The following is a 251,955-nucleotide window of genomic DNA, read 5'->3' on the forward strand; positions in this document are numbered from 1 at the left end:
AAGGAAGTGATTTTCTTAACAAAAAAAAACCGCTGTGTCCTCTGTATCTGCCCAGAGATGCACTCCCACTTAAGACGATTAAGTATTTTGTACTGTGGCTTAAAGATATTTTTCCCCCTTGTAAATAGCCATACAAGATAGAATATCATCTGTGTGGTAAATTGTTTCCTTGGCATCGCTGATGACATGATGCTTATTCTGTGCGCTGAGTTATACTTTTTAAGAAGCCGCCTTTGCCTGTAATTATTGAAACTGAAAACTGGAGAAAAACAGCTTGAAGGCCAGTGAACACATTGGATGGACTGTGGCAGCTGAGGTTGGGGTCTGACTGCACTCAGCTGTCACTACTGTGTGCAGGAAAGTGAGAACCTATTTTTTAAGGCAGCTGGTGTCTCCTTTACGCTGATGTTATTCACATTTCAAACTTTCTCTCAATGTAAGAGAAGTAACCAATTCAAAAAAAGGATTTGGTTTGACGAACAACTTTTGGCACACGTCTGGTGGGGTTTGGTGGAAGAAAAAGCAGGGTGAAATCATAATATAAAGCTCTGGTTGGAGGCCAAGACCTTTCACAACAAAACAGCTTATTTGTCGTGAAATATGATAACCTTGATGGATTCCTTAAGATCTTTATTTGTCCGTCACCTCATTTGACTTTAAAAGACTCCTCGCTCTGTAAAGCCACCTATATATCTAAAGCTAACGTAAAACAGATGGCCAGGCTTTTGGCTTGGTGTCTTGCAGAAAGCCAAAGCATCACCACCTCAACAGCTGTCTTGCATTTTAACTAGAAAACCTCCATCGCCAAAAAAATAAAAATGTATTTACAGAAGAGAAAGCTGAAGATAAGTTTACTTTTAAAACGTCAATAAAGGCGCCAGGTCCTATCATATCCCATCATATTATATCAGTGTGTGGCGTGTGTGTGTGTGTGTGTGTAAGCAGCAGTGTCCTCGCTGTCTGCAGGTGGTTATTCGCTTGTTGGAGAGTGTCATGCTCTTTAACCCCAACTGATGTGGCACAGAGACAGAGAAGGCCACCCAGTCAGCGGGGGTGAATGGCCTGCTGCTTCACTGCTGGATTTCAGAAGAAGAAGATGTATTATATAATCATAGAATGTGGCTTTGATAGAAGTGGTTGGATCAGACTCTTTAAAAAAACTCTATCATCAGTGGACTGGGTGGATAATGGCTGAGCTTTTGCTGCATCAACTTATCTCTTTTCAGCACACAAGTGGTCATTACATAGACAAAACTGCATGTGCCCAATGTGACACTTTCACTTGGTTGATTCCTTTATATTTTTATTGGAACGCATAAGCAACATATACAGTTACAGAGACAGCCACTAAGTTCACTTAAAATGTATAAATTCCAGCTCCCAAAAGAAGAAATCCACTACCCAATTGAGCTCCGTCACCCTGTGATTCATGGAGCTTGTTCCTCTTCAGCGGGGCCATGTTTGGCCCTGCTGTCATGTGTGCAGCCGTGTGTCACACTCTCACAAGTCGTCTCCTCATCGCTCACTGATCTGACCGGAGCATGTAGTGAAGTGCCACCTCTGTGAACGTAACAGGTGACTCACAGTCAGGGGCTGCTGTCAACATCGCTTGCTGCCGTGATTCTTGAGAGCTAAAAGTGCATCTCTGTACTGGTCAGTGAAGCTGCATATAATTAACCCTGTATTGAGCAGAACCAACCGGCTGCTCCTAACAAGGGTGGAAAAGAGATCAAACATTTGCAACAAAAACTATTTCTTCATGGTATATCCATGGCAACATGAGTGCCCCTGTGTGTGTGTGCATGTGTGTCTGTGTGTGTGTGTGCCTGTGTGCAGCATGCGTGCAGCATGCGTGTTTGTGTATGTGAGTTTCTTTGGAGTTTGGTCAGCACTGAATCGTCTGTTTGTTTACTGCATCTCCAGGGATGTCTCTGGGTGTAACCAGGGCTGCTTTTACCTGCCACTAGGCCCTGGGGCTGAGAGGTTTTGTAGGCCCCCCCGGGCGGCGGTCTTACAATACAGATGCGTTAAAGCCATGTTTGTCTACACCACAATATCTCTATTGATGAATTACAAAATCACTTAAGTACTTAAACCCCCTCCTGGTCTAGTGACTTTTAATAACCAAACACACATGGTTGGTTACTGTGTTTTTCCAAGTTATTGAAGAGACAGCGGTGGGGACCCAAGACTTTCTGGGGGGGTCCGGGGGCATGCCCCCCCGGAAGAAAAATTTGAACCTTTTAAAGTAAAATGCATCAATCTGGTGCACTTTGAGAAGAAAACTAAGGCTAAATCAGCTGTGTCCTATGTGAGCTATTTTCTGAAATCATTTGGAGACACAGAAATACCAAAAAGCAGAAACAAAAATATACAGGTTTAAAAAATCCAGTTAGTCAGCATTCCAATTTTTTTTTTATAATCCCTTATCCCAAAGCTACTTCTGTCTTTGAATTCTTCATTTTGTTTTTAATGGCTCATCTCAATATAGGCCCTTGATCTGCGTTGCCCCGAACAATGTTATTTAAACAAAAATAACAAAAATGTACTGGTGAATGATAGGCCCCTTCGTAGGCCAAAAATAATGTGATTTCTTTTCCTTTTTCTTTACTGGTTCATGATGGGCCCCTGATCTCTCTACGCCCCCCTAAGATCAGGGGCCTATCATGAGCCAGTCAATAATTTATTTAAATGACAATGTGCGGGGCCTTCTTAGATCAGGGGCCTATATTGAGACAGTAAAAAAAAAAAAAAAAAAAAAAAAAAAAATATTATTATTTTTTTTTTTAGAGGCCCCTGAACCTTGTAGGCCCTGGGGCTTCAGCCCAGGTAAGCCCGTGCATTAAGGCGGCCCTGGGTGTAACATGTGTTGATTTGATCATCCGTGTGTTTTCTGGGCAAGGTTGGTGATTTTGTTAACACCTCCAAAAGCCCTGAAAGCCTTTCAGTACATACAGCTCAAGATAGATCATTTGAGTGATGTTCATTGGATTTTTTTGTGGGTTAGAATAGAATAGAATATCCCTTATTGTCATGGTACAATGCCATTCACTGTGCAACTTCTCTTCATCAATAGTAGTACAAACAAACATAAGGTAAATAACAATGATTAAAAAGGCACTTAAGACAGTGATAGCAATATTAAACAGACAAATATATACATGTTCATGTAGTGCAAATGATTCTCATTGCAATTGTATTGGCTCAGGTCGAGCAATAGATATGTAGTGCAAGTTAGTTCCTTAGTCTGGAGGTGCATGCATTAAAAGGCTCTGTAGCGTATGCCAGAAGGGAGGAGGAGGAAACAGGCCGTGGCAGGGGTGTGTGAGGGTTAAGTTGTTTGACTGATCAAATTTGATGAAAGATTACACACAAGTGCAGGATTACAGATTTTACAGTGCACAGGTTACCTTAGGTTAAAAGATCATTTATATCGCTTTTATTTCAGCAATGGGCTGCCAACCTGTTGTTATACACAGTCTTGATCTTGATATGTAAGTCTTGACCCACTGTACTCATATCTACCAAATATTTACAAAAAACTGTTTCCACTTTTCCAAAGATACCATATCTGCTAAACTATAACATTTGGTAGGGCTATTTGAGTATATTTTTAAGTGAACTAGCTAGATTAGATAAGTGAATATATAAAAAGACGTGACATATCCCCGGTTTCTGCAATGGAAAAACGCCGGCTGTGTGTGGTGAAGTGGAAAGCGCTCCCCATGGAAACCTGAATATGTGCCATTCAGCTGGATTAGTGTACCACAGGGTCAGACCTTATCACGCAAACCATTAGCATGCAGACTGTTTGATAAGGCCTCAATCAATCAAGAATGCTGTGTTTGCTGAAAGATACTTTTTATTTTTAAACAATACATTAAGGTTCAACTGCTGGAAGTTAATTCATCACTGTTTATTTGTTTTTTTTCTCGAGTTTTTGAGGCCAGGCGGATTTGGAAAATAAATATTACGACGTTCACTTTTCATGTCCACACATTCTGCACCAGAGAGAAATCCCTCAGTGAACACATTTCTCCGTAATGTCAACCATCTCGTCAACATTTAGCAGTGACCCTTTCAGTGGTAAATTGAAACTTGTACTTTTATTCAGCTACATTCATCTGACAGCTATGGATACTTTGCAGATATGTTCTTCAACAACCAATTTTTTTTATTCTTTAACAATATTTTGTTGATAACACTTCTGCAACTGTTAATGGCGTACCTGTACAGAGTTGTATTGTTACATGCAAACAACCTGAATGCATCTTCTACCATGGCTGTAGATGTTATGTCAGTGAATGGCTCTCTACTGTATAGGCAGCTGTACATTGTTAGAATGCGGTTATGTACAGATGGTTATCCAACCATCATTGAGAGCCACTGAACTTCATGCACTTTGGCAATACATTGAGCGGAGGAAAAAATGTGGAGCAAGGTAATGGGCAGATAGATAGTGGATGCTGAGTCACTAAAGAGGCATGACCAGACATATTCCCAGCATGTTTGACTTACAGCATAGGCCATAGTATATATTACTAGGAAAAGACACTCTCTATACCTCTTATCAAGTTTACCTAACTTAAAGGGAAGTTATGTGAAGGGGAGAAAGGTAGCCAAGATGTGCAGAAAGAGGGTTCTATAGTAAAACACAGACCACAAGCGTTTTAATTGTACAGCAAAATGCATGGATCTGAGAACAATGTGAAGGGGTATGTTAGGCCTCAGTCTGTTACTCGGAGCAGCTTCTAGCCATGTGTGCAACATGCCTGTCTTTCTGTCTGCTCTCACTTACGCACCTACATAAATCTCACAAGACCTGCCCACAACTCACTAATCGTATTTGTATTAATCCAATAAGTGTGCTTTCTTTGTTCTTTTGATATCACAGAGGGTTTCTAAGCTTTCGGAACATCCAGCTGGCTCTCTCGGACCCCTGGCATGATAGGATGCACTTTTGACCGATCTCGTAATCCTTCCACAAGGACGATTTAAGAAGGCTGGATGAGGATCTGAGAAACGTGCCGCTAACATATTTTTATGAGTGAATCCTCTGGACTGAGGTTTCAGCCCCTTCTGAGAGGCTGGATGAAACTGTCTCTTGGTTTTTCAGACGTCGAGCAGTATCAGTTACATGATCGTGGGTAAGATCATGGCCTTCTCAGATCTTGTCTCTGAGTGCTTGAGCCCAGTGTTTTCTGGCTAACTGACACAAATGCTCTTCAACTTGTTGCTCTTCAATCGCCCCTCAGGGTCCTCAGAGTTTTTTCTCCTCGGCTACTGGTTGGGGGAGAGGAGCAGAATTTTTCTGGGAATGAAATCAGAGCTCGCTGCTAAATAGGGGTTCCCCTCAACTCTTGTTAACGCTCTTGAGAGCAGAAAGAGACAGTTTTTCTCCTCTGGTTGGGTACTAAATGTCCACACCAGGGACACGTGAAGTCAAATTTACATAAGCATGTTTATTTTATAGGATTCTAGGGTTGGATTAAGTGGCATCTGCACTATGTAGGCATCTGCTGACCTGTAATTTAACTTGATTGTATTTGGTGGAGTGAGGACCATTCATCTATCAGGTTTATCTTTCGAAGCGATTGGCAGCAGAGACCCTAAATGTCCTACTGCAATGGGTGTGGTTTTGTTACATGATTTAAACTCCGGTTAAGTAATCTATCCCAGTTAGGACGTACAGAGGGAGGAGACGGTGTTTTATTACCGCGGCGATACATTCCTCTTTTCATGGGCTCCTCTGAGCAGGTATAAGTTAGCTAGGAGGAAGAGAAAGAAAAAATCATGAGAGATACAATAGGAACTCCTTCAGTTTTCAGTTCTATATCACATAACATGGGAAATGCCTGTGAAAATGCAGATTTAATCGCACCCTCAAAGTGGATTTCTTATCTTTCCTTGTTGCATACCTTTGTATGGGTCTATTTTTCGAAACACACTACTATTTGATTTACACTTGTTCTCTTTCCACAATGTATTTAACCTGAAAAACAACTTCAGCATGTTCAGTTTTCTGTTTTTCTCTTTGCACCAGTGCAAATTGAGCTGAGCCTTACGTAACACACAGCCTAACAATATATCTGACCGCTCCAAAAGCACTTCAACATATGCGACAACCTTTCTTATCCGAAGATACTGCCGCCAACAGTGTGTCATAACCACGGAGACCCTGTAGAAAGCAATGCCACGGCTCTCAGAGTTTTGTAGAATCGATAAAAAGACGAGCAAAAAATAACTCGTCTCATATCATAAAACCATTTTTGTAATGATTGATGGGATCAAGTTTATTACAAGCCAGGTTTGTGACCTCTTAGAAATACTGTATGATGGCTAATTACTCACCTGGAATCAGGTTTGGGCAACAACAAGTCATGATTGGATTTTAGTCTAACAATAGTAACAAGGCTTACAACAGATCAATATTAAATAGTGTGTGCTTGCTTTTTAACAGTACTATTGGTTCTCATTTGTGGACAGAGCCAGGAGAGCTGGCGTACCTACAATGCCACTTGAATCTTTAGTGTGTTTTGGTGTGTTTTTTCTGCTCTGCCCAGCACTACTGTAATCAATCAGGCAGGCCAAGGAGGCAGCCTGACGTCAGAGGATCGGCTGCTTGCGTAACCACCTGTTCCACCATCCCATAGAAATGTCATCTGGAGCAATCTGGAAAAGTAAATATACCTCTCTTATCGTGCATTCTCTCTATCTCAGGTAGACTCCCGGTGTCTAGTAAGTCACTTCAACCTGGTTGAATAGACCGTTGTCTGCTGACCCAACACACTGAGCCCCAAACTCAATATTTCCCAGAGTAGAATTTCAAAATTAAACTTGCAGTGTAACAGGCACAGCTGCTTCACTGTTATAGCAAGGGCAATGTACTGTCCACACAGCTACATGTGACACACACACTAATAATAGAAAACACTTGCTCCTCTACTATAACGTGAGTTATAGTAGAGTGCTACTGTAATGTGCTGGGCGACAGATCAGAGAAGTCTTCTGGGGGAAATACACCTTGCTCAGATTGTAGGAGCCCTGACACACTTAGAGAAAGAGCTTCACAACTCATCCTGCGTGACGGACGGGGTGCTCTTATCTGATTTTGGACAATTGATCACAGTGACACTTTACTGCTTGTTGTTGGACAAGATTGATTCTCAGCCACACTTTTTACAACATGCTTTGACGTCCAATCCTGTCCCTGGCCCTGATAGAAGGCCCACGTTGTTCCTCTTCTTTGCTGCCCATGAAGCAAAGACAGATAGAGATAGTTTACGTCGGCAAAAAAAGAAAGAAAAAAGTCTAGGGTCTTCATCTGACTGTCTTAAGACTACCAGACAGTTTAATAATGTTGGACCAGCGTGAGGGCTGAACCACACGCTTGTTCAAATGCTTCATTTGTTAAAGGTGTGTTTAAATACTGGCTTTCTCACCGCACCTACTAGACTCACAGACTTAGTTGTTATGGCTCCAGCAGGATGTCAACTCATGGATAAACAGAGGATCCAGTGCTGATGAATTAACAAAAGGTTAAAAGGAGTTATACACAAAGCAGTGAACACAGCTCAAAGAGTTTTATTATTATTTTTGCTAAATTGGGATAATTGTTTTGTTCCACTGCACAAATGTATTGAATTCTCATGTGACTGATTCCCTCTGACGCGGGGCGATGAGGGTACCTGAGAATGTCACCTGGCTTGACATTTACCCGCCGTCATTGTTCCCTCTCCCCCCTGAACGGTTTCACATTCAGGTAAAGGCTGGCCGTGCTCCCAGGATGCACAGCTGCCACACGGCGGGTTATTTATAGTGGAATGACGCAGATGTCTCACATTCGGCACCTTGCAGGACCCTTGGCTTGAGACGCCTCCTGTCCAGCTGCCCGACAACGGTGGATGCTGTTACCAGGGAAACAGGGTTAAGTTGACATCATGGGATGTGAAGTGATATTCCATAGAGAGAGAAAAAAACACAGAACTCCCACAACACAATCTCTTGGGGGCTGGTGAGACCATGTCACCTTACTGCCGTGTGTCGTGGACAACAGTGGAGAAGTGTGAACTGTGAACACATGCATCTGTTTGGGGAAGACATGATGTGCGTGACTTAGTGCGTAAGAGTGCACTTTTTCTGCCTGCGATTTATTGCAGTGTCACTAAAAAAACAACACAGGTCAATCACAAAATGAACTTTACTCTCTTGTAAACATTTTACTGGTACACTGTAACATGCTGTTTTGGTGGTTAGGGACTTTATACATGATGACATACTTGAGTCATTATAAAGGAGGAAATTACAGACGCTTTCCACCTGCATTGTTCACTGGGAAATGACATGGTAGAATCTTTAGGCTTTCACACCAGTGTAAGAGTCATGTCTGCTATTGTGTGAGGGATATCCTAGTACATTTAAACACATGATAGACTTCATGCAAGACAGGATGAGATACAAAGACAGTGACCATGTGATCACAGAAGACTGACAGACATAGGATATTCAGAGGGGTCAAATAATCTGGAGCTCAGTGTTTGCATTTGAAAAAAAAACATTTTTTTTAGATCAGGGGAATGTCTAGTAAAGAAAAACACACTGCAATGCAGATAAGGAGGCAGACTGGAAAGATCTGGAAGCCTACTGTATACTGAATGAAAACCTAAATGGAAAGCTGAAAGGGCATCGCGGGTTATGAAAGCCTTTTCATAAGGCAACCAGTGCACAATCATGAGCAAATTCAATGAATGATTGTTTGGTGATTGTTGCCTTTAACTTTCCATTTGCTGAATGAATACAAAACACACATTTAATAGCCTGCTATCATGGTACAAATACTAAGTGGCAAGTGACAAGGAGTTTGTGGATTTCAGCAAAAATCATGTGCATTTGTATAATTATGTATAGGCCTGTTTTACATTTATTTTCTTGTGCAATTGAGCTATTTGTCAATACACGAGTTATCACCTTACAGGCTTTATTGAGGAATCCATTGTATAGATTCATCGGCCGCTTGAATGACTCAAAGAATGTCATTATAATGCTGCTGTCGAACCCAGGTTATAGCGCAGGACGCTACCAGTCATGCCTTTGGAGACATTGGTATATAAGGGCCTTTTATAAGTGGTGGAAATGTTTTGATTCTAATCTATGTGTGTTTTTTCTATTGTTTGTATTGTCTTTTAAATTGACCTTGAGTCTAAAAATAAAGTTGATGATGATAATAATGATATATGTAGATAGGCATAGGTGTCATAAGAAAAATAAATGGATGTAAAATGTTGAGTGTGCAAAAACTATTAAAAATGGACAAAAACCAAACTGCAGTGAGTTCACTCGAAACATCTCGAACATCTAGCTATTGAGTGTTTTATAACAAATGAATATGGCACTTGCTAAATCCAATCTCAATGGAGAGGAAAAGTTAGATAAACTGGCTAGTAATCTAACTTTATAATAAAGAATAGTTTGTGTGTGTGTGTGTGTGTTACTTTGTGGTAACATAGGGATGACCCCCATGTGGGTAACTAAAACCTCAAAAAACCAGATTTCATTCGGTTAAACTGCCTTCAAATCCTGTATTCAAATGAATTTGACAATAGATTAATTCTTTGAAGTAGCTCATTAGTTCAAATGGAAAAGTGGGCTGAAGAAGAAACAAATTTTTTGTTTTGTTTTTTAGACATCTTTAGATGCTTAGCATCTCTGCGCCTTTTTGTGTGAAGTCTGTGAAAGTGATTAAAAATCAGCTCAAAAGAAAAATTATGTTTACACTAAATAAGTCTATATGTTTAAACAAACTTGAAACTTTTCTTCAACTTCACTGTTCCACTGTTCCTGCAGTGCTCCCTGTCTTTGTAAGGCTGTATAGACAGGCACTACCATGCATTTAAATCTGATGTTTATGATGGTGTGGGCTATTTGTATGAAGGGGGTAAATAAATTAAAAGAATGAAAGTAAGTTGCTGCAATAAGAAAAGCAAACAAAACAAAAAAGAACAATTACCACACAACTGGTATAGACGTTGGCAAGACCAACCTGAGGCATGAGCGAACTAAGCGGTTGCTTTGGGCCCCCCGACCGCCAGGGCCCCCTCCTTTTTTTGAGTTTGTGATATTAACATCATATTATGCAAATATAAGTTATCAAACAAAAAAGGAATACAATGTTTTGGTCTAGATAGTTAATAAGCCTAATAATTGAATCAGTTCATCGGGGAGGTAATCAGAGGTTAACTGATCACGTCACGTTCACGTCCATGCACAGTGTGTATTGGGTTTATTTAAAAACATTTGGAAATGGGGCTGCCCTCAGTTGCCCATGCACTGTGTATAGTCTATATCAGGGGTGTCCAAACTTTTTTCACTGAGGGCCACATACAGAAAAATCTACAAAGGGCCGGGCCACTTTGCAAAAATAACACATTTATCAGGACATGTAGCGCTCTGATGTTTAGTTTAATATTGTCTTTGTAAATTGTAATCCTTCTTCACAGCAACACTTTCCTTGCATACTTGCATATTAAACAGACACATTTCCCCTCTTGTTAAATGCCATTGATACACCCAGTGTTTTCTGCTTTTGCGTCCAATGTCCAGCTGGGTGAAAATAGTAGCCAGCTGAGATCCCGCCCCTCCAAGGGGGGTCCGGGGGTATGCCCCCCCCGGGAGATTTTTTTAAGTTTTTAAAGTGAAATGCATGAATCTGGTGCACTTTGAGAGAACCTTTTTTTTTTTCTTTTTTTAAGGGCCATATTACATTATATTTTTAAAATCGGCCTCGGGCCAATAAAAAGCGGGCCCATCCCAGAGGACCCTGCATAATATTTTATTTTAAATTAATATTTTTATGGAAAATCCATGTGTCTTTCTTCAATAGCTTCTAATTCATCCAACGCAGTGTCTTCGATGTATTTGTTCACACAAAATTCCTCAGATTTAGCCTCTTAATTATTTCTCTCAAAGTGCACCAGATTCATAGCCTGGCATTCCCAGACCTGCCACTAGACGCTGGCAAATTAAATTTGCTGCGCGTGTTGGTCTGGACACGCTCCGTTGAAGCTTTATCAAGAAGACCAGAAATCTGGCTATGGTTTCAATTGGTTCTATCTAATATGGGCGCGCCAGAGCCCTTTATATGGTACTCTGGGGAGGACGTAACCGGATGACGACAGTGACGTGCATGCGACGTCGAAGCCGTGATAGTAAACATCAAAGATGGCTGCGGATATGTTGTGTGAGTTTGAGACTGCTTTGGCCTCGACCCTTAACGATTTGGAAGACGGCACTCAAATCTTTCATTAGCAAGTAAGTGGAATGTTCTGTTTTGCCGACCGACAACGGCAAACGTTTAATTTAACAGTTTAACAGCTGTTCGCTAAACGAAAGGGGCTTACGTCACCTTGTGCATCGCTCTGATTGGTTGTAGTGCTATCCAACTGCGTGCAGTGGCATTTGAAATGCGTAGGAGCCGCACCTTGAGTTGGAAATTACTATTGATCGTGGCCAGACCCTCTATCGTTCAAGATATCAGGGTCTGGATTTCCAGGCTACCAGATTCATGCATTTCACTTTTAAAAGGTAAAAAAAAAAGGAGAGGGGCCCCCTAACCAAATTCTGCTTACGGCCCCAAGGGGTTACAAGCCAAGGAAACGCTGGCCTAGGGTTCAATGCACTGGGCTTGTAACTGGAAAAGTTACCAGGTTGACTATAGTGGATAATTTGGTTGGAAAAAGTAACTTGTAGCTGCCTGCTACTGAGGTGCCATTCAATCCAGCTAGGAATTTAACTTTCATTTCTCTTACTGTGGAGTGCACATGGCCTTCTCTAGGTTTCTATCTGTGTCATCGCGAAGTGTAGCTATAAGGTCAACTATAGGGCGTTGCTGGAGATAACATCCTGACTGCTCGTCAGACATTTCCTGGACTAATAAAGAAACATATCAAACAACTGTAAAGTAGACGATGTTGTGTGTGTGCAGCTGTAAACAGATCTCTGCAATCATTTAAATATCCAGGCGCTATCTGTTTTCACTGCGACACAAATGAGCAAATATTTGATTAATAATTGGTTCCTAATTTTGCAGTTCAGCATGTCACGATAAGGCCTGCTGTGTGAGGGAAAACCCTTTCAGCATGCAGGCAGAAAGAGAGACGGGAGGGGGGGGGGGGTGTCAGGCTGTCAAATACGTCACACTGAAGGGTGCAGACAGGGCGTCCATAATCAAACACAGCAGCCAATCACAGTCCGCATGCTAATGAGCAGGCTTTAAACGCTCTGATGAATCGCTTCAGAACAGACCTTTCAGGATTTTAGCGGTGCACACCGGAGGAAACGGCTGATTCCACACTCACCTCCGCTCATTTGACTCTGACTAAACTTTCTCCAGACTGCCGCAGTACGCTAGTTGTCATTGCAAACCGGACCCGCTCAAAGAAGCACTGATTAATTTCTTATTTTTCCTCTCTCTCGCGGAAAGTTAGCATCGCCATGTCTTGCGGTGATGCGTCGGATCAGAGTCGGCGGTTCTGTGTGTTGTCTTGGGATCAGGTGCAGCGCTTGGACTCGATCCTCGGGGAGGCTGTGCCCATCCACGGCCGAGGAAACTTCCCAACTCTGTCCGTTCAACCCCGCCAGATCGTCCAGGTATAGCCTACTTACCCAAACACCTTAACTTACTCACTTTATTTTACGAGTTGATAATTATAGCCCATGTGGCCTATTTATAAGTATGAAACTGAATATTACAGCTGAGCAAACTGCTGATGCCTGAGGTGGGGAATACAGTTAGAGCTGTCTGTGGATCAAATCACTGTAACTGTGGTAACACCTGGGGAATTAAACATTCAAATGAATGGGTCTGGATCTCGCTTTTGAAAGCTCATCTGAAAGCAAACAACAAACCCAGGATGTAACCTATAGGTTCCTTTGATCCTTCCTTGTTTAATTTTATGTCGGTAAAATATTGTCACCATAATTGTAAATGCCATGGTAAGCTTCCCTCTTTTTTCACTAATGTTTTCTTCATGGGAAGAAAGTATTCCTTCAAAAAGAGTCAGAGCTTTCCTGGATATATCTCTTCTGCATATTTCTTCTTGGTGACACTCAATAAATATATTTATGGATTTTATTACAGCATAATGTTTAATCGAAGTTAAAGAAGGTTGTCTTCATTCTGATTTGTCTAGGTGGCCATCACTTGTCACATTCAAACCACAGACTGAGGGGAAAATAATGCTTTTACTTCTCCTCTGGTTTGACTTGAACAGACACGTGCCACATTTCCAGTCTTTTATACATTGTGGCTGGATCATGTTGCACTTCTCCTGTGGCGTGTCTGGATAGTTAATGCCATGATAGAGTTTTCAAATGTTCCCCCATCTGTTTCATTTACACATTGACACATTCAAGATGATCTCAACTTGCATGTAAAGCCCAGAGCTTCAGGCTTGTGGTCGCGGAAAGACGAATGCTCCATTGAGCATGCAGGAGGCTTAAATGCAGGTTTGAGTCCCCAAGTTTTGGGGGCTCCTTTTTTCCCCTCCCCTGTACTTGTCGAAACCTTGAATAATGACATTTTTGCTAGACTGTGACATTTACCTTGTATATTTGCTGAACGTTGGTCAGCAGTCAAAATCCTGTCCTAACAGCCACTCTTAATCCTTAAATATATTGAATTGGTTTCGATGATCTTGCGTTATGCAGCATGACAGGCAGCATGACTGAGAGTGTGAACCTTTAACCTGCTGCATCATGACGCTCGTGAGTCCAAGGAGTAGCAGAGCTGTCTCTGCAGATCAGAGATCAGCAACCACTGTTCTGAACTGCTACACAGCGCAGACCTGTGACTCACAGCTCATATATGCTTCACAACTTCTTTCACTTTTTTTCTAGCTTACCTCATGATTAACTGTGCGTCCAGGGGGCTTATCCACTCACCTGTTTTCAAGTGTGTGTGTGTATGACCACCTGCAGTCAGTGGGCATAGGGAGAAGTGTTGAGTGTGGGGTCTGACTGCGCTGAGTACAGAAGCATCCACAAAAAATGCAATATTATTGCTTTTGATTGGAATTTGAACCCAATTGGGGCCCCTTTACAGATGAACGGCTACAAAGTCATAGTTATACTATTATGATTTTGTCCCTTCACCAACCCTGTGTGAAAGGTTGACTTGCCTTCAAATGTGTGTTTGCCTGTAGCCTGACCCAGTGGGTATAAATAGAGCCAGCTCGTTATCTGATCACCATAGGAGAGAGAGTTAACGGACACTAATCTGAGAGGTCAGCGCCAGCCGGGAGGTTTCGGCCTGTGTGTAGCAACTCATTTGTGCCCCAGGTTTTGCTGTGTGAATCCTACACAAATACTGTTTGCTCAGTGGAAGGGAGTTTCGATTGTAGCTTATGTGTGAAGTCTATCAGACATTCATTTGTTGTTAAGTCTGCTGCAGGTGTCTGCTGTATAGCATCAAGCCGGCGTGCCGTGTATACACTGAATTAACATGACACACTTCTCAAATGGCTTGCCAGATACAACAATGAAGCTGCAGTTGCTGCTTTTGTCGTTTTCCGCTCCGTTACTTTGATCACTTTCAAGATATTTTGAGAACAGTTGGTTTTTATGTTAAAAAGGGAATTTCCCTTCAGGCGAACAAGATGAATCTGGGATTTTTTTTTAAAGAACTCGGACATGTTTCCGTCTTTGTTCTGTGATTGCTGGCACACCCCGTCCAGCTGTAGAATATCTCATTCCAAAGTCAGTGGCAGCTCTGAGGCAAGACCCCTTTGTTTAAACATCTCACAGGTCACTGGGACAGAGGAAGGGGAATGCTGCTGACCCTTGTTGGCCCTTAACGGTTGTGACGTTAGGCAATGGGTTTTGCACACTAGAGTTCACTCTCTCTCTGCAGGATTCAGGATTATAAAATGTTCTCAATGCGTCTGTGATAAGACAATGTGACCCAGGTGGAGATGGACCTGTGGCTGAGTGTGACCAGCTCTGATCTGCTCTGTGTTTGGGCTCTTTAGGTTTCAATCAGACTGAGGTCTGATGGTGATGAAATGGACTTTAGTGAGCAGCGGTACAAACTATTGATTTCCACTAGGTCCATGTGGAGCTTAGCTGACATATTTCGAGTGTGCGTGCGTGTGTGTGTGTGTGTGTGTGTGTGGCAACTTTTTCTATTTTGGTCTCTTCATAATAAAAAATAAAACCGGTATACGATTAACAACATGCTCTGTTTCATCCCTGTCCAGGTGGTGCGGGCGAGGCTGGAGGAGAGGGGTGTATGTGTGAGGGACGTTAGGTTGAACGGTTCCGCCGCCAGCCACGTGCTCTATCAGGACACTGGACTGGGCTACAAGGACCTGGACCTGATCTTCGGCGTGTCCCTGAAGGACGACCAGGCCTTCCGTCTGGTGAAGGATGTGGTGCTGGACTGCCTGTATGACTTCTTGCCAGCCGGGGTCTCTAAGGAGCGCATCTCGGCACTGACCCTCAAGGAGGCCTACGTACAGAAACTGGTGAAGGTGTGTAACAATGACACAGACCGCTGGAGCCTCATCTCGCTGTCCAACAACACGGGCAAGAATGTGGAGCTAAAATTTGTGGACTCTTTGCGGCGGCAGTTCGAATTCAGCGTGGACTCCTTCCAGATTTGCCTGGACTCTCTGCTCCTGTTCGACCGCTGCTCCGAGACGCCCATGTCCGAGAGCTTTCACCCCACCGTGGTCGGGGAGAGCGTGTACGGGGACTTCAACGAGGCCATGGACCACCTGTGTCAGAGGACCATAGCCACACGCAACCCGGAGGAGATCAGAGGGGGCGGCTTGTTGAAGTACTGCCACCTGCTAGTGCGGGGGTTCAGGCCCATTTCAGAGTTGGACATGAAGCACATGCAGCGCTACATGTGCTCGCGCTTCTTCATTGACTTCTCGGACATAGGCGAACAGCAGAGGAAGCTGGAGGCCTACCTGCAGAACCACTTTGCCGGGATGGAGCACAAACGCTACGAGTGCCTGCTGACTCTGCACCAGGTGGTGAACGAGAGCACAGTGTGTCTGATGGGCCACGAGCGCCGCCAGACGCTCAGCCTCATCTCCATGCTGGCACTGAGGGTGCTGGCTGAGCAGAACGCCATCCCCACGGTAACAAATGTCACGTGTTACTACCAGCCGGCGCCGTACGTGCAGGACATCAACTTCAGTAATTACTATATTGCACATGTGCAGCCGCCACAGCTTTCACCGTGCAGTAACTCGTATCAGACGTGGCTGCCCTGTAACTGAACTGGCAGGAAGAAGGGCACAGGTAGACTCGTCTCCGTTGTTCTTCATATGTCAAAGGAAGTGGACTGAACACCTTCCACCCCAAAAAAATTAAAATAAAATAAAACTCATGTTTGCCAAATGTGACTTAAACAATCCTGTACTGCTGTACATCTGATTGAGCCGACAAATTGTTATATATTTTTTTCTCACTTTGTTTTGTCTTGCAAAACATCTGTAAGATTGCTGGTCATTTCTGAGATGTAGCGATTAAAATCTTGTTTAAGTATTAAGAAAAAAAGTCTCTCATGAAGCTTTGTATATGTCAGAAATACATTTTTTTTGAGGAAACAAATTTTGAAGCTGGTGTTATTTTCGTACTCTGGCATTTGTATTTTTTTAAATGACATACCGGACCAAAGATGTATTTGTTTTTCAGAAAGGGAATGTTGTTATGATTCCAAGTGCCTAAAATGAACTGTGACATGTTCAAAAGAAACATCTGTCAATGCTGTGTTTTCAGTGTTTTCTAGATTACATCATCTCTCTTTACAGAAACATTAAGAATTCATTTTTGTGAGATTAAAAAAAGGATAAACTAAAGTGTTTTTTGTATGATGTCTTTATTCTATTTAGCGTTGACATTTTAATCTGTTAAGGACTGGAGGTAGTTTACAGTGGACGACTGCTTCCCCTGACACAGTTTGGGTTGTATATTCTCTCACATGGCCATAAAAAAAAACAGATGGATTTTATCGAAACTCTCAAACTTGCTGGATATGTATTGGTTGAGGGGGGAGGGGTGTGGTCTGTCCTATACTCAAAGAGCTGATGACAACAAGGCGGTTCATTTCCAGTAACTGGGCTCATTGAAATGCATATACTGTCGTCTTGAGTGAGTTGCATTCGTTTAAACTAGGGGCCGAGGATCCATTACAATCTGAGGACATGAACCATAAGGAGGCTTTTCTAAAGCACAATGGCTTCTCTCTCCTCAGTGATACTAAAGCTGTTTAACAAAGGCTGGCCTGTTCTCCCACCCCTGTTACCAATGGAAATCCATCCATGTTTACTTGACTGACACCATATCCATGACATTTTGTCTGAGTCAAAATCAAAAATCTTCATAGTGTGACAGTTGTTGGAAGTGACACAGACAGCTCATATAAATTATTAGCAGCCCTTCGATATGCACAAGCCCTCCTAGTTCCGTTTGGGCCAATGTTTACATCCACTGTCCGAACTGAGAACAAAAAAGAAGTTTATTTTTCTCTCTGTGCGTCACACACACATTCATTCCTAATCCACATTGAACTCTAAACACACCTTTTTTGAGTCAGGCGTCGAAAGACAGCTTTAGAAATGTGGTATTATTGGCGACTACATAAACCCCACTTTATCTTTGAATGAATCTGTTAAATACAGGGTTATAGGTGGTCACAGTGTCAGTTTCCTGGAGCCAATATAAAGTCATTTTGGGCTATTAATGTTTCTAATACGAAATTCTTATATGAAATTCTTTCACTTGAACTGTATTCTGTTGCACGTGTGGCCCAGGACGAAGACATGTTGTACCAAGACTGACTCCACGTCCAATGCTTTATTTGTAATGTATGTGAATGTACCATGGGTCGCCTCCAAGTTACTAAGTCCAGTGCAGCCAATACTCCTTTGCTGGGATAATACTTATTTTGTGTAAGTTTGTCGTAACACACATTTATTGGGAATATGCACAATTTGCTGTATTGATAAGCTCAACATAAATAACATTTTGTCATAGGGACCTTCTACGAGACAGGGGTATAACATGAGCTAATAACGCAGGACCTTTCTTTGTTCATGTTGTGCTTTATTGGTGCAAATCTTTGATACATTTTCTATGACATATACAGTATATTTCCTTGTGGGCTTTTCCTACTTACTCTCCTCCACTGAGACATATAGTTTATTGAAACTTTCCTTAATTATTATCTTTAACATGTTATACTTTGTCTTCTCAGGAAGTTATCCATGAAAGTGATAGTCCTCTTTTCCACTCTATACAATAACAGCACGTTGTTTCACCAAAGGATAAACATGTTTGGAGAACTGATGAGTTTTTAGCCGTAACTCAATCTAGCCGTAAACATACTGGAAAGGGCTTTCGCTAATTTGCTGCCTCCTCCAACAGAGGAGTTTTGGATCTAACATCCTGGTAATCTTTCACAGTCACTGGCTCTGCTTGTTTTGGCACCATGTTCAAGTGTCGGTAAGTTGTTCCATTTGTGCTGCGTGTTCTTTTCAAAGCAGCCATGAACAGTTTAGAAGAAGATAAAGAAACCACGCCAGGATGTGTTCTCACGGCTGCCTTAGAATGTTTGCACAAAAGCTGAAACGTAATATATTTGTTGTCATCAAGTCAATATTACACCTGGTGCATGTAAGATGTGTAAGTTGGCTTCACTGTCACTGGCTGTCCAGCTGCAGCCCTGACCTACTTATCATGTTTAAGAATAAAGATATGTAACATTGCTGATCGTTCGAACAGAAAAACCATCCACCCATGGGAGCGATTATAAATGTCCCCCTTACCCATTACCCTAGTGCAGTTTCTCTCTTCTCTTTCCTGCATCTGGTCAGAGCCCACTTCCTCTCAGTGTTGTCTCCCACTTGATGCAAGACAAAAACTTTAAGACTTAATCCAGAAACCACTGTCATGAGTGAGGGAAATGGAGATGTTTTAAATTAAGCTGTACTTTAGGAGCAAACGACTCTGTGGATGTGACATCATCACACTGAGGGTGCAAAGGAGAAACACATGTTGTAGCTGAACTGCATGATGGGAGCAAGCTGACAGCGCAGTCAGCCTCAGCTGGAGGAGATGTGTGGGACGCTGTCTGTGTGTTGCACTGAGAAGGGTTCACAAGTTCATCACAAGTTCTTCGTGGGGGGATAGGCTCCAAACAATTGTTGCACAGCTGTCTCCTAAGAGAAAAGGAGAAAAAAAAACATTTTACAATAGGCCACAAAGCCTGCCGTTAAAAAAATAATGGTACTATGAGTCATAAGCTGTCGTTTGCCGGGTGAAAAACTTGCATTCCCAAAATGTAAACCTTCTTGCATTTTTGACATCATTCAAAGGAATTTGAAAGTGTAATGATGAGCATTAGCGGTTGACAATTCAACATTTCACAGAAATGCTTGTCATTCTATCAAATCATTTCAAAATATGGAACATGACCACTTGTGTGAAAACATTATAACTTGGAGATACAGGGTTTTCCTTGGTTAGTTATGAAAACATGAAGATCTGGACTACAGCAAAGTGATAAATATTTGATGGCCTGGATCTGTCAAAGTTTTCTTCCATTGAGTAACAGATCTTACTGTAAGACCTTATGTAAATTAAATCAATCAATGGCGCAACGTTATAAACATTTACTCAAGTACTGTACTTAAGTGCAATTTTGAAATACTTGTTATTTTACAGCTAAGGTTCCTACAATTGTTACTTTGCATTGAAATGCTTCGCACATCTACAAAGTGCTTTTAGACTTGTTTTCAGGTGTAAGTTGGGTGGAGCTTTGCTGGGTGTTACAAGAGGTCACCAAACTCTTAGTCTCGCAAAGCCAGACCAAACTACAGCAAGTAGTAGGGTCTGGAAGCACTCTGTTTAGAGCCGTCTATTCGGGTGGGGAAACCGGGGGAAACTGGGCTAGCCTGTTTGTATTTGTTTAAACCAATCACAATCATCTAGGGCGGGGCTAACCCCGGGAAGCAGCAGCGGTGTTCTGCAAAATAGTGCCGGGGGGAGACTTATTTTGATGGAACGTCTTCACGTCCAGAGACTGTCAGAGAAATGGCTAAACCCGCAAACGCCACACAAAAACTATTAAAGACAAAAGGAATATACATAGTGTGTTGCTTTCTAACCAGCATGACAAGACACCATACACTTTAGCCCCCGAGGAGCTCACGGGATAACTTAACCGGAGTTAACTAGCCACCCACGTAGTGTTATCTCTGGTAACATTATCATCGGCGGTTGAGAGGACGGCTACGGCGGTCGAGTAGAATTTTTAGCATTCGAGAACTTATGTCACCACCTCCTATCGCTGTAGTCAGAGCCGTAGTCCGTCTGTTTACAGGCAGAACGAGTAGGGTCCAGCTGCAGCCCCGGAGACAATTACCCTGGCGTGACAACAACACCCAGGCGTGACGGAAGTAACTGTGGTGTGACGGACGTGATATTTGACTATTTAGCTTCCATGACATGTCTGCTATGTCACTCATTTGCCCTAAGCCTAACCACCCAGCTATGATGCCTGAACCTAATCCTCAAAACAATATAGGCCTAAATAACCGAAATTTTGTAGCCTATCGGTCTGCGGTCTTTTTTATTGTTTGACGTGACGTACTCAAGATGGCCGTCGCCGTATTCCGTCAATGTTCTATCTATATTCTAACCTCTCCCTGTCCCCTTGCCCTAACCCTAACCACCCAACTGTGATGCCTGAACCTAATCGCCAAAACAATATAAATAACACAAACTTAGTATCGGTCTGCTGTCTTGTTATTGTTTGACGTTGTTTACAACTTAGAAGCAGGTAACGTCCGTCACACCACAGTTACTTCCGTCACGCCTGGGTGCTTGTCTCCGGGGCTGCAGCTGGATACTATTGGGCAGAACAGGGTTTTGACGTTGTGAGCGCTACACCAACTGCAGCAAGTAGCCGTAGTTGCTAGGTGATAGTGGAAGCCGTTGGAATCTTTCCCCGTCGCTAAAACACCGCTGCATAGTCCCTAATTCACCAAAGAAAGGGAACGGCGGATCTTAATCTAGCCGGTTATAAGGTCCGGTGCTCAATTCAAACCCCCACGCTTCATTTTCCAGAGTTTATGAGGGTATTTCTGCCCGGGGGTAGTTGTACAATGAAGTTGGACAGCTAGGCTAGGCTAAGCTAGGATGCATCCCGGACCGCCGCCGCCAATATTATTATCCCGAAGTATCGCCACACTTTATTTCTGTCTACAGTAATGTGACTTCTCACACCCTGTGTGTGTGTGTGTGTGTGTGTGTGTGTGAGAGAGAGAGAGCGCTGCTCATAAGCACACGGGTTGACTGTGAGTGAATTGTTTCCGAATTTGAGGGGGATCGCAATAGGGGAAAGCCAGCAACCGGAAAAGGAGGGGGCTGCGTCAGGGCTGCGTAGCTTTTCGACGCAGGCGAATAGACGCTGGCGGAAGTGGTCATGCCAGACTACCAAACTCTATATGCTTTTGAGTTTGCAGGGTTCTCAACCCTCACGCAATGAGAGTGAGACACACGCATTTCAGGCAATTCACACGCTCCACGCCACACCTTGCATTTCTCACGCAAATTATAACTCTGCCAAACAAATTTTTTTATATAGCCTATAGCTTCGATAAATCCTGGCCTTCACCACCATCACCTAGTGTTGCCATCTTATTTATAGCCTACTATCTATGGTTGCCACCCGTCCCGTTTTTCCCGAAATTGTTCTCTTTTTTCACCAGCTGTCCCGAGGAAAGAAAAATCTCTCCCGGGACACAATTTGTCCCGTTTTTTGGGGAAAAACTCATTCGTTTTTTGGGGGAAAAACTAATTTGATTTCCTTCGTTCAGTAGTTAAGGCCGTTTCACCCGGGCCGTGGCGTTTGTTGCGCCCACTAATGCATTCTGCGAGAGCCGAGCGGGCAGAGAGAAGGCGCGGCGTTTCGTCAGGCTACACGACAAGCGTGCAGGGGCGGTCCTAACGATCTCGGGGCCCGTTTCAAGACCCTGTGTGGGGCCCCCCACATTTATTTTTTTCTATGAATAATGCTTGTGCATGCTCCCCGCAAAAATAAAAAAGATTGTGGAAACTAGTTGGTTCATAGACGGATTATGAGATAATAGGCCCAGACTCTTAAAGCCCCCCCGCCCCCCTCCCTATCCAGTCAGTTAGGGCCCACTCACACTAGTGCCACGGCCCCGTGCCAAAGCTCATTAGCATACTAAAGTCTAGAACGTTTGGCTAGTGTGACCACGCCAACTGTATTCCAGCACGGAACAGCCCCTTGGCCACGGCACACCTGGGAGAGGTGTGCCGTGGCCAAAGTACAGATGCTAATGAGATGACACGCGCACAAGCAAGCGCACAGGCGGCGTTCCTGACGTGAATTTATTAAGGATGCATTGTCCGTTAACGTCCGCTGCCTTACTAGTCGGCACCAGAATTGCCCACCACTTGGACTTGTAGCTATAATGTGTGAGAATTAACGTGTGTGTAGGCCTAGGTGTGGGCTAATAAAAGAGGGAGAGAGCTAATTAGGTCGGCTCAGAAAGCAAAGCAAAAATGTTTTCGTGTTTACTCACGTTCGTCAGATGATTTTTTTTCTTTTTCCTCCCGTCAGCTGTCATAACTGCATTTACGCATGGCGGTGGAGACGCACCCAAAACAACACACCGCGGCCCGGTGATAAGGAAACAGTAGCCTACGCTAAGGTTTAACAAGAAACTTTATAAAGACACTTAAAAAAACGATCTCTGCCCATACAAAAAGTTCTGACTTGGATTTGATGGAGCGATCGATGTGTACAAAACCATCCGGATACATAGCCTATGGTCTGATGACGGGCCGTTATATTAATAATAAACAGCGTGCTGCACAAATATGAGACTGTCCACCGCGACCTATTACGTCAAGGCTACATTAAAAAAAACAATAGCGTAAGGATTCTCGTTGCTCTAATGTGGAAGTGGAATATTTGATGCAAATTTGGCCGGATGAAAATATTCACAAACAGTCGTATAGCCTACAAGTAGACTACGCTCCAAATCCTAAACGCGCACGGTGCAAGTATGCCCAGGCCATGAGCAGTGTGAGCACGGGCCTGCGGGGGGAGTGGGGAGGGGGGGGAATCGTGCTGAATCGTGCTGAGCACGGAACAGGCAAACGGCACTAGTGTGAGTGCGCCCTTACATTGACTTTTCCGCAAAGATACATACGTTTACTGGCATAAACATATTAAGGGAGTCAGTGTTTCCCACAGGATTTTGGGATACTGTGGGAGATATCCTGTACCTTGTTGGGGGGTCCGGGGGCATGCCCCCCTGGAAGAAAATTGGTACAGTTTTAAAGTAAAATGCATCAATCTGAAAAATCAATCTGGAAAATTTAGATTTAAATCAAATCTTGAGCTGCAGAAGGAACATTATTTTTCTTAAACAGGCAGCACTCTTTACTCTGCAACTGTAAAAACATTTCAGAAGATTGGTCTGCAGACCCATGTTATATGATGGAGGGGCCCATTGCAACAGATACAGGGTGGAAAGCTACTTTTTATGAACAGTATATAATTTACATGTATAAAGTTTATTCCTGTATGTGTGTGGGGGCCTTAGAGGCCCCTCATGAAGCCCATAAGACATAGCTAATAATGCTTTTGTTTTGCACTTGCTTTTCGATTTTTCACCTGCTAGTTGAGGGGCTAAGTTGGTTTTAGTGCTCCCACATTCAAATGCGGATGCCAAAAGAGTCTTCTCCATGGTTGGTCTTCACCAGCACCAGAAACAGACTAGCCCTAGAAGGAACATTGTCCTCCATTATGATGGTCTAAATGGCTGGTGTGGAGCCACAGTGCTTCAAGTGGGAGCCAGAAAACCCCTATCCTGAAGGCCTCAAAATCTGCCACTCGAAGCTACAACAGCGAGCATCAGTAATATCCAGTATCCATATTTGCTGAACTGAACTAAGAGTTTTACTGAAATAACTACCCCGAAGAACTACCCTAGGCCTACACCCATCTCACTAGTCTGGCATTTGGTATTAATCCAGTTATACTTTCATCATAAAATTACTACAATAGGCTATATTTTAACTAAAACAAAGAAATTATATTGAACTGAACTTGTGTTAAAAACCATTATTATGCTTTAAATTAATAAATAAACACACAATAAAATGTCGCTCGCGCGCTTCGCGCGCTCGCATGGGAAATCCGCTTCTGTCTCACTCTAAACAATTTCCAAAAGTTGAGAACCCTGAGTTTGCAAGGAGGTGAGTTCTTCTGCCCTCACAGATACAACAACCGTGCAGAAGAGTTAGGGAAAAGTTAGTCAAGCACAATTGTGCTGTTGGCTTTAGGATATTACATGCAACATGTGTGATAGGGATAGGGTTAGGGTTAGGGTTAGTGTGTGTGTGTGTGTGTGTGTGTGTGTGTGTGTGTGTGTGTGTGTGTGTGTGTGTGTAATACGCTAAGCTAAGCTAAGATAAAATAAGCGATGACAATTAACTACTGGCTCTCGCTTCATATTAAGATCTGAGGCAAATGACCCCTCACAAATGGTATCAATGTTTTCATTTAACACTTGAAAAAACATGAAAAGCACATTTTCCAAAATGTTGAACTGTTTTTCTACATTTGTATTCAACTGGCAATCCACATTGCTTTCTTTTTTCCTCTTCTAAGAGCAGATGAGACATGCTGCTAAGATGCAGCTGGACACTTGTTTGACTTTAGCTGTGAATCACCAGACCAATGTGTTAGTGTTCATGTATATGCTCATTTAGAAAGTGATGTCATGATGGCCGGACGGAATGCTGGAAAGTGCATAGCAGAGACAGGACAGTCTGCTGGGGCAGAGGGTGGTCTCTCTCTCTCTCGCTCTCCCTCCCCCTCTGTCCGGGTACCAAAATAGCTTGCAGGAGAGAAATAGAATTTGTTATTTCACTTTAGAGTTCAGGGAGCATGGGGGTGTTCCCGCCGATCCGAACTGCTCGAAGAGGCAAAATAAAGTGTGACACACACACACACACACACACACACACACACACACACACACACACACACACACACACACACACACACACACACACACACACACACACACACACACACACACACACACACACACACACAGAGGGAGCAAACACTGAGCATTCCAGGCATTACAGCCCGCTGACAAACAATCCTAACTTTATCCAGTGAGACGGGCCAACTGAATGGCAGCAGTGTGCAGAGTTTACCCAGTGCTCAGCCCCATCCTCCACTCTGTCCCCATCCAAACACTGATGTCGGAGGTGGATCTGTCAAAACCCATTTCCTACATCTTGTAATCCTTAGTTTTTGTAGGTAAACTACTAATTCTGTTTGATTTGTTTTAATTTTTATTCGATTGTTTTATAGCGGTACCAGATGTTCTCTTTTTTACTTGAGGATGTATGCACCAAAACGTAGTCATTCATTCTGCCTGATACATGAGCACACAAGTCTGCTTCCATAAATGAAAAAAAGTTCAGTTAGCTAACAATGAAAGAGATTTTATAGGAACTCAACGGCTCAACACCCTTCACTCTGTGAAAACTGTCAAGATATTGCCTGTATTTTAGCACCACACACCCACACACAGACACACGTTTACAACTCCACACTAGAACCCTGCCACATAATGCATTTTGTTGTGTCATGTCAGGACACATTGAATAAGGTGGAGTGTAAAAGCACATTTTTGACTGAAGAGCTGGCAAAACCAATCACACCACAAACTCGGTCAGAAGTTGTTCCAGAGCTGACAATCCTCGGGCAAATTCTGCTTTGTGATATTGGGCTATAACAAAATAAAATGCACTTGACTTTTCTTGAATTGACACATGTTGAGCTCCAGAACATCCACTTGATGAAGCTTTCAGTGACATGTCATGAGCAACATAGTATTTACTATAAGGATATATAGTTGCAAGTTGGGTTGCCATGTGAAGTCCTCCTTTGGATCATTTCTCCCCACAGGTTGGGCATCATGTGGAGCCCATCACCAAGGCCCCTTTCACTGATGTCCCCCTTCCTGCATTCCTGGAGAAAGACAGGAAGTGTGATGTTGAGAGAAGGGCTTGCTTGTGCTCTTCATCAACACTGCTGTAGAACGGATGGTTGGTGATCTTCATGTGGGGTTTTGTTTTTAAGAGAAGAGTGATGGAGTGGTGAGTCATGCTCGAGGACTAGGGGCCAAGCTGATGTGTGTTTGTTTACTTAGGGCCCAGTAAAAATCATTGTTCCACATTTTGAGTTTTCCCACATGTCCATGTCCCAGAGCTGTTCCCGCCCCCCCCCCCCCCCTTATGCTGCACACTCCACCATCGACCTGCTTCTCAACCCCTCCCCCTCCCCTCCCACCCCTCTCCCCCCCGCAATTGGCTACCAGCTCACTGCACACACCATCTCAATCTGGTTATAATAACTCCATGGCTTTATGTTGATAGGAATCTGAGCCAAATAATGAAACGCTCCATATTCTGATGTTGCCCCAAGGTCATTGGAGAACTTTTGCGGATTGCCATTTCCCTATACTCAAGACCAACATTTCTGGCAAATTTCATTTCTTCTCTGTCTGCAACTGAGATCAGATGGAAAATTTAGCCTCATCAAAACACATAAATCATTCATTTGTTTTGGAAGTCTACATTTCACTTCTACATATGCTTTTTTGCTCCAAATCGTGTGCAATATATGTCAACATCATTTGTCGGGGCACTGTCAGAAAGATCACGGCAGCCTCAACACAGCTCTTCAAGTTTCTAAACTGTAAACAAAATGCCAAAGCGCTTTGATATCATTCAAAGTTACATGGCTTTCAGTGCTAACAGATTTAAAAGCTATCAGTCTTTTGTTGTGCGAAGCTAGCAGCATATTTGTTTTATTGAAATATATGAATGCAATTGGTTGGGACCTTTCAGAGAAAAATGTATTCCACATGCATTTAAAAACTCAAAGACTTTCATCCAATTTAGAAACAAATAAGAAGATGATTGATCCCAACCAAACTCTTTAATGTTAGGTTAGGCATCCAACAATCATTTCCAAGATAAAAAACCTCTCTTTTGCATAGCATACACACAGTGGAGGTTCCAATTAATAACTCAAGTGCATTTCCAAGCATTAAACAAAGCTTGTTAAACAGTCAGAGGAAGGGAATTATGAGTGTGAAATTATCAAGGTGTGTTCCAGCTGTTTTGTTGATAATTTCAATGTTGATAATAACAGTTATTTTTAGTGAGATAAAAAATGAAGCAGTTCCTTTTCTCATGAAACCATTTTGTCTGTCTTCCAAAAGGTTTAAAGTTTATTTTTTAAAGACGTAACGCAGACAGGACGATCCCCAGGAATAGTAATAAAATAAGCTATTTTCCTGTATGTGATAGGCCCCAGTAACTTATCATTAACTGTTATTACAAATACCCAGCTGAGACAGCCTTTCTTATTAATAAAACAATCATATATTTCCCTTCCTCAGAATAGTTGTGTTGACTTTGGTCAGTCTGTCGTATGCTTTGGCCGCTATAATTTCCAGTCCCTGGTTTTTATTCCTGATCGGTTGGAAGTGTAGCACCAGATTGTGCGGATTTGGAACAACCCGCTCAAATCACTTGTGTCTCTACTTTTCCAGAGGATAAAATGATCAAATTTGGATGTCTTACAGTAAGCCCTCAATATGCTCCAGCCATGTCAGCCTGTTCATACTGAGCTCACTAGTTTTCGTCCTGCAAAACGTCCTCTAATAGCTGACTTGATTTTATGTGAAAAATAGTGGATTAGTGTGAAAATGGGGATTTTTGTCTACCTGTTGTAAAGAAAAATGGCCTATCTTACCTGATCCTGTCTCCTGTGGTGTCCCCCAAGGCTCCATATTAGACCCGGTTTTATTTGCATTATACATATTTTGCCTTCAACATTTCTTAACACAGCTGACAATACACAGCTACACTTGATCTCCAGTCTGTTTTATGTTGAAATGGTGTGGCAAATCGTTTAATGTTTTAAAATGTGCGATCACATGTCATTAACAGAAGTTTAAACCACATTAGTCCGAGAGTGAAAATAAAACCCTTTAATTCTTTTGGATATCTGGACACGGTTTTACCTGCTTTTGTTACTTGGGGTCTTGATTTCTGAAGCTGTCTTTGTGTTGGAGTCAGTCAGTCAAACCTGTCTCTTGCAGCTATTAGTTACAAAATGCAGTGGCTCAAAAACATATACCAGGAAGAAACCATATATCATCTATCCGGCGCTGGCATCCCTTCACTGGTCACAAAAAGCTAGGCACGAGTTGGCACCAGCTCTGATTTCCTTAGTCCACTATCTGCACCCAGACCCCCCAGATCTTCTAATCAGTTAAGCCACACCAATACCCATCCCCACTCCAAAATCTGTGTTTCTTTTCAATTCCTGTATTTCCACTTATTTTTTAGTTTTAAAACAACTGAAAATCTCTCTGTAAAAAACTTTGGTTTGTTTTTTAAAATGTGTGCTATAAATGAAACTGTAAGCCTTTAGCATTCACCCAAAGTGATGTAACACAATAACCTGATTCACACAGTTCTTTCATCTGATTGCAGATGCAACTTGTTTGGATAACATTGTTTTTTCCTCATTTTCATAAACTTTCTGCTTTCCTTCTGCTTGTCCAACTCCGACCTTTACCTTTCATACTCCAGGTTGAATATGCAACAAATTTGCAGTTTAGAAATATTGAAAAATACCTGAGATGATAGAACAACATTACTTTAGTGTTATAACAGCACAAATGGAGAATGTTAAACATACATTGTTTCACGTGATCTGCTCACAGGATGTCCGAGCAGATGAATGAAGGCATCCTGCCCTCAGCGGAGACACCGCCTCTGCTCCGAGGCGTTTTGACTTCCTGGACCCCTCATAGACAGAGTGGGTCTGTGTGCTGTCAGTGAACTGAAACACAAACAAAACACACACTTTATTCTTCTTTAAACTCTCCCAAGATACACAAAAAACACCCGCAGCATGCATTTACTCCCTCTAACACTCACTCACACACACACAGGCATTAGTGTATATCCTGACATCATCCCTTTAAAGACATCCTGGTCATGACATAACCCACGCATACACAAGGCTTCTCATCTTGACCTTGGAGTGACCTTTAAGGACATCAGGAGGGTTTTCATCACTGGAGCCATTGGACAGAATTCCTCGCTTCCTTTGGGCTGTTGCAGTCTCATGTGGTGGCAATAAATCCAGTACAAACTTGAAACAAACACCGGCGAGAGATGTTTGGATAGCTCCTCACGTTTTTTTTTCTCTCCCCGCAAGCAGATTTCTTTTCGTTCGGATGTTTGTTTATGTTTTCTGCCTGATTTTGCTGTTTTCAGTTCCTCCCACGTGAATCCAGTTGGGGGAAGAAATGTTCATTAAAGATTTACTGATCTATCTTTTGTTGTCCAAAACCCGGAGCTACAAAGGCAAAGACTCAAGCACAGCGATGTGTTCCCACTTTAAATAATTTTCAGTGTTGCAAAACAATAACATTATGTATATGTATATATCATATTATATTTCAAAATAATGTTGGTGACCAGACATACAGTAAAAGCCCAAGCTCAAGGAAGCCATGCATGAAGCGAGCGAACTAAGTGATCATCAGTGACATGTGACAGTAACTGGAACACAAGCCAATATGTCAGACAGACAAACCTCAAAGAGAGAAAAATATGTAATGCCCGGAGCTACATATACGCTGTCTAGTCTTCTGCAAATTGTACATATCACAGCTATTGCTCAGAGCTCCATCTGAGTCACAAAGCTTCCTATGAAGGATCCACCCGAGTGCATTTTTCTAAACTCTTGAAAATATTCTTAGATCGCAGCATGGTTTACTATGTTTGATCAGCTGAATACAATATATTGTATATGTGTGCTGCTTTCCTCTCAAAGATTGTGCAACAATACAGGAGTTTTAACCCTAACCCAGAGGCCAAGGAGATACAAAGAGTTTCACACCTGATCTCATAATTCCCATAATGCAATGTGGCTATTTGTCGAATACTATTTGCTAAGTAAAGGCTCATGTCTTTCATACTAGCTCTAGTTTATACTGCAGGCAGCTGTTTAAATGTGTATGGTGAGACAAACCCCATCTGCCATCACTAAAGCTACAGTATTTCTTCAGACTTGGCAAAGCTCCCCAGAGCAACAGAAGACATCATACAGCTGTTTTCACATGCTGAGTATTAGTTGTCATGATCGGTAAACAGATCTGAGCAAATACAAATGCTGAAGTTCCCTTCGAAAAAAGGCAGACATGTATTAATTGACAGACAGTTCTAAAGCCATATGGGTGGTAATACAATACACACATTTTTTTTTATAAAGCTGATGAACACAAGATGAGACCTCATGACGACCTCTCACAGGTCTGTCAGCTGACTCTCAGTCTAAAATGATAATTCAGAGAACATGGTATGTTGTGACAGCAGTGAAGTCAATCGGGTAACTGCCGAGGAGTCCTTCAGTAAAGCAGTATCCTTTCACAAGAACATAAGCAAACATGTTGCTTTAGGGATGTTCAAACCTGTGTGCCTCTGTGCATGGCAGAAAGAGGCACTCTAAATATGTTCAGTCTTGTTACTCTGCGGTCGGGGTTTCCATTTGGTTTTATGCTCTTTAGTTATTTGGATTGTGTCGTTGCCTTTACATAACAAGAACTCTATGGCATCCAGTGAAACACATTTCCAATGGAGCGAGGTGTTCATTTAAGCTAAAACTAAGATTACAAATGTGTGACGTGTGGATTTACAACTAACGGGATCATTCAGCATTGAGTCCAATTCCTGCTTCTCTTAAACCACTGCGGTCCCTGTGTATAAATATCCAACCTGTGCAGAATCCAAATCCGACAGAAAGCACTGCAAAAGCTGCTAACACATGGAGGAAAGGTTGATGTTGCAGGTTTTGAGCTATGGCGCTGTAATTGGATTAGTGAGCAGTCGAAATGCAATTGGAGTAAGAGGGGATTTGCACACTAACATATTTTGGCCTGTTAGTGTAGGAACTCTGCTTTGTCAATTAGCACAGCTTGATCTTGAAGGGTTGGGGCAAAGTAATGTTGGATCACATAGCAAATGAGTGCAATTATTGAATCCGATTTACGGCCTTTGACTGAGGAGATAAACACTGAGCAGTTGTCTGGCTCCATGGCATCAAAGCATGAAATTGCAGCATTCTTGCCGCTCTTCCTTTCACGACAGACTGATTTGGTTCTTTATTCTGACGGATTTATTTGCCCTTTTAGCCTCGAGCCAAAAGGGGTTATGCTCTTGTTTGTCAGCACAAAGCCCAAGCTCAAGCATATAAACGAAGAGAGCTCAGAGATCAAAATGGCAGCCTTGGGAAGAACCACAGGATCTTTTTGCAGACATGCTACACAAATGACTCAGTGTCTGTCCGGTTTGTGCCAGCGTGTAATTGACGGTTGTGGATAAGTTATAGTACATATTTCAAATATTCGGTTTCAGCTTCTTTGCTGCATTTCAGGGCATCTCAGGAGCTTTAAGGTGAATCATTTATTTGTCTCATTTCTTTCTCATCTGCAGTTTGGGTGACACGCAGTTCAAAAAAATTGTAGTCAGCAATGAGGTGAAACATCTTAGTGCATTATTCAGATTTAGTTTGGTTAGTCATTTAGTTATTTTGGTTGGAGTAACGGTGGCACCACCAGTTATTTTGGTCACAAGTAGCCTAAAAAAGTGGCACCACCCAAACTGTTTTGGATATGGGAGAATTGGTGTGTGTGTGTGTGGCAGCAAATAGTGACTTAAGAGACAACTGAAGATACAAGGATGATCTGATAGTCTTTGGGTGGTCCAACCCCTCGGGGAGATTCTTTTTTCGAGTGCCAACACCCAACAGTGGTCATCATTAGAAGACACCAACCCAACCAGGCTGGGATTACCCTTCAAGCCAACTGCAAATGTGGACGTCCAAACAATTCTACCACACTGTTTTGACATGATCTATTACAGGTTCTGCATCCCACACCAGATCCAGAAAAAAAATTGACAGCCAAATTAAATCATTCATTTTCTTGCCTGATGTCATCCAAAAATTACCATAATTACCCATGCCTGGCGTCTCTGGTCTGTTATGCAAGTTTTTGATCATACTTTGTGTGCTACCAAATTTATTTTTGTGCTACTGAATTTTTTTGCTTGCTAGCACCAGTGCTACCACCTAAAAAAATAAGCGTACAGCCCTGGTAAGGGGTACAGGACCACTTTTTCTTTTCGGAAAGCGAGCAAAGCCAAGATAGGACTGTTGACACATGGGACATTGTGGATCATTTAGCATTTAGCTAGGAATTCAGATATTCTCTCTTGGGAGTTGGTGGAGACCAAAATCAGAGATAAAAGAGTGAAACACTAGTCTTAAATGTATTAGTTGGACATAAACAAAACTCTGAATGAATGCTAATATTTGCTCCGTCTCTGATGGTTGAGTCAGAGAGAAACTTGCTTACTTTGTTCACAATAACAACACCATGTTGCTTAGTAATTGAACACATAACCTATGTGAATGATTTCAGAATTCATTCTTTCCCCCAGGTTGAAGTAAGTAGATATTAATATGATTAATACAGGTACAGGTAGCATGTTGCTGTTGTTCAGAGTGGTAGCCTAAATGTAATCGTTCTTGCTATGCTGTGCACTATAGCCTAATTTGAGGTTTGAGAATGATGCCGGTGGTCCAAGGCGTCAACATATAGTTTGTTTAGTCGAGCGTATGGAAAAGGAGATGGGGGTTTCAGAAGAGGGATCAAACTTTTCTTCTTCATCCTCTGCTTTTCCTTTCAACAGGCCCACGGTGTATTGCTCCTGAGTTAAAGGATGTTTCCGGTTGATCTTGATCACTGGGTTCTCCTATTGGCCTGCTTCTCTTCTTAGTTCACGGCGAGCTGCTGACCCATTTCTCCAGTTGGCCTGTGCTGTCTCTACCTGCCAGACACACTGCTGTCTTGAGGCGGAGGTAGGGACGGGTTACACACTCAGCCGGTTGTGTAAGAGCAGCGTAAAGAGATAATAGTCTTTGCTCAAGACAAGCAGACAAGCGTTCAGACTGTACTTTCACCTGCCGTCATTAACACAGTTATCTTTAATCCCTCCAGCACAAAAAAAGCGAGTCACCGGTTGCTCTAAGATTAACGGGACACTGTCATATTTTAGGATTTGGAATCTGAACCCACTGTTATATCAAATAAATCCACACACTCACACTTGAGGCTACTTCTAGGCTAGACATTGAAGATTTCTAGCCAATACTGTTGTGTAATGATATACAATTATGTAAGAGAGCATTGCTGTCGACATAAACGGTGTCCACATAAATTGTTTGGTATGAGTAAATTTCTAGACAGAAGAACCCAAACCAATTTCATCTTGCTTCAAAAACAAAGTGTTGCAACTTGTATGGCTCTTGTCCTCGCTTCCCAGGAACACCGAGACACTCAGCAGCAGGGACGTCTCACAGAGCTGAAAGCCGGGCCTCGCTTTCCATCTTTCCTTTGTGCGTTTCATTTCTGGGAGCGTGTCTCCCCTGGAAGAAATATTCTAAGAAAACAGTCTGTAAATTATTGCTTCCAAGAAATTGTGAGGGACCATAAACAAACACATTTTCTTTTTACAAGGATACCAAAGGGTGATGTAGAAGGCCCTCACTCAAGTGATTGCAATTGCAAGCAGTTTCTTCCCCTTTTGTTTGTTTAACTGACCCCAGCTTACTCACTGTATAAGACTCGGAGAAGGGACCATGAGTAGTACAGACGCATGCAATTACAGGCTGAAGTCATTTGAAAGAATATCACTCCAGTTCAATTTACAATAATTCAGTTTCAAACACTGGGTGTTTCCACATGTGTAAGAAAAACATCCCCTACAATCTAATTATTCACATAATTTATGAAGGCAAACCACAAAAATAAATCTTTATAAAATATCATTGTGAGCTCAAACAGCATAAACAAAATTAAAATAAAAATGTATCTTGAAATTTGCAAGACTAAATGGTTGAAAATGGAAGTGGTTGCTGCAAGATCCAGTGTTTACAGTGCTGTAAGGAAATGTATAGGGTGAATTCTCTTGAGAGGATCTGATTAGTGGGCAAACCTACATCACAGCACCCTCTGCTGGCAAACACTTACAAACAAATCCAGAGACAGATATTTATGTTGTGCCACAGTAAGCTCATTTTGCAAACGAAAGTGACAATATTCTCTGGTGTTCCCTCCATGTTTGTAAACCGTCCACACAAGCTAGAAACAGCGCCCTAGAAACTAGAATACTCGGCCTATAGGATTTAATACGGAAATGCTGATTGGCTACTTGAATTTTGCAAACGAGGAAGTATTTACACAGTTTGACACTTTGAAATAATTTTAAACGAATCATTTTTGAGAAGTACACATTTGTGCTTTCCAATGTTTCTTTTTCACGTCTATATTTAGTTGTTGTCATGTGTGGCGTTGGTCAGCTGTGGTCCTGCAGCAGGACACGCCTCTGGCTGAATGGAGAGCGCCGTGCGTAAAGTCCGAACTGCAACGGATCCAACTTGTTTTTGCTTTATTTCACGGTTTTCAACAAGTAGCCTAAACGAAACAACTTCATCGCTTCGTTCCAATTCGAGTAAATGCAGCAATGACGCGCGAGGAGGATCTCATCAGGATTGCGAAAAAACTGGACAAGATGGTGTCTAGAAATAACACGGTGAGGCCATGGGTGAGACCGTATTTTGACACCCACAGTTGGCGTGTTGTGCTGACACCTCGTGCTGCGCAGAAGGCCCGTGAATGTCTTACCAGAGCGAAATAAAATGGATTCCTCTGGTTTTTAGAATAAAGAAGAAGTTTAACTCCATCTGAGTAGATCGGTGTATTTGGAAAGTCTCCACATGTGTAAAGCGGACCTGACTGCGCTGTAACGAATGGTCAACAGGTGTTCATCGCGCTGCAGACTTTTCCCTCGCAGGACTTCTCGGTCCGTGCGTGTGCAGCGCTATATGGGTCAAGTTGTCGACAAGTTTTGAAAATCTTTTGCTGGTCTGCAATACCCTATATGAACATTAACTCGTGCAACAGAAAGTAAACAACGCGGCCTGTGGCCAAGGTCGTGTGTGTGTGTGTGTGTGTGTGTGTGTGTGTGTGTGTGTGTGTGTGTGTGTGTGTGTGTGTGTGTGTTTTGCGACCGTCTGCAAACAGGAGGTTGTTTTATGGCGCTCCTGCACAGTTGGAGTACTGCAAACGCTGTTGTGGTCAATCAAATCTGTCGATCTCTTGCTTGTGATAAATCGAACAGTCGCAGAAATGCTGATTGAACGCCTGTTGTGTTTATATTCTTTGAATTTTTGGAATCGGTATTTATCTTGCAAGGCTGATTAAAACTTGTAAATACATAAGTGAAATTGTAATGGCATTACTTTGTGGTCTCTTATTTTTGAAAAATGTTTATTTGCACGCTTTCATCTGTACATAGTCATTACACATTTCAACATAAAATGAAGTGGAGGTGGCTGTGACTGCTCTGTGTGTGCAGGAGGGCGCCATGGACCTGCTGATGGAACTGAAAAGTTTCAATATGACACTGAAACTTCTCCAGGTATGCTCCAGTAATATTATATCAGATGTATTTATAGCTTAGATTTATATTGGAGTACAGTAAATGGCTTCTTAAGTAGTTCACTGATTATTAAGGGTGCTAGAATAATTAAAATATCACTTGTATTAAAGCTAACAGTGTTCATGTACATGTGTATTTTGTTTTAGGAAACAAGGGTTGGCATGTCTGTGAACGCTCTCAGGAAGCATTGCACGAATGAGGAAGTCAATGCCTTGGCCAAAGTCCTCATTAAAGAATGGAAAAGACTTCTGGGTAATAACATTGTGAAATAAGTTACTCCGCAGTTAAATAGTATTTGTGCAATGAATACATCAATGAAGTGGATGATTTGCTGATATGAAACTTTTCCAAACTCACACACAGACTCTGGCCCCTCTGACAAACCATCTGAAATGAAGAACGGTGTGGTGGAATCCAGCAAAGCAGCAGATTCTCCAAACGGCTCACCCTCTGAGATGCAGAGCAGGTCAGTGCATTCAGCGATGGTAGAATTTTAGGCTACCTGATACATTGTCGAAGAGACATTATGAAATAGTTACCGGTCAATATGAGCACACTGACAATGGCTGCCTGATGTTCAGACCAAGAGTTGTGAGTGGGACCTAACTGATTCTTATAAGTCTAAAAATACAGTGAAACACTAAGAAGACCTATCTGTTCAGATAGATGTTTACGTATTATGGCGGTTTCCTCACTGATGTTTGTATACAAATACCTGCTTGGAATAATGTATAGCTCAACCCCACATGTAACAACAACTTCAATGTTAAAAAGCCTGCAAGAATGTTAAGAGATGAAAGAAAAGTGTCAGGAGCAACGACTGACAGAAGGCTGTCCAGAAGCAAGTTCAGGATTGTTCCTGGATGATGTAAAGTGATGTAAAGAAATGTGTTTTGTTTCTTTGCCATGACAGCCTTTAAATCACTCTATTTCCATTTCTCTTTGTTGTTTAAGTGAGCATTGCATCATACTTCTGAATGAGTGCAATTTTCTTCCCACTAAAAAGCTGTGAGCCTCATTCCTACATGCAGAATGGCTCTGCAAGGAGAAAATGTATCAGCCACTGGGAGTGAGCAGTGAATGTCAAGGGTAGTCTAATCTTTCCAGACAATATTGGGCTCCAAGGACAACCCTTTATGTTTGGAATCAAAATAACAACTGTAATAGAAGCATCAAATCAAAATCCTCTATTTCAGATGTATTCCTGTAGGGGAAGTGTGTTTGTGAATGCTGGGGATGGGGAGTTCATTTAAATGGAGTTTGCAGCACGATTTGCATTTAAAAAAAGGAACTCAGTTTTTACACGCAGTGTTAACTTCGACTGAATGAGAAATAGTAATATAAATCACTGGTTAACATCAGTGAACTCCTAAAATGTATGAAAAGGTAAAGATAAAAAGCTCATCATATGTGCTGTTGGCGTCAGGGGGTCCTTCAATTTGAATCCTGTTTGAATGAGGCCTAAGTCACATTACAACAAAAAACTTTGACAAAATGGAAACTGGTGAATGTTTGCAGCCCTGGGGACAGGGGTTAAAGTGATCCCTCCCTGTTGACTCCCTGTTGTTTCTATTGGTGACAGGAAACATGACTCAGATCTTGACAAAAAGCACTCAGATAAAAAACGAAATGGAAACCACACTGAGGAACACAAAAACAAAAAGAGTAAGACTGAAGAACCCGGCGATGGAAAGCATTGGGAGGAGCCACACAATGAGAAACACGAGAAACCTCCCCAAGAGATCAGAAGAGAGAAGCATTTAGAAGAATCCAGAAAACAAGCTGCGAGGCTGGTGGAGGAGGATCTCCACACGGAACGGGATGACAAGAGACCAGAGAAGCACAGGCCAGACCTGCAGAATGAGAAACACAAGCCAGGAGCCAGAAAGGAAAGGCACTTTGATGAAAAACCAACAAGGACGAGACACCTGGAAGAAGTCAAAAGGGACAGAGACGTGGATGAGTCGCGGAGGGACAGACACAGAGACAGCAGGCGCGAGAGGCCCATGAACGCATCGCCGCAGCGAGAGAGACAGTCAAGTGAGAAGCCGGCTGACGCTTACAGGTCAATATTTGAAAGGTGAGAGAGAAAGAGATGAGGGAGATGGCTAAAAAAAAGCTCAACATTACACATTTTTAAACACCCCGGCAGAGCTTCAGATTGATCTATGTTATTTCAGGAGGTCAGTGTTGGACAGCAACATTCTGTATCCCAGTCGGTTCCCCTCTCCTCCTCGACCTGCCCGCCCTCCTCGGCCTCCTCAGCCAATCAGACGCCCCTCTGTGGACCTGAAGAAACAGGACAGGTCAGGAGTCTTGTGTTGTGTGGCGCCTGAGCTGAACTGGAACAACAGACTGGAAGTGTTCCCGCCGACACTGCATGATATAACCCTTTTCTGAGACAGTCACTGACATTTGTCCTTGTATGAACTCACATAGCCTAACAGGATACATGTGGATCCATATGCATAATCTGCATGGTGCATGAGAGAGGTTTGTCTTTTTTTATTCAAAGGATTGTGTATTTAGCTCAAAACAGCATCGATTCTGATCTGTTCTGTTGTGACACTTGTTCAGGACGGACGTTAAAGATGCCTCCTCCCGTCATCCTCCCCGTCCTCATGCTCCAACACCCGTCTCTCCTCCACCAGTGAAGCGACTCTCATTGGATTGGAAGAAAGAGAGGTCAGACAGGCATGCTGTGGTGCATGTTTGTGGAATGATTTTTTTTTTAGTGCAGACAAGTAAACCAGTTTAAATAGGGGTGCTGGATACTCAAACGCATAATTTTTTCCACACATCAGGAAAGTCCCACCGGACCCAAACGCGCCATTTGCTCCTCTTCCTTTTCACCTTCATCCTCCTCCTCCACCACAAAGGTCAGGGTCTGCATCATGCCCACTGCACTGCACGGCCTCGCATTAACACTCACTGGCGTCTTGAAGCCAATCAGTGCCAGCTTAAAGTGCTTTTTATAATTTAGGAAAGAGCCACCAGACCCGGACGCTCCTCTCCCTCCTCTCCCCTTTCACCTCCACCCGCCGCCCCCTCCCAAGCGTCCCTCGCTGGATGGGAAAAAGGAAAAGGAAAGGTCTGGATCGGATAAGTTCTCCTAATGGGATGCATGCAGTTATTTTGGGAAAACAACAGCAACAACTTGTAATTTAATTTGGAGTGGTCATCTCACTGCATTGAATCCTTGTGTTGTTTGCCACAGCAGGAAGGAGTCGTCGGAGTGCAAACCTCCTTCACAGAAGAAGACGTCAGAACTCGTGAAGAAAGACAGGTCCGGAGTGTGGGAATAATTGTGTCCCGTATCTCATCCTTTTGAAAAGATTACTTTGCCGTTGTCTCTGGAGAAAATCAGTGACCTGTTTTCTTTTCACAGGAAAGACACGTCTGAGGGCAAAGTGTCTAAAAAAAAGTCAGATGAAGCCAAGAGAGAAAGGTTGGCGAGTCATGAGTGTGGAGATTCTTGCTAAGCTAAAGGGTGTGATACACTGTGGATGAGTGGTTCGATTTGAGGAGTGTTTCCTTTTTACACTTTTACTGAGCTGTGAGTGGAATGGTTTGAGAATCAAACACATGTTTCCTTTTGTCAGGAAAGATTCTACTGAACCTAAACCCCCACTTCCCAAAAAGCCCAGTCTGGATATCAAAAAAGAAAAAAACAGGTGTGCAGGAGCACGGAAAATAAATGCTATAAAGTGTGTACTTTCAACATGATGTCCGTATCATAGCTTTATTTCTCTTATTTACTGCAGGAAGGACTCCTGCGATTCCAAGCCTGTCCAACCTGTGAAACGTCATTCAACTGACTCCAAACCTGACAGGTACAGTAGGACTGACAATCACATGCACCACTTTAAATGCATACTCTGGAGTTGAGGTAATTCTGGAGAATGTTTATTGACTAATACCTTTTTTTTGTCAAAATCAGTGAATATCTCCTTAGAATCTGCTAACTGTCTGTACTTTGTGTGTGCTGAAAAAATAAATTTAGTGTTAATACAGAGCCTAGGCTCTGTAAACTGGTATGTAAACAAAGGGAATATAAACAAAGTGGGCCGGGCCCCTTTGTTTACATACCTGTTAACAGAGCCTAGACTGTGGATTTGCACATACTTTTTTTCAGTGCACACGCACAGTACGGACAGGTAGCAGATTCTAGATATTCACTGAGTTTGACAAAAAGTAATTTGGCAACAAACATTCTACAGAATTACCTAGTATGCCTTTAAAACTCATTCATACTTGACACACACACACACACACACACACACACACACAGACAGACAGACAGACAGACAGACAGACAGACAATGATCCTAAATTAGTTGACGCCAGGGCCGGCGGTAGCCAGGGGCCAGGGGGGGCCGTGCCCCCCCAGATGTGAGCTGTGCCCCCCCAACCAAAATTTGAGAATTTTTTTTTTTTATTTTTTTTTTTTTTTCCCGATAGTGGGTCTGGGTTTTTTCCCGACCCACTATCGGACGGAAAATTTCGTTCGCTGTCCAAGAAAATGTCAAATAAAATTAATTGGGTCCACACACACATATATATGATTGAAATAGCCTACTGTTAAATTAATATTGATCAGCTGGCTGCTGTTGAATGCTGTTAACTAAATCAAAAAACCCCCAAAAAATCTGTTCTGCATTTGTCCTGTTGGACACACAAACACACACATGATTTAAATTGCCTACTGTAAAATATAGATTAGCTGGCTACTGTTGGCTGCTGTTAACCAAGTGTATTTTTTTTTTAAAATCAGTTCTGCATTATCCTGTTGAGAACACATTCAGACACACAATGCATTGACTAATAGGAAGTAGGCCTATTTAATTCACCATTTGAGGCATCAAATAAAATTAGCCAATAAAACACTTACATCACAATCATTTATTTTATATATATACACATTATGTTGTATATAATGTATATTATATGTTATTCATAAACATTTTGGAGAAAAAAAACATGCAATAATCAAATTTCCCACACAGCAACACTCAACGTTTATTTGCATATTGTGTTCTACACAATTCACAGTAAATGTGCCAAAAAGCAGACGCAGAGATCTTACAAGGGCAAAAAATTTCGGCTCGCGCGCTATGCGCGCGCTCGCATCTTCGGTCTCCCTGCCCAGTGTGCCCCCCCAAAATTTCTACGGGCCCCCCCAAGTCTGACTTTCTAGAACCGGGCCTGGTTGACGCTGTTCTTACAGTAAGTGTTATTTCCCATAAGTGGCCCACTTGGGATGAACTTGATTTCCCAGGCGATTTACCAAAAAGTGTCCCAATTTTGCAGATATCAACCTATTTCTCTTTTGCTGCAGGAAGGAGTCCTGCGATTCCAAGCCTGTCCAACCTGTGAAACGTCATTCAACTGACTCCAAACCTGACAGGTACAGTAGGACTGACATGCACTACTTTAAAGGCATACTATGTAATTATAGAGAATGTTTTTTGACAAATCACTTTTTGTCAAAATCAGGGAATATCTCCTAACAATCTGCTTCCTGTCTGTACTGTGAGTGTGCTTAAACATAAAATAAATCTAGTGTTAATACAGAGCCTATACTCTGTAAACTGGTATGTAAACAAAGGGAATATAAACAAAGTGGGCCCGGCCCCTTTGTTTACATACCTGTTACAGAGCCTAGCCTGTGTATTTGCACATACTTTTTTTCAGTGCACATACACAGTACGGACAGGTAGCAGATTCAAAGGAGATATTAACTAAGTTTGACAAAAAGTAATTTGGCAACAAACATTCTCCAGAATTACCTAGTATGCCTTTAAAACTCATTCATACTTGACACACACACACACACACACACACACACAGACACAGACAGACAGACAGACAGACAGACAGACAGACAGACAGACAGACAGACAGACAGACAGACAGACAGACAGACAGACAATGATTCTAAATGAGTTGACGCTGTTCTTCATGAATACTTACAGTAAGTGTTATTTCCCATGAATTATCTTAATGTCATTTTGTGTCATGTGTTTTGACATTAAAGATATTAAGATCTTTTAATGACAAATTATTCAGATTTAATTTGCAGTTTAAGTGGCCCACTTGGGATGATCAGATGGCCCATTTTACCTGAACATGGCTCATCTAAAAAATATGTTACAGTTGATGTTTGTTTTTTAAAACAGTCCTTATTAATCATAGAAACACAATTCAATGTCATACATTGTTATATTCTAGTTTCCCAGGCAATTTACCAAAAAGTGTCCCAATTTTGCAGATATCAACCTATTTCTCTTTTGCTGCAGGAAGGAGTCCTGCGATTCCAAGCCTGTCCAACCTGTGAAACGTCATTCAACTGACTCCAAACCTGACAGGTACAGTAGGACTGACATGCACTACTTTAAAGGCATACTATGTAATTATAGAGAATGTTTTTTGACAAATCACTTTTTGTCAAAATCAGGGAATATCTCCTAACAATCTGCTTCCTGTCTGTACTGTGAGTGTGCTTAAACATAAAATAAATCTAGTGTTAATACAGAGCCTATACTCTGTAAACTGGTATGTAAACAAAGGGAATATAAACAAAGTGGGCCCGGCCCCTTTGTTTACATACCTGTTACAGAGCCTAGCCTGTGTATTTGCACATACTTTTTTTCAGTGCACATACACAGTACGGACAGGTAGCAGATTCAAAGGAGATATTAACTAAGTTTGACAAAAAGTAATTTGGCAACAAACATTCTCCAGAATTACCTAGTATGCCTTTAAAACTCATTCATACTTGACACACACACACACACACACACACACACAGACACAGACAGACAGACAGACAGACAGACAGACAGACAGACAGACAGACAGACAGACAGACAATGATTCTAAATGAGTTGACGCTGTTCTTCATGAATACTTACAGTAAGTGTTATTTCCCATGAATTATCTTAATGTCATTTTGTGTCATGTGTTTTGACATTAAAGATATTAAGATCTTTTAATGACAAATTATTCAGATTTAATTTGCAGTTTAAGTGGCCCACTTGGGATGATCAGATGGCCCATTTTACCTGAACATGGCTCATCTAAAAAATATGTTACAGTTGATGTTTGTTTTTTAAAACAGTCCTTATTAATCATAGAAACACAATTCAATGTCATACATTGTTATATTCTAGTTTCCCAGGCAATTTAACAAAAAGTGTTCCAATTTTGCAGATATCAACCTATTTCTCTTTTGCTGCAGGAAGGAGTCCTGCGATTCCAAGCCTGTCCAACCTGTGAAACGTCATTCAACTGACTCCAAACCTGACAGGTACAGTAGGACTGACATGCACTACTTTAAAGGCATACTATGTAATTATAGAGAATGTTTTTTGACAAATCACTTTTTGTCAAAATCAGGGAATATCTCCTAACAATCTGCTTCCTATCTGTACTGTGAGTGTGCTTAAAAGATCTAGTGCAGGGGTCCCCAAACTACGGCCCGCGGCCCGCTCTTTATTGGCCCGCGGCCGATTTTAAAAAGATAATGTAATATGGCCCTTTGAATTTTTTTTTTTTTTTTTTTTTTGCATTTCTTAGTTAACCCACTAGTGCAGGGGTGTCAAACACTGATTGATTGGCCCGTGGCACATTTTAAAAATATAATGTAATATGGCGCTTTTAATTTTTAAATAATTTAAATGCACTCATTATATTACAGAGAAATATGTCCCATAAAAGAAAATGAGCAACAAGCCCATCCCAGAGGACCCTGCGTAATATTTTATTTTAAATTAATATTATTATGGAAAATCCATGCGTCCTTCTCCAATAGCTTCTAATTCATCTGACACAGTGTCTCCATTTTTTTTCATACAAAATTCTTCAGATTTAGCCTCTTAATTTCCCTCTCAAAGTGCACCAGATTCATGCATTTCGCTTTAAAAACTTTAAAAAATCTTCCGGGGGGGCATACCCCCGGACCCCCCTAGGAGGGTCGGGACCTCGGCTGGATACTATTTTCACCCTGCTGGACATTGGACGCAAAGGCAGAAAACACTGGGTGTATCATTGCCATATAAACAAGAGGGGAAATGTGTCTGTTTAATGTGCAAGGAAAGTGTTGCCGTGAAGAAGGATTACAATTTACGAAGACACTATGAAACTAAACATCAGAGCGCTACATGTCCTGATAAATGTGTTATTTTTGCAAAGTGGCCCGGCCCTTCGTAGATTTTTCTGTATGTGGCCCTCAGTGAAAAAAGTTTGGGGACCCCTGATCTAGTGTTAATACAGAGCCTAGGCTCTGTAAACTGGTATGTAAACAAAGGGAATATAAACAAAGTGGGCCCGGTCCCTTTGTTTACATACCTGTTACAGAGCCTAGCCTGTGTATTTGCACATACTTTTTTTCAGTGCACACACACAGTACGGACAGGTAGCAGATTCAAAGGAGATATTAATTAAGTTTGACAAAAAGTAATTTGGCAACAAACATTCTCCAGAATTACCTAGTATGCCTTTAAATCTCATTCATACTTGACAGACACACACAGACACACACACACACACACAGACACACACACACACAGACACACACACACACACACACACACACACACACACACACACACACACACACACACACACACACACACAGACACAGACAGACACAGACAGACAGACAGACAGACAGACAGACAGACAATGATTCTAAATGAGTTGACGCTGTTCTTCATGAATACTTACAGTAAGTGTTATTTCCCATGAATTATCTTAATGTCATTTTGTGTCATGTGTTTTGACATTAAAGATATTAAGATCTTTTAATGACAAATTATTCAGATTTAATTTAATTTTTTTTATGTTTAAGTGGCCCACTTGGGATGATCAGATGGCCTATTTTACCTGAACATGGCTCATCTAAAAAATATGTTACAGTTGATGTTTGTTTTTTAAAACAGTCCTTATTAACCATAGAAACACAATTCAATGTCATACATTGTTATATTCTAATTTCCCAGGCGATTTAACAAAAAAAGTGTCCCAATTTAGCATATATCAACCTATTTCTCTTTTGCTGCAGGAAGGAGTCCTGCGATTCCAACCCTGTCCAACCTGTGAAACGTCATTCAACTGACTCCAAACCTGACAGGTACAGTAGGACTGACATGCACTACTTTAAAGGCATACTATGTAATTATAGAGAATGTTTATAGACGAATAACTTTTTTCTTTTTTTTTAAGATTTTTTTTTGCATTTTTATGCTTTATTGATAGTGTAGAGACAGAGTTGAAATGGGGCAAAGAGGGGAGTGACATGCAGAGAACGACCGCGGGCTGGAATCGAACCCGGGTCCGCTGGTGGCCGAGGCCCATGGGGGGACGCCCTACCAACTGAGCTAAGGGCACCCCGGACAAATAACTTTTTGTCAAAATCAGGGAATATCTCCTAACAGTCTGCTACCTGTCTGTACTGTGTGTGTGCTTTAAAAAAATAGTGTTATATATTATACTATACTATATTAACTAGTGTTAATACAGCGCCTATACTCTGTAAACTGGTATGTAAACAAAGTCGGCCCGTTCCCTTTGTTTACATAGCAGATAACAGAGCCTAGCCTGTGTATTTGCACATTATGTTTTTCAGTGCACACATACTGACAGGTAGCAGATTCTAAGGAGATAGTCACTGAGTTGAAATTAATTTTTGTCAACAAACATTCTCCAGAATCACCTAGTATGCCTTTAAATCTCATTCATAATCGTCACACACACACACACACACACACACACAGACAGACAGACAGACAGACAGACAGACAGACAGACAGACAGACAGACAGACAGACAGACAGACAGACAGACAGACAGACAGACAGACAGACAGACAGACAGACAATGATCCTAAATTAGTTGACGCTGTTCTTACAGTTATTTCCCATAAGTGGCCCACTTGGGATGAACTTTTGGTGCCAGGAAGAAAATTGTCCAAGCCGTTCTTTTATCTGTTATTGACTATGGTGATATTTTATATATGCATGCAAATTCGTCATCTCTGAAAATGCTAGATTCTGTGTACCATGCAGCATTACGATTTGTCTCAAACTCTGGCTTCCAAACGCACCATTGCAAGCTGTATGAGAAAGTTGGTCGGTCTTCCTTACACACCTGTAGAATGGAATACTGGTATATGTTTCTTCATAAGGCAATTTTGCACAATCTGCCTCCTTATTTGTGTTCTCTAATGGCTCTTAGAACATACAGTGCTCGTATTACTCGGTCTAGCAGTTTTATTATGTATAATGTTCCTCGGACTCGCACTGTGTTTGGTGAAAGTGCCTTTAAATCTTTTGCCCCCTCATCATGGTGTAAGCAACAGCAACACCTTAAACTGGAATGCCTAATTACCATGAACAATTACAAAAGCAGGTGTGGTGGAATAAGCTGATACTAGTCGATACGAGTGTGAACGGGGGTTGCTTTATTTTATCGTTGAACAAATACAATCATTACTCACTCAGTGCGTAGCAGATTATAGCATGCTGGGAATCAGACACGATTCTTCATTCAGTCAGACAGACAGGAGCAAGGGTGTGCAGGGAAAAGCCCTCTCTCCTGAGAGCCACACTTTAATATAGCTTTTTAATATCAACCCTTCTCACTTCCCCCCCCCCCCCCCACCCCCCCACCCCCCGTGCAGCTGTCCTTATCTCAAGGCTGTCAGGTCGTTGTGACCGAGTTTGGCTCCCGGCCCAGAACCCAAACATTCTTCCTGCTCTCACTTTCACATCTCAAAACTGGCTCTAAACTCCTACACAGGATTAAGGAATATTTAACCACAAATGCCCGATTACTGAACACTGACTTACTGCCAGTGAAATTCATGCTTTGTGACTTTTACATATTTTTTTGTGTTTGTGTCTTGTTTTGAGTGTGAAATTTAGTTTTTTAATGTGAAACTTTTATGTTTTTATGCTGCCTTCTTGGCCAGGACTCTCTTGAAAAAGAGATTTTGAATCTCAATGAGAATATTCCTGGTAAAATAAAGGATAAAAAATAATAAAAAATAAAATGAGTTGAAACTGTTGTTCATGAATACTTATCATCTTACCCAATTAGCTGATATCACCCTGTTTCTCTTTCACTGCAGGAAGGAGTCCTGCGATTCCAAGCCTGTCCAACCTGTGAAACGTCATTCAACTGACTCCAAACCTGACAGGTACAGTAGGAAACACTTTCATACTTGGAAAAGAAATAGATATAAACGTTGCCATTGTCATTACAAACTAAAATAATTTACTGAAAGTGTCTTATTACTTACTGAAGGCGGGAATCCACTGACTCAAAGACATGCAGCTCACCACCAGCAAAGAAGCTTACAGCTGAAAGGTAGGTGAACCAGAAATGAGTGGAGATCAAAAGGAATATACTTTTACTTCACAGGTTTGTTCCAATGGAAAGCCTGAAGATGATGTTTGACTTTGTGTTAAAGGAGAGAGTCTCACAGCTCCAAGTCCTCTCAGCCTGGACCTCCACTGAGGAAGCCCTCTACTGACAGCATTGAAAGGTATTTCAATATCATTTCTGCTGATGATCCTCTTGATTATTTTGTATTTTAAATTTAACGTAGCTCCTTTTACGTAAGGAAGGTGATTTTATTTTTCTGAAATATAAGATCGATGGTAATGAAGTAGAGAATCATCACGGCTCTAGGGAGCATTTTAGGAATCTTTCACTTCATTTGTTTTGTCTTTGTAACCCACGACTGTACGGCTTGGTTGAGTCTCACAGCTCTCATCACCGCGTTTGTAGTTCATGCAGAAAAAAAAAGTACATTAAATTAAAAAACACCAAACCCACAGTACTACATGTCCAACGGCAAATAACCAAAAAGGGTTGCTGCTATAGCTGTTAAACATAGTGGGGCATGTAGCCACTAACAAGTCAGATATTTCCCTCAGGAGTTGGTGTAGACCAAAAACGAGCTTTGATTGTTTTGATCTGTCCTTTTTTCTCCGCAGAAAGGGAAAACCCTTCTCCCCCAAATCTCCCGCCACCCCGACAAGCCCCATGTCACCAAGCTTCAGTTCTCCTGGGGGGCCTCTATCTCCACACTTTGCCACTGGAGACTCTGTGAGAGACAAGTGCATCGAGATGCTGGCTGCAGCCTTGCGCACAGATAGTGAGGCTAAAATTACCCTTTGTTATCACTGAGAGTCCATAGTGGACCTACACAAGGAACCCACATAAATATCACTGTAGTGTTCACATAAATACAAATATTTTTTTCTGTTCTTCTCAGATGACTTCAAAGATTTTGGGACTAACTGCGACAGCATGGCTGCAGAGCTTGAAGATCATATCCTTCAATTGAATAATAATTTTTTGTATTTTAATAATCTGTAGTTCATTCAGTGGTGTTCCCAATGGAAAACAGATCACATGTGACATTATATTGCTATGATCTTCCTTGATTGCACGGTCTCACATATCTACCAGGATATCAAGGCCACTGATATGAAGTATAAAAACCGGGTGCGCAGTCGCATCAGCAACTTGAAGGACCCAAAGAACCCCGGGCTTCGCAGAAACGTCCTCGCAGGCGGCATTGAATTAAACCGTTTTGCCACCATGTCTGCTGAGGTACAGAACGCCGAGGCTGCATACCGAACCATAGTGCTTTCACCAAGTCCCCGCTTACACTAAACCTGCTTGGACTTTTCACATCTTTGTTTTTATGTAGGAGATGGCCAGCGACGAGCTGAAGCAGCTGAGGAACGTTCTCACCCAGGACGCCATTAGGGAACACCAATTGGCCAAAACTAGTGGCACCACCACCGACCTGCTGCAGTGCAGCAAGTGCAGGAAGAAGAACTGCAGCTACAACCAGGTAAACAGACGCACATGAGGACGCTGCACATACACATACAGACACAAGTTTTACGTTGTTCCGTTTTGGACATTTTTGGTCATAAAGGAAGGTTTTAATTCATGCTTTAACATGGTAGATATTCTGTATACGTTTTTTTTGGAGGCCTCATATGTTGATTTATCCCTAGACAGAGTATGGAGAAGTGACTGCCCAGATTTGGACCCAGATTTTGATTGGAGAGAGGTGTGGTCAAACATAAAGGAGGCTTCTCGTAATCCCGACCATCAACAAATTCACTTTAATTATGCTCATAGAACATATTTAACACCACGCAAACTCTACTGTATGAAGGCCATAAGTGATCCCTGCTGCAGTTTATGTACTATGAAAACTCCTGGCACTTTCCTTCACATGATGTGGGATTGTCCACCAGTGTCACAATTTTGGGCTAAAGTGGCATCTATAATGTCTGACTTACTATCAATAACCAGTGACTGTGTCTGTCCTTTTGTTAAATGATTTTGCAAAGCTCAATATCACCAATCTTAAAATACGCATAGCACTGGTAGGCCTGACAGCTGCCAAAAAGATGGTTGCGGTGCAATGAAAGCCTCCCCACTCCCTTGTCGTCAGACACTGGGTCCTCACCTTTTTAGATGTGATTTATCTTGAACTTTCAACTGCTCGGATTAATAAAGCCACTGAGACCAATTTAAACAACTGGCACTCTGCCGCTAATTCTCTGAAATAATTTTTAAAGGGACCCCTTTCCTGTAATGTTGCTTAAGTAAACTCAAGAATCTCCCTGGTGTGTATGTGTGTCTGTCTGTGTGTGTGTGTGTGTGTGTGTGTGTGTGTGTGTGTGTGTGTGTGTGTGTGTGTGTGTGTGTGTGTGTGTGTGCATGTGCATATGTGTGTGTGTATGTGTTTAGGTTGGTGTCTCTTTGTTTTATTTTTTACACTGACTGGTGCTTGTAACCTTTGAGACATTTCCCTAGCTGTCTTTATTCAAATTTCTATTCTATTGTTTTTATCATTTATTTTCTTTTCTTTTTTATCCATGCACTTCTATGTATCTATTTGCAAGTATGGGTAATAGATAAAGTGTATTTTTCTGTATATTATTATTTTAAAATATGTCGTTTGTCTGTTAATCTGTATTTTTGAAATAAAAATGTTGATCACAAAAAAAACATGGTAGATATTCTGAGGGCTGCAAGGTTGGTATGTTTAAATGTGGTGCAATACAGGATTACTCCCTTACACACCATGTTACAGACCTGCAAAAGGAAAACAATAAATATACTGTTAAATTAAATCACCTTCAATGATACCATAGCTGTTATGATTTTGCATGTCCGGGCTGCACATCTTTCAAAACTAAACCTTGTCTGTGTGTGTTTGTGTTTCAGGTGCAGACACGCAGTGCTGATGAGCCGATGACCACATTTGTTCTGTGTAATGAGTGTGGGAACCGCTGGAAGGTGAGTCTGTCCCTGGCTTTTGTTTCAAAAACTCATATCGCAATATATCTGTACTTGTTGGATTAATTTAATTTTTGTTTTTGAATTTCAGTTCTGCTGATGCCTTCCAGGCGAAGCCACGTTATTGTTTTTTCTTTTCTGCGCATATTGTACTGCATATTTTCTATAATGGGAGGGAGTTTATAAATTATTGCAGCTAGTGATTCAAACAGATGACAGTGTTATTACAATTTTTACTTGACATTTTGAGATGTATAAGCATGTGCTAATTGTTTGCTTTATATGGAACTGAGCATGAATTTCAGTTTGATGATTGTTGAATCAATGAGTTACGATCATGGTGCTGTCATTGATGGAAGGAATATCCAGTTAATATGCTATGGCATATTACAGCTTTGTATATATCTGATTACAATAAAACGGCATACATCGTCAGTACAATGGCTTTTTGAACTCACGATTAATACATTTAAAAAAAAAAATCAGATGTACAGTCACTTCCCTACCATCATCATCATCATCATCATCATCATCATCATCATCATCATCATCATCATCATCATCATCATCATCATCATCATCATCATCATCATCATCATCATCATCATCATCATCATCATCATCAATGTTTATCACTATTGCATGGTTAAAATATGCATTTAAAAATATTATAAAGTTATATGAATATCTTCAATCAACACATGGGACGGAACTGAAGAAGGCAATAAAAACAGAGTATATCTACAATCTACTACTACACTTTAAACATTGAAATGTAAATAATTCAGAATAAACCATTAATTTATTTCACAGGTCATCCATTCAGAAAAGGGTTATATAAAAAAATGGTGTGATGGGAATTGGATCGTATGGAGCTGTTGTCTGTGTTGCACCACTGAAAACATACAGTAGATGGCAACAATTCCTTATAACTCAAGTGATGTTCTTCTCTCGAGGTCATGGAGCACAGATTAAACGCTTGCTTGTTATTGCCAGTCCAACAAGCCGCTAAAGCCAGAGGGAAATATTAAAGTTGTGCATCAAAACAAACCTTCATTCTGAACAAATAAGGAATTTGATATACTTAATGAGAAACATGTTTCCAAAGAAACTGTGCTGAATACTGAATAAAGTGCTGATAATATGAGACACATGGTCTGTTTTTTTAAAAGAATGATAGAGAGCAAAGGCTTGCCCTCTGGTTGAGTATCCACCATCTGGATGTTTTTTCTTCTGCATCATTTCCACCACCGCTCAAAGTCCTCTGATGATGTGCAGGCAGAGCTCAGACAGCATCAACAGTGGCTGTGTTATCAACACTGGTGAATCTGTATTTCAAACAACATCCCTCTTTCATCCTGAAAATCCAAAAGTATGCAGGAAAATTGTCAAGTCAAGCTCAACTTAAGCTTCAAAAGGAATATAGAAAAATAAAGGCCCAATGCAACTCCATTTACTGGCACTTTGGCCATGGAAATCCTCACACAAGTAAATCTGTATTTATTATTTGTTAATGGATTCTGCAACATAATTCGCCATATTTTCACTAAGTAGCAGCTGCTCTAGTCTGTGACCTCGGTCACTAGCAGTGGGTGAATGTGGAAAAAAAACTTAAAAAGCTGTTAAAACAGTAACACTCTCTGACTGCACTGTGTGCCCCAGATGAATCATGCAAATTTCAAAAGCTATCATTTGTCATTATTTTTAGAGCATGATTTCTTTATTAATAGCTTTTTTAGCCGCATATTTTTACAGCCTTCTATTGATTGATTTTTATTCACAGCTTATGTTCACAGTTCACAATTTATGGGGTCACTGCAATGACAATACTTTATTTAAAAGACCACAAGTGCTTAAACCTATAATGTACAGGCATTTACAGAAATACCGCATATATGTTAAACCTGCTTCAAAATGTACTTAAGATTGACAATGTATGTATGCATACGATCCGCAAACTTTGTTTCTAAAGAATGATTGTGCTCTCAACTTATTGCAAATAACTGTGAGATATCCCATTTAAAGTTTTTTTTCCATGCCCTGGGACATGGAGGTTTGGTTAAGTTTTTTTTCCAATGTCAACATGTCAACATAAATCAAAGTCAACACACGTTAATAGTATAAGCCTATATATTACAGCATCTCTCTGTGTCTTGGGAAAATGAGCACCAATCAGCAAGTCAGTAACATGGACTGTATTTAAAGGACTGCATATAAAAGGTCACTGACATCCACACAGGCATCGACCAATTGGGTAACTCCATCAGCTACAAAACAACCAGACTTCAGGAGATGAAGTGGCTGTTGGTCAGGATGAATTTATGTCACTACAGGGCAAACACTTAGGTGTTATAACTTCTCTGTCAGAGGAAAACTACACTGCTGTGGTGTGTTAATGGCAAGTTAAACGTATATCGTATAACGTATAACACAGCCTACTTTGTCTTTAACAGCTTCTAAACTGAACGAACACACACAAGAGATTGAATACTGTTTATTCATTCCTCTTGTGATCATGCGCCTTACACAGCTCATACTGCTGTTATTCCTGAAAGTTGTCTCGGACTTCCTGTGTCTGAAATATTCCTCTGCACTGTCGAAATGAGTCTGTAAACTCTCAGCCTCCTGTTGTTTCTGCATGTAGTCACTCAATAAATGCTGTGTCCCCATAACACAATCAGGTGATTCTTCATAGGAGTGTACAGTCATATAGCACTCAGCTCTGTGAGGCTGTGAGGACAGGTCATCCCTATGTTCCCACAGTCCAATGGTCCCACAGCCCGATATTCCTGATATTGGCGATTAGGTTCAGGCATCACAGCTGGGTGGTTAATGTTAGGTAAGGGGACAGGGAGAGGTTAGAACAGGGTTAGGGTTTGAGCATGTGAATCCAGACACACAGGAAAACAAAGCTATTTTTAGTGTCCTCAACGGTAGCTACTACATACCTACTACATAGATATGTGTTACCTACTACATAGGTTTTTTTTGTGTGCTACCTATGTGTTAGGTAGCACATAGGGTTTTTTTGTGCTACCTATGTGTTAGGTAGCACATAGGGTTTTTTTTTTTTGCGTTACCTACTACATAGGTTTTTTCTTTTTTGTGTTACCTACTACATAGGTTTTTTTTTTGTGCTACCTATGTGTTAGGTAGCACAAAAAAAAACCTATGTGTTAGGTAGCACAAAAAAAAACCTATGTGTTAGGTAGCACATAGGGTTTTTTTTATCGTGCTACCTACTACATAGGGTTTTTTTTTATGTTACCTACTACATAGGTTTTTTTTTGTGCTACCTATGTGTTAGGTAGCACAAAAAAACCCTATGTGCTACCTAACACATAGGTAGCACAAAAAAAAACCCTATGTGCTACCTAACACATAGGTAGCACAAAAAAAAAACCCTATGTGCTACCTAACACATAGGTAGCACAAAAAAAAACCCTATGTGCTACCTAACACATAGGTAGCACAAAAAAAAACCTATGTAGTAGGTAACACAATAAAAAAAAACCCTATGTGCTACCTAACACATAGGGTTTTTTTTTGTGCTACCTAACACATAGGTAGCACAAAAAAAAAACTATGTAGTAGGTAACACAAAAAAAACCCCTATGTGCTACCTAACACATAGGTAGCACAAAAAAAAAACCTATGTGCTACCTAACACATAGGTAGCACAAAAAAAACCCTATGTGCTACCTAACACATAGGTAGCACAAAAAAAAAACCTATGTAGTAGGTAACACATATCTATGTAGTAGGTATGTAGTAGCTACTACAATTTTGTGTACCTTATTGTAAAGTGTTACCTACTCAACAATTACAATAGCACAGGAAATGTAATTATTTGTTCTCAGGCTCTCATCAACGATGCAACCAGACACAAATAGTGCAAATTAGAATATTGGTATATTATATTTAAAATGGAATCAAATAAATAGAGTAGAAATATTAAATAAAATGGAATTCTATAGAATTGAAAGCATTACTATAGTAGACAAATGTGTGTGCAGGTACACAAAGGTAGTGTAGGCTACAGATTTATCCTAGAAAACAGGTGTAAACGGTTGGAAGTACAGTGTACCAGTGCAGTGTAGTAAAGTGATGGGGTTGAGCTTGAGAGCTTTTAAAGTTTAACAGCCTTATGGCCTGTGGGATGAAGCTGTCCTTGAGTCTACTGCTGTAGAACAGGGTGCTGTGGTACCATCTGCCGAACCCTCAACCTCCCAATGAAAGTCTAAAGCATACAATCTTCACCTATTATAATAGGGCCATCTAGCAACCTGATAGATTCTTCAACCTCTGGGAGTGTCTCTTCCTCTGAAAAGCTTTTAGAACACTTTCAGAAACTCATTTATCTTATATATTTTGCAGCATACAAAAATAAGTGTACAAAACAGAAACAAACTGAAATAGCTGATCAGATTCTGAACATAGACAGACAATGTGCTAATTCACCTTCACCTGAACTTTACAAAGAACGTTTAAAACTTCAGACAGAATTCAACCTTCTTTCCTCTCGTCAAGTTGCTGACCAGTTGCTTAGGAGCAGAAGTACTTTTTACGAGCATGGTGACAAGATTGGTAAACTCCTGGCCAATCAACTGCGCGGATTTAGAGCGAAGCAACTCATCCCTGGAATATGGACAGACAGTGGGTGTACAACATCAGATCAGAAATTGATAAACGAAAAGTTCAAAACATTCTATTCAAATTTGTATAGTTCTGATTGTACAGTAGACGTAACGGTGATGGAAACCTTTTTCAGTAACCTAAACATGCCTTCCCTCTCTCAAGACCGGAGACATAGCCTTGAGGCACCTATTACTCAGAAGGAAATTATTGCAGCAATAACATCTATGCAATCAGGCAAATCTCCTGGTCCAGACGGACTTCCATCTGACTTTTTTAAGAAATTTTCAGCCGAATTGTCGCCTTTTTTATGTTCAGTATTCTCAGACTCATTTGACTCAGGTAAACTCCCGCCTTCGTTCTATCAGGCCTGTATTTCCCTATTGTTAAAAAAGGATAAAGATCCTCTAGATTGTGCATCATACCGACCAATTTCACTATTAAATACGGATGTGAAGATACTTGCTAAAATTCTCGCCCACAGATTGGAGGATGCTCTCCCCTCTATCATATCCCCCGACCAAACTGGGTTTATAAAGGGACGCCAATCATTTTATAATATCCGCCGGCTAATGAACATTTTATATTCCCCCAGAAATATTGAATCAGAATGCCTCGCTTCTATGGATGCTGAAAAAGCATTTGATAGAGTAGAATGGAATTATTTGTTTTTCACCCTTGAAAAATTCGGTTTGGGTCCTGTTTTCACTTCTTGGGTTAAATTATTATATGCATGCCCTTCTGCCTCAGTATTAACAAACAGCCGTTACTCAAGTAGTTTTGATCTGCACCGTGGGACCCGGCAGGGTTGTCCTTTGAGCCCGCTCCTTTTTGCTATTGCAATCGAACCACTTGCGATTGCCATTCGCGGTAACAAACAGATTCAGGGGATATGGAGAGGAGGAAGTGAACATAAGGTATCATTATACGCCGATGACTTACTTTTGTTTGTCGCCAAGCCAGCCACCTCTTTACCGGAGGCACTTTCTGTGTTGGAGGTCTTTAGTCAGTTTTCTGGCTATAAACTTAACTTGAGTAAGAGCGAACTCTTTCCGATTAATAAAGAAGCTCTTAAACTTGATTATACAGCTCTCCCACTCAAAGTGGTGACAGATCATCTGAGTTACCTTGGGGTATGTTTTACCAGAAATTTTAAAAACCTATTTAAATCGAACTTCCTCAAATTATTGGATCAGGCGAAGCAAATATTATCGAAGTGGTCTCCTCTGGCCTTCTCTCTCATAGGTAGAATAAACTCAATTAAAATGACATTACTCCCAAAGTTCCTATATCTATTCCAATGTCTCCCCATCTTTCTCCCCAAATCCTTTTTTCAGGCCCTTGACTCTTTAATGATAAATTATATTTGGAATGGTAAACACCCTCGGTTACGGAAAGCTTTTCTTCAAAGACCCAAACAAACAGGTGGAATGGCCCTCCCTAATTTCCAATACTATTACTGGGCTGCTAATATCCGTTCTTTAGTGTACTGGGTGCATTTTCACCTTGACGACTCAGCCCCAGTCTGGGTAACAATGGAGTCGAGCGCTGTTAGCCCATTGTCTCTATCTGCCCTCTTAAGTGCCGCACTTCCACTCTCTTCGGCTATTCCCAACAGTAGTCCCGTGATTAAGCACTCCCTTCGAATCTGGACCCAATTTAGGAAGAATTTTGGAATGCAGAATTTTTCACTTTTCAGCCCAATTGCAGCTAATCACTTGTTTACTCCCTCGACGGTGGATGGTGCATTCAAGATCTGGCATAAAAAAGGCTTAAAATGCATCGGTGATTTATTTATTAATGATCTATTTGCTAGTTTTTCTCAATTGACAAAAAACTTTGGTATCGAAAAGACAAATTTTTTCCGATTTCTGCAAATCAGGCATTTTACGCAGAAGTTAATTCCCCAATTCCCTTATAAACCGCCAGCCAATCATGTCGATTTGTTTCTTTCTGTAAACCCCACATTAAAAGGCTCAATTTCTGTGTTTTTCAACCTTATTTCAAAGTTGCATAGCCCCTCATTAGCAGCTATAAGAACCCTGTGGGTGCAAGACCTAGGTTCTGCCTTCACAGATCACATGTGGGATTCAGTCCTGGATCGGATACACTCTACCTCCATGTGCGCCCGACATGCTCTTGTGCAATTTAAAGTAGTACATCGTATCCACATATCTAAAACTAAATTAGCCCGTATGTTCCCCGATGTAGACCCGACCTGTGATAGCTGTAAGAGCGCACCGGCATCACTCTTTCACATGTACTGGTTGTGTCCCACCTTGACTGAGTTCTGGACATCAGTTTTTCAAACAATTTCTGAAGTACTTCAGCATCAAATTAAGCCGAACCCTTTCACTGCAATTTTTGGCATTGCACCAAATCCGGGCTTACCTAAAGTGAAGCTGAGAGTACTGGCCTTCACCTCACTACTTGCTCGCAGGGCTATCCTACTCAAGTGGAAAGATCCTGCTCCTCCTTCCCACTCACATTGGATTCGAGACATTATGGCATGTATGAATTTAGAGAAAATACGTTACACTACCCAGGGATCCGAGAATAAATTTGACCGAATTTGGCGCCCCTTCCTAAATTATTTTAAAAAAACAATAACTATAGAAGAGTAGCTCCTCCCCCCCTTTTTATTTGATTTAATTTGATTTCTTTATGTGTTTTTTTTGTTTTTTTTTCATATTGATTGTTTATTTCTGTTTCTCGAAGTGTATATTTCGTGTTGTTGGGTGTGAGGGTGGGATGTGGGTGGGGTATGTTCGGGAAAAAAAAAAGGGGGAAAAATTTGTACTAATTGTGCTACAATTTCTGTGTTACGAACATTTAATAAAAAAACCTTTGAAAGAAACTCATTTATCTTTTCGCTTGGGGTCGGGTAACCTTTTTCAGATGAAATGGCCCATTCAAATAGCAGACCAGTTCTTGCATCATTTGCATACTCAGCTTTGCTCTTTAGAAAAACTGAAACAAAGTCGGATCAATTTCATGCTAAATGCTTTGAGACCTCTTTGATAATAGCCTTGTGTGTGGGCGTAAAATGTTAAATGTTCACCTTCACTGCTGCTGTCAGTGTCAGATGAAAGCGTCACGGTTTAAGCTTTTTTTTAATTTATTTTTTAAATTGTGATTTAAAATGAACAGAAGAAGAGCGGGAATGGATGATCTATGTCTCTGGACTCCTGTGGAGCTGACTACCTCACCCTTGCTCACAAGTGCAGGCATGACATGCATTTGATGTTGAGAACTGTTGGAATATTCCCGTCTGAATATAGGCTACACATCACCGTACTTTAGAAGTAATTCATTTCAAGGATGCAAAATCTAATGGATCTGTATAAAGCTAGGCCAACTGTAAAGTTCCAGTAGCTATGGCCTTCATTACATGCAAATCTCATCAATCTCTTATGCACAGGTTGGTTTTCGGGAGATTTTAAATGTGGTTTGTTATCAGCAAAGTAGCACACACATCGTTTTTGGCAAGCTGTGCAATCCACAAAAATAGAAACTGTCAAGCTTTGAGGGCCTGCAGCTTGTCGGATGTTCGTAACATGTCATGTGACTGTCTGTCAGGAAAGGGAGCCAGGGGAGTGGCGTTCAAATTGGTATAATATGCATGGTTGCATAATGCTGGGTGAAATGACCCAGACCAGATAGGGACACAGTGGTTTGCTAGAGAGCATTTGAGGACACGCTGCGGGGCTCTGTTTGGATTCTGCAAGGTTGTTTCCGGACATATACTTAGCTGGCTTTTTATTTCAGGGTTGCCTTAGCCTACGCTGGGTGTCAGCTCCAAGTACAGCCGAATAATTGATAATGACATCACCATGTGAAGCAGCAGACATGCTGTTATACCAGCCTTCTATTTTAAACCCGGAACCCACAGAGACGCACACATTAAAGTCTATGTGCAGTTATGAGGTGGAAAACAAAAACAAAAAAACTGCGGAGCTTACACCTGTAAACAGAGAGCCATCTGAAGACTTCAAACAGAGAGACAATCAGCCACAGTCTGAGAGGAAGACATTAGGAAGTAAAGCATTCCCCAGACTCACAGGAAAACAAGATAAAACACTACAATAATGTGATTGCAAGTACATTTATCTCAGAAATTATGATTTTGAATTTGATAGTTCTGAATTAAAAGTCATGCTCTCACCAAGGTGAGTAAAAGGTATCATCTCGACAGCATGCATCTCAGTTTTATTACCTTTTGCCAATCCCTCAGTGGAGATATCTCACCTGAAAGTGTTAATCAGTTGTCCCCATCAAATTAGGAAAAGTCATGAAATATGAAGCAGCAAAAAAAGTAAACTAATATTTTTTGAATGATAAACATTGAATGGGGTCAAATTGACCTCAAGGATAATAGGAGGGTTAAACCAGACCAACACAGAAAAACAAGCTTTATGTGAATATGCAAAGGGTTCTGAATGACCAAAATGTCATGTCTATTTCAGCTTGTCCTCAACCCACCATTATCATGTGTAATGAGGCTGAATCCATTTTCATTGAAATGTTGCTCCCGTCTCCTCTTCTGCTGGAAATTATTCAATGAGCCTTGTGATGGCCCAACTGGGACAAAGCTGCCCTCTCAGTTTTGAGCAGGAGGAACAATCCAAGGTGAATGAAAAGCCAACGTTTAAAAAGCCTATTTTTTAAAAGTTTGAAACATTGATGCGCCTTTGTGTCATGTACGCCTTGTCACAACCGACCACAGGGTAACAGAATATGCACATGACAATAGCGGAAAGGGTACAATATGAAATAATAATTTTCCTTTTCCTTTGTGTTTCTCTCTTTTAGCCATGCTCTTGGAGAAAATTAACTGCTTTGAATTTATAATGATGTTGTGGCAGACTTAAAGACCATGGAATATGCTTTTAGCAGTACACCTCCAATGTCCTTAATAACATCAGTAACATATGCCTGTAATTGTAATAATAATAATAACAGATTTCTGTAGCTGTGCAGAACATCATTGCACAAATGTACAATGAAAGTTATCAGGAACCTTGAGAAGTCCTTATCTCTCTTGCTTTTCACAGCCCCCTGAGGGAGTAAGGTGAGGCTCATTTCTAAATGTACTGTGGTTTCTAATGATACAAGCACTATGATACATCACACATTTAGTTGATGCCGCCTCCATTTCGATAGATCTTCCCATGGGCAAAACAGCCATGGTACAACCTTGTTTACAGCTCCATCCCTATGATCATATAATGCTTCCTGTCTGCGTTGAGCCAACAGAGCTGTGATCTGTTTGGGGTCGATGGCAGCCTGGTGGCTCCTGGAACAACAGTCATCCTCACTGTCCTCTGTTATTGGAAACACCAGCAGGGAAACCACAGTCATACTGAGGGGAGCCAGCTGAAGTGTTCATCCTAACTTCTGTTTTGTTGGCTAATTAATATCATTCCAGTGGGATTTCTGGCCAACAACACTCTGAAACGAGGAAAGTTTCTTTCTCACTCATCATCAAGGATTCATCACATCATCTTAGGTTCAATCAAACCTGATGACCTGCTGTCATAATTCATCTCGTTCTTGTGAAACATATGACTCGTGAAACCAAACTTATTATTCACAGTTGAAAGTGCTGGAGACTGCTGCAGAACCTGTTAGTGCATGGGCAGCGAGCCAAGTACTGGACCTCCAAGTTATTGTCCAGCCAGTTTTAATAGGGAGACATTGTTAAGGCTGGATGGCTCCATGACCTACAGACAGCCACAAATGTCAGTGGCCATCAAACAGCTACTAACTCAATTGCTATTGTTCATTTTAATCAGAGTCAGCATAAAATGCCCATTTACTCTCAGTTAAAAATAAAAATAATAAATAATAATAACATGAACTTCACTATCCACATTTCCTATCTCCTTTAAGGTCACTGGTTAAGGTCACTTTCTCCACTTCAGCTCATTAGCTCTGTTTCAGTCAATGACAGGAATGAGCGATTTCTCTCCATATGTATCCTCATGTCCTTATCAGTGCTGCAGCGGCCCTCTTTCATCTTTATTATCTTTTTTTAATTGATTCCTCGGAACCACAGTGTTCTTTACTTACCATTTATAGTACATCTATCCACACCCTCATCAATACAGTATAGTGATTCTTGTCAGATACCTCATCATAACACACCTACATCACACACCTTCCTTCAACTCAGTGCTTTAGTTGTAATATTTGCTATCACACAACTAAAATCAAAGGCAGCCTTCATAAAGGGGACTATTGAAGGAATAGCTGGACATTTAAGGAAATACGCTTTTCCTTTTTTCTTTCAAACAGATGATTATCTTAGCACTATGGCTGAAAGGTAAACAGGAAAACAGTTAACTTTGCTAGGTTTGAGGGTAACATCTCTTAGCACATGGCCTCCCTGGCTCAATAGCCAAAGGTCTATATCCTGACATCTTTACCTCATGAATCTCCAGGTAGTGTATGTCATCTGTCCCTTTTCCTGTCATTAAGACACATTATTGTGCTGTTTTAAAAATCTGTACAATGTGACATTACTGTAAACTATAATTATATAGCTAATTTCAACATGTTTAACCAGTTTTTTTTTAAACTAACTAACCCTGCAACTAACTTGTAAATAGGGTTGACAATAAAGTATGGGTATTTTCGGGTATGTTGAAGCCTATCTTTATATTCTCAGTAAACTTACCCAGCCAGTCTGAGGACGGTGCTTGCATCTGCATAAAACAAAAGTCACGTGATACTTTTAATTTACATTAAATATGCATGATAATCGTAACATCATCTTCATGGATTAAATATCCTTTCATTTGTACTCAGCTGAAGTGTTATGAGAGCATTACCCTGGTGGTCTTTTCCCAAACTATGATTATTAACACAAATTGGCGTTACAGACTGTGCTGACACATGAGCTACTTACAGTCTGACATCATCACCCAGTAGCAGCCTCACTCACTGTTTCCCCTTTATTACCTTGTTTTGAAAGCAAAGTGCTCCCCTGGGATGCAGACACATTTTTTTTATTTCACTTCATCACCTTTGTTGTTTGAAAGCTCTCAGGTGTGTTTCAGCTTAGCTGAAGTGCACTGTCCTCCCAGACTGAATGCAGATGTAAACATCTCAGCTCAGTGTTTGTGTCGCTGTCCTCCAAGTGCACAGCGAGGGCGTCAGACATCCCAGAGGATGGCAAGGGGAGAGAAGTGAGAATTCATATTGAGATTAGGCCGCTGTTTCCTTGACAACCACATTTTAGCAACTTAATTTTTTGTTCCACTGATCACTGAGGTCTTCTAACTCTCACCTTATTCTCTCTTTCCAAGTTTCCAGTTTCTCTTATCTGCTCTCAAACCAATATTTCATTCCTCTATATGTTTTAAATAAAAACACCTTGTTAATTTCCTACTCTCAGGCTTTTGGCATAACTTGTTCGGTCAATCTTCCTGTTACCCATAACCACTCCCTGAGTTTAATAGATTGAGAGACGAGTGAAATATGAAGTTGAAGGCAGCAAAATCATAATATGGACAGTCCATATTATCATTTTGCTGCCTTTAACTTCATATTTCACTCGTTAAGCTCAGGCAGTGGTCATATTGATCTATAGGCTGCAGACAATCCATAAAATTAAGGTCACACACACAAACACACGCCTCGCTGCTACAGCAGGCAGTCATGTTGAACTGTTTCCTGACAGATTCCTGAAAAGGGTCTTTAAAGCTGTTCACTGTAAATGCTTAGTTATTAATGGGAAGTTAATGTTTAGTTAAGCATTAACCAAGTTAATGCTTGGTTAACGCTTGGATTAAGCAATAATAAGGCATTAAGTAACAGTTGATTAATAAACCCTACTTTGAAGTGTTTATAAGTACTACAATCAAGTTTAAAATAGTTGATCAATTATACAAGTTGTTACACAATATAGCACAGTTCAATGTGCTTCAAGCATAATATTTCCCTTGACACTGTGTGTTCACTGACACCCTATCTTTTTTTAAATACCCTAACAGAAATAATTTCAATCAATATAACAAGCAAAGTGAAAATGAACATCACCTTGCAGCATCACCATTGTGCTCTGCTCTGAACAGCAATTATTTTCAACTTTGTTATAATCTATAGCTAGCATAAGGGGTGACATAACACGCGTTGACTTCGCACGGGTCAAGGACATAAACTCTGCCATGGCGCACAACCCTTAGTGGATTACTGGCGATGACTAAGGGTGTATTCACACATGCCGTGTTTAGTTCGGTTGAAACGAACTCAGATGCACTTCTGCCTTCGGTGCGCATCTTTCAGGCAGGTGTGAATACAGCAATCGCACTCGGGTGCGGACCAAACAAACGCTCCGAGACCCAGCTGAAGAGGTAGTCTCGATGCGTTTCCAAACGCACTCTGCTGCAGTTAATTTGTGGTGTGAATTTGTTCGGACTCGATCCGACCCGAATGCAGGAGGCACTGTGCCTTTTCTTTCTTTTCTTTTTTAATAAATAGCCGTCAGCTTCACATTATGGGAAAGTGTTGTTGTCACCATTATTAGGAAGATTAGTTGTGGTTTGACCGGGAGCCCAGAACAATATAAATGCTGAATGTGTTCAGCGATCAGATGAAGGAGAGGGGAGCGTCTCTCGCACAGTGCCAACAGGTTCACGCTGCGCAAGAAGTGTGTGTTTTTATTTTGCTTCCCATGTACGGGACCGTCAATACTATCCCCGTGTCAGTTTGGAGCTGAACTGCGCCGACCCAGCTGATACACAGCTTAATCAGCTGAGTGTCAGCTTGAGCCTATTCTTCTCGCGTGACGCGCATCCAGCACCAAAAATACAGTAAAAATGATGTTTCACATCGTAGGCTACAAACCACATAACGTGGCATTGACATAAGGCTACACATTATGACCATATGAAACAACAATAATTTGATGTTTTTCCTCTTTATTTATAGGTTAGATGTAGGCCCTTTTATTATTTTTAGCCCCATATTATATCAATGATATATATTTCGCAGTTTAAACTTCGTGCTTCCTGTTTCTCTCCACCCCAGAATGTCTGTCCAATGAATGAATGACCTCAGATCACGTGTGGTTTTGCTTCGTAATGCTGGTTCACTTGCAAAAGGGGCAATATGAAAGTGGACCACACCAAACAAAAAAAATCAAAACTCTATTTGGTCTGGACCAAAGCAAGTGCACTAGCGGACTTTCCCAGTGTGAATACACCCTAACACTTTGAAAACAGAGCTGCCTCAGATTGTGACTTAAAGAGGAAACTTTTTTTAAATTAAAAGTTTTTCTCTGTTGCTTTCATTTAGTTATCATACTTGACATCATTGCCCCTTGAACAGAGACAATGAACAAGACACATCAGCATTGCTTCTAAAGGCACCCAATCAAGGACTGACACAAACTGTGCTACATTTACGAATATTTGCAATGCATGCTGTCTCTGGTGTGTCATTTCTATGTAAACTGTGCTGGTTGCCTCTATCTAAAAAACAAATCAAGTCCTAGACCCACACAAAATCCCTGGTGCATAACTAATTGTCAGGTGAAACTGCCTGTTCTTGCCGAGCAGCCTACCGCTGTGTGAGGGAAGAAAACAGATATAATACTGAGAGGGGGACTGTAATTGTAAAACTCCACTATCATGCCGGCAAGGTTTCATGTTTAAAATGATTAGCGCTGCAATCAGGGAGAACTCTTCACAGTTTGCATTAGGAATTATTTATTAATAAACAAACACTAGATGGATTTGGCAAGCATCAGTAACTTTGCAATGAGAGACACTGACGGTATGAGTATTGTTTGAAGTGATACATTATCAGTGTGATTAATTCATTCCCTATAATTGAACCAACTCTACAAAAAGGACTACTATTTATAAGATATAGGTTTTGATACGTTCCATGAAGGAAAAAGGGTCAGAAAAACATGTTAAAACATATCCTTAAATAATGGACTGTATGAAATACATCAAGGATGGTGGCAAAATAAATTATTTATTTCAAAAAATTACAAATTTGATAGCAGCATGTTGTGCATTCAAAATGTTCATTGACAACGTTTTATTTGTTCCCCCCCCATATAAATAATCATTCCATACCATATCTATCCATAATGACTACCGCATTATTAAACGTGTTACGGTTTTGTTTTTCCTTTGTTAAGGTTGTGAAAGATTTTGGTCTGGATGGAGCACAGAACGTATTCAGTGACTTGAGACAAACAGGTAAGGTTTGATTCAATTGAATCAACCTACCTCTTACCTTACTTTCAACAAAAAGCTTTTGTTGCCTAAACCTAACCACAGACTGGGCTCAGAATGCAAACCCCAGTCTCTGTAACATGCCTTGAAATATCCCATTTTGATGTGTTTTTCTCTGGGAGAGAATAACCTCAGTGTGGATAGTCCTGCTTTGCACCTTGACAGCATGATACCAAAACAAGGCCTCTGTGACTTCTCCCCAACTTATTAACATTTACACATTCATGCTGCACCAAAAAAAGAAGAAAAAACCCCAACAACACATAAGCCTGTGTTGTTGTTGATCTCTGGTGTGTGCCTCTGTCACACACACACACACACACACACACACACACACACACACACACACACACACACACACACACACACACACACACACACACACACACACACACACACACACACACACACACACACACACACACATACACACTTCTCATTTGTTATTTGTTACAAAGAGACATCTCATTATGTTAAACAAAAATCTGACCAAATCACAGAGCCCAGAATCAATCAGGTTGCCGACTGCTGTGAAGAAAAGGGAGCCTGCTGATTTATTCTGATCCCATTTTTCCCCTCTATTTCTCTTTCTCTATTTCGCCTCATTATTTTTTCCTGCTCACTCTTCCAAAAGTGTACCTACAGAAAATATTGATAACTCAAGGGCATGTCCTGTGCATTAACGAAGAATGTGACCTGTGAATAGTATGGAGGCCTGTGGTGTCTGGTTGTCGAATTACATTTCATGGGTGTCTCTTTGTCACAGTTACAATCCTGGTGTCTGTTGTCCAATGCGTGTAAGCTCATTGTCCTACAGAAGAGCATCAATAACAGTGAAGGATCGCCGTCACGCAGCTATTGATCTACAAGGTGTCATGCCTGCAGTGAAACAAACCCTGAATGTTCGATGGCAAGATTGACCACATCACTTAGAAATTGCTCTAATAATAGGGTGAAGGGTTAAGAGTTTTTTTTCTCTCAGTACCTATAAACAACTTAGACTGATATGCTCTATGCTTGGCTTGGTGTGTTTGATCATAGAATAGCGATGCAATGTGATAGCCAGCAGAAGCTCCGTCCTCTGCCGCACTAACCAAAGCCCAAGCAAATGTGTTTTCTTGTTGTTTCTCTCCCATCTAATGCTGCGTGAGCCAAAGACATACCAGCATGGTGGAGAAATAAAATGCCAAGTTATACTAAGATAAGCATTCCTTTTTAGAAGTCATGAAGTATACCAACTAAAGGCTGTCGTGCATGGGATATGATGATAGCAGATGTAAAGAACATCCACTCATAAGTAACGGCAGCAACGCATGGAGTACTGAACAACTTCAAGTGCAACATCATGTATCACAATTCAATCGATTGAAATTGGCTAAAGACTCAAAATATCATCAGAAGCTGATATGATCCTGAAATTATCTTTTGGGATCATTAGAAAATCAAATGTGACTATATAAAAACTCCATCCCTATGGAAAAAACACACATCTATTTGATAGGAAGGCCTAGGAAAGAGGGCCGACCAGTTACCGTGAGGTTGCTGGTTCGATTCCTGGCACCGGACAGGAGGGTGTTATTTGTAACACTAGTGGCGCTTGGTATTGCATCTACGGTGCCCACCATCTCTACCATGTGTCCTTGAGCAAGACACTTAACCCTAAGGCAATGTCCTGCTGCTGACCGCTGTGGCAGACCCTGAGCACTTCTAATAGTCTGCACTCTGTATAAACCGCAATGAATGTGATGGGTTTTGGAGAGTGCAACAAAATGCTTCCCAAGGTTTCCATCAGGCTGATGAGTGATGCAAGTAATCATGTTGTCTGTGCAGACTAATCATAAGTAATTGTCCCCGTGGACAATAAACACAACAACAGCAACAGCAGCATTTTGTTTGTGCAGACTGTACTGTACATCCACATTTGTGTCTCTCCCGTGGATAGCACTCCAGCCTTATAACCCTGTCCATCATCATAGCTCCTGCAGCAGTAGCAGTTGTCAAACACTGTTCCCCCATATCAGCTGCATCGGATATTCAACCTCCCAAACTGCTGTGTAAGTCCATATACGCGCCATTGGGGCTTGCTGTCCCACTTGGACTATTGTTGTCAATATTGAAGGCTGTGGTCAAGGCTTCGATGTCAGCGTTGTGCAGGTAAACAGGCTACATAACTGTCAAGGACAGAATTTACTGCCGAGCACTCTGAGGGTGTTTTAAGATACATGTGTGTATTCAATGTGTATTCAATGAAACACGTTTCTTCAGGTACTGAGAGACTGTGATTCAAACACTTATGATTAGTTACTGGTAAACAGACTGAGAGATACTGTATTAATAAAGCATTAGGTAATGGTTAGGTAATTATGAGTTAATAAGGTCATTTTTCCCCCTTAGATTTCACAATTAGTTGATACAATGTCAGGCCAGACAAGGGATGATCATCTTCATTTTTTAATGATATTCACAACATATACAGTACATTCACATCCAAGGTATATTCTGTAGAACTAATGCTGAAGGTTTATTCGCTGCTGCAGGGCACACCTTAAATTTACCATCCTTGGTTTCAGTTGCTGTTTAAAGATGGCTTAGGTCCCACGCTGGATCGATCGTTAATGAGATGTTACTCATTGACTTATGATTACTACTTAAGTAAAGTAATGCATCATACTCATTAACCAATGCTTACTTGACCAATGATGTACTGTTAGCGAATCAGTACCTTCTCATTACCTTACTTTTACCTAATGCTTCATTAACACTATCTCCCTGTCTCTTTACCAGTAACTAAACAGTGCTTTAATCAGTTTCCCAGCATTAGCTAATGCTTCATTAATATATGTAACTCCCAGTCTGTTTACAGTAACTTATCAATAGTGCTTGAATCAAAGTCTCTCAGTACCGACTCATTAACTGGTAACACTTTACAATAAGGTACACAAAAAAGAGTAGTTACTCTTCCAAAAAAAAAGTAGTTTCCCTTTTAAAAAGAGTAGTTACCCTTTTTGGAAGAGTAACTACTCTTTTTAAAAGGGTAACTACTCTTTTTTGGAAGAATAACTACTCTTTTTTGTGTACCTTATTGTAAAGTGTTACCCATTAACTTACCATTCGTTCCTCATTGTTCTTCAGTAACCATCACTTTTTGTGTACCTTATTGTAAAGTGTTACCGGACAAGGGTAACTTTACAATAAGGTACACAAAAAAAGAGTAAGGGTGATGCTCCTCAAATTATCTTGGTAATTTTCAATAACTGCTCTTCATCCCAAGAAGTCACACATTATCTATCTTTAGAAGGACCATCAAAGAGGGAGGCTTCAGAGCTTTAGTTCAGGTGCTATTCTATTCTTCTGATTGCCCCTGCTGTGGCAGATTTAAAAAAAAGTCACATTACAGAGTGCATAACTATACCGCTGCAGTTATGAACACCACAAACACAGCTACGAGGGGATTTTAATATCTGTCATTTCAGTATACAATTACCCCAGATAATAGCTCTCAAACAGAGTGCACACATGCACATGCATGTGCCAATTTCAGAGAACACGCAACGCAGCTGCATGTTGATGGCTTCTCATGTTCACAGTAATAGCCACAGACTAAAAGCGGCTACAGATAAATGAGTGCTTTTATGAAAATGGTCAAAGATGAATCTGCTTTCCATTAACAGTCAAACATTTGTGTAACTAACGATTTACATGAAATAGTGTCAGTTTAACAGATCAAAGCGGTGTGCCCTGTTGGAAAAAACAATGCTCACACACATGCTTTAATGTTATATTAAATGCACACATGACATTCCCGTGTTTTAACAAACCAACATGGTAACAGTGAAACTCTTTTATCAAGGAAAGAGAGATGTTTCAGACTGAACAAATAAATAAAAATAAAAACTGACATGTTTTATCCGATCAAACATGAGCAGCCTTGATTAAATATTGACCCACAGCAAATACATCGTTTTCCGGTGAATGAGCATGCACATTTGCTTGTACAGATGTACCTGATACCAAGATAATTACCCAGGCAACCAATGTTTGGAGCATTCACCTCAAAATCCACACACTTTACTTTGGCTATCAACACCATATTGAATATTTCATCAGCCTTGTTTGTTCTAGGCAGATAATTGCATCACTCCTGTGGTTTAGTAAGGTAATTCCACGGAGTTGATTGCCCAATGAGAACATCAAGTCCTCTAATAGAGCTTCGCCACAGGCCATGGAGAGTGGGAGAAGAAATACCTTGGGCAGCAATAAGATGAATGGCTCAACAGAGACATGTATTGTTGAGTTGGCTGTAAAGCTACACCAATGAGAGATGAGATGATTTGGTTTAACTGACATTACTGGATAAGCTGCTGGACGGTAGGTGAAATAAAGCATTAACAGCCAATGAGGACAGTTTTTCATTTGAAAGAAAGTGATGAAGCAAATACTTTTAGAGCCAATTAAAGCCCTTTGACACATGGTATCCCTTTAGACAAGGTAACAATTCGAGAGGAATACGTTTTTCGCACATCTCGCTTTGTGCACCAGTGTGCTTTGCCAAAGCGAGCGCGCAGAGACGCACAGAGAAGAGACAGAGAGTGAGAGTGAGAGAGAGAGAGAAAGAGAGAGAGGGAGAGAAAGAGAGAGAGAGAGAGAGAGAGAGAGAGAGAGAGAGAGAGAGAGAGAGAAAGAGAGAGCAGTGCTCTTCTGGACACTTCATTACTAATTTGCCGTCCAGTGTCATCGGGCGCTCCCGTGTAGACCTACATGGCTTTAGAAATCTGCTTGGACTTCTCTGCGCACTAGCCTAGACCCTCGCCTGAACCTCAGACATGGAGTTATCCACTCTTCCTCCTAACGCTGTCGGTGATTTGACCGAACACTTCTCGGTGGCCAGAACTCCTTTCAATGGCACGCTCTCCGAGGTTCTGCTGCCTGGGACTTCAACTGGCAACGAGACCTACAAGGCTGGAGCCAGGGACACCACAAGTCTCATCCTCGCCGTTTGTATCACGGCTCTGTATTCTCTCATCTGTGTGGTGGGACTGCTGGGAAACCTGCTGGTGATGTACGGGGTGGTCAGGTGAGAAATACACATGACAGACCTGCTACACATAACCCAAAACTACTAATAAAAGCAAAAAGAACATTGTAAAGGGAGAAAAAATATGTTTTATTTGTGTTGATATACTGGCTGGCTACAGCATGCTGATCAGTGACAAAGATCCAGTTCGAAAATGATAAATATATATTTTTAAATAATCAGGCATTGTTTTTAGGATTGATTAGGGTCTACGTTCTAGTCATTTTAAAAGAATGTTATATGTGTCCAACACATGGAGAAAATGTTTCACTGCTTCATTTTTGTTGATTTATGATGGTCCTTTGTAACTGACATTTTCAGTGTGTCTGAGAGCCACTCACCCACACACAAGAGGGAGAGAGAGGGCGGTGTTAACTACAAGTGAACCAAACATCAAAATGACTTCTTTGCTCCAATAATTCGTGTCAGGAATAATGTCAGGTGATTCATTTGCTTAGGAAATGAGACGCATGCCCAACCCATCACCTGTACATAATAAGCAATGACTGTGGTTCTGCTTTTAAGCAATGCACATGTGATAATTCCTGTAATTTTGACTTGTGGTTGAATTTATGCAGCTTCAATGAAAAACAAAGACAATGAAGGGTGATCTCTGATCAGTCATCTCACTCAACTGCTTCCCAAATCCCTGGTGAAATGTGTGGAGGAGGGAATATTACTTTACATACTTCTGGTTTGTCAGTTTCAGAAAAATAAAAAATAAATTAATGCAAAAGATATACAAGAGACTGGCCCATCCATCTCCCTGGAAAAGCACTGGAGTGAGATCAGTATGTGTGAGTAATGTACTCTTTATGTGGGGGATTAAGATAAAAGGTAAGATATTACTTGGTCTTCCCTTGTCCCTTACAAACCTGTTACTGCAAATTTAATTAAAATGTGAGCAACTGTCACATGGTGGACACATGTAGTGGAATCATTTAACAGCATGACAGCAGTTCCTGCAGGACGACAAGACTGGTCACTGCTAAAATCAGAATTCTGAAATCAAGGGAGGATTTTGGAAGATTTCAGCAACTCATTACATAGAAGTGCTGTTTTATGATATACAGTCACTTTGAGCAAAGAAGCACTCAGGCTTTAAGTGAAGGGCCATCCAGACATTGTGCATTTAAACGCCTCTTTTATGGTTCGATATTTTTCGAGTGGGAAATGGCAGTTTGAGGGAGGAAATGGATTGGGTCGAATAATGAATTGGTCTCTAACCGTGAAACATTTTTAATGGAAATTGTGAGTCAGACAAACTTGGCATCTCCTTTGTGACACATTAGTAGTAGACAGACCTTGACAAAATAAATGTAATCTCTGTCGACTGTGAGCCAGATAATCCATTTAAAGCGCCTAGTGCTTTTCTTCCAACCCACCAGGTACACTAAGATGAAAACCGCCACCAACATCTACATCTTCAACCTGGCTATTGCCGACGCTCTCTCCACCAGCACACTTCCATTCCAGAGCGCTAATCATCTGATGATGACATGGCCCTTTGGGCAGGCGTTGTGTAAAGTGGTCATCGCCATCGACTACTACAACATGTTCACCAGCATCTTCACACTAACCATGATGAGTGTGGACCGCTACATCGCTGTTTGCCATCCAGTGAGGGCGCTGGACTTCCGCACACCGGCCAAAGCCAAGCTCATCAACGTCTGTATTTGGATCATCTCCTCTGCCGTTGGAGTCCCTGTGATGGTCATGGCGGTTACCAACGTGACACCAAACGGTGAGGGACTTTAATTGTAGGAGGGACAAAAATGCAAAAATTGCCATTGTTATGTAAACACTTCACTCATCAGTGACAAGCTTTTTAGCTAATCAGTGGAAAGAGTTGATTTTAAGGGAATGCATGTTAGCTGGGTTGTTAACTCAATTGAGCCTCTCAACATGGCCCTCTACTAAGCTTCTAATTGTTTCCTCAGGATCCATTGTCTGCAAGATCAGTTTCTCCGAACCTGAGTGGTACTGGGCTACGGTGATGAAAATCTGCGTGTTCATCATTGCCTTTGTGGTTCCTGTCTTGGTCATCACCATCTGCTACGGTCTGATGATCCTACGGCTGAAGAGCGTTCGCCTGCTCTCCGGCTCCAAAGAAAAGGACAGGACCATGCGGCGGATCACCCGCATGGTTCTAGTGGTGGTGGCAGCCTTCATCGTCTGCTGGACTCCCATACACATCTTCATCATCGTCAGGACCATGGTGAATGTTGACCGCAATAATCCACTGGTGTTGGCCAGCTGGCATCTGTGCATCGCGCTGGGCTACACCAACAGCAGTCTCAACCCTGTGCTGTACGCCTTCTTGGATGAGAACTTCAAGAGGTGCTTCAGGGATTTCTGCCTGCCATTTCGCTCGCGGCTGGAGCAGAGCAGCTTCTCCAGAGCGCGCAGCACTGCTCGGGAGCCAGTGTCTGTTTGTGCACCACCACCGAAACAGAGAGCGCCGGCATGACTAGAAATGGGTCATTGGAGGGGAGGGGGAGTTCAGGATGACCTCCAGACTGAGGTCACACATCTCTCCACCACTGGAGTCTGAGTCTGCAGGTGTAGACGTCTGGCCTACCATTTATGTTGATGATCGATTGTGATTTTGGTTTCATGTAATGGAACTCCTTTGTCCCATCAGGCTTGTGAGACACATTTCTTTCAGGATTGTCTCTCCAGAGGATCACAAATATGCCTGTGTGTAAAGAAATGGGCACAAATGTACTGTACGTACATTCTTGTAGTGTTTAAAGCACATGCATAATGCAATTATATAAACAAACACACATACAGTGTAGTCGGAGAAGTATTGGGATAGTGAATTGTTTACAGCTGACTCTTTAGGTTTCAAGGTCTTCACATCCATATTAGGTGAACAATGTAGGACAGAGAGTCCCTGTGTATACACAATCCCCTAATGATCCGATACACACACAAACACACTTAAGGCCACCAATGAGTCTTTTTATGGCCAGACAGTGGTATGAATGAGATTTTTTAATCACCTGACAAATCATGTTCTTTACTTGATAAAGACCAGACATAATCTTTAAATCCACTGTAGCAGCAAGAAGTGATGCTGGCAGCAGTACAGCCCTGGCACTGCTGTCTGCTCAGTTCTGTTGAGTCACAGATTTCATCTAGCTTTTATATACACATTACTTTATGTAGATGTAGGTAAGATGGGGAAATTACTTAACCTAACAAGTCTCTCTGACTTGGTTACTACAAGTGACTCCTTTTACATTACACAGTTATTTGATCCATTGTTGATAAAAAAATGTTTTGTAGCAGCTTGAAGGCTGAATCTACTCAAGTTTGAAATTTAACTTCAGTGTTTATTATCACATCTAATGAGAAGAGAGCAACCCAAACATAAAATGGGTCTCTGCCTCGAAACAGACTGGTTATAAAATTGTCGCCCGACCTCATCGTGTAGGAAATGAGATTCTAACCATGTGAATGTTCAGCTGATAATGTATTTTCATTGTTTTTCTTGATAGTTAAAAAAAAAAGATTTATCCAATTTCATGTTGATTCCGGTGATGGTAAGAGGAGAAACAATTGTTGATGAAAACATGGCCTTTGGGATTAAGAAGTGACTATACTCACCATGGACATCAGTGTTCAGTTGAATCATTGTTTCCCTTCCTCTAGCCGTGAGGTTGCTCGGTTCTTATGCACAGCCAAAACATTCAGCTGACGGTAAGCCGAACCGCTGAAGAGGGAAGTGGCACCGCTGTTTCAACTCATAGTTGGGACCTCAAGAAAGCAAGGCTGAATGACATTAAACAGATTAGTGGGCAACAAAAAGCTTTCTATACATCGTACAGCTAATGGACAGCGATGATCATTGGACACCTGAAGGAGATCAGGGCAGTGAAAAGAAGCCTCCTGCACATTTTGTCAAACAGAGGCCTCCGATCTTGCCACCGCAACATATAATATTGTTCTGTTACATCATATTAAGTGATTATTTGATTGACTTTGTTTCATTTTGTGGTCAAGCTGTTGTAACATTAAGCTTCATTTGTAACCAATTGGTAAAATCAAATACGAAATAAGAAAATATGTATTCACACTAAGTGCTATAAATGTTGAGGTGGTACATTTTAAATCTTAAAAAAAGTATTGTTATTGTCCCCTGTCTGGACTATCTAACAATGGGTTCAGCTGAATGAAATATATACCGTAATGCCTTATTCAGCATTATGTTTAACTCTTTTGTTGAGTAAAGTGCTTGATCTTTCTTTATGAATTCACATTTTGTGTTTCGGCAGATACATAGTAAGTTATTGAATAGGTGTATTAAATGATTTTGTCTTTTGAAAACATTAATACAACTGTCAAATGAAACAGGACAAGTTGTATCTTGTAATTGCTTTCAATTTGAAATGTTGTTGTAAATAACTAGTTTTAATCTGGTATTTGCCACAGTTGTTTTTGTTCTCTTTGTTGATGCCAGTGAGGCCTCATGGGAGTTTAATGTGTTGGTACAATGATGAATAGATTACTGTTGACAGGGGCCCAGGGGCCTTTGACCTGTATGATATTAGGCCACTAGATGTCCTGGAGAATTACTTTATTTAACAATGTATCACTATTGTATGTTTTTGTTCAATGTCAACACATCCTTTAAAAAGTATGTGATTTGTTCGTTTTGGGGATGGGAGTGGGTTGAAAAAACTTTTCTATTTAAAAAGTAAGATTTTCATTGAATGGGGATTGTGTAAACTCAACTGCACGGGTAACACTGGGGTGCAAGTGGACAAAGAACGTTCATCATTGGCTGATACCCGTGAGACTTTATTACAGATGCAGGAAACACTTACTGTACATGTGACATGCCCACAGAAGATGTGATGAAAAAAGAAAGACAAATTGTCCATGGATGTCGTGTTCGACTGCTCTTTCATTTACTGTTTTGATAACATTAAAGGGCTGAAATGGTTCTCTGCTCAAAGACTGGTGGGGTCTTGGAGAATAGAATAACCCTTAATTAGAGTCACAGTCACACTAAATTATCTTTCAAACTCTTGTAGGTGTTAAACAATATCACTTTAAGGGTTGGGGTGAGTGATGTTCCTATATGAGACATCAGAGCGCTCCCACCAAGAGAACAGACAGAAAGTGACATTGAGAAGATATCCTCTGTCCTACACAGCAGAGCTTACAGTATGTTCCCTTTAAAATATACATGGCTTGGCCTTCATGGTCGCTATCAGCGACAAATGAAAAAGCAACCACATTAATTATTTAGTCAAACACCATGAGCTGAATCCCAACTCGAATGGACTACATGTTGGCCTTAGGTTTTAAATGTTAATAACAAAGTGTTTTATTCAACAGAGACGCCAGCACAACTGTCATGTCTAAAACTCAAGTGTAACTGGGATCTTTGCCCCTACACAAACATCTTTGCATCCTTTTTGTTTTCTCTTGGAGCTCGAATGCACATGCTTCAGGCGTTTGCTACTCAAAGTGTGCAAATACACAGAAACAAACACAGTAGGCTAGTTCCAGTGTGGCAGATAGTTAAGCGCTTTCATCCTCTGACCTAAACTAATGGTTGCTTGTGCACTCAAACCAATTAACAGGGAAATGAGAACATGCTGAGGGTTTCATAACTGCGTTGCTATGCAGTGCTAGAATTCCCTTTCTAGTCCATCAAAAGCCCAGAGCATCCCACTTATTTTGAAGTGAGATTTTGTTGCCCGTTTCATCTGTATGTCGTGTGACTTTGCCTGCTGGTTGCTGTGTGAGGGAGACGAGATCCACTGTGTGTGAGTGAGGCGGCGTGGATGAAAGCATGACCTTAGCTCCATTATAGTGCACGTATGTACATCTTTTCAAATACTAGGCGTTTAAGCTTCTCAACACACCTTCTCAATGGAATACACTTACCTACTTTAAGTGAGGCTTTTCACATAACACCGTATCCTGGCTGACATTGCACAACCTGTGCACGGTGAGACAAAACCGTATAACCCCAAACTGAAGATGCAAAATACATATGAAAGGAATTCGTCATTGAGTAGATGATTTTTGCAGATCATTTGGCAGTCTTCTGGATACTTTCACAAGGCAGCAAATCCTCAGGTATTCCCCTGCCGTGGAGCTAGGGATTCAAAGTGGGTGCCATCTGCCAGCTGTGAGCCATAAGGGACTGTATGGAAATTACACACCAAAAAGGAAATCAGTTTTTACATATCAAAGTCTGTTTACAGTCTCGTGGAGTACTTCTGCATACTATATCAAAATAATTTATTAAAGCGTGTTGTGGCAACAGGGGGAGCTGAACAGTGTCTCATTGGATTGCCTCACTTGAGAAAGGAGCTTAAAGGCTGCAAGTTTGAAATAAAAAAATCGGAGGGTGTTAGAAAGAAGTGTGCCTACCAGACCTTAGCTGCACGCCCCTCATCTCGTTTAAAGGTCAGGGCTTGAGGCAAGATTAGCCTCTACTAGCATACCAGCCACACACACACCATGTGCCAGCAGCTCAGTTGCATTGTGAGTAGGTATGGGCTAATAAAGTCAAATGACCCTACTTTCAGCAAAAATAAACAATCACTAATTTTCTTGCTCCTTCACATTCAATAATAATTTTCCAATGGTCTGGGCTTTGTTTGCTGATCATACGTGCACCAGATCAACAAGACCCTACACAGCTGTTGGGTCCCCACTGAGGGCCTCACAAGAGCCCTTCAGCCCACCGGATGAGGGCACCAATCCATCAAGGCAATCTCCCGATGTTGCAAGTACGGTCCGCAAGGGATGAAACGGCTAATTGAACAGCGAGAGAAGCACTCATTTGCCAATAATACCCTATTTGGTTTCCTGTGCACACGCTCACAGGATTACATGTTTTCTCAGGGTAAAAAAACACTCTCCTATTAAATCTTCCAAGAGGCTGATGCCAAAACAACAACTATTGTGTCATGGCAACAGTTTTTTAGCAGGCCTATACTTCATACATCATACGCCAGGGGAATTTGTTTTTGTTGATGTTGTTTTGGTTGCTCTGTGTAAAATGTATGGTGAGAGTATTGGCACAAAAAACTTATGGAGGAAAATGAGTGTAGGGTGAATTCTTTCTCACACCAACACACAAATAATCTGTCATTTAATGGCACACATGATTGAAAAAAGGGCAATTGGATGTTAATTATTTTGAGGGTACAATGTTGTGTTTGAGGCTACGTCTGCCTTCTATAATTTCATCTTTTTCTTCATCTTAACCTTCCATATAAGCACACGTATTCAAAGGTAATTCAGCATATTGCTGCGCTACCATCAGTAGGTCAGAACCCAGAGCAAAGCCATCCCGAAGCGTTCAAATCATCACAAAACCTTGGATCTCTTGATTAGCATGTACTTGAAAAACTGCACTCAATACATATGGAAACGCCAAGTTAATTAGCAGCAGGGAGACTCAAGGGCATCCACAACCCAATCAAGACAGAGCTAAAAGATGCAGTATTACCTCATTTGTAAGGTTATTAATTTGATAGCATGATGGCGGCTGTACATGAAACAGATATGCAGTGTGGGGCCACCACACCAAGACAGTGGAACCCAAACAGAGAGCTCTGAGTTGAGCAGCCAGTAGCTGTGATTAATTTGGTTCCAGTCATTGTTAGAGTGAATGTGGGGTGATTAAAGTGCCTCAGACTCCTCAGTCTCCATGTGATTAGTTTAACAAGAGGAAGATTAGAGCACACATGCATTATGAATCCTGTTACACTTTCTGCGAGTGAGAGGAATTAATCACAGGATGTCATTGTCTAATCCTTGTGCCATTGCTTTTCCTTTCCGCTGGAAACTTAGAGAAGGCTTCACTTTTTTCCTTGCATTATCTGACTTTGAATGAAAAAGTCCCATTTCCCATACGTCTGAACGGTGAATGTCTTATAAAGTGTGTTCAGCTTCATCGTCTGAAAGACCTGAAAGTGTAGAATCAAAGGAGAGAGATGCGAAAACAACACTACGACAAGCTGTTTGTGGTATGGAGGTTTCATTAAAAAAACAAGTCCAAAACACATTTTTAATTGCACAGTGGGTGATGAGAAAATGCTTGGTATATTTCTCAAGGGGATCTCAATTAGTGTCATAATTATGTGACTCAATATTGTACACTGCCTAGTGTTTGACATTGTAACAGCTCATTACTGAGCTGAGGCAACATTTCAGGGCAGAAAATGTTATATGCGGGTTGACACATCAGAGGTAGCGCTAATTTTGCAGCCACATTACAGTGTGACTGTCAAATGAGAACTTTTTTATAGATAAAAAATAAATACTACTGAAAAATGTGACCAGAAAAGGCTAAGGACAATCATCACTCTTGCTTTAATAGAATCTCACAGCCATTACCGATCGATCAGTGCCTTCAAATGTATTCCTTCCATCACTTACTACTTACTGTTGGAAGGCCAAATTGCGATGCAAAACAAACAAGTGAAGAGGTTTACTCGGATAAATCAACTGCTATAAAAGTATACTGCTATAAAAGATACTTTAGAATAAAACAATTCATGTCATCATCATGCCTCTCTTGGTCAGATGAAAGCAAGGACCTTGTGTTTTTTCAACGCAAATGAAACCCGGGCGTATAGCTTTGATGTATGCACTTGTACCTTCATTTGCATCGTTAAGTGTTTCTGATTTACATTCATGACTCTTTGTGCATGATAATAACATCTCTGGGTCAATTTCACCATTGTGGATTATGTTGCAAATCAAAGAAAATGACTGCTTTATAGCAATATTGAATTTTAGTGGGATTTTTTGCCTCAATTTGACAGTTTGTGTTATTTTATTGGACGGTTATTTATTGCTTTCTTACTTTTTTTGTAGGATTGTGGGAACACTTTACAATAACCAAGGGTCACAAAAAGTTAGTAGAGGAACGAATGGTAAGTTGATGAGTAGGTACTGAGAGAATGGTATTCAAGCACCATTGATTAGTTACTGTAAACAGAACAGGAGTTAATGTATGCATGAAGCATTAGGTAGATCCCGAAATTAATATCCAATCACAAGAGAAAACGCTACAAACCGACACCCTTCTCACTCATGGTCTCACTGCCGGTGCACGCCACAGCGACAAATGAGTGAATGTTTATGCGCCTACAATGGCAGAGCAGGTAAAAATCCTTCCCAATGTCTGTTTTAATGGTTTTTATCATGTTTTATTACACTTATGGATCTGAGATGATGCTAGATAACTCGCTGCTTGAAGACACTAGTGCATTAATGTGGTGACGTAGGGACGAGCAAGGGGACTGCTAACTGCAGTAACTGACAGGAAGTTAGCTAAAAGAACCATTCCTCTTAAAGCACCTTCAAATACAGATTTTGGAGTTTTGTGTACCTTCAAGTAAAGTAATGCATCACTCATTAACAAAAGCTTAGTTGACCATTAATGTAAAGTTAATGAATCAGTACCTACTCATTAACTTTCCATTACCTAATGATCATTAATACAGTATCTCCCAGTCTGTTTACCAGTAACTAAACAGTGCTCGAATCAGGTTCTCAGTACCAACTCATTTACCTATCATTAGCTAATGCTTCATTAATACAGTATCACCTGGTCTGTTTAGTTACTAATCAATAGTGCTTGAATCACAGTCTCTCAGTACCTACACATCAACTATTTCCTTCCTCAGTAACTACTCAGTTTTTGTGACCCTTATTGTTGAGTGTTACCAGATTGTGTCCAAACCCTTCATCTGTGAAATAAGCAGAGTAATTCATCTTTATTCACTGGCATCAACAGTAGACGATACATGATACATTTTCAAGTTTTTTCTCTTCTGCATTTGAGGTGTCAAAAACAGAAGTTGTGCAAACTCTCAGTCTTAACAATGGGAAGTTCTAAATTAAAAAGATATATGCTCAAAATGTTTAATTTTAATTGAAAGGCTGCCGCTAGCTATATCCCAATCCAGAGACCGCGTCCTTCCTATACGGTCTATGAAGGCTATAACCTGTGAAGGCCGATTCGAAGGCCGAACGAGCGTTGTTAAACGATTCGGTCTCCGCAGATCTCCGTTTACGAGCATTTCCGGTTTGCGTAACAAGCCGTTACCTTGCGTGACGACTCGCCGCTCCTGTGCTGCCTAGCAACCCTGATTGCTGCCAACGGAGACAGGCTTGTCAACGGAGGAAAAAAGAAAAAGAAGTTGCCTACCAGACGAAAAAAGAAAAAAAAGGAAGATAAAAGTTAAGAAGATGGAGCAACATGTTGCTGTTTTGTTATTTTTATTTTGCCATCTCTGAAAAAAACGCAATGAATCTTGGGATATGTTGGGCCGCGAAGGATCCATCTGTTGCAGCCTTCAAAACAGTGAAACGAAGGCTGCATTTCTCGGCCGCATATGAAGGAGCCTTGCTAATGGAACAAGCCTTTGCGCGCCGCTATGACGCAATCGGTCTTCAAATGCAGCCTTCGTGTAGCCTGGCATTCCCAGACCTGCCACTAGGCGCTGGCAAATTAAATTTGCTGCGCGTGTTGGTCTGGAGACGCTCCGTTGAAGCTTATCAAGACTACCAGAAATCTGGTATAACGTTTCAATTGGTTCTATCTAATATGGGCGCGCCAGAGCCCTTTATATGGTGCTCTGGGGAGGACGTAACCGGATGACGACAGTGACGTGCATGCGACGTCGAAGCTGTGATAGTAAACATCAAAGATGGCTGCGGATATGTTGTGTGAGTTTGAGACTGCTTTGGCCTCGACCCTTAACGAATTGGAAGACGGGACTCATAGCTTTCACTAGCAAGTAAGTGGAATGTTCTGTTTTGCCGACCGACAACGGCAAACGTTTAATTGAACAGTTTAACAGCTGTTCGCTAAACGAACGGGGCTTACGTCACTTGTGCATCGCTCTGATTGGTTGTAGTGCTATCCAACTGCGTGCAGTGGCATTTGAAATGCACGAGTAGGAGCCGCCCCTAGAGTTGGAAATTACTATTGATCGTCGCCAGACCCTCTATCGTTCAAGATATCAGGGTCAGGATTTCCAGGCTAGCCTTCGTGGGCTGTAACCCCTGAATTGAGATTCAACGTATGTCAGAATGTGTGGTGGTGCGTTTATCTGCACACTTCCCCCCACTGGCTGTATTTTGTTTTGTTTTGGTTTCTGACACAACACCACACATTCTAGTGGGGCAGAAGTGATCATTTAGAGGGATTATTTTTCAGTAGTAAAAACTTGCATAGTGTGCCTTTAAACTGAACACGTTTTTTATTCCCTTCATTTATTGACAGAAGCATGCTTTTTGATTGAAGTATGAAATCTAATTGGAATAATGTGAATACATTTCTTTTTAGGGTGGATTTTCCCTTTTGTAAGCAGTTAGATTTAGAACCCTGCCGACATGTTTGTGGTTAATGCAAATCAGGGCCACAACTAGAGATTTTAATTATCACTCTTGCTGCCAACTAATTGTTTTGAATGTAAAAAAAATTTAAAACTGAAAATTAATCAATTATCAAAATTGTTGCAAAATGTGTGATGCATTGGATAAGAAGGCTTTTGAAAAATTGTATCTTTATTTTCTGACGGGAAAAGCAACAGAATGCAGGATACAGTATGATGCATTGCCAAATGTTCAAGTATTAAGAATTAATTTTTTGAACAGTAGTCTGTAGTAGAGTAGAACTGTCCTGTTAGAACCAAGGTCAATGAAGAAGAAAAAAACTGCTTTTAAAAATAAAAGAAAAAGAATCTTAAAAAAAAAAAAAAAAATTGGGAAATTATTAAAAGGCTTGCACTCTCCTTTCCTTAACATACATGCAAACAGTCACATTCACAAACATCACATATATCATCTGACAATCATACTAATGACTTAAAAGCAGAGTCAGCAATTCTGGAGAATGCTTGTTATCAAAATCAATGAATATCTCCTCACGATCGGCTACCTGTACATACTTTGTGTGTGCTTAAATAAAAGTGTGCACAGACAGTGCGGACAGGCAGCGCATCGTGAGGTGATATTCAAGGATTTTGACAAAGAGTGATTTTGACAACACGCGTTCTCAAAAATAGCTGGCTCCACCTTTATTGAAAAGATTTCAAGTGGAACATCAAAAACTAGATTAAAAAAAATAGTCTTTCATTTGTCATGATCTATCGAACATCAATGAACATTTCCCCCTATAGCAGGAAAGAAGTGTTCTCATAAAAAGGGTCTAAACCTCAAATCTTCCCTGCACCTGTATCACACTCCCTCAGCACAGGAAGTAACATATAGAATGAGCACCTCCCCAGGTTAAGTCGTCGTGAACAAGTCTCCAACTCCAAACAGATCAAAAATCCCCCCAGCATATTCTGCCAGAGAGGGACATCAGCTCTCTTGCTTGTCTTTGACCAAAAGGACTGTGTGCTGCCCTCCACTGGAGGCCATCAGTACTGTGCGATTCTCCAGCTGCTTGCCTGTCATCTTCTTGGGGCTCCACTCATCGTCCTCCTCTCCTGTGCCCAGCTGCAGGTTGGTGCCCATGCCCCAGGCATACACAGATCCTGGAGTATACAACCAACAGTTAAGAGTGAGCATCTTTGTAGCTCACAACAAACACAAGACAAAAGAAGATACTGTTTGGAAAAACTAAATAATGCTATTGCTACTTGTTGTATAAAGCCAACTTGAATTAAAGTGAATAACAATGGTCCCATGTAAACATAGAAAAAGCAAGCTGCCTTTCGACATAAAATGTGTCAGCGAGTTAGTCAAGGTGAAAGGTTGTGTGTACAAATCAATCAGAAAGCAATTGTGAGTCCTATGGGTTGATTTGGACAGCAATGTAAAAAAGACCAATTCTCTCGTTAAGGTAAGAGGTCTTTTAGACTCAGGTCTTGATCACTCAGCTTTATTTCTATTGTTTGGTACAAACCTTCTCTGGTGACAGCATAGCTTACGGACGCCCCACATGTCACTCCACTGGCTGGCTCCATCCCCATCACAGACGTGGGCTCACTCTTCTCTTCAGCCTCTTCACCCAGACCAAGACGACCATACTCTGCTCGGCCCAGGCTATAGACCTGTCCTAAAAGATGAGAGAAAGGAGATTAACTTATTGTTTGTCAAATTCCTTAGGATGAATGATGTGTCCCAACTACATTACAAAACTACTGATTTGCCATAGCATAATTGCTTTTCTTCCCTGACATCTTGTTTTCATAACAACCAAATTAGGTCAAACAGTGTCAATATGTAACCTTTTGAACAGACTGTGTAAAGACATATTTCTTGATAGGATCAAAGTCTGATGAACATACTTCATAGTTGGAGCTTACCTTCAGCATCAAGGCAGATTGTGTGATGTTGTCCTCCAGAGAAGCCCACCCAGGAGGTGGTAGAGTTCCTGAAGGATGTCAGTTTAACTGGGACAAAACACATCCTTGTGTGTTTTGTGCCTAAAAAGATGAATCAAAAAAGGACACATGGTGTTACAAATACCTCAGAGCGAAATGTGACCAACTGTAAGGTAATGTCCAATAAATTATCGAGAAACATTGGGGTTATACGACGAGTAAGACCCGTGCTGTCAGGAAATTTTTTTATGGATTTATATTACTGCCTTATTTATCCCTTTATATCCTATGGCAATATAGTATGGGCAAGCACATATAAAATTCGATTCGATTTTTGTATTACAGAATTTTTTTTTTAGAACTGTAACCAACTCCAGTTGGGACGCTCATAGTGCTCCACTATTTCAAAATCTGAAGTTGTTAAGCATATATGATGCGAATACTCTTCAGATTGGCACTTTTGTGTTCCAGTTTTTAAATAATTTACTTCCTTCTTCTTTTAACTGTTTTTTACAACCAGGTCACAGATCCATAGTCATCAGAACAGATCTGTAGATCTCCTTCACTGTCAATTTTAAAAAAATCTTGGCCAATTTTCAATTAGGGATAGAGGCCCAGTCATTTGGAACAGTTTTCCTGTTACACTCAGTAAACACCAGTGTTGGGCAAGTTACTTCAAAAGCGTAATGCGGTATTTATTACTTGTTACTGTCATTTCAAAGTAGTTAGTTACATTACAATATTACTGTCTTTGAATTGTAAGGCATTACACTACTTTTACATTACTTTCACCAAAATAACAGGAAATATGGATTTGGTGTTCTTAATAGATCTTCTTGTTTTCAATGCAGCTCATTACACAGCAGGAGGTGACATGGTATGGCATAATGACTGAGCTAGGCTTAAGGCTAACAAAAGTAGGCTATATAATATAATGGTCACAGTTATGGCTCATGGTGCAATACATTTTACAATAGAAATATTGTATCTTTAGGTATTTATTTAGCCTATATTAATATCAATAGAGCTAGAGCCTACTACTGTAGATTGAAAAAGTAAATTGAGCCTCAAAGACTTGTTTCTTGCGTTCTGGCGACTTAAAAGCACAAACAAGTTGTTCACATCATCATCAACTTTTGCCTTTTTTAGTTGTTCCAAAGAATCTGCCTTATCATCTTGCCATCTAATCTTAATGATAACTGCCCATTATGTTTGATTATCTTCTCTCTTGCGTGACATTTTATAATAACAATAGTATCCTAAATATATATCTACTTTGCTGTGCACTGGGTAGAAACAGACACGCTGGCAACTCTTCTGGTATCAAATTGGTGATTGCGGGATGATTTGGATGCAGCAGCCTATTTGAATGACATGCTGTCGGGCGGACTCCGCCCTGCGGAGCTGCTTGACTCTCGGCCGGGTGCGAGGCAAAAATAAATAAATAAATAAATAAAAGGACTCGGCGCATCAGGCTACATAGTAGGCTGGCCTGATGTGAAACTTCTCTTAAAATATAGGCTACATACTCAGGCTCGCCAACATAAAACAGACGCGCACATAGCCGCGGGAACATATTCTCAACAGGGGGTGCTGAAAAAAAAGCTCAGTCTGCACTTGTCTTGCAACTCACTACATTGATAAATACAAACTTCACCAATGTAAAAGTGTTACAAGCAGCGGTGATGTTTTTAATATAAAACTGGGGGTTTCCCCTACAAATAGGTCATAAAAAGTTGGGTCATCTTATATGTGGGGTCTAATATTCGGCGTCCAGTAAGGGAATGCCCGTTACCAGAGCGATCATTCAGCTTAAGGGTCTGTGTCCACCTTGTTTCTTTTCTTTTTTTTTTCGGGTGGAACAGGTTGTGCGCTCTGAAGCAGCTGGGATGTGCGTTTTTGCGCTGGGAGAGAGAACGCGGTGAGACTTTAGTAGGCTATAAAAAGGCACGCCAAAGAGCTCAACACCCCCAGCATTGAATTCAAAGCCTCGACTCATTATGTTGGGAGTCGACGTGTGTGTCAGAGGCATGAATCGACAAAGCGATCAACTCTTACTGTGGCTTTTTTGCTGCAGCACTTGTAGTGCAGAGGAGAGCTTGCCGACTGCGCTGTCCTTTACGCACCATCACTGCCACCGTTATGTTAAGATTTCATAATTTGCATCAAAGCAAACCCTTTAGGCGCCGGGTTTTATTTTTAAAAATACTAGATTTTGACACTTAAATTTCAGAAGGCTCTGGATTGAAAGTGGTTTGAGATGGAGACAAAGTGTAAATGAGACAAATATTGAGAATGACCTAAAGTTTATCTGGGGAGTGTGTATGTATATATATATATATATATATGGCTGCACCAAGCTGCCCATGGACGCACCGTGACCGTAGAAAGAGTGAACACTAACTCCCTACTCGTCAACTTTGTGCTTGCCATATCTCTAAATAACTCCTAAATCCAGCAATACCGCTTCAGCATAAATAGCTTTGTGGCACACTATCACTAAAATGTCAGATGCTACTACGGTTTAAACATATTTGGAAAAAGTCACATTGTCAGAGGACTATACACTGATGTTCAATACTAACCCAGCTGGTGATAGTTGGAGAGGCCAAATCCATAAACATAGCCCTCTTTTGACACAGCAAAAGTGAAGTACGCCCCACAAAAAGCATCAATGAAGTGAACTTTCCCTTTGAGTTTCACCATCTGTGGTGTCAGCAATCGTTCTGAAATCACAGGACACACATTAAAGCATTATGCACATAAAACATTGTTATAATCATAGTTTAGAGATGAATGTACTAGAGATAGACCGATAAATCGGTTGCCAGATTATCAGCATTTTGAGAAAATCGGCTTAGGCAGAGGCCGATAAATTTCAAATAAAAATTAAATCAGTTATCACAAGTCAGTGTGACTGCTGTGGAGCAATACAGCGTCTTTTCCTTTTTTTTTAGCCCAAATATTTACCTTCTATTTTTTTTCTTTATGGCAACATTTTAGAGAGCCAACATCAGGATAGGCAACATGCAATAGACAATGCATATTTATCAGGGACTCATAAAGAGATATATATATATATATATATATTAGAGGTGGGCATAGATTAATTTTTTTAATCTAGATTAATCTAGATTAATTTTGGAATTAATCTAGATTAATCTAGATTAAAATGGCTCATTTGAATTCATTCATAATATGTGTGTGCTCCTAAATAATGACTCAAAGTAAGTCTTTGAGAACGTGTTTCTCAAGCCAGGTGGCTTTCATTTCGTCATCAGAACGAGTGTCTAATTATTGCGAACAAATAATATTCTAACAATTTAATCAGATATAAGGCTAAAAATCACAACATTGCACTGTTTTTTGTGCTTAAAAAAACGAAAAAACTAATTTGTTGGGTAGGCTATAGGCTATAACAGAAAATAAAGCCATTACTTTTGTGCTTCAAGTGAAACATTAAATATAATTTTTACATAAATAATAAAGTCCTTATAAACTTTTCAAGAAGCTGGACTAGAGTGAATATTGGACAGGCTTTATAGGTCCATGGCTTTTACCTGTGGGACAGCGCTTCACCTAACAGCTGGCTGCAACACCAACCTACAGTCTATTGTGCGACGGAGAGCTAGTTATCATTAGCATCAGCGTTAGCCGACATCACGGCAACAGCTGAATAATGTAACACATTACACAAGTTACACTACATGAAAACAACGGGCTGTAGACGCTAGAGTTATAATTTCGTGTAGGAAACATTGTTGAGACTGGAATTTCGTACCACAGCGGCCGTTCCATAATACAGCACTCCCTTTAGCAATGGCTGAATATAAGACCTCCCTCTGCTGTGTATCTGCGGGAGCGAGTGGCATTAATAACTTAAAAACAGTAAACGTTTAACATGATTACGGGCGTTTAGATGCTTTAATCATATGCCGAATTTATAAACAGACCATATTATTAACAATAAATTAAGTTATGTACATGTCAGAGTTACGTACATGGATACATTCATAAGTAAACATTGAATAGACAGATTTGTGAAGGGGGTTTGGCGCTGAGTGTTACATTAGCGATCCTGCAGCCAGGTGGTGTGTGTCGTGGGCAAGTGATGGAGAGAGAGAGCGGCGGGTGTGTGAGAGAAGCTTCGCTCCTGCAATAAAGGCTCCTCAAGTGTCAACAACGGCCCCCGGCTATTATTACCCGACCAGAGAACACACGGAAGGGGGTTCACCCTGACGGCGAACAGCCATCGGCCCTGGAGGGAACCATCTCCCCTGAGCCGAACAGGAGGTGGAATAAGAGATTAACGGCGATATTTTTTTTATCGCCGATAAGAGTTTTGCGTTAACGCAGCACGTTAACGCCGATAACCGCCCACCACTAATATATATATATATATGCATTGTCTATTGCATAAAATGTTGCCATAAAAAAAATAGAAGGTAAATATTTGGGCTATATATACACATCTATTTAATAAAAGTTAATTTAACTTTAATTTGGCTTCTTATTTGTAATTATAATTAAACTGTTAAAAAAATAAATAATGCGATATCGGCTAGAAATGGGACCGATACGATCAAATATCTGTATTGGGTCCGATATGGCTGCAATCTATGTGATATAGCACACATAAATTTTTTTTAGCAATTCAAAAGTTGAGTTCTGGTATTCAATCTGTTAAAAGCAGTTAAGATAAATCTTTATGCATTGTTAAATGTTTGTTGCTCTTTTAAATTAGAATTACTGTGTTGCTTAAGCCTCTCTAACCTTACACATAACATTACCACCAACACATTTTTTTATAATAATTAAGATATCGGACAGTATCGGTATATATCCAAAACCCAGACATTGTTATCTGATCATACTGGAAAATAGTGGATCGGTGCATCTCTAATACGGGCATTACACATTTGCCGACCTGCTCTCTAAAGATCGGTATATATGCCATTGAAAAACCCATATCTATCGGCGCTATAATGTAAATTTAATATATTGTAGTGTTGATGCTTTGGGCTTGAAAAGGCTGGTGTTACCTACCGAGACCTTTCCTTCCTCCTCGGTTTGAAAAATGCTCTGGCACTCTTCCAAGCTGGCCCTGTTCTGCACAGCCGAATGAGTACAGATCTCCATCCAGTGTTACTAGCACCAGGTGGTCGTTGCCTATTTAAAAGGTTCATGAAATAACAAAATGAAGCAGTGTTGGAAGTTAATATGCAGCATAAAAAAAATACACATGCTGCACATACGGGGACCGTTTCTTACCTGATGAAATTTTCACAACGGGTACGTTAATGGGGACTTTGATTGGAACAGTGGATGACTTCATGGGCTCCAGAAGACCTATTACACTGCTGTTATCCTGGGTGAAAAAAAGGGTACAGCATGTTAATGCTTAAACTGAAAGACATGGAATGCTCTTAGGTTATACAAAGTATTACATGCCTGCAAATGGGCCATTCTTGTCACTAATCTTATATATCCTATATAGTTATACCCTGTAATTAACTGGGAACGTGTGACCTTAATAAACGGATTGCAGTTTGTGTTCACATCTATGTGTTGTTTGGTCCATCTACTTGACAGCCTCACTCATCAAACTGAACTAAAATAGAAGGCAAACCAAAAAACTACTTTACTTTATTCTTCTTGGGCAAGCTTCATTAAATGTTTATGTAGTGACTGCTGAACTTTTACTTGATATATTACTTGATTACTCTGCGATTATTTAAAAGAGTGGAAAGAGAAGTCAAAGTGCAAAAGATGTCTTTGGGAAAATGTGGTGGAGATGATCAAAGCCAGAGGAAAAATGGCTGATACAAACATAAACATGACGACAGGACGCAGCTGCTTTGACATGAAGCAGGCGATATGGAAGACATGGAGACATCACGGAGTAGAGAAACACAGCTGATGCAATTAAAGACATTTGACTTGCCGTTTGATTTTATCTTTTCTGAATGGGGGGTAGATAGGAGCATCAAAACAGATCTCGGAGAACACATTTTTTTTTATTACCTTTTATCAAAACAGACTACAGAGTGTTCACAAACACACTTCCGTACTGTGAAAACAAGTGTGAACGCAGAATGCAGTCAGAGGTAATAGAAATATAAATCGACAGAATGCAATTGAGTATAATGAAAAACCATTCATGCAGAGAGAGTTAAGGAGGTCTGAGGAGAGAGGGAAGCGCCACTGGGCTTTCAGGGTTTAGAAAGAACACTGATGAGAGGATGTGTATTAAAAAAGAGGAATCTGGTTTCTTTTGATGCGATTTTATTTAAAGCACAGCAGGAGGGGAGTCTGAACCTGACAAAGTTCATTAGTTTCTGAAGCAGCAGAGCATCATCTCAGATTAACTGGAGCGACATGAGAAGTGGTTGATGACGTATGAGCTCAGTCATGTAAATAAATTGTTGAGTATTTATTTTGTAAAAAGGTTAACTTTTTACAATGTAATTATCAATCTGATGTTATTTGTGTGGAGTGATAAAACACTAAACCTTGTTTTGTTTGTGTTATGGGTATGAAGTGTTGCATCAGGATGATATGGAGGGGGAACTTGTTATGTCACTTTTATGAACTTAAAGGAACAGTATAACACGCCTTGTTCAGCAAATTGACTAAATCAAGACTTTTTACCACAGTAGAACAAGTTAAGATTATAAATAAATTGTTATAATCCAATACAATAAACAAGGTTTGAAAACGATTTCTCTTGCCTAAATGCCTGGTTAAATCCAGGTCTAGGTCCACCCTATCCTAGCTAGCATAGGTGGCTAAAAACAGCTGGTAACTCACCCTGAAGGAGCCCCAGATGTACGCTGATCCCTCCTCTGTGAGTGCAGCTGTGTGGCTGTCACCTGCCGACACCTGGACCACCTTCTCCTCCAGTGGCACCTTTCCTGGAACAGTTTCAGAGCCCTCCTCTGATGTGTCCCGGCCAAGCGCACCTTCATCGTTACAGCCAAAAGTGTAGATCTAAAAAATATTAAAAAAAAACAACAACAACTGAGTTCATCTGGAAAACTCAAGACTCTTAGTTAAAACATTAACAAGGAGACAGACGTACAACTTTTATTAAAAATAAATAAGACATGTGCTGGCTTACTTGACCAGTTTCACTGAGACACACTGTGTGCATCCCTCCAGCTATCACTTGAACAATTTGCTCTGGCAAGGGCACAAGCGCCGGCTTCTTCCTCTCAATGATGTTCTCTCCTAGACCCAACTGTCCAACATCTCCCTGGCCCAGAGCGAGAACCTGACCTGCTTCCTTGCCATGACTCCTATGGGAAACTGTTACACACACACACACACGATTGAATTAGATCAAAGATGTTTTGTTTGTCTTGCAGGGCCAAACGTGTCTGTAGTGCAAAATCAAAACAACACACAGGAATGGGACATGAGGCAACAAGTAAATAAACTGTTGGTGCAGAATCACATGCCTTCTGTTTCATAAACTGGCTGTGTGTATTTATCAGTCTAGTTGCCTTTATCAACACTTATTTGGAAAGGCCAGGGATTTACCTTTGATTTTTTTGGAGTCTTCTTTATCATCTGCCACAATAACATCAGACTTCCTCTTGATGGTGGACTTTCTAGCAGGCATGATAGCAAAACCTAGGGAAAAACAAAGGGAGAGAGTTTTTAATAAACTACCTAACCTACAGTATCTCACAAAAGTGAGTACACCCCTCACATTTCTTCAAATATTTCATTATATCTTTTCATGGGATAACACTGAAGAAATGACACTTTGATACAATGTAAAGTAGGTAGCTCATCATTAGTAAAAAGTAATTATATCACAATAACAAAATGCAACTGCAAAATTAATTCAAATTAAGTTTGTTTACTAACAATAGGCACTTTGATTCGAAAGATTTTAAGGCCAAATGACAACAACAATAATTGAGTCAAAAAAGAACAACAACAACTTAATTAACTGAATTGAATGCAGAGCCAATGGTCACAAAAAACTTAAAACCTAAAGCCAGGGAAAGTTACTATGAGGCACACTGTCACTTATCAGGACAATGGCTCAATACTACAATACAAATGTTTAGAGTGGTTTAAGAACACATGGGATGACAGGAAAAGGTACACCATAACATGGTCTCTACTGCAGCCTTGTGAGAGGCTTTGAGTGCAGACTATGTCCATCCATGATAATCGACATTTCCATAAAGTCATAAGCCTACTGGCAAATGCAATCGACAAATACAATCAGCCTGTATTTAGTTTGTACGGGCAGTTGGAGTTCAGCAGCTGTCAAAAAATCATCAATGGCTGGTTCAGTGTCAGGTTCTTTCACCCCACAGACAGCTGTGCTTCCTGCGCAAATGTCCACACGCTATTCAGAAACGATCGTCCAAAATAAGGACACGCTTGAAACAATTTACACTCAAAAGCCATGGACTCCATGATATATGGACATGTCTAGAAAGTGCTGTCAGGGCTTTAACATTTCACAACAGCTATATGCATACCGTAGTTTAAAATAAGCAGCGTGATGTCACGTCGGAGGTACCCATGTGTCCTTGCTAACATTTTGATAGCTAGATTACAGGGCAAGCTGTTCATGCTGAACTTCTTTTATTTTATGACAGTAGGCTATTCATACAGTTAGAATGCAAGATACTAAAATCACGTTTGCATATAGAAAGCATTAGAGTACTGCTGGGCCGCTGAAAGAGAACAACGTTTTTTAACTGCTCCTGGTCTATGTCACCAGTTTACGTTCAGAGAGCTGTTTGCTAGCCACGCGAACTAGCTAACGTTAGCATTCGGGAATGAATGAACTATTATAACACCATTTATTGAATGAACCGCATTCAAGTTACTCACGTGTTTATTTGTATTTATTTTTCTTTCAAATTGGACAGGTTAGGAGCTGATAATGTACTGACATGCTCCTGGTCTATGTCACCAGCTTACGTTCAGAGAGCTGTTTGTCAACCACGCGAAATAGCTAACGTTAGCATTCGGGAATGAATGAACTATTATAACACCATTTATTGAATGAACCGCATTCAAGTTACTCATGTGTTTATTTATATTTCTTCGTCTTTCAAATTGGACAGGTTAGGAGCTGATAATGTACTGACCTGGCTGTGATGTGGAGAAGTTTGCAGTTTACCTACAAGTGAAAGGCGCAGAGCCTGTTCCCGGTCTTGAGTTACGCAGCTCACGCGCGACTTCACGTTCTTTGAAACCCCGGCCGACCCCCTTAAAGAAACAACAGCACTCAAATCTGCATCAGTAAAATTAAATTGTCCATTACAAATCAAAGTTTAGCTTGCAAAATGTGTATACATTAGCAAAGTGAAATTAAGTTTCATCAAAAATAAATGTGCAAAAGTGTAATGGCCAATTAGAAGAATGTCTCCTGTGATGATTAAATTATGGCCTATTTGATTATTATTGTTGATGTATGCTTTCAGGGTGCACAGACTATCTAAAAAAGTCCCTTTTTAGAGAGTTAGGTTCAATTAGGTGACACACATCCAAATGTCCCACTGAGGGACTTGGATTACACCAAGGGGGCTCCTGAGCCACTCAGGGAACAACATGCTTAGATTTTATTGTTGTTGTATGAGCACAAAGTGCATGCCACGTATGTGCATAGTGATCTATTTAAATAATGTACATTTAAGTGCTTACTTTTTATAAATATAGTCTGCACTCTTAAAACAAATAGTGCTATATAGAACCTTTTAGGGTGCTTTTGCATGGTACATAGTGGCCTTTAATCTGTTAGGCAAAAATGCAACTTCCTCACCTTACAGCCTCGCCTCATCATATGAGATCACTACTGATGAGATTTTGCTGTCAAGGTTTACATAGTATATTGCTTTAAACCTTTGAGATGCAATGAATCAGATGAATGATATGGTTCTAATTAAGACTTTCAGTATACATGATGCATCCACAACCATCCCCAGGTGTAGCTCGTTATAGAATCTCCTTCACCACCAGGTGTCGCTACAGACCCATAGAATATTTGAGAGTAATTTCTCCCTTCAAGTAGCCTGGAAATCCAGACCTGCCACTAGGCGCTGTCAAATTAACCCTGCGTTCCAATCCCCATACTTCCCTACTATTTAGTATGCCAGAAAAAGATTTAGGATGTCCACATTCATGCACGTCAATTGTAGTATGCTGAAAATACATAAATGCCCCACTAACTCCAAATGCATTTTGCAGCATTTGTCTTTATTCTCGACATTTCTTGACTTAATGAAAAAAAACTTCCTTATAGGATTTTTTTTCTTTCCGGTGGCCCAAAAACTCTTCTGTACTTTAGTATGTAGTGTAGTAAAAAGAAAAAGTATGTGATTTGGAACGCAGGGTAAATTTGCTGCGCCTGTTGGTCTGGACACTCTCCATTGAAGCTCATTAAATATGTCAAGAAATCCTGAGCTACCAATCAAATAGTTCTGTTTGGTTGTTGGGACTGCCCATTCACTTTGGCATGACTTTGTTGGTGTAGAGCGTGTCAGGGCGGGACCATAGGGGAGGGACCAAAGAGAACAAGTGGAGCGGTTGAGGTATTTGGATTCGAATCTCTATCCTAACTGCTATTTTCTCCCCAAATCCTCCACCCCAGCTTTAATACGTCACCTTGTTCATTGTTCTGATTGGTCGCAGTGCTATCCAATTGCGTGCAGTGGTATTTGAAATGCACGCATAGGTGCCGCCCCTTGAGTTTGGAAGGTTTATTGATAGTGGCCAGACCCGCTATCGTTCTAGATATGGGTCTGGATTTCCAGGCTACCCTTCAAGCGTCCACCTTTACACAATATATCAACAAGACAGGTCTATGGGTTTAGAAGCCATGTGCACAGCCACTGCACACAGTTCAAGGAATTGCAAGATTTTTAATTAGATCAAGATGTGACTATTTACAATTAGAAAGAAAACTGTCATACAATTTCACATTCAATTAAAAATGAACTTAATTTATACAGAAAAAAGGTACACTTTCTTATTCCCATTCTTGTTGCATTTAATCAACTAATATTCTGTGCTTAAAAAAATAGCAACCTATAATACTTTTATATTTAAAATCTCTTTTCAAATGAAAGGAAGACAAGATATACACAAGCATCAGTTAAACCTATAATCAACCTGTACACAACATACTGAACCCTGTAAGATACTGGCCAGACAATACTAGATAAAAACACTCCTGCGGTTTGAAAAAGGTTCCTGCCAAAATGACTCCCTGTTGACCGTTTATACATTTTCTGACTTTTTGGATAATTCCCTGATCTACACTCACAGCAACTTACATTTAACTCTTAGTATAGACACTACTAGCGCAACCTTATTCAAAATGGCTACATAATGCATTGCATGTTTGATATTTTAAAGGGAAGTACAAAAACTCATAAAAAAAGTATAAATGAACAGGGATTATCCAGAATCCATTGGATTCTGTGTTGGCTCATGCAGTGGATTGCAGAAATCAGTGATATGAAAACCAGTATCCTATAGTCCTTTAGGCATTCATTGGGTATGTTGGCACACATAAAAACACCAACAATCCTGGCCTGCACTTTTTTTTTCTTTTTAAATCTAGATTGACGCTTAAATGGCCACCTCACATTACAACCATAAATACAGGCAAGCCAAATAATAATAATAAAAAAGGCTCAAATAAAATCTGTCACTAAGTCATGTGATCAAAATCACAATAGAAAATATTTTGTGCATTACAGAATATTTTGTAATTAGATCTTTCCAAGTTTCATTCTAAGGTATAACAATAGCAGTCTGTACACAATTTATAAAAAAACACAATATCCCAGAGATGTCCAGTCCTATAATCCCAGTCTTCATCCTCCAGCCCGCTCCTCTCTGCAGCCATATGTCTCTATGATCTATTATTACTGTATGGAGTATTGTAAGTCATCATCGTTATTTTTTACTATTATTATCGTATGTTTTTACATTATCAAGATGAATTAGCTTTTCCATATACATTAAAGAAGAAAAAAAGGCAACACAGAATGAGGCCGCATTAAAGGTTCTAACTAGATCCGTGTCCCTGAGGGGTACCACATAACAGCAGACTGAGAGTTAAGCCCTGTAGGTCCTCTGCCGCGTCTCCACTTTCATTGGCACATGGTTTCCCCCTGTTGTCCGGACGGAATACTCCATCTCTGCTCCTCAGCCGCCACCACCTCAGTTTAGTGAAAGCAATGTAGTGAGAAGGCGATGGAGGGGCAAGCGAGAAGCATTCTGGTTTTTGAGTCAGTTCCAGGCTGTCCCTGATAATCTGTACATTACATTCGGAAAACGCTAAAATGGCGATGCGTCTGCATAGGGAGCAGCTTCCTCTCAGACATATCTTCTTAAGTGCATCATAATCCATGAAGAGGGAGGAGGGGACGGGGAGTGGGGGGGCGCTAAGGCCGATGAAACCTAAAAGGAAACAAAGAGATCTCATGAAGCATGAACTGAGATATTCTGTTAAAATGACATTCCTTAAGATTCTTATTAAATCAAACGCTGCATTTTGTACTATTTATGGCTGACATTATTTAAGCAATTATGCCTTCGTATATATAGCTGCGGGCTGCAATTCCTATGCTGTATCCAATTTGTCTTAGTCCACACAAGGGATTCACAGAAAAACGATAAATGTATGGAATCCAGTGTTGTTTTTTTAATGTTATCACAATCATATCTGCCACACTCTTAATGTTGTATCAGAGGTGCACACACACACACACACACACACGCACACACACACGCACACACACACACACGCTGCTGAGTTGGCATTTATTGTGACGCAGTCACAGGAAACACTGAAAATGTTTTTGTCATTGAGGTTAGCACGCATGGGATAGCACCTTGTGTGCACCATGGAACCAGGTTGGTTGCTTAATGGTCAATTATTAACTTTATTTAAACAACAAGTATCTGATGACATTAGATCCCTATTTGCTATAGCGTGCACTTGCTGTTCCCACGGTAACCACAGCTGTCGACCAGGACTGAAATCTGAAGGATTGTTATGTCATGATCCAACTGATGAAGGAATACCTCGTGTAGATTCTGCTCTCCTCATGGACCTCCATTTCAGTGCTCTTATAATCGTTGAGCTCCTTCCGGATGGCCGCCTGACAAGCAGGAGAGAAGAGTTTGTCGGTTAAATATGAACCTTAAAAAGGAAACCTGTGCTAATCATCACACTTTGATGCTAATTTGATATGAAACACACGCCACTTCAGGGAGATTTGTTGGGTGCATTTGTTTTCTTCCATAGGAACCTTGTCAGCAGGAGTCAGCTTGGTCCATGGCTTCTCTGCTCTCCGATCATAGTCCTGGGCGTCTGTGACCTCCACGTACTCGTGGAACGTCAGGATTTTTCTCGCCTGTAGTTCTGCAACTGTGGGTCTTTGACTCAGCTACAAAAAAAATTATAAGATGTAAATGTATATCAGTTAAATATATGGTAAATATGTGATTCTATACTTTGATGCGTGTTGCTCACCTTCCTGGTCAGCCGCCGCTTGATCTCTCTAACCTCAGCTTGCCGGTCAGCCTGATTTCTGGCTAGAAAAAAAAGAGACAAAAGAAACAAATCTTTACTTAGATGCTGCATGAAAGCCAGGCGTGATGTGCATCAAAGCTGAAAGCATGAGAACTGCAATCCATGTTTAAAAAAAAAAAACTTTTCAAGAGTGTATAGGTTGTGTTATTTTGCACATTGTGAAGAGCTGGCTCAAAACATGTAAATAGTGTGGCTCTATTCAAATAAACAAGTCAATTTGTAAAAGAAATCACCAGTCAGAACTGAGCTGTGATGTTTGTTAAAACCCTCAAAAAAGGTCCAAACTAGTGAGAAGCTGAAGGACTTGAATCCTTGGGTAATTGATAACAAAGATGCAAAAGGAAAGAAAGACTTGATACTAACGCTGAAGGATGTTTCTCTGCTCCAGCTCCTCTGCACTGGGCCTCTGGCTAAGTCGCCTGAAGTGGGAGAAGAAAAAGAGGAGGACTATTTTTACACACTGTCATCACTTTGTCATTCAGGAAATAAGTAGGACAAAGATCTTAGAATCTCCTGGAAATGCACTATTCAGTCAGTTTTTAAAAAAAGGATACAAAATAATTAAAAAAGTATGAGGACGTGCGTGTTTACCTTGTGAGTGCGGTGCCGATCTGTGCGCGAATGGCCTCCCACTGCTCCCTGCTCTGCCATGTGAGGCCGGTCTGTCCTGGAGGCTGGTCCCCTCTGTTGAGGCGGTCCTGGGCAAAGCGGTCTCTCACTGGGGCAGAGTGACGGCCGCCCAGCTTCAGAGCCAAGGTGTCCTTCCTCCGGACCCTGCTGGCCAGAGCGCCTGGACAAACAGCCAAGCACAGTGTGTGGTCAGGTGTGAAGGAGCACAATAAAACAAGGCAGGTGCTTTACAAAAGTCTACCTTGTGTTTAAATAGTAGTATAAACACTACCGCTTTTGTCCAAAGGGGGTGCACGAATTAACACGAGCTGAAAGTTCCCCGGAGCACCTTTAATTAAAAAAGAGATTCTATTAATTTGACCTCCATTTTTCTTATAATAATTAATCAATTTGTAATTTTTCTTTTATTTATTATTCTTTCTTTCTTCTTTTTTGAACAAACTGAAAATGATGTTGAGCTGTGCTAATCTGAAAATGATGTTGAGCTGAATGATGTACTGATATTTTGATCCTGATAAAAAAAAATAGGGCTAAGCCTACTAGGTAGTGGCTCCTCCTCCTCATCTTCATCAGAGTCTTCATCTCTGTAGTGCACAGGGCCGTCTGAGTCGCTGTCGTCCCCATCCCGTCCTTCCTGGTCCTCTTCCTCCTCCTCTTCCTCGCTGCTGTTGCCCCCGGGGATGACACACACGCCGGCGTCTCCCACCAAACACCTGCGACTCCGCGGCTCCAGCGCCGGCTGGGGGATCTCTCCATCATACTCCTCGTCTTCCTCATCATCTTCCTCTCCTTCTTCCTCCTCCGAGTAGTCATCTTCAGATCTAATATGTATAAAAAGATCAATGAATACATACATATAAAGCACCTGTTTTTGTGGTTTTAACTAATAACACTAACTAATTATGACGTAGAGGTAGATTTTGCACTATAACAACACTGACCATTTTTTTAATTTGAAAGACTTATACCAAATTAATTGGGCTCAAAATAATCACTCTTCTATCTCGACCTTGACTTTGTTTGTAATGATCAGGCTGGGAGATTTGTTCCAGCTCTAAATGTGCTCAACTACAAAGTTTTAAAGGCTTAACCCATTGATGACGGCTGCTGCGCGATGCCACATTGGCTATGCTGCGTCGCGCAGCATTATTACTTTATCTAATTTTCATGGCATTCCCAGCATAGAATGCACTGTCATTGGTTCAAATACACATGAGGTGGGTTTTGTTGATTTTTTTAAGACCACGTGACCACCCAAAAGTTGTGTGGTTTGCCGAAAATCATGTCAATCAAAAAAAATAAAAAATAAAAAATAAAACAAAATAATAAAAAAAATACGCCAGCTATGTCGGCGACAGAACAGTTAGTGGCGTTTGGTGCGCAGAATCAAGGTCTACTATAGACTACTGACGAAAATCACACAACACATTGCATCTATTTATTAACAATATTTAATAATTTTCTAATTCATCTAATTTTGACGATTTTTAGAAATATTTGTTGGTTTGTAAGCGCTAAGGGAGCATGTTTAAATAAAACCTGTGAACCTTAACTTTTAAATGTATTTTATTTCATGTTTCTATGTGCTACACAGGCTTAGATATTAAGGTTTTGGTAGACTTGACAATTCGTACTATTTTTTCAGAAAACCCTCAGGCATTAAGGACATGCATCCTAGATTGCCATAGTCATCAATGGGTTAAAAATGGACTGTGGAGGGAGGCTGCTTATGGTCTACTTGTGAAGCTGTGAATCTCATGTAGGTTTTTCGATTGATAATATGTAACGAGTAACTCACAGTTTTAGTGGTTGGATGCTGACAGGAAGGGGGCGCCCCCGATCTCCCTGGTAATCCTGCGGGGTTTCGAAGAGCAGCGCGTGAGCCCGCTGCGCGCCGTCTGGATGTGGCTGGGCGGGTCCAGGGCTGGACAGAGCTCTCTGGATCATGATGTGCAGGGGGACGGGAGCCGGCCGCTGAGGGGACTCGCTGGTGGGGCTGGGCGGGTCGAACAGCATGGGGATGGGCTGGGGCAGCGGGTGCGGGTAGGAGTGTTGGTGGTGCAGGTGGTGGGTGTGTATGTGCTGGCGGGGAGGAGAGGGCGGCCGGTGGGTTGGCAGGGGAGGGGAGGGGGGTGCTTGGGGCAGCTGGAAGCCCACAGTGGGACCGCCGCCGTGCTCCTCCAGAGAGAGCGGCGAGGGGATCATGGGATGGCTGGAAGCGCTGGAGTCCTCTGGGTTACGTTTGGTGACGGGTGTGGTCCTCTTGGGAGGCATCGGTGGAGAGGGCTTGGCCGGCACAAGACTGGCACCTCCCGGGGCCTGGGTGAAGTCACCTGCAAATGTGAAAAACAACAACAAAACAGTTACACTTCCATCCACATATTAACGTAACATCTAAATCATAAAACAGAATTTCAACAGCTTAGGCGTGTGAGCAAGTTGCAAGCAAGTGATTTGCTTTTGTATCTAGTTTGCCGCTGTGACATGAGTGCACACATGCATCAGCTCTTCATGATGTATGATGTACCCAATATGACAGAATACACATGAACAAATACAGATCCTGGGATTACATGTCTGACTGAGCTTTATTGTGTACATACAGTGCGTCTGATCACATGACTGAGTCAACATGAATGCACACACTGCACTAACAAACCAGTGTGCAGCATGTGCCCCAGGTCAAGATACACACAGCCTACATGCTCTTCATAGCCACTCTCTAATCCTGCAGTCAAATCTTACTTATTAGCATCATAAAAGGGCAAATAGCTCCCAAACAGAGAGTCCAAATAAAAAGCTGAAAGCTATTTGCATGCACAGTTGTATGTTTGCTATATAAATCTTCAGCTTTTAAGCCACAATAATGTTAAAAGCCAAAGCCGTGCTACTGAGGCATAACAAAGAGATCAGTGGTGCCAGACTTGAAACATGCAGTAGACTAGACTGAATTGGATTACATCTTCCTCTCTAAATGAAGTCAAACCCTCTTGTTATAACCCTTTGGCCACTCCCCTCTCCCCTCCATTCATATCCACCCATCCATTCCGGCTGAGCAGGATTAGCACTATAAAGTTCACTTGATGCGTTGCAGGCCACAGCTGGGTCCTGCTCAGAGCTCTCCCTAGTTCACATGCCAAGTAAGAGAGTACAGCATTGGAAACTTTCAACGGCTCACTCACACTCACAAGTCATCTCTCATGCACACAAAGCACCCAGCGCACGCATTATCAGCTCATTGTGTGCATGCCGCTCTTATATACCGCATCCAGAGAAAAGCACTCAAGGCCAGTAAAGTTAAAAGGCATTGTGGGAAAATAGATTGGCAGCTAGTAAGGACACGACATGATGAGGAACGCAGACTCTGAAGGAGAATGGGGGAGGGGCATTCAAGACAGGGCACCTTGGCCTCAGAGATGCCATGGGGCATCCTGTTACCTGAGCGCAGGCCTCCGGCCCGCCGGCACAGGTAGACGGGCAGGGACAGGTACACATCGTAGTCGCACTCTCGCTTCCAGCAGGACCAGTAGAGAGGAAGCTGAGCGTTCTCTCCCCCCTGTAAGGCGGAGACTAACAGGGAGGAGACGGAGGCCTTCAGCTGGAAGGTGCTAGTGGTACTGTAAAGCTTTTTCCTACAGAGTGTGCTATGAGAGAGGGGTGCTGTTGCCCCAAAAGCTCATCATTCTGTCATTCAATAAAAAAAATTCAACCACGCTCTCCCCTTGTCAGAGAAGTTGTTCCACATTTTTCTTGTTGAAAGAATAGCAACACTTAAGGTTAAATGACAACTTATGGTTCTTGCTGTGTTCTCTTGTATCTTCATACTGAACTGATGTATCTATTATCTTATTTTCCTCAGCAAGAGAGCCAATTGTGTGTTTCCCAAAATGTTTGTAACTTTGACTCCATGGAAAACTTTGGTAATCTGTCAACTAGATAAGGAAGGATACAAGGTATTTTCACAAATCCCAGTAAATAACAATCACACTATGTCGATTGTGGTGAATTTCCATTATTTGCAATACTCCTGAATATTTTCAGGAGTGACTTGAAAAAGCTGTCTAGCTAAAATGTACACAGTCTTTATTGATTTCCTGTTAGAGTTCCCCATTGTTAACCCACAGAAAAAGTACAATTATAACGGCCTCCACACACATCCTACCTCTACTGCGCGTCTGCATCTGACTTTTTTCACCGACCGTGTAATCAACCTAGAGCGGCCACACATCCAACCTCGGACGCGCTGCTGATGCCCGTCGGAGGCCAGTCTGCAGCGACGCTCGCCTATTTTTTTCTGAGAGACGCGCGTCTCTCTTGGGTCTCGCTGCTTTAACTGATAGAGAAATACTCTGCTGAGAGTCATATTGACTTCATACCGGCATCTTTCGCTGTAGTTTCACCATTTCCTGGTATGTCCCTTTCAAAATAAAACTTCCAACAAGCGAAAATGTGGCAAAAAAATAAAAAAAGGCAATGGGGCGCACGGATTACTGTCGAGACTTAATATTAGACTCAATATAAATCATATGCATCATAAATGACATGAAAGAACTTCATTTTTAATTGGAATTATCTATGAAAACTCTATGTAGAAAGATAGGGCTTTTAGAAGCAGCGCTGCAGCAGCTGCTGAGACCTTCCATGTGTGGCCGAAAAAAGCGCGAGAGAGGCAGCAGTTACTGAAGGCGACGCGCTCCAGAGGTAGACGCAGGATGTGTGTGGAGGCCGTAATGATTGCGCGATTGTTTTTCACTTAAAAAAGCAATTTGCATCTTTACTGTGAGATATTTGTTCTAAACCATATGTAAGTTCAAGTGATTCCAGTATGTTTTAGAGCCATGATAAAAGTTTTAAGGATATTTGATGATTATCTGTGTTGTGAATTTTGGCCAGGATAATTATGACATGACATTTTCATTTCTGTCCATTTCTATTGTAAACCATTGCATCAACAGATGCCATATCTGTCAGGTGACATATTCACAGCACATTTAACTAAAAGAACCTGAATAATTCAAGCAGAAAGACGCGACTAAAGGCATGACAGGAAGTGCACTCAAAGTACAAGAACATTATCCGATCTGTTGAGGAGATAAAAAATGAATCAAAAGTAGACAGCCATGTCCGAGTGGGAATTAAGGCAAGATCCCAGATGAAACAACCCCACAGTAAACAACCACCACCACCACTTGACAGCTGAAGCCGCATGCCACAGCCACAAGAGTCCCTTTTATAATCAGAGTGTAAAATGCTGTGGAAAAGTTGCAGCTAAAGTAGTCCAGGCGTAATAAGTAATTAGCTAGGGAATAGCTGCTCAAGCTGTTCAGATAACATCATTACCAAGGCATGTGTGTGCGCAAGTGTGTTTGTGTGTGTGCAAGCCGTGTTCAAAGGCATTCTCTTGTACCATCGGTTGTGCACCGACTCATGAATGTTCATACTGTATGCGCCAGTGGGAAAACCACATGCTAACTGAGCAGACATCGGAGAGTTGATAATGCTGTTGATAATGTGGGCTGCATGTGATAATAATGACGACTCCCTCCAGCGCCCTTGTTGACAGGAGCAGCTGCTATTGGGCAGAGGAACTTACCCAGCATGGCGGCGTTGCCTCTGTTGACAGGCTTGGGTGGGGGCTGCGGGGGCTGCTTGGTGCCCTGAGAGGTTGGGGCTATGGATGGAGCCTGCAGGGTGGACGTGCCCGCGGAGGAGATGGAGCGCACAGGTTTGGACTGCGCGGCCGAGGGAGAGGAGTACAGTGTGTTGGTGGTGGTGGTGGGGTGGTGTTGGTTTGACGGGGTGCGAGGTGATCCCTTGCTGCCGGGCTGTTCAGGCGTGGAGCTCATCAGCCACTTTGGAGGCAAGACTGAATGTTTAGGTGGCAGAGGCTCGCGCAGGGTGTCCCGCAAGGCTTCAGGGTCAGGGACAAAATGGCTTTCCGACTCTGTGGGAAAACACACAGTATCATGAGGACATGTTAAAAAAAGAAGTGCCATCAGAATAACAACTTCATCCATATTGAGAAATGTGAATAAGCTTTCTTTTTTTTTCCACACAGAATTCCCTACATAGCAGTGTACTTTTATCTGTTTCATTATTGAATTAGTGACATCTCATTAGAAAATCGTTTGCCAAGTGGCTATAAATGTTTCAGTTTGGGTACTGACAGAGCACAAGTGAGCAGTGAGCAATTCTCGGCGGCTTCACCACTCGAGAGCGCTTTCTGCTATAGCACTTGTTTGAGAGTTGCGTTATCTAGGGATCAGCTGTGAAGATAAACAGAGTAGGCGGCTGCAATTACCACCAAAAAAACCCACATCCCTCTGCCCACAAACACCCCTCCCCTTCCCCTCGAGCGTGGGCCCCGCACCAGCGCTACTGCTCCCACGCCATTCCTCAAAGCTGCAGCTCTGAAGTTCAGGGTTATTTATTTACAAACAATCCTTTATCACTGTGACGTCATACTGTACAAACAATCAAAGGTGAAGTCATCCAGAGGAAAAGGACGAAGTGAGTTAGCATGAGGAAACAGAGGACAGACAGCGAGAGAGAGAGAGAAAGACAGACAGACAGACAGACAGCGAGAGAGAAAGAGAGAGAGAGAGAGATCGAGAGTGAGAAAAGGAGGACAGAAAGCAGGAGATGTGTAAAGATAGAAAGAGAGTGGGAGAGGGAGAGAAAAGCAGCAGAATCAGAGAGAGAGGAAAAAAAAGGAAAACACAAGGTTAGACTGATAAAAGACAGGAGCAGGGACATAGGAAGGTGGGAGAAAAAAACATCTGTTCACCTTCAAATCTATCCATAGAAAGACTTCTCTCTTTTCCTATAGTAGTTCTGCATAGGTGCTTTCAATACATTTCCGCACATACGTAATCAGTTTCCTTTCATCTCTACTGCACACAGGCACAGACGTAGTATGATACTGAAAGTGGTTCATGTGGCAGTGTTAACTGGACAACTGGGATCTAAATACAGCTGAAAAACAGCTATTTTTCTCAAAGTGTAATGTTTCAGTAAAATCAATTAGCCGGGGCTCCTCAACAATTATCACTTGGCTGATGGTGGTAGCGTTAAAGGGCAATAACACGGGTACAGTGATGGTGCCACATTAATTAGGAATGGAAGACAGGACAACCTATTCCCTCATGTTCCTGAATAAGAAACGGAGCTGGAGCAGGGCCCCTGGGAGCCCACAGGAGCCCGTCTATATCTGGGAGGACAGCACAAAAGCATCAAAGTGTCAGCAACAGGGAGTGGGAAAAAAAGAAGAAATACATTGACTCAAGCTAAAGAAGAATCGCCAGTATATTTATGAAGGAGGTCAAGTTGTGAAATACACTCCTCATCTTTGCCTTTCTCACACTCGGGGAAACTCAACAAGGATCGGCTAATTCCAGTTTTGCAAAAAAGATGGGAAGATCTCGGATGGCAGTGGGGAAAAACCAGGGGCATCATATCACTCATTACATTTAATGCAACAACAAAAAAGGCTGGTCAACACCCAAAGACGCCAACAATATCCATCTGATATTCCTTTCATATGACTCGTCTGTTTTATAAATGTATGTTTTTTAGACTTTAATTTAATGTGTTTTTATTTGATTAACATAAGACTATAATGCAATGTGCTATTAACTGATGTACAAGTATTTATATATTTATGATGTTTTCACTTTAGGATGCCAATAAACAAACAGGTGAAGGGACTGCTGATGAAAAGTAGCTTTAAAGCTAACAAGGGTGCATTAAAAAATATGTTTGCTGTTACACATGTCATTTATGATCATCAGAGGTTGTTTCAGAAATATTTAAAAGTTCACCGTAGCACCTTTAATGTACACTAAAAGAAAAAAAGAAAGTATTTGAATTTGAAGAAGAGCTCACCTCTGCGGGCCCTTCCCTCCTCGGCAGATGCATGTCGAGGCAGCGTCGGCTTCCAGTCCGATTCGGCGGGTCTGCTCCTCCTGCCGTCCTCCGAGGGGGCCTTCTGCAGCGGCCCGGGCCTCCTCTGCCCGGCGTCCTCTGGGTGAAGCCGGCCGCCGCCCCGCCTGCCCTCGTCCAGGGGGACTTGAACGTGACCCTGCCACGCCATGTTGGGCTTCCACTCGCCCTCTCCGTGGGCCCGCTGCCCCGTCCCTCCCCCTCCTCCTCCTCCTCCTCCTCTCCAGCCGTCCTCATGCAGTCCTGTGCCCCTGGAGCCTGGAGCTCCGCGCCGCTCTCCGTCAGAGGGAGAGCGGCCCCTGCGGTCGTCCTGCTGGGTGAGCCAGGCCGGGTTCACCCTGTAGTCAGACTCTGAGGGCAGCTTGCCATGGTTACACGGGCTCCTGCCGCCACCACCGCCGCTACTGACCACCACCCCTCCCCCACCTCCTCCACCCACCCCAGAGCTCACTGGCAGAGTGTGGCCGTTCTTCACATAGGGCTGCTTCAGGGTTTGTTGATCTGCACGGGAAAGAGTTGGGACAAACCAACATGATAAAAAACACAATAACAAGGGAGTTTAACCAATATAATACTAGATACTAGTAAATAGTATTCAATCTAACTCATTTAACATGGTTTATATTAATAGAGTATACAATTTTTTGACTTTGTTTGATATAGTAGAATATTTTTGTGGTTCATTGTTCTCTCCCTTTTGGACCTAGGTAAAATACAAAAGTGATGAATAATCTGTTGATTAATCCATTAGTTGATCAACAGATAGTGTATCTACAACATCAGATTATTTGCTTATCCATTAAATCAGGCAAAAACACCAAATACCTGCAGGTTCTGGCTTCTCAGGTCAGAGGATTTGTCACTTTAACCTGGATCATTATAACTGTTGCTTTAACAAATCTAGTCGCTTAAAGTTGACACCTTGGGCTTGAGATATTTCCTGGGCATTTTTCACTATTTTTAGACCCACAAATAAGACTTAAAAAATTTAATATACCTGTAGATTAAAAAACTTTGGTACTGCTCCCCTTTAAAAAAAGAAAAGTGCCCTTATCCAAAGCCCCACATACCGAGTCTGTGTTTGTGGGTGTGAGGAAAGGAGCAGCTGTAAGGTTTAAAAACTGGGCTTCTACAACAGCGGGGCTAGCATTGCGTTCGCACACACCCCTCTCAAAGCCATTTTGCTGCAGGGCACAATTCATTCCACTTTCCCTCAGCTCTGGAGAGTTGCACGCCATTTTTAAACAAACATTGCAATACTCTGAGAAACAAGCAAGGTGAAAGTAAACGTGCTTTCTTTTAAATATGTCCCAGACACCTGCTGGTTAGGAGGACCGTGTTACTGCCATAATGTACTGATGGGCTTCACGGTATCGCCTGTGTGGGTTTGACAGCCTCAGGGCCGTTGCTGTCGGACACAGACCCCCGTATAGAGATGTGACCAATAGCAGGAGCACCCTTACCGTTGTCAGGGACCTCCTTCAGCACTCCCTGTTCGATGAGCTCCTGCCGCGTACGCCTTGTCGACATCTTTCTCTCCAGCTCTGCCATCAATAGACAGAATTTACGTTACACACTGGTTTTCCATTGCAACATCTCCACAGGGAAAAAATACTGCAGTAAACCTGGGCACATTTAGCGTGTGACCTCATGCTCCACAATACAAAAAGATACAAGTTCAGAGCTCCTTGATCAACAGGATATTTTGTTAGGGGCCTATTGTCTTACCGTAAGAGAACTGAAAACATCAGGGAGAGCAAAAGGGGCCTGTAGCCTTCAGGCAGGAACATATGCCGTGAGGAATTTGGATGAGAGCTGAATGTAACCGATAGGAGGAGTGAGGAAGGAGGGAGGTCACTGTACGAAAAACAAATAAGTTCACACCACAAACCTTCTGAAGTTTCCTGGAACCTATCGCTGCTTTTCTTCTTCCGCCACTTCCACGGCTTGAAGATCTTGCCAAGCGTAGAGAACTTGCCCTTGCGCTTCGGGGGAGGGGTGCTGCCCCCCGTGCTGCCCCCTTCGCCCACCATTGTGCTGTGTTGCTGCTCAGCTTCATCATCTAAAAAGGAAAGATGGGATAAACACTTAAAGCCAACTGTTTTAACAGGATTTTGAAAGGTACACAGGTACAAATCCGTCAGCAGTCACAATATCCTGTGAGAATCTCTTTCTTTTCTAACTGCCGTATATGCTGCCTTTGTAAACAGGGCTGTTCCTATTACTGCTGCATGTTATCATCTTTAGCAGTTAGTTCTCGGGGACTGCGTGTGCTTTGGCAGGGTGATGGTGAGAGCTCATGGACTCCTCCACAGATCCACAGTTAACAGGAGAGGGTCTGATGCTGGCATTGGGCCAGGATTTTTTCAGTGTCAAGTGTTCGCATTCCTTGGCTGGATGCAGACTAGTGCCTTATCAGCCTTTCAGCCCCCCAGGCTCTCTATAGAGACTCACTCATGGATGCATTCTTACGGTAGCAGGAAAGAAAACGATTCGTCATGATGTATACACACAGCGAAAATCAAAAGGCAAATTGATTTCAAGAACACCGGTTGTAATGAGATGTCATTCTAGAGTCATGGAAACATATTCTGGGTTACGTGATTGACAGGCCCGACCGACAGGTTGCTGAGCACAGAGAGAGTTTCAAACACCGGCTCTTTCGAGGCTGCAGCTGCAGTCAGCAGACAAAAATATTTACCAGGGGAGAGAGAGAGAGAGAGAGAGAGAGAGAGAGAGGTCAGATTTTAAAACATCCAGTCTCATAAACACACACAGGATGTTTCTGTGACAATAAAGCCTTGCAGTCCGATTCCCACAACAATATACTCTCACACAATACCTGCAATACTGACAGGGCGTGCTTAGCAGTCCAAAAAATAACGTTGGAACATATCAACAACAATATCATCGCTTGGTGGAAACTGACTCTTCGTTTTGACACACCCACAGCAGGGCAGAGTTAGCTATGGAACAGCGCCCCAGAACTGGAAGGCTTACAGTATCCTGCTGAGGGACAATTTAGCACGGTGGACGGTTGCTGACACAGGATTCAAACCCATTTTTGCAACTGAAGGACAAAGTCTTTAACCGATGCTCGAGACAGCTACTTCGATGCTGCTGGCAGGGTACAATTTGAACCAAATGCTTACATAGTGTTTAAAGGCCTGACAGTCTGTTAAAACTCCAGAAAAGTTCAAATCTGAACTGTTCCATTGTGGCAAATCCTTTGTTGTTAAGTCCTGAAAATGACAATTTCAAAAAACAGACACTAGTCTACCTGGAAGAGGGGTGTTAAGCGTCCAGCTTCCATGGTGGCGGGACTTGAAACAGCATGCCATGAGGGATAGGGCATTCGGCAACCCCAAAGTCAACTACCCTTTATATATGTTCTGAGGAAAATTCCAGAAGGACAAGTTGCAGAGAGCTGGTGGAGACTACAGCAGAGGGGGTCCGGGTTCAAGGGACATGTCCGCACCATGGAAATCCAGCTTATCTTGGCAAAGTAGAAATCTGAGGATCCAGCCCAGCTGCCATAACATCCAGATTAAGCATTGCTTAAGGCAGTTTCCCTGCGAACCAGAACTGAGGTTCTCACACAGCAGACTGCTCTCTGTCAGAGGAGCCTCTCACACGGTGGCTCAGCTGAAGCAAGTGAAGCAGGATAAGAGCAGCCTGTGCCAGGCCCGCACACTCCAAAGCACTGCAGAGAGATGACGATTGCACAGGACTCAGCCCATGCAGCAGGGATCTATTTGAGTAAGGTTATCGACAATATCCACTGGACACTTGTTAATTGGCCAGCGACACTCGATTATAAAACGTGTCAATCCACCGACAGGAAATCCAGAAAGTACAGTACATCCAACTCGATGCTCACATCCGGGACAAAGAGCTATGATCCACGCAAAATTATTCCTCACAGATACAAAGATAAACTCTGCGACATGTCGTTGTTTTAAAGGCAGTGGGGAGACATCTGTTGTGTGGTGGCACTACAGCAGTGTGTGTCTGGGAATGGGAGTAAAGGGTAAAAAAGAGCTAGAGAGAAAAAGTACAGGAGATATGGAAGAGGGGGGTGGGGGGGGGGGGCTGGAAACAGAGGGAGGAAACGGCACTCCACCCTGATTCTGTGACTGAGAACAAAGACAACCTCTTCCCCTCACACACTCAATAACACAGTTCACTGTACTGCTCATAGAAACATAGTGAACAAATGAAACTGACAAATATTCTGACTGGTTAAACGCCTCCATGATACTGTACAACACACCTCAATTCAGAACAAGTAGTCTACTAGCCATGCTCTCAGAAGAGCTGCCAAGATAAGGCATACCAGTCAGGAAACTTGGGGGGGGGGGGGGGGGGGGGGGGGGACGTGTGCGTGTGCGTGTTTTACTCTGACGTACCCCCTATCCTGAAGCCACACCTACAGTCCCTCAGACAAGTCCCAGCCAGAAAGGCTAGATTTCCCTCTAACCTCATGATTCAATGAGTCATGGCACAGGCCTGGTCAGGTGAGAATGTGGTCAAAGGAGATTTAAAAAAGGACCGGACTTTAGCTAACCTGATAGCCAAGCCGTCCTGATCACTTACATAAGAAATCCACTTCCTAAGTGGATGAAATAGTTGTGAAATATGTCCAACCTTTTTATAACCCTAACCCTTGCAAGGCCAGATTATGGATTTGAATCGACTTAATGGGGCGCACAAAGAGGTTATAGTCTCCCCGATCTTGTGAGTCCTGAAATAATTCAACCATTTAAAGCCTAACAGCATAGTAAAAAGTCAATTAAATAAAAACCATTGGTTCCGTTTAGGGTAAGATATGCAAGTATGAGTTCACTGCTTGCTACTTTATCAAACTCAAGGTCAAGATTTATTATGAAAGATGCATCTTGTCTGTGAGTTTACATTCTGTAATATGAAGAAGTACAATAATTAAAAGAGCGAATATGTAGGAATTGAATCAAAATGATATAAAACCCCACTCTCCATTAATTAGTTAAAATATTTATTCTCCAAATCCAATTTTACTTAGCAAATCATTTTCTTGCACAATGTAACATAGGAAAATAAGTGTGCATGCGTGGTAGAAACACAGCTGAGATTCATCCTGTGATCCCAACGATTTAACATTCCTTATGGTGGTGAAAGTGCGGGGGGGAGAGGAGACTTTGCAAAGTTGATTATACAATCTCCGACCCTTACCTCTCCTCTGTGCTGAATTCATAAAGAAAATGGGAAATAGAAAACTCATTTCATGCCATGTATGAGCCAAGTTGCTGTTGAGGAATGCACACACGGGGTGCACTAGTGAGAGTCAACAAACTCACCGCCATTGTTGTGTTGTTTTGGGTTTGGAGCTGGGGTCTCTACACGAAGGCTCTGTCCCATGGTCCAGCCCCTGAGGGGCCTCTACCTGTCCTGCACCCAGAAACGTGCACGGGAAAGATAAGCAGCTGCACCTGCCTGCCTCCTTCTACAACAAAGCCCACCGGGTCTCTTCAACTTCAGGTCTTTTCTCCTTCTCTGTGTTTCTCTGGTCTGCCCTTCCCTCTATGCCTCTCAGTACAGTCCTTCCCCCGTCCCCTCCCTCTTGCAATCTCCTTAAGACCTTCCCTCCCTCCCCCCCACTCACTGGCCCTCCCTCATTGGCTCCTAGCACAGGTCAGCATTCACTGAAAGATGCCAACCATTCCTGGGAGAAGGACGGGTTGTGTTTTCAATTTGATGTGCTCGCTACGGTATGCGGTGCAATATGCGTGTCCGATGATGTATGTACGGCGTGATGTACGCTGGCATGCGGGGCTTCAAGAGAACAAGGGCTTGGCATGATCTTAACATGCTAATACAGACAAAACACTACAAGAGAAATTTAACCAACACAGGAAAACTAGACAGCAAACCTCAGAGCTCAGACCACATGGTATGCCCTGAAAACAATTATCTGCCTGACACACTGGTGTCAGTATTTTCTTGCTTTCCTAGCGCTGAGATGACAAGGATAACAGAAGATAGAGATATAAACAGTATTTGTGTAAGCCTTTCCTACTAATACATCTAACCTGACAAAGAGAAACCTTAATTTAGTCCAGATGTGAAGGAAGAAACACAAAGAAAATAGATCATGGATTATAATTAGATCAATTCAATCAACGACTACAACCTGGAGAAATGTATCACAAGATCTGAGACAAGACTTGTTGTGGGAGCCGTCTAAAAAGGTCACGAGTCTCTGAGATGCTGCTCACTCTCAAAATGTAATCATGAACAACAGACCAGAGTCCCTGTTGAATTATAGCTGCTACTATGACAATGGACTACGGATCACAAGGCGATGTGACAAATAGGAAGAGGTGTTGATAGGACACATGCTGCCGTTCCTTCCTCCAGTGTGCACGCTAATATCAAGCCACTACTACTACTACCGTTCACTGAAGAGGGTGTTTAGCATGCAGCTCACCTTTCCCAATGCCTTTAGACACCATTTTTATGCACATCTCCGAGTCTCTTATCACAATTTGAACAGTCTTGGAGAGTCATTAGCATGACTTTGAAACATGTTTGCCAAGGAAAGCTGGGGGGGGGGGGGGGGTGCAGACTGGAACCCCTTGAATTAGTGCTTCGATTCCTTTTGGGGGTTTGTGCGTCTTCGGGAGAAAAAAAAACCTTGTCCGACAGCTCCTCTGAGGAATCCAGAGCATTGAGCTGTGTCAATGTGCCTGGATGTTTTCGGAGCAGCTAAGTCTCGAGGCTCATTTCTCAAGATGGAGTGTTGGTGTGTTTGACAGCGTTCCTTTTCTCTCCCCGTGCCCCACATACACACCGGGCCGGCTTCCAGAGAGAGAGCTGAGCCAATCCGCATGAGCCCACAACCTGTTGGCCTGACCTGGATAACAGACTGGGCCAGGCCACTTCAGCAGGCAGACGGAGGCACACACACACACACACACACACACACACACACACACACACACACACACACACACACACACACACACACACACACACACACACACACACACACACACACACACACACACACACACACACACACACACACACACACACACACACACACACACACACACACACACACACACACACACACACACACACACACACACACACACACACACACACACACACACACACACACACACACACACACAGCTGGGAAGCTCATTCATTACGGAAAATATATATTTAATAATATTTTTTTATCTTTAAAACATGGTTTTGACCTTTATCTATATGGACGTCGTAGTTGAATTAAGATAAACTACACCAGCATTACAGACATAAAACAAGGTTCAATGACATTTAGGAAAATGCACTTATCCCATTCACTGTCTGATTAAGTGTTAGATGAGAAGATCATTGCCTCCCACAGGATTTTGGGATCCTGTGGGAGGGACCCTGGTCCTTCTTGGGGAGTCCGGGGGCATGCCTCCCCGGAAGAAAATGTTTACTTTTTAAAATAAAGTGCATCAATCTGATGTAGGAAAATGTAGAGGCTAAATCAAATCTTGAGCTGCAGAAGGAACATTATTGACAGAAAGTGACATTTATCTAGCATCTAATGCTTGTCGAGCAAGCAGAAGTCTAAAGTGAGAGTCACTAGGGATGGCTTAGCGTATGCTCATTTGGATATTATTTTTTACTTCAGTTTTTCTTTGCTTTTTGGCAGGTTAGCTTCACAAAAGGGAACTGGTTCACAGCGGAGCTACAGGTGAACCAAAAAAACACCAGTTGACATGCACAGCTGCTGCGTTTAGATGTAAGGGTCACTGTTGCCATGACAGCGTTTGAAAACAGTAAATGAGCTCATATTCTCTGGGAAGAAAAAGTGCAACTCAAAACAACGACTCAACTGATGTTCCCTGAACCATCTCCTCTGAAACACAGTGTACACACACAAACACACACAAACACACACAACTTGTGTGGACCAGGGGAAACCCTGAAAGGCCCCGCTTTGGGAGGGGAAACTGATCCTTAGACGGGCCCTGAGGTTGAGAAGATGTATGGCTTGAGTCCTGAGTAGCTCATAAAAAGCGCCGAGGCTAGACAGACGCCATAAACACAGTGGATGTACAGTGCTCTCCACAGCATTAACACTGCACTTAAAAAAACCCACAACCAGCAACTTAGTACTCACCACGATTTTCCATTACAGAGTTTGAGGCACACCAATCAACGGTTCCTGCAAAACAGTTGGAGCGTCAATGCCACTTTAAGTAAGGCTTTTTTGATGGACAATAATATGTTTTCATTTTTTAACACATCTTTATATTTAATTCTCATATACTTAATGGCAAAGTTATATGATCTTTCAAAAAGACGTACACTATAGAAAGTCATGGGTGGGGTGGGGGTTCCTCAGCAGCAGTCTAGCAGTATTTTCTTCAGGTCTCCAGCATGCTTAAGATGGCAGCTCCGCCCATCTTAACCCCTCTGATGAAGAAAGACAAAGATGATTAGATCATAGTTGGTCATGAACAGAAAGCAGTGAAGACACATGTATTATAATAACTACGAAGACCACCAAAGTATTAATAACAGAGCAAGCCTGAGAGGTACAGTAAGACCCCACTAACACTCCACATAAAGTGTGACATGCACTTTGATATCTTATGCGGAAGCAAAACACAAGGTGTAAATAGGGTGTTAGAGCCTACAGTGTGACGATGGACCGCTTGTTGCTAATATATAAGAAAAAAACTTGTTTGCAGATCTGCCGCACTTTTCCCCTAATACAGAGGGAGCAAAACCCCTTTTTTTGAAAACAGACATCGAATATTATAAAAGTTTGTTCACCAGAAATGATATCTAGGACCATCAAAGGATCCTTTTCTGAAAAAACTGGTAAAGTTCATGATGATATCTACAAGTTAAATTTATTTTATTTTATCCTAAAACCATAAACTGTGGCTCCGATTTGTAATTTCCGCCCCCTGCAGCTTTCCAGTAGGTAGTTGACCAGGTTGTCAACCTGGGTTGTGATCCTTGAAAGGTCCTAGATATCATTTCTGGTTAACAACGTTTTAAAATATTCCATCCCTGTAAAACCACTTTACCCCCTGAGTATAAGGACAATAAAGGGCAGAGCAAAAAGACAGATATTTATGAAGCTGCACAGGAGAAAAGTTCAGCGTATTTGAAGGGACATAAAGTAAGACAAGGTGCAAAACAAAAAACAACAACAGAGGCCCTTTAAAAAATGAGACCAAAGATAAAATCCCAGGGTGTCGGAACACCTCAACACACACGGTTTGGGTAGAAAAACCTACAACGATGCTACATTGATCCTTTAAACTGAATGACTGAGGTTTGACTCAAATACTGTCCCTTCCCACTGATGGCATTGTTAAAATCTTGTGGGAGAACAGTTTATTGGCATTTAGTCAGACCTTTCGCTCCAACTATTCACCTATTTGACCTGGAAGTCAAAACGGTCTCATCGACCAAAAGATTTATGGCCAGTGCCAACCACAAATGAACCCTTCCAAAGTACCTGAAGTGGGCCATTTATATGTGACAATAAAACTCATTCATGTAAGCTTGCCACTGCCAGTAGGATTTATTTAGGCTAAAGAGTCCAGCCTGATTTTGAGCAAGCTTCAAATTAGTTTCTTTCCTGCATATCAGTCTAGCCTCTGACAAAGACGATAAAAAGCAGTTTCTCGTAGTACTCAAACAATGATTATTTTTTTAAGCAACATCTGCTGGTTCCGTAATCTAAATATCTTTGTGTTTTGGCAGGACAAATCAATACACTTAAAGACCTCGCCTTGAGCTGTGGGGGAAAATAATGGGCAGGTTAATCTATAATGAAAATAATCACTAGTTGTAGCCCAAGACTTCATCATTACGAACTGGACTGCAGATTATTCATTCTTTGCATTTGCAAGAGAAACCAAAGAGTGGATTCCACAAGATAATAAAAAAATGCTAGTTGTAACCATCAGTAAAAAAGTGCACATGACCCAAACTTCAACCCCTCAACTAGACTGCAAAATTCCTCCAGCTCCTCTCTCTACATTGCCAAATCCCTGCATGGAGGGCAGTCCTTCTGCTGGCCTGGTGGAGCTCGGTATCGTGTTGCATTTTAGGGAATTACTGGTCTAACCAAAATGCAGCATCCTTGTCTTGCGGGCGAGCATTGTTTTTCAATGAATGGCCAGATTAAGAGCAAAAGCCCATTTAGACTGTGTTGATGTTGTCCAGGCCACAAGAGGCCTCGATGACAAGACCTTTAATGTAACCAATGATCAGCGTCCCGTGACTCCAAGGCAAAAACAAATCTGCTCAGATCAGAAACTGTTTTATCGCCAATAGAATTATATTGTGTATTTTGGCATTAATCTCTGTTCCTCTTCCAGGCCAATTTACTGGCAGGGTCAAAGGTCAACTTCCTTATCAAAAGAAGAAGCCAGCGTAATGACCCAAACAGTTTAGTAAATCCTGTCAAAACACATAAGTTGGGATTGAAAGTATTGGGAGTTTTTACACACACACACACACACACACACACACACACACACACACACACACACACACACACACACACACACACACACACACACACACACACACACACACACACACACACACACACACACACACACACACGAGGAGGGAGAACGTCTTACACCACTGTGAGGAGGCAGATGTATCCGTGGTCACAGCCACAGCCTTGGCTAGATGACTCAAAATAATCAAGTGGAGAGTGGCGAGCGCTTTACTCTGCACAGGGAAAGGGAAAATATCTTGGCGGAGTGGGGTACACACCTACGGACAATTTTCCTTCATTTCAGCCACAGCCTCGTATGTTATGTATACGTAACACTAGCATGCACCACTGCATGTCAAGTACAACATTGACAAACCAGAAAAAGAGAAAACGAGAAAGGATCTGGCTTTAGCAGACACATTCCACCATCAAATATTGCTGTTTCACTTGCCCAGCCAGTCTCAGAATGTGCCCATTTAAAAAAAGGGATGTTGATGGCCTACTTCCCTTTTGAGTCGTTAACCCTCTCCCTGCTCTACGCCGTACGCAGACAATCAACATGAAGCTGTCCAAACTGTTCAGCACTTCTCATATTTGTGACAGCCACCACAAGTCAAACAAAGCCATTTAATGACATAAACACCCGACTGGAGCATAAATATTCGGACAGAAGACGAGTAAATTAATAAGTGAGGAAAAAAGCCACCTCCCGAACCACACACACATAGCATCAATCACTACAGTACACTATAATCTTGTACAATCTGGATGAATCACCTTGTTTAAAAAGTCGCTTTACCATCCCACATCCTTGTCATGGGCGACAGCTTTACAGCTGAGATTTGATCCCATTCCCATGCTTCTGTCCCACTTACCAGGAATAGGAGGCACCAATCGGGTATGTGAAACTAGTAGTGCGGAGCGCGTAGAAGACGCAGCGGCTGTGTAATCTTCTGTGGAGCAGAACACACCCTCACTGGCTGGTGCACTCTACTAGTGCTGATTCAATTACGAAGGGAGCAGAAGCGGCAGCAGCTGGCCAAGTTATGCCATCTTTAAATAGCAGTGGGCGTCCTGCTCCTGGACCCAGGGTTTTTTGGGGCACAAAAAGCCGCCAAGCCGGTGCAGAGAAAGCAAAATACACCCCCTAACAAGGAACACACACAAAATAATGGTGAGTAACTGATTTGGGTCCGTCCTAAGTCAGGTGGGGCTGAGCTGACGCATACTTACTGTACAGGGCCCGCTCCAGAGAGGTATCAGTGACAGAAGTGTGGGGCACAAAGAGTGGCTGCCGTTTGGAAAAGGCAAAGTGGCAGCCGCTCACTGTCTCCCTCCGATCCGACCGTCTGCAGTCTTTGTGCCTCCGAGAGCCGGCTCAGCTTCAGCACCCTTTCTCCCAAAATGGATGGAGCAGGGCGTCTGTTCCCAATCCGGGCGAGAGCGTCATCGCTGTGCTTGCCCCAGAAAAGCATCACTCACACCACAGGGACCGCTGGCCCACTTCTACAAGGAGCCCAAAACGCCCCTCGCCTTTGCTAAACTTTTTCTTCCACCTGTGTGAGGAGGACTGCTCTTTAGGGGGACAGCACATGACCATAACTCACTAACGCACATCTCACTACATTTGAAAGTAACTGATCACACACACCAAGAATTCACATGGCACATATGTTTGAACTAAGCATGTCGGGTTTAAACGTGGAGTATACGGTATCCAGGTGGGCAGTGGAGGAGGAAACATTTAGGCTTGTGCTCCGGAGGAATCTCAGGCCCAGGTCAGTCTCATCATGTGGTCTAAAACCCAATCAATCAGGTCCAGCTGACAGCTTAACCATCACAGTTGCCTCTTAATGGCCCATTAAAGTGTGTGTGTGTGTGTGTGTGTGTGTGTGTGTGTGTGTGTGTGTGTGTGTGTGTGTGTGTGTGTGTGTGAGTGAGAGAGAGAGAGAGAGAGATAGAGAGTGGGTGTGTGTGAGGGGCTTCCAATTGAAAGAGGAAAGAGCTATAACACAAGCAATGAGGTAGCATTTTTTTTTCGTCTGTCTTTTTACTTGGAAGAGCACATCAACTTGAGGAAACATTAGGCCTACACTGATGCTGCGGGTAGATGAAGCCGGAGGAAATGACTCTTACTGTAAAGGAGAAGAGGAAGAGAGGAGGCACCTGAAAACACCATTAGCCAGTGCTTTAAAATGGTGCAACCATGCAGCCTGTGCATCACATAGAACACATAGACTAATAGTTACGAACACATTCACTCAATTGTTTGTATGCCTGGTGCGTAAACACACAAAGCAGCCATTAACCTACTCCTTTAACTGACACCTGTAATCTGAATAAATCACTGTGTTTCTCTAATTGCATAGACTATTTTATAATGTCCTTGAGAATACATTTTATTTTCACCCTTCTTGTTCAATAATAGCCTACGGCGAATGGATAAAATGCGAGGGGGAGAAAAAATAAATCTTCAAGCCACCATCTACCTGATTACACTTTTAATATCGGAACCGTGACAGCCCAATATGGTGCACGGGCATCATATTATCACGTCTTCCTGATTTGCCTGCGCAGTCCGCCTCCTAAATAGATCTAAATGGAGAGCCGATTTTCTAATTATGTCTCTAAGATTAGAGCAACTATTACTTAACCGCAAGACTGAGATTACCTGAGAGGTGGACTTGACTGTCGCATGAAAAGCAAAGGAAAGAAGACCACCGTTACTCTCGGCAACAGGAAGAGAAGGAAAGACGTGAAGCCGCGCGTAGAGGTTTTCCTTCACCGAGCGGATCTCGCGCCAGTGGAATCAAGATGCTGATGAGGAGCGGGGTGAGGGCGAGCGCGGGGTCAAGCCCCCCACAGCGGACACGCAAGCTACTTCCGTTCACACATTTCAAAATAAAAGGCCAATATACGCAATATGCGACGTTTTATCAACAACACATCACAATACTAATATTAGGATAGATACATTGGGATACGTAACGTGGGAACTGTTTGTCGTCGCATGCATTTTAGTCAAAACACCTTTTTCCACGACAGGCGGGTCAGCCTTGAAGAATAAATCCAATTGTCATTCCTTTAATTTAGCTAATTATCGCTTAGTGCAAAATTCCTGAGTTTCTTATCTTTATAGCTTTGTGCAGTCCAGTTCCTCATAAAACGTGATCGCCTAATAAAGCTAGGGGACATTTTAAATTTTAAAGCGTTTTTATTTGGAAACTGATCGGTTTCCGATTAAATCAGCATCCCCCTTCCTGAAGGGTCCAGACAAGATAACACTGCGTTTCTCGAGGCTCGGTGGCTTAATGTTTTTTTTTTCTTTTTCTTCCCACGACATGACGCGCCGTAGAAGACTAGCCTACTGACAGACCTTTAAGGTGGGGTGCATCCCACTGACAGATTACAATGTGTGTGTCGATTACAATCATCGACACACACCATGTCTAGGCTACATCCCGGAGATCACACACGCATCCTTTGTTGTGCATGGACAGTGGAAAATGGAGTTCCATGTGGCGAAACAGCAGAAGTGTTCTCAACGAAAACAGGGGAGTACAGAAACATCATCCTTAGGCAACGAACACATTTGCACGCGGCGCTGCGACCGTGCAATTGAGCCTGATCGTAGCCTGTAGGCTACACCGGCTTGTTCTGTGTCGGAGTTGGAGCGCAACTTAGGTTATTGTCTGCGTAGAAATCTTCCCTCCAAACTCAGACAGTCACTGTAGATTATGTTCTCCCCCAGCACCCACAATACCTCTGACCTAACTCACCCTTCTCCGCCTCCTCTTCTGAAATTAGTTTAAAAATAGCAGCCCGGTCATTTCCTCACCTCACACGTTCCCCCTCTTCCAGTGCCCGGTCCAAACATTTTACGCATTTACCGGAAACCTTCCCGAGCCGGGCATCTCGGTACCGGTAGTTCTTGGCGGAGGCTGCAGCTCATCTGTGGGCGTTGCAAACACGGGTGTCCTTTGTGTTGGGAAGACTTCAGTACCCACCCTGCATTGCATTGCATTGATCTGGGGTTGGAAGAGGGGGGCTGGAGGAGCATTCCGTTATATTGTCCAGCTCAAGATCGTGATAAGACTACAAATCAGAGGGGTTCACTTTTGCCGAGGTTATCCATAATTTTATTTACAAAATAAATATAGTAGCCTAATATAGTAGTAGTAGTAGTAGTAGTAGTAGTAGTAGTAGTAGTAGTAGTAGTTAGGTTTCAAATAGACCACGCAACACAATGTATAGGCTTATTATAGGCCTAATCTGATACCTCAAGGCTTAAACTATTAACTTCAAAATCCATGGTAACCAATTAATTTTAATCTAGGCCTAGTTTTATTTTGGAATCAAAATGTCCAAGATTGCTCCTACATGTAAAGTAATTGTCCTGTCATTGTGTCAGTGGTATAACCTTTTAGAGGAAAACTCTAGTTGCAAGAAATAGGGCCTAGTGTTTTTTTCTTTTATTTTCAGTTTAAGCATTCTTTGCACTTTAATGGATTATTTCCTATTTTTTTTCATTAACATAGTTCTACTCCTCATACCATATCAAAGATATAATTGTACTCTTCACTTCACTATATTTATTTGATTACTACAAGTTAAGCTTTCAGATTAATGATACGTAATATAATAAACAAATAGCCCACATTTTGATTATAAAATATCAAGATAAGATAGGATTTTATACAGACAGATGAACTCTTCTTAGTTTCCTGGATCGATTGGCAAAGGTTTCTGGGAGGGTTCTTCCCCTTAGATAGCCATTGACTTTAAGTGACCTATGACCTCAAATGTAAAGCATGAAAAAGTATTCTTTTGTTTACTGTTCCATTAATCTCGTGTATTTAAAAACATAAATTACAGTTTCCTAAAAATGCAATTCCTGCCAGTGTTCCTGAAGTGTTAATGTCAAACACATTTGTTTTGTTTTTGTTTTAGCTAAATGTCTTAAACATTGTAGGGCATCAACATACATACTGTAAGTGATTTTGAGAGATTGTGAGCCATTAGTCTGAGTTTGTGGTAGCCACAGGCCATCTGCTGGCCAGCTACAGTGACAGCATGCCTCACCTTCACTCATTTTAGGGAGAGGATTTAGCCCCAAAACAATGAGTTTACCATGACCTTGATTAGGCACCACTGTGTGTCTGTGAGTAATAAGCAAAGTTTATCTTTAGGATATGATCCTTCACCAATAATGTATTAAAATGAAACCTGGATTGTTTAAAGTTCTTGTCAATAAGAAGCTATTTGATCCAGCAGTGAAACATTTGAAATCCGTGTGAGCGTTTCATATTTTGATATTGAAATTCCAACCGAGTATGCCAACAATCCATTTATAATGCAGAGCAGCACTGTATGTGGAATGTTTCTGGGTCAAAAGTTGATCTGATATCTATCATCTAGTATTTCCTTAATGTGTGAGACAATAAACACAGTATCAGATAAGCTTGTCAGACTAATGATCTAGGACGGGACTTTGTAGCAGCCGATGCCTATAAGGTAGGCTAATCATTTATCCAATTTTAATGTAATAAAAGCCAATAATATAGTAAATTGTCAATAACGTAATAAAACTTTGGAACCACTTACGTATTTGGTTGTGTGGTCAGGTCTATAAAAGGATAGTTCAGTATTTTTGAAGTGGGGTTGTATGGGGTACTTAGGCCTAGTTAGTGTGTTACCTTATGGAGATGATGATCAGTCAGTGTAGTCACTATAAGGAGTTTAGGGGAGACATGAAAAAATACTAAACTATCCACTATAGCAGGTATTTGAAAGAGAGAAATAGCAAGTTGAAATGTGATCATTTATAGACAATGAATCAAACTTAAATTTGGCTGTTATTCATCAATATTTTTGTTCCCTGAATTTCTTTGTATTCTGAGAACAAATTTAGAACTTCCTCAGACCAAGGCTTAAAGAATATGATTGCTCCACTGTATCTTATGCGACACAACGTTTAACTTTTACCAACTCCGCAAGTAAGAAAGTTCCACTCACTTATTAGTAAATGAGGGGCAATAAGAGAGAGGGAGAGAATTAATTATAATTTTATAATTTCACAAAACAAACCAATAGCTAATGCACGTTTTCCCTCTTAACCGTCAATGGGATAACATTTTTTGGAATATACATTCTTCAAAGGAAGTCCGCATTTTTCTTTCAACTTATTTAGATTATTCAGATGACTATTTCCAAAATGATTTAAATCAGCTCCATCACTATAACACTCACTAATATCAATATCCATCTATTAAACATACCACATCCCTCCATTCTGAGTAATTACAACGAAACTGTCTTTCCTTGGAACTGCCAGTGATGACGAGAGCATGGTGGAAACCCTTCCATGACACAACCTCATGGGAGTGACTGGTAATTTCCCGCACTATCAGTGATTATATTATCACTCTCTCAAAGGGAGGCTCTGCACTTTGACTCATGTCACTCCTCTCACGCCCAAGGATGCAAAACAGCAAAGTACCACACCGTGTTGCGCAGTAGGGATTGTTCCTGCGTGGATTAAGTTGTTTTCGGATGTTGATAGAAAAGTGTACAGGCAGCTGTCTCGGGCCCACATAAAGAAACATGACCTTGTGCCCTGGTGGTAAAGAATCATTGCAATGCGCAGTGGAGGGTCAATCATAACACAGCTCACTTCTGCTGTAAGGGGTTAGTTTATGTTCTTGACTGTAGGATCCGTTTGTCTTTTTTTCCGCATGACACAGTACAGTCAGTCCCCTTCATTGTGAATCTCTAGCAACAGTTGTATGCAATGTGTTTACAATGTGTGTGTGTGTGTGTGTGTGTGTGTGTGTGTGTGTGTGTGTGTGTGTGTGTGTGTGTGTGTGTGTGTGTGTGTGTGTGTGTGTGTGTGTAGTGTAGTGTTTGTGTGGGGGGGAAGAGGGGCTGTTGCTTCACTGCACATTCTTTGGGAACAGCTGTGGAATATTGGGTATTTGGCTGCATCCATCTGGATTGTCTACAGCAGGAGAAGATCCCTGTCGTTGTTCAGACAAGTTTCTCCAGTTGTTTTAGTTGCGTAGTTGAGTAACACTCTTAACACACTTAAGAGTGGTAACATGCTGTTACCAATCATGAACAGTGCAGCTGGCTTCGACCCAAATAAAAATAGAGCCTTTTGAGTAGAGTAGAACACGACAAAGCATTTCAGAAATGTTTACTGAGTGTGTTAAATCAGTTTGAGTTGTATCTAATGTGATGTGACCGTTTGGATCTAAATATACCACCGGGGTTAGCACAATAAACCACTGGAGTCAGCGCTGGTACGGTGTAGGAGCCATTTAGAGGAGTTGAGTGTATCATGCTCACAATGTGAATGAATGAGATTATGCATACCAAGACATAAGAGAATTACTCTGCCACACTCCTCTGGGATTTTTGGGGAATTGATGCCAACAAAACTGTGGAGACTTCCCCTCAATAAAAAAAAAAAAATACACTGTCATGCAGGGATACAATTTTGAAGAAAATCCCAGGCTGTTGCTAATCCCACACATGCATCTTCCAAGACAATTTCACATGCATGAACTCTCAGCCACAATGTACACAAATCCATCCCTAAATATATGCAGGGCTGCCATTTGAGGTGTTACAGTTTTTGCCTAATGCTTAAACACTAAAAGTGGTTGCAAGGCCCAAAGCATCACAACCTCTAACTTTGGTGACCATGCCCTAAACACAAGCACCAACCCTACAAACTGAGGCTGAGGAGGATCGAAAAATCAGGGCTCCCGGGGAAGTTTAAAGCATGGCTTTACCAACATGGATTGCTGCCAAGACTCATGTGGCTGTTGACAGTGTATGAAGTTCCCATGACAAGCGTTGAAGGAGTGGAGAGGAAGATCAATAAGTACCTCCGAAGATGGTTGGGAATCCCTCCAGGCTTCACTTCAGTAGGCCTCTACATAAGATCAGGTCAGCTCCAACTTCCTCTGTCATCTGTGGTGGAGGAGTTTAAGGTAGCAAAGTGCAGAGTCATAATGACATACAGAGACTCCCAGGATGAACAAGTCAAACACGCAGGCATCCAAACACGATCAGGACGCAAGTGGGCAGCTGACTCATCTGTTGCACAAGCCGAGAGTATGTTGAAGCTACGTGACATCATTGGAACGCCATGCAGTGGAAGACAGGGTCTGGGAACTTCCCATGCCCAGAAATGGGGGAAGGCAGGATCCAAGGACAAAAGGGCCATGATCCAGGAGGAAGTAAGGAACCTGGAGGAGGAAGGACGGAGGGCAAAAGCAGTGGAGCTTGCATCCCAGGGAGCATGGACCAAATGGGACTTACCCAAGAGGAAGATCACATGGGGAGATCTATGGCGATTGGAGCCTTTCCGCATCTCCTTCCTGCTAAGATCGGTGTATGACGCACTCCCAACACCAACAAACTTGCACAAGTGGGGTCTGAGGGAGGACCCATTGTGCAAGCTTTGTGGGGAGAGGGGTACCATGGCACACATCCTGTCAGGGTGTAAAACAGCACTGGCCCAAGGAAGATACAGGTGGCGCCATGACAAGGTGCACATGACACTCGCTAACACCCTGGAGCAGGAGAGACGCAAGAAACGCCAACCACATGGGAAAGCAATACCAGCAGTCAACTTTGTAAGGGAGGGACAAAAGCCATCAACCACAGCAACAACAAGAAGCAATCTGCTGCAAAAGGCCCAATCATGGGAAATGAAGGTAGACCTGGGGGGAAGACTGCAATTCCCCCCGGTTGTCCAGACAACCCTGAGGCCAGACGCGGTACTGTGGTCTGAAGAGGCAAAGAAGATCATCCTCATTGAACTTACAGTCCCATGGGAAGAGGGTTGTGATCAGGCGTTTGAGAGAAAGAGCAGCAAATACCAGGATCTTGTGCATGACTGCAGGGAGAAAGGATGGCAGGCATGGCTCTTCCCAGTCGAGGTCGGCTGTAGAGGATTCCCTGCCCAGTCAGTGTGGAGGATGCTCACAGCAATTGGGGTGACGGGGAGGGAGAGAAAGACGGCAGCTCGCAGGTTGGGGGAGGCAGCAGAAAGAGCCTCTTGCTGGTTGTGGAGCAGGAGGGAGGAGTTTGGCTGGAAGCCAGGAGGAGTTGATGGGCAGTGATTTGGCCACCACTGCCGACCCACCATCGGGAGGGTGTTGCGGTTCAGGGTCGAAACACCCAATGATCGATGGAGACCGCCTGACGACATCAACACCTTCTGGCCAAGGCCACATTCACCAAAAGTGAATGAAGGAGAAGCATCTTTGGATGTAATTGTAATCATTAAAAGTAGCATTAATCACTTGGTATGTACTGCGGCTGGCACAGCAAATTTGATTTGAAAATCAACAAGCCAAGTAAAGTGCCTAAATGTGATTTGCTTTGTTCACTGAAATTAAAATGAATTCTGAACGCACTCTAAACACAACTGTGATAGTGGTTCACCGGAGTCTGTCCTGTTCCAGCACCATGGACAGAGTACTGCCTCTGAGGCAGCCTGATGTTTCTCAATAGAAACCAGCGGACACAGTGAGTCCTACTTTCTCAAATGAATCATTGAGAGCCATAAGTGTGTTTTATTTTATATATAGTCCATGGGGTTTTCCTTTTTATGATTATCATTTCCTTATGATGCAATTGTTACAGTCTCAGTTCCTCAAGTCATAATGATTAACCATATCATCAAGCCCCTGATTCATAGCTGATTGACCTGTTTATTTTTTTTACTTCCTGCTATTTCCCCTCGTTATGGCAAAACATTCTATTGCTAACATTTACTGAAAAAGTGAGTCAATGAACGGAATCTTCAAGGGAAAGGGGAGTTCATGGGTGTGGTGTCTGAGCCATGGTACACACCTATGGAATTCTCTACCATCAGAGATTAAATCCCAAACAGAACTAAAGAGTTTTAGTGTGAAAGTTAAACAGTGGCTCAAGCAGCAGCAGAAATGTGAACATTAACGTTTCTCAAGTTATTTTAATAGAGCACTTTACTAATGTTTAATGCTAAATTTAATTGTGTTTTAATCTGAAATGTATAACTACAGCTGTGTGTATTGACTCATGGTACCTATTAATTGTATTATTCACTGTATCTCTATCACTGCATTTATTGTATTTAGTATCTTTGATTGTATTTTAAAGCCTGACCCAGGGACAAAGACTGCAAATTAGCTGAAGCTAGATGTCTTATATGCATCACATTTTCCCATTTTTTTGTGGCAATGTTGTATGTATTGTCCCGGTCAAATAAACATTAAAATAAAAAAATAATAAATGGTCTGAGCTCATTCTGAACTTCTAGTGAACTATTCTAAAATAGGCATTAAAAGTCATTTTTCCATAGCGCCCCTTTCTTTTTTTTGGACGGTCATTAACTTTGAGAATGTTTCCTGTTTTTCTATATAGGCCACAGGCATTTAAACCCAGATAGTTTAGTTACAACAGTGAAAGGTAAAGAAGATTGTAAGGGATTAGACTGGAACAGATGTGTGTTTACCCTATTAGGCGCCAATAGCTGCTCAACATCATCCTGGTTCCATATTCTTCCAGTGTTACAATGAACATGTATCTATCTTTTTGTCATCTTAATTTGTTCATATTGCGATTTTTCTATTTCATATCAGTTCGCCCTGGAAAAGGGGTACCCGCTCTGCTGCTCTTCTCAAGGTTTCTCTCAGGCTTTCCTGTTACAGCTTTTATTGGGGAGTTTTTCCTGATCCAAATGAAGGTTTCTAAGTTCAGAGGGTGTCACATGTTTTACAGACTGTTAAGCTCCCTGACGCTAATTTGTTATTTTGTGAAATTGGGCTCTATTAATGAAATTGAGTTGACTTCAAGAGACTATTTTTGTTTTAACTTTCTCAATATGAAGCTAAAGCTGTTAGCTCAGATTCCCGTAAAGAAACACACTGGCAAAAATGCTGTTGAAAAGAGACAAAAGAGAAATAAAAAGGTTGGAAAGGAATTAAGAGACCTTGATGAACACTGATCATTGGAGCAAGTCTTACATTTACCCGTTTAGACAAACGTGTGTAAAGGTGAGATGTCACAGCTGAAGAGTTGCATAACTGTGCCCGATGGGGGTCCCCTGGCTGTTCCACTGTGGATGCAGGCAGCCTGTCTGTAGCTGGGGCCGCAGTTTTGCTCAGGCCTGTTTAGAAGAAATGGCTGCAGGGGGTCTTTCCAGAAAAAAGAAAAGTATGACTGGAATGAAATGAAATGCAACAAAGCGTGAGAAACCTACAGCTGAAGTAAGAGCCACATTAACGCTTGAGTCTTATCATTCATTAGTGTCACTTTGAACAGGCAGCCAAGGCAGGTCAGTTCTCCACCGTCTTTAGTTGTTAGAATACTGGTGGATCGTCTCTCACAATTGTTTTTTCTTCGACTGCGGCCCTCGTCTGCCTTCTTGCATATTCAGGTGTGTTTGGACGGTTTGTACAGTACAAGCAGAAAGGAACACGGGGTGACAGAGCATTTTGCACCTATATAACCTCTCCTCTCACCCCTTTAGCAAAGTAACAAATCGCTGCATTCTTTCCACAGATCCTTATGATAACAGCGGCGGTGCAGCCTTTGAATAGCGAGTAAACTTCTCATTGATGTGGGCCTTGAATTCCTGGCCCATTCATCCATTTCAGGCCTCCTTTTGAACTCAGATATGTGTTAGCTTGTCACACAATTGAATCACACCTGCGGCCTAAAAAAGGATTTATTTTTTCTTTGCAGTCATCCCTTTATTTACATGGTGCACTTTCCCAAAGAAAGCAAAGAAGGTCATACATGAGAAAATAAAGAGACAAAAACAATGTAGATTTATTTTCTTCATTTTGTCTAGTCTTTATTTTTTTTTTTAAGATTTTTAGATACAGATAGTAAAGAACAACACAATTATACTTGCAAACAATAATGGTTAATGCGGAAACATAATTCGGTATATTCTACATAACCTGTTTCCAACATTTACCCCTAAAGTTCCTTTGGTCACTTTTAACAAAAGTAACTTTTTAAGAATTAAAATAACACAAACGATGATACATACAAGAAAGAAAATACATGCATTTTTACAAAAGAAGGAGTAAAAACATGCAATGTATGTGAAAAATTCCTGTACATGTATGTGCAGTATGAATGTCCCTTTTTTTTCTTCTTTCTTTCTTACATCCCTCTATGTCAGTGTCGGCCTGTCTGTACAGAGACAACCTCTACAACTGCTACAGGCCCAGAGTCAAACATGATCACAGGCACAGCATTCTCCTGTCTCCTCTCAGAGCTTTTCATCCATATTTGTTTCCATGATGTGTTTGCAGAACCCTGTCACGTTTTTACGCCCTCCATTAGCTGCTATATGAACAGATATCTTTGTGGGCGCCTGGGCCTTCCTGCGTCGGACACATCTCTCAGCAGCCCTTTGTCTTCCCTCCCCCTCTCTCTCTCTCTCTCTCTCTATCTCTCTCTCTCTCTCTCTCTCTCTATCAAAGGAGTGTCATTTGTTCAGGTGCTCGCTCGCTCTCTCCCTCTTTCTCTTGCTGCCTCAACTGAGCCGTTGTCTAGCCAGAGTTCTTCCACTGAGCCTCAGAAGACTTGTTGAAATCAGGTGCATCCACAGCGCTCTTGGACTTACTGGCCACAGCTCTGAGGAACAGAAAAAGTCAGTCTGATAATCAGGAATAAGGTCCAACATTTTGAGTTAAAGGTGGGGTCAGAGATTCAGGAGAAGGCTTGTTGTCAAAATCAGTAGGTATCTCAGTACTGTGTGTGCAGGAAAACAATCTAGTGTCAATACACAGCCTACCTAGGCCATTACAAGGGGCATGTTGCTAGCTATGGTCGGCCCCCTTTGTTTACAGGATATACCCTTTGTTTACATACTAGTTTACAGAGCCTCGGCTGTGTATTATCACCAGGTTTTTTTTTAATATCACCGCACACACATTTCGGACAGGTAGCGGATTGTGAGGATATTTTCACTGATTTTGACAAAAAGTGATTTTGACAACAAGCGTTCTCCAGAATCACTGACTCCACCTTTAAGTTGTGAGAGATGTTTTCTTTGTCTGTTATTCACCTCAGGATGCTGAGTATGTCCAGTTGACGTTTATGCACAGATCTCTTTGGGGAGATGATTTCAGGGCTGCACACATAAAGGAAACAGTACGGTTATTATGTTTTATTGATATTGCTGCAGTTAACAAACACCCAACGTTAAAAAAAGCATACAACACTATTTACCTTTCAAAACAATCTCAGTCACCTAGAAAGTCTTATCTTTACAGGCTCACTTAAGTTTTATGTTGCAGGAAAAACAGTGCACTCGCACTCTCTACTGTTTTCTAGGCTGGGACATTATTTGTTTCGCATTCCTGGGAACTAAGAGTAGATTTTCTATATAGCTTTTAATTACTTTCAAACTCCTGCACACTTCACTCCTCCATCCTCAGAGCAAATTAAAAACAAGCTTGGTGCAGCCCGCCTGAGATTACTCTACTACTCCCTCAGGCCTCAGCTGCATTGTTTCGATGATCACACCCTCGGGCTGGGCAGGATTGGTAGAACATTGTAGCAACACTTTAAGGCTAATAATAGCAATGTGGAGGAATCGATATGTTCCCTCACAGTGTGCCACACCTTGTCCTCCACGACACGCAATAATTGCTGTGTAAGCTGTGCTTTCGATTCTAGGGCCAAAAGAATCACCTGTGACAGCAGAAGTTGGTGCAGGTTTGATCTTCAGGGCTGGCACAGGTGCAGCGGCAAGCGGACCTTCTGCGTCGGGACAGAGCGCTGCCTAGACCATAAATAGTTGTCTTACTGCAGAGAGAGAGGGAGAGAGAGAGAGAGAGAGAGAGAGAGAGAGAGAGAGGGGGATATTCAATATAAACATTCTGCAGACTTTGCTCTTTGATACTTCATGCAGTTCAGACAGTAATAATGATAGCCCCGTGTTTAATCTGCATGCTGTAAGGCTCAGATTGATAACACATTGACTTACTTTTGTGCTGCATTTTTTAAATCATCCTGATCATAATTCTGTACCATAACAACAGGAACAAGTCAGTGTATGGGTGAGTATGCTGGGTGTGTTTGTGTCTCCTTAATCCTCACCCGGGCGTATTGACCCAGACGATGTCCAGGTGGCAGAAGTAATGGCACTCGGAGTCCATAGGGCTGCTGCAGGCACAGCGCCTAAACCTCCCTCTCTGGTTGGGGACGCCGTCACCAGCCTCCACTTCCAGATGTTTCATCACCGGAAGACCCAAACCTTGTTCAACACAAAGAGCCAGTCAGTAAACAGTAACATGCCCTCCTCTCTTTTCCACAAAACAGATGGATGTTATAGAATTATTATGTAAAGAATCTGCAAGTGAGTTCATCAACTATTCTTCCCAAATTCCACTTTTTTTCCTCCAAGACAGTTAACTTTTGGTCTTTCATAGTGAGCAAACACACTACTGTATTCAGAACTACTGTATGAGAATGTACTGTATGAATAGCTTGGTTTTTCATTCATAGACAGTAAAAAACAACAACTATAAAAGGCTATCAAACAAACTGTCAACTCCTTCTGTTGTTATAATTAAAAAGCCACTGCAACCACTCCCACTCCTTGTACTTCAGCTATTACATGAATCAATTGTGACAATCAAAAAAACTATGTGTCAACATAACGCAGCTAGTGTGTGATCAATGGATCCTTTTATGTGTTCTGCGTTTTCTGGGCTTGCCGAAACATATGTATGTTTACCCACATGCTGTGGTGATAGCCATCCCTGCTTTGTGCATAATGTGACAGAGAGGCAAGCCAGTGTACAAACAGCATGTGGGACACAGTCTACACTGCTAACAAAACACAAATATTTAACATGTGTTTTTTTTTTACATTCTCCATTTTTGATAAAGTTATTAGGTGGATAAAAAGGTTATACACTTACACACAATGCAATGCAATACAACTCCCTCTAAAAACAAGAATATAAAATTGAATATATCTTTAAAAAAATGCACTTACCATCCTGCACAGAAGCCCACAGAGTAACAAGAAGAAGAACGCTGATGTTAGTAGTAGAAGGCATAGCTGACATATGTAGCTCTGCAGAGAGACTATTATCCTTACTGTTAACAGTCGGTCTTTAAATATGCTGCTGCTGTTTGTCTGCAGGTGCCAGAGCTCTCTTATATATCTCTTCAGTCCTCTCCCTCAACATGATGTCATGGTAAAAAGCTCCACCCACATCATCTGCCTGCCCCATGGAGACACAGTGTAAGACCCCAGGGTTTTCCAACCTGGGACACATTCCAGGAATATCTGTTGCTCCGTGGCCTCTCCGTGACACTGCTGTCACCTGCTGCTAAGTGACGTGTGTCTCTTTCCTCATGCCATTCATGATATTTACAGGACTGGAAAAGAGGGAGAGAGAGAGAGAGTACAGGGGAGGACTGGAGAAGGGTGAGAGAGGGAGTACCATCTGTGCTAGAGTAGAGAGATAGAGGCTGATGATGGATCTTGATTACACTGATGGAGGAAGACCCAAGCATGGAACAGTAATCAGTGGGAACACATGGGGGAGGAGATAAGGGGGAAGATGCAATGATATGCAGATATTGAATGGAGCCTGTTTCTCTATGGCAATAATATAATGTAATAAAATACAATTAAACTTATACTTATACAAAGTCTGACGCTATGTCATAGACAAGTGTGACCTAATCGTAATTGTTTTCATAATTCACTGGAAGGATCTTGTTGTAAGCAATATTTCTTTTTTCTTTTTAAAACCTGTGATAATTTAAGAAAGGTTGGACATTTATTTGATTAAATAATGATTTTTTTTTTACATTATTTTGTAGTTTTCTGGTGGCCGACATGACCTGCTCTGACCAACTGCCATTATAGACTAGCCAGGACAAAAACAAATACACAATCTTAATCTTGGTAAAGTAATATCACTGCCCATCACTGGTTCAGGTGGCCAAAGGAAATCAGAGGTTGCTGTTTCCATAAATTTACATTAAGTGATTTTAACTGTCACACAAGAAATCCCACAGGTATAGTTAACTGAACTGATGCTCCCATGATAGCTGGTGAGGGCCCACACACTAATAAGCATGCTGCTCTTCCTTGCCCACAGGCAGTAGTTGTGCACCTACTGTATATGTCCCACCTCCACGGTGCCCATTGTGCAGGTCAGTCAGTGCCAGAGCGATGCAGATAGCTAAAGGGCAGCTCTCACTCATGTAAATACAGTAATTGCTTGATCAGATTATTATTACGCCATTTCCTGAAAGATGACAGATAACTCTTCTGATGGGGAAATGGACAAATGAATATGGAAATGACATAATTTGACCACAGTAACTAAGCGTAGGCCTAGATGTTTTTTGTCATCTGTGCACGCCCGAACACGAGTGGGTGAAGAGTTCGGCAGTGTTCTTGGGAAGAATATAGATTTGAAAGATGGACATGCAATCACTTAACATTCAGTACTGTTTGTTCAGTAGTTAAAAGGGCAGATACCTGTATGTATACTTTTCCCCTATTCATTCATCATAAGCCCTTCTATGCAGTGTTTGCTTAAAGTGGTTTATACACAGCAGAGAGCAGAAAGTACTTCTCCTCTGTGCAGTGAACACAAACAAAAACATGTTGCAATGAAAACAGAGAAAAAGGCGAATAAATATCAGCAGAGGACCAGTTGGAGGACAAACCATAGGACAGTCATTAGAATGACTGCAATGAATACAAAACTATTCCGCGCAATGCTTTCAAAGCACATTCACATACTGTGTTGTGCTCACACTTTCTCTCCACTCTATCTCCACATATTTAGCCTCCAGATTCTCAGAATATGAGTTGCTATTATGGATTTTCTAGTGTTTTATACATAATCGGCGAGGATTCCGGTGGGGAGATAATTTTTTTCCAAACACAAGGATTTGTGGAATGTGTGACATGGCGATGAGATGGCCACACTGCATCCTGATAGCATGGATATTTTAAACGCATTCTTGCGCCAGAGATGAGAAGTTGAGTTCCCTCAGGAGCACAGCTGTGCCCCTCTCCCCGGGCATCACATCCCATTAGACAATTCCCATCTCCGAAAAAATAGAGAGCAAGTAAAAGTGAAAGATGCAAGTCATAGGGAAAGTAAGTGAGCCCTTTTTTTTTAATTCCGCCACGCCCCAGTGTCTCTGCCAGCTTCCGTCTTAGAGGCAGGTGTTTGTTTTTAAATTAACAACCTGACATTCTTAGTTTACTCCTCTGGAAATACAATCGCCCTCCAATCCTTCCGGCTCTGTTTTGTTTGCACGTACACACTTTTTAAAGAAGGAGAACGATTGTTCACCTCAAACTATTTTTGGAATTTTTTGTCTAAAAACAAAAGTTACTTCCAGGTGGCCTATTTAATAACATTTTCTGTGGAAAGCCAAGTGATAAGCCTACATCTTTTGGCTTTTTGTCAAGACTCGCTGGCTGTGCTCCTGTCAGCTTTACGTAAGCCACGTCTTGCTGTGTTGTTAAACACCGTCGTGCAAAGTGCAGCAGAGACAGTGACTATAACACACTGCTGGGAGTTTATATACATTTATGTGAATATTGTTTAATATTCTGAGTGTTGCATGTGCCACAGTGGAGGGATATATAAGTGGTTGACACAGACCATGAGAAAGGGTTAAATCCTTGCAGAACCAGGATTCAACTTCTTTGGAAGTGATAAATGTGTGCGTTTACATTATAAAAATGGGTGTTTACCTGACTAAGGGTTGCAAAATCAATCCAGTGTCCACAAATAGTCAACCATAGTTTATAGATTTATAGACATGCTATTTAGGATGGTTGATAAGGTTAATTTGATTTGAAAGGTGTGCTCCCTCTTGACCCCAATCAAAATTAAAACAAAATGCCAAAAATGTTTACACTCACGTTTTGAAGGGTCAATGTTCTCTCACATATCAGCTGCATGGATAAGAAAAAGATTGAGTGATTCAGTAAGGACATCTAGTGGTGGTATTAATATCAGTTGTAAAGCAGTCTGATTTCTCCTGCAAGAGAGCAACGTCCAACTATCCAACTACTAAGGATTCTTGTGGGTTCTGTGAACTTTCATCGAACAACACATTTTAGGTGAGAACAATAAATGAGTGTAGAAGCATAATAAAAGCAGATGCTTTCATACAATGCACAAGGTGTCCGAGAAGCTAAGCTATTCTAGCTACTTGTAGGCCTTTAGCTTCTTACCAGGAACTGTTGACAAAATAAGAATAAAAAAATCTTAAAAGGGAGAACCCACAATAAAACAGGTTTGTAACTCAAATTGTCACATGCAACGACAAGGTGCACCAGAGTAATAAAAAAGAAAGAATGTTGTACCGCACATTACTAGGAGCACAATTAGATGTCACACCTTCCTGTATTCTTCTTAAAGGTGGTTACCATTTCTGATCCAAACAGTTGAACCCTGTCATAAATGATCATGACCTAGTTTTGAAGTTCTTTGTTCCGTCCTCAGTGATCGGGTTGGGGAAATCCAATCCATCAATGGTATGCTTGATGGCACAAGGAAATCATAAAACTGGTATTGCAACAATATTCAACATAGTTTTCAAAAAGTCCACTGTGTACCGTAATCAAAAAGATGTACGAGGCAAACCCAATGAAAAGCCAAAGCACGACACAGTAGATGCTGAGAAACGGAAGAAAGGCAAAGCCTCATAGGAGTGTGGTGCAGTTTTTATTTCTTCAATGACTAGAAATGTTGCTGTGTGTGAAATCTGCAGGGCACTTAATCCTCCGGTACCAGCCAATCTCTTGTCTTTGTCACCAATTCAAGTCACAAGAACATCATTAAAAAGACACAAAGATGTAACAAAAAAACATACTTTTCCGACAAAAAAAAACAAGTAAAAAAAACTAAACAAAACAAAACATCAACCAGGGAAACAATGATCATTGTCATCAAATAACAATAAATAAGGAGCGCTCTTCCCTGTACAGAGATGCATTCTACTCTAAAATCTTTTGTAATATAAAATAGAACTTCAGTGCAATTCCTTTGTCATGTTTCTGCTGCTCCTTCAATATCTCCACGATGCAGCCCCTCATTAACCCTGGCATTAAAGCAATGGCCTTTAGAACAGAAACAATCAAAACACCAAATATTAACCCTCCAAAACAGTACAAAAAAGCAGATATAAAATTTCACAGCCTTCTCTTTGTCTATCTGTACTGTACATCTCAAACCTGGACAGAAAAAGGCACAAGTAACTACAAATAGAATTGAATAATACTGGACAAAAATTGGACAAACAAATGGAATTATATTTGATTAAAGATTTTGGTCATTTACAAATGTACTCATTTTCCTTTCACATAAGTTTAAACAGACATTAAGATTACCAGTATCAATAGAGATACAGGAAGGATATATTTTATATATATAATTTATATATTGACATTTTTTTTTACAAAAGAAAAAGTGCATTTTTTTTAACAAACCTGAATATTGCCAAAAAACAAACATTTAAGTTAACAATAGCATTGAAAACTGTATAAAAAACAAAGCAATAAAAAAACAGACTAGTGTTGCAACCAATAAAGCAACATGGGATGCAGGATGCATCAAGGTGTAGACACTGCTAAGTGCTATGGTCTATTCTGGTCCGAGTCTCCTTCAGCTCCTCCCTCCACCCAATCACCTGCAGACAGTGGCTCCTCCCCCTCTAGCTGCTGTCCAATGAGACGCGAGGCCAGAGGGGCTGCTGGACTGAGGGCTGCTCTTGAACCACGTTCTGTGGCCTCAGTAGCAGACCTGTGGGTGCGGGTGGAAACGGTTGAGCTGCCATATTGCTTTGAGTCTGTGGTCTCCAACTCCTGTTTGGAACACGCAAGTGCTGTGCTAAAAAAGCACCGCCCTGACTGGCTGGTTCCTGCTGCCTGGTGCTCTGACCAGCGGTCTTGAGGAGTCCTAAGCCCTTGAGTTCTGGGGGTCCCGCCCCAGTATGAGTCAAATCTGGCCAGTGACGGCCCCTCCACGGGGGGAGACGTTGGGGACGACGTGGTGGTAGGGTGGGACATGGGTCTGGCCTGTACCATTTGAATTCCTCCGATGGAGATCATCAGATATGGGACCTTGGCTTGTTGGGAGTGCATGGGAAGGTGGCTGAAGATGTTGTCGGTTGTAGGGTGCCCAGGATAACTCTCACAGGTGGATAGGCGAAAATATGGTGGAAACAAGCTGGGTTCTTGCAATGTCTGCCCATCTGCTGGTGTGCCACTTTTCTCCTGTAGGGGGGAGCAAAGACCTTGTTATGACATTTTTAGTCAACAGTGTACCTTACCTTACACTTGTTTTTGTCAAGTTCTAAGCATATATCTGTTGCAGATGAACAAAAAACAAGTACTCACCGGTTTAACATGCCCACCCTTTGTAACTGGGCTGTCCCATGGCAGGCACCCAGGGGGGGTCCTGTGCTGCAAGCCGAACCGCGAGTGGGGGGGAGTAGGGGTCCAGGCATGCTGCGGCCGGTAGCAGCTGAGGGGCGAAACAGGGCGAAGGGGAGAGAGGCGTCGGATGGGAGACGGTCCTCTCTCCGGGGAGGGCGAGACGTGTCTGCCGGCCGGCGAGGACAGCTCCGTCCTGGGGGAGAGACTGTGGATGGGCGAGGAGGAGAGCTCCAGACGCGGGGAGAGGCTGCGGCTGCTGGGGGAAAGGCTGTCGCTGCTGGGGGAAAAGGCTCTGCCCGTCCCAGACGACTTCCAGCCCCGTCGGGAGAACAGCGCCCTCCTGCTGCCCGGGGGGGAGGCTCGTCTGCTGGGCCAAACCCCCTGCGGCGAGGGCTCCAGACACAGGGGTTCCAGGTGGTCCGAAGAGCCCTGCTGAGAGCGCCCACCGCAGGCAGGGTGCCCTCCCGTGGATGGGTGGGCGTCGGACGAACAGGAGGAGTGCGGGTCATCGTGGGACGTGGACTCTTCCTCTTCATCATCCTCGTCTTCATCATCCTCGTCATCGTCGTCCTCTGACTCGTCCACGTCGGCAAACTGATGTTCCTTCTCCTGTTCCTCTGAGACACACACGCGCTCCTCACTTCCTGCTGTTGGTGGTGCAGACACAGAAAGGCACACGCATCCTTTTTTTAATAACATCCCTATATACGCATCACAACATAATGTACAATGTCGTGACATAAATCGTAATGTCACTTCTCACATCTCAACCATCACCTATGTTTAAAAATAGACTGAATATGAAAAGACCGGAATTGAATTGAATAGCACCATGCCTCCATTCACAAACTCTCATCTCAACAGCCTTGTGAATGGAAAGATGGTTTGAATGACACGTCCTTGGCTGTGATGAGTGTGGTCTGTCAGCAAGAATGAGATGGCAAGGGGAGGGGGGGGGCAAACACTAGTATTGGAATGGTCATACACCAGCAACACATCCTTGAGAACAAGGTGCACAGCCTTCCGCAACTACATCAGGAGACTGTAAAATGCTCTCTGTCATCTTTTCGGATTTCTTATGCAAGGCCAAAAGGGAGGTGAATAGAACATGGTGTTGCATAAGCTGTCAGTGCTGAGCAATTTCAATTCCTCACAAGCAGAAGTTCATCCAGCTGTGTAGCATTGTTTCTCTACAATGGGAAATATGTGAGATGCCTCTCCATCCCCTAGTAAGTACCTGTTTCCTCACTCTCCGGCTCGTCCAGTGATGACTCGGATACTCCCATTGCCTGGCATTTTTTCCCATGAGCCTTTGACTTCATGTGTTTAGTAAGGTTCCCTGAGCAGGACCAAGAAAAGCATATTAAAATGTACCACAACTCACACAGGGCAAAGAAAGCGAGCCTATTTTGACGAAACAGAAGTAAAAGATGGCTCTTATGTAATGGAAATAATAGTAAATCTTGTTTTAAGTAGCTTGTCCTTTCTTCCCATACCTTTGGTTTTGAAGGCAAAGTTGCAGTATTTGCAAATGTACGGACGGACATCAGTGTGCGTTCGGATGTGCTTCTTCAGCATGCTTGGCTTCTTACAGCGGATGCCACACTCTCCACATATGTACTTGCCCCTGCCACGACCTCTCACATAAACATACTCTTCAGTGGATTTATATCTTTAAGAGAAAGAGAGAGGGGGAGGGGAGAGAAAAAAAGGCAGATAGAAATTACAATATAATCAAGATATCATAGACCACTGACTGCACTGTGTGATACAATTGACTGATATGAACTGAATTGTATTATAACAGCTGCATTAATTGAATTTTTCTACCAATTGAAGACATTAGAACAAGCTAAAATCACAGAATGAACATGTTTTCAGCCTGTACAATTGCGATGGTGATGTTAGCAATCAATTTCCTATTCAAACATCGAGCAGTTATGTGGTTGAGTTCAAAATTCCCTCTTATTTTGATTTCTAGCAATACATGTTCTACAGCTAGTTGCTAAATTTGCCTGCCTGTAGCGTACAGTGGTTTTACAGAGCATTTCCCCTGAAAACTACTGCTAAACAAGGTTGATGACCAAAATAATGTACGCTCAGTAGAGCTGAGGGGAACTGCAGAGTTGGATGATGATCTAAGTCACTACAAAGCAATCCCTTGAACATAACTCAGTCAGGTGACCTATTGTTCTTGTAATGTTTTTCACCATTATTACAATTACATGTTTATGGGATATATACTAAAGAGTGCAGCTTTAATAATAATGATGAAAATGTGCAGCATCAAATACACACACACGCGAACGCGTGCATGCGCACACACACACACACACACACACACACACACACACACACACACACACACACACACACACACACACACACACACACAGCTAGGAAACAAGGCTTTCTTTATGGAGTCGGGTCGGGGAAGCCCCACCAAAACCCCAGCAGCACTGAGTCCCTAGGCTGTTCCCCGCACTACACCCTGGACGCACAGAGAATACCAGCTATTCTGCTGCGACCGGGTGGCCCTGCCAACAACAGCAGCTAAAGAGAGGGAAGGGAAGCCTGGCTTTGGCCCACAACCTAAAATAGACACTATATATAAAAATCAAGCAACATATTTAGGTACAGTCTATAAAAACCTTGTTTATACACAATTTTGGTGTTTACCAAAAGGCTATTTGTGGACACAGTGCACCACAGACATTTTAAATCTGAATGAATTGTCCTCTATGGAAAACTATCTCCTCTGGCGTCGACACATGCATAGATGTACAATCCATTCTTAATAGTAAATATCCAATGTGTGCTGACAGTGTTAAATTACAGGATCTGCACCACATCTACAAGAACCCAGGCTGGGAATGCTCCCTGTTGTACAACAGAACCAGCAGCAGCAAATCATAACAAATTGTTACACAACTGTAGAATAGTCTCAACAGTGGCATTATGGTGCATTCATTCAGGAGCTGGCTACTGTTTGCTGGCATGAATGTCTTGCCACTGCTAAAAATATCCACCCACGTCTCAGGGAAAACAAGCCTGAAGTTGCTATTCACGCATGGAGCATTAAATCAGCGGCACGCATCTCGCTTAACTCAACTGACAATCCGCTCCTGCTTGTTCCGTAGCTTTACGACCGCCATTGGCAGATTGGTGGCGAGAATACTGCTTTCAAACAGGGTGTGACTGATTGATAAGGCCGTTAAAGTGTAAAGCAGAAACAACTGGAAACAGTAAAGGGCACTACTGCAGGTACTGAAACACACTTCAATTCCTGTATTTGGCCAAAACGGGATTTGATTTGACAGAACTACTGCTTTTTCCGCTCACAAAAATGTCCAGTTTCACAAGTGTGTTATGACAAACTTAACCACTTACAACATGGAAATCAATCAGCATGTTTGAACAGAATCTGGAAGGAGACAGTTCAGCTTGTGCTCACTGAGAGGGATTGAAGCTGATGTAGCTCCATCCTTTGCTGCCACAAAGAATGAACAGCTACGTTTGAGTAATTGCTAAGACACGTGTTATTGCCTTTATCCAACATTTATTTCTTTAGCTGTGCCAATCTAATACACTTTTTGCCCTCTTTCTTACAAGAATCTCTGAAAGTAGAATACATTTGCTAAGTCATTGTAACACAAACAAAGCTGCATGCTGCATATTCATAAAAAAGGAGAGCAAAATGGAGATAGGGATGATGAGTACTAACAGAGTCAGGGAACAAAACATTCTGATGTGTTGGAGAATGGGGAGCTGTGCTTATCTGCATGCATTGGAAAAAAACAGCAGGACATCAAGGGCAGCAAGCACAAAGAGAGAAAGGACACAGAGGAGGTTCGGAGCGAATGAAGGGGGAAAGAAATGCACAGGTAAATAAAACTGGAAGAGCTGCCAGAGAGGCACAGGCAGCATCAACAGAAGTACGATGCAGACAGGAGACGGGGGAGAGCTGTGGGCTGTTTTTGGATGGAAAAGCGCTAACTGAATGTTTGTAATGTGTGGTGGCTGCCAATGATAAAGACTGCTAATTAGCGCCTTATCTACCGTTAAGCAGACTACTCCTTCACTACTCCTCAATCTGTGTGCACATTTAGACAAAACACTGGCCTTAATGAGAAAGTGTTGACACTCATGCCAATTCAGACACATACAGCCGAAGCAAAAACCATCCCCTAAATATCTCTCAATTTATTTCGCATTCCCATTGTGAAAACCAGTGTGGAATCCTAATATTTTTATAATATAACCTTTTACCATTTTCCCTTTAAAAAAATCTATTTCTACCCTTGCTTCAATGTGAACAGCCCCGCAAAATCAGACGCTGTAAACCTGGGAAAGAACAATAAAAACACATTTCATTTGTGGAAAGCACAAATGTGTGAATATAGTAAGGTGAACGAAAGCTTACAGCTTTGAAGATAAATACATGCACTAGTTACACACAAGCATGACTATGACACTGATAGCTTGCAGATTGCTTTATAATGTTTCGGTTAATCTTTTCAGTAACTTATGCAACCATAAAAACACACACACACACACACACACACACACACACACACACACACACACACACACACACACACACACACACACACACACACACACACACACACACACACACACACACACACACACACACACACACACACACACACACACACACACACACACACACACACACACACACACACACACACACACACACACACACAACTCTATCTCTTCAAATATACTCTTCTAAAACGCAGATACTCATGCCAGGTTTAAGAAGATAAAGCTTGGCTGTAGGTACTAATAAAGTCCATGTGTCCAGTTCTTACCCGCCTTCAAAGATGCGAACGCGAGGGGCATCACTCTGTTTGGAGGTGGACGGTCCTTCCTCTTCCCTCATGTCTTTATTCTCCTCCTTTTCATGCAGCTGTAGATCCTTTACTTTGGTGAGGGTGCTGGCTGGGATGGCATGTACCTACACTCAAGACACACATAGAAAAATTCAAAACAACTTAAAATAAAATGTAAACCGTTTATACATTAAATTAGTACTCCGACAATTTAGTGTGTAGCACACTCTTTCAACGGAATCCACAGTATCCAAGTACAGTTTGACCACCAGCAGTTCAGCTGAAGCTTTAGGGCTAGTAGCAAATCTAACCTCGAGTCGGTAGCCTCAAGCAGCCTTAATTGCAAGTGCAAGTGATTTATCAGGTTTCGCACATTCCACTTTGGAGCCACAGCAGGCTTCATTCCAAGACATGTAAACATACCTTGATGTTTTAATTTGTGGAATACTCCTTTTAACAATTTAATGGGGTCCTTAATAAAACATACAGATTTAACTAAGAAAAGATAATAAATACTTGCAGTTCTGTTTACCTCTGACACACGTGGGCTTCTGCTACTGGCAGGGGCCAATTTGCCTTTGGCCGGGGTCGGGGCCTCGGCGGTGGTGTACATCTCTGAGCTGTGCTTCTGTTTTGAGCACAGCAGAGACAACGCCATCTTGGTGCTGAGGCCCGGCAGGTTGGGGTTGTGTGTGCTGACGCTCCAGGTAGAGTAAACCGAGGTGCAGGGGTCCCTCAGGGCGGACGGGTTGGGTTTGACATAGTTCAGGTAGCACCAGTTGACTGAGGTGGAGGTGTTGAGGCTGGGGTATGAAGGAGTGCTTGGTCTTGCCACCCCCTCATCCGAAACAGTCACCTCCTCCTCTTTTTTACTTGGCGTCGCAGTTGAGTCCTTCTCCTCCTCCTCCTCCTCGTTTCCCTCCATATCATGCTTCCTTGTTACTTGTTGCTGCTCCCCTTCCCCTTTCACAGTTGTTACGTCTGCCCTCTCTGGCTGTGTCTTCTCTTCATCTTCCAGTTTTCTCCCAGTGGCTTCCCTTTCAACATCCTGTGTTGCTTCATGTTCATCCTCCTCTTCCTCTTCCCCCCCTTCCTCTTTGACCCTTTTCTGGTGACGTTGGGCCTCCGTGCTGAGCTCCAGGCTGGCGGCGGGAGAAAGCATGCGTTTGCTTCCTCCAGCCCCTAGTGGACTGTATCCCTCCCCAGATCCTGAGGCCAGCTCTGTGGACAGAGGCAGGGGCAGAAGGCTCTTGATGTGTGGGTAGGGGACCTTCAAGTAGGACCTTCGCAGCTTGTCCCTCTCCACCTGGCCCATGATGACCATAGCTGTGCAAGAAATGGGTTCCTGTGAGCGGGTGGTTGCCAGGATCTGGGCCAGGGTGGTATACATGGCAGTGGCGTAGTTAGTCATGTGGGTCTGGAGGCGCACTGGCACCACAAGGGACACTACTGGTGTAAGCTGTGCCAGGCATGTGGCGATGATGATTGGCCTCGGGGAGATCGTTACTAAGGATTGGTGGGTAAGGGCAAAGGACATGGAAGAGGTGGAGGGTCTGCTCTCTGTAGTGGTGGAGGAAGAAAAAGGCATGTATAGAACCGGACTGGCCCTAGTCCTAGTAGAGAACTGAAGAGGAACTACAGCCGGAAGCTGATGGAATGGTACACCCAACTGTTCTGCCATGTGGATCTGCGATGGATGCATCTGTAGAGGTATAGGTCCTCTATGTGAATGTAAAAAGGCCCTCTGGATGAGTTGGGTGGGCAGCGCTTCAGCGAAGGCTGTGGTCAGGGGAAGTAACTGGGTTAGTGATCCTGGGGAAACCACTTGCTGACCTCTGGGCGGCAAATGGAGCACATCTTGAGAAGGCGGGTAGATTTGTGGCCCTAAAAGCTGCAAGGCTTTCCCTGTGGCTTCCAAGCTGAACCTGGAGATCGCCTCGGTTGAGTAGAGAGGTGGACGGATTGAGCGGGAAGGCCCAGGCTTTGGACTCTCTGCTCTCGACAACTGACTGGTGCCGGCCCCCTCTTCCGGTTCCCCTAAGGTGGCATGCTTCACGAGGAGACACTTTCTCCTTTCCTTCCAGGAGGATGTTGACTGCTGAGGGGATAGGGACCCATAGTCAAAGGACTTACTTCTGGTCTCCGACATCTGCTCCGTTTGTTGGGGGCTGGCTGGGGCCTGCTCTGAGGTGGAGCGCCTCATCTCTTTGTGGATTTGGTGGTGTTGGTGGGAAGCGGGTGGCACCATCAACCTCTGGGTGCCTTGGCTAGTGGAGGTCCAGACGGCAGGCTCTGATCTGACCGTGTCCTCGAATGAAGCAGAAAGGCTGGAAGTGTGGGAGATGTTGCTCTCTTGACTGGGGCTGCGAGGCAGAGACACAGACTCAAAACTAGACTCCCCAGAGGACTGGGCCGCTTCCGCCAGGCGCAGTCTCTTCTTCTTTGGTGGCAGCTTCTCTGGGGGGAGCTGGGCCAACGTCTGGCTACGCTGAGGCCACTGGAACTCCTCCACTCTCTCTGCCTCCTAGGAAAGACAAATATATTTTCACTAATTCAACATTTGTGTAAGATGGAGGGATGTTGAGTGTTTCATAATTTTTCTAGATGTTGAAATCAAACGGTGTTGACAATCAATGCATGTTTCAAATATATTTAACAAAGAACCTGCAAATATCAAGTCAAATGATATAAAACGCAAAAAAAATAGATAGCCAAATGATACTAAATAATCATGTACCTTGGATGACGATGCGATATATGGTGGCGACACAGACAGCATGTCAGCATCAGGCTCCACAGTAACAAGGATCTCCGGCACTTGGATGTTTGGCTGGCGTATGAGGCGAGATGTAGATGGTGATGGTTTTGGCTCGGGCCGCTCTGTTTGCGGACTCTCGCTGATGTCTTCTTCTTGACTTTCCATGGAGATACTCTCTTGCTTCTCAAAAGAGCTTGTGTGTTGGATCACAGACACACCCTTCCTGTCCTGCTGCTGCTGCTGCTGCTGCTGCTGCTTTGGCTCAGTCTGTACGGACACACCTAGAAACAAAAACAAAACAAAAGAACAATTACTATCATCTAATACTGGCATATTGCTTTTGTAAAATGATATTGAATTGTTTTTTTCCTTTCCATTCGCTTTCCTATATATCATTGATGTAAATGCAGATATTGACTTGCTATTTATATGTTTTCTCTAACTATTCAAGTTACTCAGAAGAAGTTAAAAGGATATGAACATGATATAGTGTTGCCATCATTATATCTGCTACAGCAGGGACACATAAACAAACCTGAGAGGGCCTGGCTGTGCTCTGGTCTGCTTGGCACAGGAAGGGGGTCGGTAGAGCTGCCTGAAATGGCTACAGATCCAGGGCTGGGAGGATCTTCCTCCAGACTTTCCTCTTTCCTCCTCTTCCTCACAGCCATGGCCAGCGCTCGGAACTTATAGTGCATCATCATGGGGGGGCGGTTCTCCCGGCACGCTTTGCTCCCCTCCCTGCTCTCTTGTTCTAGTGTTGTTTGCTGTCCTGTGCATATTCCTCTGTGGGCGTCGTAGCCTTCGCTGTTTTGGAAGAGGGCCCTACATGCTGCACATTCAATCAGGCTCGGAGTCTTGTGCTGTTGTTGTTCCTGTGGCCGCCTGGCGGAGGAAGGACCGGCCTCCTCCAGCATTATCTCAGCTCCCAGTGGGACTTCTATAGCAGGCTGGCGCCTCAGCATACGCTGGACATGGCCAACCCTCATCTCTGCTACCACCGCTTGCTGCTCGTCGAATGACTGGCAGAGACGGTATCCTCTGGGAGACATGGTGCCAGAGGTAGATGGCTCTCCTTGGCTGGTAGATGATGGCATTGAGTGGCTTCTAAGCAGAGGCACTGTTGATGCATCTGCATCAGGACTATGGAGGTGCCTCAAACCACTGGGGCCAGGGGCTTCTCCTTTGGAATCGAAGGTGTAGGGATCTTTAGGGGTGGTGAATTTGGGCGACTCCATGCTGCTCTTCCTGGACAGAGAGGAGCGTCTGGGCTTTACACTGTCTATCTCACTGGTGTCGACCACCGCTTCATTGATAGTGATGAGCTTGGTGATGTGTTCTATGACTTGGGTTTTGGGTACGGCGAAAGGAATGCTCTTGTCCTCCTTGTCTGGCTGATGTTGATGAGGACTGCGCTGCTGCCCACCGAGCCTTCCGTATTTGCCAAGAATAATTTCAGCATAGGTTTTGGCACTGGTACTCGGGGGGCTAGGTTGGGACAACTCGGTGCTGCCTGATCCGGAGAAGTAGCCAGACTCTGTGCTGCCCTTACTGCCAGGGCCTAAAGAGGACGATGAGGTGGAGAGGGAGGAAGGAGGGTCACCTGGAGATGCCATTGGGCCCCGTTTCCTCTCACTAAGCCTCAGTGCCAGCCTTTGCTTGACAGCCTGGGAGTCTTCAGGCCTCTGGCTTTCCTCTGAACCTCCCAGCTGCTCCTTACGACCTTTTTTCTGCTGGCCCGTAATTTCCTTGCCGGAAGACTTTCTGTGTTGGCCCGTCTCTTCTTCAGACTCTGTGCTTTCGCCCTCTGTGTGTTCCTCTGGGTCTTCTCCAACACCACTGCCCTCTCCACTCAAACTGGGCTCATCACGACTGGACGCCAGGCCCGCTTTAATTCGATGGGCATGGGACTTACGATGCTTGTACAGGTTGCTCTTGGTTTTGAAAGAAAAGCCACAAGGAGCACAAGGGTAGGGCCTTTCTCCTGTATGGGAGCGTATGTGTTTCTGAAGAACGCTTGGCTTGGCACATGGACGGCCACAATAAGTGCACACATATTTCCCTGGTTTAGGGGGTTTCTTCTCCCCTTTTCTGGGTGAGCTGACCCCTTCTGGGCCCTCTTGGCTGGACTGAGATGGGACCGTATGTCCATGCTCACCCCGGGTGGAGGAAGTAGAGCGGAGGGATGAGGATGATGAGGAAGCTGGAGAGAAGAAGCTGCCTCCTGAGGGACCTGGGCCCTCTGAATGCTGCCATGCTACTGCTTGCTGCTGCTGTAACCGAAGCGGGTGGTCAGTGCGTTTGGGTTGGCGGCTTTGCAGGCGGCCCAAGGCTCTGTGCGCAGGACGAGGAGTAGGAGGCTGCTGGGGCTGCTGAGGTGGACAAGATCCTAGTGAGGGTTCAGCTGTCACATGCTGCTGCTGCTGCTCTTGCCTACCTGAGCGCTCCCCATCAGCCGGACGGCTGGGCTCAGCCTCCATAGAGTGGGGAGGAAGCCTCAAAGACACACAAGGAAGGGCTCTCTGAGCCTCATGGGGCTAACAGCATGGCAGCAGAGAGGTCAAAGGCAGATGAACATCGACAGACTTAGTTGTAAATCACAACGGATGGCCTTTTTCAGAGTGGGCCAAAAGTTATTCAAGAGGATCAAATGAGGCATCATTAAAAGGTTCCCTGGAGCTGCATGGATGCAGGTAAACATGGATCATCTCTCTGTACAGAGCAGCTCTGCTTCCTTCCAGTCTCAGCCATTTTAACAGCCCTCCCTAGGTCTTCTCTGAATCTCCTTTGTTGGTTGTGAGTTAGCCGTTCAGCATCTCAATGGGTCTAGAGAAACACAAAGGAATGAGTTACAAAAGTGGAAACATATTAAATTATTAGATATTAGATTGAAATAGGTTGTGGCACAAAGAGGTACAGCATATCAAGGTTTCTCATCTTTATTTAGCAATAAAATACAAAATACAGAGTTAACAATAAAAACAACCAAACAAAGAGGTAATAAAGAAAGAATCTGTTCAGCTAAAAAAAACAGACAGCAAAACACAGAGGACCTATTGGATATGACATAGACTTAGGGACTCAAAAACCCTGACATGCAGTCTAAAACGGTTATGTTGGTAGAGCAGAAGGCCAACATAATTTGTGTCTTATGATCTAACCCCCTATTAGAAATGTCCCCCACATATGTTAGTATGATGAATATGGTTAAGATTCCCAGTGCGGTGTTGAGTTGGGTCGGAGTTGTAATGAGCACTGTGAATTGCATTAGCAACATGTTATTGTTCCCATTTGTCCCTGGCTTCTAACCCGTAATATGCAGCCAGTGATTCAGATGCACAACCAATGTAAATCTATTAAGTGAAGTTACATCAAGATATGTTCTCTTATTGTAACATTTTCAAAAGGCGTGATGATATGAGCACACAGGTTTCTAGTATATGCATGTCAAAGTACTTTACAAACATGTGTTTATGTTAATATCTATAGAACAGCCATATCTGATTCAGATCTAAACCCGTTCTCTGCAGGAGTCCAAGCAGCTCAGGGCCAGCCAGTCAACATCCACAGAACAGGCACCAACCACAGTGTCAGGGCAAGGAGTTTTCTAGTTGATGAAGGCATTTGACAGCAAGTAGGTCTCAGTGTATGCACCTCACAGACAAATACAGCCGCCAGGGTGCAGTATTCACGAGGGGGCCAAGAGCTGCTGCTTTAAACGGGATTCTGTAAAAACCTTAAATCAAGAAACTATTACTACTATTTTCCCCTCACACACTACTAGAGAGCTCTGCTTTTGAAGAACCAAGTATGGCTGATCACAGCGAGTTGAGGGTATGACAAAAGCTTGTATGTTCTGTAATATTTCCTAGTACTTAAATCCTGCACTCCGTCTCGACTTGAGACACAGGATTCTTGTATCGAAGCCAATCAAAACACATTCTAGGAATGGATGGGGCCAATCATAACATTTGCACTGAGCAGCCGTGCCCAACCGCTGACAGTCCCAGTGCAGGCTCATCCAGAGTATCAATCATCGTCTGAGATATTGACACTACTCGCAACCCCTGACACCGGCATACTCTGGAGATCAGAGGAGGAGGACGATGTGTGTGTGTTCACCTTACAGCTGTAGATCTCTGTGATGGTGTAAAAAGACAGTCAGTGATCCAGTGGCTGAATATACTGGCCCAGCAAAAAAATAAAAACTTTAGTTTAAGGTGCCAGTGGAGGCAAGGCAGCACTGACAGTTTTTTTAATGAGCCACACTTTTGCTCTCGCCTGTGTCTAACATTTTTTTTAAAAACCCACTGAATTCACCCTTCATTAAAGCCACTTTACAGTGGGGGAAAAAGGGAAAAGGGAAACAATATTCCTCTTGGAAACAATTGGACAGATTCTCTGCTCCGTCTCCACGTTCCCCGACATCTTCTGAGGGCCGATCATCTGTTTAGTGCACCTTTCTCTAAGCAGACCAACGCTTTGCTTCCAGCAGCACACACTGCATTTAGGAAGCATAACAAACCGAATCAACAGCTTTTATGTTACCTGTCCATTTTCATTCCTGTCTTCCATCTTTTTAAAGCTGTACAGGAAGAATCTAGCAGGTGGTGGTATCTATAGCTATTTCTGCCTTGAGCCGTTGAGATGCAGACACATCTAACTCTCTGGGGGTACATCATGTAGATAAGGTAGATCAGGAAGTAATGGTGCTTACAAACAAGTAAAGCACATCAGAACCTGACTGAAATATTTTTAAAGAGAAACATTAGAGGACAATCAAATCAAATAAATAAAAGCTGTATGTGATGGGGGCAACCAAGTGTGTATAGATGGATGAAAAGAGAGTGGGATGCAGGATGACACTGTGCATAGACAATGCAGATGGCAGTGGGAAAGCAAGAAGGGCAAGACAAATTGGCTTCCTCAACTCCATGTAATAAATGTCTTTGTTCATGTAATTGGGTATCATAGTGTAAGGTTAATGATCTCTGGCATAGCTGTTGATGCAGCCCTTAAACAGGGCGATTAGGTGGTTCTAAGGTTGGAAAGAGCATTGCTTACATTATTCATGGCAGTCTAGACTGCCAGCTCTTAGTAGGGAAACACACAGTCAGGGCCTTGCCAGGAAGATGAGGGAGAGGAATGCAAGAGCCTAGTCTACATTAAAGATAAACACACACACACACACACACGCACACACACACACACACACACACAGGTGTACAGTACTACTCCCTCCAGAGCAATACCCACAAACACACATCAGCACTTAATCCACTCTGACACGTCTGACCAGCAAATCAGCTGCAGTGCCCTGAGGTGACCTACCCTGCTTCCAGTCAGCCTCCTCCATCTGTTTGATAAGGGGGGTTCCTTTCTCCTCATCCTCATTCCACAGAGAAGACTTGTTATCAATGGTGCTATTAAGTCCCACACTTAAGTGCACTAAGGACACTAAGGGCTAAAATATTATGATGATTAGTTTGACCTCTGTTAAAACATGCAGATTATCTAAATTAGTTGAACCTTATTGATGAGGGTGGGACAAGGGTGTTCTTCATTGTGCTCTATTTTTAGTCTGAGGGGCAAGCAGGAAGCCACTGCTGCAGCTGTTATACAAGGTTATGTTCCTTCCTGATTGAAGGTGTCGGATCAAAACCACAAAGCTAATATTAGTAGCCGTTTCACAAACCTGATGAGCAGTACCCCCGATTTGTTGTGTGAACTACTTTCTGGTGTCTCTGTGTAAAATGTGATTAATGACTAGTCCAGAGAGAGCCAGAGAGAGAGAGAGAGAGAGAGAGCCAGAGAGAGCCAGAGAGAGAGAGAGAGAGAGAGAGAGAGAGAGAGAGAGAGAGAGAGAGAGAGAGAGAGAGAGAGAGAGAGAGAGAGAGAGAGAGAGAGAGAGAGAGAGAGAGAGAGAGAGAGAGAGAGAATGACTGGGGAACGTGTGTGTGAATGTGTACATGCAAAGGGGCTTTGTCAGCAGAGACACTGATGCAGGTACCCAAGGGAGCCCTGACACACAGAAGAGCTCACTTAAGATCCTTCACACAAACACACACACACACATGCTGTCACACAAGCTGCCAACACACCGTCACACACACGCCCTCCATTCATCATTTCTACAGTGTCTATTAAGTTCAGCAGTTCTATTCTAAAAATCTTAACCACATTGGACAAAAACGTATCTCAATTCCTACTAGCGCTAGAGCTTTGCAGCCAAAATTTAATTATCATGCAAAGGAGAGTAGGCCCATACAGCCAGCAGAGTTTGTGTTCATTTCCTCATCAATACCCGGGACGTATTTGTGCAACTGGTAATGACGGATAAAAATATGGGCTAAAGATTAAATTACCTTACAGATAAACCCCTTTAAATGCTTTAAAAATAAAAATCTGTTGTCATATACCCTCCAAAAAACACACACACACACACACACACACACACACACACACACACACACACACACACACACACACACACACACACACACACACACACACACACACACACACACACACACACACACACACACACACACACACACACACACACACACACACACACACACACACACACACACACACACCTCTCTCCCTATACCCTGTTACTGGCGGTAGCCTGGTGCCGGTTCCCATGGAAACCAGCCTACTCTGAACAACGGCAGATGGAGAGGGAGCTGGAGGTCTAAATTTATCTCCAAGCATCCTTTCTGACTACATTCGCACACTGGCAGCAGGAAGTGAGTGAGAGGGAGGGGTGAATGCTCGGCCTCTGCTTGCACTGACAGGCTGGCATGACCCTTGACACCTAACCCTACTTTGAGTGACGGCGGCCCGCTATCACTGTGTGCTAACACTACTAGACCAACTCGCACAGCAGCACCGTCTGCGACAGCTCCCATCGCAGCCGTCCCAATCTTGATGAAGCAATATAACATCTGATACTGCACAAGAGGCTCTGCAGCATTCCCTAAGTATAAAGTATATGGAAACTTATATCATAGTCCTTCCCTTGAAACCACCAAAAACAGAGCTGGCAGCCAAAGTCATGCCCGACACACACACACACACACACACACACACACACACACACACACACACACACACACACACACACACACACACACACACACACACACACACACACACACACACACACACACACACACACACACACACACACACACACACACACACACACACACACACACACACACACACACACACACACACACACACACACAGGCTTTTGGGGGCCCTAAGCATAAATGGTCAGAGAGGCCCCTCCCCCCCAAAAAATAGAAAAATATCCATGATAGGAAGTGAATGAGCTTTTGCGAACAGCATTTACTAACAGAAAGAACATGTTAACGTGTGAAAAAAGTTGACGGGTAGCGTTCTAACTGCCTTTACAAAGGAGGGACTGCGCTCTGTGGACGTGATAGACAAGTGACCACAGAAAAACAGGTGGTGGGGTTAATTTGGAGGCGGGCTGTCCCCGTGCCCACCCAATCAGAAGCTGGGAATGGTCCTGGTATAGTAAATACACATATTTTAATTGGCTGAAAAAATTAAAAATTTATTTTCTTTACTTTTGATTGGGTGGGCAGGGCACACATTTGGGTGGGCAAAGCCTATAGTAAGGGGACACATCTAATTTGCCCGAATTGAGTGATAGGTTACAGAATTAAGAAAAAACAACAGTGTTCATAACTAATTTATATACTTTTTATAATGTAATGATTATCACAAATTTCTTTTTGGGGGGGCCCGCCCAGGTACATGGTGCCCCACGCGCTCTGCCTACCCTGCGTATAGGTAGCGGAGGGCCTGCACAGAACCATAGGAAGAAACAGTTTGGTTTCTCACTGGAAAAAGAAAGCCAGGAGTCAGACCCTGACGCCAGATAGAGCCTAATAAACCTCAGAGGCCTCGCGCTCACGCAGGCTGTCAGTGGAAGCTGCGTGCTAAGGAGGACGCCGTCTGACAAAACAGCACATACCAGAGCACTCACTCACTCTCTCTCGGCTCGGATGCATCGCTCTATACCTCTTGAGGTGAGCGGGAGCGGTGAAGGATTTCACAGGGCTTTCATAAGACTGGCACTTCACAACCGTCTCAGCGTTCACTGTGATTAAACACAAGCCAGCGGACTGCAGGTCAATACCGGCCTTTAAATCAAAGACAAGAGGCACTGCAGAGCCCTGGTAATGCACACCTCGGCTGGGAGGAGAGAGTTTAAATAATACCCATGGCAGCGGAAAAGCTAGTCCTCTTTGGTGACAAAATCAACTGTAAAAACAAACTGACCACAACTTGGACTCAACCGCAGGTTTTGCCTGGTTTTCCGGTCTTTATATCTTGCGACCAGGACCTTCACTGATGGAAATTATCTTTTTGTCGCCACTTACTCCGAGAGGAGCTCTACTCCAAAGTGATTTGTATAAGGAATACATTCCAAAAAAAGATTCAGGAAGAAAGGGTTGAAAGTCAAGATCAACCAAGGAGGGGTCCCTCTTCCAGGAGGGAAATCTCAGAAGGAATCTTGTACAACAAAGGAGACTTTCCAATGTCAATGAAACCTGTGAATTTAAATCTGTGTTTCTCAACCATGTTGTCCTTAGGGTTCAGCGAAAATGACTCTTACATGCAAAACATGGAAACATTAAGTTTGAAATGAAGAACATACTACCATAATAAACTACACAAACTCACTACTCAAACTGTACACAATTGCAACAGCTGTAATTACTGAAAAGGTCATTTTCCATAGCTGACAAGAAAAGTGATAACAAGGAGCAAAAGGGGAAAGAGGAAAGACTGAGGAGACAGGAAGAGATCGAAAGAAGAGAGCAAGAGCATGACAGAGAGTGGAGGAGGGTACAGAGAGAGAGAGAGAGAGAGAGAGAGAGAGTTTAGATTACCTGACAGAGCAGTCTGGTCTTCCCCCTCAGAGACGCTTCACAGGCACTGTGAGACAAGCAAGGGAGAGCCAGAGAGTGAGAGCGGATATGACTGTTTGAGTGGGTGTGTTGCTGAGAGGGAGAAGGAGAGAAACAGAGAGAGAGAGAGAGGCTGGGGTTGAGGGAAAAAAGAGTGATGGCGAGAGAGAAAGAGAGGGGGAGATAGGAAGACACTTAATGAATGTTTCCACTGTACAAATGTGAGGGGAGGAGGAAGATGCGGTATAGCAGGAAGAAACTAAAAGCGAATCATATTCCAGTAGCATGAGCAACATCACACCACGCTCGCTGAAGCCCCAGTAATAGCACCGATTCTCACATTTCTCATTCCTAATGCGACCGAAGTGCATGACAGGCCGAGACAGCGAAACCAAAAGCATGCGCTTAGATCCAGATTCAGGATACAGCCAGGAGCTGCTGTTTCTCACTCTGTTTTTTCCCCCCGCGCACATTCTGCTGGCAGTGGCACACGGCCGATGGGATTACAAACTGGTCTTACATGGGGTTTTCCCCTGTGACGCAGAAATCTGGTGTTGATTCTTTGCAATTATAAGCTCCTCATCAGGAAAAGTTATCTCAGTGTGTGTGTGTGTGTGTGTGTGTGTGTGTGTGTGTGTGTGTGTGTGTGTGTGTGTGTGTGTGTGTCGGGGGGGCATAAAGAAAAAGAAAAAAACAGAGCACCCTTCTTCCTAAGTTACAAACCCCTATACCAACATGTAAATCACAGTTCCAGCCAGAGTGCCAGTGTGCTGCATGCATCTGTAAATTAATTCCAGAGTGGCATCCACTCAAGCAGGGCCCCCACATTATGTGGATTTCAGGCTAGGCCTACCGATAGTGCAACAGGAGGGGAGAGAGGTAGCCTGGTCCTACCAGACCATCGTAGTTCATTTCATTTGTACAGAAGGTCTGGAATCGCTCAATTGACAAACGTTAACTCACTTGAAGGAGGGTGTCTGTTGAAGTTTAAAACTATTGGATCTGCACAGTGCCACTCTGGATCTGCCAACCAATCGCATCACGTTTGGTCGTGACGTATGTCATGCACCGGCTTCTGAGACACTCGCTCTGTTCGCTGATTGGATCGCCAAAAATTTGGCTGAGAAAAACCCAAGAATATACCGCAGACACTGACTACTGAAGGGAAATGAAAATTGAGCGGAAGTAGAAAGGCGGGCGGTGCCAGGCTAGGAGAGAGCGAGAGAGACGGAAAGAAACAGAAAGAGAAAGAGAGAATTAAGAATGAACGGAGGTCCTGCTGGTCCATAGAGCTCAGCCTCATTGGTAGAGCACAGGAAGTGTGAGTCACGCACTCTAAAATAAACACACTCACACAGTGAACGAGCCGGCTCTCACACACACACACACACACACACACACACACACACACACACACACACACACACACACACACACACACACACACACACACACACACACACACACACACACACACACACACACACACACACACACACACACACACACACACACACACACACACACACACACACACACACACACACACACACACACACACACACACACACACACACACACACACACACACACACACACCAAGTGGAGGGCTGGGTCGCTGATCAGAAGGCAGGCGGAGAGGTAACATGGTTCCTCACACAGGCCATGCAGCAACACGTGGTGGGACTCAGGGCCGGCGGTAGCCAGGGGCCAGGGTGGGCCGTGCCCACCCAAATGTGGGCTGTGCCCACCCAATCAAAAATTTTTTTTTTTTTTTTAAGTGGAAGTCCAGACAAACTATCGGACGGACCTGTTCATTCGCTGTCCAAGAAAATGTCAAATACAATTCAGACAATTAATTAATACTAAAGAATATACCATTACCATGCATTGCTTCTAATTGTATTATTGGGTGGGCAGGACAGCCTGCCTCCAAGTTACCCACTCGCTTATAGTGGTCACTGGTCAGCAGAGCCGGCCTGAGGCATAAGCGAAATGAGCGGTTGCTTAGGGTCCAGACTGCCAGGGGGGCCCCCCCAATTTTTATTTTATTTTATTTTTTATTTTTTTTTATATCAACATCATATTATGTAAATGTAAATTATCATACAATAAAAGGAATACAATGTTTTGGTAGATAGTTAATAGCTTAATAATTGAATCAGTTCATCTAAACTCAAAGTTTATTTGCATATTGTGTTCTACACAATTCACAGCAAATGTGTCAAAAATCAGACGCAGAGATCTCACAAGCGCAAAAAATGCGCGCTCGCATCTTCGGTCTCTCTGCCCAGTGTGCCCACCTAAAATTTCTACAGGCCCACCCAAATCTAACTGTCTAGAACCGGGCCTGGTGGGACTCACAGATGATGCAATGAGTCAAAAGGAAAAAAAGTGTTAAACTCTTATTGCTCAATCATATTCCTTTATTCTTCTGTTAAACCTCCTCTACCAATCACCTGTTCATTCACTCTCTTTATCGAGTCATTTTGGTTTCACTCTCCTTTCCTCCGGTGCTGTCCACATGTTGTCCCCCCTATTCTCTCTCCTCTGCTCAGTGCTTCCTCTCGTATGTGATTTGGTCCCAGTCAAAAGGAGTGTTGATCCGGGGACTTGGTGATTACCCCTGGCTCTGTGCGACAGCTGCGACTTCTTGCTGACTGACTGCTGTAGCCAGGGGACTGTGCTGGCCTGATGCTGGGGCTACTCTCACAGGCTGCTGGCCTCCGAGGCACTGTATTGTGTCCTGCCCTGAATGTGCTCATTGTCACCCTTTGCAGCACGCACCTTCTGTAGGCCTATACTGTACTTCCCTGCGAGGGACCTTCACCCATCCGTCATCCCTTTGTGCTCTGTTTCTCAGTGACTGAGAGAGGTTCTGCTGACGGGAAGGTGGAGAGGGGCGGGCGGAGGAAGGCAGAGGCCCCGGGAACAAGACTGCCACTGTGGCCGTGATTGACGGGGAAGTAGCTGTACACAGACGTAACGATTAGCCAGGGACCGGGGACTGCGAGTAGACACACAGGCTGGTTAAGGAACTAGAGAGAGCGAGGAGATAGTAGGCTATACGCGCAACAGCCCTGCCAGAGCCAACAGGGAAGATAATAACTTTTGAAGAATGGGATCAAAAGACGAAGTGCACCAATCGGGAGGGTTTAAAAAAGAAGATTTCATGCTATAATAAAAGGGTAACCGTATGCTTACCCGCTGGCCCCATGAGCATGTCTGGCTCACATTATGCAAAAGCTCTTCTCGTTTACAGTAAATGGAAAACAAGGGCTCCCCTGTGGTATGGTCATGAGGCAATTTCACATATTTGACACACACAGACACACACCTACCAATGCAATATAAGGCAGAGGCGAGCAACACCTAAAATACAAACATCCTGCTTTTAAAAACAAAAAACTTCATGTTGTTTTGGAGCAGCCCACAGACTATAATTGAGACCCAATGAGTGGTTTGCGCATTTACAGACAACCATACACGGATGCCATATTTTGGGACTTTCACCCCATAAACTGCAGACACAGGCAGTAAAACAGGCACATTTGGGAGCATTCAGAGAGCTTTCTCTCTGTTCTGCGGGCAGATTATTTCAGACGTGTGGTCTTCCAGTAAACTGACCCCCCTCTGTCCATATGACTGTGGTGTTATGACAGAAACAAAATTCATTTAAAGAGGGAGCCCACCTAGTGTATAAAAAACCCACGTGGCTCGGTATCTACCTGTTTGTGTCTATTTGGAAGAACTGGGGGCAGAGAACACGTCCGTCTTCCCAAAAGGGAACAGCATGCATGACCACTGAACTCAAAGCCAACAGAAGTCATTACTCTGGTAAATGTAGCTGTATCATCAATTCATCCTCACCCGCCACTTGAAAATATAACTAGGCCTACATAAAAGTTTGACAAAAGATTTTGAGAGGTGGAGTATTTGTCACCCTTTGTTGTTTGTCTTGATTAGATGGCACCACTGTTACTGAGCAGAAGAGTGAGCAGTGACTGATGTCATAAATTGAGCTGGAGAATTGCCCAAACTGTTTTGATAGAGGTGCAAATATGATGTATACAGTATAAAACTTTTAGCAAAGCTAGCGGCGTGGCCCTAGGGATGTGGTCCAAATTGACATTCAGCCTCGGCTCTGCATGATACAAAGATGGCGAGCATAGTAAACAGTATTCCAGAGAAACATAGGCATGTTTCCATAATCATTGTAAGCATGGGGACCATCCCTATGTTCCCTGGTTCTATGTTCCCTGTTTTTTTTGCAAAAAAGGGTCCTATGTTCCACGGTCGCAATACATACCGCCGGAACATAGGACCCTTTTTCTGAAAAAGGGTCCTACGTTATCCGCAACTCCTTAACGGGTCCTAATAATATTCAGAAAGGGCTTATTTTTTCCACCATAATTTCCATAATTGCCTGACATAATCCTAGGCCTTCGCTGATTTAATTCAGCATTTTTTTACCATAGAGTATAGGGTTATTGTTAGGGTATAAGGGCCTGTAGGCCTACATAGGCCTATTTGCCAGTTAGGGTTAGGGTTAGGTTAAGAGGGTGGAAAAATTAACAGACTGGGGAACATAGGACCCTTTTTCAAAAAAAGGGTCCTATATGTTCCCTGGTCACATAGGCTACAAAGCAGGGAACATATGACCCTTTTTGGGAATAGCGGGGAACATAGGATCCTTTTTAAAGAAAAGGGTCCTATGTTCCCCAGTCACATACAAAGCGGAAACATACATCAGGTCAGCAATACGTCATCTGGACGGAACTCTCGTGACCACGTCCCCTTTGGGGGGAAAACAATACGGCTTACTCCATAGACATAGACAGCGCGATCATTCAATATAAACCGTTATAGCTAAAATCAGCAATGTCCTGAGCTGTTGTGTGGTTCACATGGTAAAAAAACAAACATCATGATTTTGCCTCTTGCTTTTATATCCGTCGCATCTCCGTTTGTTTTCATATGGAGGCTTCGTCGATGTGACGTCACTTCACGTGCGCACTGGATTGTGGATCAGAATCGCCCAAATAGGATGTAGTTTTCAACACGAACAATATTGGCCGGAGGAAGTAGGACATCCGGGTACTTCTAACCATCCTAAATCTGGCCACAAGACATCCTAAATATTTTTTCTACATACTATATAGTAGAAAGTATGCGATTCGGAACGCAACCCATGTCAGACTCAAGATGGACAAGAACTCTTTGTCAGTTCAACTAATAAAACAATGTGTAGTGTTGCCTTGGCAAAAAACAATAAAGCACAAAGGGCTTAAGTCGTGGATTACACATGCAAATAGGCTATTAGATATGTTCATACATTTTCAAGGAAACATACCCAGACAGATATAAAACAGCCAGTGGAGAGCAGTGCATACAACCAAATGGCCTGCTAATGGAGTCGAGCATGCTAGTCTTTTGTTAATGCCAATCGATATGTATCCTCAGCAGATCTGATATCTGATCCCGTAAAACACTGAAAGACTGACCACCCTCTGTTTCACTCGGCATTTCTCTCTCTTTTTTTATCGAGGGAATTCTCTCCTCTTTTTTCTCTCTCTACAGTACTACTCCCTCTGTGTGCAGCCACTCTCCACATTTAGTTCTCGATTTCAGCCTTGCAACACGCTGTCATTATCTTTTCCTTTACCGTGATGCTGAAGAATTTATAGTCTTTATGTGTGGCAAAGTAAACTTCATGTGTAATATGAGGAAGGCTGTGGGTAGTGATTATGGAAAGAAGCCTGGCCCAGAGTAAAGTCCCTGAAATGGTAAGAGATACTAGCCTGGAAATCCAGACCCTGATATCTTGAACGATAGAGGGTCTGGCCACGATCAATAGTAATTTCCAACTCAAGGGGCGGCTCCCACTCGTGCATTTCAAATGCCACTGCACGCAGTTGGATAGCACTACAACCAATCAGAGCGATGCACAAGGTGACGTAAGCCCCGTTCGTTTAGCGAACAGCTGTTAAACTGTTAAATTAAACGTTTGCCGTAGTCGGTCGGCAAAACAGAACTTTCCACTTACTTGCTAATGAAATATTTGAGTGCCGTCTTCCAAATCGTAAAGGGTCGAGGCCAAAGCAGTCTCAAACTCACACAACATATCCGCAGCCATCTTTGATGTTTACTATCACGGCTTCGAAGTCGCATGCACGTCACTGTCGTCATCCGGTTACGTCCGCCCCAGAGTACCATACAAAGGGCTCTGGCGCGCCCATATTAGATAGAACCAATTGAAACGTGAGCCCAGATTTCTGGTCATTTTAAAAAAGCTTCAACGGAGAGTTTCCAGACCAACAGGCGCAGCAAATTTAATTTGCCACCGCCTAGTGGCAGGTCTGGGAATGCCAGGCTAAAGAGATACCATTTATAGAGCTGATATCATATGCAAATTGCAAAGGTATTGTAAACACAGCTCTGTATACCTATGCAACTTTAATGTTTTCAGATTAATTTAGCATAGGGTCTGATTGCTGCCTCAAAAGGGTGAAATTGTCTTCTGACATGAATCAAATACATTAGGGATGGCAGCAGAGCAAAAACTGAGGCCTAGTAGGGAGTTACTGTAACAGAAGTTAAACAGATGCCAAGTGTCTGTCAAAAGAAACCTCATGTGCCTTTGGACAGCTCGACAACGCACATCAAAACCCATGCACGAGTGGTATGCAAATGAAACACCAGAGTGACAAAGCATGGGGGGGCTAAATATAGCAAAAGAGGAACTGCCATTTTCAAAAGCTGTCCTCCCTGCGCCCACAAGTTCCACCGATGCGTGGATGCCGAGATCACAGTGCAAATTCTACTCTCCCACGCAGCTTAGCCTACTGTACCCGCCGTTCACAGTCGGCTGCTTTATATTTGCAGCTCAGTCATGGTGCAACTGTAAAAGACTGAGGCCAACCTGTGATGAGCTTAACACATTTAGTTAATGCGATAGGAGAAGGACAATATCTACCTTATTACCTTTGGCTTAGTAACTGCATGCTATGGCTATGGCCTATGTTTTCAATCTTTCTAAGTAGCCTAGGTAATGTTATCTTTTTTTGTTGTCTATCGTTTTGCAGTTCTTTTTGTTCTCAATTAAGTTATCTATTTTTTTCTTCTATGAAGTCACCCGTGTGGATTCCTCCCCAGTGATGGGAAAGGCTTTGCTGTAGTTCCTCTTTCTGCAGCTGCTCTAGTGCATCCTGTGTGTGAAGCTGCTGCAGGTACAAGCAGCGCTGCAGAGGCACTGTGCATGACCCGGCGGCGCCATGCCCTTATCGGCACATCTCACTAACCTAACCTGTGGCTATGTTCCTATGAGCCGTTAAGTTGGAGCTGCCTGCCGGTGCTTTCAGCGCTGCCTGCACAAACACAGACACGGCGGGGGCTGAGAGTCAACAGGTGGAAGCTCAGCCTGAGTGTGTTCAAACACGAGGACCAGGCCGCAGAATGTATCAACAAGGCCTCCGTCTCCCCCGCCTTCCTCTCCGCCGCCCGGCCTAGCACACAGGGCTGGGCACCCCCTCCGATCGGGGAGTTTACTCAAAAGCCACGCCAGTCCAAACGTAATTGCTACCCACTGTGACAAACAAGTCCATTCAGCCTAAGTGTTAGTCTGCAGTTTACTCTCCTTCCTTGCTGCTCCGTGACCCTGCTGCACATTCTGCCCGGTGCCACGCTGCATTAGTGGCCTGTCAACAGAGACTCTCCCGACGCATCAGCACTTTATCGGCTTCCCTTCAAAGCCAATGCACATATACAAACGGCATGTAAGCCATCTGTTTATGGGTTTGTGTGTGTGTGTGTGTGTGTGTAATAACAAGATAGAGAAGATAGAAACGGTGTGTGCAAATGCGCAGGAGGGAGAAAGAATGGTATGGAATATGGTCATGACGTGTTCTCAGTATGTAGGAGCGTCCTACAGAAGGAACTGTACTTCTGCCAACTGAGACAATCTTATAAAAGGCTATCAAATGTGTATGCAGCCTCTATATCTTGGTACCGCAGCTCCGAGTGAAACAGCACATCGATCACAAACGACAATCAAGTGCTGCTAAAATGGTCCCTTAGTAAATCTTTGTGTGCGTGTGCGTGTGCGTGTGTGTGTGTGTGTGTGTGTGTGTGTGTGTCTGTGTTTTAGTGTGCATGCACAGAGTTGTGAAGTGTTGAATAATACAGGAAAACGTGTCCACCATAAATTTACACTGATGTTTGCTTACTACATGCATGTTTGTGTGTGTGTGTTCCTCTTGCAGTTTTTTACGATTGCTAAACCACAGTGGGCACAACTGGAACGACAAGTGCAAAACTCTAACAACAGTATGCAGAGCAGCGGTTCATTCGGACCAAACTGTAGCTAATTTTTCATTGCTTAAACACAATTTTCAAAACTCTACACACCTATCTCATGGCTTAACCACAGCCTGCACAACACTGTGGATTTCCAGCACTTTTTTCAAATGCTAACACACTGCTGCCACAACTGTAAACCACACATTCAAAACAGAATGAATGCCTTTCAAGCACTGCGGATTGCAATTTCAACTTAAACACTAAGATGTCTTGTTTTAGACTTGTTAGTGAACATATATACAGTATAGAGGGAAAGCTCAAAAAAAAAATATTTTTTGGAAATGGACCAAGGAAGACAGGTTGTTGGAGGTAGAAGAGTGGCAGTGAGAGTGTGGATGTGTGGAGGAAGACATAGAGCTGCAATGTCTGATGAAATACAGTTAGGGCAACACTGACCTGTTGTGAATCATGGTCTCGCATTGAGAGAGGCAGGATTGAGAGTGCAACCCAATTGTGAGGAAACGGAAGGTTCTCCGTGAGAATGGTGACTGATTCCCTCACTGCAATCTGGTGTGTGGCACTGATTGGCTGATTGGACCCAGGTGTGAGGAGATGATATATGCCCTGAGATCCCAGTGCTCTGTGCTGCTCATTATCTCACCTTCAGAGGTAGTGAGAGGTTGTTTCAAAGTGCTCTCTGTGTTAAGTTTTTCTAGTCTTCTGTTTTACTTGTGTGTTTCCGTTCAGCTGCTTGGCAGCGGTGGTTTAGTTTGTGCTTTAGTTTTTCTATATTAAAAGGTAGCCTGTGTGGCCCTTTCTAGCCTTGTGCCTTTTGTTTTCTCCCCCTCCCCTTCTTCGCGTTAGCGATTTAGTGGTTATCCCTCCGGGGATAACTTTAAGACACCCTTTGGTCCGCACCTGTGTCCCAAACCCTCCCCCCAGTCCTCACAGAATGAGCAGCCCAATGCAGGGCACAGCGGACCCCACTAGTGCTGACAGTTTTGAGGTCCATAGGCAGGCAATTTCTGCTCAAGGAGCCATGTTGGGCTCACACGACCTAACCCTACGTGCCATTGTAGAGCAACAGGCCTCGCAGGACTGCATGCTTCGGGAGATACTGGCCCGTTTACAGCCACCTGGGCCAACCCCTACCCAAGCACAAGCACCTCCAGTTCCACCCCATGACCCTTTTGTAGGCCAGGAGACCAAGCTGGCAACCCCAGCCCGCTATGACGGGCATCCAGGGAGGTGTAAGGGATTTATAACCCAATGCTGTTTAGTTTTTGAGTTACGACCCTCTATGTTTAGCACCGACCGAGCCCGGGTCGCATATATAATATCCCTTCTTTCGGAAAAGGCCCTTTCATGGGCTACAGCCTTGTGGGATAGGCAGACTCCAGTCTGCGCTGACGCGCCCCTCTTCATGGCGGAGATGAGGCGTGTGTTCGACCACGATGTTAGTGGCCACGAAGCAGCCAAACGCCTCCTTAGGTTACGTCAGGGCTCTGCAAGCGTTGCAGAATTTTCAATTAAATTCCGGACCTTAGCTACGCAGTCAGGTTGGAACAGGGAGGCTCTAGTGACCACTTTTAGTCATGCCTTGTCTGAGAGAGTTCAGGATGAGCTCGCTTCCCGTGAGGTTCCAGATTCACTTGAGGATTTAATCTCATTGGCTATTAGAATTGACAACAGAATTCGTGAGCGCAATAGAGAGAGAAAACAAGCGTACACCCACCAGATGTCTGAGGAGTTTAGCATCCCTTGTGAAAGACCTACCCTGCCTGAAGGGTCCCTTAACAATGATGATCAGGAACCCATGCAAATAGGACACGCACGGCTTACTCCCGTGGAAAGACGGAGGCGTATGAGCAGTGGCGTGTGTCTATACTGTGGGAGTGTGGGTCACTTCATTCGCCAGTGCCCCTCAACGCAGAAACACAATAAGCAGGGAATCAGGGTAGGCGTGTCAGACCTTGGGGAGGTCTTGCAGAGTCGTAATAATTCCCCTCCCGTGGTCAGTAGTTGCACCCCTTTGCCCTTTGAGTTATTATGGGATGGACACTGGCGCACCTTCTCTGCATTTGTTGATTCAGGAGCAGCAGGTAGTTTTATGGACTCAACCCTGGCCCGAAAGCTCAATTTACCCATTTATGATCTTCCTTGTCCACTCGCAATTAATGCAGTGGATGGGCAACCATTGGGTAGGGGTAGGGTTGAGAGGGTCACCTGCCCGATTTTCATTCGCATTGGCAATCACACGGAAGAGATTAAGTTTTTTCTTATTGATACACCTCAGTTACCCCTCATTCTGGGAAACCCATGGCTCAAGGAACACAACCCTCACATCAATTGGAGGACTGGGAGGGTGATGAGCTGGGGTCCAAACTGTGCATCTCACATGATGGAATCAGACTCGGTTCAACTCCAACCTGTTGGATGTGAGCCCCCTCCTGCCACAAGTGCCTCTGTCTCAAAATCTCACAGTTCAGTAGGCCTTCCCTGTGCTTCCCCCAGCGACCGCCTGACTCTCGGGGTTATTGAGACCTTGACTCCCTCTGATTCTTCGCCCTCTGTGTCTCTTCTTGCAAATGGGGTTCCTGCAGAGTGCGCTGAACTTAGTGAAGTCATTAGTAAACATAAGGGCCGTCCACGTTCAAAAAATCAGAGGCTAAATGCCTTATCTCTACGATTCCAGTGTTCAGATAGTGACAGTTCTCCAGAGCCCATTGTGCCCCTTACCCACATCTGTGCCCCACTGACTGGGGAGATTGACACAGTGGTTCAGGGGGCTCAACAGCAGGAGCCGGACCCAGGAGGGGGGCCCCAAGGCTGTCGGTATGTTCCGGCACGAGTGCGATCACAAGTGCTTGAGTGGGGCCACTCCACACACCTCACAAATCACCCCGGTGTTCGTCGCACTATTGGTTTTCTCAAACGGAGATTCTGGTGGCCCCGGATGGGTAGAGATGTGAGCGAGTTTGTGGCAGCTTGCAAAATTTGCACCCGAAACAAGACGTCACAACAACATTGCCGCCCAGCCCCAAACTATCGGGTGGGTCAGAGGGTGTGGCTCTCCACAAGGGATCTCCCACTGCGGGTAGAGTCTCGCCAATTGCCGCCACGTTTCGTTGGTCCCTTCAGGATCATTCGAAGGATAAACCCCGTCAATGTTCGCCTCTTGCTTCCTCGGTCCATGAGGATTCACCCCGTGTTTCATGTTTCCCGCCTCCAGCCAGTCTGTTCCGATCCACTAGCCCCTCCAGGGAGGCCTCCACCCGGGGTGGGTGGGGGGTCCTGTTGGAACGTCAGGTGCCGTTCCTTAGAGGGGTGGTCCTGTGAGGAAACGGAAGGTTCTCCGTGAGAATGGTGACTGATTCCCTCACTGCAATCTGGTGTGTGGCACTGATTGGCTGATTGGACCCAGGTGTGAGGAGATGATATATGCCCTGAGATCCCAGTGCTCTGTGCTGCTCATTATCTCACCTTCAGAGGTAGTGAGAGGTTGTTTCAAAGTGCTCTCTGTGTTAAGTTTTTCTAGTCTTCTGTTTTACTTGTGTGTTTCCGTTCAGCTGCTTGGCAGCGGTGGTTTAGTTTGTGCTTTAGTTTTTCTATATTAAAAGGTAGCCTGTGTGGCCCTTTCTAGCCTTGTGCCTTTTGTTTTCTCCCCCTCCCCTTCTTCGCGTTAGCGATTTAGTGGTTATCCCTCCGGGGATAACTTTAAGACACCCTTTGGTCCGCACCTGTGTCCCAAACCCTCCCCCCAGTCCTCACACCAATCTGCAAAAATCTAAAGTTGCATCTGTAATACGAATTTTCCAGCAAACAAACAGCTTAGAGTTGCATCCTTACAGTAAATGACAACATTACAGGAATTGATTTCTGTAATACAATTATAGAATATTTACACGGATAAATACTACATTTGGAAATGTTTTCAATAAAATATACAAAATGTGTATCTATTGAAGCAAACTTCTGATTTTCATTTCTTTTTGTTTTCCTAAAAAAACTGGTATGTTATAAAATAAACTATTTCATGTGAAATAATTTCACCCTTTCATCAAAGAAAATATTACGTAATTTGTGTGAAATAATTTGAATTATTCAAACTGTAAAGATTAAAAGTTTGTAATTTGTGTATTGGGGTTTGATGCTAGTGTTTGTACTCTGAGCAGGTTCTGAGTGACAGTGTGTTATCTCAATGAGGCTGGTTCATAGTGTTTGCTGCGCTGAACCTGTTTTGCAGGTGAAGTGAACTGTTCAGCTCCAGTGACTGTTGGTAGTGCAGACTGTAGTTAGAGTTTTGCACATTGAGCTACAGTTGTGCCCACTGTGGTTTAGCGATAAAAAAAAAAACTGTAAATACTGTAATTGTAGACAACAATACTAAAGATTTAATTGTTTCTAGAATTTAGTTGCTAGATTTTTCTATCTGAACCCAATTTCCCCAACACCCTAAACCAAATGAAGGGGTTTTCCTGCACAGATAAATACAAGACGGACAATTTCTTTAGCCACCTCCAGCTCTCGACAGAACTCTAAAGGGTGTCATTATGGATAACACTATCTAACATGTTTTGAGCTTGGTGGATTCTTGGCTGCAATCGTGGCATTGTATTGAAATTGACTGATTTAGGTATGTGCTGCACGGGCAGGCATCTTGCCGGAAGAGGAATCGAAATTTGGAATGGCTGGGTTTCGTGTCTCTCCTTTGTGTCTCACATCAATGATATCATGTCTGAGTGGGTCAAAACACCTTGTTGCCCTGATTTTGATTTAAAATGTCTGTGTGTACTATATAGGCTACCGTATTTTGTGGCAAAGTCCAGGGGCTAAGTCAATCTGGGAGCCAAATTTAAATTCCGGCGTTTTCTCATGCTTTCAAAGTCTATGTCTATGAATCAGAAGCCATATTAGTTATACATGTAACAGCTTGTTACTGTAGCTTAGTTTTGAAATTCCATAGCATTACAACTCAGCTGTGAGACAGGATGGTATCACCTCTGCCTCTGCTAATGTTCCCACTTTTTCCTCTGAATATCCCCTTAGACGGTCGGCTCAATTGCAAACCATCTTATTTTCTCATGTGTCTCCACTGGTGTCTAGTCCTGCTGTTAGTTTGTGATTAATTGGTCCAGATTGGAAGATATTTGTCTCTTTCGCAAAACAATGGAGGTGGAGAAAAACAGCGTCATGGTTTCCTGGACAATCCATAGAAATACTTTCAAGACAATAAACTGTCCCTGTGAATAGTGCTGACAGTGTGTTCTATGAATTAAAATCAAAATAATGAATCCACTTTAATGCAATCCATTGTAATGAGATTAGAAATCGCAGAGACATATCTCAAAACCTGGTCAAGCGTTTTGCATTAATAGATACAAACTTGGGTAAAGGGACACTTTGGCTTCAAAGTTAAATTGTAAAGTATATTACATAAGCTAGTCGTCGTCATAAATACCAATGCTTTAAGGAAACATTCAAATCTAGGATGCTATGTTTAAATGGTTGAACCAATAAATCAAAGAAGAACTCTAGATCTCTTGCCAATTAGATAATTGTTTATTTGTAAATCTTAGGGATTTTCACTCAAATTTACATACATTTCAGTTTGGTGGGGGCAATGCTCTTCATCACAACATGATGTTGCAATGATGGATCCTCTCAGGGTTTGATGAGACTGCTTTCACTGTGCTTATCTTATCTTTACAGTGACAGTCGTCAACAACATAGTGCTAAAGAAACAGAGCCTTTACTATACTGTAAACACAAGGTCAAAAGGGATTAAGATGTCAAGATTAATGTCAATACCTGCATGCTGCAAAGCGCCATAGACAAGTTAACAGATTTCTTCAACAAAACTCTTACAAGGAAATTGAGTCATATGCTTCAACAATAAAAGCATTTTTCAGATTAAAAATGACAGGACACCTTGGCATTTCTGTTAATCAAACAGGGCCCACTGTACTGTACTGCAGACCAACTGGCCCATTTTGTGTGAGCACACAGACAAATAATGTGTCACTGCTTGTACTCATACTGTAGGTGCCAGGCGTTGCAGTCTAGTCTGGCCACTAGTGAAGGCCACACACACAGCCACACGGTACAGTAACATAAGACACACAACTCACTGCCTCCGAGCGATATCAAATCATAGCGTGAATATACAGTACATCTCACATGCATTATGGATGGATATTTTTCTCTCCCCTGACCACCCAGACCGTTCAAATTGCTCTGGAGGGTAAACGAGCCTCGATAGGTCATGTGACCCGTGTTAGGGGAATTAGCGGTGCATTCCTCCGACTGTCATCACCTCATGAAGATCTGGTTAGGGAGAAACCCGACTCTAAAAGCCCGCCCGCCCGCCCGCCACCCCGGCCCGCCGCCATCCTCCTCTACCCACCAGCCCACTCATCTTCAGATCCTGCCTGTGAGCCCCAGTCATTTGAATACAAAGCAGAGACGATACTAAAGAAGTCCTTAAAACAAAGATGCCATGGCTTTCAAAGTATGCTGCAGAGACAGAGCAAGAGAAATAATATAAAGGAGAGAGAGAAAGGCAGCGAGATGAGCAGGCTTATGGGCCAGCAGAAGTGAGACGACACTGTATTGATGTGGGATAGGTGGCTGGCTACATTGATTTCCTGTTAGTTCTTTCCAGGTTACGTACGGCTGATTTGTCATCCAATATAGCAGGTTGAAGCACTGGCTCTGAACATGCCCTGAGCATCACTGGATCTGCTGTACAGATGAACACACATTGGTTCATTGTGTTACCACAGAAAGAGTTTCGCCCACTGGGAATGTTTACTGTAAGAGCTTTCTGTCATGCTAGGTTACCAGATAACACTGCAATCTATGTGTAACCTCAGATACAGCATTTGCTCATCGGAGGACTGCAGACTGGGCATCAAGCAGCAGCATGATGAAGCGAATTGGTCACTAAAGAGGAGATCCCATTCCCAATTTAAGTTTGAATATATGTCATTCCTAAACCGGGATGATGTGTGGTTAGCAAGCGCATCAACTGATTTGTGGTCAGTAGCTGAATATTCAGACAAGTTCAGTTACTCAGTTTCTCCTGGCAGAATAAAGGTTGATTATGGACAATCAAATCTTACACATTATTTTGAGAACAGCTGCATCTGCAAAGGGGGGGGGGGGGGGGGGGCAAGAACAGGACATTGATGGAATCTTGCTGCTTGTTGTAGAAATACCACAAGTGAAGCGACGAAGAAATTAAACAGTTAGCCTACCACATGTGCAGTTACTTTAGCAAAAGCTACAACAGATGGGCTAACAGAATAACTCCCTTGAAGAATAGAAATGTGCTTATATACCTCTTAAATAGCAGATGAGGAAGTCATAAGCCTAACCCCACAAAATTTAAACAAATGGCAAGATGTGCTCTCCAGTGAGCTGCTAAACCGAGAACAGAAATCAATTCTAAAGTGCAAGGAAATCTAATCTGGGGCCTGGTTAGGATAACTTTCATTCTGGAAGCAGTCTTACTACAAATTGAAGAAAACTGTGCATACCATTAAAGTTAACCCAGCATCTGAACAAATGCAACAAAGTGAAAGATGTATAGGAAAATGACAGAGCTCCACAGCTGAGGTTTGTACGTTAGCATGCTCCCAATCCAGGAAAAAAACAGATCAGTATCACATTATAAAGGTGAAACTTATGTGGTTAAACTGTGGAAGTTTTCACACCATCACTTAATAAGAGATCGTTCAAACGTGAAACAGTATCTCGTATGGGACATGGAGGGAAATAAAATCAATGCTTGAAAAGAATGTATGTACTTTTGCAAGATCTTACAAAACATTCGCACTATGTAACGTCTTTATATTGCACACATTTATATATGTGTATACGCAGTTACGCACACATATACAGCATATGGACATGCCCGGCCATATACGCACAAGCAAGCAAAATCACATTTGGCGGGTCTAACCAGACCTGTCTTGTCAGCCCACAGTTTTCACTGTACTCATTGTGGTCTGGCAAGACTCAGAAGTTGTTTAGTTGGAAAATACGTCATTTGACGTAGGCTGCACAAAGTTTGCCTTCACTCTGAGACATCAACAGAAACCTTCCTATGGGATTATGGTTTGAAAAATGCTCTACTCGCTACTGTTGAGTATCTACAACCCAAAGTATCAGATTGTATTACACATATATTGCAGTCAGGCAAAGCAGTTTTTTTAGCCAGACCCTAATGTCAGCATACTAATGTGCTCAATGTGAAAATGCTAACATAATGATGGTCTAAGAGGTAATATTTTCTATGTTCATCATTTGAGTTTATCCTGTTAGTATGCTCATATTTGCTAATTAGCTCTAGGCACAGCAGAGGCTGATGGTGGGAATGTTAGTTTGGCAGATATTTTGGCCAGTCGTAATTCAAAATAATGGACAATTTGGACGTTTAACTTGATATTGCAAAAATGTCAATCCCATGGTGACACTAGGGTCATGGGATTACCAAAATCATCAACTCCATAGTGAAAGTCTGTCCAATGATGTGAATCAACTTTAACAATGAGCAACAATCTCTAGAGCCAGCCTGCAAGCATTTCTAAAAAGACTGACAATATGATACAATAAATACATCAATATTTATGACCCCCTGATTAAAGGCCTTGACTCGTTTTAGAGGGATACATTTTTTGAAAGTCTTTATACAATCCTGTTTAATGTCACAAAGACTGGGAGACTAAGACTTGATTGACGAGAAGCTGAATACAACGAAAATAAATGTTCACCACGAAAAAGGATGCACTGAGGATAATCTGATAACTCCGTGGTTACAAAGAAAAGCAATAAACACTGCATTACACGGATTGATGGGATGAAACACTGATACAACCCGCAAAGCGAACTACAGCCTCTAAGTTGTACGGCTGAGCAACAAAGGGGGACAATTTTGGAAGAAAAATTCCAGGAAAAACATGGCCTCTTTCCACCATGAGCCTTTCCAAAGACATCCAGTCGCTGCCCAACCTATGACTTGTGTATCTGTAATGCCGATAACAACACGACCAATCGTGAAAGCCAAAACACACAACTATAACCAATGAAAGAACGACTGTTGCTGGCTAAGCATCAGGGACAGCTTGCTCTCACAAGACCGGAGGGTCCATCCATCTCCCAGGCTGACAAAGAAACATTATACTTTCACGACAACAACCCCCCCCCTCCCTTCCTCCCACTCTCGCTCCAAAAACCTCTCAGTAGGGTTTCTCCTGATCTCCCTCTTCTGTGTAATTTAGGCACTCCCACAGTAATGGACACCCTAGTGAGTGGGAACCCAGCCCCACTTCTCCACCTACTGTACTCTCTGAGAATCCTAATCAGTTTCCTCAGAAAGCAAGCCAAACTCTATAACAACTTGGACCCTCCGACACAAAGAAATAGAGAGAGAGGGTCCTGGGTCCCGGGGATGAGGACTCAAGGGAGCTGGACCTTCTATCTTCCTCAGATGGTCACGTGCTACCAGATGTTGTTACTACATGGGAGCAGGTGTCATAATGAAATATGGCCTTCACCATGGGGCTAGAGATACACCAGAAGCACCGTGCGCCCACCGGACCATAACCTCCTCCATCTACACTGGCCCGGCAACCTGTCCTCAGAGCCTGCACAAGTGCATTGCCATGTCTGCAGTGACAAAGATGGGTTCGCTCCCTAGTGCTGACAGTGCATGGCTGGGGGAAAAAGGAGAGGAGGTGGGGGACTACCTGGGTGCAAACACAAGGGCTGCTGCTGACTATCTGAGGTCGTTGAGGACGGGAAGATTGCATAATAGAACTCATTCTAACACATCTGACTCAAGAATAGCAAAGTCAAAACATTGTCTTGGTTTGGACTGTAAATCCTGGTTAATTTGAAGATTTATAATATCCAATTACTTAACCTTCACTTTTTTGTGCCTCAAGCCCAGCACATGGAGGGATACACTGCAGATTCCATCAAAGCAGGTGCAGTATATAAAATAGTGATGGATGAGCCCCACTGTGCAGGACTGTCATGTGTTAGTCCCCATGGTTTGTCCCTGTCCCCCTATATTTCACCCACAATGCATCTCTTCAGAAAGTGAAGAAAATCCAGGGCTTGTGCATTGAGCAGCAGATGGTAAGTATGTAGCCCCCGTGACGCAGCAGCACACGCTTGTTTTTTTCTCAATCATTTGTTTGTTTTCTCATGTTTCACTGGGGTATTCAGTTTCAGCAGCTCTGTGTGGAAGACCCTCTACAATAGCCAACTGCTTTCTCTACCTTCAATCTATAACTTTCCCAAAAGATCGTCTCATGCTGAGCCGCAATATCTGTCTAACCGGAGAGTTTGTCTTCAACTGGAAATCCCCTGTGACAAATATGACACAAGGTTACGTCAGTGCTTTGTGGACCTTGATCCTGCTTGACATGATTCACCTATGACTGTTTCTGTCATGCCTTTTGTTTGACAACAAGGCTGGTGGACGAACTCAGCGGCGGGACATTCATACAAGGATTACTATGCCTGAAATAGCAAATGTGGTTTTGAACCCAGAGTCAGAAAAGCTTAAACAAACACTCAGATCGGTATAGGTAACACAGAAGGAGTGGAACAAATTTCTAGTCCCAGCCACACTGGCATACGTGCACGTTTTTATATATATGGTTAGTTATCATAGCATTGTACTTGAGTACTATTTGAGTTTTCAAAATGTTCAACCAGATTAGCAACCACTGAAACAAAAACACATCTGTAAAATTGCTAATAATCTCTCATTGAAAAAGAATAATTTGAGTGTGCACAAACAGTGAAAGTGTGCTATGTGTAAGTAAATGTAATGCTGACATGATCTTCATAAGGAGGAATTATGCCACTGTAGCTAGTCTTTCAAAACACTGCTAATATATGATATTAAACAAAAAGGAATGGAAATTACTGCATGTCTAGAACATTAGACAATATATAAGCCTCACTTACTGACTACTGTGTTTTGCTTTCTCTCTTTTCTCTCTTCCAGTCCCTGTTGCTGTATTCAAAGACCCGGTCTCTATGAGAAAATGTATTATCAAATAGGAAAAAATTCCCACGTTTGCTGAATTTAATTGGCCATGTGCACAACTTCTCGCAGACTCGTTTCCCCAGTAGCATTTAGCAAGAGAACATTTGTGCTTTGAGAAGTTTAGGGAAACACTCTTTACAAACCCAAAAAAACATATCTTGCTGAATAACAGCAGGCTATGAAAGACCTTTCCAATGCACAAATGTGGTGTAGTGTAGAGAGATAGGTCTGGCAGTGCTAGACTAGACTATGACCGACACTCTGATTTTTATTGAAGCACAGTAGTACCCTATGTGTCCTGTCTAGACCAAGCTAGGAAAGCTGTTTGTAGGAATGCTCATGCAAATATTGACCTTCAATTAGGCGAAACAGACGCCCTCGCTTAGGGGCCGCAATATGGAGGCATCAGCAAAAACTTTGTAAACATAAGCAGTCACAGAATATATATAAACATGCACAGAGACATACCTACACAGAGTACACAAACAACTTGTGTAAATACACTTGTTGTTTACAGTGAGAACTGACATCGGATGGAAGACAACTGGCAAACACGAGGCCTTACAAAAAGGTACTTTAAACCTCCAACAGGATGTCAGCATGGCATCAATGGCATCACAAAAGCCACAGCAACATTGAGCACTTTTACCTGACACAACCCACACGGACCAAAATCTGTAAAGTTTTGTGTGGTTATTGGGGTGAAAAGCAAATGACCTTCCCAAGTGATGTCAGTCGACCACACTCCTGCATAATTAACAGCATCTAAAATGAGGTGTTCTTTATATGACCTTACCTGACAATGTCAGGGCACAGCTTGCCTACAGGGACAATGCAGTAAATAACAAATGCCCCCACCCCCCCCCACACACACACACTATCACTAAACATTTTTTTTAGGAGGAACGTTTAAATGTTTAAGAAACAGTCTAATGTTTCCTCTGATGAAAAAAAAAATTTAATATATATATATATATATATATATATATATATATATATATATATATATATATATATATATAGATTTCTTGAGAACTTAGACAGAACAAATTATGGCAGGTAGACTGGAACAGTTAAACAAATCAAAGTTCACTTTGCTTCACCATGGCCATATTACCATTATCAATCTTACATAGTCACATATAATTAGAATACCTCATCGGGGGTCACTCAATCACTTGCTTCCTTAAAAAATAAAGATGCCGCCAAGCATAAGTTTGGGCACTGGTTTTGTAGAAAACACTACCGCTTTTGTCCAAAAAGCGCTGTTTGAATCAACAAAAACTGAAAGTTCCTCGTAGCTACTTTAGATATATCATGTTTTCAGATGTTTTGTATATGAGATTATGGATAACACGGCAAAGAATGGCCCAAAGGATGAAAAAGGAGCATGCCTCCCTGTAAGACAACACAGCATGAAGGCACAGTAGGTAAGAGAGCTTGACTCAGAGCTGGATATGGTACGCTGCAGACCGACAGCACCATGAGACAGACACACCACATCTGGATTGTGCAGCTAGAGGGGGGGGGGGGGTTCCAGGTGTTAGCTCAACTGCTCAGAGCTTTAGCGACATGGCTGGGGCGACTAGCACTGGAGCATTGCCTGCTGCCTTGATTTGCTTGGAAGATCAGCGGCAGGGTTGGAAGGATTTTCCTCCAAAGCCCTCGGCTCGTACCCTCCTGCAGAGCAGTAATCCCCTTCCAATCCTTAACTGCAGTTACTTACACACAAAGAAGACAAGATATAGTAGAAAAGAGGAGAGGGGAGGTGAGAAGAAAGGCAACAAAAGAAGGAATGAGGAGAGGAGAGGACACATTTTGTTTACGCTCAAGAAGACACACTGACACAGATCCTGATGGAAGAGGCACAATGCTGGCCTATCTACGCGAGAAACACATGTGAAGCAGATATACACAGCTTACCTTTGCAGGTGTCAATCATTCCCCCCAGAATACTGAGCAAACAGACACCTGCTGCGGACTGTGATCTGTGAACAAGGAGAGCAGTGTGCGACCAGAGAGATATCTGGAAGAGGTGGAGAGATCTACTGGTGAAATATAATACTTCCGCCAGCATCACTGATCAATACACACACACAGGGGTGCACATCTATTGTTATCTTTTAAGGCCTCATAGGCTGCTTCCTACTTAAGAGCTATATGCCCAAACCGTCTCAAGAGCTTAGGTTTAATTCCTTTTGATCCAGTAAGTGATAAGCTACTACATGTGCTTTTATCACTTCTTTGGGGCAGTCACCAGGTGTTACACAATCCACACCAGCTGGCCGAGCCCTCTCCAGACATACCTGTGGTAAGCACCACTAGCAGCGGCGAGCCCACAATCACACTGCAACAATCACTATATTACACAACGCTGGCCACTGTGGAAAGTGGGAAAGTGAACACCTGCACAAAAAAGAAACATGTTGTAACAAGAAGAAAAACAAATAGATAAATCTATCTATAAAGCAAGAAACGTCTGTCTGTGTGTCTGTGGCTCGCATATCTCTCTGAGTTTTAGTCAGATCGGCATGAGCTTCCGGATATTGCTTGCGCACAGCACGAAGGTGTGCATCCTTCATCCTTCATTTTGAAGTTGTAGATGTTATCATATTTACAGTATATCATGCTGGCGAATAGTAGCTTACGTGCGCACGGAGCCGACTAAACCCCGCCTCCCTCTGACGAGCGGGACACACACAGCAGACCGACACAGCCTTACTTCCTCAACAACTCCTCACCTGCCCGCTTTAGTGGTAAAGACTGCACTTTACACTATTTTCACTGTAATAATACAACACGGTCTCGGATGCTTCCCCAAAATGTTTTCTATCCGTTTAAAATCTAAACTGAAAGCCCGAGCGCGACCGCGCGCGCACACAAGTCCCACACACCGAGCGCGACCGCGAGCGCACACAAGTCCACTCCCACACACTGAGCGCGCGCACACGAGTCCCCCCCCCCCACACACACACACACAGCTGCCTGCTACTGACACGTTAACGTTAATTGACAGCACAGTCTCGGATGCAGGCGCCCGCGCGCGCACACGAGTCCCCCCCCCCACACACACACAGCTGACTGCTACTGACACGTTAACGTTAATTGACAGTTATCCAAACTCTGTCTTAGCTTTCAAATACCTAACAGTAATGGTAATGGAGTTGACAATGTTGTCTTGGCGTGCAGCATTGACTCCTTTTATACACAGTGCAGCCATTTACTGATTTACAGATTGTATAGGTAACACCTGTACACCTCGATTCTTCTTTAGGCTTAATTACACTTAATTAATTAACACATTTTCTGTTTCATTTCACTTAACAAAACACATGGAATTAGTTTGTGGTTATCTTTACACAATACACTAAGGAATGTTGCCCTACTCTATAGCCAACTTCTACAAAGTAAGTTACTGATACAACTGATGTAAAACCAGAAAAACCTTGAGGACATTATACAACACCTGAACTCCTCCTCCTGTTGCCTTGACATTCTACCCACAGGTTTCTTTAAAACGGTTTTTAACTGCATGGCCTCAGATGTCCAAGAAATTGTCAAGATGTCCCTTCGGACAGGTGTATTCCCACAGGCCCTGAAAACAGCAGTCATCAAGCCACTCCTAAAAAAGAACAACCTAGAAACATCAGTCATGAACAATTATAGGCCCATATCTAACCTGCCATTTTTAAGCAAGATCATTGAAAAAGCTGTTTATCAGCAGCTAAATAACTACATGGCAATGAACAACTGCTTTGATGTCTTCCAGTCAGGTTTTCGTCAACACCACAGCACTGAGACCGCTCTGGTTAAAGTCCTCAATGACATCCATCTAAACACAGACAGTGGCAAAAGCTCTGTATTAGTTTTATTGGATCTCAGTGCTGCGTTCAACACAGTTGACCACAGCATATTACTAGATCGACTAGCAAACTGGGTTGGACTTTCTGGAACTGTACTAAACTGGTTTGAATCATACTTAAAGGACAGAGACTACTATGTATCAATAGGCAATTTCACATCCGAGAGAAAAAATATTACATGTTCCCCCAAGGTTCCATTCTTGGGCCTCTTCTGTTTAACATCTACATGCTCCCACTAGCTCAGATTATGAACAAGAACAAATTATGTTACCATAATTATGCAGACGACACACAAATTTACATAACCATATCACCAGGAGACTATAGTCCGATTCAAGCACTAAGTAAGTGCATTGAACAAATCAATGACTGGATGTGCCAAAACTTTCTTCAATTAAACAACAACAAAACTGAAGTCATTGTCTTTGGTACCAGGGATGAACAATTAAAAGTCAGCGCACAGCTTAAATCTGTTATGTTAGAAAGCACACAACGAGCTAGAAATCTTGGAGTAGTCATAGATTCAGACTTGAATTTAAAAAAACACATTAAATCAATTACTAAGTCAGCCTACTACCACCTTAAAAATATATCAAGAATTAAAGGGCTAATGTCTCAGCGGGACTTAGAAAAACTTGTCCATGCATTTATTTTTAGTAGACTTGACTACTGTAATAGTGTCTTTGCAGGCCTTCCTAAAAAATCAATCAGACAGCTTCAGCTAATTCAAAACGCTGCTGCTCGAGTCCTCACTAGGACCAAAAAAGTGGATCACATTACCCCAGTTCTTAGGTCTTTACACTGGCTTCCTGTCACTCAAATAATTGATTTTAAAATATTGATGTTGGTCTATAAAGCCCTAAATGGTTTAGGGCCTAAATACATCGCTGACCTGCTGATCCCTTACAAACCAGTCAGAGCTCTCAGATCATCTGGGACTGGGCTACTGACAGTCCCCAGAGTAAGGACTAGACAGGGAGAGGCAGCCTTCAGTTTGAATGCACCCAAGCTCTGGAATAAACTTCCAGGGGACTTGAGGTCCGCTTCAACACTCGGCTCTTTTAAATCAGGTCTGAAGACTTTACAGTTTCCATTTTAATCTGTAATTTTAAATTTTTATTATTTTTAAATGTTTTAATTATTTTATGTTTTATTTATATTCATGTTTCTCATTCGCTTTTTTTTTAATGTGTGCTCTATACTTGATGTATTTTGTTTTTACATCTGTAAAGCACCTTGAATGGCCTTGTGTCCGATAACCTTCAACAGTGTAAAAATTAGCCATCAATGATAGCAGCCAAATGTACTGTCTAATATCTTTCTTTGTTTACCTGCTTCCTACGGGCACTTCACTAGTACATATAATATAACATATACAAAAGGAGAAGAATGGACAATGTAAAACCCTGTAACAATAAGATATGGTGGCCTGGCGAAAAAAGTTTTGTTGTGACGTAGTGAACTTGCTGCCTATTTTGCAGGAGGGCTGCCATTGCAAACAGCAAACCCCTCGACATTCCACTCGGCTACCGACTGTGCCCAAGTAGCAAATGATTAACTGTGTGTTAATCAAGGGAGTGTTTCAATGAGTAACCCCTCTCCCTAAAAAACAAAAACCCTGTATGTATGTACCTCACCGTCCGATAAATATCATTACATATAACCTGGCTTGGAACACACACACACACACATCTGGAGAGGCAGCCAACACAACGGACTGGGCAAGAGATTGGGTCGAGGCCAGACACTGACAACTGCAAACCCCTTGACACACACACACACACACAGACAGACAGACAGAACCACTGATAACAGACAACGTGATAACACTAAACAACGTGATAACACTTAACAACCATAATAAAAAAAGATCATATAAAACAAATTTTCATTGCAACTAGGAGCATGCAATATAATTATTAGGGTGGTGGGGCATCTGTGAAGTTGCCTGGCACTTCTGGCCTCCATTTTGCATTGTGTAGTGCAAGTGTGTATCCAAGGTCCTGTTCCTGGTTCACTCTCGTCTCCCAGCACTACAGTAGGTCTATTCTTCTCGGGTGCTTCAGAGAACAGGATTAATGACCAGCAGCAGGGACATGAAAAGGTTGTGTCCACCAGTCACCATGATTTTACAGCCTGTGTGTGTGTGTGTGTGTCCATTGTATGTGTATGTCTGTGTGTGTGTGTTTATTTCTCTTGTCAGAGACTGATAACAATGCCGTCCTTATTACAGAGAAAACGAAACCTCAAAACATGCTCGTACATGCCACCTTACACTTTGTTTTATCCTTCAAGCCGACAGTCATGCGTGAGCAGCACTACTGCGCCTGTTCGCTTGTCTCTGAAGAATCACGCTAATCGCACCGTCCATGTAACACCAAACTCATTCCAGACTGAACGGTCACTCTTTTACTCTGCTGCCCCATGATCCCTTCGCTCCAGCGTGGCCGTGTCCTATCAAACCCTGTTTTCTGAAGGTGAGGTGTGTGTGTCTGAAGTTCTGATCAGGACCTCCACACAACCTCTCTCTCCCAATCAACATGTTGGTGCAACCACCTGAATGCCTGAGTCAGTGCGAGAGATGGACATAAGGCCAGGGTAGGCATACAGGGGTGTGTGTTATTACTGTACCTGAACAAAGGCCTTGCGCAAGTCCACAGCTGGGATACTGAATACCAATGAATCGGCGCCTCTAAACTGTCGAGTGGCATGTGAACAGGTTTTACGACCATGACCTACACAGACAAGAGCACATTTACTTCCAGATTTAAAACACTGTGATTGGTCCTTCAAACATTTCAGCCAGGTTGCAATGGTATCAAATAAACATCAAAGTAAGACTGACTTACGAAACCATAAACAGCAGTTTTCCCACAAAAAAACTAATTTTCCCGTTTTGAGCAATCAAACGCTTTGCAAGGTGAAGCCATCTCGGAAATGTGCAAAGGAAACGGAGCAGCCCTCTCCTTGGGTGCCTGCTGAGCTAGCTCCTTTCTTCAGCCAGCACCACATGGTCTTGATCCAGGCCAGGCAGGAGCACTGTAAGGCTGCCACTTTGTGCTGATTCAATAAGAAATAATTGCATATTGGCCTCTCTCCACTCACCCCCCACTTCACTACCACGGTCTGACACTTTACTGAATTTCTGTGCTGGAAGTCACAGCACAGAACCCATAGCCAAGGCGAGGACACTGCAGTACATGCTGCTATTGTCCTCTTGTCAAACACATTCCTTCGGGACGGACGTGGAGATGCATTGACGAGATATTAGACCTCCACTGATATGAAACAATATTTGTCAGCAGCAGCACCTGGCTTAGGGGCAGGTTGGCTGCATCTTCACCACTGTAGTTTTCTACATCTACAGAGAGCAACAGCACATCAAGTGCTATCCTTACCTAGCTTTCTGCGAAACTGGCTCAAAAGAGGCACGAAAGGTGTAATGGCTTCGCCTTATGTCAAAACTCTCTATGATGATAGATAGATAGATAGATAGATAGATAGATAGATAGATAGATAGATAGATAGATAGATAGATAGATAGATAGATAGATAGATAGATAGATAGATAGATAGATAGATAGATAGATAGTACCCTGCAAGTATATGGAAATAAATGTAAGGAAACATTTTTAAGCAAAGTTAGCAAAAGCCACTAATTAATTGTCTGCATGCAGGTTATTCCACAATAGTCTTACCTTTCCACCTGGCTGTGTGAAGGTGATCCCTTTGTGGGAACCCTGACAATAAAACCGCCTTAATAAAGATGGGCTTAACTTGAAGCAATGTGGGTGTTTGGCTACAGCTTGAGAGTAAACCTTTAACCATTTATCATGTAACAGCGGATCAACTGAGCACAAAAGCATGATGTCATCCCTTGGAAATCTGGCAAGTGTAGGTGTAGCCCGTCACAGATAAGTTCAAAGGCCCGATGGTGAATCTTAAACTTGTGCGTATAGCCTGCGTGTGTCACTGTCAGTCCGTACTGTTGCTCTCTCGTTATCAAGGACAAACGAGGCGATACACGGCTGGGACTCTGCTGTCAGCTGTGTCTGTGCAGCGGCCCCACCAAAGCACCGCTGCACGCGCAGTAGTTTGGACCGCGACTGTCTTCAGAACACCTCCGAACTGAGCTCCGCCGTGGTCCGCTGCATGCAGCCCATCATCACTCTCACATCAGTCAACTTCATGACACTCAACTTCACTACACGTCACGCCTCAACCGTGACACCTACCGCTACGCCACCGACACAAAGTAATAAACAGGCAATAATGTGACGGTTGATATTACCAGCTTGCTACAGTGCGTGTGCTGTAGCCATTTATCCCGTTGCGAAAGGGCCAGAAGAAGTCCGCATTTCCTGGATTGCGCTGCGCCGCTGGGAGCTGCTCTCGGTGCCCGCGTCTCTGTGGAGGGAGAGCCGGAGGTGCTCTGGGAGATTCCCACTGTTGTGTCAGACCGGACAGCGATGCCACATTCAGCTGATCGCCACAACAAAACAACATCTCGCCCTACGCGAACACACACTCCGCTGCTCAGCACCACCCCGCACGGCAGGTCCGGCGGGCGCCGCCCCCTCTCAGCCTCCACCAGTGGGCCGGCGCGTCGAGCACCGCCTCATGAATAATCACGAGGTGTCAGCGGCGGCGATTGGTCGAAAGGATTAGTTCCTGGTTAATGCTATTAATTGTAATTAGCCAGGCAATCTCATGCAGCCGCTTCGACGAGACTTGAGAAGAGTGAGAGAGGCCTTCGAACCTGATCTGAGGTGGTGTAAGTAGGCCTACCTTAGTTTCCCCCTTTGATTGAGCAGGAGTAGCTTGTTTCACTTCCATGGGCTCACACTACCAGGACATTCCTTCCAACACCACAAGAATGACCAGCCTACCTAAAGTGTTGCTGACACTGCATCTTGCACACAATAGGCTATATGATGGAGGTCAGGATCTGAGGCTGCAAATCAATTCACTTCTCCTGGATGACTGTGTGAACTGTTGACAGGTCCAACAGCATTGTTCAATCCCTTTTGCACAGATCACAGAGCTCCTAGTGAATTATCTGCTGTTCTCATGACCCCAGCATGTCTGACTCCCTCATACCTGAGGGCACAAGGGTAGAGGAGCAGTGGTGTTCACAGGAGAGGTGCAGGGGGCGACAACAACTGCCCTTTATGTTCAGAATGCCTAAGTTGCCTTGTATTCTATCCTTTGTATTTAACCTGTACTGTTGGGTAATGGGACTTTACATTTGCCAAGGGGTCATAGAAGGGGAATTTGAGCAGCTCCGGAGCCCCTCTGGTGTGACCTCAGGGCAAAAATGAAGCTGTTGTTCTACCATGGGGCACACTAGTTTCACAGGAGGAGCCCCTACCTTAATTTGTTGGCCATCTAACATGCCCTGATGGCACACATTCACATTCTGTTTTCCCCCTAAGGTTTAATCAGAGAGGGGCATTTGAGCTACATTATGTGCATGCTTGTCACCTAATTCTGCTCAAACTAATATTCCTCTCAGTATCTGGGGGTTGTCAGCATGTTGGGCACTTATGTTTGTTCACATGGAGGAGGGGGCCTTTTAATTTTTATCCCTTGCCCCTTAGAGAGGGCAGGGGAGCGATTGCGGGTCGGATGAAGTAAAAGTTACAGTGGGTAGCAAGTGCTATTCGCTGTCACACTGCTGCATTCCTTGGTATCCTGCAGATCAGATTGTGCCCCAATGGCCCAGTGAACGTCAGAGCTCCCACAGGTTGTGGTGACCTGTGGCACACCTCATGGGCTTTCAAAGATCATATGAGGACAATTCAATGTTGAAATACTTGTCTGTATCATGGTGTCTGGTTGTGGAGAAACTGGTGCATAAGGAGGAGTGAAACATGTTGTCATATGCAACATATGCATATAAGTGTTCACAGTCCCACTATTTTGTATCATATTTTCAGAGCTGTCTTTGCATCTGCATCCAGCGTGCTGTCGAGTCTCTTTGTTCCCCGTGTAGCTAACAGCTCAGGAGGAAAGGGAGAAGAAGGAAAGGAGGAGTGTAGGGGGGGATGAAGGGAGTTGAGTAGAGGTGTGGAAGCAAATGAAAGACAGCGGGAAAAGAAGTGAGAGACGACGGAGCAGGAGACGGCGGAAGGAGCTCGGCCGGGGACACGCTGTGGTGTGAGCACTCCGTACTGCCACAATATGACTCTGACAGGCTTATGTAACCAGACTGGCCTGGCATTTGGCTCACAGCAGACGCCGGCTGCACTCACTGTTATATAACTGCATTAGCTACTCCTCTGAGTTGGGGGCGAGTATGCGCACAGGACAGCCCGACGCACGCACGCGCGCGCGCACACACGCGCTCGCGCACACACATACAGTTTAGGAGAGAGTGACTGCATTGCACTGCAACCAGAGTGAGTAAATGGAAGCGATCGAACAAAATGAGGGAACCCCTGAAATTTGGAAGAACTGATTTGAAACTAGCAGATCTATTATTGCCCAGATTTCGCTCCTTGCCTGAGGGACAGTCATGTCACTGAAAGGCATCAGCATCTTTCCACTTCCCATCATCCAGCAACAAGTATCCCATCCTGAAAAGCCTAATTGGGGCTTAATGTTGGGTAAATGTTTCCAGTGAACATGCAGTATGCCAGCAGGGCTCAAACTCAATTAGGTCCACTGCATGCAGCACATCATTTCATGGGCCTGGATACCACTATTGAAACCTAATTACACCTCAGACAGGCATTTCTAATCATTGTGTCAAAGAGGTGGATGAATGCACATATCCAGTCACAAAACAATGCTTATTCAGGATCAGGATCATGGAAGACCGGTGGCGTGCACAGGCAGGCCCTTTTGGTCAACGTGCCTAAGTGCCAATTTTTGATTTTCTAAAATTCAAAGCAGTGTTTTAAACCGGTAGGCTAATAGGACTGTCACTTGCCCTAAGGTCATACAGGAGGCATGTGAGGCGTTCAGTTTTCCCTATGGTGTACCCGAGGTCAACATTTTAAGCTTTTTTTTTTACTACTGAAGAGGCAAACTTTTGGCACGAGTCCCTAAATTTTTTTTAAATCTAAAGAGGCGCCTTAATTGAACACAACCACACTAGAGTCACATCAGAGGGGCATTTGACCTTTTCTCCTGACAAGTAAAGGCAGAATGCTGCTAAATACTGACATTTACAATGCCAGGGACAGCTGACTGCTAGCCATAACCATTGTTTCAGTCAATCTGCAATCGAAAGTCCCAGGGTGCCTAGTAACCAGGCATGGCCGCAGAGCTTCACTAAGTGGTTAGTAATCAGCACTTTACAACCTCTGATCTCTTATTACAGCGACAAATTGTGTCTGATGATAACGCAGGAAATTAAAGTGGGATTTATGACACCGGCGCCAATGGCCGAAGACGGAGATTGCCTTACATCTATCTATCCTGGGAGGAAAACCAGGTTCACATTTGCACACCTGACGATAACAAAGGGGAATACATTTGCAATTTATGACACTTGGCTAATTTGTTTTCAGTCAATGTTAGCTGTTCCCTTTCAGATGGGACTTGTGGAATAGTAGTGCAAACTGTTGTATGTTCTCTTTAGACCAAGCCTGGTACTTTAACTGGATAAATACTTCAATAACAGACGGAGACATACTTTTAAAAAAAAGTTAAGTTTACAAGGGCGAGGGCAGTTCTTTCACGGTATAAAGATAGATTGAGATAATGTTAGGGCTGGCTGGAGCAGTAAAAGCTAAACGATTAAGAAGAGGGTGCCTGTTCCATATAGGACTAAAATCACATCTTTCGCTTTGGAATTGAGTTTACTGCAGAGTCTTTGCATTTGACAATGATGATTGCACAAGACTTGCCCCCCCCCCCCCCCCCCCCCATTTGCATTTTTAACATTGCCTACTGTTTTTAAATAGTTTCACTGTTTTTTTCTCACAGTTGTTTTCTAATGTTTACACTTGCGTGTGAAGTCTTTGTTCCCTCTACTACACGCAGAGGAAATGAGCGTTCATTACTTACGACCAAGCTGTGACATAATCCATCAACTCAGGATTCTCATGGATAGGCTGAGCGAGAGGGGAGGCTGGTGTGGTGGGAGGGAGGAGGGTGGAAGTCGACAGGAGGTAGTGTGTCCTGAACTGTTCCAGACAGTGCCAACTGGATTTAGTGACTGTGGCAGCCAAAACCAACAGGCCCCTCGTCTGCCAGCCGGGCAAGAAGGAAATAACACAGCAGAGAGGCTGCAAGCACTGGCCGCACTAACCCTGCTCTGTCTCTGTAGCAGCATAAGGGAGAAAGTCAGACAGAGTTACTGCAGTTAGTTAGGCCAAAAGGGTGTGGAATCTTGGGCAGGAGGCTCAGGAGCTATGATTACTATTTACTGGATACACAATTCATTTGCTTTTTGATTTAGCTTTGGACCTGTCACAGGAAGTTAAATGGCAAAGCAAACACCCACAAAGGGTCAAGACGTGAGTGGCTGTTGTGAACGAGTCCCCTACTCACTCACACGACTGCTGCTGGAGAGAACGGTGTCAGAGTTCAAGCAGCAAACAGGGAATTGTAGCAGAGTGAGGCCAAGTAATAAGACAATCCATCAGACGTGAAGTGCTTCCACTGAAGCAATGTGTCACACGTATGGTTTGCTTGTGCTGGGTTGTCGTCAATGCACTATGCTTCAGCCAAGTAACAGAAGACATGTTTTGATGCATCTCCTCCTTAGTTCCCAACTATGGCACCTCAATACTGTCAACTAAGGGGAGATGTAAAATAATGAGGTTATGTACAATCAGTAACACCCATTATAAATGTTTCAAGACAAAGAGTGACAGATTTACATCTTTATTAAAAATAGCATTTCTACAGTAAATACAACATGAATTCCTGTCATAGGCCATATGCCTTACAGCATGCAATGACTCACTACGTGTAATGCAAGGCATAGTGGGCACGTCAGCATAAGTGATGAATACTTCTTGAAACGCAGGACTACAGGAAGGCACTTAATAGTGTTCGGAAATATTATTATTATACATTATGATCCAACACTAGCCATTGCGCATAAACAGTCTTCTTTAGAAGGCCGATAATGGTCAAATGTAAAATCAATCCGAAATGTTTCATAAGCAAAAGTTAATGTACAAAAATGATTACATCACAAGAATCACATTACTCCTATGCAGCAAGAGAAATGGGGAATCCGATCCATTTGTGGGAACTGAAATGTGCTAAAGGAAAAATACATAGACAAAGGATAATATTTTCAGTATTATATAAAAAAAAAATCCACATGTACAAACTATTGTTTATCATGAAATTGATGTAACCACTAAATAACGTATACAATTTCAGTACCACCATCACAAGCAAGAGCATACTATGGAAGTCAATACCATTTAACAGCAATTCATCAGCACTGAAATTAAAAATCCCATTCTTCCTAATGCGACAACATGCTCAGCATCATTCTGGATATAATGGCATTTGGGAGAACATAGCAAGTGAAGAGTTCACGCCATCACCTCCTGAATCGTACCACTGCACATCACTTGATGCAGATGGCTGTGGATCAATACATGTCTGCCGGCTGCAAACAGACTGGTACAGATTGTCCTACTTGGCTGTACAAGGCCAAACACATTCTCTCATGGAGAGGCTTATCACCACAGATGAATTACCATAGACAGGGAAAAGCCCAGATTAGACTGGTGCTCTATTTGGACTCTCTGGCTCAAGGTGTTATGATGTATGCTTCGCAAGCAGCCTAGCAGAGTACGGGATGCCCTGTTTCGATTGGTAGGGTGCGTCATATTAGTCTTATCTGACTCTCACACTCTGCTCACTCTGGGGCTCCCGAGGAGGGTTTCCCCCCCCTGATCCCCCCGCACTAAAAACAGTCTGGCTAATCGGGGGCATTCCAGAGCTGGCCAATCAGAGAAGTCTCATCTCACAGCCTCTCTATAAAGGGGAATCTGCTATAGAAATGTTCCATGTATTGACAAAGTGTCTTGTTGCTGTGATAGTTCATTAACTCAATTTCATCCAAAATGATAATGAAGCTTATTCAGTCATACAACCACATTGGGTGTAAAGTAGGGAAGGAGTTGCTTATGAAGCCGACTCTCCGTCAAAGAGAAATAACTGCTTGTAGCCAAAAGCATCATCAATCTGGCTAACTAGAAAAATCCACTTACACTTTCAGAGAGCTGTAGTAGTGATCATCACAGAATTACAACGGAAACACAATAACAGTAAAGGCAATTAATTGAAAAAGTGGGGAAAACAAATTAAATGCTATTCCTTTTTATAATATCCTTCATAAATTCATTTATAGCACCCTTCACACTCTCTTAAAACACTAGGAAAGAAAAGAAAAAATACAGCTAGAAGACCAGGTGTGCTCAGTTGAACTCCCTGTCAGGGAACATGAGAGGGGCGATGAGAGTCCAGAGGTAGAGCCCAAGACCCAGCCAGCTGGAGCTCATCTTCACCCACACGGCTGGCATACTGCTCCGCATGGCTTGGCTGCTCGTATCTGGTCTGAAGGGAAGACACAGATGGAAATGTACAATTCAGTAAAAAAAAAAAATCTACTTATCATGTCACGTACTAAAATGCACAAGACATTATTTTCACACATTATGTCCCATGAGTGATAAGAAATTATTTTTAGAAAAAAAAAATGGCATCTAAGTTGTTTTCAAATACTGTATTGGATAACTTTTAGGTGACGTAATGCGCCCTCTGGTGGCCATACTGGAGGCCTACAACTCCTGTTCAACTAGTACTGACAGCTATTCATTTCAAAACACAAGGGCCATCTCAGAAGCAATAAAAAGCATGGGTTAAAAGTGATATTTTGTCTCTAAACTGATACAATCAATGACACATTTGAAGAACTGTATGTTAAATTGCGGTCCGATTGGTAATAAAAACAACATTAAAACATTAATCATCTCTATCCGTCTTGTAAAAATATATTCTATATTCTCCAACTTTAAGGCCGACCATGCCTTAAAGTTGGACAATATAGGGTCTTTATTTTGTAAATGTTCAACAAACAGTTGGCAAAGAGTCGAGACACTTACTGGTACCAGTTGGTCAGAGTCATCATGATGTACAGAGAAGCCAGACAGAGGTGAAAGTGAAAAAAGGAGTAGTTGTAAGTGACTCCCTCCTCCTCATTGTCCACGGCCCTGCGTATGCCATCTTCTCCCACCACACCCTCACCACCCGACCCCCCGCCCTCCTCTGTCTGCATCAGTTTGTTCACCTGGGTGTTACTGGACGAGCGGATACTAGGGAAGAGACGGAGAGAGAGAGAGGTTTATGATAAATGTACATGTCTAATAATTAGCATAAAATACAGTTGGTGTTGTGGCAGTGCTAACTAAACCGACTGTACCTGGCATAGAGAGTGCAGAAGATGAAGATGACCAAACCAACAATTCCCTGAGCGTCCCACCACTGCACCACACCCGGAGTGCCCTCACCAGAGGGTTCAGCCGTGGTGACGTTTGACACTAGGCTCAACAGGCTGGGGTTACACTTTCGATCTAAGACATAAGAGTTTGAATGTTAGACATTTTAATAGGTTGTAAAAATCAAATCAGCATTATGCAGTGAGCAACTGGATCTGCTTGGCAATATACATTCAGCAGCTGTTGTCTATCATATCTAGCAAAAAGAAAATTGAAAAGTACGTGAATATCACCAGTGTAACACAAGAGAGATGGCAAGGATTATTTGATTTTGTTTTTAAAGAAAGGTGAAATCCAACTCTATGTGGGATAGCAGAGATCCATTTTATTGAGTGTAAAAGGATCTCATATGTCTACGTGTAAATAAAAAACCCTACGATCACCACAAGTGTGCCTATTAACCCATTGATGACGGCTGCTGCACAATGCCACATTGTATCTCCTGCCTGATGCTGCGTAGCACAGCATTGTTACTTTATCTAATTTGCATGGCGTCCGCAGCATAGAATGCACTGTCATTGGTTCAAATACACGAGGTGGGTTTTGTTGATTTTTTAAGACCACTTGACCACCCAAAAATTGTGTGGTTTGTCGAAAATCAGGTCAATAAAAAAAAATTAAAATAAATAAATGAATAAAAATAATTAAAAAAATATGCCAGCTGTGTCGGCGATAGTGCATTACAGAACGGTTAGTGGCGTTTGGAGCGCAGAATTTAGGCCTACTATAGACTACTGACAAATCACACAACACATTGCATCTATTTATTAACAATATTTAATAATTTAGGCTATATTTTGCTACTCCAACTCAAATACAGCCCAGCCAGGCGATAGTTAATTTTCAGTTTCGTTTTCATCTCCGTGGTATACAGCCGTTTGGACCAGCTGATCGGCTCCCGACAGCGAGAGTCAGTCTGCGTTCCAGTTGTACTGGGAAGTCGGATTTATGGTGCCAGTGATAACTGAACTAAATTATAAAATAAAGCTATCTCATCCTTCCTATATCTGTTTATCTTTATCCCTCCACTGTACACTCAGTCACTACTATACATGCTAAAAAGAACCAGGATTTTAACTTCATTTAGCACATTATTTTTAAATATTTTAGATTATTTATTCTTTTTTTTCTCCCCCATCTAATTTTGAAGATTTTTAGAAAAATGTGTTGGTTTGTAAGCGCAAAGCGAGCATGTTTAAATAAAAGCTGTGAACCTTAACTTTTAAATGTATTTTATTTCATGTTTCTATGTGCTACACAGGCTTAGATATTAAGGTTTTGGTAGACTTGACAATTCGTACTATTTTTTCAGAAAACCCTCAGGCATTAAGGACATGCATCCTAGATTGCCATAGTCATCAATGGGTTAACGCAATTCAGGAAATGCAGATCACCTGATATGAGGCAAGGAAGGCGTGCTAACTATTAGCGAAGAAAGCAGCTATTATTTAAGCCCTATACCATTCTTGTGGTAAACTCACCAGTATGATCAAAATTCTGCAGCAGATAATCAGCAAATCCATTTATTGAAAGAAAACTGTGAGCAGGATTAAAATTTAGCTTTCAAGCAAAAGCTATAGAGTAGAGCTGCACCTGTAGATTTAAAACAACAGGAGACTCACTTGGATTGTTTGTCATTGCAGACCAAGTGACATACATGGTGTAGAGGGAGATGAGAGACGCCTGGAGCAAGCCGGAGTGTGGCTGGGCTTCCTGTGACAAACAGCACAAACATACACTAAATGAATTGGACAAAATGTAAACTAAAGGGTAAACTGCCTTGAACTGTATTCGGACAGTATATCTATTCAAACCTCAATTAATACTAAAAAGGACCCAAGTCTTTTAAAAATCAGGGGAAAAACATGTTTATTTATACACATTAGATTGTATTGACTGGAAACGGCAACTCCTTCTGCTCAAGCACAAAATGTATTTTCTCAAAAAGGACAAGAGCAAGGCCAAGTCCATACAAGAGACGGATAAATGTGAAAGTTTTTTTTTAATCCTTTTAAAAACAGGGCTACATTCGTTTTTGGAGTTGTTGTTATTTTCTAAATATCTAAACAACAGGAAATGTTTTTTGTTCCTTCAAACCATTTCTTAGTTTTGAGTTTCGTTACACCACATATCCCCAATTAGCCACTCTAGAAAGTCTTTTTAACAAACGCAGTCTTCGGTGTGGTTTTGATTTAGAAAATGTTGGAATGAAGTGGTGAAAAAAGTGTTTTTGAAATGTATCTACATGAGCATGGACATGACCTCGGACTGAGCCACACTGTACCTGTATCTTGGGTAGGATGGAGACTATTGAGATGATGATGCAGAAGATAAGGTTGAGGCTGATGAAGACTTTGTGCTCTGTGCAGTCGTCAGGCTGTGTGTAGTAAACGTAGAAAAGCACCACAGCAGTGAAAGCCAGGGCGTAGTGGATAAAGGTGAACGACAGCAGGCCTGGAAATGTACATGAACACACATGAAAACGAGTGGCTTAAAACCAATGGTGTAATAATGTCCTCCTGACATGGACAGAAGAGCATATTTGTCTTAATCTAGTCAAACATTATGTCAAGGGTTATTCATTCATTTGGGCAATATATGTAGTTTAACATGGCAAGAAACGACGACTCTCTTCTAGGGAATTCTGTACCTGCAAACCAGCATTTGTTGTCAGTATCTTCAGCATTTCCTACCCACACTTTGTTCCAGGAGTGGGCGAAGTCGATGAGAAGAATGAGTTGAATTAGAATGAAGATGAAAGATCCCACCGCTCCGAAGTAAAACCACACTGTGAATGGGAAAGGGAAACGGACACAGTTCATAGAGCTTCCTAAAAATGTTCCTCCTCTGCCCGAAGCACACAAGTCAGTGTCCACACAAAGATGCAATATACTACACTGTTTCTGTCATTCAACAGAGCCTGTCAGTAGTACCTGTGTTAAATGTTCCATCCGGGATGAAAAAAGCTCCAACTGTAATCCCAATCAGGATCAGGAACTTGAAGAACCAGAACCTGCAAAGTAAACAGTTACAAAGCCCTCCATGAGTATGGGAGGTAGAGACGGAAGTAGCAGCACATGCAAATACATGCATCCATCACTGAACACATGTATTCCATATAAGCCCCTGCCAAAACAAAGAAGAAGCACTCACCCATTTTGAAGACCAGCACGTGGGTCTTTGCTGCTACGCACACCGATCATGATGGCGGAGAACAGAAAGAAGAAGCAGGTCATGGCGAAACACATACGGTACACAGACTTGTAGCCTACGATGACATCACAGTTAACTTGGTTTTCCAGACCGGGTATAGCAGTTCCTCCCTGGCAAAATCCTGGGATCTACCAAACAGCAAAAAAAAAAAAATTATTAAGCTTATCTAGAAAGTATTTACTAGAAAGAATATGTAACAGAATTTTTTAACAAGACTTTAAGGGAGTGACTATACAATACTGAGGACACATTTTATTACAGGTTTGCAATTTACTGTGAAAAAATAACAGTATAACAACTATCCAGTCTCAGGGAATCACATGGAATTGTTTCTGTTTTAACTTGGTCATCACAACCACTGCCACTGAGATACTAGAGGAAATATCCAAATCATGGCATAAGTAAGAAAAAAAAAGCATGCATGATAAACAACACATACTGCAGTTCAGGAGATCAAAAGGTTCAACCTCGAGACTGTAATGTAATTGCATTAAGAGGAACACAGGCATCTTACTTTACGGAGCTCCACCTCCATTCCAGGAAGTATCATGATGACAGACACCATTGTCCCCAGCAGCATAAAGAAGGAGAAGATCAGTCGTGTGATGGTGGAGTTGTTAGAGGAGGGACAGCAGCCGCACAAAAGGCATGGTGCTGAGCCACACAGACATGAGGCCTGCCAGGGATGAATACATTGGCAAATGAGAGGGGGGGGGGGGGAATAAAGAAAAATAATTAAAGCTCTAGGCAGGTTTAAAAAAACAACTACAACAGACAAGACAAGATAAGTGATTGTATTCCACTGCTACGTCAGAATGCCAGGCTTGAATAGATACTCGTTACGGAAATACTGTACAGGTTAAATATTTATCGTGCCAGGTAATTGCCCATATAGGATCCAAGTCGATAAGCAAGAGTCATTATAACCCACATATCTGACACACATACTGAATACACAACACGGACCTATTAGTGTGTCAATAAAACCAAGAGCATAACTGCCCCCTAGCTTTTATGATGTCCACAGTCAACCTGACAGTTGGCCCAGACAGAGAAAGACTGACAGACACCACCCAACTTTTATCATCTTAAACTAGACATCGACTTCACTAGTTAGACTGATTAATTTTTCTAAGGTAAGGCTACTGTTGAATCAGCCAAACCCAGAGCCTTTGATATAGGCTACTGAGGTTAAATGTTTGTATCGGCAGTGCAAACGTATTATGAGTATTGCAAACGGCCTGTGTGGACAGTTCCTCCTTCCCTCTACGCCCTGCTGATTCACTAGCTTGGTGAGCTAAGCTAAGTGTCCAGTTCAGTTATTTATTGAGGTAAAGCCACTGAATAAAGTACTATAGGGTTATAATAGAAGCGTTTTGAGGTTGACGAGAGTTTAACGTACGCTAAAACCCTAGCTAACCTATGTTTTCCTGAATTAGGTTAACGTTAGGGCGACGAGTGTAACTATAAGCTTTCTGAAAGTATCTAAGGTAATATTCGTATTAAGATTGGATACTTACACAGCTGGCAATGGAGCACAAGGCCAAGCAAGCCCCCATGTTTACGTTAAAATACTGAAGTTACTCGTAGCCTCTCCTGCTCCTGTAAAGTAGGGAAGACACCGGAAAGCACACTAAAAGGTCGGAAGTTGCTAGTCTGCTTTTCAAAATAAACGTCACCCCAAGTCTTTTTCAACATAACATAGGCCTACTACCTAACATTTAGTAGGCTATGCTGTGTCCAGTAAATGTTAGTCCTTTAGGTTGAATATTTTTCTGTTCAACCGGAACAATCATCATGAACAATCAAACCATGTGATGCATTTTATAGGCTGATGATGATTGGACATAGTGTTGTTTGGTTAACTGCAGAGTCGGCCTTCAGAGAATATGGAGCCAATAAATGTGGGGACTTTGAAACACCATCTGTCCTCTGACTCAGGATCACTCAATGTCTGTTGTTTTAAAAGTAGGCTACATGCATAAGAAGAGAGCCTGTCAGGTGCCGAATGAAGCCTCTTCAAAGCCTCTTCAAAGCCTCTGCTGTTTGTAGTGCACCTGCAGAGCAGGGAGCCAATGGTGATTGGGCTATTAATAGTTCCTTTATTATCTAGCCTGAACACAGGGAGTATTTCAGTGCCAAATAATACTCAATTCATTATCAAGCAAGTAGGAGCATTGAGAATTAATATGCTAAGCACAACAAATCAGCTTGGACATCTCTCATTTGGCCGTACATTGAAAGTAACAATTATACAAATGTTACATTCAAATTTTGAGTTATTTCTTGAAAATGATGAATTTTGCTGAATGCAGCCCCAAATCACAACGTGACCATTGCAACAGACAGAGATATAAAAACAATAAACGAATCCCATCTTTGAACATAAATCAGCCCCAATGAAGTAACTTGTGTTTAATAATACACTGACATTAGACTAACCTAACAGCTTTTTTGATTCGATAACTCTATTATCCACATCCAAATTAAATTGACATTCTATTAAAGCATTTTGTTATTATTGTTTACAAAAATGTATGTCGCTATAAATGCCTTTAGAATATATTCCATATTATCAGTGAAGTACCTCACTGAATCATCAAAAATGTTAAAATAATTATATTTTACATATTTATTACAGACATACAGTAGTTTTATATGCAATTTTAGATGCTTGTCATGTTGATTCTTCTATCCAACACGAGGTGGCAGCATTTAACCACCATTTCACATTACTGCCAGTGCCAATTGAATGAGCTCCTCTAAACTATATTTCACATTTCAACAGATTGAACAAAAGTCAATCATCTGATAATAGGAAAGTAACACGTATAGGTCCTTGTGGTGGGACTGACACATGTTCACTATGTCCTTCCACAGGAGAAGGACACATTTTCCATTAAAGCAAACATCAAACATCCTGAGATGGAGAGAATTAAGTTATACTACATTTGTGAATTAAATGTAACCTGACTCAATATGCCAGCTTGTACCACAGCAACAGCAGCAGTGTAATCTAATCAGCCTGAACATTACTTAGCTGTATATTTCTTATACCCACTACTAGAGGGATAGTTGATTCAACAGAAGCATTTGGTGGCTTGATATATGAGGCAGTTAAACTAAAGTAAGATCCTTTGTAATATTAACCCATCTCCTGTCTATTTGTTTAGGATGAATGATGACGGATGGGGACTGAGATAGTACGTTTAATAGTGCGGCTGAACTGCAAATTGTGTTTAATGATATTATTCGACCTACTACCCTCAGGAATCAAATCCTTTTAATTTTATTTTCCAGTCCATGCAGATTCATGCTGTGGAGCACCTTGAAGACACTGTGCATCCTTCCTCTGTCAACCAGGAGTTTTAGCCACCCATGCACTCCGGTGAGTCTCTTGTAATGACAACGTCGTTCAGGCATTGGTGGGCTCACTTAGCTAGCAGCAGTTGGCAGCTGATGACTGCCTCTCTACTTTATTGTTCGAAGGACACCACTGCCAGGATTTTAACATCACCCTCATCACTACTCCTTCATAACGCTCTCTGAGGACAGTCTTGTAGTGTCCATCCTTAAGCAAAGAGCTGCAACAAAGGAAAAATGTTAGAAGGAAAGAGCATGTTTGACCTTGTTTCTTGGATGAGTTCTCTGTTGGATGGTGCGAAAGTGAAATGCAAATGCATGAAACAATACATCAAGAGAAAACACTGTAGCCTACAACTAGCCTGGAGGAAACTAAACTTAAACTAACCCAAATTAAGCAATGCATGGAATGTACAGCGTAAGCCCAGCTAATACAAGGCACAATATCAAGGCCACAAAGTGAAAAAGAAAAGACACAAGAAAATACAAAATGTAATATATTTGTGTTGTTAAAAAAATAAAAAATACACTCCTTTAAAGAACATTGTTCAGAACTCTGCCCTCTGAAATAAATACTGTCACTAATATAGTACGAAATAATTTGCATTTGCACTTTTATTGTTATCTAATATATACCCCTTAAAGGTTATTTTTTTACTTCATCTATCTTTACATATTTCGGTCGTCTTTGTGCTGCCAGAACAACCAAATGTACCTCTTCATTAATAACATTTTGTATCTCTTTGTTTGTGAAGAACTTTTGGCAGACAAAATAAATACATTTCTTATAGCTAATATAACATATGCAACATGAACTACTTTCTTGCGTATTGACAATGCTTTAACTTAATTTCTGGTCGTATATGACCGGATTACTACACAATACTTCTCTGTAGGCTTAAATTAGCTCAGAAGAAAAGAAAATATGTTAGTCATGACAAGTTTGCATTGTTCTACTTAACAGTAGGCCAAATGTTACAGAAAATGAAGAAAGGCTGCAATATGGAGGTTTCATTCGTTTGCTTTGTGTCATACAGAAATTCTCAGTGCACAAAATGAAAGTAAAGTAATGCTAGTCAACTCTGTCTTAGTCTGCCAGTGCCAGCCACCAGAGTCCTCTCTTGCGATACACCATGGGAATGGCTATTTTTGCATTCCTGATCCATCTCTGTCAATCATCTGCAGATATCAGATCCAGCATTGATTTTTATCCAAGAGGGATATCAAATCCTGTGGCACTGGTCATAAACTTTCCTCCTCCATAAGAGACATAATTCCTCTGTGGGGTTGAGGAATGGAGAGTAAGGAAGAAGGATGGGCTGTAAACCACTCTGTGACTCGCCACACCTTCCCAAACTATTAGGCTACAACCTGCTCGATTCTGCCTTGCCTGCTCCAGTTATTATCTGGCACAAGTCCTCCATTGGGATCATAACTGAATTAAAATAGGATCTCCTTGTAGGCCTACATCTATATCCAAATGTTTGCATTTTAATTTTTTAGACATAGGTGTAGGCTAACTAAATGTGGGATATAGAACTTTGTTTTGAAGTGAGTTTGTGTTGTGTTTTGGTTGTGAACATTGTTTTGGTGGTGGTTGAGTTTGAGTGAGACAGATCAGGATTTTTAAATATGTGGTCAATGAATGCATTCTGTGGATGCAATAAAATGCGACTCAGTTAGCTCCACTTTGACTGACTGTACCAATAATTTTGAAGAAGTGAACTCAGTAGTCCTGTCTATCTAAACTTTAAATAGGCTCTATCTATCTATCTATCTATCTATCTATCTATCTATCTATCTATCTATCTATCTATCTATCTATCTATCTATCTATCTATCTATCTATCTAGGCTGCCTATTGAAAAATAGGCCTTCATGAAAAAAAATAAACTTGTAGCTATAGGCTATCATCATGTAGCTATAGGCTAGCCCTGTTTATGGGCCCAGGTTTACAGCAAAACATAACACGCCCACGTTGTAGTACCTACATTTTAAACTAACACTGACTTAGGCCTACACATTAAATAATAGGCCTGGTATTAGGCCATTGGATGATAATGACGGTTGCAAAACGTCAGGTAAACGCAGTCGAGCTTGTTTCTCTCCCAACCCGACGGGCAAGTGCCAGCTTTTTTTAGTATTTTTTTTGGCTCGTGCCTGCTTTGTGTCTGTTATTTTTCACTGCTGCTCGTGCTCGTGGCGCCTACAGTTTGAACGTTCTCTGTGATTGGTGGTTTTGGACCAATGAACGGAAACATGCCCGGTGACGTTTACAGCCAGTGATTTTTTGCGCGAAGGTGTAGATGTTGGCGGTCTGAAAACAGAAAAGAAACACTCGGAAGAGATCTGCTCTTCAAGCTGAAATACTTCACGGTGAGAACAATGGCTTTATGCAAATGTACAACCAGGCTTTCAGACTATACAGACAAAGTGTGGGTAAAGTCAAAGGTCGATTTGGACACTTTCTGTTGCTTTTTAAAGTCTGATCAGCATAATTGAAGTCAAGTTTTGAAGTTAACGGATTTAATTGTTAAGGCCGCTGTTCAGTACACGTTACTTTCAATAACGTTAGCTACGTCAACATTTAAAAACATAATGTTTAAACAACTTATTCTAAAGCTGTATCACAGGCATAGTTTATGTAACATCTGGGCATTTACTCTACGTCGACGAATTAATTTATATTAAGTTTCTTATGTATGTTTTGTTTTGAGTCAATATTATGTAATCATAGTCTAGAAAAATAGCAGCATAGCAAGTTAAGCTAGCTATCGTTATTGGTCGAGGCAGAACCTTTCTTGTTCTTGGTCTTTATCAACAATATTATTTTCAATTACTTTCTCCAAATCATTTTTCATATCTAATAAGTGTTTCGGGTGTCTAATGCCCAGCCATTTTTGTAATAGCTCATCTTGCCGAAATGCGTTATTATTGTTATTAAACATTTCTTTATTTTACATTTTATTTTGCCCCACTGTTGAATAACCCACATCGTGGTCTCACCGTGCTGGAGACTAAACGCAGCTTCCACTGACTATCATCTGCTAACATTATGCTCTGAGTTGAGGATTTAATGAGGTGTAGAACTTGTTTTTTTCTGTTTTACCATGACATGTTGTGGCTGGTTAACTGACAGATTATGTAACGTTATCACAGTAGCATGTGAAGCTGTACAACACCCATAACTGCTGTGTGTATGTTATGCAGAGAATATTAATAATTGCAATTACCAATTGACCAATTATCAACATGAGCATACATATTTAGGGTTTATTTAGGATTTATATAATACACATGTCTTAATGTGCCCAAAACAAAGTGTTTGATTTTAAAGGTGGGAGGGAAAATTACAAAACACTGACTGTTTTCTTAAAAGGCATGTTCGCATGCTTGACCGATGATCCATCAAAACATGCAGCTTTCACTGTCAGCTTCACACTTTGTCACTGAATTCTCTCATGTGTCCACATCTCCTTTATATACAGTCTATGGTCCAAATATGTTGTTGACCAAGTGAAATAAAAGCTTATCCTCTTAATTCAATTAGACATGTATTGCTTGATAATCTCCTTTTCAATTTTTTCTTCTAGTGAAATAGAAAAGAATCAACCTTTCTGCTGAAATGGCAAACTTTGGAGGTAGGTGTAAACTACACAAACAATTCAATAAAGGCTCTTATTTTATTTACCTGAGGAATGAGTTGTCTTGGTTTGCATAACTACTTAAAAAAAGTCAGATTAAAAACTTGCTATTCCAAATGAAGGCTGTAGACAAACAGGTTACCCAAAGAGCTGTAACTGTTAAAACGGAAATGTAGTGCAAACTAGCAAAGTTCCAATACTGACTCTGAAAGTCCTTTGATGTGGTTTGGGTTAGCAGGTTGCACATCACCTATAATGCAGACAACTCCTACAATACTTAAAAACAGTCTTTGTTTTGTCACATCTTGTTTTAATTTCCACTTCACTGGAAACATGTTGAAAATGTTGCCACACAGCAGGGACTATTGTTCTCTTCTGAACTCTCTGACAAATGCAGTGACCCCTGAAACGGTGGTAGGAGGGTGGCTCGACCCCCTCTCATTATGCTTGTCAAACAATGAATGTCAACTGAAGCATTATCTTAAGACTGCAGTGGAGTGTTGATTTAGTTGATCAATTGGCTAAACCACAAGTTAATCGTCTTTTAGAACACCATTTTCCCCGGCAGACTTGGCACTAACAGATATCCTTTTTTATAGACATCCAAGTGAAGGAGCTGAACAAGCGGTCTTCAGGTCACGCATTTGAAGTCATCCTGAGCCCCTCACCCCTAAAGGGCAAGGGTGAATTTCTAATGTCCCCTCTTAGAAAAAAGGCAACGTCACTGGACGAGATCAAGAGGAAACTGGAAGCTGCAGAAGACAGACGCAAGGTACGGTCAGAAACAACAAAATTGCTGACATGCGTGAGCGAACCACGCTAACTGAGCAGTAAAGCCAAGCACATGGGTTCAGGGTCCAGGGGCTGTGAACTTACTTTTTCCTTTTGTCGTTTTTCCAGAGCTATGAGGCTGAGGTGCTGAACCATTTGGCTGAGAAACGAGAGCACGAGAAGGAGGTCATCCAGAAGGCCATCGAGGAAAGCTGCAACTTCAGCAAGATGGCACAAGAGAAGCTCAATCAGAAGATGGAGGCCAACAAAGAGAACCGCACTGCACGCATGGCAGCTCTATCTGAGAAATTCAAGGAGAAGGTAAGCTTCGAATAGCATATCGACGTATCTTCAGGTTTAGTGTTGAAACAATTACATCTGCACTGTTGTGATTCTTCTGTTTACACTTTACAGGACAAGAGGCTTGAAGAGGTGAAGAAAAACAAAGGTGCAATGATAGAAAGCAAGAATGAATGATCTGTAAAACAGTCCTTGCATCTCCAAAGATAAGCTGTACTTAACTGACACTTCCATGGTATTGTTTGTTGTGTCAGTTTTAAATATGCTGTATGTTATACAATGTTAGATTGTGTGTGGATATAGGGTTCCCTATTGGCAGCTGACTACTCTGTTGTTTTTCTGGTACAAACTGTATTTTTTCTATTAAGATGCATTCCATTGTAATTGATTGGTTATTATTCTTCCTACTGTTTAAATGCATCATACTGTTCTCAACGGTTGGACTGTAATTTTGATTATACTTTACCATACCAAGGTTCTTGCATTAAAGCTTTTTTCACAATTTGATAATTGTCTTTTGTCTAGTGTGGCATTTATTTATTTATTTCCTATTCATTAATGTTGGAAATTAAATGATTTTATTTCCATGACACGTTATGAAATTTAAATTCACATAACTGAGTAAACATGGGAGATACACATTAGTAATGTGAAATACTTTTATACTGATGCCACCTAGTGGCAGTTAGGGGACGATAATAGTAATAGTGAAATGTTGTGATTCCTAAGGAAAATCTGAGGGGTCACCAGATAAAACATAATAAGGAGGTGTATTTTGCAATATGAAGATGAAGAAATGTAATAACATTTACAGCACGTAGCCTCTAGTGTGAAAAAAGACATTGTTCTAAAGAAATTTGCAGAGCTACATTGCATTTTCAGATTTTTACTGACCACCAGGTCAAAACTGCTGACCTCACCATGCAAAGTACTAATGTTTACAAGTTGTCAGTGTAATAACATTGTCACATATTCTTATAATGAACATGGGGTTTGAGTGTCTGAGGTAGTACAACATGGTAGCTCTTCAGCTAGTTCCACAACAATTTGTTTCAGTAGTCAGAAATCCTGTCAGTGCTGATGGGTTTTTCATACCTTGCATCCTGCATAGGCCTGCATTCAGTGTCTAGCCTCTCACCCATGTTTTCAAATGTCACTGTGTCAAGTGTCATCTTTTCACTATGGAGCTCAAAGCAGTTGTTTTCTGCTCATCTGGTTTAGGTGTGCCAGTTCTAGAGCAAGTAGTATTTGTGATCACTGTTATTTCACTTTTTTTAACATGAAAAATTGTATTTAACATTTGGTTATCAAGTTTTTTACTTCTTGTAATGGCTATTTGTTTATTTGTCAGAAAATAAAATATATTGCTTAATTCAGTGAAGTAAGTTCACAGTGTCATCATGAGTCTGAAGTCCTAAAGTCATGAAGATCTGAAGTGGTTTAAACTTTAGATGTATTAAAATGACATACCGTATAATTTAAAAAAGCATATCTGCATATGTATAGTAGATTCCACACAGTTGCACTCATGGTTCAATCTTTTTCTCTTGCTCTTCTGCTTAGCTCTTTTTTGACAAATTGTAACCGAAACAAAACCATCCTACAAATAATATATCATATCTTAATCTTTATCTTTTTAATTCATGTTTAGCTTTTGTTTTTCAAGTTTCTTTATGAAGTAATGCTGTGTGCACACTGTAACAAAAGCTTAACACATTTTACTATACACATGGTTGGTTGTGTCAAGGGGGAGTCTGTCTTGCTAAGAACACACATGCACAGTGCTTCACAATCCCGTCGTTGTCATGTGTTTGGAGGAAATTGCTTGACTCATCAGTCAAGAAAGCTGCTTGTCCCATAATGGGGACAAAGGCTGGCTCCTGTTGGACACTTGTTTTATTTACCATGTTATAATCAGCATCAATTGTATATGCTCTATTCTATTGATATGAATCATGTTCCGAACTCATGTTCTCTGAAGTTGGCCTTGTAAAGGCGCAGATAGAGTTGATAAATACCCAGGAGGCCATAAAACATATTCAGCGCTATCGTAGACACACATTACCAATCCATCTCTGTTGGGAATATGCACCGCAGGATGGATACAATGCAGATCTTTCAGAAACACTGAGTGGAACAAAAGGAACTTTGTAACTGACTGCTGAAGAAGGGAAAGACACAGACAATCAAACTGATTCAAAACACACCAGTCAAGCTGGAGGAATCGCTTGTTTTTTATAACCAAATGTGTTCTTAGCTGCTTTCAGTTATTATGCTGCCCTAACCAATACACTTCCTGAATATATCAGCCCAGACTGCCTACCTTTAAAACTAAACTATAGACCTAAATGTCCACCCTTGCCTTTAAAGGAATACATCACCCATACGGAACTGGCGTTCTATCATTATAAAATCGCTATTAAAATATAATGAATTAGGTTTTTCTTCCCTCAGTATTTCCTCAGTCTTCCCTTGGCTCAGCTGTCCTGTTAATCCTAACCCTACATTTTTACAGAAGTGATGTCACATCTGTAAAATGTAGGGCTATAGACAGTGATACCATAAAACACTCTTTCTGCCTTTTCTCAGGATAGGATGAACCGATTTAATTTTTTTGGCACATTTATACTACATATGATCTCAGAGTTCAATACACCTTCATATTCCCACCGGTGAATTAGGTCTTTAACTGAATTTAGCAATTGCATTGATAAAGCTTAAAAGATAGGTATTATCTAATAATTATATATAGGGCTGGTTCCCATGGCCTTAGGGGGATAAAGCTGCACGTTGAGAGGAAGTGGGTGCAAAATGGGAAATGTTCTTCTACATTTACATTCATTGTAACCATGAACCATGCAGTTGAAATTTGTGCAAAGTTGGGAAGAGAAATATAGCACGTAAATATGCTCAGTCCAAAATAAGAATTCAAGAGAAATACATAATCAATACAAATCAACTTGTGTGTGAATGCAGCCATGAGACCCTTCTCATGCCTTAGTCAGAGAGATGACACTGACATGCATGCATTCATCTCACAGCTAGTGGAATACTTTTCATTGAGCAGGTGGGCTTATCAGCCAGGCTGTGGCTGTCATTGGTCGAATCGGTGTGCGCGATGAGCAACACCGCGTGTGCTTATTGGCTAGAGGATCCGTCTGGCCGTGTGGAATCCTCCCAGCAGCTGCGTTGTAAGAGCCCCGCCAGGCGCTGCTCCCTTCACGGTCATCCTTCCTCCGTTCATCCCTTCAAACAATGTTATCTATGTTCTGTGCGGCTTCAGACCGTTCATCCTCTGCTAAACTCAAGACTTTGGATTGATTTCTACAATCTACAGGTACGTTTATTTAGTGGCGTAGGGCTATTTATAATCGTCGTGGACATCGATGGTATTTATTTCTCCTTCTACAGTAAAATGTAGCGGCATTGCGTGAAATAGCCCACGTTCAGATGCACCTCGAACGCGAACGCCCGGCGGTTTTTTGCTGCGGTATTTTGTCAATTCAACATCAGGCAGCAGAGGTTTGGGATGCACATGGAGGGGAGGCATCAAGCGAGGCTCGAATAGGGAAGGGTGAATGAATGCTAATAGATTTTGGACACGGGGTCTCACATTTAAACATGCAGCCATGTCGATCAGGTGCACATTTTCTTAGTGGAATCCACTGCAGCGGGCCCATAAAGGCCCACGTTCAACGCATACAAAATGAATGATATTCCAGTCGAGCATTTTCCTTTCACCATGAATATTTTAAAAAGGATAGCAACCGTGGCTGGGAAAACCGAGGGTGTGGACATCGGAGGGGGGTTATGTTACGTAATCTCCTTCCCATTCATCACTCCACGCCTTTCCTCCTGAACCTCGGCCTGTGTTCATCCCACACAGCCTGCTCTCTCTGCTCTCACTCACCCCTCCCCACATTTCCAATTGTTCAGCGTCGCAACACACAGAAATCACAATCAATAGGCCTATTTGTTGCAATGAATTACTGTAAGTCATAGGCTATAGCCTAATTGTTACAGATGTTTACTCAAAGGTGAGTCCAAGAACTAGTTTGGCTGGATATGACAAGGAACAACTAATTAGCAGAGCACCATCTTATTATAGGCTATATAAACAGGATGTATAGTAGGCATATTCTATAGTATTATTGTAGGCTATACATCTTGAAGTGAAAATGTCCTTGTTGAGCTATTTTGTCAATGGTTTTCTTCGTTTTTTATTTTGACACTGATCTGGTGTGCTCGGAGACCCTCAGGTTATCCCTACCATTAATTACTAGAGAAATCCAACCTACACCTCACTTTAACATAGGTGCTATTGATTCTGTTGAGTTCAACACTGCTCAGGAAGTAATTTCTCATTTTCAATCAACAATTGAGAGTGGAGGCCTCATCGGCAGAATTTACGATTATTAGGACTGGTGGTCAGAGCTTTGTTGGCCCTGAGAGGTCAGGTCATGTGGTGTGCAGTAGTGTAGAGCAGATGATAGGCTTGTAGACACCAATCAGGTGGTTACTCCAACAAACTAAACCAAAACTACTGCAGTGCCAACTCTTATCCAACATTGTGAGGAGAATCCATGATGTATGAATATTAATTATTAAAACATCAGAGGCATTCACTTGTACAAATGAAAACACTTAAAGCTGCACCGATCAATATATAGGACTATCACTAAACACGGCAATTCATCTCTATGAAGCCTTTTAGTCCATGGCTTATTGTTTTGGTCCTTTGGCCCAAACACTCCACTCTCATCAACTTCCAGTCCAGCAGCATCAGGCAGTTGTTTACAGAAATAAACCCACTGTACGCCGCTGCCCAGCACCAGACAGAAGACAAGACTGCTGGTCAAAACATAGTTGAGCTAATAGCAGCTAAAGAGCCTGATAGTTTTTCGATAACAAAGCTAAAAGGAGAGCAGACTTTGGAGTTATATTGTCAGGTGGACAAAAACGAACTATGAATGTTGGTATTGATCTGTCTTTGCTGAGTAGGTAAACGGCTTGATGTGTTGGGTATAAAAAGTAGAGCTGGTAAACATGGTTAAAAAGGTTGTCACAATAAAAATGTTCACATCGGTTTATTGATCAATGTCAGAGCAAAATTTATTTGATTGTTTTTAAGTTGAAAAGGCAGGTTTTTGAAACCTAATGATAATACAGTAGTTTCCTGCTGGGTGGTTGCAGTTACAGGCCTTGTGTGAATCGAGGGCCAACATACAGCACTTGTTTGCGACTGTGACCTTTCTTGGTCGTTTTACTGTGCTCCAACTATAAGACCCTCAAGCTGGCCTCCCTCTATTCCTGCAACATGACTGGCTGGCTGTTTGTGGTGAAACTAAAAAAATCCCTGTTACAATCTCCCAGAGCAGAAGATGACACCATCAAATGGCTTTTTGTGTTCTATTTACATAACCACCATATATATTCAAATTACAATCATAAAAAGAGTGTACCAGCAAACTCTGGAACCAGACAATATTTGCTGATGTTCTTGCTGAAAAAAATAAATGACGCTTTGATTTTCCAAATGACTGACGACTATTTTTCTGCTCATTGCTCGGTAGTATCACAGGAACGCAAAAAAGTACAATTTACACATTTGACATGACATGCATTCATACACACACACAGATGCACACATGCAGAACTGGAGATGACAATAGCTCAAAACCGGACAGATATTGACTGACTAAATAGCTGACTGTTGGTTTCCTTCTTTTCCGCCCTCCAGTTTGCCATGGCGACGGTGGTGATGGAGCAGGTTGGTCGGCTGTTCGTCAACGCGCAGCAGCTGCGTCAGATCCCTCAGCTGCTGGAGTCGGCCTTCCCCACGCTGCCCTGCACCGTCAAGGTGGCCGACGTGCCCTGGGTCTTCCAGGAGCGCCACATCCTCACCGGCTACAGGCAGCCCGACCAGAGCTGGCGCTACTACTTCCTCACCCTCTTCCAAAGGCACAACGAGAGCCTCAACGTGTGGACCCACCTGCTGGCTGCCTTCGTCATCCTGGTGAGGTGGCAGGAGATCTCTCAGACGGTGGATTTCCTGCGAGACCCTCATGCCCAGCCCCTGTTCATCGTCCTGCTGGCGGCCTTCACCTACCTCTCCTTCAGCGCCCTGGCCCATCTGCTCTCCGCCAAGTCCGAACTCTCCTTCTACACCTTCTACTTCCTGGACTACGTGGGTGTCTCCGTCTACCAATACGGCAGCGCCCTGGGCCACTACTACTACGCCATTGAGAAAGGCTGGCATTCTAGAGTGGAAGGCATCTTTCTCCCTGCCGCGGCCTTCCTGGCCTGGCTCACTTGCTTCGGCTGCTGCTACGGCAAGTACGCCAGTCCCGAGCTGCCCAAGTACGCCAACAAGCTCTTCCAGGTGGTCCCCTCGGCCTTGGCTTACTGTTTAGACATAAGCCCCGTGGCTCATCGCATCTACAGCTGCTACCAGGAGGGCTGCTCCGACCCGGTGGTGTCGTACCATTTCTACCACGTGCTGTTTTTCCTCATCAGCGCTTATTTTTTCTGCTGCCCTCACCCGGAGAGCCTGTTCCCCGGGAAGTGTGACTTCATCGGGCAGGGCCACCAGCTGTTCCACGTGTTTGTGGTGGTGTGCACCCTGATGCAGGTGGAGGCGCTGCGAATAGACTTCACAGAGCGCCGGCCCTTCTACGAGCTTCTCCACGGCGACCTGGCACACGACGCGGTGGCGCTCTTCATCTTCACCGCCTGCTGCAGCGCTCTCACTGCTTTTTACATGCGCAATCGCGTCCGTGCCTCTCTCCACGAGAAGGTGGAGTAAGTATTGGTAGATGAGTTGGGAAAAGAAAAAAGATGTGTCTACATTCTTTTACTCTGTGGTGACCGTTATTTAAGGTAATTCAAATGTTTTTGTCAATGAACGTTATCAGTTTGTGACAGTGACTTATGATTATTTCTTCTTTTTATGTGATCTGCCAAACAGTGAACTAAACTAAAAAAAAAACTAAATTTGAGCAAAAGGGAATCTTACCAATACAGGTACAGGTCGTTAACCAAACACTGCAACAAGTCCTTGCATCTTTTATTCTGATCGTAAATAGTCTGCGAGGATGGTTTTTAGTCACAATCTGAAGGATTTTACTTCACAATGTGAGCAGAGAAAGAAGAGACCCGTTTCTTAAGATGCTTTTTACCCAATCGTATTTAGAATAATCAAATTGTAACAATTCATGCAAGCATTGTGCTTTTACAGTTTAGTCCGACACTTTGTATATTGCATTCAGAAATCAATTCAAATCCAGTTTAAATCGGTGGTCTTGATGTTCCTTTCTGACGCTGAAATGTTTCATGTTTCCTTTTGATTCTGCCCTTTGTCTCTTTGGAGATCAAAGCAGGCATTATATTTTTATTCTGCTCTGTGCCAAACAAAAGGTTTGAACATGTTCGGAGGTAGTTCGGAACCCAATTTGAAAACCAAATAATGTAACTCCATATGAAAAAAGGAGATTTTTTAAAATGTATTTGGGTGATACCATTCTGGTGAATTATGTTGAAAAATGGGGCTGGAACTCAGTATTGGTTAAGAGATAAGTGGAAGATTACTGATGTCTCTATGTTGTGTTATCACCATCTTAAGCTTTTAGTTTTTTTATTCAAAGGGCTGGAACTTCAGCTTTTGCCTTTTCACCTCCCATGATGTCAGTGCTTTTTGCGCCTGTTGCTTTCATTGTCGGTTGATCAGATTTGAGCCACAAGAGCCGTGTCTGACCGCTGTTCTGCTTTCTGGTATGTTTTTGCTTTTGTATGATGAATATGTATGTGCCTCTTTACGCATGTCTTTTGGTATATACTGTGGATACGTGTGTGAATGTCTATGAAAGCTTAGCCTTGCACTCCTTTCGTATAATAAGCAGTTTTTCTCTCAAGTCATTTGCATCCCATTTATCTCTCCACCATAATGGCACTCAGAAATGAATGCTTATTTTTTTTCTTCTGGTGGTGGAGTACAGCACATCTCTATTTTTGCCTGTTTTGTGTTCGATGTCCTCCCGCCTGTCTGACTTTTTAATGGCTCTGAATACATAGTTTCACGCGGCTGCACTGTTGCTCTGCGAAGCCCCTTTTGATTTTTCTCATTTGTTTGAAGACTTTTGTTATCAAAAAAAAAGAAAGAAATATCACACGGATATAGCTCACTGATAATGTTGCTTAAATTTCTTTTCTCTCAAAAATCTTAACTGTCAGAAATTATCCATTTCCATTATACATTATACCACTCTGTTCATGACGGTGTTTAATGTGCCAATGAATCTGTTATTGCTTCAGTGATGGTACTACTGAGAGATGAATTCAGAGACGGAGCATCACAAGTGACAAGTTGATTTTAAGTGATGTCTTGACTCATGACTGCAAACACGTTACTGGTGAGATTCAAACCTCAACCCCTCCCCCTGAAATGTTGACTTTGACATTACTGACCTGGTCTCATCATGCACTGCCTGAATCATCACTGTATATACTGTAGCTGACAACACTGGCTATGTTTACATGCATGGAGGTATCTGCTGTTACTGTGGTGATTGTTGCTTTGTGGCGACTCTTGAAAATGTCATAATTCTAAATAACCTGGGTAAACCTGTGTGCCCTACTTCGGAGCACCTCCCCTTGTTGTGCATGGTTAAGGATTGGTCGGCAACAAGATTGAGGCGCTTATGCTACAAGATAAGGTTTGTACATGTAGTCCCCGGCTTCATCGAAAGGCCTCATTACAGGCTAATGATATCCAATTGGCAAATGAAGCCTGTATACTGCCTTTGACTTGAGTGTATTGTCCTGACAGCAGAGATAACCCATCATTGTCGAAATGGGGGAGAGAGCAGCTGTAAATTACAGTATCTAGTATTTTTTGCTAAAAGGATTGTTTGCTTGTCGCGACATGGATACTTTGATTTTAACTGGAGTATGGACAGTACTGTATCAGTGAATGTGTGTGTAAACGTAGCCTCTGATGCCACCCAAGGTTTCCCTTTAACCCTTTTTATGAAAGCAGGGTGAGAGGGACCAGAATGACTCCTTAAAATATGTGTGACTGACTGTACTAATATTCTGTGGTATTTAAGAAAATAAAGTGTTACAGTAACGTTACATTCTCCTGACTTATTTTATTATTATTTTTAGGATAATGTAGAAGCGAAGAGAGGTCATAATACTTTCAATACTTCCTATCAGCAACTCAAAACCTACATAGTTGTGAAATGTAAACCACTGCTGGATGTTTTACGTTAAATTGCAACATTGAAATACTTAACTACCATTTATATGATTAGGATTCCCTACTTTGACATTCATAAATAGTCATTTGATGTTGAAATATCAAAAGTTTTTAAGTGTTCATACATTTAGAGAATCAAATAGATTAAAAAAAGCTGTATTTAAGTATCCCTTATTTCAGTCAGTAATTTGGAAATGGAAGCAAAAGTTGATCAAGTCAGACCCAAATCAAAAATCATCTCTTTTGACTTTGCAGACAATAGAACTGTTCCGAATTCATATACTTTTTCAGCCCATATCCTCACAGGGAATGTTAAATGGTCACCAAAATGTACGAGAGGAAGTTTATTTTATTTTCAGACCAGACTACTGGCAGTAATGGGCCTAGACTACAGGTTATGAGGTGGTAAATGCAAATGATAGACAGTAAACCGTAGACGGTCTCTGACGCGTTTCAGTTATATCATCAGACTTTCTTTAAACACCACCAGAGGGCAGCCTTGTTATTTGGTAGAAGAGTCAGTTTGAGAGCAACGGTAAACAGCATATTGAGGGTATAGACTCATTGTAGGTAAAAGTAACTGTGAAGAGGTATTTTGAGGTTAAAACGATTTTTCTCTAAATGATGTGTGCACATAATCTTTTCTGAATGGTTTTGGTAGAGCAACTACTCTGCAACAGTGCAGTTACGAGTAGAGCCTTGAATAATAAAGGAGCACTTGCACATGAATGTTGACAGTTTATAACAGTCATTGAAAATGTAAGTAAAATGGCTTCAGATCACTAATAAGTAAAATAATAGGATTGTAACTTAAAGTGAAGAGAGTTAACCCATTACTTAATGGGTTTAGTAATGTTTAGTGGATGAAAAAATGCTCATATTTAAATAATATTTCTCATATGTTAATCAAGTTCATCACAATTGGAATGAAGAAACCCATTATGGCACTGTTGTTCTGTTTACTGCTGCAAAGTTGATAAATGTAATGTTTCAATGTCTTGGTTGGAAAGGCGAAAGCGCCAAACAGATGGCTTCACTCCTCTGCACACTATACAGTATACACGAGTAAAATATAAATTGGCTCACAATTATTTCCTTCTACGGCAAAGAGCTCTAAATGATTTCTTCGGAAAATATTTATAAAAAAAGGCTTCATTTGGAGGTCTCCAGAGGAGCTCAATATCTCTGGCAAGATTTATTAGGTCCATCAAAACCGATGTTTCCAAGAATTAATCTTTCCATTAGGGGGCACAAACGATTTATTTGCATATCTTCTCAGATATATATTACTGCTGTGTCACATCACTTTGAGATAAATTTGCAGGTATATCAAGCCTAATTCATAACTGCTTTTTATTGATAGCATTGCCTGATATTGTATCTTACCACAATATTCATTATGCCATCTGTACCTTGGGTTACTGAAACAACATAATGTTTTTCATTTGATTTGTTGAAATGAACCTTAAGTAAAAAAGGAATTAAAGGGAATTACTGCTGGGAGCAATTGCTAGAAAAAACAAAATATAATATTGCATAAATCAATCCATTGTTATTGCTGCATATGTTCCTGTAGGAAACAATAGTTGTAGTGGCATTTTTGCTAAAGCTGCAGCTCTGTGGGTTGCATATATGGTTTGTATATGCACATATATGCGTGGATGGGTTGGCATGGGTGAAGACTCTAGACATTGGTCTAAATATGGGGGAGTTGGTTGTGTGGGTTTACATAGCAGCGTTTCCTTTTGTTGCTATTTGTCAGGAGCTTGGCTGATGATGATTGCGGTGGCTCGTACACTGTGCATTCACATAAGGTAACCGTCTCACCAGGCTCCCCATGCCTTCACTCTCTCTCCATATATACACACACACACACACACACACACACACACACACACACACACACACACACACACACACACACACACACACACACACACACACACACACACACACACACACACACACACACACACACACACACACACACACACACACACACACACACACACACACACACACACACACACACACACACACACACACACACACACACACACACACACACACACACACACACACACACACACACACACACACATACACATACACAGTTAGGAACAGAGGAAGTTCACATCCTTCCCTTGCAGGCCCGGTTCTAGACAGTTAGATTTTGGTGGGCCTGTAGAAATTTTAGGTGGGCACACTGGGCAGAGAGACCGAAGATGCGAGCGTGCGCGAGCAGAAATTTTTAGCCCTTGCAAGATCTCTGCGTCTGCTTTTTGGCACATTTACTGTGCATTGTGTAGAACACAATATGCAAATAAACTTTGAGTGTTGCTGTGTGGGAGATTTGATTCTTGCATTTTTTTTCCCCCAAATGTTTATGAATAACATATAATATACATTATATACTACATAATGTATATATTTTTTTAATTGTAGGCAGCCTGAGCTGATTGAAGAGAAAGCTTTGGGACTGGGCAACCTGGATGGTGGTAGTCCAGAGCTATATACTATACAAACTACTTTCCACTATTGCCTCTGATGTCCAGCTGGGTGAAAATAGTAGCCAGCCGAGGTCACGACCCTGCTAGGGGGGTCAGTGGGTATGCCCCCCCGGGAGATTTTTTTTTACCTTTTTAAAGTGAAATGCATGAAACTGGTGCACTTTGAGAGGAAAATTAAGAGGCTAAATCTGAGGAATTTTGTGTGAACAAATAATTTGGAGACACTGGGTCGGATGGATTAGAAGCTATTGAAGAAAGACACATGGATTTTCCATAGAAATATAAATTAGAAATAAAATATTATGCAGGGTCCTCTGGGATGGGCTTGGAGCTCTTTTTCTTTTACGGGACATATTTTTCTGTAATATAATGAATTAATTTAAATGCAGTGAGAGGAACGAAGCATAAGAACTCTGTTGTCCAGTTATCTTTTTTTCCACAGACGAGGCTGAAATAGGCTATAGACTATAGGCCTACACAGTGCATGGGCAACTGAGGGCAGCCCCATTTTCAAATATTTTTAAATAAACTCAATACACACTGTGCATGCCATGGACTTGAACGTGACGTGATCAGTTAACCTCGGATTACCTCCCAGATGAACTGATTCAATTATTAAGATATTAACTATCTACCAAAACATTGTATTCCTTTTATTGTATGATAATTCACATAATATGATGTTGATAGCAAACACACAAACTAAAAAAAAAAAACTAAAAAAAAATTGGGGGGGCCCCCCTGGCAGTCGGGACCCTAAGCAACCGCTCTTTTTGCTTATGCCTCGGGCCGGCGCTGCTGACCAGTGACCACTATAAGCGGGTGGGTAACTTGGAGGCAGGCTGTCCTGCCCACCCAATAATACAATTAGAAGCAATGCATGGTAATGGTATATTCTTTAGTATTAATTAATTGTCTGAATTTTAATTGACATTTTGACAAAAATGTTTTTGATTGGGTGGGCACATTTGGGTGGGCACGGCCCACCCTGGCCCCTGGCTACCGCCGGCCCTGTTCCCTTGTGTCTTACACATTACATTACATTTATACCCTGAGTGAGCTGAAATACATATGCTACGCTAATGAGAACATCTCTCAAAGTACATATTCTGGTGATGGAGAAGAATAATTGAATTTAAAGGCAGAAATTAGTTCTCGATATATCTACCTCGGATGTGATTAATTCACAGTATGACACACTCAGACGGCCTTAAATCAAATGGCAGAGATAGTGATAATTGCCTTACACCCGGCTTCCTGTCCTCCAAACTATCAATTGCTTCCCCCAGACTCCATCAATTTTGATACGCCTACTTCTGGGGCAGCTCACGGCCCCTCTCTTCTCAGCTTCACTCAACCCCTTCTCCTCTCTGTCTTGCTTCTGCTGTCTTGCGAGCCGGGCTGCAATGCCATGTAGCTCCCCTCCATTCCTTTTTAAAATGCTTCATTTGCTTTGTATGATTTTTATCGAGGTTGCCGAGGTAATATTGGGTGGCCTCGGTCTCCTGACGTGTTTTGTAATTAAAGGTTTGACGTGCTTGGGGGAACGGCTTTGTTCAGAGTTATTAAAGCACATTCTCTTTTTATTCTTGCAAGGTGACAGACAGCCAACTTCTTTTTCCATCTCCCTCCTCTATTTAATTTTTTATTTGATGAACCTCTTGTGTGCTGCCAGGTTTTTTCCCCCCACCTCCTTTGTTATTGTGTTATTTTCATATGGTCTCTCGCTTTTTTGTTATAACTTGGAGAAAAGCTTTGTGAAAATCAATGTTTTATGAGGGACGAAATCATATGAGAAACTGAACAAAGCGTTATCTGAATGGAAATTAGAAAGAAATCAAGATGAAAAAAGTAATACCTTTCCTCCAGCCTCTGTAATGTATTCAAGTCTACATATGGTACAGTGCAATATGCTCCATGTTAAAGTAGATACATAGCACCACTGTTGAACATTTCTTTATCCCAATTTTTTTCTATTGAATACAGTAGAATTAATTCCCCATATGCTAAGCTAAGCTAACATATTCACATTTAACAGACACATAGGATAGTGGTATTCATTTTCTCAACTGACTCTAATCAAGAAAGCAATTACAAAAATATTTCCCAAAAGTCTCTTTTTTATCTTCACAAGAACAGTAACCAATTTTTCAGAACCCTCACGACTACAGCTTCAATCATTTAATTAGTTTTCGGTAAAACTTAAAGGTACATCAATTGAGTGTAAGTTAATGCTATTAATGGTTATTTAATGCTTAATGCCTATTAAGCATTAGGTAAGTGTAAATACTTAGTTACTCATTTTCATTTCATTTTCCTTTATTTAACCTCGAAAGATCAATTGAGGGGTGACCCTCTTTTACAATGACGTCGAGTTTGTACAGATACACAATATACAATGAGAATACATAACAAGTTTACACACACACACACACACACACAGACACACAGACAACAACAATTTAAAACATTCAGATCAATTGAATGAGAGACATAATAACCTAATTAAAACAGTTACAAGTGTAGAGGGGCTGGTTCAGAATAACAATTTTAAATTGGTTAACAGTTATGAGTGTATTTATTTTAATTGTATGTTGTAGGCTGTTCCAGGAGTCAGGGGCACTATGGCTAAAAGCGGTTTCACCAAGCTCAGACCGGGCATAGGGGACATATAACATGAGCATGTCAGTTGAGCGGGTTTGATAAAGCCCATCTGAAATAAGCAGCATTTCTGTCAAATATAATGGTAACTTTCCAGTCAGAGCTTTATATATAAATATATGCCAATGTGCATCACGTCTCTCCTTAAGGGAGGACCACCCAACCTTTTCATATAAAACACAATGGTGTGTATCATAAGCATCTCCTGTAATGAATCTCAAAGCAGAGTGAAATACAGAGTCTAGGAGTTTAAGGCATGAACGAGATGCATGCCGATAAACCACATCACCGTAATCAAGGACAGACATAAAAACTGCCTCAATAATCCTTTTCCTACTGAACAACGGGAAGGTGGCTTTATTCCTATAAAAATAGCCAATCTTTTGTCGGAGACGACAGACAAGATTTTTTATGTGAAATGTAAAAGAGAGTTTTTCATCTATCCAGATGCCAAGATATTTATATTCAGTGACTCTTTCAATGTGAGATCCATTATTTGTGTGAATAATAAGATCATTAAAATGTGTAATTCTTGCTCTGGAAAAGCACATATATTTTGTTTTTTCTATATTAAGGACAAGCCTGAGATCCACTAGACAGTTCTGCAGGGTGTTAAAAGAGCTCTGTAGGTTCTGAACAGATTGTTGCACTGAATCAGAAATACAATACAGTACAGTGTCGTCCGCATACAAATGGGCATGGCAGTTTTGTAGTGATGAAACAATGTTATTGATGTAAATTGTGAATAGGACTGGACCTAAAATTGAGCCCTGCGGAACACCATTTGTAACTGTTAAAAACTCAGTTTGGTAGCTTCCCAGCTTAACTGACTGCTGTCTATCAGAGAGATAGTCCCTAAACCAGCTACATGTAGAATAATCAAAACCAATTTCATGCAGCCTCTCTAAAAGCAAATGGTGATCTAAAGTATCAAAAGCTTTTGACAGATCAACAAAAAGTGCTGCACAGTGCATTTTTTTATCGATAGCTGTAACAATGTTGTCTAAGACCAAAGTGACAGCAGATATAGTACTGTGGCCTGCCCTAAAACCAGATTGAAATGGACTCAAAATGGAAGCACTGGATAAAAAGGATTTCAACTGAGTATTAATGACTGATTCTAGAATTTTTGCTAGGCATGGGAGTTTGGAAATTGGCCTGTAATTGTTAAGATCACTTTTGTCACCCCCTTTATGTAATGGAATGACGTGAGCTTTTTTCCAGACTTTAGGAACAATACCAGAGGAGATGGAAAGATTAAAAATATGGGTTATTTGTTTTGATATGATAAGTGCAGAGAGATTTATTGAAAATGGGTCCAAATTGTCCTCTCCCATGTACTTCCTGGGGTTGATGGCAAGAAGCGCATCTACAACAATACTTGTTGGGACTTGAACAAGGCTGAAAAGAGGAGTTTTAGAGACAGGTGGTATGCTATTTTTATTTCTCGTGGTGGTAGGCGTAGAAGGCGTAGATACTCCATTGTGAAAGAGTTTACCAGCAGCTATAAAGTGTTTATTGAAAGCTAAACCAATTTCTTTCTGATCTTTTAAAATTTGATCATTTATTTTTAACTGACTGGGAACAGTGCTAGAATTGTTTTTGTTATAATTCACAGCCTTCCAAAATAGTGCAGGGTTGGAGTAGCAGTTTGAAATTAGTTCGAGGTAGTAGTCTGATTTAGCTTTCCTAACCATGGATATGCACCTATTTCTGATTTGTCTGAAAGCAGTCCACTTGGAGTTATCACCAGAGCGTCTAGCTAGGGACCATGCTTTATTTCTCTCTGCAAATATATCGGACAATTCATTTGTGAACCAGGGGTTTGATCTATTTTTTACTCTGTGCTTTTTAAGGGGTGCATGCTTGTTCAAAATGGAGGAGAAAGTATTGGTGAAAAATTCTAAGGCCAATTCCACATCAGATATTTCACTTGTGAGATGAATGTCACTTTGATAGAGTTCATTTAAAAATGCTTGCTCGTTAAAACCTTTAAAATTACGCTTAATGATGATTTTGGGTTGAGATTTTTTAAGATGAATACTTCTGATACAGGCCACCGGGCAGTGATCACTGATTCCAAGCTCAAAGACACCAGCAGAAACTATTTTATTGCTTTGATTTGATAATATTAAATCGATCAAAGTTGATTTTGCTGGGTTTTTTAGATTTGGTCTTGTGGGCTCAGTTATTATTTGTGTAAGATTTAGGTTGCTACATATTTCTTTAAAAGGTTCAGAGGCACCAGAAAGCCAGTCAATGTTAAAATCACCCATCATAATGACCTCTCTATTTACATATGGAGAGATTAAATGTGCTAGCTCACTCAAGGAGCTATTTACTGCTGAAGGGGGCCTGTACACACCAATTACAATAACACAATCATTTAACGATAAAGACAATTCCAAAGCAATAAATTCAAAGCAGCTTCGAACAGAGACAGCATGTAGTAATGATACAGAATAATGTGATTTAACATAGACAGCCACTCCCCCACCCCGTGTGGTCCTGTCTATTCTGAATAAACTATAATCATTTATTGCCACCATAGAGTCATGTGTACTGCTCTTCAACCATGATTCAGTCAGAACCAAGACATCTGGGTCAGCCTGAGATACTAAGATGTTAACATGGTCTAATTTATTGTGCTGAAGCAAACTTCTTATGTTTAAGTGAAGAAAACCCAAACCCTTTCTTGTTTTGAGGATGTTTGGTGAGTTTAGCTTTGATATGCTCATGTCCAGGTTATCAACAGCGGGGTGGTCCAACACAATTGACCTATTACACATAATAGGTACATTTTTCAAGTTACTTGTAATCCCAAGTGGTCTGTGGCGTGACCTGTAAAATCTATGAGGAGGGATTAATGATGATCTGACAGACTGACATACAAGGATTGGGTGAGTTTTTATAGTAATGGATGTTCCAGGCCTGGAGGGGGCGCTAGATGCATGGGGACTAGTGGTCATGGAGGCTGTGTCACGTGAGCTAACTACCTCTTGACTGACCAGGTGTGGAGATAGTTACTAAGGGTTAGTTAATGCTTTGTTAACTAATGCTTAGATAAGCATAAACTAATCTTAACAGTTAGTTAATGCTTCATTTATGTTTATTAAGCATTTACTAAGCATTTATTAACAGTTAAGTAATGCTAAGTAAATACTTATTTAGCCTTAATAACAGTTCATTAATGTACCCTTATTGTAAAGTGTTACCGTGTTTGGCTTATTCTGGCATTCCCGCAAGTCCTAGCAGTGTTTCTCATCAGTCATCATACTGTATATCTTTGAACAAAAGGAAGCCACTGTGGTAAAAGCTTAAAGAAATAGGAGCCTAAAATATTGATTCTCTGATAGATGAAGCAGACTGTATTGAGGCATGTATTTGAGGTTTCAGCCAATGTCAATGGCTATCTTGGAATGAATACAGTCTAAGTTATTGTCTAATGTTCAGTGAGTCTAGAATAATACTTGTGAAGTAGCATGAGAGAATCGTCCTCTATATTCATGAATAATTTGACAAACATTGCAACCTGGCATTGATATACTGTATAACCTACTGTAGCGCTTGTTTTACAGCAGGGAATTTACTACAAACATAATATCTGTTTTTAAAAGAGAGACTCCTCCTTACCTCCTCTTCATCTTTGCGGTTGCCTGGATGCTACTTGCTTCACCAATCAGCTGGCCCACTGATCAGGCTTATTCATCATGAGGTAGTTAAGGAGATGGGGGGGGGGGGGGGCTGGGGGATGGTGAGGCGAGGTGAGAAGGAAGCACGTATACATGCCCTATCCGAAGGCCAAAGCCCGTAGCCGCTCAAGGATAATGAATTCCCTCCTCCTGCCCCTGAACCTCTCTATATACAGAAGGGGTTACCAACTCCAGACACATTATACTCAGATAAGGAGAAAGTGGGGAACTTTAGTAAGCCTGGACATTGTGTTTTTTTTCTCGCAGAAGGCTTGCGGTAGTGCTGCTGAGAGGGAAGAGATAGACTTGTTCTGAAGGTACATTGTTTAAGTGAGCTTTTGCCCACCTCAAGCTCCATGTACTGTAAGACTATAACCTAAACACTTGTCTGTGACTGTTCTACCACAATACAACACAGAGGAAGTAGGAGGAGAGAGCAGCTTGCAACTGAAATATAAGAAATAAATCAATATCCTGGGAAATATGCTTTTCAAGTTAGAAGAGAGAATCGATGCCAGTCTCATTTTTGCATGGCCAATATGCAACTGGTTAGCTCAGTGGCTTAGCATAAAGAAAGGAAACGGGCTGAGCCTACATTTGTACATTTTTAAACTCGCTTTATGAACACAAATATATCTTGGTGGATTGATCTGTACACAACTGTTGGACTATTTCTTTGCAGGAATAAATAACTTTCGAGCCAAAAATGAGTCAGGCAGCCCCAATGCCCATACATTTTTTTAAATTTTGTATTTTGTTAAAACATGCGACAGTGAAATCAGTGAGGTTCAAAGGTGCCAGGTAGATCTTGTTACCTTTGGAAAGAATTCAGATGAACCGTTTGGCCGTTGCTAGTCTTTTTGCTAAGCTATGACTGCCTGCTGGCTGTAGCCTCGTTAGTCATGTGAGTGTAAACTGTCTTCTCGTCAAACTCTCAGCAAGAAAGGGAATAAGCATATTTCCCGGAATACCATTCCTTTACAGGTTATTGTGGATAGTGGGGAAAACTCCAGGGAACAACTCCATCTGCTAACTGCTATCATCCCCATTTTCTATACGTATGCACTGATTTCCTGTACCATAACGACTATATTGCACATATGTATACAGTTAGTATATGTTGTAAGAAGCTGGGACAGAGGATTTGCATAATCTGTATGGTTGATTTAAATATTGATCAACTATTGTATTGGTGGGTATGTGCTCGTCAGAATGTCAAGCCCCTTATCCTCTTACCCAATGTATCTTTTCCCATTCTCATTGTGCCTCACAGAAGAGTCGTTATAACTCAATTCTGAAAACCCATCACCTGGTAGAGAGTCTCCTCCTCCTCATCCGCCACGTTTTCTCAAAAGATTCCAGATGGCTCTGGGTCCTTTTGTTGAGGCCTATGTGTACGCTTCCTCTGCTCATCTCTGTTCCACTATACACACTATTCAATTACCCAGGCACCTGCAGCGCTGGTTTCACTTTTTCCAACGGATGTGTTTGAACACGCTTTTCATCCTTGTTGCTATAGAAATTGAGAAGCCATTGCAAGTTCCCCAACAATCCTTGGTTTTAAAATCCCCAAAAGTCTATATAGGAAATCAATGTTTGAGAGTTGTGTTGATGGAATAATAAAAATAACTTCTCCTTCTCCTTATGAATGACAAACGTATTGAGCAAGAAAGAACAATGCTTGTACAGTAGATATGCATGGTTATCTATTTTCAGTGGTTACTCAGAATGTAATTCTTGGATTAGGCAATTGGATGAGCTCAATTATTGTGGCCACTTTTTTCAGGGATTACATCCACATTGAGGATTAGTACAGAAATTGGATTGTGGGGAGGTATAGAGATGATAAATGGAAATGGTACTGTATGGTATATTGGCTCAACATTACTGAATAGGCTTGCTCTTCTTCAAAGAGCAGACGACCTGAGAACCGCTTGGAACTGGCAACCCTCTCTGATCGAAAACCAGCCTATTCAGCACCAGTTAAGCATCCAGTGGGAGAATGCTTTTTGTGTGAGAGGTAGTGCAAAAAACTGGAAAGAGGAAAGCTTGTTTTAAAAAAAAAAGCACAGGTAAATGTTTTTATAGTGTCTGCAATAATAAGATATAAAATAATGTTAACATGTAAAAAATACTAATCCACAAATAAAATATATACAGTGGAAGCAGAAATGCCTATAGGCTAACAACAACCAGAGGCAATATAATAACCACATATTCTTAAAATATATAATCGTGCTCTGACCATTTAACATACCATATATCCACCCCTATTGTTGGGGTCATACACAAATAGACTCTTCTTGATTGTTGGACCCTTTACATTGAATTTATATAATATAATATAATATAATATAATATAATATAATATAATATAATATAATATAATATAATATAATATAATATAATATAATATAATATAATATAATGTTTTCAATAAAGTATTGCATTGTTGGACTGCCCGACTGCTTTTGAAGCTGCATTCTAGTATTTGTATAACAGCAATGGATTAAATGATTTTGAATAATTTCAAAAGGGGTTGTTTGCATCGACAAACCAGTTTCGTCCAACTCTGTAGTTTTCCCACAGTGTTTTTGCTACTTTCAATCTACTGTTTTGGTTTTCATGCCATGAAACTGTACTGTCTTCCAGCCCAGCACATCAAAAGAAAGCAAATATCCTCTGCTACAGCCCTTAAAAGACAGCTCACTGCTGTGATACAGGATTCACGCACATCAGCAGTTTTGTAATGCAATGAGTGATTCCTGATTCATCAGGCCTTTTTTTTTTTTTACTTCAGTAGGGCCATCCTTTTCTTGTTTTAAGGAAATAAACGCATGGGAGCTCTGATAAACCCAGCCCAGCAGCAAGAAAGATAAAGTTAAAGACTATAAGGTCAAGTTCACAGTGGAGCATTTAGCAGTTAAAGAGCAAATGTTTCACCAGAGAAGAAGAAAGAGCTCAAGGCAAGTGAATATTGGTTTACCATACCGCTCGTAGCCAAAATAATGACTTGAAATAAATGCTCATGCTATATTATACATACTGTTGATTTGTCAACGGTGTGTTTAGATTCTCATTTTGCTACCCCAAAGTGGTCTACATTTTTTAATTGAATATTAAGTTTTCATCTTGTGCATTGTACCACCTGGATTATCTTTTATGACTTCTGAAAATGAAAATCACTTATAATTGAACTTTAAACAGTTACTTTCATATTTATTTTGAAATTTAGATTAATTTCTGTAGCAAAGATTTTCCAACTGTTACTGTTCATTAATCTATCTTTTCTGTCTTTGTGATATGAAAGAGCTTAATCGCTATCGAGAGTAAAATGTCAACTTCCTGCAATACAAATAAAAATAAAGTGATGGGAAAATCTGGGAGCCACAGCTGGCCATATTTGTTACCTTATACAAGCCTTGTAATAGCTGAAAAAACAACACCTGTCTTTGTTGAATGCCCCACAATAATCTAAAGCCCAGAGTCCCTGTGTACATGTAACACATCCTTTTTCTTATCTGCCAGGAGGTGAGCTGGGAGTATTAACAAAAGGACAGTGAAGATATATTAGGGGAAGAGAACCCCCATCACCGTCACTCTGAAACAATACTTATCATGTGATGAGTGTATCTTGACAAAATCTAAATAGAAGTGTCTGAGGGAAAACAAGGAATGGGTCGTGGCCATAGCTGTGGTGTGGAGCCCGCCGCTCTGGTGAATCGACAAAGGCTGATAGATGGCGCTTGGGGGCTGACAGCATTGGCACAGTAGCTAAATCACAATGGGGAGGGGGCCAAGGCTGATAAAAACACTGGGACCGTCACACTCTTTCTGATTAAGCTTCTCTTTCAGCCACTCTCCACTGTGAGAGAGAACTACTTTTAAACTTGGTTTGAGAGAGTATTTTCTATAGTTTTTTTTTAGAGGGAGCTCAAGCAAGGTGAAGAAATCGCCTCTCATCCCAATTAACCTGAACACAGCACTGCTCTGCGGGAGTAGGGGGAGTGAGATGCATGTGTTGTGTTTCCACATACAATCTGTCGAAATCTGGATTTTGTGCTAAACATATGAGCCCAAATTGGAGCATATCCCTTCAGGATTATTACCGTTTTGGTGAATATTGTTTTTGATATCCACAACCACCAACAATCAGGAGCCCTTACTGCTACTGTGGGGGCTAATTAGTATTTCTAGATGTTAAAAATGCAGAGAAAATACATTTAAATATTGTTTTAAGGGCTGTTAAAGACAAAATGTTGTTCAATTGTTGCTTCATAAGCATAATAAGGTCTGGCTCCATTCCATGCAGTTGCAGTTAATTTGAAGATTAGTTATGGTGCTTCTTAAAAAAAAATCAGCACTTACTATTTCAAATAAATCAGGCTGTAGATTTTATGAAAGATGGATGCTTCCTGCTATTAAGATAACAGTAGTTTGCATTATGCCGAAACTCAAGAGTCGTCTTGAGTCCAAGAAAACTATGTCCTTGAAAGTGACCACAATGTATTTATAGCTGTGTGAAGAGTAAGCCCTTTGTGGTTTAATGAAGCGCACACCCAAGTACACTTCAGTCATCTCCCATAGCTACTGCTGACAGCTGGCTCAACAACTTACAGTCTCTGGAGCAGCATAAGTAAGACTTGGCAACAACATATTTGAGTTAATGCAGCTAACCAGTTCATATCTTATATTTCTGCCAAAAAAAAGCTACAGTGCCTTAATAAAGACATTTCTAATACAATATACAATTCTATTTAAGTTTAATATTCTTCAACACCCAATCAAATTTAACTTGATAAATGTTAAATATAAAATGTTTCAATTACAAAACAAACATAATACAAACAATAGAAGTTTATTTTCTTTAGGAAAAGCTTAACTGAAACCCTTACAATAGTTCATACGGTTTGGAGGAAGCACTTCATTTGGAACAAAGAAACATTAAGTTCAACTTGTAGCTTCCTATGACATAATATATCACAAGATGAAATCTAACCACAGTGATTCAAACACATCAGCTCAGTATTTATGTCAGTTGTGCTGTGGAATCTATATCCTACAGGACTGTGGTGAAATCAGAAATACTTTAGTATTTATCTTAAAATAAACCCACCAATTTTACACATCAATCCCACAAAGTCTGTAGCCTCGTTTGAGTAGGAGCCGTCTTGCTCAGACCCTCGCAATTATGACGCGCTGATGCTGAGCACACAGCAAAAATGATGTGCGCTCAGCAAGACGCACGTCATAATTGCGCAGGTCTGAGCCAGATGGCTCCTATAAACGAGGCTAATGAAATCATGCATGTTGCATTATGGGAATTGTAGGATCCAGTACTTTTTGGAAGCATGACCCCAACTAGGGACATTAATTCAGGACACTGTGTCTTACAAGTCCCTTAACCTTATGGAAGACTGGAATGCCACTTCAGCTTGCTCCGTCAGCTGTTACGGAAGAGTTAATAAGAGACTGACACATTTAGAGTGAGTTTCTTGACAGTCAGTTGTAGTTTTGGCTTGTTTATTTCCGTTGATAAATAAAACACAACTCTCAGGAGTCTACACCAACAACAGTGTTTGTCAATAGAATTTTTGTGGATGAAATCTGGACATTGTAAAACATTTTTTATTTGGTGGTGTAGTTCAAACTGTGGCCATCACACCGATGGCCACTGGCCCAAAAAAACTCAAACGATAACATCTATCAGCACAGATGGGAGTGCAGTTGGAACATATATACAGAGGGAATATAAACACATTAAAGCCAAGTGAAAGAGAGGAAGAACAGATGCTGTATTAATTTACTGGCTGTTAATCCAATACTCAGCAGCATGCCACACACTTCTTCCCCTCGGCGTGAAGGTCTGCTGACATAGAAATTGGTATTCTTCTGCTGGCACATCTTTCTGGGGTAAATATTTATAGAGGGGACTGGCATGCAGTGATAAGAGGTTAGGGTCCATTCACGATAACACAAGGGAATTTAGAAAGAATATTTAATCAAGCACTAGTTTGTATCTCTGGGACAATAACATTTCAAAGCTTTTAAAGGCCTACCTTAAAGCATTTTGGCAAAGGTCAACAAGGATTTCTACAAACTTTTTATTCACCCTGGAGCCAGTGCTATTTGGGGACTCTTTTCACAGGCATGTGATTATCATAGACAAAACCGTGGCAACAAAATGTGTTGTCCCAGAATACTGTGCACTGTGGGCTGTCAGCTGAATATAAAAAGCTATCTGAATGCACACACAAAATAAACGCTAAACCTGCAGCTGCATATTCTGATATGGGTATATCACAGACAGGGCAGTACATTATGTTTTGCTCCTAAATGGCTGCTTCCCTTCAGAACAGACCCTTTCTGTCTTATAAAATATATATATATATATATATATATATATATATATATATATATATATATATATATATATATATATATATATATATTATAATATAATATAATATAATATACATATAATATATATATGATATATTATATATTATATATATATATATATATATATGATATATTATATATTATATATATATATATATAATATAACATATATAACACATATATATATATAACGGTCTATAATTGTAATGCTAGGTTTATTTTAACAGTGGTAGACAGAACATCAAAAAGAAAATCACATTAAAAAGAAGATATAAATTAATTTGCATTTAATTGAGGGAAATAAGTAATTGATCCCCTATCAAAACATTGCTTAGTGTTTGGTGGAGAAACCCTTTTTGGCAAGTACAGAGGTCAGACGTGTCTTGTAGTTGATTACCAGGTTTGCACACATCTCAGGAGGATATTTGGACCACTACGCTTTCAAATCCTCTCCGAATCTTTAAGGTTTTGAGTCTGTCGCTTAAGCTTGAGCTCCCTCCAAAGGCCTATTGGATTAAGGTCCGGAGACTGGCTTGGCCACTCCATGACCTTAATGTGCTTCCTCTTGAGCCACTCCTTTGTTGCCATTGCTGTATGTTTTGGGTCATTATTGTGCTGGAAGACCCATCCACGACCCATTTTTAGTGTCCTGGCTGAGAGAAGGATTTGATGCCCCATCCATATTTCCCTTGATGCGGTGAAGTCGACCTGTCCCCTTAGCAGAGAAATACCCACAAAGCATAATGCTTCCACCTCCATGCTTGACTGTGGGGATGGTGTTCTTGGGGTCATAGTCAGAATTCCTTTTCCTCCACGTGTGGTGAGTCGCATTGATAACAAATTGCTTGATTTTGTTTTAATCTGACCACATCACCTTCTCCCAAGCCTTCTGTGAATCATCCAGGTGCTCATTGGCAAACTTCAAACAGACCTGGACATGTGCCTTTTTGAGCAGGGGGACCTTAAGGACGATGCATGATTTTAATCCATTACGGCGCAGTGTGTTACCAATGGTTTTCTTGGTGACTGTGGTCCCAGCTGCCTTGGGATCATAAACAAGCTCCTCCCGTGTAGATCTGGGCTGCTCCCTCACCTTTCTCATGATCATTGATACCACACAAGGTGAGATCTTGCATGGAGCCCCAGACCAAGGGACATTGATGGTGATTTTGTGTTTCTTTCATTTTCGAGTAATCGCACCAACAGATGTTTCCTTCTCACCCAGCTTCTCGCCAATGGTCTTGTAGTCTATTCTGGCCTTGTGCAGGTCTACAATTTTGTCCCTGATGTCCTTAGACAGCTCTTTGGTCTTGCCCATGATGGAGATGTTGGAGTTTGATTTATTGATCATGTGGACAGGTGTCTTTTATACAGACAACAAGTTGAGACAGGTGTGTGTTATACAGGAAACTAGTTGAGATTAGGAGTACTTTTTTAAAGCACTAGGACTAATCTGTGGGGGCCAACATCCTCTATGGTTGGTAGGGGATCAAATACTTATTTCACTCAATGAAATGCAAAATAATTTATATATTTTTTTTAATGTGATTTTCTGGATTTTCTTTTTGATATTCTGTGTCTCACTGTCAAAATGAACCTAGCTTTAAAATGATAGACTGCGCATTTCTTTGTAAGTGGGCAAACTTACAAAATTGTTGAGGGATCAAATACTTATTTCCTCCACTGTATATATAAATGTATATTATAAATAAATCCTCTATAAGATGCTTAACATAGAATATTGTTTCATGTCATTTTCATTTCACATATGATGCTCATTCTTCAGTCTCCACAAGAAATGACAGAAAACAGAGCTGAGGTGTGAAGGTGCAACAGGAATCAATACATCCTTCAGATAACAAGCCCCAAAGCTCTCCTATCACGGCTGAATGACCCTGGAGTTAACCGTTTTACTTGTAATGCAATAGCTAAGTGCAAAGGTGAAACCACAGTTTCAATGTGCATTTAAATGACTGTCTGTCACTCGGTCTCACATTTGGCACTCCAATTTGGCATTGGAGAACTTGTAAAAATAAAATCTGCACAAATTTGGAATTTACTGTTGAGTACATTTGATTACTTTGTAGCAAACATTTTCATTGTCTGTTAAAATATATTATACAGAAACAAACAGTCTGTAGTCTGCAGATAGCAGTGAAAGGCCAATGCACTAAAGTGGGAAAAAAGGCTGGCTGGCAAACCGCAAAACAGAAATAAAGGCTGTAATGCCTTAAAATGTTTCCTAGTCGGGTACTTTAACATTTTATATACTTTAATATATGATTTAAAGTTCTAGATTAACTTCCTGAAATCACATGAATTTGAATGTCAAAAGCTGAGCAACTGACATCTAAATCTAATTGAGTCTTTCAACACGATGATTCTTCCTGCTAACTGCGTGTCAGTGGAAAGTTTGAAACCCGCTACTTCCTCTTATAATGCACTTACTGCAATATTTGAATGTCTTGTAAGCTGCTACTAGTACGGCATGTTAGAATGACAAAAGCGAGGACAACAGGAAATACTGTAGGTTATTTAACCAGGGAAATGTTAAGTGTAAAACAGTATGAGGTTTAAAATGGATTCAAAGGAGATGCTTGGCAGCAAAGACCCTATACTGTGACAGATGGCTGAGGGAGGTAAGGGAATAGAGGAGAGCTACAGATCAGAACTGACTGGGGATTGAAGGATTGGAGAAAGAGAGTTTTTGGAACTCAGGATGAAAAATGGGCGATAAGAGGAGGGATGATTGACTTCAGACGTGAATCATATAACTTTAATGACTGTTCGGAGTCTCCTGACGTTGACGGGTACAAGTCTTTGCCAGTTTGAAAGAGTTTCCACAAACATGAGTTATTTTGTTAAGACTCTCTGAGTGAAGTACACTATTGTTTGCTTGTCGCTTCACATCTTGAACCCAGGTCAATCTTATTTGCATGCAATTAGGAATTACCCCAGTTGTTCAAAACACATGGCTGCTTGATGTTGTGTGACCTATGTTATATTTCTTCTGCTGCTGAATGACAGGACCTCAAGACAGGTTGGGTGGAGTACTGCACTGGGTTTTATTCTGCAACATGGAATGCAACACAACCAATGTGCATTAATTGAAAAGTCTCGTCTTGCTCGCACAACAGAGTGACGACATTTTGTTTCTAACATTGATCGTATAGTGGTATATTTTGGTTCTAAAACATGCTTGTAAATAAAATATAAAAACATAAAATATCCTATCTAAAAGAGCACCCAGATATCAATTACACATAACATTGCATATAAAACAGTACAAATAAACATACCTGCAACATGGAATGCAACACAACCAATGTGCATTAATTGAAAAGTCTCGTCTTGCTCGCACTACAAATAAAAAGAGGAGCATGGCATGAGCATAGAGGTCACGTGCACCCCGTGCTGAAAGTAACTAGCTAGTACAGCTTCACACATGTTGGCTGCTAGCCCAAAGACACTCTTCAAACACCACGGCAACAATTAATCACAAAACAACAAAACTACTAGTTTTACAGATGCCTCATTAGTCAAGCATGCTATACAACAAATGCTGATATTTTATACATCATATGAACCGTAGTTTTCACTTATTACTATACTTAATGTCTGAGCGAACAGGGCAGCAACTTACCAACAGAGTGACGACATTTTGTTTCTGAACGCAAAGCAAAATGCCCAGCATTAAGGGTGAAATCAACTTCCGCTCTAGACTTTCAAAATAAAATACACAAAAAACTTTTGTTGCAGTCCCAAGTTTGACAGGAATTTAACATTCAAGCCAAGTAATTATTTACACTGTTACATACACCCCCTTTAAATTCTGTTAAACTCAGACAAATCCAGAGTACCATAACGAGAAAAGAAATAGAGAAAAGAAAAAAAAAAATTGTGTGGGATTGCTCAAAGTGAAACCATATCACTGATGTAAATTACAGTCGATACAAAATCCTCCCATAGGGAGTGCAAAAGGATCAGGAGGTACCAGGCCCAATACTTTACACAGACCAGTAGAAGATGCCATATACACCTACTAAACATCTAGTTCAAGGCAATACACATTGCATACCCAAGTTCACAAACACAATAAATAGCACTTGGATGTAGCCCATACAAAATTGGGGGTAAAAATATGTACTGGTCATTATTTAGCCCTTAAACAGTCCGTGAAAGAATGCATACACAGGACTTGAACTAAGAAAGGTATGCTCAACCTTTTGTGTTGACATCTCATGAATCAACTTTTTGGGAGGTCTGACATGTCTCCCATATCTGGTAGTAACTGCATCACCTGGGCCAGCTTGAACACTGTGAGGTTGTGAACAAACAGCAGTGTTTTCATCAACATCTTCTGTGGGAGTCAACTGAGACATGTCTAGCACAGGCAAATGAACAACACTGGCCGGGACTGAGTCAGGGGAATGAGCTACACTAACGGACACTTGGTCAGAGGAATGAGCTACACTGACGGACACTTGGTCAGGGGAATGAGCTACACTGACGGAGACTGGGTCAGGGGAATGAGCTACACTGACGGAGACTGGGTCAGGGGAGTGCATTAGCCAGTCCAAAGTTCGGTTGTAGCCATCTGCATCGTTCATCTCCACAGAGTCTCGACCACTTGCACATGCCACATCCTGGTTATCTGAGCCCACAAGAGAGGCAGGAGTTTCATCCACTGCAAGAAAGTCAACTGAGAGAAGAAGATTCCGGTGCACAACTCTCTCTCTGCCGGTAACGGCATCTCTTATTCTGTACACGTTGATCCCAGACCTCACAGACACAACATCATAAGGTGTAGAGTCCCACTTGTCAGCAAGCTTCCTTTTTCCTCTTTCACCACGGTTGGCCAACAACACTCGATCACCCATTGCTAGTGGAGAGCCCTTGACTTTGCGGTTGTACAGCCTGGCATGACGTGCTTGCTCGTCAAGGGTGTGTTTCTGAGCAATCCGCGAGGCTTCACTCAAGTCCTGCTTCAACCGTAAGACAAACTCATTATGGCTGATCACTTTGTCATCTTGAAGCACATGCTGGAACATGATGTCGATAGGGAGACGTGGAACCCGTCCATACATGAGGTAAAATGGGGCAAACCCGGTCGTCTCATGTATTGTACAGTTGTAGCAAAAGGTTAGAGTCCGCAGCACCTGAGGCCACCTGGCTTTTGCAGTTGGGGGAAGGGTTCTCAACATATTCCCCAGCGTCCTGTTGAAGCGTTCTGTGACACCATTACCCATTGGATGGTAAGGTGTGGTGTGTGACTTATTCACCCCTGCCATCTCCAAAAGTTCCTTCAGGAGCCTGCTCTCGAAGTTGGCCCCCTGATCTGAATGGATTCTCTTGGGAAAGCCATACACGCAGAAGAAATCATCCCACAATCGACGGGCAACATGTTTTGCAGTTTGACTCTGACAGGGGAAGGCATGTGCCATTTTGGAGAAGTGGTCAGTTATGACCAAGACATCAACAGTTTTCTTGTCGCTCAGTTCAGCTGTCCAAAAGTCAATGCACACCAGTTCCATTGGTTCAGATGTGTGAATGGATTCAAGGGGAGCACGGGCTGCAGGTTCAAGGGTTTTGCCAACAATACATCTTTCACATCGTCGTACATGGTTTATTATGTCTTTTTCCATGCCAGCCCAGAAGAACCTTTCTCTGGCAAGGGAGAGGGTTCGTGCACGGCCCTGATGACCAGCATTGTCATGGAGGCCAAGGAGAATCTGATGTTTAAGGCCATCTGGTACAATGAACTGGGACAGCTTTTTGTTCAGTCGGTTGTCTTTTCTCACCCTGTACAGAATCCCATTTTGTACTTTGAGCTTTTTCCAGTGTCTGAGGAGCTTAATGACGCATGCAGGTTCAGCTGCTGCCTCGCGTTTGGTAGCTTTCCTTTTTCGCTGCACATAGAACAGGACTCTGCTTATCGTTCGATCTTGCTCTTGAAGGCTCAAAAACTTGCTCTGAGGGATAACTGTGGAAGGGTCTTCGTCAGGCAACTGTGGCAATGGTAGGTTAGCACTGAGATGACCACAACCACGATGAGCGCTTAGTGCAGCTGACACCTCGTCTGAGCTGATGGAACTTCCGTCAGTCTGAGGATCATGCACATCACTGAGGTCTGTTGACTTTGACCTTGCACCTTGAACAACCTGACAGTTGTTTGTCAGTCGAAAAGCATCCTGAACTGTACCTCTGACAACTCCATTGACTTCATCCAATAATGCGATATAGGGCTCTTTCAGCAAGCGATGACCAACACATGACTGAACGAATGGCTCACGGCTCAAAGCGTCTGCAACAGTGTTCTTAACTCCTGGCACGTACTTAAGATCAAAGTTGAAAGCTGCCAGTTTGGCCACCCACCTTTGCTCACACGCATCCAAGCGTGGTTTTGTCAGAATGTAGGACAGGGGATTGTTATCCGTCCAGGCGGTGAAGTGTTTAGCCTTTAGCCAATGACTGAACTTGTCGCATACGGCCCATTTCAGTGCCAGAAATTCCAGCCTGTGTGCAGGGTAGTTCATTTGAGAATGGGTCAACGTCTTGCTGGCGAAGGCGACAGGCCTTGCAATTGTTTCACCAGGTGCCACTTGTGACAAGACGGCTCCAATATCATCAAAAGAAGCATCGACAGCAAGGATGAAAGGCTGGTCGAAGTTAGGGTGAGCCAAGGTGACACCATGAGTTAGTTCACTTTTAAGTGTTTGAAATGATTTCTGACATGCATCAGTCCAGTCACTTGGTGTCATAGCTGGCGGGGCAGAGGACTTTTTCTTGAACTTCCCTCTTTTCTTGGCCTGGGATTGAACTTGCCGTCCAGAAATGAGCCTGAAGAGAGGTTTGGCTTTTGCGGAGCAGTCAGGAATGAAATGCTGGTAATAAAAGACCATGCCAAGGAAAGATCTGATCTTTTTCCAGGAGGGCGTGACACCATCATTCTCCATTAACTCTGCCTCTCCTACATCAGAAATGGTCTTGACCTTGTCAGGGTCTGTTCTCACCCCATCTGCACAGATGATATGCCCCAGAAACTTAACTGAGCTCTTCAAGAGATGACATTTCTTGGGAGCAAGCTTGAGTTTGTGAGTTTTCAGACGAGAGAACACCATCTCCAGACGCTCAATGGCCAGCTGCTCACTGGGGGCGAAGACCATCAGGTCGTCCAAGTAACAGAGCAAGCTGCTGAAATTTTCATCACCGAAGATTGATAACATCATCCTCATGAAAGTTGCGGGACTGTTGGATAGACCTTGGGGCATCCTATTGTACTCATGGAGGCCAAAGGGGGAGGAAAAGGCGGTGTACTTCTTGTGTGCCTCATGAAGTGGTACATTGTAAAATCCAGAAGTCAAGTCCATGGTGGAAAAGAAGACATTTCCTCCAAGAGCAGCAAGGGTATCAGCTTGGTGCGGCAGTGGATGTGCATCCTTCACAGTCTTTGCATTAAGCCATCTGAAATCGGTACAAATGCGCAGACTGCCATCCTTTTTCCACACCAAGACCAGTGGTGAAGCGTACTCACTGTGCGACTTCCGGATTATGCCTTTTTCCTCCATCTCATTCAGTGCAGTTCTCAGCTGCTCGTACTGTGTTGGAGGCACTCGACGGTAAGGCAAGCGAAACGGCCTCTCGTCCACGAGGTGTATTTTGTGGACGAAGTCCGTAGCCTCCCCGCAGTCCATCTTGTCCCTTGAGAAGACCGACTCATACTTCACAACAAGCTGCAGGAGCCTGTCTTTCCACTGGTCAGACACCTCACAACCATCCAAGTCCAAGTCTTGTAGACCCAAGTTGTTTAAAACCTCTTTTCTCTGCTCAGGGGACTTTGTCGACACAGAGCCCTGTGTGACATCTTGAACATTGACAGAAACCTTTTCAGGGGAAGGCAGCTCCTCAACTGCAACACATGGGAAGACGTCTGCAATCTTGCAATTTCTCTTCAGAGTCACTGCCTTGCTGCTAGGATTTATCAGTTTAAGGGGGACCCACCTGTCTCCCCACAGAGGTGTGACAACCCGGCCAACCAGTACATTTCTGGGCCTCGATTTTGACTGAGTCGGTTCGACAATGACTGTGCTCCCTACTGACAAAGGTGCGGATGCGGGCAGCTTGCCCCAAACAAGGTGTTCACGCAGAGGTTCAAGTGTAATACTCTGCCTTAGCTTCACTGTGCCGATCTTGTCAGGCATGGGCCCACCCCGCCATTTTTCAGTGTTGGAGAGCAAAGATAAGAACTGGCCACAGTCATCATCTGCAATGTCAACAGGTGCAGCCAGAAGTCTCCAATAGTCCTCAGACTTTTTCATCAAGTGTATGAGCAGCTTGATAGCATTACTACCAACAATCATGTCGTCTGTTTGTCCAGGGATGACCAGTGTTGGGATGAGCAACCTGAAGCCATAAATAACCACCTCCAAATCATAGACTGCCTTTGGGTAGACATGGTGACCTCCAGCACCAACAACAACAATGTCATCAGCAGGACTACTCTTCAAATCAGGGCAGTGTTGCAAGAGACGCGCAGCAGCAGCTTCACTTATAGAGCATGACATGGAACCACTATCAATCATTGCTTTCAGTTGAACTCCACCAGCAGCACAAACATCAGTGTAAAACAAGCTGTCAGACTTCTGAAGTCTGTGTGTCAATTGGAAAATCACTGTCTTTCCAGATGGTGCAAAGGAGCACAGAGATTCATACAAGGATTCTAAGTCATCACTGTCACAGCTGGGAGACACACTATCATGATCCACACTGTCCTCCCTAAAGTGCGGACCCACTAGTTTTCCGGCTGCTGCTGAGTGGTTGAGGCTGTGCGGCCAGGACAGGCACGACTCGAGTGATTTGGTGAGTGGCACTGAAAACAGAGCTTATGGTCACGGCAGTGAGTGAAGGCAGAGTGAGCAGCATCACGACAGACAGAACAAGGCATTTCATGTAATCCTTCAATCCTGGGACGCCGTGGGCCAGACTGTCTGGTTGGGCCCGACTGGGCAGGTCTCTGCAGAAGCACCTTCTCCAGCATGCTGATAAGTCGTTCCAGGGTAGCAGAGTCTGTGGCCTGCGACTGTGACAGCCCCTGCCCCCCAGTAGGCGGTACAGGTGGTGGAGAAGCAGTGTGCTGTATGTTCATTGTTACCTTCTCTTTGGCTACTTTGCTCTCAGTGGCTGTTAAACCTGAATGATACTCGCACAAGATTTCTTGGACTTCATGAGCATTCCACTTGTCAATGGTCTTTGAACGAAAGGTCATCGAAAGCTCAGGGGTGGGACAGTTTCTTATAAACATGCGTGTCACCTCAGTGCCAGGACTTTCCAGCATCTTGCCATGCTCTTTAAGCCGTTCAACGGCAATGTCAACGGCACGGTGCAGCCTGAGCCAATAATCAAATGCCTCCTCCCCTTTCTCAGGCAGAGTGGTATAGAAGTCTGCTAGTGGGAGTGATGAGCATGGGGCAGAACCAAAGTGCTTTCGTAGGAGAGCATAGATGGCTTCAGGGTCACGAGTGATGTCTATGACACTGTTCCTGGTACCCACCCGGGCGATGTCTTTAGCTTTACCCCTAAGATGAACAAGGATCTCCTCAGCTTGTTCCTCGGGTCTTAGGTTACTTTTCTTAATATAAGTTCTCATGAGATCCTCCCACTCTCTAACAGAAACAGAGTCAGAGCTCTCCCCTCTGAAGCATGGGGGGTCTTTCAGCTTTCTGTGGGATACGAGCTGCACATGAGAGCTGTCAAGCATGTTTGAAGTAGACATTTCAGCATTGGTAGGGGAAGTGGCAGCATTGGTTAAAGGGGTACTCACAGATGGGCTGAATTGGGTTATAATGTTCTGTACAACCTTCTGAGTAACATGCTGAATTACATCTCCCATCTGATTGACAATTTCATTAGCAAGGGCCACAGGGCTAGGGGCAGCAGAACTGGTATGTTGCGGCTCATTTGAAATACCCACAGGATTACTTAGGGGAGGGGACACATGCCTATTGATCAAAGGGAGCCCTGGTGTACCCTCACTTCCCCCCAAAACAATACCACACCCATTTACAGGTGTTTCAAAACTGCAAAAACATAGGAGAACTCAACACTCCTCTCCCCCTGCCAACACCACGAGGGGTGCTATCTCCCTCCCGAATAACACTCATTGTGAAAGAAAGAAAAAAAAATGTCAATGACTCTTTAAAAAAAAAATCTAAATACTCAAAGTGCAATAGAGTTAGTACGGATGAGCAGCAGGATTACCACAAAAATCACTATGCGCTCTAACAGCTCAACAGTACACATGGAATGTCCACCTGATTACATATAGAGGAACAGTAGTAGCAGATAGAACCCCCGGATCGCGCTGAAGAAGCCACCGTCCAGGAGATCGATGAGTCACGGCACCAATGTGACCTATGTTATATTTCTTCTGCTGCTGAATGACAGGACCTCAAGACAGGTTGGGTGGAGTACTGCACTGGGTTTTATTCTGCAACATGGAATGCAACACAACCAATGTGCATTAATTGAAAAGTCTCGTCTTGCTCGCACAACAGAGTGACGACATTTTGTTTCTAACATTGATCGTATAGTGGTATATTTTGGTTCTAAAACATGCTTGTAAATAAAATATAAAAACATAAAATATCCTATCTAAAAGAGCACCCAGATATCAATTACACATAACATTGCATATAAAACAGTACAAATAAACATACCTGCAACATGGAATGCAACACAACCAATGTGCATTAATTGAAAAGTCTCGTCTTGCTCGCACTACAAATAAAAAGAGGAGCATGGCATGAGCATAGAGGTCACGTGCACCCCGTGCTGAAAGTAACTAGCTAGTACAGCTTCACACATGTTGGCTGCTAGCCCAAAGACACTCTTCAAACACCACGGCAACAATTAATCACAAAACAACAAAACTACTAGTTTTACAGATGCCTCATTAGTCAAGCATGCTATACAACAAATGCTGATATTTTATACATCATATGAACCGTAGTTTTCACTTATTACTATACTTAATGTCTGAGCGAACAGGGCAGCAACTTACCAACAGAGTGACGACATTTTGTTTCTGAACGCAAAGCAAAATGCCCAGCATTAAGGGTGAAATCAACTTCCGCTCTAGACTTTCAAAATAAAATACACAAAAAACTTTTGTTGCAGTCCCAAGTTTGACAGGAATTTAACATTCAAGCCAAGTAATTATTTACACTGTTACAGTTGCATAGGCTTACAGGCGGCTCACAGCAGAAATGATTGGTAGACCAGGCAACAGAGAGTCTTTAGCTGGCTTAATTAACCCTGATCATGTTTGTTTTGTGTTTTGGTTAGAATACATGACATTATTAGGGAGAGTGCTGCAAGTAAATACTTCATAATGTTTAAGGGATTGGGGTGTAGTAGCTATTAGTCCCAAGTGGAAATGTTGGATGCATATGGAATATTTTGAAAACATGCCACTTGGACTTTCGCACTCCTAGGAATTGTGTTATTTATTACTGCACTGTGTGGAACCATACTTTGTAAACTGCAAAGTCTGAACCATCTTGTAACAGCATTACGTTCGGCAACACACACCGATTTTAAATGAATATTCCCCCCACAGAGATCTTGGTTTAGGAGAGCGCTCTCTCTCTCACTCTTGGCATGGTGCTCTCGACCCACGAGCCAGGCTTAATGAGTTTACCGCTTCATCCGTTTTTCAACATTCAACACTTAGCACCATCTGTTGTGCTCAAGTACAACCCACCCGCAAGTCCGAGCCTCGCCACCTGATTCTCAAACCATGGCGCGCTGCCCCACCATCCACTCATATACAGTATATATATTTATATATATACCCTCACCCCTCCTGAGGGAGCCAAAGTTCTTTAAACCCCAGGCCGGTGGATAGCTACAGTCCAATCCTACGGGTGCATGGGGTATTCAATCTAGTCTTTTATTCCCTCTCTCCCTTTGTGATGATCTCTGCCGCCTGCTTGAGCTCTATCTTTCAGATAGAAGCAACTATCTGCAACATCTTCGTCCCACCGTAAATTGAATTTTTACCGGAACCACCACTTAGTGATTGATGCAATTTCAATATGTATTTTTCTCTACTGAAATATCAGGCTCTGTTCTTGTTTGAAGACAAAGAAAGAAAGACGAAAGGACGGAGAATGGTATTTTTGCTTATTGCAACATGTTTGGGTTTAACCCCCCAGTGGCAGGTGAAGGGGACATACACTCACAGCACTAACCTTGGCCGCGTTTCCCAGATTCGTTAAGAGCCTCTTTCGCTAAGAACGAATCTGGGAAACGCATTCTTCTTTCACAGCGTTCTTAAGAGCGCTCCAAAGAAGTACAAGACAGAACTGTAATACGGAGCTGACCCACTCTTTCAACCTTCTTAGCGACCAAATCGTCAGTGATCATGCCGCGTCAGGGAAATTTATTTCCTCCACTTTTCGAAATAATAAAACAATGCACAATGCGGACCACTGGCGCAAGAAACATAGACTAATAGACTAAAAAATCTTTTAATGAATTAGACGTTTACGTTTTCCACACACATGTGAGTTTATAGTACTACTACACATACAAAAAAAAAACATCAACAACCCTGTGGCATTTCACAGATATCAAAGAAACAGAATTAATTGAACTCAGCTGAACCTCATCCAGAGCGGCTCCACCTGCTAAAGGCGTTGCCAAAGTCCGCGCGTGTGTGAAACCATGGCTGCAATACAACACCTTCTCGCTGCGAACCAACAGCCTCGCTGTGCGCGAAGCCAGACGGTTTACATAAATGCATACGTGCGTCGGCACTTCTCCCCACTGGACGTGCTATCAGACCGGGCCGTACAGGCAAAGTAGGCTACCGGCTGCCGCGGAGATCCAACGGCTGATCACTCTGGTGTCTCCACACATCCAGAGCAACCGGCTGCAATTTTGCCTTCAGCCCGGAGATGCAGCCCCTGGCTGCGCTGCGTTTTTAGGAACATATCAACTTTTTCTGAGGTCCACCAACCCCAGCCCCTACATCTTCACCACCAGTCACCAAGCACTGAGCACTAAACCATAAACCCACAACCACCACATCAACTCTCAGGCCTGAAGGCTAAAATAAATAAACAGAACCAGCAGATGTAGGCTACATGTAAGTAACGTCCTGCACACTATGATTATTGCTGCAGTGTCCGAGTGCTTTACCTGAAAGTCTGGCACTGGAATGCTGTTGAAAGGGCGCACAATACGCACATGTCACGCTTAGATAAATTACAAATAGTTTATTGAAACCATATGGGGGAGGGGTTACTCCGCGCTGTCTTTACTGGGCGTCTGCATCACCTGCAACGAAGGGAGATTGATTAGTGAAACCTTCTCACTCTTCCTTTTTGTTTGGTTCTGGAATTCCTGCCACTTCTTCCTCACAGCACGCCAGTCACACAGGCCACATGGGCTGGAGGGGGACATCTTTTTGGCTATGGCCTGCCTGTTCTTTTTGCCCCTTGTTCCCCCGAATAAAACTCCCCGGTGCTGCCAGACCTCGTCCACTAAGACGCCCATCTCCTCCGCGGTAAACGACGGTGCCCGCTTGTTTCTTTTGCTGCCGCTTTCTTCCATTCTCACTTCACATGTGTGTGCCTATATCCACCGGGTATATATGCGCTAATGGGCTTGATTACTACTTTGATACACTTGTTGCCACGCACACCCGCACCGACACACTCCCCCACATACACGATACATGCGTAGCCTAATTCCACCTGTGTGGGGGAGACCACGGGGCGCTGTGTGTGACTTATGCGCCGATAAAGAGGTGGGTGATCGATTCGCCTGGCATCGATTTATTCAGTGTCAGCACCACCGCGGTGGACAGCTCCCACTAAAGAGCTTCTTTCGCTTCAATTTACGGCTTCTCCAAAGAAGGGACTTAAGAAGCCATCTGGGAAACACCTGTATCTTAGCGCTCCTTCTTAGGCGAACCCTTCTTTCGACCCTTCTTTGGTCCCAAAGAACGATCGAATCTGGGAAACGCGGCCCTTGATGTTCAGAATTTCAAATGGCAGATTAGCCACTGAGCCATTAAAGCGGCTACGAGTAACATTTAAATATCTTTTAAACAGCCTCATGTTTCCTCTGATAATCATAAATTACCTTTAACAGCAAACGAGACCATCAGTGCAAAGAAAGACGTTTTTAAATAGTTTTTATTACTGCTTTTGGTCTGGTCGCACACCCAGTCCGATTTTCGGTTCGCTCGTGCAGGCTCTATGGTCACATATCCGTATTGGTCGCAGATTTCAGTGTGGCGCAGCAACGTGAATTGAGAAGCCTATCCCTCCAGGTGAGGGAAGGGGAGCGGGAGCCTTGTTTGAGACAGTTATTTGTCGTCATAATGACTGATAACGGGGCTGAACCATCAAAGAAAAAATGCAATGAAGAAAAGCTAAAAGGGAGAGTGGACTACGGGCGGGACCAGGGCGTTGCCAAGCAACGTGTATACAATTTCACGAGAGCGAAACTAGACTGCAGTTACTCCTAAATGAATGAGCGGTTGGTACTAACACAAAGTTTGCTTTGCTTCACCATCATCAGATAACAATTATCTGAAATAGTCATTATTTACAACAACATAAACACATTACCTCATCGTGATCCATACTAACTGCCGTCTCTCGTTCATTCGCTTTCTGTGAGGAGTCGGACACGTAATCTTTCAGCTCCGTGAGAGAGAGTAGTTAGGTGACACTGCTGCATCAACTCATTGCAATCAGGTGTGTGTGCCAGACTGGCATTAGTTGATGCAGTGTCAAAACCACTCTCACGGAGCCGAAAAGAGTCCTCACACTTTCAACACACGGACATGCACTATATTGCTCCCTTCTCAGTTCACACTCGCGCGTGGCACGAGCTAGAAAACAGCTTTGCGACAGCGGGCGTCGTAAAAATACTACCGCTTTTGTCCAAAGGGGACGCCAACGTGCCATTTTACTCGTAGTGGCTTTAACTGTAGAGGATTATTAATTTCGCTTTTTACTGTCATGTCAATAATGTTAGAACTACCTTCACATGTCCTGCGGCACCTGTCTTTCATAAATGTATTCATCTGAAAGATTGTATTTGTTTCACAGCGTTGTTGGTTACCTTCTCCAGTAATGAATGAAAATGACTTAATGTTTGATGAAGTTTTAGATGTTGGTGCCTGCACAGAAAAGCTGCTTGCTGTAACCTCCACTAACCCCTGCAACTCACACGGGGGCAGTCCACATGGAGTCCACACTTTAAGTCCAACTGTATGAGAAAAAACTGTTTAAATGGGAGCTGAAAAAATATGCAGCGTAGAGGAGGCATCTTTGAGGAGACGCTGGCTTTGAAGTGCATGCAAATAACGTCGTTTGAACACCTCCTGCAGCTCATAAAATTCAGGAAGGTGGCAGTATCCATATAGGATCGCATATATTGGAATAATTCGATATCATGCTGTTCGACCCAAAGTTGCCATATGAATTTATCATGAGACAAGTGCCCGAGCTACTTGGTTTAAAACCATAATACTGGAATCCTTCAAGGTTTGATCCACATGTAAACAAAGGCATAGCCTCGGTACCAACACCTGTATCTCAAGCAATGATGGACAGGTGTTTGAAAGCAGGGACTAGACAACAACTTTAAACAATATCGTTATCTATTATTAATGCAGGAGGAGATGCAGTGATAGACCAAGGCCATGAGTTACTGTGGGATGGAGCTTTGGGAAGTGATTGTGTTGCTTTACACACAGTGTAAATTATCTCAAATGAATTGAAGAAGACAGTGGAGCCACTACATTCTTTCCAAGGTTGAGAATTCATTTTAAATCAGTGTACTACATACTGATTTTTGTTTGGGTTAAGTTAGTTGTTGTTTTTAGCCCTGTTGGGATCACGGTCCATCCAAGGTGAAATGTCTCAACAACTATTGGATGGAATACAGTGAAAGTTGAGACAGATATGGATTTTTATTTTTTTTTATTTAACCTTTATTTAACCAGGAAAAAAACCTATAGAGACAGTGCGGAACGCGTCATAATCGGAGGCCACGCCCATCGTGGGGGAAAACAATACACAGCGCTCCATTCACTTTATATTGAATGACACCCGTATTCGGCAAACAAACTTAATAAAAACGTAATACGACATGCCTTTCACAAATACACGTTACTTTCTTTAAAGCCACGACTCTTGTCTGTCTATACGAGCTGTTTTGGTGAAAAAGTATTGAGTAATTTTCAATATCGAGACAAAACTCTTAACTAATGTATGCTGAATGCTAGGCTAATGTTAGCCTTCTGCTGTAGGCTAACCATAGGCTAACCCTCACGGACGGGAAAAAACACCTCAATATTGAAAATTACTCAATAATTTTTCACAAAAACAGCTCGTATGGACAGACAAGAGTCGTGGCTTTAAAGAAAGTAATGGTTTTTTGTTAAATGGATGTTCGATTACGTTTTAATTAAGTTTGTTTGCAGAAGACAGGTCTCCTTCAATACAAAGTGAATGGAACGGTTTTCAACGGATTCCCCCACGATGGGTCCGACCCGGTCCGACCAGACAAAAACACCTCAATAATGAAAACTACTCAATTATTTTTCACAAAAACAGCTCATATAGACAAACAAGAGTCGTGGCTTTCAAGAAAGTAACGTTTTTTTTCTTAAATGGATTTTTTATTAAATTTTAATTAAGTTTGTTTGCAGAAGACAGGTCTCCTTCAATACAAAGTGGATGGAGCGCTGTTCAATGTTTTCCCCCACGATGGGCGTGGCCTATTTCATGCACTGTCTCTATTGAGATTAAAAATCTCTTTTTCAAAGGTGACCTGGCCAAGACAGGCAGCAGCACAATGAACCACAGTTACAGACAATCAGTTACAGACAAACACACATGGACAAAATTTAAATAGCACTAAAAATAAAGCAAATCAATTCACACTGCAACAATCCTAAATAACTTACTTACTTACTAAATAGACCCATTTCTGTAACCAGGAAAAAAAAAAAACCTATTAAAAACACTGACATCTTAGAGAGTCAGTGTCAATTTCCTTAATTTTCGACTTAAAGGCATTCAACAAAATTAATTCAACAAGTCCTAGGTCTTTCTTCAGCGTATTCCACACAGTGGGGGCAGAGTACACAAAAGCCTTTTTACCCTGTTCTGTCTGTACATTGGGGACCGAAAGCAACACCAAGTCCTGCAAACGTAAAAAGTGTGGACCAGCACTTTTCCGCATGATAAGGGAGCATACATAGCTAGGTAGCACACCAAGTATTGCCTTGTAAATAAATGTGCAGTAGTGACTAAGCCTACGAGTGGACAAAGCAGGCCATCCTACCCGAGAGTACAACTGGCAGTGGTGAGTCCGAGCCTTACAGTTTGTGATGAATCTCAGGGATGAATGGTACGCCGAGTCAATCATATTAAGACACTGAACAGAGGTATGCATATACAACAAATCACCATAGTCCAGAACAGATAAAAAAGTAGCAGCCACAAGTCGCTTTTTTACATTGAAAGAGAAACACATCTTATTTCTAAAATAAAAACCCAACTTTAGCCTCAGCTTTTTTACCAAATAGAGCACATGAGGCTTAAAGGTGAGGGAGTCATCATCTTGGATGATGCCAAGACTATGACGGCAAATGAGGTTCACATTCCTGTCGTTTTACTTTGATTTGAATGTCCCAAAAACTATTGTAAGAATTGCTTTGAAACAAATCACATACCCACGGGCCTCAGCTTTACTGTTTTAAGTGCTGATAACGATTATTAGAATGCTTTTGTGGCAAACTAAGATGGGGGTAATGGGGACACATTACAGCTGATAAACATCAGCATGTCCTCAGACTGAGCTGCAAGTTCTCAGGTACACTTCACCATCTAAAAAGTCCTGTACGCAATAGGAAATACATCTTCATCAGTTTTGACCTTGTTAACATATCTATGGGGAAATATTCTTAACTCAAAGTTCACTCACACACACTTTCCAGTGAAATAGTTTTTTGGCATTTTATGCTTTTTATTAGACAGTTTAAGGAGAGACAAAGATGAAATGGGGCAGAGAGGGGAATGACATGCAGAGAACGACCACGAGCTGGATTCGAACCAGTGGTCTGCTGCTTCTGAGGACTGAGCCTCTATTAGCCACTACACCCGCCTTCCAGTGATTTTAACCACATTCCGTTACCTTCTTCAGCAGGAAAAACTTGCTCTGTTGTCATTATTTGTTTTTGTAGTCTTCAGAAATTAAGATATAACAGAGAACTGAAGAAGTTGCACTTTGTTTTCCTATCCACAGTTTTACCTCTGGAGTGCAAAGGGCATTCGGTACAGCTGTTGTTTTAACAGCATAGTCTTTTCTGTCACAGCTAAATGGAGATCTACCACTATGTTACATTGGGACTGACTGCTCCTCAGTGTTTTCTTAAGCTTTTACTTTCAAGGCCCTCATTGTGTTCTTCCGTAATTACTCCTGACAACTACTTGCATGCATTAGCATAATTTCCTTGCAAAACATTTGTGTTTCTTGTAAGCATTATGCAGCGCTGCCATAGTGATGCCAAGGTCATTACTTTTCTCACCAGTGTGTCCCTTCTCTGGAATAGTCTGAGTGAGTGTCTACTTTGCTGTTGTATTAAGTATCAATTGGTAACACTTTATAATAACTATCCGTTGTAACTCGTTAATAGATCATTAGTAAACTCTGAATTAATGATTATTAATGATTTGTTAAGTGTTTGTTAGCAGTTTGTTAAGGATTTATAACAATGGTAGATAGTTAATAGCTTAATAATTGAATCAGTTCATCTGGGAGGTAATCAGAGATACCGACGAGGCTGAAGGCTATAGACTATACACAGTGCATGGGCAACTGAGGGCAGCCCCATTTTCAAATATTTTTAAATAAACTCAATACACACTGTGCATGCCATGGATTTGAACGTGACGTGATCAGTTAATCTCGGATTACCTCCCAGATGAACTGTTTCAATTATTAAGCTATTAACTATCTACCATTGTTATAAATCCTTAACAAACTGCTAACAAACACTTAACAAATCATTAATAATCATTAATTAAGAGTTTACTAATGATCTAGTAACGAGTTACAACGGATAGTTATTATAAAGTGTTACCTATCAATTCATTTAGAAGATTTAGGCTGGTATTTTATTCTGTCATTAGTATAAAAGAATCCTTTGAGGAGATGAAAATGATCAAATTACCCTATTAACAAGCATTGTCCAAACCAAACCTGGTGTACCATTGATCTTTATTGTTGTCCAACAAGTATTTATAACACCTGAACTAGACATAGCTTTGCATTTTGTGACATATTTCTTCATTTCAATGAACACCTCTGCACTTCAGCTCAACAAATTTAAAAAGCAGTGTCAATCATGGAATTGAATCTCTGATCATGCACAGTTTGGTAAGGCAATGTGTAACTGAGTCCAGTTAGACTTCACTGTACCTGGCCTGCTATTATCAGCTCAAACACAGCACACAATTCAAGTACAAATTATATTAGCACAACAGCTAGCTAGCTAGTTTAAATGTTATATGACCAATTAATCATGCATTGCACCATCATATCAATATGTCGCACTGCACACTTATACATACAAAGGACATACAGATATAATACCACAATATTTAACCAACAATGAATATAATAACAATATTTTATTCTAAGTCATTCAGAACACTGAACAAGTCAGTAGCCTACTCCGCAATGTGAGAGATAAAAAATATATGAATCAACACCAGTTTAAGATGGGATTCTCCCTCCCTCTTCAAATTGCTTTAGTGTGAAAAGGGAGGAAGAGCCTGCGGTCCTCATAATGAATGGGAGGAAGAGCTTCGGCACATACAGGTAACCGTCAAACTATGCTGCACACTGATTAATTCAATTCATGGTAGGGGAGAACGGGGTAAGTAGGCACACTTTTTACTCTACTGAGAATTGCTCATCACCTAAACATCTTTCGATAGTCATTCCTACATTACATTGAAGCTTAAAGTGTTGGCTTGAAATGTGCACCCCTCACTTTTTCTATCTTATTGTAATAAAGAATAAATTAATCATCAAAGACACCCTAACACATTGTGACAATCAACCCCATCAAGGGGTCGGTTGTCATACACTATGGGGTTGTTTGTCACAATGTTATCTTAATGGGAATAATCTTGAAAAGAAGGAAAGAAAGTAGAACTAAATTTGAAAATGCAATTGCATTGTCAAGTTGACAAATAGGCCTATATAACTTACTGTAGTCTTGGCAGCTTGTCTAGTTTGGGATGCACTGGGTTGTTTTGATTTTGTTGCCCTTTTTTCCTTTGCATGCTAGCTGCCTTTTCATGGGGCCTATCCGAAAAGTCCAATCTCCTAACCTATAAGCCTCCTTTCCTATGCCTTAACCCCTAAACGTCATCGGGGTTAAGGAGAGATGAAAGGTGCTTCCTATCGAACATAGGAAAGGACAGCGCTGTTTCAAATGAATTCGACTCCACTTTTCCTAACCGACGTCATTGCGCGATGACGAGTATTGCTGACGTGAGTCACTAGCGTGAAACTACACTATAGCCTATTCTCCAAAAATTGACCACCACAAGCGCTCGTTTGATCCATGCGTTCATATTGATTTTAATCAGGTTGTCGCCAACAGAGTGAGAATCACTCCCATATATCCCAATTCACATGTGGAATAAAAAGAGGCTACACTTGTGTTGATGTTGAAATGAACTGCCCCCAGTAACTTCCTTAAATGTGAAGTTGGTATTTTATTTTCTTATGGTGTAAATTATGTGCTACGAAAATAACTATTATGATGTTGGTCTTTTATGAGTTCTTTATTATCTTTAGCCTGTGAGTGTGTGTGTGTGTGTGGGGGGGGGTATTTTGTTTTAGCCGAGTTAAATCTTCCTCTCTTCTCCTCTCCTCTCTTCTGTTTTACCTCTCGTTCGTATTCGTGTAGAGTCGGTAAACTCCGGCGGTGGCCTGTTGCTTTAAATCTTGCTGCCGTAAAGGATTATGGGATACCACTATCTCCTTTCCTTTAGCATAGGTTGGTCAGGAGTAACCTATGCTAAAGGAGGGTTAAAGGATGAATCGAGGCTCCTTTCCTATGCCTTTCCTAAGCATTTTGAGAATTCGGATCACCTATCCGCCGAGTACTTCCGGTTCATCTCGATAGGAAAGGAAATTTCCTATGCAAAAAAAAGTTTTCGGATAGGCCCCTGCTCTATTCTTTCCTTCTCTGGGGTGTCAGTGAGTATACAGCTTGACAATTTATTTCGTTATTGGGTTCCTTTTCTGGCTGTAGCCTTTGGATAACTTGTGACAACCAACCCCCCCAAAAATGTGACGACCAACCCCAACTTGAATTTTTTGCTAGCATCAATGCCAACAACCATCTGACAACTAATTAGCTTGCTAACCACAATCTAAACTATAGTTTATCCTTCACACTTTTTATGGGTAACAAGTGTTTTGTTATAAACCCATTCTGTAAAAGCCTAGAAGAAAAATACTGAGGAGCTAAATATTTTCAATTTGACCTGAAAAACACAAACAGTCCTCTCACCTCAAATTCAGCAGTCTAACTCCAAGGAAGACTATGTAGGTGACCTCTTATCCCAATTCTGGATATTTACATACCAAAATTTCACAGACAGCGCCTTCTGGTTCCGAGATATAACGATTGTGACAACCAACCCGTGTGACAAATTACCCCGTTCTCCCCTACTACACAGACTCGCACTCTTCTCAAATAAAACAAAACAAAATCTATCTGGCGGCTTCTCCCATATACAGTCATATGAAAAAGTTTGGGAACCCCTCTCAGCCGGCATTATAATTGACTCTGCTTTCACAAAAAAAAGATAAAAGTGGTATGTCTTTAATTTACCAGGAACAGCTAAGTTCTGGGATGTTTTCCAAACAAAGATTTTTTGAAAAGCAGTATTTGGTTTTTTGAAATAAAATAAAATGTGAAAAACTGGCTGTGCAAAAATATGGGTACCCTTGTGGTTTTGTTGATTTTAATGCCTGTAACATCATGTAAAACTGATGACTTTAAACGCAAAATTGGTTGGATTATGTTGTTAAGCCTTGAACCTCATATAATTGTCTGTTTAATCATGAGAAAATGTATTTTAGGTGCCTAAATGCAAGTTGCACTTCTCTTTGACTCTCTGCTGAAGTGAAACAGAATGGGATCATCAAAACAGCTCCCAAAAGATCTGAAAAACAAAGATTGTTCATTGTCATGGTTTAGGGGAAGGCTACAAGAAGCTTTCCCAAAGGTTTCAATTGTCAATTTCGACTGTAGGGAACGTTGTCAGGAAATGGAAGGACACAGGCATAGTGGCAGTTGGACAAAAGCGGTAGTATTTTTAGGACGCCAGCTGTCGTGAAGCTGTTTTCTAGCTTGTGCCGGGCGTGCGAGATTCAAATGATCAGGAAGCAATATAGTGCATGTCCGTGTGATGAAAGTGTGAGGGCACCGGACTCTTTTCGGCTCCGTGAGAGTGGTTAGTGAGTGACACAGCATCAACTAATGCCAGTCAGTGCGACACACACCTGATTGCAATGAGTTGATGCAACTACTCTCTCTCACGGAGCTGAAAGATTGCGTGTCCTCACACAAAGCGAATGAACGAGAGACGGCAGTTAGTATGGATCACAATGTGGTAATGTGTTTATGTTGTTGTAAATAATGACTATTTCAGATGAATAATGGTCATCTGATGATGCTGGTGAGGCAAAGTAAACTTTGTTTTAGTAGGCTACCGCTCATTCATTTAGGAGTAAACACTGTAGTCTAGTTCGCTACCGTGAAATTGTGTATACGTTGCTTGGCAACGCCCTCCCGCCCGCCTATCACTCTCCCTTTTAGCTTTTCTTCATTGCATTTTCTTTTTTTTCTTTGATGGTTCAGCCCCGTTATCAGTCATTATGACGATAGTCTCGCAAAGCCAGACCAAACTACAGCAAGTAGTAGGGTCTGGAAGCACTCTGTTTAGAGCCGTCTATTCGGGTGGGGAAACCGGGGGAAACTGGGCTAGCCTGTTTGTATTTGTTTAAACCAATCACAATCATCTAGGGCGGGGCTAACCCCGGGAAGCAGCAGCGGTGTCCTGCAAAATAGTGCCGGGGGGGGGGGACTTATTTTGATGGAACATCTTCACGTCCAGAGACTGTCAGAGAAATGGCTAAACCCGCAAACGCCACACAAAAACTATTAAAGACAAAAGGAATATACATAGTGTGTTGCTTTCTAACCAGCATGTCAAGACACCATACACTTTAGCCCCCGAGGAGCTCAAGGGATAACTTAACCGGAGTTAACTAGCCACCCACGTAGTGTTATCTCTGGTAACATTATCATCGGCGGTTGAGAGGACGGCTACGGCGGTCGAGTAGAATTTTTAGCATTCGAGAACTTATGTCACCACCTCCTATCGCTGTAGTCAGAGCCGTAGTCCGTCTGTTTACAGGCAGAACAGGGTTTTGACGTTGTGAGCGCTACACCAACTGCAGCAAGTAGCCGTAAGAGTTGCTAGGTGATAGTGGAAGCCGTTGGAATCTTTCCCCGTCGCTAAAACACCGCTGCATAGTCCCTAATTCACCAAAGAAAGGGAACGGCGGATCTTAATCTAGCTGGTTATAAGGTCCGGTGCTCAATTCAAACCCCCACGCTTCATTTTCCAGAGTTTATGAGGGTATTTCTGCCCGGGGGTAGTTGTACAATGAAGTTGGACAGCTAGGCTAAGCTAGGATGCATCCCGGACCGCCGCCGCCAATATTATTATCCCGAAGTATCGCCACACTTTATTTCTGTCTACAGTAATGTGACTTTTCACACCCTGTCTGTGTGTGTGTGTGTGTGTGTGTGTGTGTGTGTGTGTGTGTGTGAGAGAGAGAGCGCTGCACATAAGCACACGGGTTGACTGTGGGGGATCACAATAGGGGAAAGCCAGCAACCGGAAAAGGAGGGGGCTGCGTCAGGGCTGCGTAGCTTTTCGACGCAAGCGAATAGACGCTGGCGGAAGTGGTCATGCCAGACTATTATGACGACAAATAACTGTCTCAAACAAGGCTCCCGCTCCCCTTCCCTCACCTGGAGGGATAGGCTTCTCAAATCGCGTTATTGCGCCACACTGAAATCTGCGACCAATACGGATATGTGACCATAGAGCACGCACACGTGAACCGAAAAATGGACTGGGTGTGCGACCAGACCAAACGCAGTTATAAAAACTATATAAAAACGTCTTTCTTTGCACTGATGGTCTCCTTTGCTGTTAAAGGTAATTTATGATTATGTGAGGAAACATGAGGCTGTTTAAAAGATATTTAAATGTTACTTGGAGCTGCTTTAAATGAACGGTGAAGCCTCCTTCATTTCACAATTGTTCTCCTATTCCCTCATTATAGCGAATATATTATAAAATATACTATAAAAGAAATCTCACAATTTTGAAAGTTGATGATGGTCCCAACCATTACATTTAGATTGAACACATTACCCTTAGAAAATATGCTTTTAGCCACACTCTATTAACAGCAAAACTGTGTGACGCAGCAGAAGGTAATTTGGTAACCCCTTGTGAAGTTAACCCCTTTGAAATTAAAAGAAAATCTTTGCAACATTTTACCGTGTCATACACACGTGAAAGAGTGTTAATGAGTGAAGATAATATACAGGGAACGAGGGTGGATTATGGTGACTGGGTGGGAAAACTTAGAGCTTGGCTGTAAATATCTACAGATATTGGACCATGTCACAGAGACCAGAACAGGTCCCTTCATTGGGTAGGCCCTATGTGTATTAAAGAAGTGACATTCACATTTGCATTATACTACTTAGTGCTGTTCAGCAATAATTATAATGAATACTTAATTAGCGTCTTCTCTGCTTGCATCTTTGCTTCAGTGTCTGTAGCTGATGTTACTTTATTACAAAAAATACAGATATTACATGACAAAATAACCAAATGTGAACCAGTTTTGGTTCATATAGGGGTAGTACTTTTGGAATGAGGACAATGGAAACTTGCTGGGCAACATTGTGACCGACTTATTAGCCGACCGTCTGTCCTCAGCCAATGGAAAATCCTTTTTAAAAAAAATAGAGAAAACGAGGCCGTGCAAACCAAGCAACAAAGACAGATATCAGTGATTGACAGGAACTGTGAGAAGGAGGCCATCTCTGTCCCCAAGTCCAGTCTCAAGGCTGCTCCAATTTCTTTTCGTCACTTGTCGAGGCCTTTATCACTAGATCTAGAGTAGTGGTTCCATCAAACTAACATTGTTATTTCAACATCACTGCATATCACTTTGAAACCTCTATACCTCCATCATGTATCCTCCGAGTTACAGGATTTAATTTTTGAAAAAGCCAGTTCGGGTATATCTGTTCCAAATACATGTTGACACATTTCTTTAGATTACAGGCAGCAAGGGGTTTCGTTTCCTTTTTAATATCAACCAGGAGTGGAGTCAGGTGGCTGAGGGTCGGACACAAATCACCGGAGCGCTGCTTATTACAGACAGTAAGAAGAGTAGTTTTAGCTCAGGTGGCGAGGAAAAGAAAGATTGGAGGACTTAAAGCTCCCATATTGTGCAAATGCACTTTTCCGATGTTTTTGAACATAATTATGAGTCTACGGTGTGCCTTCACCCCCATGTTGTTTGCTTGTTGCTAAGCGACAAGATGCCTGTAGTACGGCAAAACATGATGAATGTTGCATAATCCACTAATTTATCTTAACCACAGCAGCCTCGTTTTTAATAACACAACGGATAGGAAGCTACTGGTGCTTTTTTTCAAAAATAAATGTTTTTATTGGTATTTTTGCCTGTCTGGTGTGTAGCTATTAGCTTTGGGACAAGCATTCAGCTTTTGCTCATAAAAACATATTTCTATTCCCCACACCAGTCTGGAAATGCCTCGTTTTTAACAGGACAAAGGATTGGAAGGTATACTGAAGAAGTCTGACTTTGAAGATAATTATTTCACTGATTTTAGTGGTATTGTTAGCAGCTAGCTCCCGAGCTAGCTTCACAGTAGCCACCATCTTTTGCAGCATTTTTATTGTGAACATGCCGTTTCCATTAGCGTGTGGCTGTCAGTGCATCTGTATGAACATAGTCTTTCATGTAGACAAGGATAGGTCATGTCAAACTGTTCAAAGTGCGTTACTAGCACTAGACTTGGTTCTTCTCATGGGTAGGCTAAACCTAACTGTGCTAACAGGCTATACGTCATCATTGTTTACAAACAGACAGAGGGCGAGGCGTATCTGGCTTCGCTTCCGGACAGGGGGCGGGGGGAGCTCAAAGATTGTATATTTACGAGGGGAGCTGCAGCTCTTAAAATAGGCCATTGTGAGATTAGCTGAATATTAGCATAGTACAATAAATTATCTGAAAGTTTTTTTCAGCAAACAATTGAAGAAAAACGTATTAGGGACCACTAAGACCATATGATATGGTGTATAATAGAACCGAAGAGTGTATAATATGGGAGCTTTAAAAGAGATGAGCGATAGGGAAGAGGGTCATGTGCAGAGGAAATTGGGGAGAAAATGAAGGGGGAAACGAAGCGAGAGAGATTCAAAGGACATGTCGAGAGATGGTTTGATGTGCTTGGCTGATAGAAAAGTCTGCTTGATAGAGAGAGAGAAGCAGAGTGGCGCGGTAGTGAGGGACATCATCTTTTGAGAGTGGAAAAGTGTGAATTTGAGACTAAAGGCTTGGTTTAAACTTCCACGACAGCAGGTGTCCATCCTGCTGAAGAATCATTGACTGAAGCTGGAGCTAAAATCCGTCTAGCTCTCCAGCGATGCACTTCCTCTTTTATTTTTTTTTCAGGCCGTTGTCATTGTGGAGTGAGGGCAAGAGTTTTTCCAACGAGGGATCTGCAGAGTATCACCCACTTAATTGCTACTTATTTCCCTATTCCAGTCATTTCCTGAGGGTGGGAGGGGGGGGGGGTGGAGAGAGTGTGGGGTGGGGGTGCAGGAAGCTTTGTTTAAATACTGTGTCTCACATCGACCTCATAGAAGCAGTAACACAAACATCATTGACTCAGTGAGAAAATCAAACACGATCGGGAACGTGAAGAATGTACATGTACGTTCACTTTTATAAGACCATGTGACATTTCTCTTGGGTAGTTCAGCACTCCGTGGGGCAAAAATAGTCAGCGAATCGATTGAAGAAATGCTAAAATGTCATGGTGAGTGACAGTTTACTGATGAAAAAACATGTGACCTTTGGAAGCATTATTAAGTTTAGAGCCAGACGAGTATTACAGTGCCACTGCAGGACTCGTCTTGTTTAGTGCTCTTGACCGGTCAAACTTGTACCACTGTTTTCCAGGGCCACATAATGTCAGATTGTGTTTTTTTCTGCCCAGACTGTGAATAACACACTCGGTCTGGGTTTATTGAGTTTCTACAGAACAATATTTTTTCTATGAGCAACAGAAGAGCAAAAAGATGACAAAAGGTTGAGCACAGTCGCCACTTTGCCAGGCTGAGAGATAATTCATGTTCTTCCAACCTTGTTCTCAGCTCTGTTCTCCTCAGAAAACTGTCAATGTGATCAAACTGATCCGAACGCACTGCAGATGAGGAAGACTTTTATTCTGGAAAGGAACTTTAACCAAGTTGACATAAACAGACTTCACCCTCGGTTGCATCACTCGGCAGCTAAAAGCTGACCGCGTTTGTCAGTGTTCATCTTGTTAGCTGCGGCTTTGACACTGCACTGCACTGCTTTAAAGGAGATAGAGTGCAGTGAAATAATTCGTTTAAGGGTGGGTGTCCCTTTCCTTCTTCAAATGTCTAATTACCTGAAAATGAATAGCTGCCTGTTCCACGGGTCACTGTTGCCAGGGTGAGCTCAGTAATAACATTTTGCTCAACCCCTCCTTCTCCTGGAAGCCACTGTGTTTAATAGAACATAAAGACCTTCCAACTGAACATTAACCTTTAGCATTTAAAAAAATATTTGTCTAAGGCTCTTACCAGACAGCAGATGCACAATACAATGTTCCCTTTATCCTCCAGCTAAAGAGAAATCTTTCATAATATGTTTCAAACCTGCTACCTGCATTCATGCCATCCTTACCTGCGCCTATCAAAGAAGTTAATTTGTGTTAACGGTGCTCTTCACAAAAGACCACAAGGTCCTCAATTAAGTTTGTCTTTTAGACTTGAAAGACTTGTTAATGAAAAGGTATCTCGACAAAGAAACATCCTTCAACTCTTTCCTGGCACGCACCACAGCAATGATTAAAAGCACCATCATGTTTTCTGTAATTTATTTTTACTGGG

General features: G+C 42.2%; 10 protein-coding genes across 20 annotated transcripts; 5 read left to right on the forward strand and 5 right to left on the reverse strand.

The window, feature by feature from the left end:
• The first annotated feature begins 12,331 nt into the window (after window positions 1-12,331).
• Window positions 12,332-16,701, forward strand: tent5ba (terminal nucleotidyltransferase 5ba). The gene is made up of 2 exons (XM_080038980.1): window positions 12,332-12,645; window positions 15,252-16,701. Exons 1-2 carry the CDS (start codon window positions 12,490-12,492, stop codon window positions 16,281-16,283), a joined length of 1,188 nt encoding a protein of 395 aa, XP_079895106.1. The 5' UTR covers window positions 12,332-12,489; the 3' UTR covers window positions 16,284-16,701.
• Window positions 16,702-34,461: 17,760 nt separating this feature from the next.
• tcea3 (transcription elongation factor A (SII), 3) lies at window positions 34,462-51,072 on the forward strand. Of its 6 annotated transcripts, XM_080039233.1 has the most exons (21): window positions 34,462-34,812; window positions 35,638-35,700; window positions 35,868-35,973; window positions 36,085-36,187; window positions 38,939-39,007; window positions 39,110-39,169; window positions 39,324-39,395; window positions 39,486-39,554; window positions 41,060-41,128; window positions 42,021-42,089; window positions 42,962-43,030; window positions 44,786-44,854; window positions 46,853-46,921; window positions 47,029-47,091; window positions 47,195-47,269; window positions 47,724-47,884; window positions 48,005-48,060; window positions 48,190-48,345; window positions 48,446-48,592; window positions 49,987-50,058; window positions 50,150-51,072. In XM_080039233.1, exons 1-21 carry the CDS (start codon window positions 34,744-34,746, stop codon window positions 50,156-50,158), a joined length of 1,695 nt encoding a protein of 564 aa, XP_079895359.1. In that variant the 5' UTR covers window positions 34,462-34,743; the 3' UTR covers window positions 50,159-51,072. The 6 variants fall into 6 exon arrangements, with proteins under 6 accessions (XP_079895359.1, XP_079895361.1, XP_079895360.1 ...); XM_080039235.1 differs by lacking the exon at window positions 44,786-44,854; XM_080039234.1 differs by lacking the exon at window positions 39,486-39,554.
• An 18,844-nt stretch (window positions 51,073-69,916) lies between these two features.
• On the forward strand, window positions 69,917-72,490 carry oprd1b (opioid receptor, delta 1b; the record flags this gene model as incomplete). The annotated part of the gene is made up of 3 exons (XM_080039038.1): window positions 69,917-70,020; window positions 71,409-71,764; window positions 71,961-72,490. Exons 1-3 carry the CDS (start codon window positions 70,004-70,006, stop codon window positions 72,488-72,490), a joined length of 903 nt encoding a protein of 300 aa, XP_079895164.1. The 5' UTR covers window positions 69,917-70,003.
• A 9,096-nt stretch (window positions 72,491-81,586) lies between these two features.
• On the reverse strand, window positions 81,587-92,570 carry rcc1 (regulator of chromosome condensation 1). Its single transcript, XM_080040019.1, has 10 exons — window positions 92,471-92,570; window positions 90,891-90,983; window positions 90,469-90,656; window positions 90,159-90,338; window positions 88,620-88,716; window positions 88,395-88,517; window positions 85,934-86,074; window positions 83,331-83,450; window positions 82,928-83,080; window positions 81,587-82,556 (listed from the first exon to the last, which is right to left on the reverse strand). Exons 2-10 carry the CDS (start codon window positions 90,970-90,972, stop codon window positions 82,381-82,383), a joined length of 1,260 nt encoding a protein of 419 aa, XP_079896145.1. The 5' UTR covers window positions 90,973-90,983; window positions 92,471-92,570; the 3' UTR covers window positions 81,587-82,380.
• Window positions 92,571-94,361: 1,791 nt separating this feature from the next.
• Window positions 94,362-119,856, reverse strand: phactr4b (phosphatase and actin regulator 4b). 2 transcript variants are annotated; one of them, XM_080039155.1, is made up of 16 exons: window positions 119,800-119,856; window positions 113,854-113,961; window positions 113,666-113,710; window positions 107,393-107,563; window positions 106,965-107,045; window positions 105,445-106,002; window positions 103,154-103,504; window positions 100,999-101,130; window positions 99,359-99,893; window positions 98,101-98,381; window positions 97,522-97,720; window positions 97,294-97,349; window positions 96,871-96,932; window positions 96,647-96,784; window positions 96,420-96,496; window positions 94,362-95,792 (listed from the first exon to the last, which is right to left on the reverse strand). In XM_080039155.1, the coding sequence occupies exons 3-16, from the start codon at window positions 113,676-113,678 to the stop codon at window positions 95,777-95,779; spliced, it is 2,670 nt and encodes an 889-aa protein (XP_079895281.1). In that variant the 5' UTR covers window positions 113,679-113,710; window positions 113,854-113,961; window positions 119,800-119,856; the 3' UTR covers window positions 94,362-95,776. The 2 variants fall into 2 exon arrangements, with proteins under 2 accessions (XP_079895281.1, XP_079895280.1); XM_080039154.1 differs by lacking the exons at window positions 113,666-113,710; window positions 113,854-113,961; window positions 119,800-119,856 and adding an exon at window positions 110,838-110,978.
• An 8,020-nt stretch (window positions 119,857-127,876) lies between these two features.
• Window positions 127,877-131,176, reverse strand: LOC307259427 (uncharacterized protein). Its single transcript, XM_080039265.1, has 5 exons — window positions 131,046-131,176; window positions 130,142-130,298; window positions 129,734-129,847; window positions 129,105-129,170; window positions 127,877-128,671 (listed from the first exon to the last, which is right to left on the reverse strand). Exons 1-5 carry the CDS (start codon window positions 131,116-131,118, stop codon window positions 128,587-128,589), a joined length of 495 nt encoding a protein of 164 aa, XP_079895391.1. The 5' UTR covers window positions 131,119-131,176; the 3' UTR covers window positions 127,877-128,586.
• Window positions 131,177-134,764: 3,588 nt separating this feature from the next.
• hivep3b (HIVEP zinc finger 3b) lies at window positions 134,765-180,810 on the reverse strand. 5 transcript variants are annotated; one of them, XM_080039363.1, is made up of 11 exons: window positions 180,570-180,810; window positions 178,910-179,013; window positions 153,032-153,077; window positions 144,631-146,921; window positions 144,075-144,376; window positions 141,870-143,861; window positions 141,317-141,462; window positions 137,975-138,150; window positions 137,716-137,817; window positions 136,440-137,125; window positions 134,765-136,316 (listed from the first exon to the last, which is right to left on the reverse strand). In XM_080039363.1, the coding sequence occupies exons 4-11, from the start codon at window positions 146,573-146,575 to the stop codon at window positions 135,678-135,680; spliced, it is 5,988 nt and encodes a 1,995-aa protein (XP_079895489.1). In that variant the 5' UTR covers window positions 146,576-146,921; window positions 153,032-153,077; window positions 178,910-179,013; window positions 180,570-180,810; the 3' UTR covers window positions 134,765-135,677. The 5 variants fall into 5 exon arrangements, with proteins under 5 accessions (XP_079895489.1, XP_079895490.1, XP_079895491.1 ...); XM_080039364.1 differs by lacking the exon at window positions 178,910-179,013; XM_080039365.1 differs by lacking the exon at window positions 153,032-153,077.
• Window positions 180,811-185,111: 4,301 nt separating this feature from the next.
• serinc2l (serine incorporator 2, like) lies at window positions 185,112-192,591 on the reverse strand. The gene is made up of 10 exons (XM_080039148.1): window positions 192,489-192,591; window positions 191,483-191,644; window positions 190,909-191,096; window positions 190,689-190,768; window positions 190,406-190,543; window positions 190,040-190,209; window positions 189,378-189,468; window positions 187,680-187,830; window positions 187,363-187,572; window positions 185,112-186,814 (listed from the first exon to the last, which is right to left on the reverse strand). The coding sequence occupies exons 1-10, from the start codon at window positions 192,525-192,527 to the stop codon at window positions 186,676-186,678; spliced, it is 1,368 nt and encodes a 455-aa protein (XP_079895274.1). The 5' UTR covers window positions 192,528-192,591; the 3' UTR covers window positions 185,112-186,675.
• Window positions 192,592-196,608: 4,017 nt separating this feature from the next.
• Window positions 196,609-199,553, forward strand: stmn1b (stathmin 1b). The gene is made up of 5 exons (XM_080040021.1): window positions 196,609-196,707; window positions 197,925-197,972; window positions 198,575-198,747; window positions 198,876-199,067; window positions 199,161-199,553. The coding sequence occupies exons 2-5, from the start codon at window positions 197,957-197,959 to the stop codon at window positions 199,221-199,223; spliced, it is 444 nt and encodes a 147-aa protein (XP_079896147.1). The 5' UTR covers window positions 196,609-196,707; window positions 197,925-197,956; the 3' UTR covers window positions 199,224-199,553.
• Window positions 199,554-202,298: 2,745 nt separating this feature from the next.
• paqr7b (progestin and adipoQ receptor family member VII, b) lies at window positions 202,299-205,851 on the forward strand (the record flags this gene model as incomplete). Its single annotated transcript, XM_080039181.1, has 2 exons — window positions 202,299-202,383; window positions 204,787-205,851. The coding sequence occupies exon 2, from the start codon at window positions 204,793-204,795 to the stop codon at window positions 205,849-205,851; it is 1,059 nt and encodes a 352-aa protein (XP_079895307.1). The 5' UTR covers window positions 202,299-202,383; window positions 204,787-204,792.
• Window positions 205,852-251,955: the final 46,104 nt, after the last annotated feature.

Source organism: Ammodytes marinus (assembly GCF_949987685.1).
Source record: "Ammodytes marinus genome assembly, chromosome: 13".
NCBI lineage: Eukaryota > Metazoa > Chordata > Actinopteri > Uranoscopiformes > Ammodytidae > Ammodytes > Ammodytes marinus.

Excerpts from the sequence above, each read along its gene's own strand:
- tent5ba (XM_080038980.1), top strand. The coding sequence starts at position 12,490 with ATGTCTTGCGGTGATGCGTCGGATCAGAGTCGGCGGTTCTGTGTGTTG. Across the intron at positions 12,646-15,251 it reads AACCCCGCCAGATCGTCCAG|GTGGTGCGGGCGAGGCTGGA; the intron begins GTATAGCCTACT and ends ATCCCTGTCCAG.
- tcea3 (XM_080039233.1), top strand. The coding sequence starts at position 34,744 with ATGACGCGCGAGGAGGATCTCATCAGGATTGCGAAAAAACTGGACAAG. Across the intron at positions 47,270-47,723 it reads TCTACTGACAGCATTGAAAG|AAAGGGAAAACCCTTCTCCC; the intron begins GTATTTCAATAT and ends TTTTCTCCGCAG. Across the intron at positions 48,061-48,189 it reads TGGCTGCAGAGCTTGAAGAT|CATATCTACCAGGATATCAA; the intron begins CATATCCTTCAA and ends TGCACGGTCTCA.
- rcc1 (XM_080040019.1), bottom strand. The coding sequence starts at position 90,972 with ATGCCTGCTAGAAAGTCCACCATCAAGAGGAAGTCTGATGTTATTGTG. Across the intron at positions 86,075-88,394 it reads AGGAGGAAGGAAAGGTCTCG|AACGATTGCTGACACCACAG; the intron begins GTAGGTAACACC and ends CTGTGATTTCAG. Across the intron at positions 83,451-85,933 it reads CTCCAACTATCACCAGCTGG|GCACAAAACACACAAGGATG; the intron begins GTTAGTATTGAA and ends TCATCTTTTTAG.
- phactr4b (XM_080039154.1), bottom strand. The coding sequence starts at position 110,898 with ATGGGACAGAGCCTTCGTGTAGAGACCCCAGCTCCAAACCCAAAACAA. Across the intron at positions 98,382-99,358 it reads AGCATCCAACCACTAAAACT|ATCTGAAGATGACTACTCGG; the intron begins GTGAGTTACTCG and ends TATACATATTAG. Across the intron at positions 96,785-96,870 it reads AGCGGCGGCTGACCAGGAAG|CTGAGTCAAAGACCCACAGT; the intron begins GTGAGCAACACG and ends TTTTTTTTGTAG.
- LOC307259427 (XM_080039265.1), bottom strand. The coding sequence starts at position 131,118 with ATGTCAGCTATGCCTTCTACTACTAACATCAGCGTTCTTCTTCTTGTT. Across the intron at positions 129,848-130,141 it reads GTCTGGGTCAATACGCCCGG|TAAGACAACTATTTATGGTC; the intron begins GTGAGGATTAAG and ends CTCTCTCTGCAG. Across the intron at positions 128,672-129,104 it reads GACATACTCAGCATCCTGAG|AGCTGTGGCCAGTAAGTCCA; the intron begins GTGAATAACAGA and ends TCTGTTCCTCAG.
- hivep3b (XM_080039362.1), bottom strand. The coding sequence starts at position 146,575 with ATGGAGGCTGAGCCCAGCCGTCCGGCTGATGGGGAGCGCTCAGGTAGG. Across the intron at positions 144,377-144,630 it reads GCACAGCCAGGCCCTCTCAG|GTGTGTCCGTACAGACTGAG; the intron begins GTTTGTTTATGT and ends TTTTGTTTCTAG. Across the intron at positions 143,862-144,074 it reads ATATCGCATCGTCATCCAAG|GAGGCAGAGAGAGTGGAGGA; the intron begins GTACATGATTAT and ends TGTCTTTCCTAG.
- serinc2l (XM_080039148.1), bottom strand. The coding sequence starts at position 192,527 with ATGGGGGCTTGCTTGGCCTTGTGCTCCATTGCCAGCTGT. Across the intron at positions 190,769-190,908 it reads CGTGCTGGTCTTCAAAATGG|GTTCTGGTTCTTCAAGTTCC; the intron begins GTGAGTGCTTCT and ends TTTACTTTGCAG. Across the intron at positions 189,469-190,039 it reads CCATCCTACCCAAGATACAG|GAAGCCCAGCCACACTCCGG; the intron begins GTACAGTGTGGC and ends TGTTTGTCACAG.
- stmn1b (XM_080040021.1), top strand. Across the intron at positions 198,748-198,875 it reads CTGCAGAAGACAGACGCAAG|AGCTATGAGGCTGAGGTGCT; the intron begins GTACGGTCAGAA and ends TCGTTTTTCCAG. Across the intron at positions 199,068-199,160 it reads CTGAGAAATTCAAGGAGAAG|GACAAGAGGCTTGAAGAGGT; the intron begins GTAAGCTTCGAA and ends TACACTTTACAG.